General features: G+C 41.1%; 1 protein-coding gene across 1 annotated transcript; it reads left to right on the top strand.

Annotated features, from left to right (window-relative positions):
* The first annotated feature begins 55,107 nt into the window (after window positions 1-55,107).
* On the top strand, window positions 55,108-198,493 carry LOC126163118 (isocitrate dehydrogenase [NADP], mitochondrial-like). Its single transcript, XM_049920041.1, has 9 exons — window positions 55,108-55,300; window positions 137,552-137,667; window positions 138,060-138,204; window positions 147,363-147,562; window positions 157,960-158,198; window positions 161,007-161,164; window positions 179,569-179,662; window positions 192,900-193,010; window positions 197,460-198,493. The coding sequence occupies exons 1-9, from the start codon at window positions 55,201-55,203 to the stop codon at window positions 197,635-197,637; spliced, it is 1,341 nt and encodes a 446-aa protein (XP_049775998.1). The 5' UTR covers window positions 55,108-55,200; the 3' UTR covers window positions 197,638-198,493.
* The last annotated feature ends 31,868 nt before the right edge of the window (window positions 198,494-230,361 follow it).

Below are 230,361 nucleotides of genomic sequence, written 5' to 3'. Positions count from 1 at the left end.
AGATGACGTGCTACAGACGCGAAATTTCACCGACAGGAAGAAGATGCCGTGATATGCAAATGATTAGCTTTTATCAGAGCATTCACACAAGGTTGGCGCCGGTGGCGACACCTACAACGTGCTGACATAAGGAAAGTTTCCAATCGATTTCTCATACGCAAACAGCAGTTGATCGGCGTTGCCTTGTGAAACGTTGTTGTGATGCCTCGTGTAAGGAGGAGAAATGCGTACCATCACGTTTCCGACTTTGATAAAGGTCGGATCGTAGCCTATCGCGATTGCGGTTTATCGTATCGCGACATTGTTGCTTGCGTTGGTCGAGATCCAATGACTTAGCAGAATATGGAATCGGTGGGTTCAGCAGGGTAATACGGAACGCCGTGCTGGATCCCAACGGCCTCGTATCACTAGCAGTTGAGATGACAGGCATCTTACCCGCATGGCTGTAACGGATCTTGCTGCCACGTCTCAATCCTTGAGTCAACAGATGAGGACGTTTGCAAGACAACAACCATTGCACGAACAGTTCGACGGCGTTTGCAGCAGCATGGACTATCAGCTCGGAGACCATGGCTGCGGTTACCCTTGACGCTGCATCACAGACAGGAGCGCCTGCGATGGTGTACTCAACGACGAACCTGGGTGCACGAATGACAAAACATTTTTTCGGATGGATCCAGGTTCCGTTTACATCATGATGGTCGCATCCGTGTTTGGCGACATCGCGGTGAACGCACATTGGAATCGTGTATTCGCCATCGCCATACTGGCGTACCACCCGGCGTGATGGTATGGGGTTCCACTAGTTATACGTCTCGGTCACCTCTTGTTCGCATTGACGGCACTTTGAACAGTGGACGTTACATTGCAGATGTGTTACGACCCGTGGCTCTACCCTTCATTCGATCCCTGTGAAACCCTACATTTCAGCAGGATAATGCACGACCGCATGTTGCAGGTCCTGTACGGGCCTTTCTGGATAGAGAAAATGTTCGACTGCTGCCCTGGCCAGCACATTCTCCAGATCTCTCACCAATTGAAAACGTCTGGTCAATGGTGGCCAAGCAACTGGCTCGTCACAATACGCCAGTCACTACTCTTGATGAACTGTGGTATCGTGTTGAAGCTGCATGGGCAGCTGTACCTGTACACGCCATCCAAGCTCTGTTTGACTCAATGCCGAGGCGTATCAAGGCCTTTATTACGGCCAGAGGTGGTTGTTCTGGGTACTGATTTCTCAGGATCTATGCACCCAAATTGCGTGAAAATGTAATCAAATGTCAGTTCTAGTATAATATATTTGTCCAATGAATATCCGTTTATCATCTGCATTTCTTCTTGGTGTAGCAATTTTAATGACCAGTAGTGTATAGCCTTAAGCTAGCTTCTCTGACCGAAGTTTCCCTACCTCAAATTGTTCAGTGGAGCATGCTCTATGACCTGTTAAATTTTTGCACGCTCTGACAGAAACACACAGTATAACGGGTGTGAACAGCGTCATATGCTAAGTGATGACTGTAAAGAACGCCGGGATGACACGTACAAGTGTGTGAAATCGTTATCAGCACCTGACAGACTTTGGAAGGGGATTTATTCCGGGTCTCCATTTGGCGGGATGGTCGGATCGCTCCGCATACAGTATTGTGGGGCATTCGAATGTGACAGTGGCTCAGTGTTGGAGTGCTTGGGAACCTGAGGACAGGCTTAATCGCAGTCGTGACTCCGGTTGGCTGCGACTGACCCCACAAGGAAGGATCGCCATATCGTGCACCAAGGACATGAAATCTCTTCAAATCTGTCAGTAATCCGAGAGCAACTAGAGGACTCCCTGCAACGTTCTGTTCAAAAATGTTCAAATGTGTGTGCAATCTTATGGGACTTAACTGCTAAGGTCATCAGTCCCTAAGCTTACACACTACTTAACCTAAATTATCCTAAGGACACACACATACACCCATGCCCGAGGGAGGACTCGAACCTCCGCCGGGACCAGCCGCACAGTCCATGACTGCAGCGCCTTAGACCGCTCGGCTAATCCCACGCGGCACAACGTTCTGTGTCATGCCGCACTTCTGGTCGGACAAAAAAAAAAAAAAAGTTTGTGAAATCTTATGGGACTTAACTGCTAAAGTCGTCAGTCCCTAAGCTTACACAGGACCGAGCGAGGTGGCGCAGTGGTTAGACACTGGACTCGCATTCGGGAGGATGACGGTTCAATCCCGCGTCCGGCCATCCTGATTTAGGTTTTCCGTGATTTCCCTAAATCACTCCAGGCAAATGCCGGGATGGTTCCTCTGAAAGGGCGCGGCCGACTTCCTTCCCCATCCTTCCCTAATCCGATGAAACCGATGACCACGCTGTCTGGTCTCCTTCCCCAAACCAACCAACCTAACCTTACACGCTACTTAACCTGAATTATCCTAAGGACAAACACGCACACCCATGCCCGAGGGAGGACTCGAACCTCCGCCGGGACGATCCGCACAGTCCATGACTGCAGCACCTCAGACCGCTCGGCTAATCCCGCAAGGCTCTGGTCGGACACTAGCAGCAGCCAGGTTAGGGAACTAAGCCCCTTATGATGGCTGCCGTTAACACCATAATACAAACGCATGTGCCTTGAGTGTTGCCGTGACAGGGAAGCATGGAGTGCTGATGGAAGACGTCGCATTGTGTTCAGCAGCGAATCGTAGTTCTGCACTACCTTGGATGACCATCGTGGGTGAGTACGTTGGCGGCGTGGGAAGAGACCTCATTCTTCCAGTGTTTTGGAGAATCACAGTGTTGTTACTCCTGGCATCAATGTGCAGGGAGTCATGAGCAATGGCTTCAGGTCACAACTGGCAGTGACTGAGGGTGAAACGTCCCCTTAGAAAAATTATACAAGACTGTGCTTAAACTGACACACAATATTTTTAGTGCAACGCAATCTGACTTTCAAAAATCCCTACAAAAGAATGGCCCTGACTAACATTAACCTACACGTTTCACAAATCACTTACCTCACCAGAAATCTTCCTTACTCGAACTACTGCAATACAGCGAGCGCCACTACTGCCAGCTAAATAAAAGATTCAAACTACGGAAGGCACTAACTACTGATAGGGATAGTTAGCAAATGAAAGATTTTAATGGAGAACAAACAATGTATTTACCTTAATATCATCACAAGTCATAATATATGTAATTTCAAAACTCCGCCATCTCTCTCCTCACATCCACCACTGCTGGTGGCTCACCTCTAACTGCGCAACGCTACGCGCTGTTCACATCCAGCTGCCGCTGCCCAACACTACAATGGCAGACAACAATGCAAAATAGCCACAGACTGCACACAGCACAGCCAGTGATTTTCGTACAGAGTGCTACGTAACGTTGCCAATAAGAAAACATGAACAGCCTACTTACATAGCTCCCATGCTCCCCACAAAAAATTTTACAAATTGTTTTGGGCAGTGGCCAATAATGATTTGATAAAATTTTTCATAATTACAATAACAAAGATATCAAATGCACACACTTATTTATACAGTGTTGGTCAAAAGCTAAAATTTTCTCACAGTCCATAAAGACAGTCCCGATCATTCATCACAGTAAAACTGCCGTTTCTTTTCTAAAAGTCTGAGCAGTAAAAGACCATGCACACGGAAGTAGTGGATTTCCATGCAGTCTTGAAGAAAACAAACAATGTATTTACCTTAATATCATCACAAGTCATAATATATGTAATTTCAAAACTCTGCCATCTCTCTCCTCACATCCACCACTGCTGGCGGCTCACCTCTAACTGCGCAACGCTACGCGCTGTTCACATCCAGCTGCCGCTGCCCAACACTACAATGGCAGACAACAATGCAAAATAGCCACAGACTGCACACAGCACAGCCAGTGATTTTCGTACAGAGCGCTACGTAACGTTGCCAATAAGAAAACATAAACAGCCTACTTACAAGGGAACGAACAGCACAACGGTACGTCACAGACATCCTGCATCCTCATGTGTTACCTCTCATGTGGCAGAATAGTGGTACCATTTTTCAACAGTACAAAACTCATCCACACATAGCACGTGTCTCTATGAACTGTCTGTTGTTGAGGTATTCAAGATCCTCAGATCTGCACCCAATATGTGTGGCACCAGCTCGGACATCAACTCCGTTCCAGTTCCAGATCTAGAATATCAAGGACGAGCTACAACAGTTGTGGGCCAGCATAAGTCAGGAGAGGGTACGACGGCTTTATGACGCCCTTCCCAAACGAATTAGTGCGTGCATCCACGCCAGAGAGCGTGCAACGTCATAGTAACACGTGGGGTCGTACTGCCAAGTTCTTTTTAAATTCGCCTCGATTTTGTAATCATTGAAATAACATCACATATCCTCCAACCCGTAGCGTTACATTTCGTTTCTTTCTCCCTTTCTGGGTGGTTCACTTTGTAATATTTGTGTATGTATGTATGTATGTGTGTGTGTGTGTGTGTGTGTGTGTGTGTGTGTGTGTGTGTCAAAAACTAAGGAATACAAGGTGGGATAATAAAGTAATGAGACTGATGTGAAAAAAAATGTTGCTTACCATTTTAGTCAAGTTTAGTGTTGTCTCCTTCAAAGTAGTTACCTTCTGATTGCACACACTTTTTCCAGCGCTTCTGCCATTGATGGTAACATTTCTAGAACTCATCTTCTGTAATATCCTTCAAGACCCTCGTCACAGCTTTTTGGACATCTTGCGTTGTTTGAAAATGGTGCCCCTTGACAACCGTTTTGACTCTTGGAAATAGAAAAAAGTCGCACGGAGCGATATCTGGTGAATAAGGTGGCTGTGGCAGTACTGAAATTTGTTTTGAGGTTAAAAATTGCTGTACTGACAGCGCTTTATCGTGAGGCAGAATCCAATTATCAGCAATGTTGGCACGGACACGAAGAACTCTTTTACGAAGTTTGTCTAAAATTTCTTTGTATTAATATTGGTTAACTGTTTGTTCAGGAGGCACCCACTCTTTATGAACAATTCCCTTGGAATCAAAGAAGCACACATGCATGCATTTCACTTTTGACTTTGACATGCGAGCTTTTTTTGGGTCTGGGTGATCCCTCTGAGCACCATTGCGAACTTCAGCATTTTGTCTCTGGATTGTACTGAAAAAAAAAAAAAAAAAACTTTCATCACCAGTGATAACATGGCTCAACAATTCTAGATTGATTTCCGCTTGCTCTAACAGATTTGCTGCCACATTTTTCCGTGTTTCTCGCTGTTGTCGCGTGAGATTTTTGGGGTCCATTTTTGCACAAATCTTTCTCATACCAAGATCTTCAGTTATTATTAGACGAACCGTTTCTCGATTGATGTTCAGTTCTTCTGCAATCATTTTCACGGATAATCTTCGATCAGATCGTACGACTTCACGCACCCTGGCCAAGTTGACATCCATCTGTGAGGTTGATGGTCGTCCACTGCGGTCTTCATCTTCAACATTCGTTCCGTCTTCACTAAACATTTTATGCCAATGAAAAACTTGAGCTCTTTATATAACCTCCTCTCCAAAAGCCTTCTGAAGCTTACCTTAAGTTGTCGTCGAGTTTTCACCCAACTTAACGCAAAAAGAAATGGCATACTATTGAACAATATTATGCGCTTCCATTTCCGTGACGAGAGAAACAAATACGTGCTAACTTATTACAGCACAAATTACGACTCAGCAGTTGCATCGATGTGCCGCTTCGACTAGAAGCAGCTTATAGACCGAGATCAAAGATATTGTGCCTATGCAAGCCTACAGGGTTGCCACATCTTGCAAAGAAAATCAGTCTCATTACTTTATTGTCACAGCTCGTATTTTCTCATTCACTCATCTTGAAACAGAATGGTTCCTTTAAAAGGGCACGACTGATTAGCCTCACTGTCCTTCACACAGACCGAGCTTGAACTCCTTCTGTAATGTCCTCCCTGCTCCCCGTCGACGGAAAGTTTAGCCCTTATCTTCCTCTCCTTCTTACTACATAGTTACGGCTACTCCACACATTGCGCGTCCACCTCCCAAATTTTGCTCTCTGCAGGTCCTATCTGCTTGACGCAGTGAAGTACCACGTCTAGTCATTTTCAGTGCGAATATTTTATGCGTTTCGTGCTCCAAATCTATTATATAAAATACAAATCTGTACAAACGACCCAATAAAGCGAGCTCTCAGGTTTGCGCTGTGTGACCGATTTATGGTTTACTTACGAGTGTTCTGCCGAGATGTGGATTGTTCAGGACCACGTTTCGACGACCATTGCGCTGTATGGTATCACAAGATATTTAAATATACTAACTGCCTTTATTTTATGTATAGTATTTGCGTTTCCATCTAATGTGGAGCATTTTCATTTTGTCATGAATTTTATTTCTTTCTAGAAGAAATTCTGAGACCAGTTCTGCTCGTTATTCTTTCGAGAGGATTTATTTGAGTAGCTGTTTCTGTGAGTTTTTATGAAAGCACAGTACAGCAAAATCTTCTGCAGTAGCCTTGCAGTTTATCTTAATGCCATTCTAATGTTATCCATTTTGAGGATGCGAGGTAACGGTTGTTTTGTTTTAACAGTAATCATTGGGCATTCAACGTATTTCTGTAGTACACACAGCTCAACACTGCGTTTCGAAAAACAACGCTCTTATCATCAGTTTGTTAAACTTATATCATCAGACTAAAGCACTAAAAAGTTTAACACCATAATTGGGGCGTTCATAAAACGAAACAGAACAAAAACACATTGAACTATGGATCCCCTTCTTATTTTAAAATCGTTGACTTCTTGTCTGTAGCCGTCCCATCTCACGCCACACACCGCACCAGGCTGTGTCCTGCTGTTTCAGGTGACGACGCTTCTGCAGACTTATGGAGGTTGCCGTGAATAACAGTTTTACGTTCTTGGAGGCCACGTTTGATCAGCAGGACTCGGACTGGTACGATGTGAAGTGTGAGATGGGACGGCTAATCACAGAAGTCGACGATTTTAATGTAAGACGAGAACTCACAGATCCCAATGTGTTCTTATTCTATTGCATCTTGTGAACGCCGCAATTATGTTGATAGGCTCTTTAGCGATCTAAGTTTTACAACCTGATGATAAGAGCCTTCTCTCGAGACACATTGTTGAGCTCTGTAAAGGACAGAAATATGGTCGAATGTCACCGATTATTACTGTTCCGTCCATTTGATTTCACTCAGTTTTGAGATTTTTTTGAGTTTCATATGCGAGATACCCACATTTTTTAAACACAGTTATACACTATATTTGATCTATATAAAATGTATTATGGTATGTCTTCCGAAGCTTCTTCAACGATTTAATTTGAGTTACATTGGTTCCTACAGGGTGTTTCAAAAATGACCGGTATATTTGAAACGGCAATAAAAACTAAACGAGCAGCGACAGAAATACACCGTTTGTTGCAATATGCTTGGGACAACAGTACATTTTCAGGCAGACAAACTTTCGAAATTACAGTAGTTACAATTTTCAACAACAGATGGCGCTGCGGTCTGGGAAACTCTATAGTACGATATTTTCCACATATCCACCACGCGTAGCAATAATATGACGTAGTCTCTGAATGAAATTACCCGAAACCTTTGACAACGTGTCTGGCGGAATGGCTTCACATGCAGATGAGATGTACTGCTTCAGCTGTTCAATTGTTTCTGGATTCTGGCGGTACACCTGGTCTTTCAAGTGTCCCCACAGAAAGAAGTCACAGGGATTCATGTCTGGCGAATAGGGAGGCCAATCCCCGCCGCCTCCTGTGTGTTTCGGATAGCCCAAAGCAATCACACGATCATCGAAATATTCATTCAGCAAATTAAAGACGTCGGCCGTGCCATGTGGCCGGGCACCATCTTGCATAAACCACGAGGTGTTCGCAGTGTCGTCTAAGGCAGTTTGTACCGCCACAAATTCACGAAGAATGTCCAGATAGCGTGATGCAGTAATCGTTTCGGATCTGAAAAATGGGCCAATGATTGCTTTGGAAGAAATGGCGGCCCAGACCAGTACTTTTTGAGGATGCAGGGACGATGGGACTGCAACATGGGGCTTTTCGGTTCCCCATATGCGCCAGTTCTGTTTATTGACGAAGCCGTCCAGGTAAAAATAAGCTTCGTCAGTAAACCAAATGCTGCCCACATGCATATCGCCGTCATCAATCCTGTGCACTATATCGTTAGCGAATGTCTCTCGTGCAGCAATGGTAGCGGCGCTGAGGGGTTGCCGCGTTTGAATTTTGTATGGATAGAGGTGTAAACTCTGGCGCATGAGACGATACGTGGACGTTGGCGTCATTTGGACCGCAGCTGCAACACGGCGAACGGAAACCCGAGGCTGCTGTCGGATCACCTGCTGCACTAGCTGCGCGTTGCCCTCTGTGGTTGCCGTACGCGGTCGCCCTACCTTTCCAAAACGTTCATCCGTCACGTTCCCAGTCCGTTGAAATTTTTCAAACAGATCCTTTATTGTATCGCTTTTCGGTCCTTTGGTTACATTAAACCTCCGTTGAAAGCTTCGCCTTGTTGCAACAACACTGTGTTCTAGGCGGTGGAATTCCAACACCAGAAAAATCCTCTGTTCTAAGGAATAAACCATGTTGTCCACAGCACACTTGCACGTTGTGAACAGCACACGCTTACAGCAGAAAGACGACGTACAGAATGGCGCACCCACAGACTGCGTTGTCTTCTATATCTTTCACATCACTTGCAGCGCCATCTGTTGTTGAAAATTGTAACTACTGTAATTTCGAAAGTTTGTCCGCCTGAAAATGTACTGTTGCCCCAAGCATATTGCAACAAACGGTGTATTCCTATCACTGCTCGTTTAGTTTTTATTGCCGTTTCAAATATACCGGTCATTTTTGAAACACCCTATATATAAAATGTATTATGGTATGTCTTCCGAAGCTTCTTCAACGATTTAATTTGAGTTACATTGGCTCCTACTAAAATAATTGTCACTGTTTCATGCCTGTTCCGGGATTCGCGAACTGTTTTCGCATGCGTTATTGACGAAAACTGAAAACACTTGTGAAATTTAAGAGGATATGCGAAGTTATTTCTGGAGGAGAACAGGCAGCACGTGGAAACGGTGTAGGATGTTGCAGCTCTTACGTAAAGCTTCACATCTGGCCTCGCCCCGGGTGCGGAACACAGGTGCCCGTCTCGTGTGAGCGCACGAAGCTGGTTGTTATCGTTTCCCGTAGTTTTGGTAACCTTCCACGGCAGAACGTCAGCGGACTCGTAAACAGCTGCCAGTCTGCCTGCCTGCGGTGCAAAAATTCTACTACCGAGTGTATAGTTCAATAAGTAATGCAACACGTTGTAAGGGGTTCACCACCCTGCTGGAGCAAGTGCAATCTCGATGTGTTGCTCACTTACTAGATCGATAATTCACAGGCGCTGCCTGAGACATAAAATATCTTTGCCCATGTCAAAAGAGCAGTCTCTGCCGCAGTTGCAGTCGCTTGCTGCTACAGTGTAATTGTAGTCGGTCGCTGGTACAGCGCAGTTTACAGTTAGTAGTTGTTAAAGTGACAGTGCAAAACAAATTGTAAAATTTTATTGTTGTGTCTAGACAAGACAGTCTAGACACAAGGCGAGGAAACCGAAAGAGCACGCGTCAACTCACGCCGACTGGCGTGAAGTCTGGAACAGGATACGTTATGAATGCTATAAAGAAAAGTACGTAGCTGCGGTTATACTTAACTTCAATCCATCATTTGTATACAGCATTCTTGATGATACAAGTGAGACTCTCTCTAGATATGGTTAATGGCGCCTTGCTAGGTCGTAGCCATGGACTTAGCTGAAGGCTATTCTAACTATCTCTCGGCAAATGAGAGAAAGGCTTCGTCAGTGTAGTCGCTAGCAAAGTCGTCGTACAACTGGGGCGAGTGCTAGTACGTCTCTCTAGACCTGCCGTGTGGTGGCGGTCGGTCTGCAATTACTGACAGTGGCGACTCGCGGGTCCGACATGTACTAATGGACCGCGGCCGATTTAAAGCTACCACCTAGCAAGTGTGGTGTCTGGCGGTGACACCACATTTATTATATGGAACTGAATAGTAATTGTGATCAGCCGCAGAGCTAAATGATACCATGGAATGAGATGATGATGAACAAATTAATAATTGTTAATATAATGAAAAAACAACAGTGTAATTAAGTCAGCCATCTATTGTAAGGTAAATTTTGATTGGCATGCACATAGTTAGGTCACTTATCTGAGATGCTAATACGAATTTGTTTCAATCTTTTCTTTTGTGATTCGTCAGCGCCAGTTGACCCAGATTTGTAATACACTCAATTTTCCCGTGTAATGGATTGTAGCTCTTTATCAATAACACAAAAATTTTGAGAATATAATTATTTTAACCAGTCAACTATAAAAGTATAATTTCCCCTTAAGTCATTGCCAGTCCCGATCCCGTCATTTATCTAAATTAAAATATTCTAGAATTCTTGTCAGACCATAGTCATGTGCTCTTTAGTAATCAGACGACCAGCTGTGCAGCTGTGTCACTAAGTAAAGTCAGTTTTTCTAGTAATTCAGATTTCAGACAAATGTTATCCAGTATTAGTAGATATGCCAGCATTGCACTAAGGTGTGCCATTTACGAGCAGATACGTTGTGCGCCCTAAACCACCAATCATCATCACGAGGAGATATATAGACAGCGTTATCCAGCGACACTATGTAAGTAGGCTGTTTAGGTTTTCTTATTGGCAACGTTACGTAGCGCTCTGTATGAAAATCACTGGCTGTGCTGTGTGCAGTCTGTGGCTAGTTTGCATTGTTGTCTGCCATTGTAGTGTTGGGCAGCGGCAGCTGGATGTGAACAGCGCGTAGCGTTGCGCAGTTGGAGGTGAGCCGCCAGCAGTGGTGGATGTGGGGAGAGAGATGGCGGAGTTTTGAAATTTGTAATACTGGATATCATGAACTGCTATATACATTATGACTTTTGAACACTATTGAGGTAAATACATTGTTTGTTCTCTATCAAAACCTTTCATTTACTAACTATGCCTATCAGTAGTTAGTGCCTTCTGTAGTTTGAATCTTTTATTTAGCTGGCAGTAGTGGCGCTCGCTGTATTGCAGTAGTTCGAGTAACGAAGATTTTTGGTGAGATAAGTGATTTGTGAAACGTATAGGTTAATGTTAGTCAGGGCCATTCTTTTGTAGGGACTTTTGAAAGTCAGATTGCGTTGCGATAAAAAAATATTATGTGTCACTTTAGTGACTGTTTGAGTATGTTCAGTTTTGCTCAGCTGTTTGAAAAGCAAATAATGTAAGAGGTTTATCAGCACAGTAATTCTGAAATAGTTCTAAGGGGACGTTTCAACTATCACAAGGTAAGGATTTTTCAGTTTATTTCTCACGGACAGATTCAGAATGATTTCACAGAGCCATGGCGTAGCGCTGCTTACATCAAAATTTATCAGTTTTTCATGAGTTAAGATTTATCAGTTTTCATACGTCAGAATATAATTATCCACATTTAATTATTTTTATTTTCTGTTCGGGAAGGTCACACATCATTATTTTATATTTTTTTATTTATACGAGAAGGTTACTACATTTCCTTCTGAATGACAGGTGGTTTTATTCAGGATTCCAATAAACCATATTATTTTCCAATCTTTTGGCTACGAAACCCTATTTTCCAACATAGTCTCTGTTCAATGCGGCGGACTTGCACTAACGTACTGGAAGGGCCTGTATGCCCGCGTGGTACCACCCTACTGCTCGACGCCGGAGCTAACGTCTTGCTGCAACAGTAACCCCCCAGTCACACACGTACTGCTTCCCGCCGCCGAGGATGCGGCTTTGAAAGTTTCCTGAGGAGAGGTGGTCTGGTGCCACTCCACGGATCGCCGTTCTGTTTCCTGTTCGAAGTGACGAACCAATGTTTCATCGCCTGTGACTATATTCCACAAAAAAATTGTCAAGATCAGCCTTATAAAGCTCGAGCAGGTCCACACAGATGGTCCTTCGTTGCTCTGTATGGTCTTCTGTTAGGCGGCAAGGATCTCAGCCGTCACACACCTTTGCGTAGCTTCGCCGGTGGACGAAGGTGTCAGCATTACCAACAGAGACGTCCAGTCGTGCAAAGAGGCTTTTGATTGTCATCCGTCGATCACTTCGAATGAGAGTGTCCCCATGTTCCAACACTGCAGGGGTCACAGCTGTGTGTGGCCGGCCGGTTACGCGGGAGATTGGACAGGTTGTAAGTAGGCTGTTTATGTTTTCTTTATGTAAATAGGATGTTTATGTTTTCTTATTGGCAACGTTACGTAGCGCTCTGTATGAAAATCACTGGCTGTGCTGTGTGCAGCCTGTGGCTAGTTTGCATTGTTGTCTGCCATTGTAGTGTTAGGCAGCGGCAGCTGGATGTGAACAGCGCGTAGCGTTGCACAGTTGGAGGTGAGCCGCCAGCAGTGGTGGATGTGGGGAGAGAGATGGCGGAGTTTTGTAATTTGTCATGAACTGCTATATATATATTATGACTATTAAGGTAAATACATTGTTTGTTCTCTATTAATATCTTTCATTTGCTAACTATCCCTATCAGTAGTTAGTGCCTTCCGTAGTTTGAATCTTTTATTTAGCTGGCAATAGCGGCGCTCGCTGTATTGCCGTAGTTCGAGTAATGAAGATTTTTGTGAGGTAAGTTATTTGTGAAAGGTATAGTTTAATGTTAGTCAGGGCCATTCTTTTGTAGGGATTTTTGAAAGTCAGATTGCGTTGCGCTAAAAATATTGTGTGTCAGTTTAAGCACAGTCGTGTATAAATTGTTCTAAGGGGACGTTTCAAGGTTTGCATGACCTTCTTGCTATGGTGACAGATGCCTCGTCCAGTGACTCGCCGTGCTTTTGTTCACGGCCATATCTGCGTAGACGTTCTGCTAGCTCCTCTGAATATCTGCAATGCTCTGGTTTCCCACTAAACGAAACTCAATGGCAGCTTCTCCGTGATAGGCACCACTTTGAAGGCACGTATAGCGCCGCCACCAATCAGAAGTTCACGAAACTATAGAGGCTGATGCGGGAATATTCCACGATGCCCCACAACAAATTCCGCATTTTGCAGCCGAAGCTGGCCGAGGAAAAAATGAATTGCATTATTTTTTGAACTCCCTCGTAGTTGCTTGTGTGTTCCATGGTCCATGGGTGTTGTTGAGGATGTCTGGTATTAATGGACAACATAATTAGTTTCCAAAGACAATGCATATTTTGTTGTTAGTCAACACCACTATGTGTCTGGAAGGAAGAGGAACGGGAAGGCGAGGGGTTTGACAACAGTCACCATTGCATCCAGTGTTTTAAAAAAAGTTTCGAGCGAGCAATGTATGGGAGTAATTAAAGAAGAACAGGAGCACGGCAACCAGTCGCAATCTCACTGGTTTTGTATTACTCTTGCATATCCAGATTTCAGCTATAAACGGCTATCTTCAGTGCATTTCAGTGAGTTACCATCCAACAGTACATGCAACCACTCCCAGATTTCAGCTATAAATAGTCATCTTCAATGCATCCGTCACCATATGGTGGCATACACTGCTGCGAATTTGTTGGATGGTAACTCACAAAAATGCAGTGAAAAATGCTGTTTATAGCTGAAATCTGGATATGTAAGAACAATAAAAAAAGGAACCAGTGGGACTGTGACTGACTGCTGCGACCTTATCCTTCCTTAATTAATCTACAATCGCAGTGTCCAACGATTACTTGTGGAATCAAAAGTTGGTCAATGTGTAGGAGTGTAGTGGTACATCTCACTACACGTAACTTGCAACCAGACAAGCAGACTGGTTCCTCGAAAGGAGTATCCACAGAAAATGCAATTTCTTATTAGTGTGAGATTCTAACAGCGCTAAACGGTAGTTTGAGCACTGTAGATATTTTTGGTTTAACTGAAGCATCTGGTTGTGTGGACCAAGCAATGCTTTTGCGTAAAATTCTTCATTTGAGTGTCCACATTGTCCATATTGTCCGTTGTTGCTTTACAATTCCTGAGGGCATTTTTGTTCCGTCGTTACAACTGGTACAAGAAAATGCGTGTTTTCCTCCTCAGACGCGTTTCGCTTTATTGAAGTAAAGCGTCATCAGTGGTATGTAATTAAGGTTATTTACAATTTATAAGATCATTACGTTTCCACAAGTTATTAAATCTGATGATTTATATAGATTAAAATGAATCTTCTTAAGGGGCTCCGGAAAGGCTCAAAATCATGAAAAGTTCAATTTTTACTTTTTTGCGTTTTCTGAATCTGCAGACTATTACCTTTTAATAGATATATAATTTATTCAATTCCGAAGACTACAACTATTTTTAAATTTTTTTTGAAATGTGTTCTACATGGGCGTGACCCACTGTGGCGCTGTTAAACTGCTGTCAAATGGTGTTATTATTAACGTCCGTGTTCATCAGGTACATTTTAGTGATGTGAGATAAAGTATGTGTTGTGGCTAACCTGTGATGGTTCAATATATATTGCTGGTGTGATTGTCGATTGTTTCATGTTTATTTACTCTGTCGTTATCTCGAAAATATTCGTAATTAATTCTGTTTCTTGAGTCTCTGTTTTGTTGAAATATAATAATGAGTAAAAGTAAAGTTGCTGTTGCGACTTTCAATGATGGCAACATTGTAAGGTGCAAGGTATTTAGAAATATGGGAATGAAGATAGATTCTAACATGGTACGAGCGATGCTTGCTTTAGACAAGGACCGCCTTCGGGCTGCAGACGGGGCTGTAAAGAGTCTAGAAATACAAGCTAGAGTAAACAGGAGGAGGAACAAGAGGAAGCTGGAGGAGGAGTTTGCAGAGGATGAAGATAATCCATCCTATGGACCTGGAATGCACTAAAATGTTAATCCAATCTTTGTCGCTCGATTCCCAAAACTTTTATTTTCTCATACTAATTACATGTTTTCTAAGGATCTTCCAAACATATTTGTTTCAAACTTTCAGTAAATGTTACACAGTACCTTCTGCATAATTTAACACAGCCTTTTTCCAAAAAACTGTATACTTTTGAATATATAAATAAAAAATTGCAAAAAAATTTTGTGAATTTTCATTTCAATTGAAAAAAAATCATCTTTAATAACTGAACTAAAATTTTGTAAAATCCCTGTGTTAAGTTGTAGCCCATATTCCAATGTAAAAAGTTCAACTTCCTACCTCAAATACTTTGTGAGGAAAGATGTAATTTATAAGCGTTATTTTAACATCCAAGTATAGGGCATTCCGGAGCCCCTTAAACTGGTAATAGAGGCAATCAATGTAAACGTAATGATCTTTTAAATTGTAAATATCTTTAATTACGGACCACTGATGGTGCTTTACTTCAATAAAGTAACCTGTGCATAAATTCGAACATTGTTGGATCAGGGGGAAAACTCAACAATGGCTCACTTCATATCTGGAAAGTACGAAGATGATCGTTGTTAAGAGTTGTGGAAAGTGGCGGGTGTCACATCTGTTTCGGCGCCATTGGTTTTCTTATTATATACCAATTATCAGCCGTTAACATGACAGTTGGCTCAAAAATATTTCTCTATGCATATGAGACAAATATTACTGTGAAATACTTGGAATGTAGTTTACATGATGTAGCTAATGGGGTAGTTAGTAACATCAGCATGTGGCTTTCAGACCAAATTAACGTTTAGCTGCTGCAAAACGCAATGCTTACGGTTTCTGACAGGGGACTCTTGTAAAAGCTTTGTTTCACTGTCTCAAGGTAGTCGAACAGCCAGTGATGGCGATCATTTTAAATTCTTATGACTGTGGGTCATTCTCGGAAGAATCACGTTCAAGATCTAGTGCATAAACTGAATGCTGTTCTCTTGGCCGTAATAATGATCTCCACTAAGTCTGTCACTGAAAATCGAAAGCTTGCTACTTCCCTCATTTCACTGTTATTTCGTACGGCGTATTTTGGGGCAATTCTTTTCTCTTACCAATAAATTTTTTAGCCCAGAAGAGGGCTGTCTGACTGATGTAGGGAATCAGTTAGCTGTCAACTGTCAGTGTGGTGTCCCGGAATTCTACCTCTGCCATCCCTCTACACATATTCCATCATGGGATTTGCTGTTGATAATACTGACTCATTCAGAAGAAGCTGCAACATTCATTCAGCGACCACTAGAGGAAAATAGGATACGAACATTGATAAAATTTTCTTAAGCATTGTTCGGAAATGTGGGCCCTATTCAGCATGTTTCATTTTCCATTGGCTTCCAGCAGAACTGGAAAAGACAAGTCATAAATCCGATGAATTCACGTGGTCCAATGAAACTTGACAGACGAATTTAAAAAGTAATGAAATTCTCCCAAATACACTGGCATCCAACATTAAAGCAACAAACAAAAATTTTACAAGATTTCGTTTATTTTGCAGCAAAATAGTATAAACAGGTGGTAGTAAAGCAGAAACAGTGTGAAAATACAGAACATAAACACTGCAACATTCATGACAGTAGACAAATGTATTCTTCGTTTTCTTCCAACTTTGCGAATTTGCACACATATTCCGACAACTGCTTAATGTGCTCAGTATGGCGTGTGACCAACTCTGGCAGCAGTACAGGCCTGACAACGACTGGGCATTCTGCGAATGACGCCGTCAGCTTCATGTTGAGGCAATAACGCCCATTCAAACCGGGAGAGCCAGCGGCCCACGCCACATCAACCACCCGTGCTCTATGATGTCCAGCATAATCGTCTATCAATATGAAATCTGCCCACAGCACCTCGCAACAACCACACATGATGACCCAAGATCTCGTCACGATACCCGACAGTTAAACCTTGCCGCTTCACCTGCAGTTTCATGAAGAGACGTTTCAGTGCCCACGTCATTAGGGCTCCTTCTCGATACCGATCTCTTTCCATAACGTCTGGATCCCAAAATCATGTTCCACGTTCCCTCCAGATGCGAATCCGTCGGGAACCATATTCCAGACCAAATTGGGACTCATCTGTGAAAAGAACGTTTGCCCACTGTTCGACAATTTAGGTGGCATGTTGACGACTCCACTCTAGACCGCCGGCCGCGGTGGTCTCGCGGTTCTAGGCGCTCAGTCCGGAACTGCGCGACTGCTGCGGTCGCAGGTTCGAATCCTGCCTCAGGCATGGATGTGTGTGATGTCCTTGGGTGAGTTAGGTTTAAGTAGTTCTAAGTTCTAGGGGACTGATGACCACAGATGTTAAGTCCCATAGTGCTCAGAGCCATTTGAACCATTTGAACCACTCTAGACGTTCCCTTCTGTGAAGAAGCATCAGAGGTACACACACAGCATGTCTCCCGCAATAATGGCCACCTTGCCAAAGCCTTCTTTACACCGTTTTCATCGATACAACACGTCCAGTGGATGCTGCAAGATCAGACGCCAGTTGCCGTGTAGCACGAAGGCAGTACTGTCGTGCCCTTACAGTTAAATAACGATCCTCTCTTTCTGATGTCACACATGGCCAGCCCTGGTCTTTGGGATACAGTTTCGGTCTCTATAAATCGTCGTCACATCCAAGAAACAACAGAACGATTTCCATTAAGCCATTGGGTCAAATCAGTTTGTGACTGTCCTGCTTTCATTCTTCATATGGGCCTCCAGGTCAGAGAGTCTGGCAGGCGTCTTCTCTGTACCATGCTGCACCATGTGTCACGACTGTGTACACAGTGATTGTGTATGTGGGACTACCCTTCAAATACTACCCTGTTTGACAGGTGCACTGACGTCATCTTTGGCGCGGTCACCTGCTGATCAAAATGCCATCTTCCATGAAGAACGCGAGCGTATGGACATCTGTTGATAGTCTGTAGGAGTACATCGTGAATTAGACACGGGACGGGGAAACAGCGGTTTGTTGTTTTAATTTTGGACACGAGTGTAGCTCGTTTCCTTCTGCGCCAAAATACGGTTTAGTTGTGAATTATGTAAGCCATTTTTATTACCAGTGTTATACACTACTGCAATAAAAAATCGAAACACTGTGAATGAAGTAGTATCTACATATAGCTTTTCACGCTATAATATCATAAGCATAGGAACATATGCATATGGATAGACTATTCCTCGTAGTTTTTGAGAACTTTTCACTGTATTGTGCTTAGCGACAGACTATTTAGACCAACATTTTAAATATCTGGTTCGGGATTTTATGTCTATAATGCAGCCCTGTAATTGTAATTGTCCATTCGGACAGATGTCATCTTACGATATAGTGTTCTGCTCGAGTTCTTCTTCTAATTTCTTCAATGGGCTTTACCCATATGGCCTTCTATACACAATTTGTGACCCTTAGTACATAACTCCTAAGATTGTTTAACTAGTTTATTAAATGGTTATAGCCGGCCGTGGTGGCCGAGCGGTTCTAGGCGCTTCAGTCTGGAACCGCGCGACAGCTACAGTCGCAGGTTCGAATCCTGCCTCGAGCATGGATGTGTGTGGTGTCCTTAGGTTAGTTAGGTTTAAGTAGTTCTAAGTTCTAGGGGACTGATGACCTCAGATATTAAGTCCCATAGTGCTCAGAGCCATTTGAACCATTTATTAAATGGATTAAGTACGTCGTATGCGACCATCTTTTCCAAAATAAATGAATAGTTAGAACGATGGTTCGAAATTAGACAGAGTAGAATGGACTGGTTAGCATCCAGACCTCTGTTCGCTCGATTGTTTCCTGCCAAGTTGCGCAAAGCTGGTCCGTTAAAGGAGCATTGCCAGTTCCATCACTTATCTTGTGACCAATGGAAACTCTCAGAGTACCTTGCTCGGAATTTGAAACTGGAATTATTTTTATTCTGGGAGAATAAGTTCCGGAGGAAAATATGAAGGCCTAATATGATTCCAGAGTCTTCAGAGTCCCGATGTATGAGGGTCAGTCAATTGAAAACCGAACACCCACCACAACGGAGCAGCAGAATGATTCCTCTCAAAACCTATCACCACAGGCGTTAAGACATTTGTCCCACTGGGAGACGAGAGGATAATGGGGCCGGCCGTTGGCCTATCCTCAACTGCACCCATTCTTCTACTCCCTCGTATGACTGAAACCGACATCCACACCCGTTCTTCTTCAGGGTGCCAAAGACGTGAAAATCACACGGTGAAATTTCCGGCTGTAAGGCGGATGTTGTAGTGTTTCCCAATCAAATCACTGAAGCCTTGCCTTCGCCCATCCTGATGATTCTGTTCGACAGCATTCTAAGAACCCGAGGGCAGAAGGCAAAGTGGTAGCTCCCACATCTTCGCCGCCAAGCAGATCAAGTCATGATGACCTTCTTGTCTACTGCTGGGGCCGCTTGCTCGCCGAGTACCTCAAGCATGGAACGACAATCAACGCGCAGCTCTATGAAGTCATTCTGCAGAAGCTGTGACGGGACATAAAATCTAAACCCCCAGGAATGCTGTAGGATGGAATCACCCTTTTGCACGATAAAGCCTAACCCCACACTGCCAATCGTTAGAAGGCTACGCTGGGAAACACTGCAACATCCTCCGTGCAGCCCGGGTTTTTCACTGTGTTTTTTTTTTTTCACTTCTTTGGAGGCCTGACGAAAGTTGTGTGTGGATGTCGGTTTCAGTCGGACGAGGAAGTTCAAGAGTGGGTGCGGTTGTGGATCCGTCAGTGGCCGATCGCATTACATGGAACAGGAAGTGACCGTCTCGTCTCCCAGTGGGATAAATGTCTTAACGAGTGTGGTGATTACTTTTGAATGGAACCATTCCATGGTCTAGTTGTGGCAGTCATTTGACTGCACTCTGCAATCAAGTTGGAGGTCCAAATTTTTGAACTCTTTTAGTAAGGTACTGTATGGTATGAGGCTCTTGTTGGGTCTCCTCACGAAATGACCTATCAGGAAGTCGGAACCGTCCCCTAACTTCGGGCCCCACAGAATACAAACTATGAATTTCCAGATTCTGATCTATAGTCTCGAAAAATTATCAGTTTCCCGCCTTGCTCTACTTTTAAAGTGTTCCGCAGGCGCAGTCTGTGCGTCCGATTTACACTGTTGATTAGTGGGCTCCATAAGAGTTAGGAGCGAAACACAGTCCGAACAAGCCACCATTCTCAAACTTCAGCGCCACACGACGCCGAAAATATGTACTTCCGAACATTTAAGCGCCCGTACTGAAATGGGCGGACAGCTTGTAAGTAGGCTGTTTTTATATTTTCTTATTGGCAACGTTACGTAGCGCTCTGTATGAAAATCACTGGCTGTGCTGTGTGCAGTCTGTGGCTAGTTAGCATTGTTGTCTGCCATTGTAGTCTTGGGCAGCTGGATGTTAACAGCGCGTAGCGTTGCGCAGTTGGAGGTGAGCCGCCAGCAGTGGTGGATGTGGGGAGAGAGATGGCGGAGTTTTGAAATTTGTAACACTGGATGTCATGAACTCTTACATATATTATGATTTTTCAACACTATTAAGGTAAATACATTGTTTGTTCTCTATCAACATCTTTCAATTGCTAACTATGCCTATCAGTAGTTAGTGCCTTCTGTAGTTTGAATCTTTTATTTAGCTGGCAGTAGTGGCGCTCGCTGTATTGCAGTAGTTCGAGTAACGAAGATTTTTGTGAGGTAAGTGATTTGTGAAAGGTATAGGTTAATGTTAGTCAGGGCCATTGTTTTGTAGGGATTATTGAAAGTCAGATTGCGTTGCGCTAAAAATATTGTGTGTCAGTTTAAGCACAGTCATGTATAAATGTTCAAAGGGAACGTTTCAAGCTATTCCCTCTCTTGCCGGGTGTAAAAGCCTTTAGTTTTGTATTTTGGAAGGCAAGCAAACAGGCGAACTTTCATTGGGCTCGCTCGCTCAGTGTAAGTGTGATTGGGAGTCTGAAGTGCGAGACCATTGCTGTTATCTCGATTTTTACTGATCTTCGTGGTTCTAGCTGCCCACTGGTTGCAAAACTGATCATTTGTGCGTTATGCTCTGCTACGTTACAACTGAATGTAGACATAACGAGTTATGTATTAGTCCTAAAGCTTCTGCGTACAAATCAGTACGAGAAGCGATCTATGATCACGGGACAAGTGATCAGCATGTCGCCAGTCCCTGAAGCCGCAATTCCCAGTAGATATATCCTGAGCGTAGCGCTGCTTCTTTACTCAAACAGCTCCTCATTTGTCCTCACGAGGCTGAGTGTTGTCGGTTTCAGAGTGCCTACCTACGAGACTTTTGTGTCTATAACGCAGCCCTATAATTGTGCATTGACAATGAGTGGTCGAACGTCAACTTAGGAAACAGTGTTCCTTGTCTCGAATGGAAAACAGCCCACAGTTGCACTTTTTTATTTAATCGTGTCTGAGCTACATCTGTAATTAATTAATACGCAATATATACTAGATTACAAATACAAGTAAGTGATAGTTATTCATTCATATGTACATTCATGATCTTCACGTATTGTAAGTCGTCATTATTGTCTAAAGCAAGGCTCATATCTCTCTCCATTGTTCGGCACACTTCACTGCAGCGTCGTTGGCCAACCGCAGGTCTTGGAAAGTGCATGGGGCCAGCAAAGATGGACAGGTCAGCAGGTGTGTCATGGTTTGTTTTCCTCCACATTGGCAGGGCTCTTCTTCGGCGTATCCCCACTTGGTCAGGTTATCCTGTGATCTTCCCATTTGACATCTAAGTCTATTTAGGCTCTTCCAGACTCTCCATTCCAATTGTGATCCAGCAGGAAGTTTTTCTTTAATGTTCCAACTTTTCAGACTGCCTTTATCCAATTTCTGTTTCCACATTGATTCTCTAGTTGTAGACTGACTTTCGGTTAGTGGACGTTCAACTTTTATGAAGTCTTTCCTAGATTTAAGTCTTGCCTCCGCTGGCTGACGTGCGTACAGGGGATGTCTTCTGTCTTCGCACTGCCTGCTTCGTTCGGCCATCGCCAGCGTTTGCCGTCTGATCTGTGGGGGGGCTATTCCAGAACACATATAAAGGAGATCACGGTTTGTAGGCTTCAGGAATCCCGTGATTAATCGACATGAGGCATTCAGTGCTGCGTCTAGCTTCTGAGCATGTGTCGATCTTCTCCAGACGGGGCATGCATATTCAGCTGGAGCAAAGCACAATGCCAGGGATGATGCACGTAGAATTTCAGGGTTTGCTCCCCAGTGTGAGTTGGTAAGTTTACGGATTATGCCGTTCCGTGTGTTGACTTTCGCTCTAGTTTTTTCTACGTGTTTCTTGTAAGACAATGTTCGATCTAACGTGACTCCAAGATAAACTGGGTTTGCGCAGTGTTGAAGTTTAACTGAGTTCCATTCCAAATTATGTTTATTTTAAACCTTGACCATGGTTTCTGCCATAATAATATAGCCTTCTTCAGAAGTCCTAAAAAATCATCAAAATAACATCTAGACCAGTGATACAATCTACACATAAACTTCAAAATAACGTAAGTGATAACATAGAACTTACATAGACACTAATAAATGAGAAATGTCTTAACCCAGCGGCCATGGTCAAGGATTAAAATAAACATAATTTGGCGCAGCCGCTGGGCTAAGACATTTTTCATTTATTACAGTGTATGTAAGTAATATGTTATCACTTACGTAATTTTGAAGTTTATGTATAGATTGTATCACTGGTCTAGATGTTATTTTGATCATTTTTAGGACTTCTGAAGAAGGTGTAATGTCTCTTGCAGCGGTCTCTCCGCGATATTTTCAGAAATTTTATATAAATTATATAACTCACAAGGGAATGGTCAGACTTGTCATGCCGAAACATGTATTGATTTTTTTAGCACTGTTATTTAACTGTGCAAAAGGTCCGTTTGCAAAATTGTAGCTGCTGACATGAACTGGAAGTCACCTAAAAAAAAAAAAACACGAACGTGACTGTGTTTCCTGCTTGGCGCTTGCAGTGACGGCTGGCCACCCATGGAAATGGCGAGTCGCGAGCGTTGTGCGCATGGTCGGGAAGAGCGGCCGTCTTACCGCGGCTTTCACTAAAGAGGAATATCGCTGCAAGGTTTTGGTGGAAAGGGGGAACGAATATTCGTTTCTGTGGCATGCACGTCCTTTTAATTTCTGGTACGTATTTCGAAACATACCGTCCTGAAACTGGTTAGAGATATGAAAGATGTTCTGTTCATGTTCATCTATACTCCGCAAGCCACTTTACGGTGAACATTCAGTCTCCCCTCACAGGTGATGGCGAACCCTGTAAATGTTTTGCTGCTTTCCATAGAGATATAGCACAGACGCCAAATGAAGCAATCAACAGAAAACACGCGTGAAGACTATGTGTTGTGCGACATGGTTGTTAAGCTTCTAGACGAGCATGTAAATGGCGCAGACATGTGGCTAGAAACAACTGGAACACTCGATATTGCAGACTGTGACTCTACAGACGGCGAAGACACCGACGAAAGTTGCACTCGTGAAGACTCTTCGAGCGATAGTGCCGCGTACCATCATCAATTATCTCCGAAAGTAACACCAGCAACTACAATTACCTTATCAGACAAAGAAAAAGCGGTGACGTATTGGTTGAACGAAAGTGGTAAGAAACGCCTACGTGTCAGTACTGTTCAAAATAAGTATCGCTTTGTCCGTTCTGAACGTGAATTGTATAGATGGAAAAAGCAAGTCGCTCGACGACCTAATAGTCGACTGGAAATTGCGACGGAGATAAATGCGCGACTTTTTGAGTTATTTACCGATGCCAGACAACAGTCATTTGGTGTGAGCAATACAACTTTGAGCGACTGGGCGTTAGAGATTGCCAACGCGATAGGCGCTAAAGAATTTACAGCTTCTCAAAGTTGGATTAGTCGCTTCAAAAGATCACATAAAATTGTGGCAAGAAAAATAACAAAATTTGTATCGAGAAACAGGTCGGAAAATGAAGTGACACTAATCGAAATGATATAAGCTTTTCTTACGAATGCAAAAAATAAGATCGCTAGTTTTAGTGAATCATACGTGTACAATGCAGATCAGTCAGGTTTTCAAAAAGAAATGCGTGCGAAAAGAACACTGTCATTCAAAGGGGAAAAACATATTGAGGCGATTGCACAGTCCACGACTGCACTCACCCATTCATACACTATAATGCCCATAATTAGTCTGGATGGTTCATTGCTGCCTAAAATTTATGTGTGTCTTCAAGAACCAACTGGACGTTTTGGACCACGTGTCAAAAGAACAATGTTCTACACAAACAATCTTGTGGTAGACGCATCGAAGTCTGGAAAAATGGAAATGAAAACGCTACACTTTTCATGCGTCATGCTTTTTTTCCGTTCTGCGGGAACAAATCTCTTCTCCTAGATTCGTGGTCATGTCATAAAAGGTCTGATTCATTAAAAGCTGTATTTCGAGCCCACCCTGACAAAGAAGTAGAGATGCTTCAGATTCCACCCGGCACGACCAATGTAATTCAACCTGTAGACAGAGAATTTTTCCGCCAGTGGAAGGCATTTTACAGAAAAGTAACAGAGAAAATTATTGTGTGCTGATCACTGCAATTTCCTGTCTATCACCGTGACAATATTCTCAAGCTGCAATCAGTAGTACATTATCAATTTTCCTCCCCACGATTTCAGAATTTGATTAAATATGCTTGGCACTCCTCGAAATATGCTGATATTAGGCCTGATTCATTCCTAACACCAGCCCAGTTTTGTCTACGGACATCTAACAACGTCTGTGATTCGCAGGGCTGTCATATGTCGTCTTTACTTCTATGTTCTTGGTGCACAAAAAACCTATGTTTTGAACAATGTATCAATGTTTCGCATTTTTGCGGTAAATACAAGAAATAAAATTTGCACGTGTTCTAAACCGTATATTTATTTGTGTCTATTTCATAGCTATTTGGAAAGAATGTCGTAGATAACATATCAGTCATATTTGTCATCGAATGTTTAATTATCATACGATCGCTTTCACAGGGGGAATCAGCTGTCTCACCGCTGTGGCAAGAGAACGGCGCGTAGCTAACGCCACCTTGTCCCTAGATGGCGTTGGTATAACGTTGCGAGAGAGGTCAGGGTTGTACAAGAGGCAGTTATAACCGTGGAAACCATGCGACAATAATGTCTTACTTCATAAAATTGTTTACAGACTTCCAGGTCATGTCAGCAGCTAAAATTCTGCATACATACTTCTTGCAATGTTAACTCACAGTGGTAAAAAAAGCAACACAGGTTTCGACATGACAAGTCTGACCATTCCCTTGTCAGTACATATCTCGAAATATCTCTTCTTATCTTACCGATTATCAATGCAAAGTAGTTTCAAGCCCAATTATTCCTTGGAGCGTCCATTTACTCCATGGAATAGCTTCTCTGCTATCTACGTTTTCTCTTATGAAAAGAATAGGGACTTCTTGCCGATTAGTCGTGAAAGAAGGAGGATGTATATGTATGTATTGTTGGGCTAGTCGCCATCTTGATGAGATTCTGTATGAGAAGGAATTTAATACATGAGCTAAACTAAAGTAAGTGTGTTCGCGTATTATTTAACTGTTTATTATTGACAGTGTCTGCTTACTACGCTGTGTTGCACGAGATCAATGGGGAATGTCTGATTTACATTGGACGAACCTGCCGTTTTGTATGCTCAAGATATCCAGTTACTTCAAATAAATAGGCTAACACGGTCTTAGCAGCAGATCTCCGGTCTTCCCCATGTGATCACCGAAAGTTAATAATTATTACAAATGTTTCCAGGAGATCGACTGACAATTTTCGTCGCACCGAGACTTCGAAATTGCTTCACTGCCTTATGGAATTTAAGTTAAGCTCAATTTAATCAGGACAGAACAGTATTGAACTGTGTGAATGTGATAAGCCTGCTTTGTCAATGAAAATTCCCTCAATATACGCATGTTTTTGCTGTCCTGATCAGTGAAGCTAAATCAGGCCGGTGTGAGAGAGGTTTTTAAACTTTAGATCCCACAAAAAATATATATATATATATATTAAAAAGGCTACATTATTATAGCAGAAGCCATGGTCAAGGTTTAAAATATACATAATTTAGTGCAACTGTGGGCTGTTTTCCATTCGAGGAAATTTCGTAACGGTTGCTGTTCCCACTGCCATGATGAAAATAATGGAACAGTGTTCCATTCTACTTTTTCTAATTTTTTTATTGGAATTTACCCATACGAACATCTGTTGGGTTGGTGCTTAAGTTCGTAGTGTACTTTAAGTTCAATGAATAAGACAGATACGCATAACAGAGACTTTGGTCATTAATAACATATTCTGCTTCACTGTTTACAACAGTCTGCCGACTCTGGGGTAACTTTTCGATTACGCGACTGTAGAAATCAGGTGGTTTTGAGGCAAAGAACTCGTCGAGCCATGCTCGGAGCACATTTTCTCCCAACGAGACTCATGCATAGTTTTCTTTGGTCATTAAATGAAACAACAAGTTCACTGTTACCAGTCACCGTTTTATTTTATTTCCTCGACGCGTTTCGAAGGTTTAAACCTCCATCATCGGGTGGATTTACATTAGTAAGTATTACATTTGTGTGTGTGTATTGTGTTAACGATTTTTGGAGGAACTTGTGGCACTGCCTTCAGTGATCACAAGTTCCTTTTGCTGTCGTAACACATCACATGTATACTGCCACATTTGTAAAAACTTGTTGTTTCATTTAATGTCAGTAACAGTCACGGTAAAGCCTAACCTAAAAATGTTCGCATTTAAAGTTTCTTTGGTCAGTCTAGAAGAATACGGGCATGTGTTATCGTGGAGTAACATCACTTCACTCAGTCGTCCTGGTCGTTGTTCTAGGACTACGCCTGCAAAACGTCTCACTTGTCGACAATAAATGTCAGCAGCGATGGTTACACCTCAGCGAAGCAACTTGTAGTTCATCACACGGTTGCTGTTCCACCAGGTGCATAATACTACCATTTGTGGATGCGCGCAGGTCTCCGTGCGGGAGTTGGTGCTCTGTTTGGGCCCAACCATTCCTTTATTTTCTTGTGTTAGCATAAAGACACCATTACTCGTCATCAGTAACAACACAGGATAGGAATGGTCGGTGTTTCGTTCACGAGCCAAGTGATGACGAGCAAGCAGAGCAGCACATACAGCCATCCGCTGATTTTTGCGATTTTGGGTAACAGCATGCGGTACTCATGCATCCGATTTTTGAAACTTGCATGCAAATGTCGCATGATGGTCGAACGACCACACTTCATCACATTTGTCAGTTCTCTGGTAAACTGACATGGATTAATGTGGATTAATGCGTTTAAACGATCTTCATCAAATCCCGAAGGTCTTCCTGAACGTGGAGATTCGCGAATGTCAAACCGACGCTCCTTAAAACGAGAAAACCATTTTCTTGCTCCATTGTGTCCAACGGCTTTATCCCCATACACTGCACAGATATTTTCTGGCTGCCTCCGCTGCTGTCACGCCCCCTCTCCCCCTCCTCCCCCCTTGAACTCAGAAGAATATATGAGTTGGCTCTCCATTTTTAGCAAACACAGCTCCACGGCCACAGCTCTGCTCACAGTTTCCAAATGACAAAATGACTATATGTAAACTCAAACAGCAACAGTGAACTACAAATAAAAGATAACAGTCGGTAAATAAACCCATAGCAACCAGAATACCAACGAGCAAAACAAAAACGCTACGAACTTATGCGCCAACCTAATATATACAGAATGAGATTTTCACATTGCAGCGGAGTGTGCGCCGATAGACGAGGTACTGGCAGAAGTAAGGCTGTGAGGACGGGGCGTGAGTCGTGCTTGGGTAGTTCAGTTGGTGCCGGCACGGTAGCTCAGCGTGTTCGATCAGAGGGTTTAACTGCCTATGGTAACAAAAAACTGAGTTATTCGACTCACAACGAACTTAAACGGATGTCTTACGACGTCCGCCCCGAGCAGATGCAACGAACAAAAGCGAACAAAATGAGATTAAAAAAAAAAAAAAGTTGGTAGAGCACTTGCCCGCAAAAGGGTCCCGTGTTGAAGTCTCGGTCTGGCACACAGTTTTAATCTGCCAGGAAGTCTAATATATACAATTTGTAATCCTTAGTGCTTAATTCCTAAGATATGCAGTACGTACTAGTAGCAAGATGGAACAACACACTGTACAGGGAATCGAATTCAGGTCGTTCCACACCGAAGACAGCTACGGAGTTAGTAATTTTTACTGAATTGTCCAGAATTTATCATAAAGACAGTTTACACTAAGAGCAACACTACATTCCAAGACTTACTTCTTGAATGATGAGCACCGCAGGAAGGAAGTCAGCTGATGTGATACAAGCAGAAATGGATATCGGTTTAGAAGTCATTGGGGACTCAGTATTAGAGTCAAAATTTGATGAAGCTTTGGAAGCCTTGCTCTCCGCCAAGGCAGAAGTAATAGGTAACATCTGAGTTTCTAAAATCGTTGGGGGGAGTGGTAACCAAACTATTATTCAAGTTAGTATGTAGAAACCATGAGACTGAGACTTACCATCGGACTTTCGGAGAGATATAATCTACAAAATCCCGAGCACAGCAAGGGCAGATAAGAAAAAGGAAGAAAGATTAGGGTTCAAACGCCCTGTCGACATCGAGGTCATTAGAGACGGAGCACACGCTCGGAATATTTCAAGGATGGGGAAGGAAATCGGCTTTACCCTTTCAAAATGACGATTTCGACATTTGCCTGGATCGATTTAGGGAAATCACGGAAAACCCAAACCTAGATGACAGGAAGCGGATTTGAACCGTCATCCTACGGAATGGGAGTCCAGCGTGTTAAAGACCGCACCACATCTCTCGCTATGGCAGATTAATAAGATAACTATCGCACAATGAGATTAACAGCTGATGTATCAAAGTTTTTGTCAAGATTAACATATAGAAGAATGGAAAACAAAATTTAGAATATTTTAGAAGACGATCATTTTGGCTCTAGGAAAGGAAAAGACGCCAGAGAGGGAGTTCAGCGATTGTTCTTGATAATGAAGGCAAGACTCGAGACAAATTTACATACCATTGTAATTGGTTAAAATGACAGTCTATTTGCGATCTAGACTTATTTTAACCAATTACAGTGGTATGTAAATTTGTCTCGAGTCTGTTATTTTAACCAAATTATAGCACCAAATCGCTGTTCTCGTGTGAACAATGTTGTCTAATTTATGAACAATTTACCAAGGCAGGCACGAGGAGAGCTAAAGATTTTCAGAAAGAACAGAAATAAAATCATGGTGTTAAATTCTAAAATTCATTTTAACAAACAGTGCTTAAATTTCAGAGTTATATCAAATTGTGTGAAAAGAATAGTTAACATAAGATCTAATGTCAATAAATTTGTACAAAGGAAAAACTGTGTCCTTTGGATCAAATACGAAATTACGGCCTTTAAATAGGAATATTTCTTGGACCTTAGAATGTATAAATTACACGTCTCATTAAATAAATCATTATTACCCCTTATGTTTTATATTGTCCTTAACTTAATACAGAAGAAAATAAAAAAAAATTGCGATCTATACTGTTACTTTAACCAAATTATAGTGCCGGATCGCTGTTCCTCCTATGGGCATAGGATTTGTCGATGCAGAAGAAGCGTCCGACAACGTAAATTGATGCAAGATGTTTGAAATCCTCAGAAAAATAGGCGGAGCTATAGGGGAACACGGCTGATACACAATACGCAGTAGTACCGAGGGGAACAATAAGAATGGAAGACTAGCTATCAAGTACTCGGATTAAAGAAGGACATAAGGCAGGGAATAGCTTCCCTGGTACCAGAAGGAACTTTAGTGCGAAAGCTGTAGGGGAAGACAGACGCTGGAATACATCAAACATGTGGAGCTTCACATCAAACCAATCAGAAGACTGATGACCAAAAAGGATCCTACAGACTGCGCTGAGAGAACTACACAATCAAACAAGCTCTAAAGCGCGTCATTTCAGGTGAGATGGTTTGCCTATTTCTGCACGTACGTTGCAAGCAGACTTTCCGAGCAGTTCTTCCGGCGGCCCGAGCACTAAGTATCCTCCGTACCCCGATGTATTGACGTCAGAGGGCAGCCGTATTAATACCACGCTGGAACGTGGCGTCGGATGAGCAAACAAGCCGCCGGTAAGCCAGCAGCAGAAAGGAGGGAGCCCCGCGAAAGATATTTTTCAACACTTCACTCCGAGCGATGAAAAGGGAGAAAGAGAGTGCGCAGTACACTACTCCCTCAAAAATTCATTCACTAAAAAATTACGAGTCTATATTTACCTTCTTCTTCTCCTTTCTTCAAGAGTTGGATATTTATCTGTTACGTCCTATTTTTCAGCGACTGTGTCGTATGTCGTTAGTTACTTTCTGAGTTGTCTATCTCTTTCTTGATCTTTCCCCTATTGTAGCGTAATTCATTATCATTTTAAATATTCAATTATCGTTTATTCTTGTGCTATATTCTCTCGATTTAAGTTTATACTCTATGATCTGTTCATTTATGCTTTTTAATCTTTGTTTGTGTCTCGTTGTTATATTCCTTATGTAAAATACTCTCTATACTTTATGTACAGCTACTCTTCTAAAAAAAAAAACTCAATTCCACAGCTTGTATTGTTCATCCATTTCGAGCTGTTATTGTCCAAGTCTCGCTCCCGTAAAGTATAAGTGGTATTGCTGTTGTCTCGTAGGACTTTATTAGGGTTTCTTTTGCTAATCTTCTTATTGGTGTTCCGTATACGATTCCATTACGACTAGAGGTAATAGATCACGTTGTGGGCAACAAATTTTGTTCGAGACGAAATGTTCTCTGACGCTTCCTGGCGTCCTTTAGTATTCGCCGACCCTGATATGACGAGATTTCACCGAACTAGCAGGGTCTTCTATCCAGGTGTGCTGCATACCACCAATTCCAGTTAATTGATAGAGTGAGTTTTAACAGGAAATCCTTAGGAATGAGTGTCTCTAAGTGCAAAAAGATATTTTAGAAGCGAATTACAAGCTTTAATTTTGCTGGGCCTATACCTTTTGAAACACGTATGTAACATAGCAGCGATGGTGAGGCACGTTAAAATCTTTGACCAGAGAGCCTATAATCGTGGTGAGTCTGCGCTTGACCGCGCGAGTGTTGCGAGCAGTTCGGTTGTAATCGTGGTGCAGTACAGTAGTAGTAGTGCAGTTGAGCAGTACTCGTCATGTAGAGCAGTACTGTGGTAGTCGTCGAGCAGTACGCTAGTAGTCGTCATGCAGAGCAGTCGGTCAGTAGTAGCAGCCCAGTGCGGTTGTGTGATGTAGTCTGTCGGCAGCACTGGTCAAGATGCTGAATGAGGTATATTGTTGATTAAGGTAATCATCAGATAATGTAAAGTTTATTGATTGTAATTAATTTCCAACAAGTGCCCCAATAATAATTTTGATTTCAAAAGCAATTTTACAAAAAAATTTATTCAATTGAATTAACGATTTCGTTCCACTTCCCTTAAAGACAAGTTTCAGTTAAATTAAAAAAAAAGGAATATTATTATTTGCAATGCAGTTCCTCCAAGCTCTGCGCAAGGATAAGAGGAGAAATTTGACTAGCAGTTACAATGAGGTAAGAATTTAATTCTGATTTGCACAGGGCCAAAGACCGATATTTCGGTTTAATTGAATTATCATTATCACTGAGATTTCATTAGTACTGAATTGTTTTTCATTATTTTTGCGGGAGCTTACAGCAGAGTCAGATTGCGAATTTCACATTTTTGTTGCCTTTGTCAGTACATTTCGTTGCGGGAGGTTAGACTTGGCTCCCACTTTTATTAAATATTGTCCTTTTAAATTTTTGTGGGGAGGTTACACTTGGCGACACCCAGTCCAGGATCGTATTTCGTTGAGAGTCTTTTGAACAACAGTCAGATATCTGCTCTTATTTGCTTAGATATAATTAGGATTTGGCGCAACGCTTTTACTAATCTTGTGACTTTCTTTCTACAGGCCAACGGCAATTCGTTGTTCTATTGTATCTGTGTGTTGCTTTTGCATTTGTGCTTATTGTTTTGTGAATAATTGTGACTACTGTAAAAATGCCGCGAAAGACTGTGAATAGTGTATCGCGAGGTATTATGAATGAATTTACCGACTTAAACAACGTGACCGATAGTAATTGTGACATGCAGTGTAAGGGTGACAATCCTGCGTTCACTGATAATCAGTGCGTTCCAACCACTAATGATGACTTTTATCTTAATGATGAACAAACGAACTCAATTGTCTCGTCTGTTAATTTGACGACAATTGATGACGCGGGACGCTCTATTGCAATGAGCGCTGCCGAGCTTAACACACCCGATTTGGAAAATTCAAGTAACGTACAGACAAATATTTTTTAATGAAAATGAACAAGCTACACAAAGTACGCCGGAGTTATTTAATTCTGAAATAGTGAATGAGAGTGTACATTTGACAGGGAAAGCTTTTTGTGAACCAAAGAATGACCAAATGGTCACACAAAACGTGACAATTGCATGTACTCGATCACAGAGTACTGAGAATACAACAGCTACTTTAAGTTTGGATCAATTTATGACAATAATGCTACAGTTTAAGAACGAACTTGGTGTAGATATCAAACAACAGAGTGAGAAAACAGACAACAATTTCAGACAACTTAGGGAAGATAATAAACAAGATAACGAAAAACTCAAACAACACTTAAATGAAAAATTAGACGACAATTCCAGACAGCTTAGTGAACAAATTAGAGCCGTTGCCGCGCAGTGCCATGACACTAAGGAACAGTTGCGCGTGGAAATTGAGGCTTGTTCAAAAAAAAGTAGCGAAGAAATTAAGTCTGTTGCTCAGGAATTAAGGGAATTGCAAACAGCTGCAACAGAAACACTCAGAGACGAAATTAGCGGAGTCGCTAAACAATGCTCTGAAAAGGCTACACAATTACGCGACGAGTTTAAAGCAATGACAGCAGAACTTTCGCGCACAATGGATGAAAAGATCGACGCGAAATTCGACCAACAGAACACTCAGATTGACGAACGCTTTAATCTCCACATACAAAACAGTGATACGCGTTTCCGCAAATTTATTCAAGATCAAAACAAAGTAAAACGACAAGTCATGGAAACAATCACTGCTCAGAGACAAGAAGACAAACGTAAAATGTTCGCGAAAGCGAAGACGTATGTAGACAATAATATTACGACAGTGTCCGACAAAATTAATACTATAGAACAGTTGAACGCGGAATTACGGGATGAAATTTCTGATCTTAAATCAAAAACAGATACACACACAGTAAATATTCAAACAGTGACAGACAGATTCGAACAATTAGAACTAACACAGGATTGCGATGTCATCAAAGCTGATGTTAAAAAACTGAGCGAAACTACGCGTAAGTTGCAAAACCAGATTAATGCATCCGATTCTAAAACCGATGATCAGGCAAAAATACTGACTGAAAAATATGATGAATTAGCCAGTCGTATTGATGCCATTGAAAGTAATAATGATAATAAATCAGACGATACTGCACCGGTTTCCTTTAACCAAACACCAGAATTTCAAAATTTACAGCAGACAATTAATGAGATCGATTCGTCTAATAACACGTTGCGTAGAAAATTGTCGAGTTTACAACAAGAAGTAACAGAAATGAAAAACATTTCAGTTAATAACATACCACAACAGACGCCACTTTATGAACATTTGTCAGACTCGCGCAACGCGTATAATTTGAGTAATCTACAGAGAGTACGGGACTTAGATTCCGAGCAACCACAGTTCAATAGATACTCTTATGATCCTGAACCTGTTGCATCATACAGAGATGATAATTTCGATTATAAACATTTTCTGTCAGTGAGAAAGTTTAAAGTATTTAAAAACGATAGAACGCAGATTCACCCACTGGATTGGATTCAACAATTTAGCTTTGCTCTTCCACCGACTTGGCCTGTTACGCATAAACTTGAATTTATTTGCAGCTTTTTGGAAGGCGAACCGGCAACTCGTATGAGACCGATCGCGAGGCAATGCTACTCAGTAGAGGAATTTCAGAATGCTTTTCTGTCAGCGTACTGGTCGAAGACGACACAGCGCGGAATTAAAGATCAGTTAATTAGTTTGCCGAATTACGAGAACTCAAATTTTCCCAGTGTGACGCAATTTTTTGAGCACATGGTACAACAAAACCAGTACCTAAATGAGCCGTACAGTGAATCCGCACTTATACAATTATGCATCTCTAAATTACCACGGTCATTACGAGTGTCGCTTCTAACGGGCAAGCAAAAAGAAAACATTTCAGCATTCAGAGATCTTTTACAGCTTTTAGAAGTACAGCAATCTGATTATTCATTTGTAAACAAAAACTTACAGTAATTATGATCAGGGACGTAATTTCAATAAGAAAAGTAACAGACGCTTTAGGAACGGCAACTACCAGAACTTAAATCACAGACAGAATTCTGATTATCAATATCGTCAAAATTATCAGCAACAGGAACCACATTTTGGTAACAATAGAAGTTTTCCACCGCAACAGCATGAAAGTCAACCGGTTAGCATACGTAACCAACAATGTAATGCACAAGGTCAACCAGGCTTTAATGTTCAGCCGCGTGCACGTATAGTCCCAGATCCAACAAATAGTAACGCACGACAGCAAGGAAACAACTACGTACAGAGAAGACAGTATTACAATTCCTATCGAAATACACCGTATAGGAATGACTATTACGACAGACGTAAAAATAATGAGAACAATTTTCAGCATACATCCAACAACAGTCGGACATACCAACAGCAAAATTTTACACAAGAACCTATTCTCATGAATAAACCCGACAGTAGGTATCATCCAGAGCATAACACGTCTGGAAGAAGTAATAGAACGGTTCAAATAGTAGAAATGCCACAGAATCCTCCTAATAATAATAACACGTCAGACAGAATCTGACTAGATAATGTACAGATCGCATCTTCCAATAACACAAGCACTACGTTAGACACGCAAAATGTTGTTCACGAAAATGTAATTACTTTTGACGATATCAGAGACACTCTCTTGCAGGAAAGACCATTTGTTCAGAAAACTATTTCACATCCTGTCATCGAAATTAAAATTGGTTCATTAAAATTCTCAGCAGTAATTGATTCCGGATCACCTATATCAGTAATAAATGAGGAGACTTTTAACGAGTGCAACAAAGAGAATACTTATCCGACATTACCTTTAGGCAAAACAAAAGTGAAAGGAGCAGTATCGAGTAAAGGAGTAGACGTTAAATTATAGACGCATTTATCATTTTGTATTGGAGGTCATACTTTCCACTCTAATTTTTGGATTGTTCCTTTATTGACAACAGACGTAATTTTAGGTACGAATTTTCTGGTACAACACGACGCAGTCATTGACTTTCAAAATTCTTATTTAATGCTAAAGGATGAAGATGTACAATTGGCTTTAGAATTTCAGCACTCATTATCTGCGGAAGAACAAACAATTAACCGCACAGAGGTCATTTCCGTGTCACGTAGCATAGACAGTAATCCCACATTGTTCACGGATACGTACGTACATAACGATAATACTCCAGACGAAGCTGACTACGACGTAATGCAAATAATTTCCGATAAAGTTAGACAAAGCAGTGCAACTACAGACGACGAACGAATGCAACTACACAAAATTCTTTTACAGCAAGCTCCAGTTTTTGACAACATTCCTGGTACTATGTCCGGATTTATGTATGAATTTCAAGTCAAACAGCACGATACATTTAAAGCTAAACATTATCCCATTCCGTATATCCACAGAGAACAAGTTAAGAAAGAATTGCAGGATATGCTTGATCAAGGAATTATAGAACCAGCAGTTAGTCCATACATAAACCCGCTACATATTGTTAAGAAAAAAGATGGCTCACTTCGCCTCGTACTTGATTCACGTCACATTAATGACATTATTATTAATGAAACAGATCGACCGCAGACACTAGAGGAACTTTTACAGAAATTTCATGGTACAGCTATTTATTCTACATTAGATTTGAAATCGGGATTTTGGCAAATTCAACTTCATCCAAATTGCAGAAAATATACAGCTTTTCTCTGTTTCGGCGACTGTTATCAATTTTGTAAATTACCATTCGGCTTAACTATTTCTTCTGCAGCTTTTATTCGCGGTTTGAACACAATACTTCCGACAGAACTTAAGGACAGAATTACGACGTACGTAGACGATATTCTTATCGCAGAAGCTAACTGGTCTGATCACAATCTGATTCTTGAACAACTCTTACAAACTTTCCATGCACAAGGACTTACAGTTAATCTTAGTAAATCGCACTTTGGCAAAACTTCTATAAAATTTCTTGGACACGTAATTTCAGCGGAAGGCATTGCACCTGATCCGGAAAAACTTCAAGCTCTACGTGACATTACTGTTCCTACGACAAAAAAGCAACTACGCAGTTTTTTGGGCTTATTTAATTTTTTTCGTAAATTTATTCATCACTCTGCTTTAGACACACCTAGATTATGTCAACTGACAGGTAAAAACAGTATTTGGTCTTGGGATAAGCAAGCACATTCTGAATTTGTGAACCTGAAACATGCTTTGTTGAATGCTCCACTTTTATCGCAGCCAGATCTTACCAGAAATTTTTCCATTGCCACCGACAGTTCTAACACCGCTTTAGGCGTACACATTTTCCAGGAAATTGAAGAAGATGGTTCGATAGTAATTAAAAACATCGCATTTGCAAGCCGCATTTTGTCACCTGCTGAACGAAATTATTCCGTTACAGAATTGGAAACATTATGTGTTGTATGGGCTTTTACAAGATTTCGGCACTTTCTTTATGGCAGACATACCACCGTGTACACAGACCACAGAGCGATACAATTTTTACTTTCGGCCAAATTCACTCACGACAGATTAAGCAGATGGAAACTTTATTTACAGGAATTTAATTTTACAATAGTTCACATTCCCGGTACGCAAAATGTTATAGCAGACGCACTATCGCGTTCTCTCGGCAACAATCAGCAAGACGTAGCAACCAACTTCTGCAAAACAAATTTCAGTGTCATGTACATTCAGCAAGTAGCATTTGAAAATTTTATTTCATCGTCATTACAGGACATAGCACAAGAACAAAATAAAGACAATGTGTGGAAAGAAATTAAACACCTTTGGCAAGATAGGAAAAATGTTACGATTAGAAACCATTACACTGTACGCAATGACATTCTGTTTCGCCGCTCTCATCCTGACAGCAACAATTGGTTATTATGCATCCCTGACGAACTTGTTAACAAATTAATCTGGTACACTCATTTAAGTTACGCACATTACGGAGCAAGAAAATGTTTTCTTATATTGAGACAGAACTGTTATTTTAACAACATGGAGAAACGTATACGACGAGTTTTAGCGTCTTGTAAAATTTGCCAGAAAGCTAAATCAGACACCACTTCACATATTCCTCCTTTATATCCCATTGTACCTGTTAAATTAAGACACATGGCCGCAGTAGATATTTTTGGTCCGATTCCGAGAACTAACAGAGGTTTTTGCTACATCTTTGTCGCTGTTGAGCTCACTTCAAAATTTGTTACTTTCACTCCGTTACGCAAAGCTACTGCTAAAACTGTTTCGAAAGCATTTGTAAAACATTTTCTATTTCATGTAGGGCATGTGATGAAAGTAATTTCTGACAATGGATCTCAATTTCGTAGTAGCATATGGACACGCATGTTACGAGCCAGAAACATTTCTCCGATCTATATATCCAAGTACCACGCTTCTTCGAACCCCTGTGAACGGTTAATGAAAGAAATTGGTAAGCTGTGCCGAATATACTGCCACAAAAGACATATTGATTGGGATACACACATACTCTCATTCCAAGATGTAATTAATTCCATTCCAAATGAATCCACTATGCTATCTCCGTCTGTTATACTGAAAAACGTTGAACCACCAAACAAAATTAAAGAATTTGTAAATTTTCCTACATCTCGTCGCTTACGACACCACGAAATAATTGACATTGCGCTGAACAACATCAAACGTGCCGCAGAGCGCCGGAGAAGACAGCAAAAACAGGTTTGTACACGACGCGACTTTCACGTTGGACAGAAAATATTAGTACGTACACACTATTTATCCAGCAAATTAAAAGGTAAGTGCAGTAAATTTGAACTTCTATACGCAGGTCCATATCGGATTCGCAGCATGCCTCACCCCAATGTTGTACACGTCGAAACTTTGAGAACCAGAAAATCGAAAGGCAATCACCATGTCTCAAACATTAAACCGTTTATTGAATGAAATCACTTTATGATGTAACATGCTATGATGCCATTTACTAATGCAATTATTTCACCTGACTAATTACTGATGATTATCGTATTTTTTCTTGGCAAGTGCCCGGCAAGGTAAGATTAGCAGGTCGCTTTTCTTGTCGTTACACATCAGACCATGCACATTTTCCACTTTTTTATGTACGATTGTATTCCAGTTTTGTCTATATGCACTGTGAAATAGTTAAGATATAACACACACCAGTCGACTTAGACATTTTTTTTTTTGGCCTTATGACATCTCAACATCGTGACTTTTACATTTTGCTGCTGCATTGTGATATTCTCTGTACATTTTGGCTTTGAACACTGTCAATGTCTTTGACATATTACGTTGTCTGTAATGTTATGCTGTATGGTTAATTGTGTCATCATAAACCAGTCATTATTTAGTGGGTATATGATTTAAATGCAAGACGTTAATCTCTGTTCATCAATTTCAGAAAGAAATGATGCGTGTAAGAAATAAATTCAACAGAAATGGGAATTTCACCTACGGAATAAACGATAGAAGATGCAATAACTTTATGAGGAAGAGTAAATGGATCAGGATTAACAAGAATATACTATACTCATCGTAGAATAGCAGTCTTAACTAATTTTTTCTTTCAGAATACAAGGTGATTGATGCAGGCTGTCGGACAGAACTACACATCTTAGTTTTAGTGATGAAATATGCTAGAGATAAGGAATAGTTGTATAATGAGTAATGAAGTGATATTTTTGTAGATGATAATGAATACTGATGAATAATGATGAAGAATATGCTATTATGAATAATGAAGTTTTTCTTTACAGGTGATGATAATAATGAAGTTATGATAATATGGATAATGAAGTGATTGATAATGAAGTTTTTTCTTTACAGATGAGGATAATGTTGAAGTTATGTATTTATGCTACGTAGTTATTTAAGTATTTGTTGCAGTTTGTTTTGACAGCAGGTGTTATATTGTATAGTAGGATGTTGGAAAGTTTTGGAAAGGACAGCTATGGAACACATGTTTATACACATTTCACTACTTGTTAATTCGAAGTTCACTACTTTTCAGCATAGTGTGCGCTTCTTCTTTCAGGTCAATAATCCATTTTGTATTTTTTCCAGGAAAAGTTTTTCATGATACATACTAAACCTGTTACTTATTATACCTGTTCTAGTACTTGCATTTTTTTTAACCCATTTGTGTTTATCATTTATAAATGTGATCACATATACTGCCTTGTTACATAACCTTGCTACAGCTGACTCATGACGAATGACGTTACACATTTTTGATTTACAGGAACAACACAGTACCAATTTTTTTCCTTTTTTCTCTTCTTGCTTTCTCTTATAATTACCAAAAGCAATGCTTTGCTAGCACAAAAGAACAAAAAAAAATATGTATTGCCAGTCCTGAATAATGACTTAAAAGATTTCTGAGTACTACTGATTATTAATGATATGACTGTAATTAACTGATTTTTTATAATGAATTAAGAGATTTCTGAATAATACCGAATGAAAAAAATGTTGTACTATTTAATACTTGCTGGACACTGAGTGCCAATAATTAATGTCACTCAATGAATTATGTTATTAATTATGCCATTAATTAGCTCTTGTTTTCAATGTTGATACTTTGTAACTGGAAAAGAATATGATTCTTACTATATTGAAATGACAAATGATTAACTATGCTTTATAATTGGGAAAGAATGTGATTGTTTAATAATGCTTTGTAATTAGGAGAAGGCTGATGATTCTTACTGTATTGGAATGATCAATTAATTATGCTATTCTTAATAATACTTTGTAACTGGAAAAGAATGTGACTGTTTAATAATGTTTTGTAATTAGGAGAAGGCTAATGATTATTACTATTGGAATAACAAATAATTAATTAACGATGCCATACTTTGTAACTGGAAAAGAATGTGATTGCATCATAATGCTTTGTAATTAGGAGAAGGCTAGTGATTAATACTATTGGAATGACCAATGATTAATTAACTATGGTATACTTTGTAACTGGAAAAGAATGCGATTATTTAATAATGCTTTGTAACTAGGAAAAGAAGGTTACTGTTTCTATGTAAAACAATTAATGAACATTTTTCTGTAATACTACGTACTTGGTACAGAAATGTTCAATCACTGGGCTATGAATGCCGCAAACTACTAATGAAGACTGTAATTGTCAATATTATGTGACTTCATGTCCTTCACCTCATGAGCTAACTACCCTGAATTACTGCAATGTCCATTTGTCCTGTCTATCCTAGTGATCATGGAGCACTATCTTTAGTTTTGCACTAATTCTACGTTGGTGTGCCTTGTAAGAGCGTGGTGTTGACACGACATGCTGTCCACCACCGTGAGCGATGAAGACGTTATTATGGTCCCACTGTTTGGTGTACCTAGTGTACTGCCAAAATGAGAACATGGAACATTAGTACGACAGTTCAGTGTCTTGGCTACACTGATAAATTCTGATGGGAAAAGAACTTCAAATTGTGTCACTTGGTGTTGTACTTCTATGGAAAGATATGGACTTTCAGAACAGCTGTGTGCAATCTGAAGTGCTACAACCATGATGCAATCCTTCCCTTTCCTATCCTAATTCTTGTCACATAGTGAAAATCATTTTTTTGCTAACATTATTTATGTTCATGGGTTATACATTTTTTTTTGATTCGCTGAACTCCAGTGCGAGTACACTTATGTCACTTGTCGATATGATTTTTTGCCATTATGTTTATTGCAAAAATGCCTAAGACATTTTTTCGATTTGTTCTCAAGTACAGTATGTGCACTCTTGTCTTTAATATTGTATATACATTTTTTTTATTATTTTATTTTAATGATATGTTCTGAACTACAGTGCATGTGTACTTATGTTGTGTGTTAATATGTTTTCTACTGAGCTTCAGTGCCTGTGCACTTTTCTCATTTTTCAATATGATTTGTACTCATTCTGTATATTCAATACTTCAGTACGTATGCACTTATGTCATTTGTTACTAATTATATATACATTTCGTAAATTGCTAATATATTCTCAACTCCAGTGCGAGTACACTCATGTCACTTATCAACACGATTTTCTGCCATTTTGTTTATTTGTTCTGAAAAGGTAAAGAATTTTTTCAGTGCATGTGCACTTTGTTTCTGTCAAATAATTTGTATATACAGTTTTCTGATTTACTACTATGTTTTGTACTCACATCCTGTCTTTGTCTGAAATGTTTTGTACTCGGTGCATGTGCACAACATTTAATTTATGTACTAAATTTGAATATTCTGTAAATTGTAAAAATTTCTTGCGATGGCAAGTCCAAATGACTCACCATCGCTGCCAAATTTTTGCCCCCCCAGTGGAGGGTTATGAAACACGTATGTAACATAGCAGCGATGGTGAGGCACGTTAAAATCTTTGACCAGAGAGCCTATAATCGTGGTGAGTCTGCGCTTGACCGCGCGAGTGTTGCGAGCAGTTCGGTTGTAATCGTGGTGCAGTACAGTAGTAGTAGTGCAGTTGAGCAGTACTCGTCATGTAGAGCAGTACTGTGGTAGTCGTCGAGCAGTACGCTAGTAGTCGTCATGCAGAGCAGTCGGTCAGTAGTAGCAGCCCAGTGCGGTTGTGTGATGTAGTCTGTCGGCAGCACTGGTCAAGATGCTGAATGAGGTATATTGTTGATTAAGGTAATCATCAGATAATGTAAAGTTTATTGATTGTAATTAATTTCCAACAAGTGCCCCAATAATAATTTTGATTTCAAAAGCAATTTTACAAAAAAATTTATTCAATTGAATTAACGATTTCGTTCCACTTCCCTTAAAGACAAGTTTCATTTAAATTAAAAAAAAAAGGAATATTATTATTTGCAATGCAGTTCCTCCAAGCTCTGCGCAAGGATAAGAGCAGAAATCTGACTAGCAGTTACAATGAGGTAAGAATTTAATTCTGATTTGCACAGGGCCAAAGACCGATATTTCGGTTTAATTGAATTATCATTATCACTGAGATTTCATTAGTACTGAATTGTTTTTCATTATTTTTGCGGGAGCTTACAGCAGAGTCAGATTGCGAATTTCACATTTTTGTTGCCTTTGTCAGTACATTTCGTTGCGGGAGGTTAGACTTGGCTCCCAATTTTATTAAATATTGTCCTTTTAAATTTTTGTGGGAAGGTTACACTTTTCACACAGGCCAGATGACCAGATCATAGGCAACACGCAGACAATATGCACTCCGCAGAGTGCTTAAGCTCTGCCATCTTCCAGGGGCATAACCAACACGAAAGGGCGTCTAGCGTTGCAGGTAAGTATCAGTGAATATTTTATCTCCAACGAAAGGTGTTCCTCATGATGTGATCACCTTCAGATGTGTGATGAAAAAACTTTGACACACCCTGCATATCCTCTTCAGCTCGAAGGTGCACCATGGGAATCGTGAGAAATTCACACCATAAAGTTAGTAAACGGTTTTTACCAACTCAAGACCTGTATCACACATTCGTGTAGGTAGCATAGTTTGTACACTACTGGTCATTAAAATTGCTACACTAAGAAGAAATGCAGATGATAAACGGGTATTCATTGGACAAATATATTATACTAGAACTGACATGTGATTACATTTTCACGCAATTTGGGTGCATAGATACTGAGAAATCAGTACCCAGAACAACCACCTCTGGCCGTAATATCGGCCTTGTTACGCCTGGGCATTGACTCAAACAGAGCTTGGATGGCGTGTACAGGTACAGCTGCCCATGCAGTTTCAACACGATACCACAGCTCATCAAGAGTAGTGACCGGCGTATTGTGACGAGCCAGTTGCTCAGCCACCATTGACCAGACGGTTTCAGGTGGTGAGAGATCTGGAGAATGTGCTAGCCAGGGCAGCAGTCGAACATTTTCTCTATCCAGAAAGGCCCGTACAGGACCTGCAATATGCGATCGTGCATTATCCCGCTGAAATGTAGGGTTTTGCAGGGATCAATTGAAGGGTAGAGCCACGGGTCGTAACACATCTGAAATGTAACGTCCACTGTTAAAAGTGCCATCAATGCGAACAAGAGGTGACCGAGACGTATAACCAATGGTACCCCATACCATCACGCCGGGTGGTACGCCAGTATGGCGATGACGAATTCACGATTCCAATATGCGTTCACCGCGATGTCGCCAAACACGGATTCGACCATCATGATGCTGTAAACTGAACCTGGATTCATCCGAAAAAATGACGTTTTGTCATTCGTGCAACCAGGTTCGTCATTGAGTACACCATCGCAGGCGCTCCTGTCTATGATGCAGCGTCAAGGGTAACCGCAGCCATGGTCTCCGAGCTGATAGTCCATGCTGCTGCAAACGTCGTCGAACCTTTCGTGCAGATGGTTGTTGTCTTGCAAATGTGGGATCCAGACGTGGCTGCACGATCCGTTACAGCCATGCGGATAAGATGCCTGTCATCTCGACAGATAGTGATACGAGGCCGTTGGGATCCAGAACGGCGTTCCGTATTACCCTCCTGAACCCACCGATTCCATATTCTGCTAACAGTCATTGGATCTCGACCAACGCGAGCAGAAATGTCGCGATACGGTACACTGCAATCGCGATAGTCTACAATCCGACCTTTATCAAAGTCGAAACGGTACGCATTTCTCCTCCTTACATGAGGCATCACAACAACGTTTCACCAGGCAACGCCGGTCAACTGCTGTTTGTGTATGAGAAATCTGTTGGAAACTTTCCTCATGTCAGCACGTTGTAGGTGTCACCACCTGCGCCAACCTTGTGTGAAGGCTCTGATAAAAGCTAATCATTTGCATATCACGGCATCTTCTTCCTGTCGGTTAAATTTCGGGTCTGTAAGACGTCATCTTCGTGGTGTATCAATTTTAATGGCCAGTAGCGTATTTACTGCTAGATCAGACTACACTCCGCTTGCAGTGCCAATTACGATGGTTTGAAGATACGGCTCACCAGAATGACGAAGAATGCCTCTAAATGTACCTAAAAAGTATGTATTTCACGCACAGGAGTTGTGAACGAGAAGTGAAATATATATTTGTGTGTACTTAAAAAAAACTGCTTTCTAAAAGTCCATGCAGGAAACTCTTCATGTGTGTTATAAAATACTTTTTCTTCTATTGGTTAAGATCTGAAGTACACATATGTGTAGCATAAATCTATTAGAAAATATAAAAAATAAAAATTAAAACAGTTTAATATATAATTTAACTATGTGTAACAACAATATTTCCTTAGCCGGCTGCTGTGGCCGAGCGGTTCTAGGCGCTTCGGTCTGGAACCTCGCGACTGCTACGGTCGCAGTTTCGAATCCTGCCTCGGGCATGGATGTGTGTGATGTTCTTAGGTTAGTTAGGTTTAAGTAGTTCTAAGTCTAGGGGACTGATGATCTCAGAAGTTAAGTCCCATAGTTCTCAGAGCCATTTTGAACCATCTGAACCAATATTTCCTTTCTTATTTTATCACCATGACAGGAGAGAATATAAGAGAAAGAGAGAGAGAGAGAGAGAGAGCCAAATCAGTCTGTTTTGCAGGTCAGCTTACATGCCAAGGGCAAGAAATGGTTTTACGGGACCCAACATGGACGGTACCCCGTACGATAGGCGTGTTTGTGTTGGAGTACTAGTATCCTGCTTCATTGACCTGCTTTGCCTGGCAAATAAACGATCTTCAAGCCCCTGATACACAGCCTGCTCTGGGTGACAGGCATGTTACTGTAGTAGTGTCTGCCTGCTGTATTGAACTGTATTGCATGGATTACCCATGTCAAGAGAGAGAGAGAGAGAGAGAGAGAGAGAAAGAGAGAATTGATTTCAACCAAATTTGGCGCAGAAACAGTAGGCCTCATGTGTATCAGCATTGTGGGAGCAGAGATACCTGCAAAAACGCATTTTTTCAGCCCCTGGTGTGCAAGCAACCCTGTATAGGAGGAGGAGGAGATTAGTGTTTAACGTCCCGTCGACAACGAGGTGATTAGAGACAGAGCACAAGCTCGGATTAGGGAAGGATGGGGAAGGAAATCGGCCGTGCCCTTTCAAAGGAACCATCCCGCCATTTGCCTGAAACGATTTAGGGAAATCACAGAAAACCTAAATCAGGATGGTTGGAGACGGGTTTGAACCGTCGTCCTCCCGAATGCAAGCCCAGTGTCGACCCTGTATAAGAGACATGTGTGGTAACAGTATCGGTCTACCAAATCAGTATGTTTTGCAGGTCAGCTTACATGCCAAGGGCAAGAAATGTTTTTCCGGGACCCAACATGGACGGTACCCCATACGACAGGCATGTTGTGTTGCAGTACTAGTATCCTGCTTCATCGACCTGCTTTGCCTGGCAAATAAACGATCTTCAAGCCCCTGATACATAGCCTGCTCTGGGTGACAGGCATGTTACTGTAGTAGTGTCTGCCTGCTGTATTGAACTGTATTGCATGGATTACCCATGGGCCAGGTTGAGAAGGTTAGAGGAGGGGTGGAGAAAATGGATAGAGAGAGAAGAGGAGAGAGAGATGCATGAGGGGCAGTGGGCAGGTGGAAATGAAGAGGGGGGGGGGGCAGAGATGTAAAGAGGAGGAGGAGACTACAGTCAGAGGGAGGTGGTTGAGGTAGTGAATAAAGAGGGGGGAAAGGAGGATATGAAACTGAGAGAGCAGGGAGGAAGAGATAGACAGATACAGGTTGGAGGAGAAAGAGGTGGACACAAAAAGAGGCAGGAGAAGGTTTGTTTAGTATATGTGTCAAATGAAATGTATACGTGGGCAAAGCAGCGGGGAAAAGACTAATATACACACATTGATCTGCGACAGTACACACTGGTACGCCTTACCAGTACCTCTGACGAAAACCCGAGGTTCTGAGGCGTGAGATGAGAGAACTTTTGCTGAGGTTGAAGCTATGTAAAACAAATGTTGTATTCACACTTCTAAAATGCTCATAAAAGCATTAAAAATAACGTTTTAAAATGTCTAAATTTCCAAAAGTTCCTTAAGAAGGTCACAGTATCGGAACCTCTATTTTTACAGATCAAGTACTGTACATATGTATAAGCTCGCCACCTATCAATGTAAAACTTGGAATATTTTATACAGCGAGTAACGTTCATTTTTGATTACTGGCATTATATGTGGATAGAAATTAAAACTGTGATACTTACATAAGGAAGTCGCACAAAAAGGGATATTATGAAAATGGGAAATATGGTAAAACTTTAAATTTACGCTTTGATAGTTAACATGAGAAGAAAATTCAGGGAAAAAAAGAAGATACAGGAAGAATCCTCACAAGAAAAAAAGTCTTGCCCTATTTAATGACAAACTACATTTGCCTTTAAATTTGAGCCTTGTACCCCTCACACTGACGTCAGACTAACTATCCTGTGCTAGAGCCGCCTTATCGGGTTCCATTGCTATTTATAGCTGTGCCAATTTTTCACACTTTACCGTAATTTATTTGGACTAACTAACTCTTAAAATTATATCCGATATGGACACTGAATTTATTATCTCTAGTTTTGGTCTATATATACACACACCAAAGAAAGTTTTGCATCACCCCGGTTCCCAGAACTCCTGAGGACGTTGACTGTGGATATTGTATCACAGACACAGTCCCTTTGACTGTTCAGAGATGTCATTAGACCCGCCCAAAGATGTAAACAATCATGCATGAGCAGCATCTATTAGACGGAGGGGGTTCGACAGCCGATCAGTTCCAGTCGTTCCACCAGGAAGAAGGTACACGGCTCGTGTTGTCTGTAGTTCAACCATGCCTAGATGGTCAATACCGCGGTTCGATCGCGTCCGCATTGTTACTTTGTGCCAGGAGGGGATCTCAACAAGGGAAGTGTCCAGGCGCCTCGGAGTGAACCAAAGCGATGTTGTTCGGACATGGAGGAGATGCAGAGAGACAGAAACTGTCGATGACATGCCTCGCTCAGGCCGCCCAAGGGCTACTACTGCAGTCGACGACCGCCACCTACGGATTATGGCTCTGAGGAACCCTGACAGCAACGCCACTATGTTGAATAATGATTTTTCGTGTAGCCACAGGACGTCGTGTTACGACTCAAATTGTGCATAATAGACTGCATATGGGCAACTTCACTCCTTACGTCCATGGCGAAGTCCATCTTTGCAACCACGACAGCATGCAGCGCGGTACAGATGAGCACAACAACATGCCGAATGGACCGCTCAGGATTAGCATCATGTTCTCTTCACCGATGAGTGTCGCCTATGCCTTCAACCAGACAATCGTCGGTGACGTGTTTGGTGGCAAACCGGTCACGCTGAACGCGTTAGACACACTGTCCAGCGATTGCAGCAAGGAGGAGGTTCCCTGCTGTTTTGGGGTGGCATTATGTGGGGCCGACATACTCCGCAGGTGGTCATGGAAGGCGCCGTAACGGCTGCACGAGACATGAATGCCATCCTCCGACCGATAGTGCAACCATATCGGCAGCACATTGGCGAGGCATTCGTCTTCGTGGACGAAAATTCGCGCCCCCATCGTGCACATCTTGTAAATGACTTCCTTGAGGATAACGACATCTGCGGCCGGAAAAAGATCCTGCAAGAACGGGACCAACGACGACTGAAGAGAATCATTCAACGTGACAGAAGTGCAGCCGTTCCTCAAATTGCTCCAGATTTCAATGCTGGGCCATCAACAAGTGTCGGCGTGCGAACCATTCAACGAAACAAGCCGAAGGCTCACTCGTGTACCCTTGGTGACTGCACGACACTAAGCTTTACGCCTCGCCTGGGCCCGTCAAAATCGACATTGGCCTGTTGATGATTGGAAACATGTTGCCTGGTCGGACGAGTCTCGTTTCAAATTATATCGAGCGGATGGACGTGTTCGGGTATGGAGACAACCTCATGAATCCATGGACCCTGCATGTCGACAGGGGAGTGTTCAAGCTGGTGGAGGCTCTGTAATGGTGTGGAGCGTTTACAGTTGGAGTGATATGGAACCTCTGATGCGTCTAGATACGACTCTGAAAGGTGACACGTACGTAAGCATCCTGTGTGATCACCTCCACCTATTCATGTCCATTGTGCGTTTCATCGCAATTCCAGCAGGACAATGCGACACCCCACAAGTCCAGATTTGCTACAGAGTGGCTCCAGGAACATTCCTCTGAGTTTAAACACTTCCACTGGCCACCAAACTCCCCAGACATGAGCATTATTGACCATATCTGGGATGCCCTGCAACGTGCTGTTCAGAAGAGATCTCCGCCCCCTCGTACTCTGCTGGGTTCATGGAGTCAGCCCCTCTAACACTACTTCAATTAGCTGAGTCCGTGCCACGTCGTGTTGCGGCACTTCCGCGTGCTCTGGGGGACCCTACACGGTATAAGGCAGGTGTACCAGTTTCTTTGGCTCTTCAGTGTAGTAAGAGTTGTAGAGAGTAAATGCTGTAGGAGAAGGCAGAAACTGGAACGTATCCATCGAACAATCCAAGACATTTGGTGTAACTGCTACTCTGAGATGAAGAGATATGCATTCAAACAGGCAGAAACCCGACAAGTCACTAATGCACCTTGGTGGCGCTCGCCTCGGGGGTAAGCCCGTTCGAATCCTGGTGGTAGAATATTTCCACTGCCAGTGTTTGGCCGGCAAGGTGAAAAGATTTTGACAGTCGCCTGAATACACTGCAGACGCCGTAAATCAAGAGCGCTCATGTAGCGTTCTTCCGAATGGAAGGTGAAATTACGTGTTTTAAAATTCGCTTTCTTTTTCTGATTTAAATTCGAATTTTCTCTTGTAAATATTTCCTTCTTCCACACTTTTCGTAACTGCGAAGTACAACATTTGATCGTTTGTTGTCTCTTTCTAGAAAATCGAGCAGCCTCATAAACGAAGTTTCAACAATACAGTATTTTATTGGTTCCTACTGATTATCCTGAAGATACCAAGAGAAGATAACTGAGAAAACTATCACACCAAGAGCTTACAGCTCATGCGTTCAAGTTTCTAACAAGAAAATACACAAAAGAATGGAAAATAAGATTGAGGATCTGTTAGGTGGCGGTCATTTTGGCTTTCGCGAACGTAAAGGCATCAACGAGTCAGTTCTGAAGTTACATTTGATAATGTAAGCAATACTCAAGAAAAACAAAGATACTTTTATGGGATTTATCGACCTAGAAAAAGCTTTCAAAGATGTAAAGTTGTGCACAAAATTTTCGAAATTCTGAGAAAAATAGTAACAGGCTATAGGATAAGACGGGTAATTCACAAAGTGTACAAGAACCGACAGGGAACAACAAGAATGGAAGATCAAGAACGAAGTGCTCAGACTAAAAAGGTAAGACAGGAATTCAGTCTTTCGCCCCTACTATTCAACCTATACATCCAAGAACCAACGACAGAAATAAAATATAGGTTCAAGAGTAGGATTACAATGCAAGGTGGAAGAATATCAGTGATATGACTCGCAATGACATTGCTGTACTCACAAGGGGAAGGTCTCAGACACGGCCAACCGATTCAGCTCAAATTTGGCAGGTTGCTTGTGTACAACCTAAAACGAAGGAATCCAAGATATTTTGGGTCAACACCCCCGCAATTTTGAGAAAATCACCCCTAAAGGTTATGACGAGCAATCGACTCAAAATTGGCGAGATCGATAGATAATTGTAAATAGAGCATTTTTCATCATCAGGTATAGGGTTCGAAAATGCATACTTTTCCAGAAATCGAGGTAAGAAACTTCTACAACTGCCGCTTCTGTACCCTCATGGTAAACGCTTTTCGCCGACAGCACCTATAGCTCACCGGCACGGTAGCTCAGCGTGTTCGGTCAGAGGGTTAGTCGCCCTCTGTAAAAAAAAAAAAAAAAAAAAAAAAAAAAAAAAAAAAAAAAAAAAAAAAAAAAAAAAAAAAAAACTGAGTTAATAGATCAACGATGAACCTGAATGGCTGTCATGGGACGTCCGCCCCGAACAAATGGAACGAACAATAAAGAACAAAATGAGATAAAAATTTAAAAAAATAGCGCAACGACCAAGGTAACTGGCTGGGAATCGGAGAACCCGGGTTCGAATCTCGAAGAAGCGTAGGGGATGTTGTTCTTTTCGTTTATATTTTTCCATGTCTCAATTAATAGGGATAGAAGGGTTAATAAGGTAAGTATTATTACCATTCCTTATTGATTTACTTACCTTATTAACCCTCCTATCCCTATCAATTGAGATATGGAAAAATACAAACGAAAAGAGTAACATCCGCTACGTTCCTTCGAGATTCGAACCCGGTTTTTCCGATTCCCAGCCATTTTCCTTGGTCATTGCGCTATCGGCGCTGTCGGAAAAAGGCGTTTACCATGTGGGTACAGAAGCGGCAGTTGTAAAAGTTTCTTTCCTCGATTTCTGGAAACAAAATAACCTGTGACACAAGGAGCAAGAGGACCATAAAAAACAGACTAGAACAGGCAAAGAGTACGCTCCTGACCAGAATGAGCCTACTGGTATTAAACATAGGCCTTAATTTGAGGAAGAAATTTCTGAAGATTTACGTTTAGGGCACAACATTGTATGGTAGTGAAACATCGACTCTGGGAAAACCGGAAAAGAAGAGAGATGTGGTGAAACAGAAGGATCATGAAAACTGTTTAAGCTGATAGGACAAGAGGGGAAGAAATGAACATATGGGAAACACTGACAAGAAGAAGAAGCAGGATGACAGGACTTGAGGCATCAGAGAATAACTTCCGTGGGACTAAAAGGGAGTGAACAGGTAAAAACCGTTGGGAACGGCAGAGATCGGAATATATCCAACAAATAATAAAGTGCAAATGCTACTCTGCGATGAACTGGTTGACAGAGGAGAATGGCGGTTAGCAAAAAACTATTGTATTTATCAGATACGTGAAAAAACTTAATCATTGTGAGAACTTCCACAATGAATCAGCAGAATCATTAAATCTGCTACGAATACTATACTAAACATGATTTACACGTTTTCCTCAACTCATTAGGCACTGTCCATTATTCGATGAAAGTTTTACAACAGTCAAACAGCTCAAAAGTTGTCTATTGTTGAGCTTTAGCTGCTCCTCTATCGTATACAATAACCTGAGATGTATACCACTTAATAATGTAGCTCCTTGCTTACTGTACTTCTGTCGTAAGGACATGGACGCCTTGGCATTTAAACGTGTAACGTTATGGGATTTCCTGCAAGTGAAGTAAAAATAAGGAAGAATGAGATCCATAAAGTTTCTGAAAGTTATTACAGTATGGTCAAGTGGTGAAAACAGGCAGATTGATTGACAGTTGACATAAAAGTTTTAAGAGTATGGTACCGCGACATGATGTAAAAAAACTATACTGGAGGAACCGACGTTCGGACCATGTACGAAAATGTGGCCTAAACGCTGGTTCTCCAGTACAGTTTTTTACATTATGTCGCGGTAGCATACTCAGAAAACCTTAGGTCAACTGACTCGGGCCACGTAAGCCTATGCAATTATATTAAGCTGACTGATAGTGTATTTTTCTTGGTTGTTTTATGAAGGATATGTTTTAATCCAGTATTCCAAATCATTAAACTGGTTTACTTCCTATAGCGTGTATGTAGTTCATGTGACGCTTTTATGTGCACGTTCGATGTTCTCTACTATTGTCACCTGATATGGATTCCAAACACTCGAGAAATACTCCGTAACAGGATTTGCAGTTATTTTTGGAGTAGCCGTAGTTTTTCACTGAACTGAAGCGTGTCGCTTTTTCGCCACTCAGCAAATGTCGCAGTTACCTTGGGTGAAGCGTTACATAAGGAAAAGCACTAGAAATCCAAGCAAGCGAGAGGCTTCCATAAGTTTGTAGAATATCGCTAGACTGCAGTTCGCGTGGGAGAGAAACCGTTAGTAAAACGATATTTCTATCGATAAACCAGCTTCTATTAACGTGGAATACGAAGCTAACACAAATTACGGTACAAACAACTACAGATTTGTTGACTCACACAAACGGCGACAAATTTGAACTGGGGGTAGCTCTTCTAAAGAGCAGTGGGAAGCTTGGAAATAGCAGAAATTATTAAAATACGTTTGGATTAGTTAGAAATCGCGTCTAGTATAAAAGTAGTCATTCTTCCCAGGTTCGCTCCATCAGTGGAACAGGAATAACCATTATGTTGTACAGTGGGAAACGTCCTTTGATATGTAGTTCACCCTCATTTCCAGTGCGTGCATATTTCTGTTGCCAATTTCGAGACATTTCTTTACCACGTACAATGGTTGCAGCCAGCTATACATCCATTTACTGCACTCTTCATATACTGTGCGGTGTTCTGCAAGTCTAGTGAACCCGGAGTTATTAGATATGCGATTCACTAATGCATCAACGTTTACTAAACTGGACCCAGCTGTGACTTCGCAGATGATGTTTTTACACTTTCCATGTATGCGGTATAGATCTTCGATATAGTGCATCTTGAAACACCACTTACGGAAGCGTCCACCATTAGAGCACCAGTAATTTGCTCACGTTTGAATCTACTAAGCTCCGACATGATGCACTCACAACTACACGAAACACTCTTCTGACCACCACTGACACATGTGACGTATTAGGGGCACTGTCCAGGTGCCGTTCGTACTCAAATACAACAGCGCAATCTGAAGGCTTGGCTAACATCCGCATTTATGTTCAAACATGCATTTCTCACTGTACTTTTATATCTTTGTTCATCCCCTATATAAGAAGTCATTCTTCCCTAACGTCAGTAAGAAGCCTTAATATGCAGTACAATGTAAACACCCACTGGCCAAGTACTTTACAGATATTTGTAATGTATTTCCTTACATAGAGAGTAATACGTATCATTAACACCTTAATTGTAAACAATTGTGCAGCAGGGATGGCGGTTATCACTGAAAAACCGGACTTCGGTTATATAGTTTTTCTTTGACGCCAGTTTAACGTGACTGCTAAAACTGCTCGAAATAACCACTTTCTGAATTAACCGATTTTCAGTTTTTTTATTCATATTATTTCTCGTAATAAACGTAGAAATCAAACAAAGACTGGAAAATTTTGACTCATTTCCAAGATATCCTGAATCAAAATATTAAATTAAATAGGCAAATAAAATAAACGTCTGTCCGTCCAACCTTCGCTACTACTTTTCTCGAAAAGCGATTGAATGCCACAAAAATTCATCAGTATTCTCCTACAGATTCTAATTTTTTGAAACTCTGCTCGAAAAGCATTTTGTAATCGGGGAACATTCCACTCTTTGAGCATTACGACTATTTAGTGCTAAAGGATGAAAACTGATGTTGAAGAACTCTATTTTTCGTGTTAATTTGTCCATTTTCAAAGGCTACAAGCAGAGAAGTTTTTAACTTATTACTGTCACCATAATTTCTTTCCTCTTTTACTATTTCATTGCGTGGCAGACAAATGGAGCATTGTACTTCACTGCTATGTCACTTCGTAAAAATATTTCCACACTACGATTAGTGCCATTCTGCAATACAAAGGATGTGCAGCGACGACAGCGAAAAACATCGAGGAAGCAAGTTCAGCACACTGCACGTACACGCATACCTTAAGTCACGACACATGGCAACATGCACTACGCAATTTTAATACATGCGACACATCTTCCGCAAACCGTTTTTCGCTGTCCTGTTTACATGTAAAGCCGGCCGCGTTGGCCGAGCGGTTCTAGGCGCTTCAGTCGGGAACCGCGCGACTGCTGCGGTCGCAGGTTCGAATCCTGCCTCGGGCATGGGTGTGTATGTCCTTAGGTTAGTTAGGTTTAAGTAGTTCTAGGGGACTGATGACCTCAGATGTTAAGTCCCATAGTGCTCGGAGCCATTTGAACATTTTTTTTTTTTGTGTTTAGGCCTGAAGCGGATTTGCTAGTCCAGTTAAATATGGCGTCTGGAAAACAGCTGATCCAGTTTCTGATGCAGTCAATACAGACGTTATTTCTCTTCACTTGAACATCACAGGTGGAGTTTCATGCTCAGTCTAATATTTCTGCTTTTCCTTCACTGCACAATATACCCATATCAACCGAATATTCTGAAAACAACTTGACAAACCAAACATGTTGCAAAACCGTCTACCTTTACATGGGAGCGATAATCGATTTAAAACCGGCAACTACAAGCGGATTTCCAGAATTCGATTTTTAAGTGTTTATATGGCCACCCAGAGCGGTATTGGGAAATCGGTTTACGAATTCCGGTTTTGAGAGCCCCGTGTAAACGGTGTAATGGACGTTATTGTCTCAGCAACGTTGTACCAATTCTTCTGACAGATGTTTGTTGCTCGTTAGTGCCGATATTGTTATTAGTAGAGTACTGATCGCTTTTCCCATTTTCTTTAAGAAAGCGATGTTTCAAACCAGTGCAAATTTTACGAAGAAATATTCATTTAAAAAAAAATTATTTAGAAACGAAAAATTTGGGCACTGATGCTGTGGCTAATTGATATTTTTATTTTTTACTCGGTTATTACTAAAAAATAAAATTACCTGTTATAATCGAGACCAAACAAGTACCTTCAAATACCGGTTATTTGGAACTAAAATACCACTATCGTTTTTAACCGGTCGGTTTTTCCCACCCCTACTGTGCAGTGCCCACTGCGCTGTTCAACCGAACACCGCGGTGCTATCCGCGCTGCCACCGGCCCGCTTCTCTTTAACGGCGAAAGTTGGCAGCATTTCCACTTGCCAGTTGCCGCCATCCGCCTGCAGGGTTCGCGCACGTCAGGGGCTCCGATATTACCGGCAGCGGCAGTCGATAACGAACCATTCCTACTGTGCCGTATAGTGTGCGTTCAAAGCAAGTGGCGGTATGTCTTCCACCATCTCCAAGCTGTCCAGGGCCGTGAGCCTGCTCTCGCCGAAATCGCCCAGTTTCGCCGCACCCGTCTACATCAAGCACCAGCGAAACTGTGAGTACACTATTTGTCGTATAAAAACCTTGCAGTAAACAGCTTCTAACGGAGTCCTCTTCTCACACGTGTTTCATCTGCGTGCGACGAGAAAGAGCATTTGTTTGTCAACACACGGCTGTATACAACAGAGAAACAGATACCGTTTGTTATGTGTACTTCGTTTTTTTGAGTAGCAGCAATGTTGGTTTCGTTCAGAATTTACGGTATCTTAAAAATTAATCACATTAGTACAGCCAGTGCGAGCTCAGTGCAATTGTCATTGTTTAGTTCTTACAATCGTCTGCGGATATTAACAGTGTAGATCCTTGCAGGTACCTGCTGTACTTTGACCAAACTATTCTGCGAGCTCCCCTGCTAAATGCCAGTTGCGCCATGACCTACTACAGCTTCTCAAAGTAGACTGACACATGTATGCATAATACTTGCAGTCACTAGACGTTACATAATTTTGTGTGTGTGTGGGCAGGGGGGGTTAGGTTTTACAGCCTAAACACCTGTTATCCCATGTGTCCAGAAAGACGGAATCGGGCATCACTACTTACCACGTGAATTTCGGAAGAAAAAAGAAGGCTCAGTAATTAATTTCTGTTCGAGATACCTATCTCTGACAAGAGATAAATCTGCCGTTATTGGGTAATAATACTTGAAACTATTCGGTGAACTTAAGCGTATATTGGCCGTGAAAACAGACACTGTAACATTTGAAATCGTGAAAGTATGCGCGTGCTGTACCTGTGGCCCTTGCGCATGCGCATTTTTGCTGGAGCCACCAGAACGTTGTGCTAGGCTTTCTTAATGAAATACTCGACTTTACATGAGGTCGTGGACGTGAGAGACTCTCGTGAAGTACAGTAAGGATTTTCGCAAAAGACTAGCGACTGCTGACGTAGCACACCGTTTCGCTCTCTGGAATGCCTCACAGTACGACATCTCTGTAGAAAGGCTACTTAATATCTACTGACGTTTCAGTGCAACGTATAAAAAATCATGACGCCTAGAATACCCACTGGAGTCACTTCACCGTGACGGCAAAAAATATCCATGGCAGCCATTTAATTTCAGCAACAAAAAAAAAATAGGAAAACTGCTATTTTGTTGTAACTGTTTTCGGGCATGAACCCATCTTCGGACTGGCTGGTATGTTACAGTGCTTAAACACACTTCTGCCACGTATCGTAGGTATCGAGTGCGTAAGTCCCGTCCTATCACCCAGATGTAGTCCGTCCCCGGTAGCTGATTGGTCAGCGCGACACTGTCAATCGCAAGGGCCCGGGTTCGATTCCCGGTTCGGTTGGAGATTTTCTCCGCTCAGGGACTGGGTGTTGTGTATTCATAATCATCATCACTTCATCCCCATCGACGCGCAAGTCGTCGAAGTGGCGTCAAATCGAAAGACTTGCACCAGGCGAGCGGTGTACCCGTCGGGAGGCCATTATTATATATACACCCAGATCTAGGTTTGCTGTGGCTTCCCTAGACCCCCTAAGCCGAGTGACAGGGTGGTTCGCGATGAAAGGGATACTGCTGATTTTCGCCCCACTACCCTCCGAGTACGAATTAGTCTCTAATGCTCTCATCGTCGACACACGCTAAACCTTAGTCTTGCTTCCTTTTTTGGAATTCTCCCGAAAATCGCAATTTGGAGATTGATGACAGTATGATAATTCTAATCTTCACATTATCGATTTCAGCAATTATTCGTCCTCTTCAGATGTGATTAATGCATTAACAGGTTCGTTACGATACATAATTAAAAGTGCATAATTAGGACTTTTACATATCTGAAGATGGCACTGAATTGCCGAAACCGGTAATGTGAGAACCGTAATTTTTTAGCTAAATTATTGTTTAAATATTTATAAGGCCGCATACTTCTGTTTGGCAATAGGTCAACTCTTAAAAAAATTAGGAAGCATTATGCTCCACTGATCGCTGGCATTAAAAATGAGGAGTAATTCGTTTACTACAAAAATGAATATACAATTTATACCCCTAAAATTGTTTTATTACGTGGCGAAACTGAGAGCTGGGACTATCACTTATAAAAGCGGAATCTCTTGGACTAGAATTGAAAACGTAAATATTACAAGCTGTGTTTTTACATACGCGAGCTGCCGTTTTACACAAAACAATATTTCCCGCATACTGAGGACTTGAAATTGCTTTGGATTTACGGTAACTGAAGGACACTGAAGTGATGTTGTGGTTCGTTTCCTTTTGGAACGTTGTAAATGTGAATAGCATAGTTACAATTGAGCCAAAGGATGTACCCGTGGCTGATTGTGCTTCCCCCTTTGTGGTCTTCCGGTGATAAGTTGAATATCTCTGTTGGGGATTCCCCAGTACGGAAATGACATCCTATTTCTCGCTGTAGCGAAGTGCGGAATTTCTCGAAACTAACAACGGAGAGCGATTACAATATTAAGAGTGCAACAAGAAGTATGATTCTTGATGTTATGGTGTCCCGAGAATTGAGAACAGCACTGCCTGCATTAAGTTTAAACACCAGTTACAGTATCACGGTTTCTAACTGTTGTAGAGTTATAACAAGGGATACCATTCAGTCGTTTTCGTTTACATACCCCCAGAAGTCAGCTGAAAGAACGAGCATTCTATGTTTAACTGACGGAAGGAAGTGCAGGAAACATCATAGTTTGGTTCAGCCATTATCGAACCAAATGTATGTAGCCTGTAAAACATGGCGGTCACTTGGTTCGTGAAACCAGCATTTACTCATAACCATTATTGCCTGGCTGGAAGTGCAGTCTCATACGTACGCTGACAGATGTTGTCAATGGATGAGAGGACGAATTTAGATCGTAAAAGGGCCCAACGTAAAAGTCTGGTTTCCACCTTCCAGCGTCCTGGATTCAGTGTATAGAAACTAATGATGATTAGGAATGAAACATGTCACAGACATGTTCTCTCTATATTTATCCCCCTCCCGTCAGCTGGAATGGAAATCTAGAAAACGCTGAATCAACTGAGAAACAGTGTCGACAAATTAAAAGAACATCCTTACTAAGATCAGCTGGACAGTAGAACGTAAGACATCACCACCACCGCCCCAACCATTGCAGTCAGCCACTTCCATTGCTGGACAAAACTGTGCTCTAGACTCCTACATGAGTACCAATGATCAGCCATAAATATTCAAGTTGTTTCTGTATGTCTTCTACCCACCATCCATTACGCTGTCGTCCCGGTCTTAATTTCTTGGAATTCGACAAAGAACTTCCTTGATCCGTTCACCTGTTCTGTCCATTTCCATTTCATTTTCGTTACTCGTTATTGCACTCCAATCTGTCCCATTATCAGCTTCTCAGTGGTCTTTCCCCACCCTGTTTTTTTATTTTTATTTCATTTTCTTGTCATCACTAGTTCTCCATACCTAACGACTTTGACACCGACAAAATGGGGATAGTTAGGCTATTCTTCCTCCGTCGCCACAGTGTCTTGTTATAATGAAGCTACCACTGCAGTAGGTTTTCCAATTAGTCCGTTCCTGCTGTATGGTTTTGCTTAAGAGACGGGTCCCTCTTCCGATCGGGATCCTTTGCTTTCAGATATTTGGCCAACGGCCGTCTGTCCGTTGAAGCATAAAACGTGATCCGTCTGTCAGGCCGCAGTGTACATCCAGTTGCGGCATTGGCGTGCAAATTCCAGCCTTCATCACCTACGAACAGCAGTCAGCAAGGGTGCATGAACGAAGCGTTTGCTGTGGAACCCCATGCGCGGCAACGTTCGCTGATGGTCATTGAGTAAACACTGTTGGTATCCCCCGTGCACGGTGTACTTAAACCACGGCAACACACGAACAGTTCACGAACTTAGCCGTTTCGGAAATTGTTCCATCCTCGGCCCTTAAGCCAATCCCCCCGACACCGTTTATGCACGTTGACTCCGAGCATAGGTTTGTTGTTGTTGTGGTCTTCAGTCCTGAGACTGGTTTGATGCAGCTCTCCATGCTACTCTATCCTGTGCAAGCTTCTTCATCTCCCAGTACCTACTGCAACCTACATCCTTCTGAATCTGCTTAGTGTATTCATCTCTTGGTCTCCCCCTACGATTTTTACCCTCCACGCTGCCCTCCAATACTAAATTGGTGATCCCTTGATGCCTCAGAACATGTCCTACCAACCGATCCCTTCTTCTAGTCAAGTTGTGCCACAAACTTCTCTTCTCCCCAATCTTATTCAATACTTCCTCATTAGCTATGTGATCTACCCATCTAATCTTCAGCATTCTTCTGTAGCACCACATTTCGAAAGCTTCTATTCTCTTCTTGTCCAAACTATTTACCGTCCATGTTTCACTTCCATACATGGCTACACTCCATACAAATACTTTCAGAAATGACTTCCTGCCACTTAAATCTATACTCGATGCTAACAAATTTCTCTTCTTCAGAAACACTTTCCTTGCCATTGCCAGTCTACATTTTATATCCTGTCTACTTCGACCATCAGTTATTTTGCCCCCCAAATAGCAAAACTCCTTTACTACTTTAAGTGTCTCATTCCTAATCTAATACCCTCAACATCACCCGACTTAATTCGACTACATTCCATTATCCTCGTTTTGCTTTTGTTGATGTTCATCTTATATCCTCCCTTCAAGACACCATCCATTCCGTTCAACGGCTCTTCCAAGTCCTTTGCTGTCTCTGAGAGAATTACAATGTCATCGGCGAACCTCAAAGTTTTTATTTCTTCTCCATGGATTTTAATACCTACTCCGAATTTTTCTTTTGTTTCCATTACTGCTTGCTCAATATACAGATTGAATAACATCGGGGAGCATAGGTAGTGGTCACATTAATATGACGCGACGGTGTATGATGGATAGTGAATATTCCTTCAGTATCTTTGTTAGGGCGCTATCACAAGTTTCGTAAGCATAGCACGGTGTTTCACATTACGAATGAATGACTGATGAGGCTTCCAGGCTGGTGCAAGCCTTTCGATTGGACGCCACATTATTCAGATGGTTCAAATGGCTATAAGCACTATGGGACTTAACATCTGAGGTCATCAGTCACCTAGACTTAGAACTACTTAAATCTAACTAACCTAAGAACAGCACACACATCCATGCCCGAGGCCGGATTCGAACCTGCGCGGTTCCGGACTGAAGCGCCTAGAACCGCTCGCCACATTGTCTTGCGTGTCAGTGCCGCCGTGTAATAATTCAATCAATCAGCGCAATAAGTGTCAGTGGGCCCAAATGGGCTCCATTCCTGAGCTTCACAACTCATTGACATGGGATATGGTCACGGGCAATCAAGCGTTGGCATTTATGCGACGGTTGTCAGCAATCCGAAAACCATGGGAAAATTTGTCGGATATTGGTTTTTACTAATGGTTTCCTTCATCTTTTATATTTTTTCTAGAAGTTTTTCAGGCGATTCTACGTCAATTGCATTCACAGTCGTTGACCGCTTGCCGACCGTGGGAAACAATTTGGGTCATGAAGAATTTTGCTTGTGACCTGTTAATCTTGACAGAGAGGTTCCTCGAATTTGGAATTAGAGCGTCTGCATACTTCTTGTTGAACGTAAATCCATTCGGGTGGTTATACAGGTAGTACTTAGTGAGTAGGCAATCTACGAGACTTCTTTTAACGCAGCTTTCAGTCGCTTACGTCACTGTTTCAAGTAAATGCTGAGGAAAAATTTGAATACAAATAAAAGTATCACATGAAAACGGCCGCTTTGTGATGCTGTTAGAAACTGGTTCATTAGCATAATATTCTTGAAAAGAAGTTATAAGAGGAATATAAACAAAACTATAACAGAATTTAAGCGAATCAAATGCTGTGATGCAGAGGCAATTAGATTAGGAAATAAAACACAGAAAGCAATTGCTATTTAGGCAACAATGAAACTGACGATGGCCGAAGTAAAGAGAATGTAAAATACAGCCTAACAATAGCAAGAAAAGTTTCTGAAAAAAAAGAGAAACCTGCCACATCGATTATAGATTTAAATGTTAGGAAGTCTTTTCTGAAGGTATTTGTGTCTGGAGTGCGGCCCTGTGCGGAAGTGAGAACTAGACGTTAAGCAGTTCAGACAAGTTGAGAATAGAAACTTGAAACGTGGTACTGCAGAAGAATCCTGAAGATTGTATGGGTAGGTCGGGTAACTAACGAGAAACTTCTGAGCCTATTTGGGGTGAAAGACAATTTATGGCGTGAAGGAATCGTCAACTCGGTAATGGAGCGAAGTGTGGGGGACAATATTGGACAGGTCTAGGCAAGGCTGGGATTAAAATTCGGGGTGAAAGGATATCAGTGGAAAGATTCGCAGATGACATTTCTGTCCTCTTTGAAAGTGAAGAAGAATTACAGGATTTATTGAATGGCATGAATAGAATATGGATTGAGAGTAAACCGAAGAAGGATGTAGGTAATAAGAAGTAATAGAAACTGGAACAGTGAGGTTTCATAACTGGTGATCACGTAGTAAATGAAGTTAATGATTTCTCGTTCCTAGACAGTAAAATAACTAGTGATGGACGGAGCAAGGAGGAGATAAAAAGCAGGCTATCCCTGGCAAAAAGGGCATTCCTTACCAAGAGAAGTGTATTAGTATCAAACATAGGTCTTAATTTGAGGAAAAAACTTCTGAGAATGTACTTTCGGAGCACAGCATTGTGTGGTAGTGAAACAGATTGTGGGAAAATTGGAGCAGAAGAGGATCGAAGCGTTTGAGATGTTATGCTGCAGAAGAATGTCGAAAATCAGGTGGATCGATAAGGTAACGAATGAGTAGGTTCTCCACAAAAACGGCAAGGAAAGGAGTATATGGAAAACACTGACAAGGAGGAGGGACAGTATGTAGGACATCTGTTAAGACGTCGTGGAATAACTGCCATTGTAACTAGAGGGAGGTGTAGAGGGTAAAAACCGTAGAGATAGACACTGGAGTACATCCAGCATATAATTGAGGGCGTACGTTGCAGTTGCTACTCTGAGATGAAAAGGCTGGCACAGGAGGGGAATTTGTGGTGGACTGCATCAGACATGTCAGAAGACTGAAGCCTCAAAGTTAAGCAGATATGAGGACAGAATAGAGGGAAAAACTACATTAAACCAGATTTCGCACTGGAGACCACAAAGTGGTTGACTAGCAGTCAAGTATTGGGAAGTAACTCGCTCTCGGCGTTTCCTTCCGCCATTGCAAAGCTGTTGGTATACCTTCTCCCGTTCCCCCTTGCCAGCGCCCTATCTTTCATTCGCTCTCCCTTCGCTGGCCAGCGTGGCATCGTTGTAAAAGAGCCAGGTCAGGACGGGGGGAGGGGAAGGGGCTGCCCTTGCAGTCGGCTGCACGTGCTGCAGCTGTTCCGCCTACGTTGCCGAACGAACGAACGACCCGAGGCAGGAGCGGATCACAGCCTGGGACGCCTTGCTCTCGCAGATAGCGGTTTCTGCTCCGTGGGGCACATTCGTCGCGCTTGGCGCGTTCGGCTGCGCGAAACTTCCCAGCGAAGCGTGGCGCGCTGCTGGGTCATTGGGCATGATGATGACGCGCAAACGGCCTCGCAGACGCGCCGAGTCGGCCCCTAATAAAACCTCGTAACGGCCACTTAACTGATCTCCGTCTCACGTTTCAGCCACAAGGGCCCTGTTCCGCGAAGGAATTCGCTTGTTGTCCGTATCTTCCCAGCTGTACGGGAAAAGACACTCTCTCTCTCTCTCTCTCTCTCTCTCTCTCTCTCTCTCTCTCTCTCGCGTGTAGTGGGAATCACGTGGCTAAAGCCCTGTGACAATTAAAAGCAAGTGCGCCATGTTACCGCAACAGGGCAAAGCCAGAAAATGATCACGGAAAATTGTCTTCACTGATAGTGTAGTGTAACGACGTAAGTTTCTTATAAATGATTTTCTTTCGACATATGACCATGTGTAGACTTCGTCACCTACGTCAGTTACAACCCACTTCAAAATTATTTATATTCTTTTTAAATTGTCTCAGAATGGTTCTTGAACGAAACTGTAAAACATTTGAGTCGTACGCACAGAATTACGTCACTCGGGTCAATTGGTTTGCGTAAACTTTTTCAATTTTAGATGTCGTTTGTTTCTCCTCAGAAATTATATTGATACACGTTATCTGATTTAATCGAAATTAGAACCACACATTGAATAAACTTTTGAGATTCAAAGTTGCGATGAACGCTGTCAAAATTCAATAATCTTGTCAAATATATTATTATTCCATTCACATAATTCTTCATAAATAAATCCTCAGGACACGTATTTCAACTTTAGTAGCATCCACTAGTTTATTATCTTCCTACATACAGACGTGAACCTGAACCTTGACAAGATAGGACTAACATTTTCAATAAGATTAAACTTCCTATGATATCATTGTTGTACAAAAAAAATTACATATTTTCATTTATCAATTTTTAGAAGCACGACGCAACAACTCGGTTTCAGGATCTTCTGTTGCTCTTTGGCTGTCGACCCGCGACGTATAGTGGCCAGCAAATTTCTCTCTGGTCGCGGCAGCGAAGATGCTGTCTCCGTTCGTTGCGCCGCCCTCTCCATACATGAAACATAAAAAAAACACAAACTTTAGACAATTCACAACCATTACAAATATTACAAAAAATACATAAACAAAACAAAATTAAACTTATATTCACCTGCAAACTGGGCTGACACTGGTGGATGGGTGACGCTTCAATTTCGCGTCCCACTACAATAGGTGCGACAGCTACTTTCCCGTTACAAGGAAGAAACCGCTCGCAGTGACGGCGGAGACGGTGGCGAAATGTGTTTGCAAAATATTTGTATTTAATTAGTCTGAAGGGAGAGAAAAGCTGCTTATTTTTCTTGATGACAAGAGAAGACAGTAGACAGGCTGCAACTGGCCATTCATACACTGTGACATGTTTACTGCAATTAGAATTTACCGATCCAAAAAAAAAAGAAAAGTAATGGGATTCATAGGAAAATGTCCCTGTAAATGATAAATTACTCTTCAACACTAGCCAGTCGAACAGACTATCTGTTGTAGGTATTTAGGCTGCGATATCTGTTACAATAATGACAACGGTGAAATGATTTGGAACATGTAAACACAGTCTAAAAGCGAACTCGTATTTCATAAGCTGCTACTGTGCCTGTACTTTGTGCAAGCGAAAGGCGATACATAATAATAATAAAAAACTTCATTTCGAGGTGGTAGAAATGAAATTTCTTAGATCGCTCAATTCTTCAATAAGGAACAAAGTAGTTAAAGAAAAGCTTAAAATTTTATGTATCAGTGATTTTTTTGGGGATTGTATGAGATGGGCGAAGAGCGTAGAAAGACTGTAAATAGCGTGGGAAGTAGAGTAAGAATAAGGAAAATAATAAGTTCAGTTGATCGAGACCTGGGAGTAACGGGAACGGGTACTATGCTCCAAAATTCTTTGAAGAAGAAGAAATAAAACCGAAGAAACAGTAAGTTGGTGGGTTATCTACCACAAAGAAGAAAAGCAACCAGTTCATGAGAAATACTCATCAGTTACTGTCATCAACTCGAAGGATAGTTTGAAGCCTGCAGCGTTCACTAGCACGCAAGGGCCTATTAGATGGTATACCATTGCCTTCCTACGGCGACTTGCGCAACCGTTACCGGGGGGGAAGTACAGGTAATGTGGATTTCGAAAAACATTGCAACTCGCCATTTTTTCCGTTAACAAAAACCGCCAGAAGTGAAAACTGGTACATAAAACTCCGGAGACCGGGAATCGAGCCTGAGACTTTTGTTACCACAAAACATCAAGTCACACATTACGAGGAATACACTTAAATGTAAGGAGAGTTTGTCGCTCAGAACTAGACCAGAGAGGTAACAAAGAAACACCCAGTAGGAATATCTGAGCCGACATCAATGAAATGTGGCGGTTGTTGATGGTTTTGAATGTATGGTAACAATGCTTGATGTAGCAACATAATGATGTTTGATGCTGTACATTGGACAGCATTAAAATTTCAACACCTGCTACTTATCTAGAATAAGGTAGGAAACAACGAAATTATACTCATTGTGTATAAGGTGTGCAAAATCATAGATGGTTCAGATGGCTCTAAGCAGTATGGGACTTAACATCTGAGGTCATCAGTCCCCTAGACTACTTAAACCTAACTAACCTAATGGCATCACACACATCCATGCCCGTGGCAGGATTCGAACCTGCGACCGTAGCAGCAGCGCGGTTCCGGACTGAAGCGTCCATAACCGCTCGACCACAGCAGCCGGCTGCAAAATCATAGGAAGAATACAGTACTACATTAGTTGAGTGCTAAATTTAGTAGGCAAAAGCTGTCTTTGACAGGAACAAGAATTTCACACGACTGGGCTTTGAGTAAAACTAATCTTGGATTACTGACACGACTACGTCATTCAGTGCTGCTTCAACTCGTATTGGCTGGCGAGGGGTGTCGTGCCAATCTTTCGGCGACCCGTGGCCGACTTTTTTTTTTTTTTTTTTTTTTTTTTGTCAGTGGCTGGGATATCTGGAGAACGTACTGGCCTGAGCAGAAGTGGAACACCCGCTGTATCGAGGCAGGTCAGTGCAGCACGGGCAGGATGTGGTCTTGGGTTACCCTATTGAAAGAAACGTCACAGGTACCTCGAAAATAGGGCATAACAATGCCTAAGATCATCGTCTACGTGAACCAGAGGTGATCGCGTTAAGTTCTCAATCGCACCCCATACGATCACGCTAGATACTGGGCTCATGTGTCTATGACGAAAGTAATCTGATAGCGTTCGTTACCCTCGGAGCCTCCGCACGCGGATGATGATGATCTGGAGACGAGACCCTTCAGAAAGCCGTCGTGGTGCTACTCCTGTTCCCAGTGTTGTAGTGGGAGGCACCACTGTTGAAGCAACACACTCCTGCGGCACCAAGGAAAGCCGCAACAATGGTCTGCTCCGATTGAATCTATTTTCTGATTCAAGGTACGTCAATTGACGGCACTACATGCACAGCCGATTGAGCAATATACCTGTCCTTCGGGCGCTAATCGCGTCTTTCCCTTGAGATTCTTCATGGCTTTGATTACCTTCCTGAACTCGTAGATTCCATGTTCGCATGAAAGTCCTGGCATGCCGACGTAGCAGTATAGCAGAACGATAAACCGTACTGCTGATAGGCTGCAATCCTGCCGCTGTTGGATTCCGATATACGAGGTGCATTCAGGTTCTAAGACCACTGTTTTTTTTTTCACCGGACTGGAAAGAGATAGAAACATCCGCATTGTTTTAAAATGAGGCGGCGTTCATTGTCAATATGTCCCAGAGATGGCAGCACCGTACGGCAGATGGAATTTTACCGCCAGCGGCGAGAATGAGAACTGTTTTAAATACTTAAAATGGCGACGTTTTCCTTACTTGAACAGCGTGCAATCATTAGTTTTCTGAATTTGCGTGGTGTGAAACCAATTGAAATTCATCGACAGCTGAAGGAGACATGTGGTGATGGAGTTATGGATGTGTCGAAAGTGCGTTTGTGGGTGCGACAGTTTAATGAAGGCAGAACATCGTGTGACAACAAACCGAAACAACCTCGGGCTCGCACAAGCCGGTCTGACGACATGATCGAGAAAGTGGAGAGAATTGTTTTGGGAGATCGCCGAATGACTGTTGAACAGATTGCCTCCAGAGTTGGCATTTCTGTGGGTTCTGTGCACACAATCCTGCATGACGGCCTGAAAATGCGAAAAGTGTCATCCAGGTGGGTGCCACGAATGCTGACGGATGACCACATGGCTGCCCGCGTGGCATGTTGCCGAGCAATGTTGACGCCCAACGACAGCATGAATGGAACTTTCTTTTCGTCGGTTGTGACAATGGATGAGACGTGGATGGCATTTTTCAATCCAGAAACAAAGCGCCAGTCAGCTCAATGGAAGCACACAGATTCACCGCCACCAAAAAAATTTCGGGTAACCGCCAGTGCTGAAAAAATGATGGTGTCCATGTTGTGGGACAGTGAGGGCGTAATCCTTACCCATTGCGTTCCGAAGGGCACTGCGGTAACAGGTGCATCCTACGAAAATGTTTTGAAGAACAAATTCCTTCCTGCACTGCAAGAAAAACGTCCGGGAAGGGCTGCGCGTGTGCTGTTTCACCAAGACAACGCACCCGCACATCGAGCTAACGTTACGCAACAGTTTCTTCGTGATAATAACTTTGAAGTGATTCCTCGTGCTCCCTACTCACCTGACCTGGCTCCTAGTGACTTTTGGCTTTTTCCAACAATGAAAGACACTCTCCGTGGCTGCACATTCACCAGCCGTGCTGCTATTGCCTCAGCGATTTTCCAGTCGTCAAAACAGACTCCTAAAGAAGCCTTCGCCGCTGCCGTGGAATCATGGCGTCAGCGTTGTGAAAAATGTGTACGTCTGCAGGGCGATTACGTCGAGAAGTAACGCCAGTTTCATCGATTTCGGGTGAGTAGTTAATTAGAAAAAAAAATTGAAGGCCTTAGAACTTGAATGCACCTCGTATAAGTCCCTATATACACTGGTGTCCAAAATTGAAGCAACAAACGGAAATTTTGCAAGGTTGCGTGTGTGAACACAGCAAAAACAGGTGATAGCATAGTTGAAACGATGTAGAGAATACAGAACGTAAACGACTACAACATGCATAACAGTAGACATAAATGTTCTTCGGTTTTTTTTTTTTTTCAACTTAACAGGTGTGTACACAAATACCGACGACTGGATAATGTGCTCACTATGGGGTGTGACCAGCTCTGGCAGCAATACAGGCGTGACATCGTCGGGGTACGCTGTGAATGATGTCGTCATTCTCACGTCAAGGCAACAACGCCCGTTCTTCCTGCAGAGCTGCTCGCAAGTCTTAGAGAGTGGTTGGTGGACGCTGACATGATGCCACACGTTTCGCTAGTGCCTCACAGTCGTGCTCTATGTAGAGATGGGCAAAACTGTTCTTTTCAGAGATCGGATCAGAACTGTTCATCCCTGAAATGAATTAGCTCTTTTTCATGACTCACCACTCATTTACAATAGAAAATAAGTGGAAGGCACATTGCCCTTTAAACTTGGTGTATTCCAGTACTATACCTGTATTTTGATCTTATTTGATCCTATTTTGAAGTAACACAGATAATGAGTAAGAATTTTGTATTATTTATTGAAATTTCCACAATAGACAAAGTTTTTGATTATTGATTTATTTTGCACTATCGTGGTTTTTTGGGTGATCGTAAAATGTTGTAACTTGAGATTTATATTAACAATATATTTGGCTATAATGTATTAAAATTTCATTAACCTCATACATATACATCACATGCCATATATTTTTAAAGTGAACGTTTCCTTCCGAAGACGCCTAAAATCGCAAAATCCGTACCAGAATAAGAAAAAAAATATATAAATTTGACTGTAAGACGAAAGTGCTGCATATAGCCTTACACAGAATAAAACAAGGAAAATATTGGTGTATCACATTTTGCGATACGTTTATCGGTTCGCTCGTAATTAAAGCGTAAATTCGAGTGTCCATAATAAAAATCCTATAGTAAGAGGAGTCGTCAGGAACCTAATCTGATCAGTTTAAACAAATAAAAATAAAATAAAAATAAATGATGTATACATAACATAATAATGTAATATACATAGCGGTATTACTACGAAGAACAATATCCAGTAGAGACGAACTCCGATGCAGAAGCACTGAGTCGAGCAGGTCGAGCCGCGAGCTGTATTACTGCGTGAGCTAAGACAGCAGAGACCAGAGTGACACCTGAGTTGCTTTGCTCAACACTCTGGCTAGAGTCGAGAACGGTGGGGTGAGCGTTGAGCGGGCGAGTTCCGAGGGTGGGGGGAGCGGTGAATGGCCACCAGTCACCCGCTCCGAGACAAATCGTCCGTTCTCTTGCGAGCAGGTTGTTGCAAGTAGTTCCTATATTCTCCGCTAGGAGGCTCTCTGTCCTGTTGCTCGCATAAACTGCCCAGAGGGCAGGACGTGCGACTGAAACGATCGCCGACAGAGTGCGATGCTAAGTTAAGCTGCGCCAGACACTGCACGCGGCAGACGACGCACAGAGACGGCACGGTATGGCATATGTGAAACACAAAATCCAATGGGGCACTGCACAATGCAGACAGCCAAGGTAGAAGCAGGGCAGAGGCCGGCGCTGGCTGTGTTGTGTGGCGTGCACTGTGCTCTGACCAGCAGAGGCGCCGCTGATATGCTCCGCCCGTCTCTCTCTCTCTCTCTCTCTCTCTCTCTCTCTCTCTCTCTCTCTCTCTCTGCCATGGGAAATGTTTGGAGCTACCGTTCTTTTTTTCTGAATCACTGATTGTTCACTCCTTTGAAAGATTCAACTCTATTTATCAGTTCAGGAGCGGATCCCCCATCTCTAGCTCTATGGGATTCAAATGCTCTGAGGTGGAGCATTATTGTCCGTCAGTGCAAAGTCTGGGCCCACAACGGCTCGCACATGAGATCCGAAGATATCAACACGATACCTGACAGTTAAATCTCTCGATTCACCCGTATGGTTTCACGAAGAGCTGTTCGAGTGGTCAACGTAATCCGTGCCCACACCATTAGGGATCCTCCTCGATATCGGTCTTTTTCCACAATGTTTGGGTCCCGAAATCGTGTTCCACATTTCCTGCAGATGCGAATCTGTCGAGAATCATTCTCCAGATCGAATCGGGACTCATCTTTGAAAAGAACACTGGCCCACTGTTCGACCGTCCAGGAGGTATGTTCACGTCTCCACTCTAAGACGTTCCCTTCTGTGAAGACGCGTCAGTGGTACACATGCAGCAGGTCTCCGACAGTAAAGGTCACTTTCTTGAAGCTTCCTGTACGCTGTCCAATGGGTGCTGCGAGGTCAGATGCCAGTTGCCGTGCAGTACAAAGGCGGTACGTCGTGTCCTTACAGCCAAATAACGATGGATGGCTCTGAGCACTATGGGACTTAACATCTCAGGTCATCAGTCCCCTAGAACTTGAGAACTACTTAAACCTAACTAACCTAAGGACATCACACACATCCATGCCCGAGGCAGGATGCGAACCTGCGACCGTAGCGGCTCCACACTGTTAACACCTAGAACCGCTCGCCCACTCCGGCCGGCGCCAAATAACGGTTCTCTCTCTCTCTCTCTCTCTCTCTCTCTCTCTCTCTCTCTCTCTCTCTCTCTCTCTCTCTGATGTCGCACATGGTCGGCCCTGCCCTAGTCTTCGGGATGCAGTTTCGGGCTCTATAAACTGTCGCCATATCCGAGAAACACAACGATTCACATTAAGCCATCGAGCCACATCAGCTCAAAATGTTCAAATGTGTGTGAAATCTTATGGGACTGCTAAGGTCATCAGTCCCTAACATTACACACTACTTAACCTAAATTATCCTAACGACAACACACACACACACACACACACACACACACACACACACACACACACACACACACGTCCGAGGCAGGACTGGAACCTCCGCCGAGAGCAGCCGCACAGTCCATGACTGCAGCGCCTGATACCGCACGGCTAACGCCGCGCGGCCCACATCAGCTTTCGACTGTCCCGCTTCCATTCTTTCTATGCGCCCTGCGCCCCCCCCCCCCCCCCCCCCCCACCGTAGTGAGTCTGGTAGGCGTCGTCTCTGTGCCATACTGGACCGTCCGTGACTGTGTACACATTGATTGTGGATATGGGACTATTTGGCAAACACTACCCCGTTTGGTAGGAGCGCTGACGTCATCGTTGGCATGATTGTCCGTTGACCAGAATGCCATATTCCACGCAGGACACGATCATGCGGACATTTGTTGACAGTTTGTATGATTGTATCGTGAATTAGACACAGAGCTGGGAAATCGCGGTTTGTTGCTTTAATTTTGGACACCAATGTGTTTGTAAGCACGAATTCTTAAAGGACGACGGGAAATGTTACATGCAGCACCAGTAATAAGGAAAAATGATTAGGATCTATAGTCCCATCGACAGGGAGGTCTATTAAGCTATGGAAAAGGGTGGGGGAGTTACTCGTCCGTGACCTTTTCAAAGCTCCATTCCGGCGTTGGCGTTAAGCAAATGACACGGTGTCCCAAACCTTTTAGAGTCGAAATTATGCAGATAGAACCTACAGGGTGGTCAGAAACAGTCTGAAAAACTTGCAAGGGCGTTGCAGGGTAGGTTGTGCTGAAAAATAATTAAGAACAAATTCGATACGTTGCGCCGTTTGCGATTTAATTAGCATTGAAGTTAGCCAATCAGGCCACTGCACGCACAAATTCGATCGACCTTCCAGATAAAATTGTATAATTATATCCATATAAGACAAATAGGCAGTTGTTCTCACAGCGTGCGTGATAGCGCACGAAACTGCTCAGCGTCTGGCTCGAATTCGTTCCAAACACCCCGTTCCATGTCCTGTCGTAAAGCTCACTTCTTCAGTTTCAGAAAACAAAACTAAGAACACGTCTGGCGGGCGGTTTGAATTTGCGCGCGCAACTGTCTGATTGGCTAACTTCAATGCCAACTACTACGGGAACGGCGCAAAGTATCGAATTCTTTCCCTACCAGTTATTTTTCAGGCAAGCTACTGTGAAACATCCTTACAAACTTTTAAGACTGTTTCCGACCACCCTGTATATCACGGTACTAGTTCCATATTGCTTGTTTAACGGCTTTCCGGGGAAACAAAAAATTGATTTTCGATATTTTTGCGTAGTTATTTACCGAATTCAAAAATTCAAAACACTGTCATAAGCTTCTCATTAAAAGATATACTCTTCTATTAGAAGTTTAACACACTGAGAAAAGTATTACAGTTCGAAACCGTGTGTTTGTTTCGAGGCAGCGTATCCAGGATTTGAGAATGAGATGAGGACGGTTATCGACATCCAGCAAACTTTACACTTAATTTCAAACTTATACCAAGCTTTTCCTCGCTGATACCCCCACAAAATGATGAAAAGAAAAAAAGTTGATATTTATCAACGCCTGTAAGCAGCTAATGGTCTGGATTTCATTGTAATAATAAAAAAAAAGAGTTTATCGCTTACTACATTTTCGCTGCTGATACCGTAAAAATTAAGCCCCAGATACGATGTTTCAATTTACTAGCTCTTCTTTACCGATACTACCCGCAATACACTTTGCAGACAGCATCAACGTATTATACCACTGAATGATTCTTTAGAGAATCAGGAGTTTACTGGTAATACTCTAGACTGGGCAATTCGAGCCGTCCTGTGGTGTGTGGATGTGGCGAATTGTACAGCGGTCAAGAAACTACAGGCGGACATGTTAAATCGAAAACCTCCCTGCTTCTAAAATACTTGGTTCTAGCAACTGTTGCGCAACACACTTTGCGGAAATTCCCCTCGCTCTGACTCGCATAAAAAAGGGCACACATGTCTGATAGCCCATTTTCCTACTGATAGCTGTATCTCGACTGCTAAATTCCCGGCGAATGCGTGATACCCGTTGCGTAAGTGGTTTGTGCACGCATCATCTCTGACAGCTACACAGTCACCAGATAACGGTTCCAGAGATATTACCCACAGAGAACTTCCCGCTCATTAGCTGTATCAGACTTACCGTACACCGATTCTCCACTTATCGGTCGGCTGATAGGCTATTCGTTTGTCTCTTAATGATAATCTCGATGAGTCAGTTACTGGTATCGGAATTTAAAAACTTAATTTTTAGAAAGTATCATGCCCTGGAATAAATTTCTAAAAATGTCAATCACAGTTGCATTTTCTATTGCACGGAACCGCACATAGGCTTGTCAGCTGTCGCTGACGGTACAGCATCAACTGACTGCATTGGCCAAATTACCACGTAAACATTGGTAGGGGTGATATTTCACTGAAGAACTCCGCTACTTGGGTTGCACGTGAGCACAAAACACTTTCTTACTGTGTCCCTCACCCGTCTGAAAGGGGTCTCCGTGTGGTGGAACATTTCTGCACTAAGGAATTGAGCATAATCTCTTTCATACAGCAATCATCGCTGCTCGTCTTGGCGGATCCTAAGGTCAGCATTGGAGATGGGTACAGATGCAAGTGTCCATGTAGTTTTTCTGTGGCCCCATTTTCTTCGTTTTCGCGCATAAGCCTTCTTTTTGCATTTTCCAACGAGCTATTAAGTCTGCAAACCGCCAAAAATTTTCATCTCCATCTACATGACTACTCTGCTATTCACATCTAAATACCTGGCAGAGGGATTATCGAACCACCTTCAAGTTATTTCGCTACCGTTCCGCTCTCGAACAGCGCGCAGAAAAAAACGAACATCCAAATCTTTTGCAGCGAACTCTGATTTCTCATATTTTATTACAAATGAGCGTTTCTTCCTGTCTAGGTGGGCACCAAAAAAATTTTTGCGTTCAGAGGAGAAAGTTGGTGACTGAAATCACGTGAAAAGATCTTGTAGCGACGAAAAACACCTTTGTTTTAATGATTGTCGCTCCATCTCGCGTATCGTATCTGTGACACTCTCTTCCGTATTTCGCGGTAGTACAAAACGAACTGCTCTTCTTTGAACTGTTTGGACAAGCTCCACTAATCCGCGGTTCCCGTACTGCACAGTAGTACTCCAGAAGGGAACGGTCATGCGAATTGTAGACAGTCTGTTGGGCAGACCTGCTGCATTTGATTGTTATGCCGATAAATCGTAGTCTTTGGGTCGGGTCGGGTCGGTTTCTCCCCAAGATTACCTACGTGATCGTTCAAATGGTTCAAATGGCTCCGAGCACTATGCGACTTAACTTCTGAGGTCATCAGTCGCCTAGAACTTAGAACTAATTAAACCTAACTAACCTAAGGACATCACACACATCCAAGCCCGAGGCAGGATTCGAACCTGCGACCGTAGCGGTCGCTCGGCTCCAGACTGTAGCGCCTAGAACCGCACGACCACTTCGGCCGGCCGTGATCGTTCCGGTTTAAGTTATTCGTAGTGGTTACCCCTCTGTATTTAGTTGAATTCATAGCTTTTATTTAGATTTGAATGATTTATCGTGAAACATAAATTCAGCGGTTTCATGTTTGTACTTTTCATTATGTAGTCAACTTCCACTTTTCGCACCGTGCAGATGTCTTGTCTAAATCATGTTGTTATTGATTTTGATTGTGTGTTGACTTTATGAGATGGTAAATGCCAGCATCATCTGCAAACAAACAAGCAGTAATAATAGTGGCTGAGCTTCATGGTTGTGAACAGAATTACAATCGGATATACAGCTGTCAGAGACAGCAAAGGACTTGGAAGAGCAGTTGAATGGAATGGACAGTGTCTTGAAAAGAGGGTATAAGATGATCATCAACAAAAGCAAAACTAGGATAATGTAATGTAATCGAATTAAGTCGGGTGATGCTGAGGGAATTAGATTGGGAAATGAGACACTTAAAGTAGTAAAGGAGTTCTGCTATTTGGGGAGCAAAATAACTGATGATGGTCGAAGTAGAGAGGATATAAAATGAAGACTGGCAATGGCAAGGAAAGCGTTTCTGAAGAAGGAAAAATTTAACATAGAGTATAGATTTAAATGTTAGGAAGTCGTTTCTGAAAGTATTTGTATGGAGTGTAGCCATGTATGGATGTGAAACGTGGACGATAAATAGTTTTGACAAGAAGAGAATAGAAGCTTTCAAAATGTGGTGCTATAGAAGAATGCTGAAGATTAGATGGGTAGATCACATAACTAATGAGGAGGTATTGAATAGAATTGGGGAGAAGAGGAACTTGTGGCACAACTTGACTAGAAGAAGGGATCGTTTGGTAGGACATGTTCCGAGACATCGAGGGATCACCAATTTAGTATTGGAGGGCAGCGTGGAGGGTAAAAATCGTAGGGGGAGACCAAGAGATGAATACACTAAGCAGATTCAGAAGGATGTAGGCTGCAGTAGGTACTGGGAGATGAAGAAGCTTGCACAGGATAGAGTAGCATGGAGAGCTGCATCAAACCAGTCTCAGGACTGAAGACCACAACAACATACAGCAACAATCTTCCATCGTTGATTTTTTTTTTCAAGCACGGTAGTTACATTCGTTATCTTTCGAAGACGTTTTACGTAATTTTCCTCAACACGCCATCCTTACTCGGTGAAATCAACATTTGTGAAGATGATTTCACGAATATACGAAGGGATCCTTTTAAATCCGTTGTCGTTTACTGTAGTAAATATCTTTTGTCGTGAGGTCCACAAGGCTGCCAATGGTGAAGTTGTCTGTAAGAAGGTAGCAACGACAAAAGATTAACAAAATTCAGGAAGAGCTGCGGAGGATTGATTATTGATGCAGTGACTAGCAGTGGACCCTTAACGTAAATAAATATATTGCGTGTAAATTGAGGAAGAGGCGTATTAATGTTAAATTAAGCTATCGACGATAAATCTCTAGAAACACTAACAAGTGCTAAGTGGAACGACCACACAAAATGTACAAATCTTTAACATATTGCAGCGTGTCAGCAACTGTGAAATGTACAGCAAATAAACAATTTTTTCGAGCCGCTTACGTGTGGTCCTGATTTATGGCCGGCGTAGCTCCGTCTACGTTCGCCCTAATTGTTTTAATTTTGACTGACATAATCTTACGATTATGCGTCTTTAATGTTTTAATTATTAATCTGTGACATGGCCAGTGTTTGGCTCACAAAATAATTTCATTTTTTGTTCTGAAGAAGATTCCATTACTGGAATCGAAACCTAGGTAAACGAGTAAAATTACCTTGCATCTGAAGGCTGAAAAAATTGTTTATTTGACCACACAAAACTAATCGTAGTGAAAACAGGTGAGCCGGCCGTTGTGGCCGAGCGGTTCTAGGCGCTTCAGTCCGGAACCGCGCGACTGCTACGGTCGCAGGTTCGAATCCTGCCTCGGGCATGGATGTGTGTGATGTCCTTAGGTTAGTTCCGTTTAAGTAGTTATCAAGGGATCACCAATTTAGTATTGGAGGGCAGCGTGGAGGGTAAAAATCGTAGAGGGAGACCCAGAGATGAATACACTAAGCAGATTCAGAAGGATGTAGGTTGCAGTAGGTACTGGGAGATGAAGAAGCTTGCACAGGATAGAGTAGCATGGAGAGCTGCATCAAACCAGTCTCAGGACTGAAGACCACAACAACAACAAGTACTAGGGGACTGATGACCTCAGATATTAAGTCCCATAGTGCTCAGAGCCATTTGAACCTTTTTTTTCCCAACAGATGCGACTCTGAGGTTAATTGGAGATGCAATGATGTGCGAGAGAAGTGACTTACGGAACACTTGTAACACAGATTATTGAGTACTGCCGAATAATCTGGGACCTTCACCAGGCTGGATGCAGGGGATACAAAAGATTCAACGAAGGGCGGAGCATTTTGTCTACGTCTACATACATACCATGCAAGCGATCGTACGCTGCACGGCGGACGGAACTTTGTGCTACCCGCTAGTCATTCCATTTCCAGTTCAACTCGCAAATGGAGTTAAGAAAAAACGACTGTCTTTATGCTTCATTTCTAGCCCTGATTTCGCTCAGCTTGCCTTTGCGGTTCTTATGTCACGGGATCATTTAGTTAATAGCCGTTCAGTAACTTTAGTAATGAGCGGGCTTCGATTAGTAGAGGTGCACGTTAGTGCTGCCTGATTTGTTCAGCTATTTCGTATTGCCGGAAAGGGAAGTCACTGGAGTCACTGCCGGAGTCACTCGCCAACGTACAGTCTAACGATGTAGGAGCTCGACCGAAAGTCCGCGTGGTAAAATTAAGATATCTTACGGCTGTTATGATTTCAAACAATTCAGGTGTTATGTCTAGAAAACGTAATGGACGTGCCAGAAAATAATATTTGTAAATAATAATGAAAACGTTAATGTAAAGTACGACTACATACAAAATGTTTCAAATGGCTCTGAGCACTATGGGACTTAACTTCTGTGGTCATCAGTCCCCTAGAATTTAGAACTACTTAAACCTAACTAACCTAAGGACATCACACACATCCATGCCCGAGGCAGGATTCGAACCTGCGACCGTAGCAGTCCCGCGATTCCGGACTAAGCGCCTAGAAGACTACATACAGAGTCAACGAAACAGAGAGAACGTTAACATTGAAGAATTTGTGATTGATAACTGGATGTCCCAATTGGACAGTCACGATTGGATTGTGACAACTTTCACAGTTAAAAAGATATACTGGACATACAACAAAGTGCTTCCAGCAAAGCGACAGGCTTGACGAAGTAATTGTGTATGGAGGAGTTACTAATCAGATTTTTTAAAATTACAGTGAATCATGTGTTACAAAGATAACAGAAAAGGCGTTTTTTATGTTTGAAAAAGTCTATATTTCAATACAATCAAGACCTGTTTGTAAGAACGTTGCCTTTCAGGCTGGTGCAAATCATTTTATTGTACAGTACAAGATGATGATGATACCCGATTATCCAAACTGATCGTTAATAAAGGCTTATTTCATCAGCAGCTCCTGCTAAGTCTGAGATAGACTGCCTTCAAAAATTTACGAGCTGTGGCACCACCTCCACAAAATACATTTGTATAGATTAAAAAAAAAAAAACGTCACGGATAGCATGTTACGGAATGTGTAAATGTGATAATAAACAGTTTGAAATAAATGATTTTTCAATTCAGTTTACCAAAGTTCGTAACAAAGAAAACCCATATGTGCCCCTGTATAAGCCTTAAGTATCACATATTGCGGTGGTACTTCAGGGTTCTACAGGGACACACAGTATGTATGTTTTATGCGTTACGCACTTGGTAAACTGTATTGAAAAATCTCTTAATTTTTGTAAGATATCCACGATCTATTACTTCTAACTTAACGCTTTTACCGGATGGATAATCTCCACCGCTGGGTAGGTCTACGTTGTAGGTATGTGGTACGGTGATGAAATACCTCGACGGCAACATCTACTAGGTCGCAATAAACAAATCTGTAGACTTACGGAAAGATATAACCGCCTTTTACTGTATGATATTATTGCAGGATCTAGATTTCAGCCTTAGACCATTTTCAAGTGTTACAAACGCAAAAAAAGATCAGACTTGAGTGAAATATTTTGACATTTGTAACACTTGAAAATGGCCTTAGGCTAAGTTTATATCGCGTAACAAAGCATATCATACAGTAAAATGGCTTTTACAGTGAAATGGCTTCTTTCCGTAAGTTATGACTGTGGCTCCACATGAAGGAAAATCTGCTACTAATATTAGTGTCTCCTTTGTGTAGCTTTCCCACTGATCATAAGAAAATCTTTGCGTCCACAAAGGTTCCTTGCGCTAATGCTTGCAATCGATCGCTCCGCAAAATGTCGTTTTACTACAGTCGTCGTGTAGCTATCCAGAGAGAAGTGTGGGAGCTGTTGAGTATAAAGAGCAGCAACTAACTTTCGCTGTATACAGGTGTGCAGGCAATAACGTCAATAGGGGGATAAAATCTAGTGTTAGACCTCAAAATCGATAAATCGTCATTTAATCAACAGGCATAGATTTAGTGTTGTTCGTCTAAGGTTGATAATGTAAACAGCCAAAGACAAGCTTAATGCTCGAAGAAAAACTGCGCCCTTCCCGGGTTCGATTCCCGGCGCGGTCAGGGAGTTTCACCTGCCCCGAGACGACTGGGTGTTGTTGTGTCGTCTTCGTCATCGTCATTCATCCCCATTACGGTCGGAGGAAGGCAATGGCGAACTACCTCGACTAGGACCTTGCCTAGTACGGCGGTGCGGGTCTCCCGCATCGTCTCCTACGCTCTGTCAAGGAGTACGGGACTTAATCATCATCTTTTTTTAATAATTCGTTTCGTATTCAGGAATATCCAAGGAATGTTCGAGAAAGTGAATTCGGGTAAGCATCTGGAAGCAGATCGTTTATCCGCCATGTGACTATGCGATATGTACTCTCTTGAAAAGTTGTCGTTTTCCTTCCTCCCTTTGTATCGTCGTAAGTTAATGTTTCATCTTCGGCAAGTCAAAGATATTGGACAGATATGCGTGTTGCTTGTGGTTTACTGGCGATGTATTCAAACAGTACGGTGCCTTGCTCCCGCCTACGCGTACAGCCCGGAGTTACTTCGCATCCTTTGTCTTTGCCGGGTATCGATTGTCTTCAGAACCATTTGAATTTTGCAGTAGACCCGCAGAGGCAGCGTTTCACAGGTAAACACTGCGTCTCCCGCAAACAGACCTACCTCTATCGACCTTCGTGTTAATCTAAATGATTTATTTACCCTGTGGATAAACGTAGTCTGCTTCTCTTGACCTCCAACAGTGTAGTCACTCATCACGTAGAAATATCCTTGAGCGAAACATATTTATTAAAAGTCTGGTAATGTTTAAAAGTTTGGGAGTAAGTAACTTACTATCAGGATGGTGGTCTATGAGCACTACAGATGAGTTGCTGGTAGTTCACGTTGGCATCCTTCTTCTGTTAACAGAGTTGACATGTACCTTGGAAGTACAGCGTAGAACTGTGGTTACATAAACCAGCAGAAGTGATTAAAACTGTGTGTGACACGAGTATGCACAACAGCTAGATTAGTCACACGTTTTGTTTAGTCGCCATTAATCAGAAGTGGAGAACAGAATTTCTTCAGCGTCACCACCACTAGCACGTTATAAAACTATCAGATACGAGTCCGATCCGGAGAAACAATTGCCGCAGTGACAGATTGCAAGCGGATAGTCCACAGAATCGTGCCACGGGTTATCCGTGCAAGTGGGAATTAATATTGTTTGTGTCAAAAAGAATCTGCATCTTCATCCATACTACAAATTTCAAAAATATTTTATGGAGTTCGTGTTTTACAGCTTTAGTGAACGCCAAGACCTGCCATACACGGTATAGAGTTGTAATGGTGTATTTTATTACAGACGCTCAATTTCTTGGACTAGGCCATCATTGGGTCCAATGTACCAAAGAACAGAAACGCATATAAGAAAGTATATAAAATGAGAGTACACAGCCGTTACGTGAAACAACAATGGATACATCACAACTGAGGTGTCGATAATCGATGTACAAGATCGCCCTTCAATACTCTAATAATGAGGAAATTCAATCATATTGCTGGTGTTTATAGAAACGAATACTGGACTTTAACATTACACATACGTCGAGATGTTTAGAGGGGGACCGCTGTCTTAGATGGGCAAGGAAAGGGGGTAGAAATTAGTCGACATTTCGTTGAATAACCTTCAGGGAATCCAGGGAAAACCTACATTAGCACGGACAATTGGGGTTCGAGAGCAGTACAATGCCTTAAAACCAATACGCCCTCACACTCTGTATTTTCATTCATATCGCATATGGAAAGGGACGTACATTAGTAGTGACTGTTAAGCTTTATAAGTTTTGTTCTGTGGATAAATAGTTGAGTGTCAGACTACCAATGCAAAGGTCTGAAATTAAAACCTCAGTAAGTCTTGTTTTTTTTTTCTGACACTTTTTCACCCTCCAACAATGGTTTGTTAAAGTGAAAAATGCCATGCTGAGACGTGACGGGATTTTGTCCACATTAAAATGTACATAGGTCGTTCATAAATGGTTGGGGAACCAATTCAACACAGCGTAAAATGAACATTTTTTATTAAAAATGAATTCAGGACCTGAAGATGACAGCTAAGACTGTCGAAACCGGTTCTTTTGAATAAAAAATATTTTGTGCGGTCCGGGCTTTTGAGTGGTTTTGAACACCAGCAAGTACCGCTTATAGTCCATTTAGTTGTCGTCACCGTGGGCGTTGGCGAAGTGGTTAGCACTCTGACTGGACTCGCATTCTGGTGGACGATGGTTCAAACCCGCGTCCGGCCATCCTGATTTAGGTCTTCCATGACAAGTGCCAGGATGGTTCCTTTGAAAGGGCGCGGGTGATTTCCTTCCCTAATCCGAACTTGTGCTCCGTCTCTGATGACCTCGTTGTCGACGCGACGTTAAACATTAATCTCCTCCTCAGTTTGCGTCATTTCTTGGGTCAACGTACGAACTTGTTTTGTTTATCGGAATCGGAAGTTTCCAACGTCGTCACAGGGGGTCTGAATTTCTCAATCTCCTTATCGTGCCTGACTAAACACTGCTACGTTCCTAAAGGCCACGGGATGACGTAGGAGCAAGTCAAGCGTTCCCCTGCTGTGGGCTCGGTATTGCGTAATACGAACACGTTCCGGATGTCACGTCGGAGACTTGACCCTTGAAAATCGTCAGTTCATAATCAGGCCCGCAGCCGTGAGATAGGTGATTCAGTTAAACCCAGCAGGGATAGATAACAGTCCATCAGAATTTCTAAAATCATTGGTGGAAGTGGCAACAAAACCAGTATTCACGTTGGGATGTAGACTGTAAGAGACTGGTGATCGGAAAAAACGTCATCCTCACAACCCAGAAAATTGCAAGAACCGACAAGTATGAGAATTATCGCACAATCAGTTTAATAGCTCAAGCAGCAAAGTTCCTATGAAAAATAACATACAGAAGAATGGAAAAAAATTGAAGACCTCTATGGTGATGGTGCTGGTGGTGATGATGATGATGATGATGATGATGATGATGATGATGGTGACGACATTGGCTTTAGGTTCAAATGGCTCTGAGCACTACGGGACTTAACATCTATGGTCATCAGTCCCCTAGAACTTAGAACTACTTAAACCTAACTAACCTAAGGACAGCACACAACACCCAGCCATCACGAGGCAGAGAAAATCCCTGACCCCGCCGGGAATCGAACCCGGGAACCCGGGCGTGGGAAGCGAGAACGCTACCGCACGACCACGAGATGCGGGCTTTGGCTTTAGGAAATGTAAAAGCACCAGAGAGGTAACTGTGACGTTGTGGTTCATATTGGACGCAAGACTAAAGGACAGACACGTTCATAGGATATGTCGACCTGGAAAAAGCGTTCGAATGCCAAATGGCGCAACATGTTCGAAATTCTGAGAAAAACGGGGCTAAGCTATAGGGAAAGACGGTTAATATACGTCGAAGAATCAGTGATGGAAATAAAAGAAGGGTTCTAGAGTGGAATTAAAATTAAACGTGAAAATAAGCTTTTCTGATTTTATTGCTGTCCTCCGTGAAAGTGAAGAAGAATTACAGTATACGCTGAATGGACAAAAACAATCTAATGAGTGCAGAATATGGATTGAGAGTAAATCGAAGAAAGACGAAAGTAATGAGAAGTAGCAGGAATGAGAACATTTAGAAACTTATCAGGATTGCTGCTCACGGAGTGGAAGAAGATAATGAATTGTGCTACGTAGGCAGCAAACTAACCCATGACGGACGGAGCAAGGAGGACAAAAAACGCTGCTAGCACTGGCACAAAGGGAATTCCTGGCCAAGAAAAGGGTGCTAGTAGCACACAGTGGTCTTAATTTGAGGAAGAAATTTCTGAGAATGTACGTCCGGACCGGCCGCTGTGGCCGAGAGGTTGTAGGCGCTTCAGTCCGGACCCACGCGGCTGCTACGTTCGCAGGTTCGAATCCTGCCTCGGACATGGATGTGTGTGATGTCCGTAGTTTATTTAGCTTTAAGTAGTTTTAAGTCTAGGGTACTGATGACCTCAGGTGTTAAGTCCCATAGTGCTTAGAGCCATTTGAACCATTTTGTACGTCCGGATCAAAGCATCGTATGATAATGAAACAGAGACTGTAAGAAAACCGGAAAACAGAATCTAAGCATTAGAGATGCGTTGGTACAGAGGGAATGTTGAAAATTGGTTGGACAGATAAGGAATGAGCAGGTTCTCCGGAAAATTGGCGAGGAAAGGAATTTATGGAAACACTAACAAGAAAGAAGGGACAGGACGGCGGGACATTAGTTAAGTCTGTTGGGACTACAGGGAACTGTAGAGGGTAAAAACTGTAGAGGAAGATAGAGATAGGAGTACATCAGCAGATAATTGAGGACGTAGGCTGCAAGTGCTACTCTGAGATGAAGCTGTTGGCACAGCAGAGGAATTCGTGCCGGGCTGCATCAAACCAGCCAGAAGACTGCGTCCAACTTGAATGATAAATGTTATAAACAATTTTTTTTATTTCTCAAAAGCGGCAACAGACTAACATTCATTCTCAAGTGGCTGCACATAACTGACGGCTGTTTTCTTCGCATTTGGCTTGCATGAAATGCTGTTTATAGAACGCTGTTGAGAGCTGAGAAAAGAACCCTGGGGATCAGCTGGCCTAGCTGCCCCGTCACACATATCGATTCTTGACAAATGAATCACCCACCATTCACGATTCTTTATACCAATGTTTTTCAACCTTTTTGAATACGCGACGCCTTTCCAAGTAAAAATATTCTGGCGCCCCCCAGGATCATATTAAACGTACGTCACGATTTCAGAGGTTTCGAATTTGCTGAGTACCATCATCATGTCATTCTACGAGCTCACTGTATGTAATAAAATCTGACGAGTTTGAAAATACACGTCTTTTTTGCATGTATGTTTAAGACGACAAAAAGAATCTGACGAAAAGATATCGCATCGTCTAAAAAGGAGTTGTGCGACAAACGTACGTTAGTAGGCGTGTTTGTACATCTGAAAAATGAAGTCTACTCAAATTTCATGCCAGCCGGACGGCCACGTAGCACTACCGAGGGAAATGACCATCGTATTCGTCGATTGCGACTTCAGTGGTGTAGAGCGAGAGCTCATTGAAAGGTTGCGTGGAAGGTTGTTGTGTTTTCTGTTGAAAGCTAGTTCTGCTCTGGTGTCACTGATGGCCGTGTGTTGGTTAGGAGGAGATCAGGTGGGACATGCAACCAACTGTCTGCGTGCTAGACACATCAGACCTACACCTAGAGCTATGGCCTGGGGTGCGATTTCATGACAGTAGGAGCACTCCCGTGGCTACACCAAATACCGTCAGTCAGTCTTGTGATTCCACCTGTTGTGCTACCATTCGTTAACAGCATTCCAGAGGGTGTTTTCCAACAGGATAACGCTCGCCCACATACCGCTGTCGAAAACCAGCAAGCTCTACAGTGTGTCGACATGTTGCCTTGGCCTGCCCGATCACAACAACATTGTTGTTGCTGTGGTCTTCAGTCCTGAGACTGGTTTGATGCAGCTCTCCATGCTACCCTATCCTGTGCAAGCTTCTTCATCTCCCAGTACTTACTGCAAGCTACATCCTTCTGAATCTGCTAAGTGTATTCATCTCTTGGTCTCCCTCTACGATTATTACCCTCCACACTGCCCTCCAATGCTAAATTTGTGATCCCTTGATGCCTCAGAACATGTCCTACCAACCGGTCCCTTCTTCTTGTCAAGTTGTGCCACAAACTCCTCTTCTCCCCAATTCTATTCAATACCTCCTCAATAGTTATGTGATCTACCCATCTAATTTTCAGCATTCTTATGTAGCACCTCATTTCGAAAGCTTCTATTCTCTTCTTGTCCAAACTATTTATCGTCCATGTTTCACTTCCATACATGGCTACACTCCATACAAATACTTTCAGAAACGACTTCCTGACATTTAAATCTATACTCGATGTTAACAAATTTCTCTTCTTCAGAAACGCTTTCCTTGCCAGTGCCAGTCTACATTTTATATCCTCTCTACTTCGACCATCATCAGTTATTTTGCTCCCCAAATAGCAAAACTCCTTTACTACTTTAAGTGTCTCATTTCCTAGTCTAATTCCCTCAGCAACACCCGACTTAATTCGACTACATTCCATTATCCTCGTTTTGCTTTTGTTGATGTTCATCTTATATCCTCCCTTAAAGACACCATCCATTCTGTTCAACATATGTTATCTAGACAAATGTATATCCAAAATTTCATTACATTATTTTTTGGTGTTGCAATTTTTTCCGTCTTTGTGTTTCGCTCCCCACTCTGTTTCGTGTTAGAGGTTTTTCGGTGTAGATGTTGTCTCGTCTGCTCTCACTGTTCAGGGGGACGGAACATTTAGCCCGGCGGTCGTCGCAGATGCGCACGTCCCACACACTTGCTAAGTGCCGCTGCGCGTCGGATGGGACGGCCAGGCACACTCGCCGAGTCCTTGAGATAGCCGGGCCCCGACCTGTTGTTCTCTCTCGCTTCGCCAAGGCTGCCGCAGGTCTGGGAGCCTGCCTCCCCGTATCTGGTGGCCCTGGACCTGTTCTGTCTGACCTTGCTGGTGGCTCCTCCGCCGCAAGCTTGTAAATCGGCGCGCACGTTGCCAACCAATCAAAAGCGCCAACAGCCCTATAGTCTGTTATAGAAGTCGTGAAAATTACCCGAGAAGTCTGTGGGTCGCAGAGCAAAAATTATAAAACATCCGACAAAATTGTCTCAGTGAGGCCAAAGACATACCGTGAAGGTCTGGTCCTGCAAATTATAACAGTCTCCTGACGTTGCCACAGTCAGGAATGCAGGAGGAGGCGTAGGTTACCTTCAGTTAGGAAGATTTCCATCAATTAGTAATAAAGTGATATTTGTTAAATATGAAGAAACTTCCTGGCAGATTAAAACTGTGTGCCGGACCGAGACTCGAACTCTGGACCTTTGCCTTTCGCAGGCAAGTGCTCTACCAACTTATTTTTTACCGATCGTTGTTTCGTCGTTGCGGACGTCGCAAGACATCCTGTTCAAGTTCGTGGGTGGTCCTTCCAATCATTTTTTTATTACAGAGGCCAACCGGCTCTCTGACCGAACACGCTGAGCTACCGTGCCGGACCAACTGAGCTACCCAAGCACGACTCACGCCCGGTACTCACAGCTTTACTTCTGCCAGTACCTCGTCTCCTACCTTCCAAACTTTACAGAAGCTCTCCTGCGAACCTTGCAGAACTAGCACTCCTGAAAGAAAGGATATCGCGGAGACATGGCTTAGGCACAACCTTGGGTATGTTTGCAGAATGAGAGTTAGAGCACTTGCCCGCGAAAGTCAAAGGTCCCGAGTTCGAGTCTCGGTCCAGCACACAGTTTTAATCTGCCAGGAAGTTTCATATCAGCGTACACTCCGCTGCAGAGTGAAAATCTCATTCGGAAAATATGAAGACATTCTCAACTTAAAGGATTCTTCTTCTTGTGAAACGTCCAGCATAATATACAAGGCGTGTTTTTTAAGTAAGTTAAAAAAAATGGCTATGAGCACTATGGGACTTAACGTCTGAGGACATAAGTCCCCTAGAACTTAGAACTACTTAAACCTAACTGACTTAAGAACATCACACACATCCATGCCCGAGGCAGGATTCGAACCTGTGACCGTAGCGGTCGCGCGGTTCCAGACTGTAGCGCCTAGAACCGCTCGGTCAGACCTTCCGGCTTAAGTAAGTATAGCTTTGAAATTAAAAAAAGACGTGCTAAGATCTCAATAATTTTATTTTTACATGAAAGCCTGTAGCTTAATCTACGCACTGACACCATTAGTCTGATTCTTCCTTGTTTACGTTGTGTACTGAGTGTTTAAGATGCCTCCGATAATCGTGAGTCTCGCAGACTGTGAATTTCGCGGGAAGAACATCTACATTTATACTCCGCAAGCCACCCAACGGTGTGTTGCGGAGGGCACTTTGCGTGCCACTGTCATTACCTCCCTTCCCTGTTCCAGTCGCGTATGGTTCGCGGGAAGAACGACTGCCGGAAAGCCTCCGTGCGCGCTCGAATCTCTCTTATTTTACATTCGTGACCTCCTCGGGAGGTATAAGTAGGGGGAAGCAATATATTCGATACCTCATTCAGAAACGCACTCTCTCTAAACCTGGACAGCAAGCTACACCGCGATGCAGAGCGCCTCTCTTGCAGAGTCTGCCACTTGAGTTTGCTAAACATCTCCGTAACGCTATCACGGTTACCAAATAACCCTGTGACGAAACGCGCCGCTTTTCTTCGGATCTTCTCTATGTCCTCTGTCAACCCGACCTGGTACGGATCCCACACTGATGAGCAATATTCAAGTATATGTCGAACGAGTGTTTTGTAAGCCACCTCCTTTGTTGATGGACTACATTTTCTAAGGACTCTTCCAATGACTCTCAACCTGGCAGCCGCCTTACCAACAATTTTATACGATCATTCCACTTCAAATCGTTCCGCACGCATACTCCCAGATATTTTACAGAAGTAACTGCTACCAGTGTTTGTTCTGCTATCATATAATCATATAATAAAGGATCCTGCTTTCTATGTATACAGGGTGTTATAAGATTTCTTAGTGCTAAAGGCCTAAAAGCGATAGATATTCATCGTGAGATCTATGCAGTTTACGGAGAAAACATTATGAGTGATGGAATGGTAAGAAAGTGGGTGAGAGCATTTAAAAATGGCCGCACAAATGTGCATGATGAACAACGGAGTGGTCGTCCTTCGGTCGTTAATGAAAGTTTCGTGGAGGAAGTGGACAATAAGGTGAGAGAAAACAGACACTTTAAGATTTCCTACTTGCGGGATGACTTTCGTAGTGTTTTGTATGGCATTGTGACCGAGCACTTGAATTGCCGAAAATTGTGCGCACGTTGGGCACCGAAAATGTTGACGGTTATGCACAAAACCAAAGTTAAGACAGTGCATTGACTTTCCTTGAGCGGTACAACAACGACGGTGATGTTTTCTTAAGCCAAATTGCTACGGGCGATGAAACATGGGTGGCCTACGTCACACCAGAATCAAAGTTGAGCAGGGGCATCGTTTTGCTGCAAGACAATGCCCGTCCGCATGTGGCGAGTCAGTCCAAAGATCTCATCACATCTTTTCGATGAGAAACTCTAGATCGTCCTACGTACAGCTCCGATCTTGCGCCCATTGACTACCATCTGTTCGTGCACTTGAAGAAACACCTGGGCGGTCAGCGTCTTCAAGACGATGACGAAGTCGAAACAGTGGTGATGCAGTGGTTAGAAAGTCAGGCGGCAGACTTCTATCAGAAGGGTATTCAAAAACTGGTACAACGTTATGACAAGTGCCTCAATATTGACGGAAATTATGTAGAAAAGTAGATTAAGGTACAGGCTTTCATGTGAAAATAAAATTATTGAGATATCTTAGCACATTTTTTTTAAATTTCAGAACGGTACTTACTTAAAAAAAGACGCCTCGTATGTTTGAAATTAATACATGTCGTCTAAAATATTAAAATTTCTATCATTGTGCCGCGTGGGATTAGCCGAGCGGTCTAAGGCGCTGCAGCCATGGACTGTGCGGCTGGTCCCGGAGGAGGTTCGAGTCCTCCCTCGGGCATGGGTGTGCGTGTTTGTCCTTAGGATAATTTAGGTTAAGTAGTGTGTAAGCTTAGGGACGGATGACCTTAGTAGTTAAGTCCCATAAGATTTCCCACACACATTTTTCTATCATTGTGCCTACGTAGAGTCCACAGCTGGCCAGCGATGCCTGTCTCGGAGACGACAACGAGGCATCGACCAATCGCTATCCACATGCGTGATGCCCGTGAGTTGACAGCTGCGGTCCCTAGCAGACCTCGTACAGTTCGTACTGCCAACCCATACAGCTGCTGCGCAACAAGTGTTCGAGCACGCTTATCGATTGTGGTTATTGTAAACAGTAACATCCTTTTTGAAGTACAACCCAAATTGCCACTACATCTTTCGATTTTGTTTCGTTGAGTTCTGTCTACAAGGAAGTTCTGAATCCAGTTGCAAATCTGGTCCAGTACTCGGTAAGCTCGTACTTTTTGCAATAAGCGACTGTGTCAAACGCCTTCTTGAAGTCAAGGAACGTCATCGACTAGAGTGCCGACGTCTACAGCACTCTGGATCTCATACAGGAACAGAGCGACCTCAGTTCCGCGAGATCTTTGTTTGCAGAATCTATTTTGATTTTAATTGAGATTTCCGTTCTCCAAAAAGTCATAACTTATATGATTATAAAACATGTTCCGTGACTCTACAACACTTCGACGTCAACGATGCTCCAGCGAATTGCGATAAGTACTGCTATAAGGGGAGCAAGTTCTTTCGCATGATCCCTGTAGGAAAGTATCTCATGTGGTCCTGATGCCTTTCCAGTACAAAGTGAAGCTCATACGTTGATTGAAACCAGGGACCATGCTGCGATCTTCCGCGGTGAAATAAGTTGGGAAAACCGAATTCAGTATTTACGACTTACGTTTGTTATTGCCCGTATCGGTGCCATTATGGTCACAGAGATAATGAAGAGATTATTTTGAGTCGCTCACCGATTTTGCGTAAGAAAGAAGCCTCTTAGTTTTTTTTTGGTCTAATCTGTTGACAAAATTTTACTTTTAAAGTCATTGAACGCTTTTCTCACTGCTCTTCTTACGCCCATTTTCACTTTATTCACCTTTTGTTTGTCAGCTAGTTTTTGATTTCTCTTGAATCTGTCATGAAGTTCTATTTGTTTTGTTTTGTCTGTTAGGTTTAGACGTTCGCCAGGTATATGGAGCGTTCTGACTTTGGCTTCTTTTCATTGCTCTGGCACTGTTCCGAAATGGCTAGCTATACATCCAACAGGTGACTAATTATCGAGAGTAAGAGAATTTGTGGTGCGGCATTTTACAAATTTTCAGTGTATTCGGTCTTTACCGGGTGCCGAGTTTTTGCGAGTAGCACGGCTGTTCTTGTTCGGAGACGGGCTGTCGCTGATGCTAGCAAGCTTTCAGCTTTTCCATTTACTATGAGTGCGAAGTCGTCACCAAAAAAGCGTTTGCATATGGTGTTCGTTAAATTGGTTCTAACACGAGCGCTTTTCGGTGGTAGTTTGCTGAGAACCCTTCTGATGTAATTACAGGAGGGCTTGTTAAGGTGTCATTGGTTGGGCCTGTAATTAGATAGTTTTCCAGAACTGGTAGTTTTTCCAGAATCGATCTAGTCACATTATCTGTGCCGACATTGTGTTCTCCAGCGTGTTAGGTGGCGTCTGATAGCAGCGTTCAGTCTGTTTCACTCTTCTTGGAATTTGAATCGCAACATTTGTCTGAGTTTTATCGATATTAGAATGTACCGCAGGATGGCATCTTCTCTGCGTCCCGTCGATGACTGTCATTAGAGAAGGAGCACAGTTTCAGAATGGAGAAGGATATCGGCCGTGTTCTTTTGAAAGAAACCATCCTGAAATCTGTTTTAAGCGATATATGGAAAAGTTTGAATACCAAAATCTGGACTGCAGGACGGGATTTGAACATCCTCTGGAATACGAGTCCAGGTAACATTTTGCTTCTCGCATTGATAGCAGCACTTCAGTGACTATGTGCAACCGGGTTTTCGATAGCACTGAAGTTATTCAGAATTGTCAGAGCAGAAAATGAATCACTGAAGCAGTTGTCGTTTGCAAGCACAGACTTACTGCTTCTAAAAACTTGAGAGTTTCTCTGTCAATATGTTTTGGTCGGTAATTTAATAAACCATATCATACGACGAAGTCAGAAAGCACACAGTTTCCCAAGCAATTAAGTAAAGGGTACGTGGTTATAGAATCAGTGCGCTATACCCTTGTGTGTTACCACAGGGCCGGCCGGTGTGGCAGAGCGGTTCTAGGCGCTACAGTCTGGAATCGTGCGACCGCTACGGTCGCAGGTTCGAATCCTGCCCCGGGCATGGGTGTGTGTGATGTCCTTAGGTTAGCTAGGTTTAAGTAGTTGTAAGTTCTAGGGGACTGATGACCTCAGAAGACAAGTCCCATAGTGTTCAGAGCCATATATACAGGGTTATTACAAATGATTGAAGCGATTTCACAGCTCTACAATAACTTTATTATTTGTGATATTTTCACAATGCTTTGCACACATACAAAAACTCAAAAAGTTTTTTTTAGGCATTCACAAATGTTCTATATGTGCCCCTTTAGTGATTCGGCAGACATCAAGCATGTCCCCATCAATGAGTTCGAAAGCATCGTTGATGCGAGCTCGCAGTTCTGGCACGTATCTTGGTAGAGGAGGTTTAAACACTGAATCTTTCACATAACCCCACAGAAAGAAATCGCATGGGGTTAAGTCGGGAGAGCGTGGAGGCCATGACATGAATTGCTGATTATGATCTCCACCACGACCGATCCATCGGTTTTCCAATCTCCTGTTTAAGAACTGCGGAAGTGCAGTGGACCACCATCCAGTTGAGATGAAGTCGGTGCTGTCGGTCTCCAGTTGTGGCATGAGCCAATTTTCCAGCATGTCCAGATACACGTGTTCAACCGTTTCTTCGCACACTGCAGGCCGACCCGTTGATTTCCCCTTACAGACGCATCCAGAAGCTTTAAACTGCGCATACAATCGCCGAATGGAGTTAGCAGTTGGTGGATCTTTGTTGAACTTCGTCCTGAAGTGTCGTTGCACTGTTATGACTGACTGATGTGAGTGCATTTCAAGCACGACATACGCTTTCTCGGCTCCTGTCGCCATTTTGTCTCACTGCGCTCTCGAGCGCTCTGGCGGCAGAAACCTGAAGTGCGGCTTCAGCCGAACAAAACTTCGAGTTTTTCTACGTATCTGTAGTGTGTCGTGACCATATGTCAGTGAATGGAGCTACAGTGAATTCATGAAATCGCTTCAATCATTTGTAATAGCCCTGATTTTTTTTTACCACAGGTCCCAGGTCATTGTGTAATGGCCCTAACTGCAGCTTACAAAGTCAGAACCAGACTTTGATTCGAACAGTTCCACCATTCTGCCGTCTTCATGCATTGTTGTTGCACCAGCACAAAAGTAGCTCGTAGGTCTCGAGTGCATTGTTTTTGACGAGAGGCTGCATGGAATTGCCGTGAACGGGCTGAGACCTTTATTTCATATAAATAATAAAATCGGTAGTTCTTTCATTATAAACATATTCTGTCAGAGAAAATAGCAAACTGAGTTCTACACTGTTGCGTAACCACGCGAACTCCTATAAAGTTCAGACGATAAATCGTCTTTACAGTCACATTAGTCAATTCAACCATTTATCACTAACTACAGTATTAATACTATTATCACATCAAAGGCAAATCAGATATTCCTGCTTTCGTTATATAATCTGCTTTGCTCGCAGGTGATCCAGCGTAACCGCACACATATTAACGCCATGCCGTCATTCTTAGCACATTCGTTGGCACAAACCACTTCTCTAGGCGGTTATTAGTTATAATGACGATGACAAGCAAAATGATTGGTGTCTCCTTAGTATGTTGGTTGTTTGTCCAAAATTAACTGTAAATACGGTGTTTACAAGTGACCACATTTAAATTAGTGTAATTTTATTCATGCTAAATTTCGGGTAGCAAACAGAAGCAGTAAATTGTATAAAACACAGGAAAACAACGAACATTGCTTTTCTTTTGAAACTTACAGACTTCAGCTTTCCTCTATTGAATCGTATGCATTCCTGCCTGCAAACTAACACTTCGTTCATAGTTTTTGCAGTTACTACGTTTGATGTTAATCGAATTTTACTTATTACACCTGCGAAGTTGTTTGGTTTAACTGATACACAGATGTGAAATGACACAATAAAAAAATTTGGAGCAGTTAAGTCTGTCGAACGGGCAGACAATCCATTGCCGCAAATCCTCGTAATCACACAATTGCAAAAAATTCCTTGTTTCAAGTATCGTGTGTTTTTTGAATCGTTTTGAAAGAAAACGTCCAGAAAGTTGTGGTTCCGACGCTGTAACTCAGGAATAAGAAATTCTCTAAGCGTTTTTCTGTAACGATCGCCATTAACGATTACAGTAGCACAATTTTCGTTTAAAAAAATTACTAGTCTGTTATCCATAATCTTGATATTAAGTACCATACAGTATTTTTAGATCTATGTATAGGGTGTACTTGAATCTCACATGCGTTTTGTCTAGTTTATAGTCTGTTTATTGACGTAACCGGATAAACGGAAGTGTGGTTCAACAGTCGTTATGAGCCTCTCCCCCAGAATTATATTTGACTAAATCCCGGCCGGCCGCGGTGGCCGAGCGGTTCTAGGCGCTTCAGTCTGGAACCGCGAGACAGCTACGGTCGCAGGTTCGAATCCTGCTCCGGGCATGGATGGGGGTGATGTCCTTAGGTTAGTTAGGTTTAAGTAGTTCTAGGTTCTAGGGGACTGATGACCTCAGATGTTAAGGCCCATAGTGCTCAGAGCCATTTGAACCATTTGAAACTAAATCCAGTCGTAGTGTTACATAACTCCAAACGAGTTTTGAGAATCAGCTGGTTTCAACAAGTTGAATACATTAAGGTTATAAGGAAACAAGTTCAGAAATAGTCTCTGGATGTTGCGCACTCTTTCTCTTTTGTCAGAAATTTTCTCTGGATATTGCGCACTCTTTCTCTTCTGATGCCTATTTCTTGAGACAGCCTACTTAAGCACTACTGGCCATTAAAATTGCTACACCAAGAAGAAATGCAGATGATAAACGGGTATTCATTAGACAAATATATTATACTAGAACTGACATGTGATGACATTTTGACCCAATTTGGGTGCATAGATCCTGAGAAATCAGTACCCAGAACAACCACCTCTGGCCGTAATAACGGCCTTGATATCCCTGGGCATTGAGTCAGAGCTTGGATGGCGTGGTACAGGTACAGCTGCCCATGCACCTTCAACACGATACCACAGTTCATCAGGAGTAGTGACTGGCGTATTGTGACGAGCCAGTTGCTCGGCCACCATTGCCCAGACGTTTTCAATTGGTGAGAGATCTGGACAATGTGCTGGCCAGGGCAGCAGTCGAACATTTTCTGTATCCAGAAAGGCCCGTACATGACCTGCAACATGCGGTCGTGCATTATCCTGCTGAAATGTAGGGTTTCGCAGGGATCGAATGAAGGGTAGAGCCACAGGTCGTAACACATCTGAAATGTAACGTCCAATGTTCAAAGTGCCGTCAATGCGAACAAGAGGTGACCGAGACGTGTAACCAATGGCACCCCACACCATCACGCCGGGCGATACGACAGTGTGGTGATGACGAATACACGCTTCCAATGTGCGATTACCGCGATGTAGCCAAACACGGATGCGACCATCATGATGCTGTAAACAGAACCTGGATTCATCCTAAAAATGACGTTTTGCCGTTTGTGCACCCAGGTTCGTCGTTGAGTACACCATCGCTGGCGCTCCTGTCTGTGATGCGAAGTCAAGGGTAACAGCAGCCATGGTCTCAGAGCTGATAGTCCATGCTGCTGCAAACGTCGTCGAACTGTTCGTGCAGATGGTTGTTGTCTCGCAAACGTCCCCATCTGTTGACTCAGGGATCGAGACGTGGCTGCACGATCCGTTACAGTCATGCGGATAAGATGCCTGTCACCTCGACTGCCAGTGAAACGAGGCCTTTGGGATCCAGCACGGCGTTCCGTATTACCCTCCTGAACTCACTGATTCCATATTCTGCTAATAGTCATTGGATCTCGACCAACGCGAGCAGCAATGTCGCGATACGATAAACGGCAATCGCGATAGGCTACAATCCGACCTTTATCAAAGTCGGAAACGTGATGGTACGCATTTCTTCTCCTTACACGAGGCATCACAACAACGTTTCACGAGGCAACGCCGGTCAACTGCTGTTTGTGTATGAGAAATCGGTTGGAAACTTTCCTCATGTCAGCACGTTGTAGGTGTCGCCGCCGGCCCCAACCTTATGTGAATGCTCTGAGAAGCTAATCACTTGCATATCACAGCGTCTTCCTCCTGTCGATTAAATTTCGCGTCTGTAGCACGTCATCTTCGTGGTGTAGCAATTTTAATGGCCAGTAGTGTAGATTTCTGTGGGCTGTACGAATTTGTTGCTGAGAAAATCCATTCGATTTAAAAATGCTCTTGAGGTATGTTAGGTGTCGTTAAGACCTTAGTGCATCGGGCGCACTGTGTATCCGATAAAGACAATTTGCAAGAAGAGCTTACATACCTCAAGGGCATTTTTAAATCGAATGGATTTTCTCCGCAACTAATTCCTAGAGCATTCGATGCAAAATCTAAAATGCAGGTATGTGATGGGGAAGAAGATAGTAATTCCTTCAGATATAGTGCGCTATTGCCGTATGTGGGTGCTCTTTCCTCGAAGATAGGCCGTATGCTTGAGAAACAATGTGTTATGGTGATCTTCCGACCCCCCCACGAAGACTGCAGCTTTACTCGGCTCTGTGAAGGACGATTTACAGCTTTGTAAAGCGGGTGTGTATCAGATTCCTTGTGGAAATTGTTAGAAGTCGTACATAGGTCAAACAACACTCACCATTCACAAGAGGTGTGTGGAGCATCGAAGATACACACGCTTATTACAGCCAGAGAAGTCAGCTGTGGCCGAGCATTGTATTGATACAGGGCATTCCATGAATTACAGTGATGTGAAGATTTTAACATTCACCTCTTCTTTTTGGGAATCTGTCTTCAAGGAAGCTATAGAGGTTACATTAGCTAATAATTTAAGAAACAGAGATAATGGTTTTAATTTGGACAAAGCATAGAATCCGGCTCTTAGGGTAATCAAACTGCAGAGAAGTCGTCATGGTGTCAACGCCGCCGACCATACGTCGACAAGGGAATCGAATGTCTGTACGCCTTCGGCACAGGCGGCGCATATGTAAGCGTACTTCTCTGCCGCCGACCAGCATCTGTGGTCTGCATGCGTAGTACCGCCGCGGTGGAACATAATAAGGCCACGATTGGCATCTTATCGTCAGTCTTGTGACTCACTCTGAGGATGGCCGGACGATACAGGGCCGAAATATCAGCGGGGTAAATGTTATTTGCGCGGCTGCATGCCCGAAATTTAATGGAATAAGTTTTAGACATGCTTACCAACATCACAACGAAACATCGCGCGAATCGGATTAATACAACCCTCGAAATTAAAAAATTCCCGATACTTCTTGAACAGAAGCAAGCGCATTCAAATGTGGTGATAAGGTGAATATTCTCAATAAAAATCACCTTCATTGAAGGTGTCGGGGGGCCAAGTTTTTAAGCAGTAAACCTTTACTGGGAAAGACTGCTTTTGAGCAGGCGGCGCGGTTGCGTTGTGTTAAGGGGGAGGTGGACAAAGGAGATGCTGAGGCCATTGTGTGCTTCGTTCCGGAGGCCCTGCCAGAAGCCAGTTGTTGGCTGCGGATAGTCTCGGCCGCGTCGAGTGAGACCATGGCTCACTACAGACCTCACCAGTATTGTCTCAGCAGACAGGTGTTCATTTTTGGAACACAGCCTGCGATCAGGTTAGAGGAAGAAGCGGCGACACTTTCTGCAGGACCCCTCCCATAATTTTGTATGACAATGCTCGGGCGCGTATGGCGCAAGTTGTCACTGATTTGTTCGATCGATAGGGCTGGGAAGTTCTGTTAACACCCGCCTCACTCCCTGGACATAAGCTCTGTGACTTCAGATTGACTCCTAAATTGAAGGAAGCACTTTATGACGATAGTTTCAGAACTATAAGGGGATTTCAAATGATAATACGAGGGTAGTTCAATAAGTAATGCAACACATTTTTTTCTGAAACAGGGGTTGTTTTATTCAGCATTGAAATACACCAGGTTATTCCACAATCTTTTAGCTACACAACACTATTTTTCAACGTAATCTCCATTCAATGCTACGGCCTTACGCCACCTCGAAATGAGGGCCTGTATGCCTGCACGGTACCATTCCACTGGTCGATGTCGGAGCCAACGTCGTACTGCATCAATAACTTCATCATCCGCGTAGTGCCTCCCATGGATTGCGTCCTTCATTGGGCCAAACATACGGAAATCCGACGGTGCGAGATCGGGGCTGTAGGGTGCATGAGGAAGAACAGTCCACTGAAGTTTTGTGAGCTCCTCTCGGGTGCGAAGACTTGTGTGAGGCCTTGCGTTGTCATGAAGAAGGAGAAGTTCGTTCAGATTTTTGTGCCTACGGACACGCTGAAGTCGTTTCTTCAATTTCTGAAGAGTAGCGCAATACACTTCAGAGTTGATCGTTTGACCATGGGGAAGGACATCGAACAGAATAACCCCTTCAGCGTCCCATTGCAGGAGTCACAGCTGTGCACGGCCGGCCCGCACGCGGGAGATCAGACAGTCTTGCTTGACCTTGCGGCGATGATGACACACGCTTTGCCCAACGACTCACCGTGCTTTTGTCCACTGACAGATCACCGTAGACATTCTGCAAGCGCCTATGAATATCTGAGATGCCCTGGTTTTCCGCCAAAAGAAACTCGATCACTGCCCGTAGTTTGCAACGCACATCCGTTACAGACGCCATTTTAACAGCTCCGTACAGCGCTGCCACCTGTCGGAAGTCAATGAAACTATACGAGACGAAGCGGGAATGTTTGAAAATATTCCACAAGAAATTTCCGGTTTTTTCAACCAAAATTGGCAGAGAAAAAAAATGTGTTGCATTACTTATTGAACTGCCCTCGTAGAACACCCGCCACAACGGGACCATGGAATGGTGCCATTCAAAAGTAATAGCCACATGCCTTAAGACATGTATCCCACTGGGACACGAGACAATCAATGCCCTCTTCGTAGAAGGTCATCGACCGCTGACGGGTCCTAAAACGCACCCACTCGTGCACCTTCTCGTCCGACTGAAATCGACGTCCACACAATCTTTCCTCAGGTCGCGGAAGATGTGAACGGTCTGGGCTGTACGGAGGCTGTTGCAGTGTGTCCCCAACAAATCGCTGAAGCGTAGCCTTCTTCCGATTGGCAGTGTGGGAGCGGGCGTTATCGTGCAATAGGATTAAATAGGATGTATCCGTGTGACAGCATTCCTGGGCGTTTCCGAATTTATGCCGAGTCGCAGTTTCTGCGAAGTATCTTCATAGCGCTGCACATTGATTTTAGTTTTCACGCCCGAGGAACTGTACGAGCAATGGGCCCCGGCAGTAGAAGGTCATCATGACCTTACCGGAACTTGTGTGAACAACTGTGGATATCTTTGACGGGGGAATGAGGGATGTTTCCACAGCTGGCTTTGCCGTTTGCCATCGTGCTCGAAATGATGGCACCAGGTAAGGTTGCACTTGTATAAGTCGTAAATAAATAGTTGCCACTATTAAGGTTCCAACCCTCATATTTTCCTTCTGCACCTATTGAAATCTCTGCTTTTACACCTAAATGTTACGAAATTACATGTTCTAAAGTACTGCGGAGCAAAAATGTTTGCTCGTTAACTTGCTAACTGCTAAATGTGAAGCACGATTCCTCTCGACGCTGTTTAGCTGTAAGTAATTCAGTAAATACGGTGTATGTTTTGTATGGAGTGTAGCCATGTATGGAAGTGAAACATGGACGATAACTAGTTTGGACAAGAAGAGAATAGAAGCTTTCGAAATGTGGTGCTACAGAAGAATGCTGAAGATAAGGTGGGTAGATCACATAACTAATGAGGCGGTATTGAATAGGATTCGGGAGAAGAGAAGTTCGTGGCACAACTTGACTAGAAGAAGGGATCGGTTGGTAGGACATGTTTTGAGGCATCAAGGGATCACAAATTTAGCATTGGAGGGCAGCGTGGAGGGTAAAAATCGTAGAGGGAGACCAAGAGATGAATACACTAAGCAGATTCAGAAGGATGTAGGTTGCAGTAGGTACTGGGAGATGAAGAAGCTTGCACAGGATAGAGTAGCGTGGAGAGCTGCATCAAACCAGTCTCAGGACTGAAGACCACAACAACAACAACAACAACAACAACAACACGGTGTTATGAACGCTTTGCAGAGCTGACGTAAGTAGGTCGTTCAGGTTTATGTTCAGTGTAGTGTTAAGCAAATAAATTTCTAGGAGAGTTAATGGAAACTACGTGGCCCTGTATTGGATGCCGTTCGGAAATTCCTAATCATTAAACTATCCAACAAATGCCAGCATTGCTATTTTATTTAGTTCTCGAGTGTTTTGGTGGGCATGCGGTAACCCTGGAAAGTTTCAGGTTTGGGGTTTGTTTTCTTTTCTGACAGGGCAGTCTCGCGCCTCTCTTGACTTTACGACGGAGGCTCAACAAATAAACAGCAGTGCACTTTGTGGTAGAGGTTTTTCTAGCGTGCTTTCACGTTTCGTCTCAATTAGAATAGACATTACCTGTCGCATTTTCTGCTCAGGGAAACACAGTATATTATGCTTTTAACACTCCACAAATGTTCCACGGTTGTGTTCCTTGCCCACAAAAATTCACAAAAACTGCTTTCAACCTATAGTACAGTGTATTATCTCTCAGAACTGGCGCACAAGTTAATTGGGCGATGTCGCACCGTGAATTTCTATCAACTGAAGCACCCGATCTCGACTCACAGTTAAACTGATACTTTCCAACCTAATCTAGACCTCGGGCTACGCTGTAGATCAGTATCATTACTTGATGGAGAAAAACATCCACGGTAGAGGCAAACCACCATTCATATTTGGCACAACTTCTGTATAGAAAAGTCTTGATCGCACAATTCAGTATTTTCAGTATTCTTCTCTCCTAATGAATGCACACGTACGACGTTATACGCCACATCATCAGTACGTTATTGGACAAAGAAAACTTACGGTATTTGCAAGTTCAACCGTTGACCTGTGAACATTGTGTACGATGCAGTACACATTTTACGTGACAAGCCAGAGATCAGTGAGGTATGACTGAGTCAGTCTCTGATATTACATATATGAACAAGAAGACTCAAACTCAGTATGAAGAAATTTTCAATAAAGGCGTCGCCTTCAAAATAAAGTTCAATGACTAGAGAAAACGTTTATTATCAACCACCATGCTCATTGGGTTTTGACTGACAATATTGTTCTATTAGAACATGGGTTGGAATCCATCAAATACGCTGTGGATGGTTGCTCGTGATACATCAACACGCCAAGGAATTATTTCGAATAAGAATTAAATATAAAGCCTAAGACTGATTTTACTTCAAAAGGCGACATTTTCAAAAAGTGAAAATGAAAGTTATCCTTTGCGTAAGCGATAGATCGAAGAACGTTAAAGGCAAACTATCAAGGCTAGAACTGTTAGAATAGTACATTTCCCCCCACTACAGGCGTTTTCTCTAGGAACCTCTCGCTAAATTTTCCAACACTGGCGATGCCCTGATACTGTGCTCGTGTGCAGGAGATTTGCCTCTTCGCTTGTCTAAAACTCTTAATGACTGGCCAGTAATTACTTTTACACCCTTAGGTATTTTAAATGGTTGCAAGCCCGACTTTGTAAAAGATAAAAGCGCTGATACTGTTGTCTAGACACGACAGTCTAGACACAAGGCGAGGAAGCCGAAAGGGCACGCTCTTAACTCACGCAGGCTTGCTTAGGTCTGAAACAGGATACGTAATGAATGCTATAAAGAAAAGTACGTAGCTGCTGGAATACTTAACTTTAATCCATCATTTGTATACAGCATTCTTGATTATACAAGTGAGACTCTCTCTAGAAATGGTTAATGGCGCCTTGCTAGGTCGTAGCCATGGACTTAGCTGAAGGCTATTCTAACTATCTCTCGGCAAATGAGAGAAAGGCTTCGTCAGTGTAGTCGCTAGCAAAGTCGTCGTACAACTGGGACGAGTCCTAGTACGTCTCTCTAGACCTGCCGTGTGGTGGCGCTCGGTCTGCAATTACTGACAGTGGCGACACGCGGGTCCGACATGCACTAATGGACCGCGGCCGATTTAAAGCTATCACCTAGCAAGTGTGGTGTCTGGCGGTGACACCACAGATATCTTAAGCAGCTGTCAGCAGGATATTATGCAACACTGCGATAAACAGCATTGCTAACATTGTGCTGTTAAAATCAGCAGCGTGATAGCACTAGGGGAAAATAAGTTGCGTAACGACGACCTTGAGAACAAGGGGACTATCTTACCTAAGATAATTAGCCGTTAGCCCTTGTTTAAGCGTGACGTAATGGTATCTCCTTGGCTCCGGTCAGGAGATTCTGTCGCATACGCCAGCGTTCACATACGTAAGACGCCGTTCAAGCTTACGTAATTAGTTTACCTAGAATACAAAAGCTATTGATTAGGCCTTTGGTCTGTAGCAGTATGAAGCATTTAAATTTATTGTGAAAAGCCGCACTTATTTTCCACGAACTGTCCTTTTTGTATTGCGGTTTAATTTTCCACGAACTGCCCTTTTTGTATTGCAGTTTACTAAAACAAAAGCGCTACCATACTACAAAGATAAAACGCTAAATACTTTATGAGCGTTGACTGCAAAAGGCAAATGTACGAAATCTAGCAGCAGATTGGAGCCAGAGGTGTTCCCCGAAGTTTTCCGGGCGCATAGAATTTCCATCATCTTTCCGCTAGCGTCCGCGACAATACTATTTCATTTTCCGGTATTTCGGTTGCTAAACGTACAGCCATGTTCAAGGCGAACTGGTGAATAAATTGAAACCACTCGAAGCTGTTCATTCATAAGACGGCTTTTCAGTGCTGCTGTGTTCTCAGTACTCTGCTACACGTCTCCACATTTGTTCAGAGCGCGAAATCTTGGTGAAATTGTTTCAATTGTTCATGATCAGATGGCACATGGTCTTTGTGGTAAGCAGTGCTTCCCTCCCGGATCCCAAGTGTCATACGTCAAAATCCGTTCCATTTAGAACGGGGTGGTTTGAAGAGAGAACAACTAAGTTTTTGGTAAACGGCACAGCTGTTAAAGCTGCGACAAGTACTTCGCAGTTACAGAGAAACAAAGAAAGGTAAACAAGGCCTTCGTTCCCCAAGATTTAAGTGGGACTGTAGTTCAGCTGAAGCTCTGAACCCATTCCATGCAATTTCGATGGATACAACTGGATACTTTATTTTCAAAGGCTCTGCTGAAACATTGTCAGTGCAGACGTCAAAGATCTCTAAATGCAGTATGACCCAAGTGTCTCATACTCATCCACTTCAAATGTCTATTAAAAATTCTTACTCTCAAACAGAAGAATGGAAAAATTTCACTGTCTACAAAAGAGGAAAAAGCATTGCTGATGTATTCAAGGCCGTACTTCATCTGAAAGACAAGCAATGTTTATCAGCTGCAAAACAGAAAGCCCTGTTGACGACGTCGCCATTTCTTCCTCACCGGCCCAGCGAGTTCTACAGCAAACTTTGCACCATCTCTTCCCAAAAAGTAGTTGCGTAAGAAAAAGAAGTGAATACTGAGAGCTATTTTTCTTGAATTTTTTTTGTTATCCCCTTGTAAAAATAAAAATAGAGTCAAAGCTCCAAGAAATGATTTTTGTCTGCAGTTCTACTAGTTACATTACCGCTGTATTTTTATTTTTGTATTATTACAAACAAAATTTAGTGCCTCACTATTAATGGTATTTGGAATAAGAACTTTCTTATTGACACTTAGAACCAGTAAGTTTCATGGTATGGCATTTAGAATGTGCTTAATAAATTATTTGCTTTCTAGTTTCTCACATTTTTTTGCAGTGATGAAGTAGGAGCTTGATTCTGTGGTGTTAGAGTACCTTCTCGGGTATAAAGAATTTACATACAAATAGCGAGACAGCCGCTGTGGCCGAGCGGTTCTAGGCGCTTCAGTCCGAAACCGCGCTGCTGCCACAGTCGCAGGTTCGAAACCTGCCTCGGGCATGGATGTGTGTGATGTCCTTAGGTTAGTTAGGTTTAAGTAGTTCTAAGTTCTAGGGGACTGATGACCAGTCCCATAGTGCTCAGAGCCATTTTGAACAAAAAGCGATACACTCCAAGACAAAGGAATTTTCCGAATGGGACGGAAATTGATAGATGTGATGAGCATGTGCAGGCAAACAAATTGTAGTGTCAGAAAATTTGGATGAGTTGATCAAGAGAAAGAGCCTCCTCACAAATTGAACAAGTCAATGACGCGATGGTCCATCTCTGGCCCTTATGCAAACAGTTATTCGGCTCAGCACTAATTGGATCTCCTCATGAAGGAGATCGTGCCAAATTCTATCCAGTTGGCGCGCTAGATCGGCAAACTCCTGAGACGGTTGGAGGGCCCTGCCCATAATGCTCCAGACGTTCTCACTTGGGGAGGGACCCGGCGATCTTGCTGGCAAGGTAGGGTTTGTCAAGCACAAAGACAAGCAATAGAAACTCAAGCTGCGTGTGGGTGGGCACTATCTTGCTGAAATGTAAGCCCAGCATGGCTAGCCGTGAAAACAAAACGGGGCGTACAATACCGTCTACGTACTGTCGTGCTGTAAGCGCTGACAACCGAAGGGGTCCTGCTATGAAAACAAATGGCACCCCAGACCACCAGGCTTGACTGTTGGTCCACATGGCGGGCTACAACCAAGTTGGTAACCCACCGTTCTCCGGGGCGTTTTCCAGACTCGTCTTCGCAGGTCTTTGGGACTCAATTCGAAGCGGCACTCATTACTGAAGACAAATTCTTCTCCAGTCAATGATGGTTCAAATGGCTCTGAGCACTATGGGACTCAACTGCTGTGGTCGTAAGTCCTCTAGAACTTAGAACTACTTAAACCTAACTAACCTAAGGACAGCACACAACACCCAGCCATCACGAGGCAGAGAAAATCCCTGACCCCGCCGGGAATCGAACCCGGGAACCCGGGCGTGGGAAGCGAGAACGCTACCGCACGACCACGAGATGCGGGCTCCAGTCAATGACATTCCCGGCCGAGACACACCGAAGAGCCGTGGTATACCAACCCGACTGTCGCCCGGTATGCGGTCCAACAACCAGGAGATAGGCTGGGATGCCATTTCTACATCTACATCTACATGGATACTCTACAAATCACACTGAAGTGCCTGGCAGAGGGTTCATCGAACCACCTTCACAATTATCTATTATTCCAATCTCGTACAGCGCGTGGAAAGAGTGAACACCTATATCTTTCCGTACGAGCTCTGATTTCCCTTATTTTATCGTGGTGATCGTTCCGTCCTATGTAGGTCGGTGTCAACAAAATATTTTCGCATTCGGAGGAGAAAGTTGGTGATTCAAATTTCGTGAGAAGATTCCGTCGCAACGAAAAACGCCTTCGTTTTAATGATGTCCATCCCAAATCCTGTATCATTTCTGTGACACTCTCTCCCATATTTCGCAATAATACAAAATTTGCTGCCTTTCTTTGAACTTTTTCGATGTACTCAGTCAGTCCCACCTGGCAAGGATCCCACACCGCGCAGCAGTATTCTAAAAGAGGACGCACAAATGCAGTGTAGGCAGTCTCCTTAGTAGGTCTGTTACATGTTTTAAGTGTCCTGCCAATAAAACGCAGCCTTTGGTCAGCCTTCCCCACAACATTTTCTATGTGTTTTTTCCAATTTAAGTTGTTCGTAATTGTAATACCAAGGTATGTAGTTGAATTTATGGTTTTTAGATTAGACCGTTTTATCGTGTAACCGAAGTTTAACGAGTTTCTTTTAGCACTCATGTGGATGACCTCACACTTTTCGTTATTTAGGTTCTACTACTACTTTTCGCACCATTCAGATATCTTTTCTAAATCGTTTTGCAGTCTTCTGATGACTTTATTAGTCGATAAACGACAGCGTCATCTGCAAACAACCGAAGACGGCTGCTCAGATTGTCTCCCAAATCGTTTATATAGATAAGGGACAACAAAGGGCCTGTAATACTACCTTGGGGAACGCCTGAAATCACTTCTGTTTAACTCGATGACTTTCCGTCAATTACTACGAAATGTAACCTCTCTCACAGGAAATCGCAAATCCAGTCACATAACTGAGACGATATTCCATAAGCACGCTATTTTACTACGAGCCACTTGTGTGGTACAGTGTCAAAAGCCTTCCGGAAATCCAGGAATACGGAATCGATCTGAAATCCCTTGTCAATAGCACTCAGCACTTCATGAGAATAAAAAGCTAGTTGTGTTTCACAGGAACGATTTTTTCTAAACCCATGTTGACTGTGTGTCAATAGACCGTTTCCTTCGAGGTAATTCATAATGTTCGAACACAATATATGTTCTGAAATCATGCTGCATATCGACGTTAACGATATGGGCCTGTAATTTAGTAGATTACTCCTACTACCTTTCTTGAATATTGGTGTGACCTGTGCAACTTTCCAGTGTTCGGGTACGGATCTTTCGTCCAGCGAACGGTTGTATATTACATCTACATCTACATTTATACTCCGCAAGCCACCCAACGGTGTGTGGCGGAGGGCATTTTACGTGCCACTGTCATTACCTCCCTTTTCTGTTCCAGTCCCGTATGGTTCGCGGGAAGAACGACTGTCTGAAAGCCTCCGTGCGCGCTCGAATTAATAATTATTGTTAAGTATGGAGCTAATGCAACAATATACTCCGAAAGGAACCTGATTGGTATGCAGTCTGGGCCAGAAGACTTGCTTTTATTAAGTGATTTGAGTTGCTTCACTACTCCGAGGATATTTACTTCTACGTTACTCACGTTGGCAACTGTTCTCGATTCGAATTCTGGAATATTTACTTCTTCATTTGTGAAGCCATTTCGGAAGGCTGTGTTTAGTAAATCTGCTTTGGTAGCACTGTCTTCGATGCTATCTCCATTGTTATCACGCAGAGAAGAATTTCTTTTCAAAGCAGGCCGCCTTTGGTTGTCATCTGCGGCAACCTAACAGCACAGCGGTACGTCTTCGATATTCCACGCCCTGTTTCGTTACCTTCACGGCAAGCCATCCTGGGCTTAAATTTCAACAAGATAATGCCTGCCCACACACGGCGAGAGTTTCTATTGCTTGTTTTCGTGCTTGCGAAACCCTGCCGTGGCCAGCAAGGTTGCCAGATGTCTCTCTCAACTGAGAACATTTGGAGCTTTATGGGCTGGGCTCTTCAATCGCCTCGGGATTCAGGCGGTCTAACGCACCAGGTGCACAGAACAGATCCCACAGGAGAACGTCGAATAACTCAGTCTATATCAAGCCGAATAACTGCTTGCATAAGAGCCAGAGATGGACCAACGCGTACATGACTTAATTTGTGAAGCTATTTTTTATGAATAAATAATCCAATTTTTCTAAAATCATAATGATTTGTTTCTCATCACATCTAGAGATTTCTACAGATTTCTGTCCCATTCGGTAATTCCTTCGTGGTGCGTCTTTTTTGTTTGTCTTAGACTGTACATTGCTGCTTGATTCCTCTGAAAAATGTGAGAAACTGCAACAATTATCGCGGTGGCGCCGGGGTTAAGACTGAGTTCGTTTGTTGGAGGAGCAAGATTTCAAAACTTTGGTCGTAGGTCGAGATTTAGATTCGCTCGTATTATTTCAAGATAATAGGGAAATGGGTCCATAGACCTCCGGGACGGTTCCTTCCCCTATCGTTCTCATTATCTCATAACATGATGTCAACTGGCCACTGAACTAAAGTATAAAATTATTCACAATAGGGCACTCATTTAAGAAAAAAACTTACGAAGATCGCAGTTGACATTCATATATCTTAGGACATATGAGCATATACCATTTTCTTGCTCATCAGAAATTTTGTAGAAAAAATTAAGGAATGTTTCATTTCCAATACAGTGAAAAGAAAAACAAAAGATTTTAGGAACAGTTAATCGTTCAACTGAAACTGTGCAAAGGAATAGTATCGTCAGCAGTAACACATTAGAAAACTCACACCGAAGTCGTTCTAACTTAAGTTGAATGTCACTACGTTAAAAACCTACATGCTATTTCAAACGTTAAAGACCCAGGAATTTAAAAAGCACGCCAAGAAACGCAAGAAAGACTTAATAGCCGCAGAGAATGTGACATTCCGTGACATCGGCTATAAACAATGTTAAACTTGGATCTTAAGAGTGAACAATGAGAACTTAATAGCATGAAAGGGCACAATTAGTTCGAGAATCGTTAAGACCAATATGAAATATCGTTACCGTTTCTAACCAGACTGGCTGTATCTCGTTAAGTGGTATTCTCAGCAATACGGCTCTTGTTACAAGGCGTTTGCAACGCTTCGGTGGACGGACTCAAGGAATCCATTAAAATACACCACTGGCCATTAAAATGCTGCACCACGAAGATGACGTGCTACAGACGTGAAATTTAATCGACAGGAAGAAGATGCTGTGAGCATTCACATAAGGTTGGGGCCGGTGGCGACACCTACAACATGCTGACATGAGCAAACTTTCCAACCGATTTCTCATACACAAACAGCAGTTGACCAGCATTGCCTGGTGAAACGTTGTTTTGATGCCTCGTGTAAGGAGGAGAAATGCGTACCATCACGTTTCCGACTTTGATAAAGGTAGGATTGTAGCCTATCGCGATTGCGGTTTATCGCATCGCAACATTGCTGCTCGCGTTGGTCGAGATCCAATGACTGTTAGCAGAATATGGAATCGTTGGGTTCAGGAGGGTAATACGGAACGCCGTGCTGGATCCCAACGGCCTCGTATCACTCGAGATGACGGGCATCTTATCCGCAAGGCTGTAACGGATCGTGCAGCCACGTCTCGATCCCTGAGTCAACAGATGGGGAAGTTTGCAAGACAACAACCATCTGCATGAACAGTTCGGCGACGTTTGCAGCAGCATGGACTATCAGCTCGGAGACCATGGCTGCGGTTACCCTTGACTTTGCATCACAGATAGGAGCGACAGCGATGGTGTACTCAACGACGAACCTGGGTGCACGAATGGCAAAACGTCTTTTTTCGGATAAATCTAGGTTCTGTTTACAGAATCATGATGGTCGCATCCGTGTTTGGCGACATCGCGGTGAACGCAAATTAGAAGCGTGTATTCGTCATCGCCATACTGGCGTATCACCCGGCGTGATGGTATGGGGTGCCATTGGTTACACGTCTCGGTCACCTATTGTTCGCATTGACGGCACTTTGAACAGTGGACGTTACATTTCAGATGTGTTACGACCCTTCATTCGATCCCTGCGAAATCCTACATTTCAGTAGGACAATGCACGACCACGTGTTGCAGGTCCTCTACGGGCCTTTCTGGATTCAGAAAATGTTCTACTGCTGCCCTGGCCAGCACATTGTCCAGATCTCTCAGCAATCGAAAACGTCTGGGCAATGGTGGGCAACTGGCTCGTCACAATACGCAAGTCACTGCTCTTGCATGAAAAGTTCTCGGTTTACTTGCCGCGTCAAATTTGGATAACATCCCAAGCTTTCGATGACTACCTCCGTCATCTTCATCAGATGACAGAGGTAGTCATCGAAAGCTTGGGATGTTATCCAAATTTGACGCGGCAAGTAAACAGAACTTTTTATGCAAGGACTCCGTCGCGAAAGACTTCGTAATCATATTAGTCACTACTCTTGATGAACTGTGGTATCGTGTTGAAGCCGCATGGGCAGATGTACCTGTACACGCCATCCAGGCTCTGTTTGACTCAATGCCCAGGCGTATCAAGGCCGTTAACCGGTCAGAGGTGGTTGTTCTGGGTGCTGATTTCTCAGGATCTATGCACCCAAATTACGTGAAAATTTAATCACATGTCAGTTATAGTATAATATATTTGTCCAATGAATACCCGTTTATCATCTGTATTTCTTCTTGGTGTATAAATTTTAATGGTCAGTAGTGTAGTTTGCATTAATAACCAGCTGTTCATGTTAATATTCTGTAGAACTTAGCCAGTACAGTGAGATGCATCTGCATCCTTCTTTGGGCCACAGAGATTGAAGTCGGAAGGCGTGCGAGGTCCGAGCTGTAAGGTGGATGAGAAAGAACAGTCCAGTGAAGTTTTGTGACCTATCTCGGGTGCGCATACTTCTGTGAGGCCTTTAGTTTTGTGACGACGAACTCGCTGAAGTCGTTTCTTCAGTTTCGTAAGTGTAGCACAATACACTTCAGAGTCGATTGCTCCACCATGAGGGATGACGTCAAGGAGAATAACCCCTTAAGAGTCCCAGAAGACAGTCGCCATGGCTTTGCCGTCTGAGAGTGAGTATTTGAACTTTTTCTTCGGAGGAGGGCCGGTGTGGCGATACTGCATGGATTGGCATTTTGTTACCGGGTCGAAGCGAGCAACCCATGTTTCATCACCAGTGACGACATTCGGCAAAGAATTGTCACGACCAGTCTCGTAACGTGCGAGCAACTCAACGCATTTGATCCTTCATTGCTGTTTATGGTCTTCCATTAGGCGGCGGGGAACCAGGCGGGCACACATCTCTGAGTAACCGTATTTGATTGTGATCCATCGCTCATATCGACTGAGAGTGTCCGCACGTTCCACCATTGAAGAGTCGTAGCTGTGTGCGGCCGGCTGGCACGCGAGACATCGAAGAGGTTTCCGCTGCCTTTTTGCGATGACGACAGACGCCTCTCCCAACGACTCATCGTTCTTTTGTCCACTGATAGGTCTCCGTAGACATTCTGCAAGCGCCTCTGAATATCTGCTATATTCTGGTTTTCCGCCAGAAGAAACTCAGTGACAGCCCATTGCTTGGAATATACCTCCGTTCAGTTACCAACTATCGGAACTTCATGCAACTACAGGGTGTTTCAAAAATGACCGGTATATTTGAAACGGCAATACAAACTAAACGAGCAGCGATAGAAATACACCGTTTGTTGCAATATGCTTGGGACAACAGTACATTTTCAGGCAGACAAACTTTCGAAATTACAGTAGTTACGATTGTCAACAACAGATGGCAACAGCTCCCTGCCGCCGTTGGATAAGCAGCTGCAGCAGCAAGTCGTATACTCCTAGCTCACTCATTTGTTACATAGTTAATTCTTAATTTCTTTGCGTGTTTCTTGGTACTTGCATTGTTTAATTCATAAATTTCGGGCGTATTATAGTATTTGAGAGTTGTAGCATCGCGTTTTAGTACCTGAATAGTGTAAATTCGCGTAGTCGTCTGTCAACTGTTTTTGTTTTGAACGGCCAGTGTCGGTTGGTCACAGTCAGTGTGCTCCCTGCCGCCGTTGGATAAGCAGCTGCAGCAGCAAGTCGTATACTCCTAGCTCACTCATTTGTTACATAGTTTAATTCTTAATTTCTTTGCGTGTTTTTTGGTACTTGCATTGTTTAATTCATAAATTTCGAGCGTATTATAGTATTTGAGAGTTGTAGCATCACGTTTTAGTACTCGAATAGTGTTAAATCGCGTAGTCTCCTTCCGCCGCCGAGCAGTGTGTCAGCAGTGCACAAGTGGCAGCATTACTGCATTTACTAGGCAATCTTGTATTTTAATAACCGCTTCAATTTTGTGTCGTTTTGTTTGCGCTCTCTGTAGATTAGTTCAGACGTTCTTTGCACAGTTTTTAGCATGGATAGGGACTGCAACTGCTGTGTTCGGATGCAGGCTGAGTTGGCATCCCTTCGCTCCCAGCTTCAGGCAGTGTTGGCTTCGGTCACACAGCTTGAGGCTGTTGCCAATGGGCATCACTGTGGGGGTCCGGATGGGGGTTTGTCGGGGACGGCCAGCTCGTCCCACGCATCCCCCGATCGGACTACGACTGTGGTTGCCCGGGATACTGCCCGCATTGAGGCTGATCCCTCACCTGTGGTAGAGTGGGAGGTCGTCTCAAGGTGTGGCAGGGGGCGAAAGACATTCCGGAGGGCTGAACGGAAGGCCTCTCCAGTTTGTCTGACGAACCGGTTTCAGGCTCTGTCTCAGGCTGATACTGATCTTCAGCCTGACATGGCTGCTTGTCCTGTTCCAGAGGTTGCCCCTCAGTCTGCAAGATCCGGGCAATCGCAGAGGGTGGGCTTACTGGTAGTTGGGAGCTCCAACGTCAGGCGCGTAATGGGGCCCCTTAGGGATATGGCAGCAAGGGAGGGGAAGAAAACCAAAGTGCACTCCGTGTGCATACCGGGGGGAGTCATTCCAGATGTGGAAAGGGTCCTTCCGGATGCCATGAAGGGTACAGGGTGCACCCATCTGCAGGTGGTCGCTCATGTCGGCACCAATGATGTGTGTCGCTATGGATCGGAGGAAATCCTCTCTGGCTTCCGGCGGCTATCTGATTTGGTGAAGACTGCCAGTCTCGCTAGCGGGATGAAAGCAGAGCTCACCATCTGCAGCATCGTCGACAGGACTGACTGCGGACCTTTGGTACAGAGCCGAGTGGAGGGTCTGAATCAGAGGTTGAGACGGTTCTGCGACCATGTGGGCTGCAGATTCCTCGACTTGCGCCATAGGGTGGTGGGGTTTCGGGTTCCGCTGGATAGGTCAGGAGTCCACTACACGCAGCAAGTGGCTACACGGGTAGCAGGGGTTGTGTGGCGTGGGCTGGGCGGTTTTTTAGGTTAGATGGCCTCGGGCAAGTGCAGAAAGGGCAACAGCCTCAACGGGTGCGGGGCAAAGTCAGGACATGCGGGGACCAAGCAGCAATCGGTATTGTAATTGTAAACTGTCGAAGCTGCGTTGGTAAAGTACCGGAACTTCAAGCGCTGATAGAAAGCACCGAAGCTGAAATCGTTATAGGTACAGAAAGCTGGCTGAAGCCAGAGATAAATTCTGCCGAAATTTTTACAAAGGCACAGACGGTGTTTAGAAAGGATAGATTGCATGCAACCGGTGGCGGAGTGTTCGTCGCTGTTAGTAGTAGTTTATCCTGTAGTGAAGTAGAAGTGGATAGTTCCTGTGAATTATTATGGGTGGAGGTTACACTCAACAACCGAGCAAGGTTAATAATTGGCTCCTTTTACCGACCCCCCGACTCAGCAGCATTAGTGGCAGAACAACTGAGAGAAAATTTGGAATACATTTCACATAAATTTTCTCAGCATGTTATGGTCTTAGGTGGAGATTTCAATTTACCAGATATAGACTGGGACACTCAGATGTTTAGGACGGGTGGTAGGGACAGAGCATCGAGTGACATTATACTGAGTGCACTATCCGAAAATTACCTCGAGCAATTAAACAGAGAACCGACTCGTGGAGATAACATCTTGGACCTACTGATAACAAACAGACCCGAACTTTTCGACTCTGTAAGTGCAGAACAGGGAATCAGTGATCATAAGGCCGTTGCAGCATCCCTGAATATGGAAGTTAATAGGAATATAAAAAAAGGGAGGAAGGTTTATCTGTTTAGCAAGAGTAATAGAAGGCAGATTTCAGACTACCTAACAGATCAAAACGAAAATTACTGTTCCGACACTGACAATGTTGAGTGTTTATGGAAAAAGTTCAAGGCAACCGTTAAATGCGTTTTAGACAGGTACGTGCCGAGCAAAACTGTGAGGGACGGGAAAAACCCACCGTGGTACAACAACAAAGTTAGGAAACTACTGCGAAAGCAAAGAGAGCTTCACTCCAAGTTTAAACGCAGCCAAAACCTCTCAGACAAACAGAAGCTAAACGATGTCAAAGTTAGCGTAAGGAGGGCTATGCGTGAAGCGTTCAGTGAATTCGAAAGTAAAATACTAGGTACCGACTTGACAGAAAATCCTAGGAAGTTCTGGTCTTACGTTAAATCAGTAAGTGGCTCGAAACATCATGTCCAGACACTCTGGGACGATGATGGCATTGAAACAGAGGATGACAAGCGTAAAGCTGAAATACTAAACACCTTTTTCCAAAGCTGTTTCACAGAGGAAGACCGCACTGCAGTTCCTTCTCTAAATCCTCGCACCAACGAAAAAATGGCTGACATTGAAATAAGTGTCCAAGGAATAGAAAAGCAACTGGAATCACTCAACAGAGGAAAGTCCACTGGACCTGACGGGATACCAATTCGATTCTACACAGAGTACGCGAAAGAACTTGCCCCCCTTCTAACAGCCGTGTACCGCAAGTCTCTAGAGGAACAGAAGGTTCCAAATGATTGGAAAAGAGCACAGGTAGTCCCAGTCTTCAAGAAGGGTCGTCGAGCAGATGCGCAAAACTATAGACCTATCTCTCTGACGTCGATCTGTTGTAGAATTTTAGAACATGTCTTTTGCTCGAGTATCATGTCGTTTTTGGAAACTCAGAATCTACTATGTAGGAATCAACATGGATTCCGGAAACAGCGATCGTGTGAAACCCAACTCGCATTATTTGTTCATGAAACCCAGAAAATATTAGATACAGGCTCCCAGGTAGATGCCATTTTCCTTGACTTCCGGAAGGCGTTCGATACAGTTCCGCACTGTCGTCTGATAAACAAAGTAAGAGCCTACGGAATATCAGACCAGCTGTGTGGCTGGATTGAAGAGTTTTTAGCAAACAGAACACAGCATGTTGTTCTCAATGGAGAGACATCTACAGACGTTAAAGTAACCTCTGGCGTGCCACAGGGGAGTGTTATGGGACCATTGCTTTTCACAATATATATAAATGACCTAGTAGATAGTGTCGGAAGTTCCATGCGGCTTTTCGCGGATGATGCTGTAGTATACAGAGAAGTTGCAGCATTAGAAAATTGTAGCGAAATGCAGGAAGATCTGCAGCGGATAGGCACTTGGTGCAGGGAGTGGCAACTGACCCTTAACATAGACAAATGTAATGTATTGCGAATACATAGAAAGAAGGATCCTTTATTGTATGATTATATGATAGCGGAACAAACACTGGTAGCAGTTACTTCTGTAAAATATCTGGGAGTATGCGTGCGGAACGATTTGAAGTGGAATGATCATATAAAATTAATTGTTGGTAAGGCGGGTACCAGGTTGAGATTCATTGGGAGAGTCCTTAGAAAATGTAGTCCATCAACAAAGGAGGTGGCTTACAAAACACTCGTTCGACCTATACTTGAGTATTGCTCATCAGTGTGGGATCCGTACCAGATCGGGTTGACGGAGGAGATAGAGAAGATCCAAAGAAGAGCGGCGCGTTTCGTCACAGGGTTATTTGGTAACCGTGATAGCGTTACGGAGATGTTTAACAAACTCAAGTGGCAGACTCTGCAAGAGAGGCGCTCTGCATCGCGGTGTAGCTTGCTCGCCAGGTTTCGAGAGGGTGCGTTTCTGGATGAGGTATCGAATATATTGCTTCCCCCTACTTATACCTCCCGAGGAGATCACGAATGTAAAATTAGAGAGATTAGAGCGCGCACAGAGGCTTTCAGACAGTCGTTCTTCCCGCGAACCATACGCGACTGGAACAGGAAAGGGAGATAATGACAGTGGCACGTAAAGTGCCCTCCGCCACACACCGTTGGGTGGCTTGCGGAGTATAAATGTAGATGTAGATGTAGATGTAGCGGTCTGGGAAACTCTATAGTACGATATTTTCCACATATCCACCATGCGTAGCAATAATATGGCGTAGTCTCTGAATGAAATTACCCGAAACCTTTGACAACGTGTCTGGCGGAATGGCTTCACATGCAGATGAGATGTACTGCTTCAGCTGTTCAATTGTTTCTGGATTCTGGCGGTACACCTGGTCTTTCAAGTGTCCCCACAGAAAGAAGTCACAGGGGTTCATGTCTGGCGAATAGGGAGGCCAATCCACGCCGCCTCCTGTATGTTTCGGATAGCCCAAAGCAATCACACGATCATCGAAATATTCATTCAGGAAATTAAAGACGTCGGCCGTGCGATGTGGCCGGGCACCATCTTGCATAAACCACGAGGTGTTCGCAGTGTCGTCTAAGGCAGTTTGTACCGCCACAAATTCACGAAGAATGTCCAGATAGCGTGATGCAGTAATCGTTTCGGATCTGAAAAATGGGCCAATGATTCCTTTGGAAGAAATGGCAGCCCAGACCAGTACTTTTTGAGGATGCAGGGACGATGGGACTGCAACATGGGGCTTTTCGGTTCCCCATATGCGCCAGTTCTGTTTATTGACGAAGCCGTCCAGGTAAAAATAAGCTTCGTCAGTAAACCAAATGCTGCCCACATGCATATCCTGTGCACTACATCGTTAGCGAATGTCTCTCGTGCAGCAATGGTAGCGGCGGATAGAGGTGTAAACTCTGGCGCATGAGACGATACGTGGACGTTGGCGACATTTGGACCGCAGCTGCAACACGGCGAACGGAAACCCGAGGCCGCTGTTGGATCACCTGCTGCACTAGCTGCGCGTTGCCCTCTGTGGTAGCCGTACGCGGTCGCCCTACCTTTCCAGCACGTTCATCCGTCACGTTCCCAGTCCGTTGAAAGTTTTCAAACAGATCCTTTATTGTATCGCTTTTCGGTCCTTTGGTTACATTAAACCTCCGTTGAAAACTTCGTCTTGTTGCAACAACACTGTGTTCTAGGCGGTGGAATTCCAACACCAGAAAAATCCTCTGTTCTAAGGAATAAACCATGTTGTCCACAGCACACTTGCACGTTGTGAACAGCACACGCTTACAGCAGAAAGACGACGTACAGAATGGCGCACCCACAGACTGCGTTGTCTTCTATATCTTTCACATCACTTGCAGCGCCATCTGTTGTTGAAAATCGTAACTACTGTAATTTCGAAAGTTTGTCTGCCTAAAAATGGTACTGTTGTCCCAAGCATATTGCAACAAACGGTGTATTTCTATCGCTGCTCGTTTAGTTTTTATTGCCGTTTCAAATATACTGGTCATTTTTGAAACACCCTGTACCTCAACCGCCAGCTCCATCAGCAAACTTGCCCGGGCATACCGCAGTATTGCCGGGCACTGCAGTCAAATTGCAGTAATGTTGACGACAACATAGGCAGCCAGACACTGCTACGTTTGGTTCGTAATCCTCCCGATCTTTTCTCGGCAGAGACTGGAAAATAAACACCGCGATTTAAATGCAACTGCCTACAATGGAAGCGAAAGGCCGATACGATAACCACGTATGACGCCCGATTAAGGACCGATGTGTTGACTGACCAAACATGGCTAAAAGTCATGTGCTCCCAGCCCAATATCTCAACCCGATGGCACATAATGACGGCAAAAATTAACAGATTTTCCGACTGAGCTTTCGTCAGAGGAACAAATACTACCAAACTGCAACTGCCTCCCGATCGGCTGTTAACAGAGAACAATGTAGGCACTCACCAGAGAGAACGTCGGCTAACGTTGTCACACTGCGTCGGGTCGGGAGAAAAATACTAACCCATTGTGGCTTAACTGCCTTAAGGCTTACTGCCTTAAGTACATTTTACACGAGCGACTTTCCGGTCAAACTCGACTACTCGAAGTGCCTTTCGGGCCTGCGCGTTAACTCAGCAACCAACGACGAAGCGAGTGTGTCTCAGATTGTGCCGACTATGGTGTTCTAAATTTCAGAGTATGCTGCACACTGCTCATGCGCAGAAACAAGAGACTATGGCAGCGCCTACTAACATCGGAAGTTAACTTATTCTGGCAATCTTATTCCTATTACAGAAATGGATGTTGTGCTTTCGTGTTTTCTTAATCTGTATTGTGTCGTTTGCTTTCTTTTCTTGACACATTGAATGGGTATAAAAGGTCCTGGTGTTTTTTGCCTACTAGTATTCTCATACAAGGGAGACGAAATATCTGAAACCGAAAAGATATTTACATTTTACGGAAAGAGGCCTAGATTATGCATAAATAAATAAACGTATTTTGGTGATGATTATTTCAACAGTGGAAAGGAAGAATTATTCGACGATAAAAATAATTTTCCACGTTATTTGATAATTAGCGAGAACAGAAAATACGGAAGATAAAGCAAAAAGTTGCTATTTACTGCGTTTTAGATATTGTTTAATGTGTTTGCAAGAATATACACTGTTTCAAAATGAATAAATAATATGCAAAATGAAAGAGGAACTGCAACAGTTTCTCTTGCAAATGTTCAGTGTAAGCACTATTCGTCAGACATCAAGTCGATAGGTGAGTTTTTCCCAAACCTTAAGTCGTGTAGACAAGCTAGTAGCGGAGGTCCATAAACACGATCCTTTCTTGCTGCCTAAGACACACCAGTTACAGTTGCTTCAGCGTAAAAAAGACCCATAAACTTCCGCCGGTATATTGTGCAAAAAACATTTAATTTATGGGAGTCTCGTTGCAACTGTATTATCTCGTGGGGATTTGCTGACTACCAGTTCCGCACATTATGTTTTCACATTTCCACTTGGGTCAAATGTCGTTTAACCACTAAACACACGATCCAGAAAATCTCTCATCCTCGTGCAACAACATTTCGTTTGCAAAGTGGCACGTAAAACGTAGTCTACAGGCTGAGAGTTTGTAACAACTGCAGACGATAAGGACTTAGTTGTAAGACTCTCCTTAAGTCTCCACACAGACGTCACTGGACTTGCTAGTTCACGACTGATCTTCCGAACTAATCTCTTCGGGCTTTAGGAAGACTCTTAATCGTTCAAGTTCTTCAGCCACTCTTGGTCGTTCCATAACTGACTGAGTTGCTCTCATATTTGACATGTTATTCGTAATTATAAGTTGAGTGTAATAAACGTTGCAAAACCTTAAAATACGTATATTCGTTCTGTAACACCCTGTATTTTCTCAAACAAGTAAATGTACATGTTCTGAATTTTTTGGATGACACTTTTCTTATTCTTTCAGTCCTCAGGAGCGTAAAGAATTTACTAGGAGATCTTTGACAAGAACTTCTACTACGAATTCTGCTTTGATTATTGATAAACTCTTTAACCACTGCTTGCTGCTACATTTTGCTCCTATTCTCGGATTTATTCGTAAAAAAGATAGTCTGTTATAGCCTCACTTTCACTGTTCAGATGCCAAAGTGTACAGCCGACAGTTCTCACGACATATGGAATTTTGGCGCTGACTTGTAAACGAAAATGATCACCCAAAACAGACGAGAGTACAGGAATAAAACGCCAGGGGTACTGCATTAGACTCACTTGTCTAAAGTAGTCAATTGCATTACATTAACCCTAACAGCATAAATAGCCGAACCTAACCGTTTCAGCAGATCATCGATGTTTCTTCCAATTCAATTTCTCATCAATGCACACACCTAGAAATTTCGAATATTCTGCCTTAGCAACAAACTTTTATTCGAAGTCTATATTTATCGATCGTGTTATGCCATTTACTGTACAGAATTGTGTATACTGTATTTTCTCAAAATTTAGTGAGAGTCCTTTTGCAGAGAGCCACTTAATAATTTTCTGAAAGACATTATTTACAATTTCCTCAGCTAATTCTTGTTTGTTGAGTATGAATACTATATTTATATCATCAGTAAAAAGAACTAGCTTTACATCTTCATGAACATAGAGTGGCAGGTCATTAATGTGTATTAAGAACAATAAGGGACCCAAGACTGAACTGTGTGGGACACTATTCTTGATGTCTCCCCAGTTACAGCATTTGCTAATTTTTGCAGACCATGTGTACTGTTAGCTTCAATCTTCTGCATACTTCCACTTAAATGTGAACTAAACCATTTGTGCACTGTCCCACTCATATGGCAATACTTAAGCTTATCTACAAGGTGTACAACTTTGCTTCCGCCGTTTTTTCCCCAACATGTGAGGCTTTAATGAAACAAATTGGTCACACATGTATCATTCAAAGTATTTTCCATCGCTGGCAACTACTTTCTCCAATCTTTCGGGCAGTGTACGAATCCCGCGTCGAAAAAATTGTTCATCTTTTGAAGCGATCCACGAATCGATCCAATTTGTGACTTCTTCATGAGATCGGAAGTGTTGGTCATCCAGGCCAAGCGCCATTGATCTAAACAGGTGATAGTCGGAGGGAGCAATGTCTGGAGCATACGGCGGGTTGGGTAGAATTTCCCATTTTAACGTTTCCAAGTACGTTTTGACCTATTTTGCAACGTTGGGTCGAGCGTTGTCGTGCTGCAAAATCACTTTTTATCGTGCCTCTCGCTGTATTGCGGCCGTTTGTTTTTTAAGCTCTGCTCAAACGCATTAATTGCGTTCGATAACGAGCACCTGTGATTGTTTCACTTGGTTTTAACACCTCATAGTAAACGACGCCGAGCTGGTCCCAGCAAATGCAGAGCATGATCTTGGAGCCGTGAATATTCGTTTTGGCCGTCGACGTGGAAGCATGGCCGGGATATTCCTATGATTTTTTGCGTTTAGGGTTATCGTAATGAACTCATTTTTCGTCCCCGGTCATAATGAGATGCAGAAATCCCTTCCGTTTTTGCCTCTGAGGCAACTGCTCACAAACACAAACGCCGTTCAACGTCTCTTGGTTTCAGCTCACGTGGGACCCAAGTTCCTATTTTCTGAACCATGCCCATAGCCTTGAGAAAAAAAATGGCTCTGAGCACTATGGGACTTAACATCCATGGTCATCAGTCCCCTAGAACTTAGAAGTACTTAAACCTAACTAACCTAAAGACATCACACAACACCCAGTCATCACGAGGCAGAGAAAATCCCTGACCCCGCCGGGAATCGAACCCGGGAACCCGGGCGTGGGAAGTGAGAACGCCATAGCCTTGAGACGTTTCGAAATGACTTGCTGTGTCACTCCCACTAATCGTGCCAATTCTTCTTGAGTTTGACGCGAGTCTTCACTCAGCAATGTCTCCAATTCTGCATCTTCGAGAATGTTCTCTCTTCCACCACTATGCCGGTCTAGGACATTAAAATCACCGCTCTTGAAGCGTTGAAACAACTCACGACACGTTCTTTCACTAACAGCGTTTTGACCGTCCGACAGCATTCGATGAGACTCAGCCGCTGTTTTCTTCATATTGAAGCAAAACAGTTACGCCTCCATCAAATGACGAGAAGTAGGCTTGTAAAGTGACATTTTCAATCAAGAACAACTTTATGATGATGCAGACACAAGTCGACTAATGTTTCAATGAGGTTATGTTGACCGTGGTCAAGCTAACTGCCTGACGTCTGCGATCTGTTTCTTTCGACCGCTACTCACCGTTGTCGCCACCTGTCGGCAAACGGCGGAAGCAAAGTTGTACACCTTGTAGAATAATTTCATGATTTACAGAGTCAAAAACATTTGAGACCACTAAATATCCCAATGGGTGATGTTCGGTTATTCAGAGCATTTAATATTTGATCAGTGAAAGCATAAGCATATACAGCATTTTCTGTGGAGAAGCCTTTCTGAAAACCAAATTGACATTTTGTTGGTACTTTATTTTTACAAATATGTGAAGCTACTCTTGAGTACATTACTTTTTCAAGAATTTTGGATAAAGCTGTCAGAAGTGATATCGGGCGGTAGTTGTCAGCACCAGACCTATTCCCTTTTTCATGCACTGAGCCAAGAAAGGCTACCGTGTAAAATGAGCTTGAAGACCCGAACACACGACCTCATGCATATTGCCCACGCCCCTGTTCAGAGAAGAGCAGCGAGCTGTCAATGCTGAGCCACCACGTGGTGTCTTGAGGAGAGCACCTACTCAGCGAGGGCGTCCTGAAATAGCAACCACAAGTGGGCGCTCGGCTCACAGCGCCGCTGGCTGCTGCGGCTGCCCCATCCCCATGATTCCGGCCAGAGCCGCGGCGTGACGTCACAGGCGCGGTCGTTGGCGTCAGTGGGAGGCTGGGCAGGGCAGGGCCGGCGACGTGGTGGGGGGGAAGCGCGGGCAGGCTGCCCGCCTGGGAGCAAGGACGAATTTTACGCGGCGCACACCACGTGGCTGCCGCTGTTCGGCGATAGGCGGATGTTCGCGCGCTGCCCTGCTGGCACTGCGCGCGCGCAGATTTTTCGTTGATATAGAATGCTGAGGTTATGAATGGGCTAAGCTGTGACTTCTCGATATTATAGATTGTGATTGCTACTTTTAACTGAGACTTTTAGTTGCGATTTGTCACAGTTTAGAAATAGTAACACAGAAATCACATCTTGTATCCCTCCGCACACTACCGACGTTAAAATGTGATTTCTGTGACTTACGCGATTTGCAACCGTAAATGTTACACTGTGATTAGTCACAAGTAGTCACTATCAGGCACTGGCAAGTACTGTATATCAGCGAAACTGGTTTGCCACGTGTTCAGTTTTTTACCTAACTGTTCGATATTTCAGCCCCGTGTTCGGTACCGAAGTAAGAGTGGTTTGGTATTTTTATAATTCCATTCAAATCATTAATTTATTTATTGATTTGCAAAATTTTCGAATGCATAATGCAGCAATGCATATATCGGTGCCACTGTCAAGTAAAGCACAGTATGTAAAATTTTTCTCAGAGCAAATTATAATTGGCCACAAACGATGGCGGTCGGGTATAGGCTTGCTCTGCGTGACTGTCACGCATTCTTCGACAGCCAACAAGCATTCTCCAATGACAGGTGGATGTCGTAGTTAATGCGAGCATTAAACGTGATCGTAGGGAGTTAGTTGGTGAATTCTTATTCAGTTTGTAGCGAGTTGCCATCGCTGATGGTTGTTGTTGTTGTTGTTGTTGTGGTCTTCAGTCCTGAGACTGGTTTGATGCAGCTCTCCATGCTACTCTATCCTGTGCAAGCTTCTTCATCTCCCAGTACTTACTGCAACCTACATTCTCCTGAATCTGCTGGATCTGGAAAGTGCAGTACTACTGTCTGTGTTTTACGTAATGAAGCGGGAAGATGATTTTTGTGCAAATAATTGTTTCGCGTGATACCATTATGGTGCGTTTGTTTAAGAAACGCCGTTAAACGAACTTTTTCACACTGATCATAAGATAACTATTTACGGTACGACAGCATGGTTTACCGCAGGACTGGATCGACAGGCATCCAATCGACGACTGCCGACTATGGCGCACCGCCTGTAGCTTGTGCGTGCAATCGGTATAGTTTATATAAGGTCGTACATCTTCGGTTACGCCAAAGTTATTCATTTATTACTAATATCAACGTTTCCTGGCATTGTAAAATTACTGAAAGATAGTTGTTATGACCCGTAGACTCCGCCTAATGTCTGAGTGGCAAAAGGCAACTTTTGTTAACAAATATTTAGTAATAACAAACAACTACTTGTTTCGCGCGAGAATGAATGTAGTTCCGTATCTCTCTGCTGACGTCACGAGCGATTTCTGCATCGGCATCTCATCCTAGTAACTCTGAAAGCTCCAGGTGGCCAACCGCCTCTGCTAGCCAGCCAGCGTGGGAACTATCCCTCGCTCCTTACTCCATACCTACTGTAGCCCTGATACGTTCACATCGAGTAAGCGGTACCTGACAAAGATGCTTCCAGCTATTACGCCAGTTGTGTTGAATTGTTTCTGAATCAAGAGGATATTGCTGCAAATATACACTGGTTTCATATACATATGCCGAGAAAAATAGTTCCACGTGTCCGCACACATCAAACGCATAGCGCCTTGCGGTTGTTTGCATCGTAGCGCCGACAGCGTCTAACATCTGCGACTGTTGACAGAAGAGTGAGAAGACAGAGCGTTCCTAGCTGCCTGCGCAACAAATATACAGCTGATTCAGAAATAGCTACGCCTATTTGAAGTGACCTAGAGATGGTTTCGAAATTCGTATAAAACATTATTTGCTGTGTTTAACTGCAGCACAACTACCGGAAGATGAACACCAAATGGTGGAAACCGATATTGGCTGACGAGTTTCCTTAAGGGTTAAGGACTGAATCGATTTTGGTATTCCGGTCTATCTGTTTTCTGGTCGTCATTTGTTTGATACGGATGACAGAGGGAAAACTAGTTGTTCTGTTTCCGATTTAGGCATCACGATGGCTGTTTCTCTTCAATAATTAAATACAAGAAGTGGACAATTTCTTCACAGTGACATCCGACGCCTCGCCCGAGAACCACATTTACAACTTGTTCCTCGGTCTAATATTTCTTCATATTCTTCGCTGCACAAAACGTCACTCCGTCCAGATCAGCCGATGTGTTTCAAAGCAAGTAGGAACAAAAGCACGTTTCAAAAATGTGTGGGAGAATATAAGTTATAGAAGGGGAATCCGCTAACAAGAACCACATTTCCAAGATAGATATTGGAGAGTTCTGACCAACCAGAAGCATTATCGAGTAATCGGCTTACGTGAACTTAGTAATTGAGGACGGAGTTGGAATAAAAAAAAATCCTTCCGCATGTCGTTTGGTTTTTGCTCTGTCGCACATTTTCGATGTTTTTTAACTAAAAATTTGCTAAACAGCCTCTTATCGACATATGTTCCAATATATGTACACTTTTAAGATCTCATTTGCGTAACTGTAGCTGTCAGAAGCAATTTAAAACATGCAAACAGGTTAGTCAGTCGATAACGAATCTTCCACTCCTCGATAATGTGCACGCTGTTTCAAAGCCTCCAGACACAATAAAACTTTTTGCCCTACTGGGACTCGAAATCTTGCATTTCGCGCACTATTCTCCTATCACTAGATGCGCCCTTATAGCTCATTAGGGAACGGTAATTCCCACGAAAACCAGGGGACGGGTTCGATTCCAAGCCCGGCTGGCGCCCATCAGGAAATTTCCAAAGAAAATGGCGGAGCTTCTTATGAAGAGCTCTCAGCTCTGTCTAGTTTGGGGTTAGATGACCCGGGAAGAACCTAGATGTCGAAAGAGTGTCAAGGTGTTCGGCTGTGCGTCCCTGGCCGATGTTTTCTGTGCAATTGAAGGCCGCCTTTCGGGCGGAGGCGATATCTCGTCTAGTATTCGGTAACTTTCGTCTGCCGTCGCATTCCAACAGGCGACTCATTTAGTTCCCCGGAAATAGTTGATTCAAAGTGGTAAGTTGATTTTTTTTCTAGCGACTACCACTTGCATGAACAGTATAGCACTTTAGCGCTGAGCCACAAGTCGACGTGCAAATGGAAATCGTCCTCTTCATAGCGGCTGAAACCTATTTCGGGTGGCGTTAACTTTGGAATATCTTGATTGATGAACGCCGTCGGCGGAATTTTCTTCATCAGATCGTTGGATTCGGTTCATAAGACGAACTATTAATCAGCTGTTGAGTGTTTACTATGTCTTGGGGCCAGTAACAACGTTCGGCGTCGATGTACTTATTCCTCTAACGCGTGATTTTGTCAGCAGAGTTAAAAAGTAAGAATATACTTACTAGTGTTGCCAGAACGTTTTGTAAAGGCTGGGGATATTTTTCAAAGATCAAGAATACTTAAGTTGTAAACCATGAAGAGGTTAGGTGATAGTAGAGAGCCTGTGTACAGAGTGTTCTAAGAGGAGTGGCCAATACTCAGCAATATGGCAGGAACGCTCATTTGAAGCCTTATTCCGAATTGTTTCCGAGAGGTAACACGTTTGATGTACATTTGTTTTTGGGCAAGTGGCGTGCACGTATATATCTCACCCAGTCAACCTCATTGACCTACCTACCTACCTACTTACCTACCTACGTCTTTGCTGTAAACCTCTTTGCTCAGGGTGTCTTTCTCCCATGCGAAAAGGGGTGGGCCAGAAATTGAACCCTGGGGGACTCTCTTCGTGATTTCTTCTCAGTGACCAAAATTCCTAACCTTTCCAACATTAAATAACAATGTACACTAAATGTGCTCTTTTTCGGAAACCATTCTGAACAGGGCATATGTCCATAAGAAGTGTTTTGCTTCAAATCAGCGTTCCTGTCACATTGCTGAAACTGACCATTCCCTCTGGAACACCCTCTATAGTAAACCCTCTACTTGAAGGAGAGTGCATTCTTAACTGGACAAATGTTCAGCAGTATGGGAGGTTTTTTAGAACAGTTGTCATTAATTCTTCAGTCTCAGTTGCATATTTTTAAATACATGACATGTTCCGATCTCTCTGGATCATCGTCATATCTGTAGTTGCGCCAGCAGCCCATAGTATCTGTGTCAGAACCTCACATGAGAGTACTTTGTTGTGATGTTCTGACACAGACACGACCGGTTGCTGACACAAATATGTAGATCTGAAGATGACCTATAGAGATCGAAACATACTATGTATTTGACGGAAAATGTGCAAATGGGACTGAAGAGTAAATGAAAATTGTCTTAAATATCAATGCAATTGCTGTTCCCTCATGACGAATATATTGGCTGTAGTGAAAATCGGAGGTAATGCTACTATAGTTATCATCGATATACATAAAATCTCTCTCAGGGTAAGTGGCTCGATGCATTTGTAGATGGTTATTCGCTAATGGCGCTCTTGTGTACGAGGAGGTATTGCCGTTTGATATTTGTAAGGAAACACAGAACGACTAAAATAGCATGTCGGCTTGTACTGAGGAGAGCTCTTCTTAAATACTCATTAATACGTGTGCGAGGAAAAGCTCCCCGGTAGTTTCCGATCAGAAAAATAATTCCGAAGCCTGTCGCACAGTTTAAATACATAGTGGTGAGATTACGAGGAGGTATTGAGTGAACGCATTAAGGTATGTATTAAGAAAGGAAATAGAGGAGTTAAATACTTGTGAGACCTTTGGGAAAATACGGAGGAGATCGCGCACAGGACGCTATTTTGGAGCATTTCTAGAGTTTTTGTTAAGCAGGTAAGACAGCAAGTGCCGAAGTAATTCAGAAACAAAGATAATGGGTCGGTAAGAAACTGCAAAAGAGATTCTCAAGGAACTTATATGGGTGTCTTTGGAAAGAAGAAAGGGTGACTATGAGACTGTTACTGATGGTACCCAAATTCGTGTTAGGAAAGGATATTTGTCATGCGCTTTCATAGGACCCATCCCGGCATTTGCCTTCACAATTTTTGGAAATTGTGGAAAAACAATCTGGGTAGCCAGACGAGGATTTGAACTGCCACCCTACTGAACACAAATCCACTGCGAGTCTTTAGAAAAGAGTTTACATTGTACTTGCCTAACTCTGTTGCGTAAATGTACAGAACCTTTAATCAGGAAGACAGTGCAACGGTTCTGCTAGCTCCATCAACAACGTGGCCGAGGGATCATGACATTAATTCCGGAACTTTTAGGGACAGTTCCCAGAAACATTTTCATTTTTCCATTTCTCAATAAGGGAATGGATAGGACAGAGATCTCTAATGGTGGTATGAAGTAGTTTCCGCCGTGCTCTGTTTCGCAATTTGCGGAGTTTGTGTAGTCCTTTTTTTATTTTCTGTCAAAATGGTATGGTGTTTATTCAGTTACCTTACCACCAAATAAAACATGTTGAAAACGTTTGTTGGCACTGGAAGAATTGATCTACTGTTAATTTTTCGCTGAGGCAACGAAGTCTATGACGTTCACATATACTTACATATGTTTGCGTGTTCTAACGTTCGCATTTTCCGTCTACTCTACCCGAGCGTGCTGTTTGAGGTACGTCCCGTTGCAGAGCTCGGTACTTCATCATATTAATATCAGTGGATCAGAGGTATTTCCTAATTGGATGCTCATGGAACAAAATTTACATTTCTGATATTTACCACGCAACCAAACATTGGTCGGAAACGCAATTATTTCTCAATTTATGTCTTGAGAAATCTGTTCCAGACAAAAGTATGCATGCTGAAACACGTGCTTAGTCCATGTCCGTAGCTGCGGAGTGAGCGTGACAGATTGCTAACCGAAGGGGCTCGGGTTCGATTTCCGATACGGTTGGAGATTTACTTAGCATGGGGTGTTGTACTGCCCTTATCTTCGTACCGTTGTAACTGACTCGAAAATCGCCTTCATGATGTCATACGACAAGTCTAAGCCTCTGTAACTTCGTACCAGGGCACGAATTGACCCTAAAGAATATTCTGAATTGTCAAAGCACACTGTCGTATCGTCTTTCCACTGTTGATGTGGTTGTGTAGACACGTTCCGAAAGCCAATAAATTAAAAAATAAAAAAGTTTGTTTATGTGTGTAACTTTAGCAGTCGGATCCATATAAGAGTCTGATTGACCTTTCCCGCTGAGAGTAAGGATTATTGGTCTCCAGTTAGCTTTCATACAGGTATCACCTTTTGCGCAAGAGAAAGCAGGAAAGCTGCAGCAGGGTTTGAAGCAACCCCGTTTGAAAGCAGAGCTTTCTACGTTTGCGAAACCGGTCTCTGGATATTCCGGATACGCCCTTTTCGGAGCATCTGGCTGTGGTCAGTTATCGTCCGATAACATGAACACGTGCCGGTCTGAGGTGGATGCAGCAGGCTTCTCTCGTGAACTCTGCCTTATCTTTATTAGCGCACTTCATGCCAAATCCTATCTCTGAAGCTCATAATTTAGGTCAAACAGAGCCCCAACACACACACACACACACACACACACACACACACACACACACACACACACACACACACGCGACTGCCTGCGCAGAGAGAGAGAGAGGGGGGGGGGGCGCTGTTGTACATACTAAACTATAATGTTGTGCAATAGTGGACCGAAAGGAAGGTAGCTGCCCCCTTCTCCCTCCCTCCCTCCCTCCCCCCCCCCCTCTCTCTCTCTCTCTCTTACACACACACACACACACACACACACAATTCACGCTACTGATAGAAGACAAAGGAAAGTCGAACTGAATTCTCATCCTACCCTGTCACACACACAGTTCGAAAAATCAGAACATGGGTATTGTTTGGTTGCAAATGTGCAGGGTGACAATTATTTGAACTATATTAAAAAAAACTAATTTAGTTACGAACTGTGGCGTGCACACACTTTATTCAACATGTAAACGTCACTACAGATATTTGGGTTTAGGTTAAGAGAATTTCGGTATGCCTGCCATTATTGGCAGTGATGTGGCGCAGACAAATAGTCAAATTCTGCGTGACCCGCTAGAGTGTCGGAACATGGATGCTTTCGATGACCTCCTGAATAGCTGTTTTGAGCTCAGTAATGGTTTTGAGATTATTACTGTACACCTTATCTTTAATACAGCCCCACAAAGAGGAGTCGCATGTATTCAGATCCGGAGAATTTGGCGGCCAATCAAGGCCCATGACAGCACGTGGTCCCCAAAGTACTCCTCCAGGACATCAAACACCAGGCCCCCACAACCGCACGAGTGGTAGACTGTGAAGAGCGGAGTGGTAAACTGACGCGCGGAGTTCGAATGTTTATACATCGCTTTTGGTTATAAAATGCTTTCCCTTGAGTTAGGTCACAAACATAAGGCCTCATTTAAATACGTTACTACAATATACTTTTTAATTTATGAACAAACAGCAAATAGTCACTGTTTATGAATTTATCTTACGTACTACATGCAATCTGCCGTAGCTAAAAGTTATGTACTCGACCCCTAGCATTTTTCGTAGTTCATTTACGATAGATGTACGCAAAATGCATCAAAATACTCGAAGATTTGCCCACTATTTTAATACATATTTTCTGACTCTACCTTGCTTTAGATTTTATGACGAGAAGTGCGTTATATATGGCAAAGTGCTTTGGCAACTCACGACCAAATTATCAAGTTTCAACCTAACCTAGACCGTGAAAACACTACCGATCAGCCAACTTTCTTCAAAATGATCAGAACATATAAAATGGTTTTCTGTCGGTCGGAAATGTTGCCTACTGACAGCGTGTAACCATTTTTGTAACAGCTGTGGTTTTGAGAAAGGAAACCTGCAAATAGATGCACAGACATTATGCTAATACCGTGTTACAAAAACATTTGTTAAGCAATTGCACTGACATACAAAACAACTTAAAATATCCACATACCTGTGAAATGTAATATTCGTTCCTTTCTCGAATTTATTTGTACAATTAATCGCTGCACGACTCTTCACATTGTACTTCTTTTGATTGGAACGTACAGACAGTAGAATTACGAGTAACAAATACTGTATGTACGTCCCAACAAATATACAACGTTGAATCAGGGTCTTCATAAACAACAGTACTACACAACACATCAGACTGCAACCACTATAATGGCGTCCAGCCGAAGGTTCAAATTATCCCGTGACTGCAGCGCCATCAGTGAGTATAGTTATTTTTTACAAGGTCTTTGTCAAACACTCTCCTGCTTCGATGGGGTCGAGCTCCGTCTTACATGAACCACATCTTGTTGAAATGAGGCTCACTTTGGATAATGGGGATGAAATCATCTTCTAAAACCTTCACGTACTGTTCGGTAGTTACCGTGCCATCAAGAAATACCGCACCGTTTGTTCCGTGACTGGACATTGCACACCACACAGTCACCCGTTGACGGTGAAGATACTTCTGTGTGGACTCTGTCCCCAGAAGCGCCAATTTTGCTCATTGACAAACCCATCCAAATTAAAGTGGGCTTCGTCGCTTAACCAAACCATACAGCGCATACCAATTCCCATCGTGCCCCGCGGCCAACCGTGCAGATTGAATGTCCTAACGCAAACCGTTCAGAAGTTATGACGATTTTATGTCATTTTGTTCAATTACTGTCACCCTACAGGTAGCTGTTTGGCGTGAAATATCACAACCGTTTTTACTGCTCTGTGACAGTCTCCTTGCAAATGAAAATACATGTGTTCTAAATGTTTCGAGTAGCGTTGCAACTTCAGTTCGCAAAGTTTTTCATATGTTACCAGCTAATGTCAAAAACTAACAAAAAGACAAACTTAGAAAGTATTAGAATATATCTGAGCGTTACGTGCCTGACAGCAGAATAATACGCACAAATCCCGCACAAGCTAATCCCTCTCAGTTAGATAACCCCCCCCCCCCCTGACACCAAATTACCCGCTTACCCGCCTCCACTCCTTCGGACCCGTGGCCGCCTCATCCGGCTGAGAACCGGCTTACGCTCTTGATTTACACCTCACGTACAGATAGACTGTAGACTTTATTATCATGATTTTAAAAATTAGTTACTACCATAACTGGCATATGCTGCAATACAAATAGTGTTAATAGAAAAGAAAACAACAACATTTTTGTAGCACATAACACATGTTCTATTTCCGTACCACATGCCACATAAAAAGCAAACAATGAAACTCATAACATGCCTCGGTCAACTAATGCAACTGTTCGAGAATGTCACTCCTTCCGCAATTGTTAAATCGCAGAGTAGGTAGCTTAGCTGAGTGTTAACGTCTGTCATTGTAATGGAAGGGACCTGAAATTGAAAGAATTAGAGATCTCACTCTGAAAATTGCGGAGCTTTATTTTTAATTTGCCCACGCCCTAGGAAAAAAACAATGCCTTGCATTAACGTGTCACCGACTAATTCTGCTTAAACCTCGAAACAATAAGTTGAGATTTAGAACAGACTTATACGACGAAGGTGATCTTGAACATAATTGAATGTCGATGTAAATGTTCTCATTTGTTTTATACTGTAACCTCGATTCGCAGTATATTGACTGGACTTAAGACAGCTCGACAGTTTGCGTAAATTCCCCGTATACCTCGTTAGACCCTGCACGTCAGTAACGTGACGTTGAAGCGTGAAACAGTTTTATTTCACTTATTACGAAAGAGAGCTGTTGCGCTGCTGACCCTGGATGTATCGAAAACAACTGTCGACATTTGAAGGCTGAAAAAAAACTATACATTGTATTACTATTCCTTCAACAGTGAAATATGATATTTATTTTAATACCGGTAGTCAACATATAAATATTTTTGTCAAGAATCGATTTTTCCATGTGGAATTGTATCACAGCAGAGTTTGTCACGCTGCAAATTAACTTTTAAGAAGGAATAAACTGGTTTTTGTGCCCAGCTGGTTCTAAAATATTTTTCTGCCAATGCACTTACCTTGCACAGAGCTGCGAAGAAATCGGATAGCTTAGGAATAGAACTGATACCAAGCAAAGCTGTAACAGTGTGTTAACCGTTCTTTCGAAATTTATCATAATCTTTTCAGAGAAAATAATCTTCTAGTTAAATTTCGACTCAGGCACCGGTGGGTACTTCGGGAGTGGAGAATATTGGTTGCTGAATTATCGTGTCTTATATTCCCCACTTGAGTGCGTGTCCAGTTGGTGTGGGGCAGGGGAGAGGGGTTGGGGGAAGACTATAAAAGTGGTTCTGAGCACTATGCGACTTAACTTCTGAAGTCATCAGTCGCCTAGAACTTAAAACTAATTAAACCTAACTAACGTAAGGACATCACACACGTCCATGCCCGAGGCAGGCTTCGAACCTGCGACCGTAGCGGTCGCTCGGCTCCAGACTGTAGCGCCTAGAACCGCACGGCCACTACGGCCGGCGGAATACTCTAAATTGCCATTTTTGATATAAATAAGTTGCTCATCGTGTAATGCCATGCCACAAGAACTAAATTTTATAGGGGCTACAAAAATTTATTTTGTCCCAGAGAACTGGTGGCTGTCCCCTCAGTATACGAATAAAATACACTACAGGGAGCCCCTCTTGTCTCCCCCCCCCCCCCCTTCTCCTGTGCTTGAGTGGTATATACCTGCGACCCCAACTTTCCCAGTATCTTAAGCAAATTACTTGAAGTGTTTTAGCAAGAAATGTGATATTATTAAGACACCTTCACCCTTCACATTGATTGTTTTTTAACAGTGTGTTATTGCCAGGTACGGCTGGGTCAATAATTGACTATTTGCTTGTGTAGTATTATCTTTGCCGGTCGGTATAAATATATTGATTTTTTACTTTTGACCAGTGTCTTCACTACTTGGCACAAGCTTTTCTAGTGGCTCTTGGACGACTTCCATAACAGTTAGTTCAACTGTAATGAATGCGATTAAGGTATGTCCATTGTGGCGATGGCGAGAGAAACTGATCAATTTTGACAGCTGACACCAGCATCATTTAGTAGCGTGATTCTAAATATCTCCGAAAAAGCAATACGACACACGCTATTGTGGCAATATGATGGTTGTCATTGATACGTTTGTTGTATCAACTACAGAAATGATCTGGCCGAGCCTAAATGTGCACCGTAAAGCTGTAAGCACCACAATTAAAGCAAATTACTTTTAAAGATTTGCCAGAAATAATCTACGGAACATCATGTTGCTATTTGGCCCGTATTTTTATGAGAATACTTCGTCTTTGTTATATGCCCACTTTATTAATTTTTTTTAATGGCTAACCAGAAGTTGAAGAGAGAATTTGTATCAGGCACTGAAGTTCAAACGAGACTTTCATTTGAATACCACCATTTGTTCAAATCATTTATTCAGAAACTGTGGGACGTAGCGTCATACTTCCGTATTCGTATGACTGAAAGAACATCAGTTGTACTGGAATACTGCCACGTGCTGATTTCAAATCACCAAATTTGATCTATGGGAAAGAACAACTTGCACTATGAAGAAACCGAGTAGCGCGCTAGATTTGAACTATGGGAAAGAACAACTTAAACTATGAAGAAATCGAGTAGCGTCTGGGGTTGCAGCTGTGATCTCCAGAGATCACTGGGTTGCAGCAACGCGTTGAATGATCTCTGACTCTGTTATTTCATCGCTGACTTTTTACGATTTACGTTATTGTGCGGCAAGTTAGACTTGTATGTGTTGGTATCAGTGTTTCGAAGAGATGGGCATATTTTCGCTTGAAGTATCGGAGAATGGTGAAATATTGGATCACCACGTTGTCTGGTATATCCTCATTCCGGCAACAGATACACTACGAACTGTTACGGCATACTGTCATGACAGGATCACTGCTATCTGTGAACTGGCTGAAAATGGACTGCAGCTGCTTCCGATCGATTGCCAGTGTGTATTTTAAGATCTTTATCTATCTCCGCAGGAACTGCGTTGAAATGTTTGCATTTTCAAAAAGGACCTTTACAGGAATATCTCCTGTGCTACGGTTATCAGAAAGTGGTATAAATTAATGAGCGGTTCAGAATTTTCTTTAGGAAGCAGTCGCCATATTGCTTACGGCGTTCGTCGAACGGTTCGCATGTCGCTGGTCAAAGCCGGCGACTGTTATCGAACACTCCTCTATATCCAAGTGCTCTTATGGTCCTTTGATAAACTATTATGGTTCACTCGTCTCTTTTATTTTAGTGTGTATAAAACTGCTTTTCATCGACCACAAGATCTGTTTGGTGACCACTGTTCTCTGGGAAGTTTGGTTCCATCATTCCTTTCCTTTGAGAAGTCGTTCACCTAAGCTAAGTGGAATCTACGCTTTCGAGGTAGTCCAAACCAGTGTTTTGTCTATTAGAATTATCCTAACCGTAAAGTAGTTATCCATGCTGAAGAAGGTACGTGGCCGGCCGGAATGGCCGAGCGGTTCTAGGCACTACAGTCTGGAACCGCACGACCGCTACGGTCGCAGGTTCGAATCCTGCCTCGGGCATGGATGTGTGTGATGTCCTTAGGTTAGTTAGGTTTAAGTAGTTCTAAGTTCTAGGGGACTGATGACCACAGCAGTTAAGTCCCATAGTGCTCAGAGCCATTTGAACCATTTTTTAAGGTACGTGACATGTTCAGTGTCCAAAATTGTGGGCCTTTGACTGGATAAAACCCCTTGGATTCTTCCAGCTTTAGATATCGAGGTTGGGATTATGTTTCACCATGATTTTGTCAGTGTTGGGCTTGACGAACAGTAACGTAATGCTTTATCTCAGATGATAACAATACTACGAATTGCAGGTACCGAACCCTCACAGTGATACCAACCCTGAGACATCTTGAACCAACTACACTCTTGGCGCCAAACTACAGCAATACTACCAGAGAACAAGATGCGTAAAATTTCAAATTCAGAATCTAAACATTCCCCAGCGTTTCTAATAATGCTCTTCACTTTCAAGGAATGTTGCGAACCTGCAATATCATATTAAGAATGCATCGTAGATTCTCATCCTCCACCCGACTTAACAAGGAGCTGAATGAAATATAGAATTAAATAACATTTTGTATGGAAAAGACCTATGCCTTTCTTAAAACGCGTCTTGTTTCGACGAAGGAACTATAGACTGCAAAGGAAATAAGAGTATTTTTTTTTGACGAAGATGGCCTGAGGCTTCCCAGCTTTCATGAGAACGCTTTGGACTCTGAACTCTTCGCGTGGGGCATGACAGCCTCGCCTTCGTAGTTGGCGAGGGTCGCCGACCGGCCCTGGCTGGACTGGTACAAGCGGAAGGTCCTTGCCCCAGCTTGCTATCTGCCCGAGGCGTGACCGTCCGCAACTTGTTGGTCGCGCATGCGCACACGGGTGGGCCACGTGGTGAGCCGTTGCCGAAAGAATTTCGCCGCCAGGATCATTGTGCAAGGCGCGTGTAGGAGGAACAGTAGGATGGCTATTTTGGAGCGTCCGCTCTTGAAATTCTAAGTGAACATTTCCATGATTCGAAAGAAAAAGTAAAAAGTAAATGCCTCCCCTTCCTCCCTCCCCCCCCCCCTCTCTCTCTCTCTGTCTCTCTCTCTCTCTCTCTCTCTCTCTCTCTCTCTCTCTCTCTCTCTCCCTCTGTATATATGTATCGTGTACGAGGCAGGTTGTACCGACATCAATAACAATATAATATCGCGAAAACAAAGTACATAGAAATGTATATTCGAAGTCCGGGATTAATAAACAACCGATAAAGCGCCATTAACCGATGATGCTGTGTAACAGGCCGGAGATTCGATCCTCTAGAAACAAGTGGATGACGCCAATAACTACACCAAAAAGTCAGCAAAACAAAAACCCACAAACTAATGTTGTTGGAGTGGATTTTCTTTTTATTAATACTTTAAAACTTACTGAAAACTCGAAAATAATCCGACCACAGTAGGAACATGCGGGGTTTTCACCATATATATCGCTTTTTTCTCAAGTGCATTGCTCTGCATGTGGTTGCTGATTTTGGCAAGTCAAGTCTCGGAATGATTGCTAGTTGGATACGTGCAGTCATTAATGCCACATGCATAAAGAATATTCCAGACATAGACCGCTCAGAAATGTGCCATAGTATCATTTGCAGTGTTACGTAGACTCGAGGGATTGGCGACATTTTCATAAACCGATTGGCCTATACGAAATCGTAACAGGGATAGCAAATATTATCAACAGAAATTGCAAACGACTGAGGTAAGCAAGCCTCACACAGGAATTAGCCACACATTTAGACCAATGAGGCTGTCTAGTGTTGCGTTGCGTTTCGCAAACTAGATTTATGTTGTTATTACAGTTTTAATCACTCAGCTGACTGTCATCAATTTGAAATTACATACTATGACGTTTTAAACCAAATATCACACCCAGGCTGGTACTTCGTAGACACGTATTTGGTTTAGTAGGTTAGCATTATAGCACGTTACTAATTTCCTTAAATTAATAAAAACTACATAAATTTTGCCTTGGCGACTTGTGGACCAAATGTTAGGATACCATTCGTCAACTTTGACATGCGATGTCATCAGTACGGCTGACACCCCTGCTTCGAGCGTACTCAGGATGGCGACCACATCATAACTCGCTACACCCGCAAAAAAGTGTCAGTAATACGCTAAATATTTAACTACAACAATAAAATAAAACTAACGGGACAACCACAGAAAATAGAGGGTTTTGGGCGGGGATGAACAAAATACATGACAGTAACAGCCTCGACACCATTCCAAACAAATATTCAGCCAAAAATGCCGTACTCGAAACTATCACCAATCAAGCCAATCAAAAAATTCAAAACGGACACCATCGGTATCCTGCTCTTAGCTTAACCAAAATCGCACAAACGAAGACGGTAATACTAGTAACCCTGTGCTGCAATTTTTGCTTGGCCTACGTAGCTCCAACGAAGTCGATGATACCAATCACCCACATGTGGCAGAACTAAGTATTAACAAAATAAAAGGAGACCAAAATAACTGAAACACACTGCACAATACAACCACTACAAAATACTAAGTATAAACTTGAGCTACTAATACAAACCACAGAAATCATAAACTGCTCCCCCCCCCCCCCCCCCCCCCAACCCTCACACACACACACACACACACACACACACACACACACACACACACACACACACACACACACACACACACACGACTAGTGAATTTTTCCATAAGATCCATACTTAGGACCATACGAAAAGCCAAACAATTAACTTCTAAACCATTAACAACATGAGGAATTAACAGTTTCTAAACCGAATACAAATTAGTTGCTAATAACTAATGACATTAACATAATTCACAGACAAGGAAACAGGAATGAACTCCCAAAACACCGAATAACACACAGCACAAAGTCCAATGCCACACTAACATCACTTCCAAACAACTGAGAAAGATAAACATCCTACAATAGTGTACGCCACCGCTCACTGTAAAATGCCATTTGCAAACACATTCCATTTCAAACATGCTATGCCTGAATGATGTCGCACAACACAACACCGTTACGTCACAAGTCAAAGCTGATGGGTGTATCCCAGCTTTTGGTTGACTCAAAAAAAATCTATTTTACTTGATCGGTTCTTTCAGAATCATTATGACTTAGATGGATACTGAACACATTCATTTCATTAGATTTTTTCTGTGATATTCAGCCATACAGCCAATTTTGCCATGTTGCATCAAAAATCAAATATTTGTTTATTTGAAACTAATTTTCCATCAGCTCACATCCAGTACACATGTATTTACTTTTTTTTTCATTCCGTTTTTCATGTTCTGGGGATATAGTAACAGAAGATTTCAAAACACATGCCCACACTCAAAGTGAGACTTGAAGTCCTAATTGTTCAATAAAGTGGTTGTTGGTGATATAGTATACAGTTATGTGAATTTGTCTTCTGTTGCTTGTTAAATTTTGAAACTGGCTTTCACATTTCTAATTGTATGCGATGCTTAATTCCTCCACAAATAACTCATTTACAAATACATGGTGATTGAAAAGTCTGATATTCTTCAGTGAAGCCACTTTTGGAAATAAGAAGGTAATATTTTGTTCCCCACTTCCGTACCTTACTTTTAAGTGTAAGTGTGACTACTGGGCAACTGGATCAATGATTTAGATCCACTGACTTACTTACATAGGAAATACTTAGCCGATCTTCAACAAAAAAGGAAATCTTTGTTGCATTATTGTTTTTATTTTGGTTGTGTCAATTTCAGTTCTTTATATGATGTCATTTTCTCTTTAATTTTTACTCCAGTATTGCTTCATCTTTTCACAATGATTCATTTTCCTCCCCACAATATACTTTGAACCATTTTTCATTTTTTTCTTGTCTTTGAATCTATCCATTTAGCACTTTTATTCTAAAACTCTTCCCATTATTTCTTCTTTGTTACGTTGTTTCAATGTAAGTCTTTCCTGACCTCTTGAATCCAGCTTACTGTAGACTTACTTTGCCAAAGGCATTTAGGAGATCTGTTTGGTTAATCTGTTGTCATCGTTTATATGCAAAAGACTAAATGTTGTCAATCTCCTCCATATTGTTGTTTATTGCATATACTGTCAGTTTATTATTATTGCTGTTATTTATTTTTGTAATTATTATTGTTTTTTTTCATCTTCACATTGACCAACTAGGATCACGTAACTTTCACTTCTTTCTTTGTTGTTTTCTGTTTTTTCATTGTGCCTACTATTTAATATTTTTGTCTTTTCCTTTCTTCTGTTCCACGTCGTTTCTGAATTCTTATTTTTTTCTGGAAATCTTCAAAATTTATTATTTTATGTAATAAAATCTTTCTGTTATTTCATATTCTTTGAGATTGTTTTTCCTATTCTATGTTATTGTGTTGTTATTGTCATTGTTATGTTTAGTGATGTTAGTGATCTATTTTCAATAAAATACTTTTGTGGAAAGCATGTTCACTTCATAAAAAATTGTGTACATTGCTTGTTACAGATTCTTCTGGAAAACGGATTGAAGTGAAAAAGCCTGTGGTAGATCTAGATGGAGATGAAATGACACGTATAATATGGGCAAAAATTAAAGAAACGCTGATACTTCCATATCTCAAGGTGGGCACAAATAATCCAAATCCATAATAGTACTTTAAGAATGTGATATCAGTTCTCAGTGTAATTAAACATTTCATCTGAAGAATCTGTTGAAGGAAGATATTATCAAATTGTCTGTAATGATTTATTCATATAATAGACATTACATTATATAAGAGTGAGCCTTACGTCCAGCTGAGAGAATTATATGTGGTATAGAAAATTATCACAGATGTATATTTTATTTGAAATAAGTACAGTTGAAAGACTCCTTTATAAAATATTGTAATTTAAAAATAGTAATATTTGTTACCTAAGTTGCTGCTTGCTGTTTCACCCTTGATTTAGTAGTGACTCTTCTATACTGTGTATGGTGCATTTATATTTATTTTCAAACAATGGATTTATTTCAGGTGGAGATATTGTACTATGATCTGGGATTACCTCACAGAGATGCTACTAATGATCAAGTTACTATTGATGCAGCACATGCTATTCTGAAGCACAATGTTGGAATCAAATGTGCTACTATTACCCCTGATGAGGAACGTGTCAAAGGTATCCAGAATTAGATTTTAACTCTGCAGTGGAGTGTGTGCTGATGTGAAACTTCCTGGCAGATTAGAACTGTGTTGTCAACTGAGACTCGAACTCGGGACCTTTGCCTTTCGCGGGCAACTGCTTTACCATCTGAGCTACCCAAGCACGACTCATGACCTGTCCTCACAGCTTCAATTCTGCCAGTACCTCGTCTCCTACCTTCCAAACTTCACAGAAGCTCTTCTATGAACCTTGCAGAAGTAGCACTCCTGGAAGAAAGGATATTGTGGAGACATGGCTTAGCCACAGCCTGGGGGATGTTTCCAGAATGAGATTTTCACTCTGCGCAGAAGAGCTTCTGTGAAGTTTGGAAGGTTGGAGACGAGGCACTGGCAGAATTGAAGCTGTGAGGACAGGTCGTGAGTCATGCTTGGTTAGCTCAGATGGTAGAGCACTTGCCTGCGAAAGGCAAAGGTTGCGAGCTTGAGTCTTGTTCTGGCACACAGCTTTAATCTTCCAGGAAGTTTTGTGTCAAAGGTAATTAATATAAGCCTAATCTGTCTTTAATAAAACTGTAGAACAGTCGTATCTGTCTGTTGTCTATTTGAATACGCTGATCTCCAAAATTACTAGATGAATTTTCATGAGGCTTTCACATGTAACTTGAGCATAGCTTGGAACATGATATAGGATTACTTAATCAAAATTGGTGCGAGGGTATAAAAAAAAAAACCTGTTTACTCTTTCACATTTCAACTTTATCATATTTGTGAAAATGCTTTTATTGGTTGATATTTTCTACATAATATGATTCAACATAAAGAATACATTGCTTATGTGTTTAATCCATATTTCCATACTGATATTAAACGTGAGCTGTTATGTTTTCACAAGTAAACTGCTGAACTGATTTTAATGAAATTTGGTACGGACATTATTACATTTGTTGCACAATGTCCACGTTGTATGATGTATAGTTAACGTCAGTAGCACAATGCATGCAGAGTGATTAAAAAAAGGTTACAAAGTGACAGGGCACATTGGGAATACAAAGGATCAGTAATCACACAGGAACTGAGGGTTTCGAAGGCCATCCAGAGTAGTAAATAGCGTTGCAGTTATTTAATCCCCTGCTACAAATGAACGCCTGTTACATGATACGCTCAAAGTTTTGTCTGGATGCATCGAGACACATCTGACATCGATGCTGCACTGAATGGCGCACCCTCTGAGAGATACCTGGTGTATATCAAAGACATCCTGCTGCTGTAACAATCCTGTCCTCCAGTGATGTAACACATGTTTCATACACTGGGACTTTCTGGTACCCTCACAGGAAAAAAATTGATTGGGAACAGATTGGGTGATTGTGGTAGCCATGCAGTTGGCCCACTGGGACCAGTCCAGCAGCCGGGAAGGGTTACCTACGTATTTGCACTCACATGTCTGCTGAAATGCACGGGAGCTCTGTCGTGCTGAAAATGAATGCGAAGACAGATAAGCACGGAAACATTATTCAGCATGTCTGGCAGAACCTCTTGCAGGAGTACTAGATATGTGTGATGATCAAATCGGTCTGGGAGAATGTGTGGCCCAATTAAACAGTCTCCAATGATACCCGCCCACATGTGACTGTAGCACCCTCTCGGGGCATTTGCGACTTCGGGTTCCTGCACGATTGCTGATCCTTGTTGTATGCCCATTGTGCCGTATCAGTTTGTAAAAAATTTTTTGAATCGCCATGTAGGTGAGCACCCCTGCCCACGCACCTCCTCATAGTGGTGCATGTGACGCCGTAGCATTCATTGTGGCTGTGGAGCATTGGGAGTGGGGAGGCGCACACACCCCTAGCTGTTCTTGCCAGAACAGGTAGTCATTTGAGGACAGCTGACATTATCACATGTACATCATCTTACTCACTGTCACTCATCACAATAAAACTACTGATAAGTGAACATAGCCACAGGTAACAGCTAGTTACTAATATAATGTCATAATGATAAAGTGCTTATACTTCAATGAAGAGTGTATGGTTGACTGGTGCTACATTTATACAGATCAGTTAGGTATGGCACACACTGGCTTTTACTAGTAAGTCATTAAATAATTTAGAATTCTGATCAAATTGTGTGTCTACAAAGTATCTTCTCAGTTGTGTGACTCAATTCATGATTTACTGTCAGAAAGGTTGCAGTTGGTAATAACTGACGGATAGTCATCAAATAAAACAGAAGTAATATCTGAAGTTCCCCAGTAAATAGTCTGTTCCTTATCTATATAAATGATTTAGGAGATAATGTGAGAAGCTGCTGATGCTGTCATTTGTTGTTTTGTAAAGTTATCAGATGATCAAAACCAATTCCAAAATGATTTAAGCAAGATACCTGTGTGGTGTGAAAACTGACAGTGGACTTCTGCCAAATGAGTATCAAAAGAATTCAGCTAAATTTTGGTTACACAATAAATGACACAAATCTAAAGCCTGTAAATTCAACTAAATCGTACGGATTAAAATTATGCATAACTTAAATTGGAATAATCACATAGACAATGCTGTGGGGAAAGTGACGTAGATTATGTTGTGGGGAAAGGGATTGAAAGACTGTGATTTATTTGCATAACACTTAGAAAATACAACAACTCTACTTAAGAGACTGCCTATTCTACACTTGCCCATCTTCTTCTGGAGTAGTGCTGTGTGGTGTGGTGCCCATATCAGACAGGACTGATGAAGCACGTTGAAAAAATTCAACGAATGACAGCTATTTTTGTTCAATTTCAAAATAGGAGGGGGGGGGGGAATGACTATGATATGTGAGTTAAGGTGGTAGTCATTAAAACAAAGACAATTTTGTTGTGGCAGGGTCTTCTTGTGAAATTTTTATCACCAACTTTCTCCTTTGAATGCGATTTTTTTTTCTTTTTTTGTTTTTTTGTTTTGTTTTTGGCACCCACCTGCATAGGGAGAAATGATTGTCATAATGAAATAATAGAAATCGGAGCTCACAAGCAGAGATTTAAGTGTTTGTTTTATTCCTGCACTGTTTTAGGGTGGAATAGTAGAGAAATAGCTTAAAAGTGGTTTGATGAACCCTCTGCCAGACACTTAATTGTGAATTGCAGAGTAATTATGTGGATGTGGATGAAAGATGTTGCTATAAACAGTTTAGATATCAATTGTATAAAGATTGTACTTGCATACCCATTTTACATCAGTAAATGTTTTAGAACTACAGAATACCATGATACAAATACCTCTACACTGATGTACACTTCTCATTGCAGGAGACACTTTAATCCTTCAAATAATCGAATTATGCTACTGTGCTCATGGATATTGAATAAAAACTTATGTCCCACTAAAATTATTCTTTGATTGTGACTCCATCTTGTTGTAAAGCACTTAAATTGCTTTACAACAAATATTTCAGTAATGTGGCTAGCTACCCCTGTCAGGAACTTGGAAAACTTCATGTTAGTGATCAGCTGTATGAATTAGTCTTTATTCTTTACTGGTTTGGGTCTTGGGGACTATCATCACTGGAAGAAAAAGCAGTACATCAGGTGGATAAGCAATTATTTTTTGCTTTAAATGAATTTAAATTCCTCAAAGTTATGAGATGTTTAATTAACTATATGTAATAAACTCTGTTCCTAAACAGCTTTAAAAAGGCCTCACACTAACTAGCAACGAAGTATGAAAGAAATAGCGTGTGTTCTGATCCCAGTTAACTGAGATCACTCCTCAAGCTGTGTATTTCGGACTCAATTGTGAGTTATTGTAAGGCCATTTATATGCTGTTTAGATTCATGGTGTATTATTCATGGGTAAGTAAACATATTGTAATTTTGTTGACTTTAAATTCATCTAAAGAAGAGACTAGTTACTTGTCTATCTGACTTACTGCATTTTCTTGCTGTGATATTGGTTACTGTGACCAAAATGGATGAAGAATAAAGAATTACTCATACAGTTCTTAAAGTTTGGTAACTGTTGCCATTGGCCTTCATGAAGATAACATTGTATTACACTATAGGAGAATTGTTCTGAAACTGGTTCCAGCTGTGGAACCGTGTCCACGAACAACTAATGTTCTAATTAACAGCCATTTGGTGCCCCAAAAAAGCTGTTTAGTTGGTTTCCACTTACTGTTATAATATCAGTTATTATTACTCAGTTTAAAGAGCATCACAAAACTACCAACATGTATTCGTTTATGGACAACCAGTTGTGAAACGACCACGTTAAAGTAATGGATACCATTACAACTGGTTCAAAGAAAGTTTCTTGCATTTAAGTACATGATTGTTATCTGTTGAAGTGTCTGTCTCACATGCTTCCATTAACTTATAATTTTTTCTGTTAGTGACTAAGTGCATAACTTAAGTGTCCATCACACTATGCAGTAGTTTTTTTCACTGGGGGGACTGCAGTGGCGTGGGTGTTGGGAAAGTGGATCAGGCTCATCAGTGGTTATGTAGGATTTGCAGCAGAGATAGGAAGATAGTGGAACAGGAGGGGAAAATTGCTGCCCTTCAGGCTGAGCTAGATCAGGCTAGGGAAGATCTGGACAGGTTAAGGAGGGAGAAGGGCAAAGAGAGGTGGGAAGTGGCAACAGGTAGCAGAAGGAACAGGCCTAGAACTAAGTCTGACAGTTTTGTGGTGAATGTCAAAAATAAGTTTGACCTGTTGCTTCAGTTAGAAACTGATGAGCCTCAAGCAGAGGTAGGTGTAGACAGGACACAACAAACTTTCAATAGGAAATTGAAAAAGAATGTAGGAAAGTCATCGAAAAGGAAGAAAGTTTTGTTGTTAGGCAGTTCTCATGCCAGAGGTGTAGGCCAACTTCTGCAGGAGGAATTAGGACCAGAATACCAGGTCACAAATTTTTTCAAACCAAGTGCTAGTCTGGATCAGGTGACAGAGGATTTAGGTTCACTCTGTAAAGGATTTACCAGCGAAGACACCGTGGTTATTGTGGGAGGGCCAGGGAACAGCATCGACAGAGATCCTGGGTACAGTATAGAGTGCGACCTGGTAAAGATTGCGTCGGCATCGAGACACACCAATGTTGAATTTGTATCTGTCCTGAGACGCCATGACCGGCCTCATTTGGACTCTTCTGTTGGGAGAGTTAATTTGGAGTTGGAACGGCTGCTTGGGTCAGGTGCGGGGGCTCATATTGGTGTGGTTCCTGTTGATTATCTCAGTAGGTGGGACTATACCAGGCACGGCCTACATCTCAACAGGAAAGGGAAGGGGAAACTGGCTGGGGTAATAGCAGGAAATTTAAGGGGGGGAGGCACTGCCATGAATGGTAAAATACCAGTGGTTACAGGTGTTGGAGCAGCACCTTTTTTAGGATAGGTAAGACAGAAAGATGTCAAGTTCTACGAGAGGTCAGGATTGAAACAAATCTTCAGTTTAGGAAAGAAATTAAACAGCACAATTCTAGCACATTAGATCACCAATCACAGCTACCAATTATAAATTTTCACCAATCACCAGAAATTTTATCTCCACCAAGTTGTATCTCAGTCCTAGGTAATTGCATTGATGAATTAAAGTCACCCAACCCAGTTGACATAATCTGCCTCTCTGAACACCATGTGACCACTGGTATAGGAACTAGGCCTAAGCGCAATGAGAAACTCAGACAGGAGAGTACTGCAAATGTTAGAATAAGGAAAGGGTCTCATAAAAGTATAATTAAAAATAATGTAAGTATATTTCATCAAAATATTGGGAGTTTAAAGAATAAAGTAGATGAGCTTCTGGTTTGTTTAGAAGATTTAGAAGCTGAGAATGAAATAGATATACTATGCCTGTCTGAGCATCACATTGTTACTGATATAGATAAGGTAAATGTAAGTGATTATAAGCTCTCTGCACATGTAATGAGAGAAAATATGGAGAAAGGAGGAGTTGCCATATATGTCAAAAGTTATCATTGTGCGAAAAGTATAGAAACAAAAAAGTTTTGTGTAGAGAAACATATAGAAGCATGTGCCTGTGAGCTTAAATTAAATAAAGGCACATTTATAATTGTAACTGTATATAGGTCCCCATCAGGAAATTTTCATCTATTTCTGAAAAATTTGGACTCCTTGTTGTGCTATCTATCAGACAGGGGGAAGCAAATTATTATTTGTGGGGACTTCAATGTAGATTCTCTGAAAGAGGGTAATAGGAAAAATGACCTTGAAGTATTACTCGGTTCTTTCAATTTGACACCCGTTATTGATTTTCCTACTCGGGTGGTAAAGGATAGCAGCTCACTGATAGATAACTTCTTTGTAGACCAAGATAAGTTTAACCAGATAAATGCTCAGCCTGTTGAGAATGGTCTTTCTGATCATGGTGCACAGCTAGTTACAATATATGACATAGCTCCATTCAGCAATACTAAACAGTCCTCCAAAGTAGTACGTTCAGTCAATGATTTAACAATTGCAAATTTCAGGGAAAGCCTACAGCAGTTAGACTGGGATGAGGTGTACCATGAACCTGATGCCAATTTAAAATATAATTTATTTCATGACATTTTTGTAAATGCATTTGAAAACTGCTTCCCCAAGAAAATAGTTAAATATACTCGTAAGAAACCTTGTAACAAACCATGGCTTACTAAGGGTATAAAAATATCTTGTAACCGGAAAAGGGAAATGTATCTGACAGCAAGAAAGAGTAGTGACCCAGAAACTATCAAAAATTATCAAAACTACTGTGTTATATTAAGAAAAGTTATTAAAAAATCCAGGAGTATGTGTATCATGTCTGAAATCAGCAACTCTGATAATAAAATTAAAACAATTTGGAATATTATTAAAAGAGAAACAGGTCAACCAAGAGCAGAGGAAGACAGTATTACCATCAAATTGAATGAAAGCTTTACGAACAAAAAGTCAGAAGTTGAAAATATTTTTAATAATCATTTTCTAAATGTTGTGGATATAGTAGGATCCAGGTGTTCATTAGAAGATGCTAGGCTGTTAATGGAAGAGGCCATACCTATGCAATTTGATACAATTGAAATCTCACCCACTTCTCCCTCTGAAATTAAGAAAATAATAAACTTGCTTAAAAGCAAAAACTCACATGGAATTGATGGCATTTCCAGCAAAATACTAAAAGCTTGTTCTCAACAGATAAGTAAGATTCTCAGCCACCTGTGTAATAGCTCTCTGGAACAGGGCATTTTCCCTGATAGACTGAAATATGCTATTGTTATACCTTTGCATAAAAAGGGGGATAGATCTGATGTCAACAATTACCGTCCAATCTCCCTTCTAACAGCTTTATCCAAAATTTTTGAGAAAGTAATGTATTCAAGATTAGCTTCACATATCTGTAAAAATGAAGTACTAACAAAATGTCAGTTTGGTTTCCAGAAAGGTTTTTCAACAGAAAATGCCATATATGCTTTCACCAGTCAAATTTTGAATGATCTGAATAACCGAAAACCACCCATTGGGATTTTTTGTGATCTCTCAAAGGCTTTTGATTGTGTAAATCATGAAATTCTGCTAGACAAGCTCAAGTATTGTGGCATGAGTGGGACAGTGCACAAATGGTTTAATTCGTACCTAACTGGAAGAGTGCAGAAAGTTGAAATAAGTAGTTCTCGTAACATGCAAAGATCAGCACATTCCTCAAACTGGGGAACTATCAAGAATGGGGTTCCACAAGGGTCAGTCTTGGGTCCTTTATTGTTCTTATTATATATTAATGACTTGCCATTCTATATTCATGAAGAGGCAAAGTTAGTTCTCTTTGCTGATGATACAAGTATAGTAATCACACCTGAGAAACAAGAATTATCTGATGAAATTGTCAATACTGTCTTTCAGAAAATTACTAAGTGGTTCCTTGTAAACGGACTCTCACTGAATTTTGATAAGACACAGTACATACAGTTCCGTACAGTGAATGGTATGACGCCATTAATAAATATAGACCTTAATCAGAAGCATATAGCTAAGGTAGAATATTCCAAATTTTTAGGTATGTCCATTGATGAGAGATTAAACTGGAAGAAACACATTGATGATCTGCTGAAACGTTTGAGTTCAGCTACTTATGCAGTAAGGGTCATTGCAAATTTTGGTGATAAACATCTTAGTAAATTAGCTTACTACGCCTATTTTCACTCATTGCTTTCATATGGCATCATATTTTGGGGTAATTCATCACTGAGGAATAAAGTATTTATTGCACAAAAGCGTGTAATCAGAATAATAGCTGGAGTCCACCCAAGATCATCCTGCAGACATTTATTTAAGGATCTAGGGATATTCACAGTAGCTTCTCAGTATATATACTCTCTTATGAAATTTGTGATTAACAACCAAACCCAATTCAAAAGTAATAGCAGTGTGCATAACTACAATACTAGGAGAAAGGACGATCTTCACTATTCAAGATTAAATCTAACTTTGGCACAGAAAGGGGTGAATTATACTGGCACTAAAGTCTTCGGTCACTTACCAAATAGTATCAAAAGTCTGACAGATAACCAACAAGTATTTAAGAAGAAATTAAAAGAATTTCTGAATGACAACTCCTTCTACTCCATAGAGGAATTTTTAGATATAAATTAAGAAAAAAAATATTAAAAAATAAAAAAAATATAAAAAAAAAAATAAAAATAAAAATAATAAAAATAAAAATAAAAATAAAAAAAATAAAAATAAAAATAAAGAAAAATAAAAAAACACACAAAAGAATAAAGTTGTTATATTAACTTAAGTATGTTGTTAAATTAACCTAATTATGTCATGTATTGGAAAATTCGACTCGTTCCACATCATTACGAAATATCGTATTCATGATCCATGGAACTAGGATTAATCTAATCTAATCTAATCTAATCAGTGTACTGCCTCACTAGTCTGATCATAAACCCATGTGGGTGTCAGGGGCCCTCAAATAGTGGATGAAATCCAGACGTACAACTTAAATTGAGAGTAAGAAAATCTACTACAGCAGCTAGACCCCCACTTTTGAAATATTGCATTTGACCCTGTCTCAGTTGGCATAAGTAATTATTTATTGTAAAGGTTTCATCACTTAATGACAGTGCACTGTTTTAATCAGGTTGCAGGCTGAATGCTCACTCTTACTTTTCCATACTGACATGTGATGAACCTGAGAATAATAATCATTTTTGTTTCAGAATTCAACTTGAAGAAAATGTGGCTCAGCCCAAATGGAACAATCCGTAACATTCTGGGTGGAACAGTTTTCCGTGAACCAATAATTTGCAAGACAATTCCACGGATAGTTCCGGGTTGGAAAAATGCCATTGTGATTGGCAGACATGCTCATGGTGACCAGTACAAAGCAAAAGACTTTGTTGTGTCCAAACCAGGAACAGTAAGTTGCTTTCTGTAATCTTGGTATTGCAGACATACCTTTGCAGCAAGTGACAATGATTATTTTTGAAATTGCTTCCTGTCAATTATCTGTAAGAACCTTTTTATGACATTTTATAAACAAGTTCCAAATAATCAAACTGTCAGTATTCTTCTACAACCTGTCACATTTAACATGAATCAAAAGGGAAAGCTGATGAATAAATGTTATAAAAGTGCTGAACTGTTTGGGAACAAATTAATTTAGCAAATTATGCAGCCTAATGACAACATCACAAGTTTTCAATAACAATCACTGTAATCTACCCCACATGGCTGATGCATGAATAACATAAAAGCAATGTTCAGACTCAATGAATTAAACCATAGGGCCAAATTCATACTGGTTTAACTGAAAAATGAATATAAATCAAGTCATACTCTGATTTATGTAATGACATGTTGGTACATTAGACAGAACATTTTTTTTTCCTTAGAAGTAGCACTAAATTTGCCACTGAATGAGGTGGCACAGTGGTTAGCATACTGGCCTCGCATTCAGGAACATACCAGTTCAAATCCCCATCCGACCATCCCGATTTTGGTTTTCCATGATTTCCCTAAATCACTTGAGGCAAATGCCAGGATAGTTCCTTAGAAAAGGGCATAGCTGATTCCATTTCCCATCCTTTCCTAATCCGAGCTTGTGCTCTGTTTCTAATGACATAGCTGCTGACAGGCTGTTTAACACTGATCTTCCTTCCTTCAGTAAATTTGTCATTCATTTTCAGGTATTTTCAAATCTGCAATCAAAGTAATTAACTTCACAACAGCCTAACCACACAAAATTGCCCATCAGTATATGTATCTACCAGGGGATAATTTCATCTTTGAAGATGCTTGGAATGACTGGTGAACACTTCGTGTCCAGGACATGCCTTATGTCACTTGTTGGTTAGGCCTAGACTTTGAATAATGTAAGAAATCAGTTTCAGCTGTACAAGATAAGAGCTGGACATGGGAATTAGTAGCAGTGGCAGAAGTTTTGTTCATCCATAGATATCTTTTAGAAGGATATTGGACATGTGTGATATTACTATTTCATAACAATAAAAAACAAAGTACTTATGTATAGAAATTTGCATTCTCACAGGTCTAGTTTAACAAGGATGGTATAGGTAGTTAGCCTTGGCCTTATAGCAGGAACCAATGTGGCATTTGCCAGAAACAATTTAGGAAAACCTAAATCAGAATAGCTTGATGAAGATTGGAGCCTCCACCCCCCCCCCCCCCTTTTTTCCCAAGAAAATGGCAAGTCTCTTTAAACCACTGCAACCTCGTTCAGTTTATCCCTAGTGCACCCTGCTGTTTTGCAGATATTTTATCTAATAATATAAAAGGCTAGTGCTGCACAGTTCATTTATGTCTCTCCTAGTCATTGCACACACATACATAAATTGTTTCATAATGTAACACTACACACACACACACACACACACACACACACACACACACACACACACACACACACACACACACTCTCAGTTGATATCAGGACCATAGCAACACTGGTTTCCATTTTGTGTACCGCAACTTCCCATTTGCTAGCATCAAAAGCTGTGGTATTATTATACATAGATTTGGGGGTATGGTTCATGGGGCGGGGGGGGGGGGGGGGTGGAGGAGAAGGAAAATGCATACTGTGAAATGGTGGATGTGTTATTATTGTTTATTTGTGTTACATCTTTTACCAAACTCCAATTCTTTATTATGTAAGTAATATTACATATTGCTTAATGGGTACTTTTTAAATAAGTTTGTTTTTCCTAATCTCTTTAATCTCCTTGGGCAGTTCATTGTACAGTTTTATTCCTTGGAAGAAAATGCTGTTTTTAGTTATGTTTGTTCCTTCTTTGTAAATATAAGTTCAATCTAGATCTTGTTCCATGCTCATAAACAAAACTGTTTGTGCAGTAATTACCATTGTTATTTTTAATGTGTGCAACTGATTGGTAAATGTACACAGATGGTATAGCTTAAATCTCCCATGTTCTGAATTATTTATTTAGCAATTTCATTTCCCGTTTTCAAACTGAAATTCATGGCATTTATCCTTTTTTGTTCGATGTTACTTCATTGCATATAGACAAGTTTTAAACTTCCTTTAGAATGTATTTTGCTTTCTCTGCAACAAATTCTCTTGTTTTCTCAGTGGCTATAATATTGTTGTCACAAGAAAAGAGAATCATTTCCCCATGATTAAATACTGGGTGTATCAGAAAGAATCATCCAATTTAAAAAATCATAACTTTTATATTATTTGAGATATGTGCGTGAACTGTGTACTGTTGGAAAGAGCAAACTCTTGAGTTTTACTTGGTTCCTGCTAGGTAGCAGCAGTGTGCACCCACTTTAGTTCTAGTAAAAATGGTGTCGGGACAACAGAAAGCATTTAGCGTTCTACGCTTTGTGCAGTGAGGATCAGTAATAACTGTTCAGGATGACTTTTGTACTAGCTATGGTGTGGATCCTCTGACAGCTCGGAGCATTAGACAATGGCATGAACAATTCCAAGAAACAGGTTGTTTGTGTAAAGACAAATCATTGGGCTGTCCCCAAGTGTCTGACACAGACGTTGCATTGGACCGAATGATACTGTCTTACATTATTGGCTTCCAAGGTCACCGGACCTGGCAATATGTGATTATTTCTTGTGGGGGTTTATAAAAGACTCTGTTTATATGCCTCCATTACCAGCAACAATGAATGGATTGAGACATTGCATAACAGCAGCTGTGGAAACTGTATCTCAAGAGATGCTCGCTGCAGTTTGGGAACAATTTGAACACCGTATCGACATATGCCATGCATCTCAAGGGAGGCATATTGAACACCTATGAAAGATACGAAAAAAAGAAGAAGAAAAACTTTTTGAGTTTCGCGTTCATTGAGAAACAAAATCCATTGTATATGTTTATTAGTTTCAGAAATACAGATCCAAATCGGATGATTGTTTTTGATACACCCTGTACATTGTGAAAATAGCTGATGTATATCAGGATCAGTATTGGTCTTAGCATGCTACCCTCAAGAACTCCTCTGTTAATGTGTTTTGGTTCTGATAAGTGTTTCACTAAAATTTTTGACTTATTTCAGGTGTTGCCTGCATTTTTTGTACCCTATCAGCTAGGTATGATTAGAACCTGTGATCGGCTGTGCCTTTTAATACTAATGCTTATAGCTTATTTAGTAGAATCTCATAGTCAGCAGTATCAAAAGTCATGTCGTCGTCGTCATCAGTTCAAAGACTGGTTTGATGCAGGTCTTGATGCTATTCTGTCCTGTGTGAGCCTCTTCACCCCGAAATAAACTACTGTGACCTACATACAGTTTGAACCTGTTTACTGTATTAGTCTCTTGGTGTCTCTGTAAATCCAACCCCCCTCCCACACATGCTCTTCCCACCAATACTAAATTGATGATCTCTTGATGCCTCTGAATGTATTCAATCAACTGATCCCTTCTTCCACTTTCAGTCAACTTGTTCTCTAAATTTCATTTCTCCAAAATTTGTTTCTGTACCTCCTCATTAGTTACATGATTTATCCATCTAATCTTGAGCATTCTTCTGTAGCATACATTTCAAAAGTCTTAACTCTCGTCTCTTCTGAATTGCTTATAGTCCATGTTTCATTTCCATACAAGGCTACATTCCAGATAAATATATTCAGGAAAGACTTCCTAATAAATCTATGTTTGAATGATTAATGGAAAATCTCATATAAAGATGTGAAACAAATACTAACAAAGAGATAGAGGGGCTGGCCAGTACTTACCTCAGCTCAGTACAGCCGATACACACACATAAAACAGAACCAAAAATTTACGTTCCTAGCTTTCAGAACAAATGTTCCTTCATCGGGGAGGAGAGAGGGGAAAGAAAGGGAAGAAGGGAAAGGAGATTCAGTTACTCACAACCCAGGTTATGAAGCAACAGGGAAAGGAAAATAGGGAGGGTAGCAAGGATGGAGGCATGGTTGTCAGAGGGAAGCCTTTCCCTGTTGCTTCATAACCTGGGTTGTGAGTAACTGAATCTCCTTTCCCTTCTTCCCTTTCTTTCCCCTCTCTCCTCCCCGATGAAGGAACATTTGTTCCGAAAGCTAGGAACGTAAATTTTCGGTTCTGTTTTATGTGTATCTATTGGCTGTACTGAGCTGAGGTAAGTACTGGCCAGCCCCTCTATCTCTTTGTTAGTATTTAAATCTATGTTTGATGTTAACAGACTTCTCTTCTTCAGAAATGCTTTCTTTGCCATTGCCAGTCTACATTTTATATCTTCTCTAGTTTGGCTGTCATCATGTATTTTGCTGCCCAAATAGTATAACTCATCTACTGCTATCAGTGTCTCGCTTCCTGATCTGTATAATTTCCTCAGCATTGCTTGATTTAATTAGACTACATTCCATTACCCTTGTTTTGCTTTTGTTCATATTCATCTTACATCTCCCTTTCAAGACACTGTCCATTATGTTCAGTTGTTCTTCCAAGTCCTTAGGTGTCTCTCATAGAATTACATTGTTGTCAGTAAACCTCAAAGTTTTATTTTTTCTCCCTGAACTTTTACTCCTCCTCCAAATTTTTCTTTGGTTTCCCTTACTATTGCTCATTGTACTGATTGAATAACATTGGGGATAGGCTTAGAACACTGTCTCACTCCCTTCTGAACCACTCATTGCATTTCATGCCCTTCAAACCTTATAACTGCTGTGTGGTTTTTGTGCGAGGTGTACATGACCTTTTGCTCCTTCTGTGTGAGTTGTGTATAGTGTGTGTGTGTCTGTTGTCTAAGCTGAAAGGTTTAATTGTGAGAATCTTTTTGTTTTGCCTATAGCATCTCTGTTATATGGTGAGTAGCAACTTTCCTTTTCATAATATTGTTACAGTCCATCTGGATTTTCCATTGATTGACTTTTGCTCCTTGTATTTTATCTCGGCTACTTTCAGAATTTCAAAGAGTGTTTGCAAGCAACATTGTCAAAATCTTCTCTGAGTCCTCAAATGCTATAAATGTAGGTTTGCCTTTGTTAAACCCATCTTCTAAAAGAAGTCGTAGGGTCAATATTGCCTCCAAGAAGATCGTAGTTCTGATGGAACATCATATACTCCAGGGGCCTTGGTTTGGTTTAAGTCTTTCATTACTGTGCCAAATTCTTCTCTCATTATCACATCTCCCATCTCATCATCATCTACTACTTCTTCTTTCCTTTCTATAACATTGGATTCAAGGTCATTTCCATTGTTTAGCCACTTTGCATATTCCTTTGACCTTCTGTCTTTCGGCTCTCCCTTGCTTAGTAGTGGTTTTCCATCTGAGCTTTTGGTATTTATACAGCTGTTTCTCTTTTCTTCAAAGGCCTTTTCGTTTTCCAACACAAAAATCCCTATTTTTCCTCCAGTTTCACCTGCTTTGGTAGACTTGCATTTGTCCTCTTTGATTCCTGCTTAGCCATTTTGCACTTTCTGTCAATTTCCTTTTTTTTAGATGTCTATATTCCCTTCTGTCTGCTTCATTTTGCATTTTTATGTTTCCTCTTTTCATCAATGAAATTCAATATCTCCTGTAATATCAAAGGATTTGTGGTGATCCTTGTGTTTTTATCAGTGTGTTCTCTGCTGCCTTCACTATTTCACCTCTCACAGCTACCCATTCCTTCTGTTATATTCCTTTCCCCCATTTCAGTCATTTGCTTTGTAAGGCTCAATATGAAACTCTGTACAACCTCAAACAGCTGAAACTCCAGGCAGTAATGTCAACAATGTAGGGAAAGGCAGATTGCTACTTACCATAAAGAAGGCACATCAATATAATTGCTTAGGCTTCCGCAGCCAGAGTCAGTCGACATAAAAGTTTTCTGGGTATGGTACCGCATCATAATGTAAAAAACTACTGCTGCTGGAGAAAAACCAATGTTTCGGCCACGGTTGCAGTGGCCTTCTTCTTAGACCCAGGATAAGGCCATTGCAAGTGTGGGCGAAACGTTGCTTTTTCTCCAGCAGCAGTAGTTTTATACAGTATGACCCGGTACCATACCAAGAAAACTTTGTCTGAAGACACATCAAGTTGCATACAGGTACAATTAAAAGGCACTCACAAGTAGTTTTTGGCTGCAGCTTTTGTCAGTAGGACACACACACACACACACACACACACACACACACACACACACACACACACACACACACACACACGTGCGACTGTAAACTCCAACATTCCAGCCCGAGATGCTGGAATTGGACAGTTGTGGTTTGTGTGTGTGTGTGTGTGTGTGTGTGTGTGTGTGTGTGGAAGGCTGTGACTGAAAGCTACATGTGAATGTCTTTCAATTGTGCCTGTCTGCAACTTAATGTATCTTCATTATGGTAAGTAGCAATCTGCCTTTTCCTACATTGTTGATATCTCAACAACCTCAGGTTTTTTCACCTTATCCACGTCTTGTCTTTTTAATTTCCTATCTTTTTGCAGTTTCTTCTATTTTAATCTACAGCTTATAAGCAATAAATTTTGGCCTTTGTCCACATCTGCCCCTGGACTCATCTCCCAGTTTAAAATGTGGTTCTGAAATGTCCATCTTGCCATTTTGTAATCAATTTGAAACCTTCCAGTGCATCCAAGTCTCTTCCACATATAAAGCCATCTTTCATTATTCTTAAGCAAGGTGTTGGCGATGATTAAAGTATGCTCCATGCAAAATTCTGTCAGTTGGGTTCCTGTTTCAATCCTTTCCCCAGTCCATATTCTCCAAGAATTTTTCCTTCTGTTCATTTTTCTACTGTCGAGTTCCAGTCACCCATGACAGTTAAATTTTCCTCTCTCTTAACTATCTGAATAATTTCTTTCATATTATCATACATTCATAAAAACTGTTCACCATCTGTGGAGCTAGATAACATATAAACTTGTACTGCTGTGGTGAATGTTGGCTTTATGTCTATCTTGGTTATGATAAGAATATAATAGAGGGAAACGTTCCACGTGGGAAAAATATATTTAAAAAGAAAGATGATGAGACTTACCAAACAAAAGCGCTGGCAGGTCGATAGACACACAGACAAACACAAACATACACACAAAATCTAGCTTTCGCAACCAATGGTTGCCTCGTCAGGAAAGAGGGAAGGAGAGGGAAAGACAAAAGGATTTGGGTTTTAAGGGAGAGGGTAAGGAGTCATTCCAATCCCGGGAGCGGAAAGACTTACCTTAGGGGGAAAAAAGGAGGGAAAAAAGGACAGGTATACACTCGCACACCTGCATTCCTATTTTCTTATTCATTATTAAACCTACCCCTGCATTACCCCTATTTCATTGTGTATTTGTACCCCAGTACTCAGTTAACCTGCCATTGAACTTCACTAATTCCAATTATATCTAATATCAATATATCCATTTCCCTTTTTAGTTTTTCTAACCTACCTATCCAGTAAGGGATTTATTATTCCACTCTGATCTTTAGAATCCCAGTTCTATTTTTCCTGATGACATTCTCCAGAGTAGTTCCCACCCAGGACTATTTTATCTTCAGAACATTTTTCCTAAGAGGTTGCCATCATCACTTCACTGCACAGTAGAGCTGTGTACCCTCGGGAATAGTAACAACCATAGTTTCTCCTTGGTTTCAATTGTTCACAGTATGAGCTCAACAAAGCCATGTTGGCTAATGCTGCAAGACCAGACCAATCAATCATCCAGACTATTTATTTCCTCAGCAGTGTTCGTCTAGCCTCCCCAAGTATACTGCTTTGTTACAGTTGCACCTATGGGACAGCTATCTTTATTGTTGAAGCATGCAAGCCACCCTACTTCAGCAAGGTCCATTGTTCATGGGGCGACCAAAAGCACTAGAAAGGTTTAAAAATATACCTGACACATCATCTTTTCAAGAGCATCAGGTATCAGTTTTATGTATTCTTCTATGATTTCATTGTGTACTTTTTTCACTGTAGAAACAAAACGGTGATTCACTAGTTGTATTTATTCATGTAATTTATTAATCTGTCTTTCACAATAGATTCTATTATTGTTGAGATTGATGACACCAGGGAAATGGGATAGTAGTTTTCTATGTCTTCTGTATTTCCTTTTGTTTTTTTAACTGAGGTACAGCTCTTGCCTGTTTCGAGTACTCTGGAAATTCCCCTGGTGTGAATGACTTATTCATTATGTTTCTTAAGGAAGCATGCATACTATGTATGCATTGTTTCAGCATACACAGTGGTACTCCATCTAAGCCCACTGAATTTTTGTGTTAGAGTGTGTACAGCTTTACTGACTTCCAGCTTTATGGCTGGTAGTAACACCATTGTATGTAGCCATTGTATGTAGTGCTTATTGACGGGTGTTATCTTTGTTTTTGGGAAGTTTTGATGTAATTTCTCTGCACTAGTTCAAAAAATGCTCTTTCAGATGCTAGCTAAGTAGTGTGCTTCATTCATTATTTTATACACCTTCCTTATCAGTACATTATTATTGTAGCTTTATTTGTCTCTTCCTGTTTCCTGTTATCCCAGATGGCTTTGCTTTCATTCTCTGCATATTGTCATTAAATGACCTTTTTTTGCAACAATCAACACCTTCCTATAAATCTTCTTTCACCTGTGTTAGAAATTGAAGAACTTGGCTTGTTATGACTCTTTTCGTGGAACTGAGGTAATTAAGAGTTGGCAGGACTTTAATACCTGGTGTTACTCATTTGGTTTGTGTGGGACATATATATGCTGATGTGGGCTCTTTATGAAATCGCCCTTTTCAAAGGTCAGTTTAAATAATGTTGAGAATTTAGCATTTACATTGGTTTCTGTACGTACTTCATCCCAAATGTGGTTTGCCAATTCTCTTGAAAAATCTTGTATTTTGCTTTCTGGTAAATGTCTTCTGTGGACCTTCATTTAGGGTTTTTTCCCCAGTTTTACTGTTATTATGTGGCAGAAACAGTCTGAGAGTTCAAAATCTTTTACAGCTACATAACATGTTTCCCTGTTCATATTTGTGTCTAGATGGTCAATTACTGATGCAGTCATTGTAGTAAACCTTGTTGCGCTGTTGACAATAGGGACATACTAAAACTCTGAGGGATATTTGAGTGTGCTGTTAGTTTTATTTATGATGTTTGTGTTTATGTCTACAAACAAAATTATGTTGACTTTTGTAGTTGGAGACTTTATCTAGAACTTCTGTTAATTCGTTGAATGAAATGTGTCCACAGTACCATTGGGTTACCAACACACACACACACACACACACACACACACACACACACACACACACACACACACACACACTAGCAACTGTGTTCCTTGCATGAAATAAATTCATGATCCTCAACCCTTTGAAGTAGTAGTCCTACACTAAGAGTCTTGTCTTTTCATACAACAATAATTGTACATGTCGTGTCTACAACAGTGCTCAGTAACACAAATTACTGTGCAGTTCAAATATTGAAGCTCAACTTTTCAAATTGCTGCATTGATTGCATGTTTTGATGAAAGATAGTTAACTCTGTGAAATATGTGTGTCATTTGATGTGTTAGGATCTACCTTATGAATGATTAGTGAAGAATTTGTATAACTGCTGGAAACACCCTTTACACAGAGGAACCTGTTACCTGGATTTAATCTAAAAAGACGTACTTCTCCTACCCATGACAACAAGTATGTGGGTATACCGTATAGTATGGCATACTAACTTTGCCAACATGTGACTTTGGTGCAGAGAGGAGCCCTCACACATATTACCTCGAAGTGATATACATCATTTAGAAATTCACCATGGTTTCTACAGACTTTCCAGTGACTCATGACACATAAGAGTTCTGTCTTTAAACTTGAACTTACAGATTGCTATTGTGTGTCTGTAATCTGCATTCGTTTTTAAATTGTGTTGTAATTTTGTGTTTGTATTATCTCATCTCTTTGGATTTATTTTAAAACTTGCTGTAATTGTTGTGTAATTCATCATTATCATCATCATCTTGGGCAGTTTCCAGCCTCTGGCCGGGTCTGTAACTGATAACCTAATTGTGATAAAGAATAATTCAATTTCACAAAAGACAATCATGTACGTAAAATACAAGAACTATTCACATCATCATAGAGAAAAATATTGACCAGTGAATAAAGTGCACTTAACAGTTGAGTTCCGTAATGTATTACAGAAAAAAACACCTTAATTGGTTTTCTGTAAAATGGCCAAGGCAGATTGGTGTACACCATTTTTCAGAAACTCACCTCCAGTGTTTATTTCTTTTAATTTGGAGTTAGAATGCTTCTGCTGTAGGACATGTTTCTGAACTGGTTTTATGATGTAAAAGTGACTGACAAGATGAATGTAATGACAATGCTTTTCTTTCATTATTTTTTTTTAGGTTGAAATGGTGTACAGGAGTAATGATGGGGAAACCACGACCATAGAACTGTTTGATTACAAGGGTCCAGGTATTGCCATGGGAATGTACAATACAGATGAATCTATCAAAGCCTTTGCACATTCAAGCTTTCAAGTGGCATTACAGAAGAAATGGCCGCTATATCTCTCTACTAAGAATACAATCTTAAAAAGATATGATGGTCGCTTCAAGGATATCTTTCAGGAGATTTATGATAAGTAAGTTGAGACTAGCAGGTATATAAACACTAGGCTATTCTAGGTCTAAATCAAAAAATGGTTCCCATTAAACCTGTTCAGATATTTTGAAGATGGTGAATGGGTGTGGTTATTTTGCTAACAGACCATAAACAATAATTTTGATCAGTTGAACATACTGGGTCATTATTCTAGACATCAGGGTGCCACTTGATTGAAAGACAGTGAGCCTTTTGCTGTCACTGCACTATCACTTTTTTAGTAGTCAAACTTAGTGTTGGAAGACTTGTAATTACCACCTACTTCGAGATTTGATAACCCCTTCATTACTAGAGAAACTTCAAGATTCTGTGCATATGGGGTGTATCGAAATTCTGTAAAACACTTCTAGGCTCGTAGAGGGGAGTGAATACATAATATTGTGTGAATAGGAACCCATGTCCATGCTACAGCCATTTGAATGCAAGTTTGCTAGGTAGTCATGGTGGGGGGTGGTTACATCAGATCGGTTGATGTCATTTGACATCTTTTCTGTCTCTCTGACCTGAATGGCTTGTTGCGTTTATCAAGATTGTCATCTACAATGGACGATTCCATCACTTACCCTTTTCACCACAATTACACAATGGCTTTGAGAAAGAGTACCTTCACCATCAAGCAGGTGTGAATGTGGTGCTCCAAGGAGATGCCGCAAACCCAAGTTGGGAGAGGCTGTACGCATCACATCAAAGAGAACCCATCAGTGAGTACATGAGCAATTTCTTTGGCTATTAATGAGTGGAATTGTAAAACAAGTGAGGTACTGGGTCAAGCCTAATCAATTACTTGTAAAAGTCATCGCATTATCAACATATTTTCAAATGGGTATTTCATAGAAATGATATGTTTCTGGAAATATGTTCTAGTTAAAAATATTATCTGATCGTTCCCCTGTACATGTCCTAGAAGTTCATGATGAGAATTTCTGAGCACCCTGTAGAAGAAGAGATTCCACTATATTCACTTGTAACAGGAAAAGGGTATTGCTTGTGAGTTGCTACTACTAGAAAAGCTTCCCACTAACATTTAAGCTTAATAAATCATGTATGCATTTGCAGTTCTGCTAATCTATTGACAGCTTTAGGAGCTATGAAGCATGTTAATAAAGCATCGGAAATTTTTTAATCTCGCATATTACAGTAGGTTTGTGCAATTTTTCCATTGTTGAGTTGGTTACTATACCTGAAAAGTATCTCTCGTGTTAGCCATATCACATATTTAGTCTGTTGTTGTGAGCTTTCTTCAGTAACATTACTTATGATTCAATAATATAAAAGATTAATTATTTTGTTTAAAAATGTTTTGTAAACCCCTGTCACCAGTTTTGTAAAGGCCTCGTAGCTAACTGCTGTGGAGGCCGAATTGCCACTGTTATTACGGTAGGCTGAGTCTGTGAGTTTTTGAAGTGGCTTCTGGTTCAGTACACTGCCAGTGTTACAAGCTATGTGCCAGGATCAGAGAACTATAGGAGAACAAAGGCTCTAAAACACCCTACCAAATTAGTAACAAAGTCACACAAATGGTATAAAAAGGTTCACTTACGTTTGTGACTTGTCGGATATTGAGGTCTGCAACATTGTGTGAAAGGCTCTCAATGGCTAAGCACAAATAATCGTAGGTAAGCTTCACAGTACACAGCAAATGCAATTTACGACAACTGTCTGTTCCCTTCTATGAGTTTACTAAACTATGTTTCCTGTCTAAGTCAGCCCTGGATGATGATCTATGTCCAAGTGGGTGAGAGCTGCTCTTCTCTCTTCCGAGTAGGTTTCTATCTTTTGTCATCCGGTCATTGGCGGATTGTACTTGGCTGGCATTTGGCTGAGGCGAATTTGATATCTTCATCTTCAGCACTGCCTGGTGGAACTTGGCAAGTGGCAAGTCTCTATGGCACTGGCACCAACTCGCATCTTTGTGCCTGTGGTGCTTTTGCCCTGGCTGTGTTTTGTTCAGACGGCACAGCAAAATGGATCATACAGTTTGTAATATATTGTTATGAGAAAGCAATAAAATGCAGCAAAGTTGTAGAAATGTTGCATATTGCTTGTGATGAGTCTGCTGTAAGTACAGCAAGGGTTTACAAGTCGTATCAGGATTCAGAAGCAGGCTGTGAAGATGCTGATGATGAAAAGGGTATGGACACCTCAAAAAAATGATGAAATCATGGAAAGAGTGAAGACACTATTATCAGTGATGTCTGAATTGCAATTTGAGTCCCTGATGATGATCACATATAAATTGACTTGTGCTATGAATTTCTTATGATTGGAGTATTTTGTGGTGAAACAGTTCATTGGTTTTGCATTAGAATAATGTACCTGCTTACATGTTGTTGCTTATTCATGAATTTTTGACCAAAAACGATACTGTAGTGCAGCTCCAGCCTCAATATTAGCCAGTCATGGCCTCATTTGACTCTTTTCTGTCCCATTCTTAAAAATAAAGGAAACCTTAAATAAATAATAAAATATTGGAATTTACTAGTACATTCATTGTGTGTACAAACAATAGCATTCTCTGTTGAAGCAGGCAGAACAGCTCTTCCATGTGTGTGCAATAAACATGCGTTTGGTGTGAAGTGTTTGTTCCTGTTGACAATCCTTTATCTGTTATTCTTTTTATACAGTTATTGAAACATGCTAAATGTATGTGCCTTGCATATGAATTTTGGAAATGGTAACTCACTTTTAAATGACACTGAAAATTGTCCAGTAACAAGTTTATTAATGCAGTGAGATATGAAATACAGTAATTTCAGCTTCTGAAAATGTTAATTTATTTTTGTTGCAGGGAGTACAAAGCTGAATTTGAAAAAAACAAGATCTGGTATGAGCACAGACTAATTGATGACATGGTAGCACAAGTTCTGAAATCAAGTGGTGGCTTTGTATGGGCATGCAAAAACTATGATGGAGATGTCCAGTCAGATATAGTTGCACAGGGATATGGTAAAATAGTTTAAATAATTATTATTTCTAGTGTTAGTACACTTTATCTTTGTTGCAAACACAGTATTGTAGAAGGATACATAGTGTTGCCAGTGATAAAAATGAAATCAGCATTTGAGCATCTTGTGAGGCACATGTAAAGCTTCAAGCTGACATACAGAATGGATAAATGTTTAAATTTTTAATGCTAACTACAGCTGAAATGGTCTTGTTAATAGAAAAATGTGTACATATTGCTTCAGTAGAGTTTGTGACTGACACTGTAGCCATAACTGAATTAAATGTTTGGTTGTGAAGGTTGGTAAATACTAATCTGGGCATGATGCATGCTATAGCCATCAGTCTTCACTTTGAAATGCACCAGTGTGGGAAATTGAGGGAACAAATAGATCATGCCTTCTACAGTATTATGGGTTGTTTGGGTAGAGCAGACTTGTGGGTGTAGTACCTACAGACAGAACCAGCTATTTCTTTGAAAATTGTGGTAGTGTGGCAGCAGGGATCTAAAAGGTGAGCCCTATTCTGTAACATACATGTCATATTATAAGGAGTCATTCCAGTCCCGGGAGCGGAAAGACTTACCTTAGGGGGGAAAAAAGGACGGGTATACACTCGCGCACACACACACATATCCATCCACACATATACAGACACAAGCAGACGTCTTTAAATATGTCTGAACACAAACATACACACAAAATTCAAGCTTTCGCAACCAACGGTTGCCTCATCAGGAAAGAGGGAAGGAGAAGGAAAGACAAAAGGATATGGGTTTTAAGGGAGAGGGTAAGGAGTCATTCCAATCCCGGGAGCGGAAAGACTTACCTTAGGGAAGGAGGAAGGAGAAGGAAAGACAAAAGGATATGGGTTTTAAGGGAGAGGGTAAGGAGTCATTCCAATCCCGGGAGTGGAAAGACTTACCCTAAGGTATGTATATATATATATATATATATATATATATATATATATATATATATATATATATAAAAAGAAAGATGATGAGACTTACCAAACAAAAGCGCTGGCAGGTCGACAGACACACAAACAAATACAAACATACACACAAAAATCTAGCTTTCGCAACCAACGGTTGCCTCGTCAGGAAAGAGGGAAGGAGAAGGAAAGACAAAAGGATATGGGTTTTAAGGGAGAGGCCTTTACAAATGTCTGCTTGTGTCTGTGTATATGCGGATGGATATGTGTGTGTGTGCGAGTGTATACCTGTCCTTTTTTCCCCCAAGGTAAGTCTTTCCGCTCCCGGGATTGGAATGACTCCAGACCCTCTCCCTTAAAACCCAAAACCCATATCCTTTTGTCTTTCCTTCTCCTTCCCTCTTTCCTGACGAGGCAACCGTTGGTTGCGAAAGCTAGATTTTTGTGTGTATGTTTGTATTTGTTTGTGTGTCTGTCGACCTGCCAGCGCTTTTGTTTGGTAAGTCTCATCATCTTTCTTTTTAAATATATTTTTCCCACGTGGAATGTTTCCCTCTATTTTATATATATATATATATATATATATATATATATATATATATATATATATATATATATATATATATATATATATATATATATGATTAAATATTTTTATGTCTTCTGACAGTGATCAAACATTATATTACTTAAATATAGCCTAATTTTTGTGTCCTCTACTGAAATGATCTTTCATTTAGTGTGCGTGTTTGCTATCAATTAAACGATTTCTTGCTAGATGACACTTATCTCCTATTCATTAAGCTCATGTTAGCACATCGTATTTCAGACTGTTGCACTTCATGTATGAGATTTCCCCTATTATCTTCCCCCGCAACGTGTGACATGTCTAACACGCAGCGTACTGATATACACAATGTGTGTATGGTGTGAAAATTATGTCCACTTGTCCAAGTGTTTTGTGTGTTGTTCTTCTTGGCCATCCTGTGACATCGGGTTATGATAGAAACATGGGGAAAAGAGAAGTGTTTGACTTCTAGAAACTTATGAATATGGATAGAGCAAAAGATAGAACTGGTACTCCTGGCAGAGGAGAAAGAAAGGCAAGTAAAGAATGGATTTGTTAGGGTCGAAGAAAGAGAGAAGATATCCCTGAAAGACAGAATCCCTTACCACCCACCACCCCAAGGAATTACCACTTCTGCTACATTCCTTCCTGTGACGCCGGAGGGAGAAGGTGTTCAGCATTCCCTACAGAATGGACTTGTCACAACTTCACTGCCACGTACTCCGAAAATTGAACTTAGCAAATCTCTATTGCAAGTGTGGATAGAAATAACAACAGATGGAGAAAAGGGAAAAAAAGGGAAAGAAAGAAATTAGTAAACTGTCATCGTCAGTCGTCAGTCCATGTATTGTCATTTCTGTCAACCACCCATAAAGTACCTCCCAATTTGAAGTCCTATAATCTTGCTTTTACAAACAAGGATGCAAGGTAGTTAGTAAAGAAGATAGAATAGTGGGATGTACAGAATACAGAATAATGTCAAAGGGAAGGAATGACTTTGGAAAAACCAAAGATGAAATACCAAAGCCATTATCATGGACTTCTGATGGGCGTCATTCTGCCAAATTTGTCAAGTGTGCAAATTCTCCTGGGGATAAATATTTCTTAACTGTATCAACATTGTGTAATCCCTTTTCCTTGCCTGTATCTGGCTCAACATTATCATCAGGGGTAGCTACTAACACCTGCAATTGTATATTGTTGTTGTTAGTTGTACTCTGTTTATTATGTCTGTTGTTGACAGGGGAAACTGTCTATTGTTTTTATCATCCTTGTTTTGACTAGAATCATTCACATCTTCATTATGTTCCTTGTTGAGGGTATCTAATCCTGCTACAAGAGCAGGTAAATCGTGACTGTTGTCCAGCATTTATACCAAATTTCTTTATGCTCATAATGTGGCGATCGATATATTAACACTTCTACTAAATGTACTTTCTCTGATGGGCTATTTCAATATTTCAAACTCATTAGAAGCCACTCTGTGCACTTCTTATAACAGCCCAAGAACTATTGTAATGCTTTGGGTCAAGTAATCAGAGTAACAATGTCTCTTGTGTGCTGAGAGACCAATATTTCCACTTGAGACTTTCAGGAAAGCCCTTCTAGGACTTAATCTTCAGAATGGGCATTTCCACATTTTGCTGAATCATTGATCACATAACTAAGTGTGAAATCTACCTTTCTGGAGTCCTCCCATCTTTTTGGTGGTGATATAGAGAACATCCTCAAAAAAACATACTGAATGCACTTCCCCATCTGGTTTGAACTTTGCAGAATGTTTAGAAAAATTTATCCCATTTCTCATTTGAATAGCCTCAAAAAGCTTACGAGGTACACCAGTGTTATTGTTAGTCTCATTACTTATAATTTCTCTTTTTGTAGTTTCTAAGGCATCCCACAAGATCTGTATTTCCTTTCTGAGGTGTACGGTATCTCCCAAAGATTTGGTTTTAATACTAGTGCAGCCAACCATATCTTGTACTTGCAAAAACTCCTGTAATCTCTCTTCCAAACTAGTCAAGGTGCTTGGGGACTCAAAACCACTCAGTAATTTTCTCTGCTCTAATATTCAATCCAGTCTTGTCTACTTGAGATTTAGTTGTCTAATGTTTGTACTTTGCCATGAACTTAATTCAAATGATCATGTAATTCGTTCCTCACTAAATCACATTGTGCATTAATGTCTGTATGTACTTCGCTAGGCAAAACTTTTAATCTTCTCCATAGCAGTAATTTTATTAGCCTGTATGTTAGCTATAGATATTAATTTCTATTCAAACGCTTCTGCTGGCGATTAAATCGTTGCCATCCGGTAGTGGTAACTTCTATCTTTTGGTTGATACTTTCTTCTAGCTTCTTAAGAGTAGTATCCCTGTGAGCCTTAATGTTAGCTTCTGATTCAACCTTAAGGGTTCCTGGGAGTTTCTTAGTGTGCGCTCTAATTTCTTATAAACGCTTCAGTGTTTTCCTCCATAAATGATCTAAACCATTCTGATGCTTCAGCTGCCATTTTTCTGGTCCACACTATCATACACTAATTAGATTCTCAACTAATTACTTAAGCTAGGTGTTCGCTGAGTTTCTTTACTCTCAAAAGTCATTAACTAATCTTGTTAGTTCTAGTACAGACAACAATAAAATTAAAAAAAAAGTTTGGAACTGACAAAATCACAGCTCACCCATTGTGTAGAAAAGCAAACTGGAGACACTGTCATCAACTGCACTGATGAAGTTGGTGTGTTGTGTTGGCGTGATATGCCATGAAGACTCACGCTGCTATAGTTGGTGCATCAAATTGCGCTGCAGTTGCCCTGTCCACCAGCTGCAATCCCATCATTACTCTTCCTTGTGAAACCTGTGGCAAACTCTTCTGTCATAATTGATATGCACGCATGTGTGGTTTGAATATTTAATAAACCCACACAATGGTTTTCTGAATTATTGCAGGCAACCATGATTATTCATCATCTTGGTGCGAAAATTTCTTCTTGTTATGTAGTGTATTGTAAATTGGCTTCATTAGTTTTTTTATGTGAGGGGGAGGGGAGGGTCACCTCTACACTCTCATATAAGTTCTGATGTTGATTCTTGAGTTGCCCCTGGCTACCAAATATTTCTTAGAAATAATTCCCAAAAAAATTTATGAAAACTCTCCTTTCCAGCACCACAGTTTTCTTGTCCTCCAGTGAGGTCATCAAATGTGGTTTTCTACCTTTTACTCGTCTTCAGCTATAATCTGCTGTATTTTTCAACTATTTACTATTTTTCAACTATTTACATCAGTTGTGGAGACAGGTCCAATTATCAATAACTCATAATTTCAAATACATCATTCAATACATCTGACCACACTGAGCTCAACTAGATCTAAGATTTACTGTCTTCATTTGTCTTGAGAATTTGTATTATTGTATGCCTGTTTTCTGCAGGGTATTCATGACACCCTCAAGAGGAGTCACTACTGTGCTAACCATGCTGCACCTTGCCCCTGCTGTGTTACGTCACCGCATATGCACCATCTTCACAGATCACAAATCAGGGCATGCACAATATATTTTTCATACTACATAAAATGTTTTTAAAAGACATCACCACCTTTCGCCAGCCAGCATGAGTGCCTTCAGTGGAATGTAGGTCATTCTCACATGTAATCCATGTTACACTACACCACTTCTTGTAACACATCGAGAAGACTGTTGCAGTTGATACTGTCACGAACTGCTTTAAAATCCACATGCAGTTGATGCACCATTTTATTGTACTCGTCACACTTTTCCATTATTAATCTGAGGGTGAACATCTGACCTGTTCTTGCTCTTTCCTACCACTCTCTTATTTCCCAGTCGTGGCCTCTGTTTTTGGTCATAGTTTCTAGTTCAGTATCCTAGCCAGTATTTTGTATAGGCAGCATTCACCAATGCTGTTCCTCTATGGCTACTGCAATTTGTCCTGTCACCTTTTCTATATATTGGTGTGGTGAAGGATGTGTTCCAGTTTGTCGTTTTTTTTTTTTTTTTTTTTTTTTTCATGTCTCCATATTTTCCGAAGCAGTTCATGCATTTTCTTTAATATCTGTATGCTATCATACTTGAAGGTTGTATACATGGAAGAAGCCTGGAGATACTGACAGGTTTCAGATAGATTATATAATGGTAAGACAGAGATTTAGGAATCAGGTTTTAAATTGTAAGACATTTCCAGGGGCAGATGTGGACTCTGACCACAATTTATTGGTTATGAACTGTAGATTAAAACTGAAGAAACTGCAAAAAGGTGGGAATTTAAGGAGATTGAGACCTGGATAAACTGACTAAACCATAGGTTGGACAGAGTTTCAGGGAGAGCATAAGGGAACAATTGACAGGAATGGGGGAAAGAAATACAGTAGAAGAAGAATGGGTAGCTTTGATAGATGAAGTAGTGAAGGCAGCAGAGGATCATGTAGGTAAAAAGACGAGGCCTAGTAGAAATCCTTGGGTAACAGAAGAAATATTGAATTTAATTGATGAAAGGAGGAAATATAAAAATGCAGTAAATGAAGCAGGCAAAAAGGAATACAAACGTCTCAAAAATGAGATCGACAGGAAGTGCAAAATGGCTAAGCAGGGATGGCTGGAGGACAAATGCAAGGATGTAGAGGCTTATCTCAATAGGGGTAAGATAGATACTGCCTACAGGAAAAGTAAAGAGATCTTTGGAGAAAAGAAAACCACGTGTATGAATATCAAGAGCTCAGATGGAAACCCAGTTCTAAGCAAAGAAGGGAAAGCAGAAAGGTGGAAGGAGTATATAGAGGATCTATACAAGAGCGATGTACTTGAGGACAATATTATGGAAATGGAAGAGGATGTAGATGAAGATGAAATGGGAGATACGATACTGCGTGAAGAGTTTCACAGAGCACTGAAAGATCTGAGTCGAAACAAGGCCCCAGGAGTAGACAACATTCCATTAGAACTACTGACGGCCTTGGGAGAGCCAGTCCTGACAAAACTCTACCATCTGGTGAGCAAGATTTATGAGACAGGTGAAATGCCCTCAGACTTCAAGAAGAATATAATAATTCCAATCCCAAAGAAAGCAGGTGTTGACAGATGTGAAAATTACCGAACTATCAGTTTTATAAGTGACTTCTTTACAGACGAATGGAAAAACTGATAGAAGCCGACCTCGGGGAAGATCAGTTTGGATTCCGTAGAAATATTGGAACACGTGAGGCAATACTGACCCTACGACTTATCGTAGGAAATAGATTAAGGAAAGGCAAACCTACACTTCTAGCATTTGTAGACTTAGAGAAAGCTTTTGACAATGTTGACTGGAATACTCTCTTTCAAATTCTAAAGGTGGCAGGGGTAAAATACAGGGAGCGAAAGGCTATTTACAATTTGTACAGAAACCAGATGGCAGTTATAAGAGTCGAGGGACATGAAAGGGAAGCAGTGGTTGGGAAGGGAGTGAGGCAGGGTTGTAGCCTCTCCCCAATATTTATTCAATCTGTATATTGAGCAAGCAGTAAAGGAAACAAAAGAAAAATTCGGAGTAGGTATTAAAGTCCATGGAGAAGAAATAAAAACTTTGAGGTTTGTCGATGACATTGTACTTCTGTCAGAGACAGCAAAGGACTTAGAAGAGCAGTTGAACGGAATGGATAGGGTATTGAAAGGAGGATATAGGATGAACATCAACAAAAGCAAAATGAGGATAATGGAATGTAGTCGAATTAAGTCGGGTGATGCTGTGGGAATTAGATTAGGAAATGAGACACTTAAAGTAGTAAAGGAGTTTTGCTATTTGTGGAGCAAAATAACTGATGATGGTCAAAGTAGAGAGGATATAAAATGAAGACTGGCAATGGCAAGGAAAGCGTTTCTGAAGAAGGAAAAATTTGTTAACATAGAGTTTAGATTTAAATGTCAGGAAGTCATTTCTGAAAGTATTTGTATGGAATGTAGCCATGTATGGAAGTGAAACATGGACGATAACTAGTTTGGACAAGAAGAGAATAGAAGCTTAAAAATGTGGTGCTACAGAAGAATGCTGAAGATTAGATGGGTAGATCATATAACTAATGAGGAGGTATTGAATAGGATTGGGGAGAAGAGGAATTTGTGGCACCACTTGACTATAATAAGGGATCGGTTGGTAGGACATGTTCTGAGGCATCAAGGGATCACCAATATAGTACTGGAGGGCAGCGTAGAGGGAGACCAAGGGATGAATACACTAAACAGATACAGAAGGATGTAGGTTGCAGTAGGTATTGGGAGATGAAGAAACTTGCAGAGGATAGAGTAGCATGGAGAGCTGCATCAAACCAGTCTCAGGACTGAAGACCACAACAACAACAACCACCATACTTGAAAAGTGCACATGATATCTGATATTTTCCCACAGCTCTGTAATTTCTCATCTCCATAGCAGCTACAGTGACTTCTTCCAGTCTTGGGTCCCCTGCATCTACATTTCCAAGAGTTTACTCCACTTGTTCCTCTTCTTCAAAGCTCTGGATTTCCCCAGATTAGTTCTTTAAAATATTCTTCTCATTTTTCTATGAGTTTAGTTTGATATCTAATCAACTTTACTTCTTTATCCCTACATATCATCGTCTTGGCCTGCCATCATTGTTTTATCTTGTATATTCCCTTAAACATTCTTCTGATATCCTTTTCTGCCTTGGTGTCATTCAGTCTATTTTTCTCCTCTCTTTTTTCCTCCTGCAAATAATTTTTGCTTTCTATCATATTTCTTCATAATTTTGTCTGGCGGCCCATGTATGTCACTGGATCATCTTCTTTGTGCTATTTCTTTCCTCAATAGCCTTACACAGTTATTGTTGTTCCATACATATCGTCTTACTTTGTTTTCCAGCTACAACCTGACTCCTGTCACCTGTAGTGTTGTTCTTTTCACAGGTTGCTGCTGCTCTTCAGGGCTAGTTTCCTCCTCAGTGACACTCTCTTTCATCTATTCATCTGTTTTTCTTTGAAATTTTGCTCTTATCATCTCATTGGTGCTGACTGAGTCCGCATTATACTTCTGATCCCTTTCTATGTGGTTGTATATTTTTGTAAGCTAATTACACACAGAGAATCAAAAATGTTTGAAAGTAAAATCATTATGATAAGAACAGATCAAATACAGTGCTAAAATTTTTATATGTGGTGTTACTGCTCTTACTTGTGTGTTTTGCATTCTCAATGGTGCAAGCTGTACACAACTGAAGATACACGAGGTTATCGAGACATGCAAACAGTTTTGTTTTGTCGACTGTACATAGAGCTCACCTTCGTGTACAGCTTCATGATAAAACATACAGCTTCCTTCTTTGCCAAAACACACACACACACACACACACACACACACACACACACACACACACACACACAAATTGCACATGTGATTTTCCAGTCAAACTCGCAAAACACAGTAACATGTATTGGCTGAATTTTGTCTATATGCTGAGAAGAGGGCATCAAGGGGCTTCAGTGGTGTTATATGTTGTCTTTAGTGCAGAATACAGTTGTATGCTGGATCAGAACTTGGAACACAGACCCAAGCCTTTTATTGGCTGCAGTCCTTGCTAATTTGTCACGGCAAACCTCACAAAGCAGCTCACAATTTTGGTCTGCCATCACTTCTTTATTTCGCGTCAAGAAATATCAATTAACTGTAATGTGTAAAGTAGAATAAAAGCTCTATTTTGCATGATAACACATTTTTATCTCAGGAATAATAATAATCAGATTACCAGTAATTATTGACATTGTCATACAGAAAAATCACAGAACTATAGGTAATAAATGCATTGTAAAAAAGGTGCGACTGTTAAAAGTTGATGGAAATGATGACATACAAAGCTATGTAACGTCTTCTTAATGGGGTCTGCTCCATGGTGTGATATACTGAGAATTAGTGACTCTGTATCATTTTGCCATTTCAGTTTGTCTTAGTTCACTAAGAACTTCTGCCATAGGCAATGGATCAGTTCAGGACAAGCTCAGCATTCTGTGATGAAATTACACTTCATAGCTCTTAAAACATATCAGTGAGATAATTTGTAAAGATCAGTATGTTGTTTGTTATGAACAGTTTATCAAATGTAACTTTAAGCTATACTGTGATTCACGTTAAGGCTGCTATTACTGTAAAACAAACTTTTCTTATCTCGACTCAGTTTGATTTTTCTGATCTTTTTTTGAATTTATGCTGTGGAGTGCAAATTTTGTTATTAAGATCAGCGGAATCCTGGAACAGCAAATTGTAAAATGTTAGTTCATGGCCTTATACTGCCATTATACATCAATAACATACTGTCTATTTAAAATTGCTGTCATGATGACGGTTCAGTAGTATGAATTTTGATGCATAGTATTTATTTTAATTAGCACTTCAATTAACTGAAAATGTTTTGTTTAAAATGATTTAGTCTGAAAAGTCTTCTATAGATTTTGATAATTGTGGTGATTTGAGTACATAAATTTCAGAATTCTCCTATCCTCAGTCAGTTCAGAGAGATTGTGTTTGAAATGGTTTTGAGATTAAAGTGTGAGCACATCCTCTTGAACTTGCTTATTGGCATTGGCCTTCCTGTACAATCCCCTCAGTAAATATCTCTTCTCCCCAACTATATTCAGTATCTGTTCATTAGTTATCTGCTCTATCCATCTAATCTTCATCATTCTACTATTTTAGTTTGTCGTTTTGTGGTTTAATTCCTTCAGCATTACGTGATTTAATTTAACTACACTGCATTACCCTAGTTTTACTTGATAATGTAATTAGATAGATAAAAAATCTACCCACCAAGTGGCAGCGGAGCACACACACAAAAAAAAAGGTTGTAATTAGGCAAGCTTTTGGAGCCAGTGGCTCATTCTTCAGGCAGGAGGGTTGAAGGGGAAGGAAGAGGGATGGGAGGAAAGTCACCCAGAACTGTGGATCAGGGCAGACTTATCGCATGCGATGAGAAGGAAAGACTGATTGTTTGGGATTACATTGGATGAGATTTGAAAACATGAGAGCTTAAAGGTGGAAGACAGAGTAATATGCAGGACAGAGATTACTACTTGAACATCATGCATAAGTCAATAAGGCTGAAAAGCTAGGTGCATTGTATGTAATAGAGGTGGGAGGGGAGGGGAGGGGGTGAAAAATAGATGGGTAAGACAATTAAAAATGTAGAAAACTAAAACAGAGTGAAGAAAAGAGTAGTTACTGTGAAGAAATGCTGAGACGAAAGAAATTAACATAAATTATGGCCAGGTGGGTGGCAAGAACCAAGACATGTTGTAGCACTAGTTCTCACCTGCGGAGTTCTGAGAAACTGGTGTCTGGGGGAAGAATCCAGATGTGCATGTGGTGAAACAGGCGCCGAGGTCATGATCGTCACATAACAGGATATTGCGTATTGCCAATATACACCCTCTGCCTATGCCCATTCATCCTAATTGATAATTTGGAGACAGTCATGCCAATGTTAAAGGCCAAAAAGTTTCTTACATAACAGCTGGTATGATGTGTTGTTTCACTGGTGGCACTCCATTTGATAGTGTATGTTTTGCTGATTACAGGGCTGCTATAGGTGATGGTAGGAGGATGCATAGGGCAAGTCTTGCAACGAGGACGGTCACAGGGGTAGCAGCCGTAAGGTAGGGAAACGGGTGCAGAAGGAGCATAGGGTCTGACAAGAAAATTGCGGAGATTTGGAGGGCGACAAAAAGCTATTGAAGGTGTGGTGGGAAAAATTTCAGACAGACTTGGGATGATTTCTGCCTCATAACCAAACAGTGGAAACTCCAGGTTGGGTTATCAACAATATTAGGAAAAGAATAGATTGCTATTCACCGTACAGATGACCTGTTGGAATGCAGACAGGCGCCATGAAAGACTGTTATGTATTATAGCTTTTGAGCAAAGTCTTCTTCAGCAAAGAAAGCAGAAACACACATTCACACAAGCAAGCACACCTCGTGCACACGACCGCTACCATCGGCAGTGCGATTGCACTGCAACTGTCATATGAATAGCAATCTAGATTGAGGCGTTGAAGGAGAGGAATAGTAAAGTATGTGTGTGTGTGTGTGTGTGTGTGTGGGGGGGGGGGGGGGGGAAGAGCTATGTTTGGTGGGGCATGCAGGGCCTAGATGACAGCCTGACGAGAATACCAGGTGAAGTGTTGGAAGGTGGGAGGTGGGGTGATGGCTCCATCCACAACTCTCTCCAAGTTAAACCCACTAACCACTAACAATACCTGCATTTTGACAGTTGCCATCACTTCCGTGCCAATAAATCCCTCCCGTAGAGCCTGCCACTCAGAGGTGGCTTGTCTGCAGTGACAAGACCTCCCTTTGCCAGTATGATAGTCTCATGAAGGCCTTCACAGGGAGGCACTGTACTCATGACATAGCCTACAAACAGGTTTCCTGTGCCATTTCTCCATATACCCCCAATCCTCCCACCACCTGCAAGGCTAGCAACGGAGTGCCTCCTTCGTTATCCAGTACCACCCCTTTCTGGAACAAATGAACCACCACCTTTGTCGGGGCATTGATTATCGATCAAATGAGGGACAGCCTTACCAAGATCCTTCTCAGCCCTCCTAAAGTGGTGTTCCGTCACCCACCCAACCTGCACAATGTCCCTGTCCATTCTTGTATGCCACTCCCAGTTCCAACCCCTTGCCACAGGTATCATATTCCTGTGGAAGATCCAGGTGCAAGACCAGCCCAATCCACACACCCAGCACTTCCTGTTCCAGTCCTGTGAGAGGTTTATCTTACATATCAAGGGTTGGGCCACCTCTGAAACCAGCCATATCATACACAAGCTCTGTTGCAACGATTGCACAACTTCTTATATTGGTATGACTACCAACCAGTTCTTCACCAGGATGAACAGCCACTGCCAAACTGTGGCCAATAGCAGGGTAGCCCACCCTGTGGCACAACATACAGCTGAACATAATATGCTTGATTTCAGTGGCTACTTCACGACCTGGGCCATCTGGATCCTCTGCTCCACCACCAGCTTTTTTGATATGCGCTGATGGGAGTTAACCTTACAGCACATTCTCTGCTCCCGGAATCATCCCGGCCTCAGCATATGGTAATCTACTGTCCCTACACTCTCAACCCAACTGTTTTTGCCCCCTCTGTCCTGTTACCTTCTCCATTTTCATGGCACTCTCCCATCCTTTCACCTTCCCTGCTCCTCTCTTTTTCCACTCCCCCCACCCACCCCTGTCCCTCTTGACACTTCACCTGGCAGTCTTGTCAGGCTGCCATCTAGTCCCTGCATGACCTGCCAGACAGTGCTTGGTGACTGAAATTTCGTGAGAAGATTCCGTCGCAACGAAATACACCTTTGTTTGAATGATGTTCACCCCAATTCCTGTATCGTGTCAGTGACACTCGCTCTTCTATTTTGCGATAATACAAAACATGCTGCTCATCTTTGAATTCTTTCGATGTAATGCATTAATCCTACCTGAAAAGGATCCCAGACGGTGCTGCAGTACTCCAAAAGCATAGTACAGGCAGTCTCTTTAGTAGCTCTGTTACATTTTCTAAGTGTTCTGCCAGTAAAACACAATCTTTGCTTTGTCCTCCACACTACATTTTCTGTGTGTTCTTTCCAGTTTAAGTTGTTCGTAATTGTAATTCGTAGGAATTTAGTTTAATTTAGGGCCTTTAGATTTGGCTGATTTATCACATAACTGAAGTTTGACAGATTCCTTTCAGCATTCATGTGGATAACCTCACACTTTCCATTATTTGGGGTCAATTGTCAATTTTTGCACTACACAGGTATCTTTTCTAACTTGTTTTGCTGTTTGTTCTGATCTTCTGATGACTTCACTAGATGATAAACAACAGTATCATCTGCAAAAAACCAAAAATGGCTGCTCAGATTGTCACCTAAATCATTTATACAGATAAGGAACAGCAAAGGGTCTATAACATTGCCTTGAGGAACACCAGAAATCTCTTTTGTTTCACTCAATGACTTTCTGCCAGTTACTACAAACTGTGACCTCTCTGATGGGAAATCGCAGACATAAATGAGATAAAATAAATAAATATGATAGTGGTGTAATGAAGATTTATGAATTTACGTATTAGGGTACTGAACAAAAAGTTTACATTTAGTAGTGTATAACCTAACAGTGCTTATTGCAGGTACTCTCTGGCACATAAGAATCCAGACAGACTGCGAATATGTAGAGTTTCATCCATAGAACTTTACGTAACAGTTCTCATAGCTGCTGGTTTGTATAATACACGGAATGACACACAATATGTATAAATAATCTTTTCACTGAAAAACACATATTATTAACACTGAGTGCATTTGGAGCACATTACTATAAATTAGAAATACCTGTTTGATATTTACTTTAGTTGTTTTTATACCTTCTTACATATGTTACTCTATAAAATACATTTTGCGTCAGTGCCCTGACCTGACCTAAGCATGTAATGATTAGAATTAGATTCCTGCACAGTCAAATAATCTTACAGAGCAATGGAGAATCCATCCAGTTGATTGCGATATGAACTTAAGAAGAGAGAAATAAACAAAGAATAAAATAAATAAACGAAACACCAGCAGTGATTATGTGACCTCTGTCTTTGAAAATGAGCCTGCAGACACAAAAAAATTAATTATTTTAGCTTTGAACTAAAAGCTACATGAATCACAGATATAGACTGCGACACTCAGATGTTTAGGATGGGTGGTAGGGACAGAGCATCGAGTGACATTATACTGAGTGCACTATCCGAAAATTACCTCGAGCAATCAAACAGAGAACCGACTCATGGAGATTACATCTTGGACCTACTGATAACCAACAGACCCGAACTTTTCGACTCTGTAAACGCAGAACAGAGAATCAGTGATCATAAGGCCGCTGTGGCATCCCTGAATATGGAAGTAAATAGGAATACAAAAAAAAGGAGGAAGGTTTATTTGTTTAGCAAGAGTAATAGGAGGCAGATTTCAGACTACCTAACAGAGCAAAATGAAAATTACTGTTCTGACACTGACAGTGTTGAGTGTTTATGGGATAAGTTCAAGGAAATTGTAAAATGCGTTTTAGACAGGTACGTGCCAAGTAAAACTGCGAGGGATAGGAAAAGCCCACCGTGGTTCAACAACAAAGTTAGGAAACTACTGCGAAAGCAAAGAGAGCTTCACTGCAAATTTAAACGCACCCAAAACCTCTCAGACAAACAGAAGCTAAACGATGTCGAAGTTAGCATAAGGAGGGCTATGCGTGAAGTGTTCAGTGAATTCGAAAGTAAAATTCTATGTACCGACTTGACAGAAAATCCTAGGAAGTTTTGGTCTTACGTTAAATCAGTAAGTGGATTGAAACAGTATATCCAGACACACTGGGATGATAATGGCATTGAAACAGAGGATGACATGCATAAAGCTGAAATACTAAACACCTTTTTCCAAAGCTGTTTCACAGAGGAAGACCGCACTGCATTTCCTTCTCTAAATCCTCACACAAACAAAAAAATGGCTGACATCGAAATAAGTGTCTAAGGAATAGAAAAGCAACTGAAATCACTCAACAGAGGAAAGTCCACTGGACCTGATGGGATACCAATTCGACTCTACACAGAGTATGCAAAAGAACTTGCCCCCCTTCTAACAGCCGTGTACCGCAAGTCTCAAGAGGAACGGAAGGTTCCAAATGATTGGAAAAGAGCACAGGTAGTTCCTGTTTTCAAGAAGGGTCATCGAGCAGATGGGCAAAACTATAGGCCTATATCTCTGACATCGGTCTGTTGTAGAATTTTACAACATGTTTGTTGCTTGCGTATCATGTGTTTTCTGGAAACCCAGAATCTACTCTGTAGGAATCAACATGGATTCCGGAAACAGCGATCGTGTGAGACCCAACTCGCTTTATTTGTTCATGAGACCCAGAAAATATTAGATACAGGCTCCAAGGTATATGCCATTTTCTTTGACTTCCGGAAGGCGTTCGATACAGTTCCGCACTGTCACCTGATAAACAAAGTAAGAGCCTACATAATATCAGACCAGCTGTGTGGCTGGATTGAAGAGTTTTTAGCAAACAGAACACAGTATGTTCTTCTCAATGGAGAGACCTCTACAGATGTTAAAGTAACCTCTGGCGTGCCACAGGGGAGTGTTATGGGACCATTGCTTTTCACAATATATATAAATGACCTAGTAGACAATGTCAGAAGTTCCATGCAGCTTTTCATGGATGATGCTGTAGTATACAGAGAAATTGCAGCATTACAAAATTGCAGCGAAATGCAGGAAGATCTGCAGGACGATCTGCAGTGGATAGGCACTTGGTGCAGGGAGTGGCAACTGACCCTTAACATAGACAAAGGTAATGTATTGCGAATACATAGAAAGAAGGATCCTTTATTGTATGATTATATGATAGCGGAACAAAAACTGGTAGCAGTTACTTCTGTAAAATATCTGGGAGTATGCGTATGGAACGATTTGAAGTGGAATGATCATATAAAATTAATTGTTGATAAGGCGGGTGCCAGGTTGAGATTCATTGGGAGAGTCCTTAGAAAATGTAGTCCATCAACAAAGGAGGTGGCTTACAAAACACTCGTTCGACCTGTACTGGAGTATTGCTCATCAGTGTGGGATCCATACCAGATCGGGTTGAGAGAGGAGATAGAGAAGATCCAGAGAAGAACGGTGCGTTTCATCACAGGGTTATTTGGTAAGCGTGATAGCGTTATGGAGATGTTTAGCAAACCCAAGTGACAGACTCTGCAAGAGAGACACTCTGCATTAGCTTGCTGTCCAGGTTTAGAGAGAGTGCGTTTCTGGATGAGGTATCGAATGTATTGCTTCCCCCTACTTATACCTCCCGAGGAGATCACGAATGTAAAATTAGAGAGATTTGAGCGTGCACAGAGGCTTTCCGGCAGTCGTTCTTCCCGCGAACCATACGCGACTGGAACAGGAAAGGGAGGTAATGACAGTGGCATGTGAAGTTCCTTCCACCACACACCGCTGGGTGGCTTGCGGAGTATAAATGTAGATGTAGATGTTGTTATTCATTTAGAACTTCAGTCTAAACTCAACACAAAGTTCTGTACGTAATGTTAATCGTTTCTGGCCGATGAATAAAAATAGCAAAAGTCTCTTTAAAATTAATCACACTCGCACTGAATTGTAGTGTTCATAGACATTTGTTTGTCCTGTAGGCAAATTGAAGTTGTTACACATGGTAGCTAACACTCTAGCATGTGGTGTACTCCATAGTGTACCTGTATGTGTATCTAGGTAGAAAAATAATCACACATGTTCAATATTTAATTACTTTTAATGTTGATTTACATAAAATTGTCCTAAAAGCAAAAAGAAGGCATTAAACAAAGTTGCAGCACTGAAGTAAGTGGTGTGATCACCTTTTGTAACTATCTGAATGGTTAAACATACATAAAAACATAAGTATAATAAATATATAAAACACTTACATTTTTTGTAACAAAGCTTGAATAGAGAAAGTGAGAATCGGATGAAACATATCTTACAATACTTCAGGAGACACAAGTATTATTATTATTATTATTATTTTTAAAACAATATGTAAGCCTTAGTTGACATGGATGTTACAAGATGGCTTTTCCTTGCGCCGCCAAACATCTGGAATACCTTGAACTAGCGGTTCGACTAGCTATGTCATAGCATTTGCCCAAGTCCCACAGGGGACCAACTGAAACCGGGGGAGAATGTTCCTATCATTGTATTAACATTTGCAGTTTGAAATAATTATGTTGGCCAGTATGCAAATACATAAATTCTTCTGTCTTTGTTATCACATCATATTTATTTATACTTTCACAGATGCTGCACATGGCATCTTTCTCCTAGGCAAGCATGCTTTTTCAGCTTTGTATTTTTCCAGCATTCCTACTTAGTCATTCTGCACTTTCGGTCAAGCTCATTTTTCAGATGTCTGTATTCTCTCCTGCCAACTTATTTTTCTGCATTTTTATATTTTCTTTTTTACCAGTTAAATTCAATACCTCATGTGTTATCAGATAAATTTATCCGGGCCTTGTCTCTCTGCGTAATGGATCCTCTGCTGCCTTCACTAAGTTGTCTCTTGAAGCTGCCCATTTACGTAATATTGTATTCCTTCCCCTGTATCTATCAATCATTGCCTAATGCCCACTTGGGAATTCTCAACAGTCTCCAGCTCCCTTATCCTTAATTTCATATGTTTCTGCCATTTCTTAAGTTCTAATCTGCAGTTAATAACCAATTAAATAACGGTCGAAGTCCACATCTGTCCCAGGGAATGCTTTTTGGTTTAAAATCTCTTACTTAACATTATATAATATAGCTGAAATCTTCTGGTGTCTGCCTCCAGGACACATCCATAAGTACAACCAACTTTCATGATTCTTTAATTGAATGTTTGCAATTATTAAATTATGCTCTGTGCACAATTTTACAGGTAGCTTCCCCTTTTACTCCTTTTCTCTAGTCCATGCTCATCTACTACATTTCTTTTCTTCCTTTCCCTACTACTGAATTCCAGTCCCCCATCACAGTTAAGTTTTTGCCTTTCTTAAGATGCTGAATAATTTCCTTTATCTCATCATTTATCCTTCCAGTGTCTACATCTTTTGTGAAGGTAGTAGAGAGATCAAAGAGAATTTGTAATAGGATTGTTGGGTCTTTGTGTACTGTCTGTCTTGGCTATAATAATACATTGAATATGCTGTTCAAAGTAGCTCAACTGCTTGAGAAAAACTATAAACTTTTTAATACCTTTACTACTTCCATGGTGAACTGTTAGAATAGTTTCAAATATGTCTTTGTGTCTGCTGCTGCTGTTATTATTATTATTATTATTTCCTTGTTTCAGGTTCTCTTGGTCTTATGACTTCAGTTCTCATGTGTCCCGACGGCAAAACCATTGAGGCAGAAGCAGCACATGGGACAGTCACAAGGCACTACAGGTGAGGGAGAAAATCATCTCTCTTAGCAAACTTTTTTCTTAAACCTACTATAATAATGTCTTAACTTTTACAGAACATTATCACAGCAAAATCATGGTTTTTGTTCTGTGCTCGTTTCTCTCCTTCCAATCCTTTTTAGGAAGTACCTACTTTCCTATTTACCTTGTGCAATCCTTTGTTTAAGGTGAACTTCTTGTTAAGTACTTCCATTAGTACCAAATCCTTACATAGCCATGGTGGAAATACTGCCACCGTTAGCAGACATGTTGAACTAAGATCGATTTACTTGCAAGAAAGATATCCACCCAGCCTAACCTTATAAAGACTATTAACTTAAAATAATTTCTTTCTTTTGAAATAGAGACTGAGAAATACATCACACTTCTACTGTATTTACTTTGAATCTAACACCTGGAAGAGCTTCCATAAATCAAGAGAGGAAATATGATTCAAGATGGTTCGTAATGTCCTTGTTTTATCACTACTGTATCTTTGTTTTATGTCATACCGCCACTCCTACATCTGCATCCAAATTATCTCCCTTTTATCCATTAGATCTAAATTTGTTTGTGAAGGCTTTAATAATAAATGTCAACATCTGCTTCTGCACAAACCTTATTCCCATGAAATATTTCCTCTTGTTTTCAAGAAAGGTTAGATCATGAAATTTTCTGTGGATGTGTAAACAAATAGTGATCAGCCAATGCAGAGCTATAATGGATTAGCAGCAGCAGCAGCAGCAGCAGGAGCAATATAGGAACCTTACGTGTATTTGAATACAGTATTAGTAGTTTGTTGCTTGCTCAATTAAACATCCAGGCATAATGTTGCAAAGTGATATGAAATGGAATGAGCAAGTAAGGATGGTAGCAGGGAAGGTAAATGGTTGTCTTTAGTTTATTGGGAGCATTTTGGGACAGTGTAGCTCATCTATAAAGGAGGCTGTGTATAGCACACTAGTGCGACTCATTCTTGAGTACTACTTTGATTGTTTGGGATCCCCACTAGGTCAGATAACAGGAAAACATCAAAGCTTGGGCTAAAACAACAGTAGAGATCACAATAACATTTATATATTATAACCAGTTTTGGCTTATGTTAAACAGGGTGTATACGACCTGGGACAACCGGGAAATCCGGGAAAAACCCGGGAATTTTTTCATCCGGGAGATAACCGGGAAAAACCCGGGAATCTTTCAGAATTCTGGGAATTTTTCATTGTTTTAGCTTTCAATTAAATTTTTGTAATTTTGACTGCAGAATTGATTCTCTAGCAAAGAATGTTATTGTATTCTGCTACTGGAGAATGATACTGCAGCAATAAAATATAAACGAGAGGGAAAAAATAAAACTTTAGTGGCAAAGGAAATGTGCAATTTACAACAAAACACCATGCACGCACAAGCGTCTGCAGATAGCAAAAGTATGTCAAAGGCCGTGGGGCGTAGACTGTAATTTTTCGTAACAATAAACTGCTTGCTATGAGCATGATGTCACAACTGTTCACATTAGGTTCTTTTGACCAGTTGCTAGCGGTCTGTTGCGCATGCGCATTTGACTCACATATAAGCTGTACCTTCTCCCGCTTCCCGCTACGGCGCTACTTGTAGTTTGGCTGTTAGCTGTATCGGTAGTAGCTGCAAGCAGCCAGATGCAAACGAGAAAAATTTTTCCCGCGCGCCCTAGATGCCAGATTCGAGCTTGCACAGAGTTGTCTGAGTTGTAGTGGGGAGGGGGTTAGTCTCCACGTGACCCGTGTTTACGTCATTTTGCTGCTTCTCTTTGTGTACAGCTCCCACGTCAAATGAAAACAAAACGGATTTCTGTGGCCGTGAGCTATCAAGTGAATTAAAATACATTCACATAGTTATGGAGGGCAAAAATATATTATTAATCTCAGTTTTCTGATTTTATTTTCTTTCCGAGTTAGTAGCAGTCAAGCATATTAATCGCCTTGCAGAAGAAGGAAATTATTTTTGCAAGTTTGCTAAAGAAATTCCGCTGAGGCAATCATTTTATTTGAAACGAAGTGTTTCATTCTACAGTATTGGCTAGTTCCAACTGTTCGGTGAATTTCAAGTGCACATTATCATCTTCTGCCATGTATGGCATTATGCCACGATAAAGAACCAAACATGAGATCGAAGAGTACTGGTACTCCAAGAAAATTTACATCCCAAAAACCACACTGAAAAGCTTAATATCAGATGGAACCTACTTCATTGTGAATCTGGAAAAAGCCAATTTGCACTTCAAGCCGAATTATGCATTTTAGTAGGGTTTAGGAAATTTCGATGCTCTTTGGAGTATCCTCTGATGCCCTGTTTCTTTTTTGGTGTAATGTAAGCTCTCTTAGTGCTTTATACACACGAACATGCGGGCTTCCTACACCACTGCAGTTGCACACTCACAATAATGCGTTTTCTGGCGCTCTCTGGCAACTGGTAAATCGAACCTATTTCTAACAATATTGCGAACGGTCGTTAGAAAAGCGTTACTTTCAAAGTAAATTTCTTTTTACGCAAGATGAATAATGTTACGTGTGAGAAAGTGGGATGGATATCTAAATCACAGTGCGTTCGAAACTGAACAGTTTGAGGACCAGCCACTTATAAGAATTTTGAGCCGAGGCATTTACGTCATAATTTTAAATTTACTGGCACATTTGTGTGATGTATGTTAAAGTATAACACACGCAAAAAAATATCAGTATTACATGTGAAAGCGTAGCTTCTATTGTAGCGTGTTAATCTTAGAGACCAATATTATATGTGAAAGCTTAGCTTTTCTTGTAGATATACGGTACTGTGTACATTAATGTAAACCGTTAACTTTTCCTCTTGTGTGTTCGCGCTATGTAACCAGTAATCTTGCTATTAGCTGACTATAACACGTGTCCTATGCTCTGAATAGCTTCTGTCATCGGCTGGCGAGATCTCGTGGCTTGAGATATGACTCGCTTACAAAAGGACATCGCAACCTCGGTTGCAACGCTCCGGAAACTAACGCGCTGTGTTTGGTGCAATTCGAATTTATACTTTCGTAATACGAAATTATGCAGCGTATATGTTGCTGCAAATCAAAGGTCTTTCTGCTCAGTCTTCCCCCCCCCCCCCCCCCCCCCCCCCCGCGGGAAGTTCTACGCGATTATATAAAACGTTAACCATTCAATGGATTGATAAGTTTTACAGTTTCGAGGGAAATCTACAGAAAACCTACTGTCACTTAGCAGAGAAAGTGTATTTTCGCCCGGGAAAAAGCATATTTTTTTAAACGGGATATCCAGGAGAAATCCGGGAATTTTTTTTCCTTGTCCTTGTATACACCCTGTTAAAGCCATCCTCTAATTTTTTGGGTTCCCTATGGCTGGTGCTTAAGGATCCTCGTTTTTTCACATGATGCCGCAGTTGTACACTGTACAGTGTCCAATCGTGGTATCATGTGGAAAAATTGAGGAGCTGCCAGCACCAGCCCTAGAGGTTTCAAAAAAAAATCTGAGGATGGCTTTAACATAACCTGAAACCAGTCATAATAAACAAATGTGAATGTGATCTTGACTGTTGTTTTAACCTAAGTGTAGCACCAGACTGCTGCGCTCCATGGACAATGTTGTCTAAATTTATAAACATTGAACCTATTCAGAGGCAGGCTTTGAGATTTGTTACCAGTAGGCTGATCAACATGCAAGTATTACAGAGATGCTTTGTGAACTCAAATGGAAATACTTAGAGGGAAGACAACATTATTTTTGTGAAACAGTATTCTGCAAATTTAGAGAACTGGCATTGGGAGCTGACTGCAGAATTATTTTACTGCCATGAGTGTACATATCTCATAAGGACCATAAAGAAAAGTAAAGAGAAATTAGTGGTCATATGGAGGCATATAGATAGTTATTTTTCCCTTGCTGTATCTGTGTGTTGAACAGGAAAGAAATGACTAGTAGTGACACAAAGTATCCTCCACCATGCACCATACATTGACTTCGGGGTATATACATAGATATAGATGAACCTGCTTTTTGCATTCAAGCCTTGGTCTTCCTCTACACTTCTTGCCGTTACGAAACTGATAATTTCTTGAGGTCTCAGGAGGCGTGCAATCGAACAATCCCTTTTTTCAGACAAATTGTGCATTAATTTTTCTTTAATTTGATTAAGTTAACTCCTCATTTGTTATTCAATATCCCCACCTAATCTTCAGCACTCTTCCACAGCACCCTGTTTCAAAAGCTTCTGTTGTCTTCTTGTCTGCATTGCCTATTATCCACATTTTGCTTACATACAAGGCTGCACTCAAGACAAATATCCTCAGAAAAGTCTACCTAACATTTCAATTTGTATTATGTGGTAATGCTTTTCTTGCTGTTACCAGTCTGCATTTTATATCTTTCCCTCTTTGGCCATCATAATTTATTTTGCTGCTCAAATAGCATATCTCATTCAGTGTGTCATTTTCTGATGTAATTCCCTCAGGGTTACCTGATTTAATTCAGCTGCATTCCATTGCCCAGTTTTACATTTGTTGACCTAAATCTTAGGTGCAGTTCACAAAGGGATGATACAATATATGATGTGACACAATGCAAAAGTCACGCGACATGATGCTTTTCAGTGCAACACTCATGTTCCCACTGGGGTCATACAATATTCAGTACAATACTGCATTACAAGAAGTAACAAGACAGCATGAATCATGTTTCTGCCTTAGTTGAAGTCATGGGTCCTTCTAAAGAGGAAGTTATCCTGCATATCAGTATTTAAAGCTTAAAAATCGCTAAAGGAAAGGAAGTACTGGGTGCACCCTTACAATGCTATTAATATGAAACGTAGTTTGGTGGTGATGTTTTTCATTGTTCAGCTGTGATGTTTCATTAGCTCCCTCGACATGAGCACAAATTCTGTGAATTCTAGAGAATGAGTCTAGACAGTGTACACTTGTTGGGGCCACTGTTATCAGCTACTCTGAAAAAGCAGGACACACATTTTTGACTTGCTGTTTCTCCTGCTGTGAAAGTAAGTTGGTGAAAGTGTGTGAATGATGTTAAAAATTCCTCAATGAATGTCATTGGCAGCCCTGCAGCCAGGCGACTAGCGCGAGATTTGGTGTTCTCGTAAAGATAAGTCATTTTAGATTATAAAACATATAGATTAGTACTGATTACGTGGTAAATAGGTGTATTAGTGTGCCTTTTAAGTGTACCATTAAAAGTTTCATTTTTCTTTACGTAATAAAGCAGAAAATGCGAAAAGACCGTACAGTCATATTTTTTGTTTACGTTCTGCTGCAGCGTTCAGTTTTTCCTTGCTCTATCCAACAATTGAAATTAGCATACCTCTTCATTATTTAACTAGCTTTTTCGGAAAGTAGCGTAAAGTTTAAGTTGTTGTTTCAGAAACTTTGCACTTTTGTTTTTGTTTACACACAGTTGTGTATAGGCCAAATTTGTGTAACCGAATTTTCGTGTTTATCTGTAATTTAACTGACTTATTCTTAATAAACCATTACGTTTATCATGAGTGAAAAGTGCTTGACTTGCCATAGAATTGTTAGGTCGGGACTTTGGTGTGATGGGTGCTGTAGTTTTTTCCATGTAGGTGACTAGTGGCGTGGGAATAGGGGAAGTAAATGAGACTCATCAGTGGTTTTGTAGGATTTCTAGTAGAGATATGAAGATACTAGAACAGGAGGGGAAAATTGCCGCCCTTCAGGCTGAGTTAGACAAGGCCAGGGGAGATCTTGACAGGTTAAGGAGGGAGAAGGGTAAAGAGAGGTGGGAAGTGGCAACAGGCAACAGGAGGAACAGGCCTAGAACTTTGTCTGACAGCTTCATGGTGAATGTGGAAAATAGATTTGACCTGTTGCTTCAGTTAGAAGCTGGTGAGCCTCAAGCAGTTGCAGGTGTAGACAGGGCACAACAAACTTTCAGCAGCAAATGGAAAAGTAAGAATGTAAGGAAATCAGTAAAGAGAAAGAAAGTGTTGTTGTTAGGTAGTTCCCATGGAAGAGGTGTTGGCCAACTTTTGCAGGATGAACTAGGATCAGAATACCAGGTCACCAATTTTTTTAAACCTAGTGCTGGTCTGGAGCAGGTGACAGAGGATTTAGGATCACTTTGCAAAGATTTCACTAAGGAAGACACCATGGTTATAGTGGGTGGGGCAGGTAACAGTATTGACAGAGATCCTGGGTCAGCATAGAATGTGACCTGGCAAAGATTGCATCAGCATCGAAGCATACTAGTGTTAAGTTTGTATCTGTTCTTGGGCGCCATGACCGACATCATTTGAACTCTTCTGTCAAGAGAGTTAATTTAGAGCTGGAACGGCTGCTTATGTCGGGTGCAGGGTCACACATTGGTGTGGTCCTGTTGATTCTCTCAGTAGGTGGGATTATACTAGGCATGGCCTTCACCTCAACAGGAAGGGGAAGGGTAAATTGGCTGGGGAAATAGCAGGAAAGTTAAAGGGGGGAGGCACTGTCATGAGTGGTAAAATACCAGTGATTATAGGGTTCAGAAAAGACCCTTTTTTAGGGTAGGGAGGACAGAAAGAAAGCAAATTTTAAGAGAGGTTAGGACTGAGACAAACCTTAAGTTTGAGAAAGAAATCAAAAAACATAATTTCAGCTTATTACATCAGCATAAACAGCTATTGGTTAAGAATTTTCAACAGTCAGCAGATATTATAACTCTACCAAATTTTAACTCAGTCAGTGTGAAATGTCAGCTATCTTTATTGCATCAAAATATTCAAGGACTAAGAAATAAAATTAATGAATTAACTATCTGCATAGGTGAATTAGAGTCTTCAAACCCAGCTGACATAATCTGCCTCTCTGAACATCATGTGACCACTGGTATAGAACTTTTACGTGTTACAGGGTTTAGGTTAGCATCTCACTTTTGTAGATCAGAAATGGAGAAAGGAGGAGTTGCCACATTCATCAAGAACTGCCATAAATTTAAGAACATAGACATTCATAAATTTGGCCTAGAACAGCATATGGAAGCATGTGCAACAGAATTAGAATTTCACAAAAAATCCTTCATAATATTAAATGTATATCGAGCACCTGCAGGTAACTTTAATCTGTTTGTAAACCACCTTGAAGCTGTACTGGCCCATTTAAGAACCAAAAACAAAGAAATAGGGGTTGCTGGTGATTTCAATGTAGATTTTCTTAAAGACTCTCCCAATAAGAACTTATTTGAGTTAGTAACACTATCATTCAACTTAATTCCAACTGTAAAGTTCCCCACTAGGGTAGCCACTTCCTCACAAACAGCCGTTGATAATATCTTTATAGAAAAGTCCAATGAACAAAATTATATTACAAAACCAATAGTCAATGGCCTCCCAGACCATGACATGCAGTTCCTTCTGTGAAATGTTAATTCTAAACAGGATATAAAATCTGTTAAATCTGAGCTCAAGAGGGTAATCAGTAAGCCAAAAATTGATTATTTTAGGACACTCCTCAGAGACATTCACTGGACTGACGTTTACAGTGCTCATGGCATGAATGAAAAATATAACACTTTTGCTAATAAAGTGCTTACCTTATTCAAACACTGTTTTCCCCCAAAACTTACCAAGGTTAGAGCAAAGTCTACAAAGAAGCCATGGATTACTCGAGAAATAGGGGTATCTTGTAAAACAAAAAGAAAACTGTATCTGTCCATCTGAAACAGTTCCAATGTTGATGCTATAGCACATTACAAGAAATACTGCAAAATATTAAAGACTGTAATACGGATGTCAAAGCAAATATATTACAAGGAAAAGATAGTCATATCAGATAACAAAATAAAGACAATATGGGATATAGTGAAGGAGGAGACCGGTAGAACCAGACATGAAGAGGAACAAATAGCATTAAGAGTAAATGATACATTGGTGACAGATGTGTATAGTGTTGCAGAACTTTTTAATAAACATTTTATAACTGTTACCGAAAAGATGGGGTTGTCAGGTTCGGTAGATGCTGCTATGGAATACCTCAGACCAGAAATTTCAAGCAACTTCCATAATATCAATTTGACCCTCACTACCCCAACAGAAATAATGTCCATCATAAAATCTTTAAAATCAAAAACATCAAGTTGGTATGATGAAATATCAACAAAGTTAATTAAAGAATGTGATTCTGAGCTAAGTAACATATTAACCTATCTGTGTAACCAGTCATTTATCAATGGAATATTTCCTGAATGGCTGAAATGTGCTGAAGTTAAGCCACTGTTTAGGAAGGAAGATAAAGAAATAGCATCAAATTTTCGTCGAATTTCACTGTTGCCAGCATTCTCAAAAATTTTCGAAAAAGTAAAGTACAGTCGGCTTTATAACCATCTTATCTCAAATAACATACTGTCAAAGTCACAGTTTGGATTTCTAATAGGTTCTGATATAGAGAAGGCTATCTACACTTACAGTGAAAATGTGCTTAATTCATTAGACAAAAAATTGCAGGCAACTGGTATATTTTGTGATCTGTCAAAGGCATTTGACTGTGTAAATCACAATATCCTTTTAAGTAAATTAGAGTATTATAGTGTAACAGGAAATGCTGCAAAATGGTTCAATTAATATATCTCTGGTTGGAAACAAAGGGTGTTATTAGGAAAGAGACCTGTATCAAGCTATCAGGCATCATCCAACTGGGAACTAATTACATGTGGGGTCCCACAAGGTTCCATTTTAGGGCCCTTACTTTTTCTTGTGTATATCAATGACCTTTCATCAGTAACATTACCAGATGCCAAGTTCGTTTCATTTGCCAATGATACAAACATTGCAATAAATAGCAAATCAAGCATAGTCTTAGCAAGATCAGCTAATAAAATATTTGTGAACATTAATCACTGGTTCCTAGCCAATTCTTTGTCACTAAACATTGAAAAAACACACTACATGCAGTTCAGAACTTGTAAGGGGTGTCCCATGAGTATATGTCTAACATAAGATGACAAGAAGATAGAAGAAGTGGACAGTGTTAAATTCTTTCGATTACAGCTTGATAATAAATTCAACTGGGAGGAGCACACCACAGAACTTTTGAAGCGTCTTAACAAATCTCTGTTTGCAATGCGAATTTTGTCAGACATAGGGGATATAAAAATGAAAAAACTGGCATACTATGCTTACTTTCATTCCATAATGTCATATGGGATTATTTTTTGGGGTAATTCATCAAGCCAAGCTAAAGTTTTCCAGGCACAAAAATGTGCAGTAAGAGTTATATGTGGTGTGAACTCAAGAACGTCCTGCAGAAGCCTGTTTAAGGAACTAGGGATACTAACTACTGCTTCTCAATATATTTATTCCTTAATGAAATTTGTCATTAAAAATATATCACTTTTTCAAACCAACAGCTCAATTCATGGAATCAATACTAGAAATAAGAATAATCTTCACAAGGATTTAAAGTCGCTTAGTCTTGTACAAAAAGGTGTGCATTGTTCAGGAACACACATGTTCAATAACTTGCCAGCAGCCATAAAAAGCTTAACAACCAATGAAATTCAGTTTAAGAGAAGCCTAAAGGATTTATTGGTGGCCAACTCCTTCTACTCCATTGATGAATTTTTCAGTAAAACCAACTGATTTATATATCTTTACAAATGTCTGCTTGTGTCTGTGTATGTGCGGTTGGATATGGGTGTGTGTGCGAGTGTATACCTGTCCTCCTTTTTTCCCTCTAAGGTAAGTCTTTCCATTCCCGGGATTGGAATGACTCCTTACCCTCTCCCTTAAAACCCACATCCTTTCGTCTTTCCCTCTCCTTCCCTCTTTCCTGATGAAGCAACCATTGGTTGCGAAAGCTTGAATTGTGTGTGTATGTTTGTGTTTGTTTGTGTGTCTATTGACCTGCCAGCGCTTTCGTTTGATAACTCACATCATCTTTATATATATATATATATATATATATATATATATATATATATATATATATATATATATATATATATATAATAGAAGGAAACATTCCATGAAGGAAAAATATACCTAAAAACAAAGATGATGTGACTTACCAAATGAAAGTGCTGGCAGGTCGACAGACACACAAACATACACACAAAATTCAAGCTTTTGCAACAAACTGTTGCCTCATCAGGAAAGAGGGAAGGAGAGGGAAAGACGAAAGGATGTGGGTTTTAAGGGAGAGGGTAAGGAGCCATTCCAGTCCAGGGAGCGGAAAGACTTACCTTAGGGGGGAAAAAAGGACGGGTATACACTCGCGCGCGCACGCGCGCGCACACACACACATATCCATCGACACATATACAGACACAAGCAGACATATTTAAAGACAAAGAGTTTGGGCAGAGATGTCAGTCGAGGCAGAAGTGCAGAGGCAAAGATGTTGTTGAATGACAGGTGAGGTATGAGTGTCGGCAACTTGAAATTAGCTGAGATTGAGGCCTGGTGGATAACGGGAAGAGAGGATATATTGAAGAGGAAGTTCCCATCTCCGGAGTTCGGATAGGTTGGTGTTAGTAGGAAGTATCCAGATAACCCGGACGGTGTAACACTGCGCCAAGATGTGCTGGTCGTGCACCAAGGCATGTTTAGCCACAGGGTGATCCTCATTACCAACAAACACTGTCTGCCTGTGTCCATTCATGCGAATGGACAGTTTGTTGCTGGTCATTCCCACATAGTATGTGTCACAGTGTAGGCAGGTCATTTGGTAAATCACGTGGGTGCTTTCACATGTGGCTCTGCCTTTGATCGTGTACACCTTCTGGGTTACAGGACTGGAGTAGGTGGTGGTGGGAGGGTGCATGGGACAGGTTTTACACCAGGGGCAGTTACAAGGGTAGGAGCCAGAGGGTAGGGAAGGTGGTTTGGGGATTTCATAGGGATGAACTAAGAGGTTACGAAGGTTAGGTGGACGGCGGAAAGATATATTCTGCGCAATTTCAGTGCAGTAATGTGTTCATTGTAAATAAGTATTATAGTAGTTGTATTACATGTTTATTACCTTATAAATAAATAAAAAACTTTTTATTTTAAATTCAGTGCATTAGTATTTGTAAAATGACTTTCATATAGTGTTCATTAAAAAATGACGATCGTTCCACTTGGGACCTGTGGAATGGTACATTAGCTTATTTGTTTTAGTTGTAAATATTTGTCATGTATTGTTGTTTTTCTGACATGTTCCACAAAGTAAATCTAATCTAATCTAATCTAATCAATCAGAAGTTTATTTTTAGTTAGGCCACCTGGTGTCATACTTTTTTTCAGTCAAGTACAGACATAAATAATGGTCACAAGTTACAAAGCTACAACTGTTCAATATCCTAAGGTAGAATGTGATTCAGTTTCAGATGTAGACACAAGAAATGTACTGGATTTGAAGTTAATTCAGCCACTTTATATGTTGTAGCACTGGCTGATGAATTCTGTGTAGGGATAGGAATGTTTTTGAAATGGAAGAAGCTCATAATGAAGAGGAAAATTCCAGTGTCGGTTTTGCCCAGTTGCTCATTCAAGAGAACAGGAATTTTGCCTTTAGGTCTCTTTCACATGTCACTAAGTTCCTTGGAATCAGAGATCATGGACTGAAAAAACATCCATTCAGCATTATCAGCTAAGACTCATGGCATCTTTTCATTTCAGTAAGTTTTTTAAACTACACCCAGTCTGCAAATTCTTTCTCAGCAGCACTCTTGCTGACTTCAGCTCTCTTCCCCCCCCACCCGGTGGGGTAGGTGGTTGCACTACCACATCATATTCAACACATCACGTGTTTCTTCTAATGTTTGGCAGCTTCCTAGTTCCTGAGTGTCTGTGGCATACAGTGTTGCATTAAAACTGCCTCAAGTAGAGGTACGTGCCCACAGGAGAGAGATCTCTTCATGTATGGGCCAAGAAATTATGCATGGTGGATTGTCGGGGGGGGGGGGGGGGGGGGGGTAGTAATATGGTTTCTTGAGTGTAGACAAATGTTATTTGAAGCTGCATGTTTAAATGCACTGAAATTTGGGCTTGCTCAGTTCATATACCTGCAGTTAATGTTTTCAGAACCTTGAATAGGAACTCCTCCATTTTAGTTTAGAATGAAGTACTTTTTAGAATACAGTAACATTTTACAATCACAGACCAAAACCATATGGTTGTTATCTAAATAAGAAGCTGCAAACTGAAAATAATTAGTTAAAAATGATAGTACAAAGTACACATCAAGTTCTTATCTGTTTTATCTTCCATTATGCCCAGTTGGTCACATCTGTCACACCTTCTAATCCGAAGACAAGGGCTTTTCCATCAAACTGGATGAAAAAGATCATCTTTGAACAGTGCTTCTGTGTGAAAAACATGTTGACTATATGCAGTGCAGAAAGAAATGCACAGGTCAAGACATCTTTCTAACCTGAAAGCATATGTGCAAGTGGATGCCTTGACTTGTATCAGCAGCATACAAAAAGGAAACACGAGGCAACTCCATATATCGCAGTATGCTGCATAATGTCGAGTGTGGCACTGCCAAATGTAAAAATGTATCAAGTACTTGCTTGAGACTGGAAAGAGGTATGACTCTCCTTCCAGTGTTCAAAAGAATTTAGATATGTTAGCTGCATTTCTTTTACACTAAATGTAAACTGGTCAGTGAGTACATTTTTCGTTTCAAAATATGCTTAGTTTTTCAAAGTAGCACAGCAACAACGGGCAATAGGAACAGAAAACAAGTTCGTTATCATGCTGTGATAACAGACTAAAAAAATGTGAAAAAATCAGTTTTTGTACCAAATAGTTTCCTCAATATTGAATGAGAGAAACTGCGTATTGGAGAACACATGCGAAATCAATGAACAATGGCTTTTAATTTTTTTATTCAAAAGGTAAACATTTCACTGAGGAAGTAACTGCGTACAGGTGTAGCTTTGCTTCATCTAAATAAAACAATTTTTTATAGGCACATCAGAAGACTTGAAATTTCCCTCTCTGTGTTTCGTACGATACCAATTGTGTGGAATGACCAGCACGCCCTGTTGCGCCGGGCTGTGCGATAGAGATTCATATCCTGTTATATCATAGTTGTCCTGAAGTGAACCAGTTAAGTTGATTCCACTGTGTTTCTATGTTCTCTGCCGATGCGGGTTCCGTGTCATATTGTGTCACATCGTGTATTGTATCTCCACAGCATCATGTGTTACATTTCTGGGTATTGTTTGTTGTAAATTTTCTGTCTTTTCTGTGCATTTATTCAGCTATTATTATTTATACAGGTTACATCAGAAGGGGCAGCCTACATCTACAAATCCTGTAGCATCAATTTTTGCTTGGACACGGGGACTGAGCCACCGTGCAAAGCTTGACAATACTCCAGAACTAGCAAGGTTTGTTATGTGAAAACTTAAGTATCTTATTATTGATAATGAGATAACGTAATCATGAAATATGTATAGAGTTTGTGTGCAGCACTGGCACAAATAATCATGGTGCTCTGTTTCACTAGCAGAAGAGCAAGCACATATGTAGTAGTACACCAACACCTAATGCCATTGAAGATGCTCGAAACAAAATTATACTGCGAAACATAAATTGCATTCATCCTGTAGCACAAAGACAAAATTATGAATGCAGAACTTCTGTATTCTTTCATTATCTTGTGATAGAGAAGTTATTTTACTTGAAGGTGGCAGTAACACAGGAGAAAAGTTATTTGTTAAAAAGTATTTAACTTTCTGGATTCTAGTGAATGCTTTCAAATCTTACTATATAGGTGAAATAGATGGATAGCAAGAATCGTTTGAAAGGTGCAAATGTGATAGGTTTCAAATAAACAGACAAATTGCGAACTGCATTTCGGTGACATGGATCAAAGAATCACAGAATGTTAGACATTTGGCCAAATAACATGCAGCATACTCTCCATATGGGGTAGCTGAAGAGTAGACTGTGCCTCTCACAATGTAGATGAGTATGGTAATGGACTCGTGGTCTAGGGGTAGTGTCTTTGGCTAATAATCATAAAGTCTTGGGTCCCGGGTTCACATCCAGCCACTGCTTAATATTGAATAAAAATGTTGAATAAGAAACATCAGCAATGGTGACTGAAGACTTATGGTATAAGGAGTAACCCTCCTTCGCCAATGGCCTTGTCAAAGAGATTGAGGGGGTGGACAGAGTTTCAGGGCAACCTCTTGTTGATGGGGTGGGAAACTGCCCCTAAAATGTGAAAGAACTGGCAATAATCAACAGCATAAAGATGCAGAAGGCAAAGGAAACCACTGCATTAACGACACTCAATATGTATCCACAGGACTTGTGGCCTGTAATTGAAAATGTGTTGTGATGATGTCCTCATTGGTAAGAGATTCCAGATTGATTCCCCATTCAGATCTCAGGGAGGGGACTTCTAGGGGCCAGGTAACCATGAGAAAAAGACTGAATTACCACTGAATGACTTAACATGCTAAGAGATGGATTGTGGAATATCATGAGTATGAACATGGGAGAGAAGCTAGACAGTTTGAGAAAAAGAAATGCAAAAGCTCAGTCTATATATCGTGGTGGCCAGTGAAATGAAATGGAAAGAAGATAAGAATTTCTGGTTAGACTAATGTAAATTAAATGTCAACAGCAGCAGCAAATAGTATGACAGGAGTAGAGAGTGAGTTACTGTGGGCAGATCAATGATAGGGATGTTCTCATCAGAATGGATGTAAAACCAATTCCAATAGCAACAGTTGAGGTATACATGCTGACAGAACAAGCTTAAGATGAAGAGATAGAGAAAACATTTGAGAGTATTGAACAGGCAATCCAGTATGTAAAAGGAGATAATGATATAATAATCATGGATGATTGGAATGCAGTAGTAGGGGAAGATATAGAAGAAAGAGTTACGTGAGAGTATGGGCTTGGTGGTGGGAATGAGAGAGGAGAAAGGCTGAGCTGTCAGTAAATATCGGATGCACTGTTCAGAAATCACAAGAGGAGGAGGAGGAAGAACACTTGGTAAAGGCCTGGAGATATGTAGAGATTCAAACTGAATTTCATCGTGGTCAGACAGAAACTCCAAAATTGGATATTGCACTGTAAGGAGTACACAGGAGCAGATACAGACCTGGATTATAATTTAGTAACAATGAAGAGTAGACTAAAGTTTGAAAGACTCGTCCAGAAGAAAAAAAGAGGCAAAGAAGAGAGATACTGAAGTAATGAATAATGATAAGCTGCATTTGAAGTTCTCTGAGGCTTTGGATATGGCAATAATGAATACCACAGTTGGCAGTTTAGTTGAACAAGAATGGACAGCTCTATAAAGGCAATCACAGAAGTTAAAAATAGACAAACATTGGTAAAAGAAAGGTAACAGCAAAGCAACCTTGGATAACAGAAGAAATACTTCAGCCATTTGATGAGAGAAGGATGTACAAAAATGTTCAGGAAATACAGGAATACAGAAATACAAGTCACTGAGGAATGACTGAAATAGGAAATGTAGGGAAGGTAAGGTGAAATGGCTGCAGGAAAAATGTGAACAAATCGAAAAGGAAAGGTTATCAGAAGGACTGATTCAGCATATATAAACAACTTTCTGTGAAATGAAAAGCAAGGGTGTCAACATCAAGAGTGCAATAGAAATTCCACTGTTAAGTGCGTGTAGGGAGTTGGAAAAGTACATTGAAGGCCTCTATGATGTGGAAGACTTGTCTGATGAAGTGATTAAGGAAGAAATGGGATATGATATGGAAGACATAGGGGATACAGTAATGGTCAGTTTTACAGAACTGTTGAAGACCTGTGATCAAGTAAACATAGACCACATTCCTTTAAAATTTCTAAAATCCTTAGGGAAGGTGGCAACCAAGTGACATTTAAAGTTTGGATGTAGAATCCATGAGACTGGAGATACACCGTTAGACCTTTGGAAATATATTAACTATACAATCCCGAAAATAGCAAGGGCAGATAAACACGATGATTATCGCTTAGCTTAATGGCTTGTGCATCAAAGTTACTACCACAAATAATATATAGGAGAATGGAAAAGAAAATTGAGTATCTGTTAGACAGTGATTGGTTTGGTTTGTTGGAGGCAGCCACAACATTCACAGGATTTGAAAAACTGGAAAAAGCTTTCAGCACTGTGAAACTATGCAGTATGTTCCAAATTCTCATAAAAATAGGACTAAGCTATAGGGAAAGACAGATAATATAAAATACTCACAACAACCAGGAGGTTACACTTAAAATGGAAGGGCAAAAACAAAGTACTCAGATTAAAAAGGGTGTAAGAGAGGGCTGCAATCTTTCACCCCTACTGTTCAGTCTGTACTCAGAAGAAGTAATAAAGGAAATAAAAGAAAGGTTCAAGTGGCAGAGTAAACCAAAGAAAGACAGAAGTAGTGAGGAGCAGTAGAAATGTGGTTGGGATAAACTCAACATAAAAATTTGGGGACCATGGAGTAGCTGAAGTAAATGAATTCTGCTACCTTGAAAACAAAATAATACATGATGAACGAATGGAGGAGGACATAAAAAACAGAATAGAACAGGCAAAGAGGGCATTCTTGGCCAATAGCAGTCTGCTAGTATCAAATATTGGCCTTAACCTCAGGAAGGAATTTCTGAGAAAGTGTACGAGGGTTGGAACTTTAATAGTGACAACTATTTATTTACAGCTCGTACAATATAGGTACGTGTTTCAAAGTTTTACTGACCTTCAAAGTAGTCACCAGCATTGTGTATAACCCATTTCCAGCTATGTGGAAGTCATGGGATACTCTTAGCAGTGCCAGTTGTGTTGACAGTTCGAGCAGCATGGTCTGTTGTCTGACAAATTTGTAGCAGTTCTGAAGCGAATGTTGTGAAGTGTTTCCTTCAGTTTAGAAATAGAGTTGAACTCACGAGGGCTTAAGTCAGGGGAATTCAGTAGGTGGTGTAGCACTTAGCAGCCCCATCAGTCAAATAAATCGGTAACAGCCTGCACTGTACGTGCTTGAGCATTGTCCTGCAAAATGATGGTCAGGTCCTGCAGAAAGTGTCACCACTTCTGTGTCTATGCTTTTCATTTTTGGAACACAACCTACGACCAGCAGTGATTGATTATTAGGTAGTATACAGTTCTTACTGATTGTATGTAGCATTGTGAATGTCACTAAAGTTTATTTACTTGTTACCTGTGGCAAAGTTGTGTAGTGCAGTGTAATCTACGTAACTGGCAAACTTAGTTTTCCAAAATGATTTGTGCACCAGGATTAATCCTACCTATGCAAATAACTCTAAACAATGACCCAATAATGCTACAGTCACTAAGAACTGTGCCACCTGATGGTGAGTTGCTAGGCATCTTAAGCCTGATAATGATAAAACAAAAAGTTTATACCATCAAAAAAGGGGACTGGTTGCAGTCATTTCTGAAAACTTTTACTCATAGGCACAGTGTTCCACATTCTTATGGATAAAAGTTTTTGTTAGATAGTTATTTGTATATTCCATGGGTCACAACTGTGACCTCATCAGATGGCGAGTATCTCAGTCAACTGTAATACAAATTTCTCAGTGAAAAATATATGTCTATGAATATGATGTAAACAAAAAGGATAGTTTGGTGGAAGGATAGCTGATACAAAAATAATGTATTGTTAAATACCACAGTATGCATTTTTACAGTGTATTATCATTTATATATACACTGCAGCTGGTTGTATGTAAGAGAAAAGAAACTGTAACACATAACAAAATGTTAGCAACAATACTGACTGCATCATATATTGATTTAATCTTATCTGCCAACATTTTTATGGATTTCAAAGAATTTATCTCTTCGATTTCAGGTTCAGTGAAAATCTTGAGGCAGCATGTGTTGACTGTATAGATAGTGGCAAAATGACCAAAGATCTGGCAATTTGTATTCATGGAATGCAGAATGTTAAGGAAGGCATGTACCTACATACAGAAGATTTCTTGGACGCCATTGCAGAAGAACTGAAACGCAAAATGGGCAGTAAATGAAACAGCTTCTAGGAACATAATTTCACAACCATAACAAAATACAAATGTACTTTATCTCCAATGACAGATGTGGCAGACATAAGTAATCAGCATATTTACATGCTGCTTGCAGTAAACATGCATTTCTAATTCCATCCACACAGTAAAAATATGAAATGAAACTGAAGTGCAAAAGATGTGCTGTTTAACATCAAGCATAGTATACACAGTTTCTTTTACTCTTCCAGTTCCCCCATAGGCCTGCTCAATACTAGTCAAATGCAGAATGATAATGAATGTGTACACAACAAAATTTGCTAGAGTTCTGCTACTTGTAGTTAAATCAGATTGCTAATCCTTGTTGCAAACTTGGAATTGCAGTAAAATTTTTGGAAGAATATCTTCTTCAGTTCTGTTTTAGCTTTTGTATGTGATAGTATCATTGTCTGTAAATTATTAGCCTTAGATTGTGTGCCAGTTGTTATTTAAGTATAAGATGGCACAAAATCTCTATGTGAAAGTTCAAAATGGGGACCACTTTCTTGGCTATATGATGATCGTGCCATAAGAAGGTACGAAGAACAGATACTGTTCAGTCATCATGTACAGAATTTGTTTTGTGAAACTGCTTATAATGTATTGAGCATGTTCTGTGTGTGTCTCATCACTTATTTAAATTTTTATTTATATTCATGATTCCCATTGACATTGGAGCATTAATTTTTCAGCTGTGGAAAATCTCTGCAGTTGATGTGAACAGTATTCAAATTCATCTATAAAATAATCATGTGTGTTCAGATGTCTGAAATACTCATCATCATCTCCATACAGGAACTTTGTAAGGAAAAATGAAATAAAGATACAAAAATCATGATAACTGCTTTTATTAAAACCACTTTATAGACTGACCTCTCAAGGAAGTTCTGTGGACACAAACATTGTGATGCTTTCTACATTAACTCTTGAGCAGGCAAACCTATGTATAAAGTGTGCCAACCACAAATAACATTGTTTTGTACCATTCTGTTGTTTTAAAACTGAGTCCACTTCTATTCCTTCGTTATAGCTTCAGCTAATACAGTGATAAGCTGTGTTGTTATACACCAGTGTGAGCTGCAGTGATATAAAATAAACAGCGAGCCAGGTGAGAAAAAAATTATGATCCTTGTGAGAAAATGGCCCAGATTCAGAGCTAGCAGCACAATCCCTAATGAGACAATTGCCTATGAAATAATTACTAATTGAATCAGTGTTTGGTGGGGATTTGATGTGAAAACTGTGCTGTTTAATGCTCCGAGTGGGGTGTTTCTGCATGTTCACTCTTGAACGTGATAACAAGAGTGATACAATGAAAGTTTATTGTATTATTGTTTAATTAAACAGTGATTTACCTCATATAAAGTTTATTTCATCATTATCTAATTAAATTAAGATTAAACTGTGATTTTGCTCATAATGTTTACCTTGGTAACACAAAGACAGCCATCCTTTACATGCATATAAAGCATGCCCGCTTGTGTTATGAAAATCGATGTGCCTGCTCAAGGATTAGTAACCATATTTCAGAATTAACTAATAACTTATCATTAACTATATTTAATTATTAAAAAAAGTGTATTTACCAGCTGTTAAAATGAAGACTTCGTAATCTTTATAAGGTAATGCAAACACTGGTCCTATTCTTTAAATAAAATCATTTGCTGACTGACAGATTTCAGATGTGGGGACATTGTTATTGGCTTATTACCAGCAACATTTAATAAGATTTAGCACACATATACAAAATGGACAACACAGCAAGCATGTAATCCAGAGAATGAAATAATATTGGTTGGCAGCTGGCTCCTGTAACTCATCTCACTGAAACCAGTCACAAAGTTATTTTAATCGAACTATAGGTATGCCCACTGTGTGGATTACAATGCTTGTATATTTACTGGGAGTAACTTTTGGAAGGTTGTTATTTGCTGTGGGTGTTAATTTCACCTTTGCTGAGCAAGCAACTCAAACAATGAGGGAACATAGTAATTACAGGCAATTGATCATCATCTTTTTAATTTTATCCATGATTGGAATTCTGTTTTCTTTTTCTCCTTAATTTCTTTCTCAGTACGGTGTACAAAGATTATAGCAAAAGTTTGAAAGTATAAAATAAAATGAGTTAAGTAATGATTTTTCCTCCATTGGAGACTACAGTCATGTATAACTTTTCGAATGAAATTTCTGCCATTCGACCATGTGGTTTAACATTCATTTATTTCATACTGTAGCCTTATTTTTATTGGCTTTTGCAGGGGTATTGGTTTTCTTCAATCCATTTGATATTCCATGTCACAGATTCATTGATACACAGATTGAGCCCCGACTTTCCTGTCATTAACTGGTGTTCTCAGAGCTTTTAAAAACCTGATAGATATCCTGTTGTGTACCTTTAAACTGTGATCTTTGTTCCTCTGAAGGTGTGTTAGGAACTCAACTGCTTATGGAGAAAAAAAGTGTTGCTTTTTAATTTCAAATACTTATGGACTGCTTCACTTTCATAGATGAGTGTTCTTTGTGAAAGATAAGGTAAGGCAAGTTTTGGCAGTATCTAAATTTAGGAGTAAAAGAGACCACTCATCTAATAGTACAAACATTGAGTTGTTGACAGGCACACAAAAAGAGTGGAAACTTTGCTACCTAACCACCACCCCCCACCCCCCTTCCCCTTACACCCCCACCACCGGACATAAACACTTATGCAGCTACATAGTGCAAGTTAGACACAGAACTGTGCTCCCTCTATCATCTGCGTCAGTTCAGGAGAGTATCCCTATCCCTAGCTAAAATCTAGTCTCACATTCTGTTCCTTATACGCTACCTAAGCCATGCAGTCCCCCCCCCCCTCCCCCCCCCCAAATCAAAAAATTTCACTTCTTTGGATTCCACCCCTTCTTTCATTGTGTGGATGAACTGCAGTGACTGCCCATCAAAAGGCTTCCAGCGACCATCTGACTCCTCCACCTAGAAGCTCTGCTGTAGTTATCCGACTGCAAAAGTCCAACACAACTTCAAATTCCATAATTCCATCCACAGCTTGTGATCTAGTGGTTAGCATTGCTGCCTCTAGATTGCAGGGGTCCTGGACATCTCCATATGAGCTCTAATCTTCCGTTTTTTATTTTAATGGATCTTAGGCAAAATGCACACATGGGGGGCAGTTGAATTATCCTGCTGTCAAATTCAAATACTGGTTCTCTAAATTTTCTCAGTAGTGTTTCACAAAAAGAACACTGGCTTCCCTCCAGGGATTCCCATTTGAATTCACAAAGCATTTCTGTACTACTTGCTTGTTAATTGAACTTACTGGTAACAAATCTAGCAGCATGCTTCTGAATTGCTTCAGTGTCTTCATTTAATCCAATCTTTGGGGGTCCCAAACACTTGAGAATGAGTTGCACTAGTGTTCTATATTCAACCTCCTATGTAGACAAACTACACTTTCCTAAAATTCTCTCAGTAAACCAAAATCGACCATTGACCTTCCCTAGTACTGTCTTTATCTGCTTAAGTGCTCATTCCATTTCATGTTGTTTTGCAGTGTTACACCTGTTTATTTAGTCAATGTGCTTGTGTCAATCAGCACACTACCAATGCTGTATTTGAACATTAATAATTGTCTTTCGCACTCATGTGCATTAACTTAAATTTTTCTATGTTTATAGCAAGCTGGCATCAATCATCTCTACTAGAAATTATGCCTGTCACCATCGATCCTCTTACAGTCACTCAATGATAACACTTTCCCGTAAAGCACAGCATCATTAGCAAACAGTCACAGATTGCTTCTCACCCTGCCTGTCAGATTATTTATGTATATAGAGAACAAGTGATCCTATTACACTTCCCTGAGGCATTACTGATGATATCCTTGTTTCTGATGAACACGTGCCATCTAGGACAACAGATTTGGTTGTATTACTTAACAAGTCTTCAAGCCAATCACATATCTGGGAACTTAATCCATGTGGTCAGACCTTTGTTAACTCTGCAATGAATCAACATGTTAAATGCTTTCCAGAAACCTAGGAATGTGGAATCTGCCTGTTGACTTCATCCATGGTTCACAGGATACCATGAGGAAAGGGCAAGTCAAGTTCACATGAGTGATGCTTCATATATTCATACTACTGATTTGTGGACACAAGCTTTTTTCATCTCAAGGAAATTTATTATATTCAAATGCAAAATAAATTCAAGAATTCTGCAGCAAAACCAATGTTAGGGATGTTGGTCTGTACTTTTGTAGATCCATTCTTTTACCCTTCTTTTATACACGAGTCAGCTGCATGCTTTCCCAGTTGTTTGAGACTTTGTGCTGGGAAAGAGATTCATAATAATGCAGGGTAAGTAAGGGACCAGTGCTGTAGAGTACTCTCTGCAAAACCAAATTGAGATTCCACCTAGTCCTGGCAGCTTATTTGTTTTCAAGTCTTTAGTTGCTTCTCGGTACTAGGGATGCTTATTACTACATCCTTTGTAAGAGATTTGTGCAATGGTCGAACAACAATGTTTGTACAATCCCTGTGCATGAATGATTTTTAAAGTGCAAAATTTAAAACTTCAACTTTCCGTTTGCTGTCTTCTATTGCCACACTAGACTGGTTGATGAGTGACTTGACAGAAACCTTTGACCCGCTTGGTGATTTTATGTGGGACCAGAATTTTCAAATGATGGGTTCTCGACAAGATCTTTTGTTAATTTGACAGTGGCAGTAGTTGTATGATTCATGTATTGATTTATTTACTGGCACACTAATTTCTACTAACTTCTAACTATAATAATAATAATAATAATAATAATAATAATAATAATAATAATAATAATAATAATAATAATAATTTTATTGTCGTTCAGCTGATTACAGAAATAGACAAAGTCAAGAGCATATATTTCTACATAAACTACTATATCGATGTAAACTGGTTTACATAAAATAGGTACACATTAGAATACAGTATTTTCATCTTCAAAGAATTCATCAGTGGTGTAAAATGGATTGTTCACTAGTAGCTTGTATAATTTAGCTTTAAAGATATTTACAGGCAGTTCTTTAAAGTCGGCACTTAGTCTATTAAACATCCTTAGTCCAAGAACTAGGTAAGAGCAATGCGATTTTGATAATCTATGATATGTTACATCTACAGATGTTCTGTTTCTAGTATTATGGCTATGAATATCACTTCTCAACACAAAATTAGACACATTGTTTCTAATGTACATTAAAACATTGTAGATGAATAAGTTTACTACTGTAAGACACTGCAATTTAATAAACAGAGGTTTACAGTGTTCTGTTTTATCAGAATCTGATATTATTCTTATTACTTTCTTCTGTAAAAGTATGTCATTTACATGACAGCTACTACTCCACAGTAAAATTCCATAAGAGATGATGCTTTGGAAGAAGGCCAAATATGCTGACCTCACATAGTCATTGGGAACATGTCTTTTTAAATATCTAATTAGATAAATAACTCTTGAAAGCCTAGCCAATATATTTTTAATGTGTGGTTCCCACGTCAATTTATTGTCAATAGTTGACATATGCACATTCTTTTTTGAACTGAGAATGGAAGAATCTCTGCTTCTTAGCTTAACTTTGCACTAATAATTCTTTACTCTCTCCGGTTTCTCATTATACAGATTATAATACTCCCATAAAAATTTTCTTAAATCCTCCTTTTGAATCTGATTAAGTTTCTTAGCATCCTCTACTTTGGCTTCTACTAAACTGTTACTATATTCTATATCTCCCCTCTCTTCAAGATAATCATCCCCTTCTTCAAAGTATCCTCTGCCACCTAAACCTTCTGATGCAATTAATACTGTTTATGCTTTTTATGCTAATCAGTTTTGTTGGTTGTGAAATTTTGCATTTAGATTCAGTGAAAAACAATTACACATTTGTGCAACAGAATCCTACTTCAATTTTTACAGTCATATCCATGCCCATGCCCAAAATAATTTCTTTGATTAACTTGGGAATCACAGGGCTACACTGAACAAATGGTATGTTGTTAACTCAACATGACAGTAATAATCATGAAAATAATCAATTTATGAAAATATAATGTAACTGGATAGATAAAAAATTTACTCACCAAGCAATCACAGGAGAATACACATACAAAGGTATTAAAGTTTTCAAGCTTTTGGAGTTAGTGGCTCCTTCTTCAGGCACAAATGTTGAAGGAGAAGGACAAGGGGTGAAGAAAAAGGACTGGTGAGGTTTAGGAATCATCTCTCGTCAAATTGCTTGTGAAGTGACAACCCTGCCTCGAAAGTTTGCTACACTGCATTTTGTCAGAAATTTGAGTGCAGCTGTGTGTTTGGGCTTCAGTTTCTGCGAAAAGTTCATGTTAATGAACTGTTATAAAAATGGAGCGGTTTGCTTTAGAACAGTGAACTGATATTGTGGAATGTTGCATAAAGACAGGCTGCATCAAGGAATTAAAGAAATGTTTTAAGTGAAAAATTCTGCTAGGAAACTCCCACAACCAACACTATTTAATATCTGTACAAGAAGTGGAGGGATGTAGGATCCGATCAGAATGTGCATAGAAATAGGTGACCGACAGTGAGGACCCCAGAAACTAGACAGAATTTGCATGGACATCACGAGATATCCATGCAAATTGGTATGACAGTTTCCGCAGTAGGTTGGTGTACCTTGTACATCATGTCATTGTGTACTAAAAGATAGGAAATTAAAAGCCTATCGTGTGTTTTGGAAGAGTTGAAATTTGAGCTGGTCGGAGTGGCCGAGCAGTTCTAGGCGCTACAGTCTGGAACCGTGCGACCGCTACGGTTGCAGGTTCGAATCCTGCCTCGGGCATGGATGTGTGTGATGTCCTTAGGTTAGTTAGGTTTAAGGAGTTTTAAGTTCTAGGGGACTGATGACCTCAGAAGTTAAGTCCCATAGTGCTCAGAGCCATTTGAACCATTTGAAATTTGAGGACCAGGAAAAAACAGTTCATTACTGTAACAAGGTGTTAACATCAGTTGTTAATTATTACTTGGAGTCCTTGCTTTACTTCATGTCAGATGAGGCTGGTTTTGTCAGGTTACGTAAACTCCCAGAATTGCAGATATTGGTCGCAGGACAACCCACATATTCTACATGAAGAACCTCTCCACTCAGAGCAGATAGGAATTTGGTGTGTGTCGTCTGGCATGTGCATTAGTGGCCCCATATATTTCAATTACACCCTAAACAGTGCTAGATATCTAGACTCTTTCTATGCATAGTTAACAGATGCAGTGAAGATGTATGCAATTTTTAAACAAGATGGAGCAACTGCTCACCCATCCAACCAAAATATGGCTCACATCACTAACATGTTCCCTATATATTCTCGAGTCAGAAACATACAAATTTACAGTAGCCATACACATCAATATATTCATTCTTCATGCAGGATGCAGGGCACAAAGGTCACTGAAGCATGTCGCTTGTGGTTTGTCCTTGTCTACAAACACAGGACGTATCTTCTGTTACGAAGCCCCATCTCTTCAGATTGTCTCTGGATCGTCCAACTCCTGATCGTAATCTGTTTAAAGATTTCCATACCAACCAGCTTTCATTGTGTCCAGGTGGTAGTTCTTCAGCTTCTGGCATCCATCCGTGCAGGTGAGGTGTCAACTTCTTCCATAACTCCAATCTTGCCTTCTCTGGTGAAATGGTGAGCTTCACGGATGTCCTCAGTAGAGATGGGGGATCCGCTCTTGAACTAATTCATAGAGTTTAATCTTTCAAAGGAGTGAACAATCAGTGATTCAGAAAAAAAGAACGGTAGCTCCAAACGTTTCCCACGGCAGAGAGAGAGAGAGAGAGAGAGAGAGAGAGAGAGAGAGAGAGAGAGAGAGAGAGAGAGAGAGACGGAGCATATCAGCGGCGCCTCTGCTGGTCAGAGCACAATGCACGCCACACAACACAGCCGGCGCCGGCCTCTGCCCTGCTTCTACCTTGGATGCCTGCATTGTGCAGTGCCCCATTGGATTTTGTGTTTCACATATGCCGTGCAGTCTCTGTGCGTCGTCTGCCGTGTGCAGTGTCTGGCGCAGCTTAACTTCGCATCGCACTCTGTCGGCGATCGTTTGTCGCACGTCCTGCCCTCTGGGCAGTTGATGCGAGCAACAGGACAGAGAGCCACCTAGCGGATAACATAGGAACTACTTGCAAAAACCTGCTCGCAAGGGAACGGACGATTTGTCTCGGAGCGGGTGAGTTCACCGCTCCCCCCACCCTCGGAACTCGCCCGCTCAACGCTCACCCCACCGTCTCGACTCTAGCCAGAGCGTTGAGCAAAGCGACTCAGGTGTCACTTTGGTCTCTGCGGTCTCAGCTCATGCAGTAATACAGCTCGCTGCTCAACCTGCTCGACTCAGCGCCTCTGCATTGGAGTTCGTCCCCACTGGATATTGTTCTTCATAGTAATACCGCTATGTAAATTACATTATTATGTTATGTATACATCAATTGTTTTTATTTTATTTTTATTTGTTTAAACTGATTAGATTAGGTTCCTGATGACTCCTCTTACTATAGGATTTTTATTATGGACACTCGAATTTACGCTTTAATTACGAGCGAACCGATAAACGTATCGCAAAATGTGATGCACCAATATTTTCCTTGTTTTATTCTGCGTAAGGCTATATGCAGCACTTTCGTTTCACAGTCAAATTTATATATTTTTTTTCTTATTCTGGTACGGATTTTGCGATTTTAGGCGTCTTCGGAAAGAAACGTTCACTTTAAAAAATATATGGCTTGCGATGTATTTGTATGAGGTTAATGAAATTTTAATACATTATAGCCAAATATATTGTTAATGTAAATCTCAAGTTACAACATTTTCCGATCACCCAAAAAACCAAGATAGTGCAAAATAAATCAATAATCAAAAACTTTGTCATATCGTGGAAATTTCAATAAACAATACAAAATTCTTACTCATTATCTGTGTTACTTGAAAATAGGATCAAATAAGATCAAAATACAGGTATAGTACTGGAATAAACCAAGTTTAAAGGGCAATGTGCCTTCCATTTATTTTCTATTGTAAATGAGTGGTGAGTCATGAAAAAGAGCTAATTCATTTCAGGGAGTGAACATTTCTGATCCGATCTCTGAAAAGAACAGTTTTGCCCATCTCTAGTCCTCAGGAACCTTTTTCATGAGCTCAGCCATTTCTGTGGTGGATTATGTCCCTCACACAATAGACTATCTTAAATGGACTGTTAAAAGAGAACTTAACTACATCATGCCTGCAGATTACAATGTGTTGTTAGTAACATCATTGCACAAAGTCAGCGATGCCTGGGTGCTTTAATTTAGCTTGTTCGTATCTGGATCAAAACAGTACAATGAATTATAATAATGAATATTAAATAGAGATCAGTTAAGATTACGGATTGGTAAAATGTTTCATACAAACTCTTGGCACTTGAGCATGGCTTTTTCTGTTAAAGATCCGTTCATGTACTTTTAACTGTGTTTCTTCTCCCTGTGTTTTCACTAAAATTGGACTTTGTAATAACACAGCACCTGAAGACAATGGTGGATTGAGCTGGACAACTTTTTTCTTACAAGTAGGAATCTTTTGCCATTCACCAACAATAAAAAATCTTCCAATTTTTCCAGCGGCTGCAATCAATATTTGTACAGCCATGGACTGTATCTATGGCTCAAATTATTTCTTTATTTCATTTCTTATAATTACATTTTCTGCTAATAAAAGCTCAGCATGCAAATGTGCCTTTAAAATGCCCATGGCCCCACTTCCAGCATCTCTTATAAACAGGTAACTACATTTTTTAAACATTATTATTATTATTATTATTATTATTATTATTATTATTATTATTTATTATTTATTATTATTTCATAGTTAGTTCATTGTACTTGGATCTCGGTTGTGAGGCTTACCAGTTTTATGCGGGACACCCTGTACATGTTTTGCAAGTTACAGGGCTGGTATAGGTGATGGTAAGTGGGTGCATAGGGCAAGTCTTACAGCAGTGATGGTTACAGGGATAGGAGCCCATGATTTCATACTCACTTAAGGTCGGCTACACGCTTCTGTTCACATTAAACCTCCTAACAAACCGGAGTACTTTCATTTTGACAGTTGCCATCCTTTCTATTTCAAACGTTCCATCCCTTACAGCCTTGGCATTCGAGGCAAATGTATTTGTTCAGATGCAGACTCTTTACAGGAATACAACACCATTCTCACCTCAGCCTTTGCTGGAAAATAATTACCCCAAAAGCATACACCATTCTCACCTCAGCCTTTGCTGGAATATGATTACCCCAAAAGCATAGTTCAAAAACAGATTTCCCAGGCCATCACATCTAATTCTAGTACTGCTGATCCCTCCAAAAAACAACTTAGGAGTACACCACGTGTCATTCAGTAGTATCTTGGTCTTGAATGTGTTTATCAGCTACATTGTCAAGGCTATGACTTCCCAAAATTGTGCACTGACATTTTGTCTACCACACCCAGAGTATCTTTCCGTCCTCCAAATCTCTGCAATATCCTTGTCAGACCATATGATCCTTTTGCACCCATCTCCTTACCCTATGGCTTCTACCACTGTGATCATCTCCATTGCAAGAACTGCTCTATTCTCTCTCATACAACCAACCATACCAGTCCTGTAACTGGCAAAACTTATGCTATCAAAGGGAGAGCCAGCTGTGAAACAACACTTCAATACCAGCTATTATGTTAACGCTGCTCAGCCTTCTACAGTAGCACGACTGCCACCATGTTATCAGTTAAGATGAATGGGCATAGGCAGAGGGTGTATATTGGAAGCACACAATATTATGTTGCAGAGCATGCTGTACATTGTGACAGTCATGACCTCAGTGCCTGTTACACCACATGTGCCATCTGGATTCTTCCCCAGACACCAGTTTCTCAGAACTCCACAGATGGGTACAGGCACTACAACATATCCTTGGTTCTTGCCATTCACTCAGCAATAATTTACTTTGATTTGTTTGGTCTCAACATTTCTTCACAGTAACTATTCCTTTCTTCACTTCCTTTTTATTTTTTACGTCTCTCATTTTCTGACCCATCCTTTTTTTGTGCTGCCTCCCCCCCATCCATCTCTTATCACGTACAATGCTCTTAGCTTTCCACTCTTATTAACTCATGCAAAATGTTTTTGCAACAATCTCTGTCTTGCATATTACCCTGTTTTCCATCTGACCAGTCCTTCACCCCTTGTCCTTCCACTTCAACCTTTCTGCCAGAAGAAGGGGCTGCAGGCTTCAAAAGCTTGTAAAGTTTTATACCTTTGTATGTGTGTGTTCCTGCTGCCATTTGGTGAATATTATTATATATTGTGAAAACATTGTGCATGAGTTAAGAGTGGAAAGCTAAGAGCATTGTAAATGATAAGAAATGGGTGGGGGGGAGGTGGCACAAAAAAGATGAGTCAGAAAATGAAAGACATAAAATACATTAATATTATTATATTTATATTGACAGTAATATTGTTACTTCACAATATTACTATGTCAACCAATAGCTCCTCTAATCATTATTTATGCATTTTGCATACTCTCTTTCATCTTCACAAGAGCTTACTGTTTTACTGATATCACCTGGTAAAATTTCACTTTCACGTACCTCACTATCACAGTTCTGACCTTTCTGAATATGTTCACTACTGTGTAAATAATTGAATACTTCTAGATAAGCTCAAGTACTGTGGTATGAATGGGACAGCACTCAAATGGTTTAAATCATACCTAACTGGAAGAGTACAGAAAGTTGAAATAAACAGTTCACATAATATGTAAAAAACTAGTTATTTCTCAAACTGGGGAACAATCAAGAATGGGGTGCCACAAGGTTCGGTCTTGGGTCCTCTGCTGTTCTTAATATATATTAATGACTTGCCATTCTATATTCACGAAGATGCAAAGCTGGTACTTTTTGCCAAAGATACAAGTATAACTATCACACCCAACAGACAAGAACTATCTGATGAAATTGTAAATGATGTTTTTCAGAAAATCATTAAGTGATTCTCTGCAAATGAGCTCTCATTAAACTTTGACAAAACACAGTATATACAGTTCCACACAGTAAATGGAATGACACCTTTAATAAATATAGACTTCGATCAGAAATCGGTAGCTGAGATAGAATATTCAAAATTTCTAGGTGTATGCATTGATGAGGGGTTGAACTGGAAAAAACACACTGAAGATCTGCTGAAATGTTTGAGTTCAGGTCTTCTGCTATTAGGGTCATTGGAAATGTTGGCGATATACATCTCAGTAAATTAGCTTACCACACCTATTTTCATTCTCTGCTTTCATATGGCATTGTATTCTGGGGTAACTCATCACTGAGTAAAAGAGTGTTCATTGCACAAAAGCATGTAATCAGAATAATTGCTGGAGCTCATCCAAGATCATCTTGCATACACTTATTTAAAGAGCTAGGGACCTTCACTGTAGCCTCACAATATATACAGGGTGGTCCATTGATCGTGACCGGGCCAATATCTCAAATAAGCGTCAAATGAAAAAACTACAAAGAACGAAACTTGTCTAGCTTGAAGAGGGAAACCAGATGGTGCTGTGGTTGGCCTGCTAGATGGTGCTGCCATAGGTCAAATGGAGATCAACTGCATTTTTTTTTAAATAGGAACCCCCATTTTTTATTACATATTTGTGTAGTACGTAAAGAAATATGAATGTTTTGGTTGGATCACTTTTTTTCGCTTTGTGATAGATGGCACTGTAATAGTTACAAACACATGGCTCACAATTTTAGACGAGCAGTTGGTAACAGGTAGGTTTTTAAAATTAAAATACAGAACGTAGGTACATTTGAATGTTTTATTTAAGTTGTTCCAATGTGATACATGTACCTTTCTGAACTTATCAGTTCTGAGAATGCATGCTTTTACAGTGTGATTACCTGTAAATACCACATTAATGAAATAAATGTCCAAAATGATGTCCATCAACCTCAGTGCATTTGGCAATATGTGTAACAACATTCCTCTCAACAGCAAGTAGTTTGCCTTCTGTAATGTTTCTACATGCATTGACAATGTGCTGACGCATGTTGTCAGGTGTTGTCGGTGGATCACGATTGCAAATATCCTTGAACTTTCCCCACAGAAAGAAATCCGGAGACGTCAGATCCAGTGAACTTGCGGGCCATGGTACGGTGCTTCAACGACCAATCCACCTGTCATGAAATAAGCTATTCAATACCGCTTCAACCGCACGCGAGCTATGTGCCGGACATCCATCATGTTGGAAGTACATCGCCATTCTGTCATGCAGCGAAACATCTTGTAGTAACATCGGTAGAACATTATGGAGGAAATCGGCATACATTGCACCATTTACATTGCCATCGATAAAATGAGGGCCAATTATCCTTCCTCCCATAATGCCGCACCATACATTAACCCACCAAGGTCGCTGATGTTCCACTTGTCATAGCCATTGTTGATTTTCCATTGCACAATAGTGCATATTATGCCAGTTTACGTTACCGCTGTTAGTGAATGACGCTTCGTCGCTAAATAGAATGCGTGCAGAAAATCTGTCATCGTCCCGTAATTTCTCTTGTGCCTAGTGGCAGAACTGTACTCGATGTTCAAAGTTGTCACCACGCAATTCCTGGTGCTTAGAAATATGGTACAGGTGCAATCGATGTTGATGTAGCATTCTCAACACCGACGTTTTTGAGATTCCCAATTCTCGTGCAAATTGTCTGCTACTGATGTGCGAATTAGCCGCAAAAGCAGCTTAAACACCTACTTGGGCATCATCATTTGTTGCAGGTCATGGTTGAGGTTTCACATGTGGCTGAACACTTCCTGTTTCCTTAAATAACGTAACTATCCGGCGAACGGTCCGGACACTTGGATGATGTTGTCCAGGATACCGAGTAGCATACATAGCACACGCCCGTTGGGCATTTTGATCACAATACCCCTACATCAACATGATATCGACCTTTTCCGCAGTTGGTAAATGGTCTATTTTAACACGGGTAATGTATCACAAAGCAAACACCGTCCGCACTGGTGGAATGTTAAGTGAAACCACGTACTTATACGTTTGTGACTATTGCAGCGCCATCTATCACAAAGCGAAAAAAGAGGTCCAACTAAAACATTCATATTTCTTTATGTACTACACGAATATGTAATAAAAAATGGGGGTTCCTATTTAAAAAACGCAGTTGATAAACGTTTGACCTATGGCAGCGCCATCTAGTGGGCCAACAATAGCGCCATCTGGTTTCCCCGTTCAAGCTAGACGAGTTTCGTTCTTTTTGGTTTTTTCGTTTGATGCTTATTTCATGAGATATTTGGCCCGGTCACTATAAATGGACCACCCTGTATAGTCACTTATGAAATTTGTTATTAACAATCCGACCAAATTCAAAAGTAATAGCAATGTACATGGCTACAACACTAGGAGAAAGGATGATCTTCACTACTCAAGGTTAAATCTAACTTTGGCTCAGAAGGGGGTAAATTATGCTGCCACAAAAGTCTTTGGGCACTTACCTAATAGCATCAAAAGTCTGACAGATAGCCATATAGCATTTAAAAGGAAATTAAAAGAATTTATGAGTGGTAACTCCTCCTACTCATTAGATGAATTTTTGGATATAGTAAGTGGGTAACTCAGCCCCCCCCCCCCCAAAAAAAAAAAAATTAAGTGTCATGTGATATTTTGTGTAATGTAATATCTTGTGTAGACACCTTTGATTAACCTGACACGTTCCACATCATTACGAAGTGTCGTATTCATGATCTATGGAACAAGCACTAATCTAATCTAATCTAATCTAATCTAATCCCCATAAATACCTTCCTCAAACATTTAGCCTTCGACCTCCACATAAATCATTCAATCTAATTCTTAATAAAAGTCAACCTGACTTCCCATCCTCTCTTCAGTATCTTCAACACCATCTTTATTTTTCTCACTACTATTGAGTCACATCTTCCTCACTAATCTCACTGTAATTGTCTAAGACACCCCCTTCACTGTTCTCACTATTATTACCTCACAATGGTTCTTCCCACGTAGTTACAAGATTGCAAGATTGCCAAGTTCACCAGCTTCAACATTAGAAACAGTAAATTAACATTTTGTATCTGAAATCCCTCATCCCATGAATTATGGACCTTGCCATGGGTGGAGAGATTTGTGTGCCTCAGCAGTACAGATAACTGTGACATAGGTGCAGTTACAATGGAGGTATGTCTGTTGAGATGCCAGAAAAATGTATGGTTCCTGAAGTGGGGCAGCAGCCTTTTCAGTAGTTGCAGGATCAACAGTCTGGATGATTGACTGATCTGGCTTTGTAACATCAACCAAAATGGCCTTGCTGCACTAGTAGTGCAAACTGCTGAAAGCGAGGGGAAGCTGCAGCTGCAATTTTTCCGAAGGGCATGCAACTCTGCTGTATGGTTAAATAATGACAGCATCCTCTTGGGTAAAATATTCCAGAGGTAAAATAGTCCGCCATTCAAATCTTTGGGAGGGGACTAGTCAGGAGAATGTCATCAGGTGAATCAAAATTGGTGTTGTACGGACTGAAGTGCAGAATGTTAGATCCCTTAATCGAGCAGGTAGGTTATAAAATTTGAGAAGGGAAAAGGGGAATGGGTAGGTTACAGTTAGATATTGTGGGAATTAGTGAAGTTCAATTGCAGGTGGTATAGGACTTATGGTCAGGTGAATACAGGGTTATAAATACAACATTAAATAGGGGGTAATGCAGGAGTAGGTTTAATAATGAATAAGAAAATAGGAATACAGGTAAGCTATGAAGGTTGCCCAGAAAGTAATGCACCGCTTTTTTTTTCTCAGCTGTAAACAATGCTACAAATTCTAAATGTTATGTATGTATTATCTGAAGTCTCCTGAGTGAGTGTGCGAAGTTTCTGTCACGTCTGACAGAAAGCTTAGCTGCAGGACAGTTTCAAAATGGCGTCTGTAGGTGATGTACGTTACAAGCAATGTGCCACCATTGAATTTCTCACTGCAGAGAAAGAAACTCTGGGGAATATTCACAAACTCTTGTGCAAAATCCATGGAGCATCTGCTGTTGACAGAAGTACAGTTAGTTGCTGGGCATGGAGGGTGAGGTCATCAGCAGGCAGTTTGGTAGAGCTCCATGATTTGCAGCTGTCATACCTGACAACCCTGACCTAGCCCCTCAGACTTTCACTTGTTTTTGGCCATTGAAGAATGCCATTTTGAGGACAATGTGGAGGTGATTCACATACTGGAGCACTGGCTCTGCCACCAGGACAAGGATTGGTTCCGACAGTGGGTACATGCCCTTGTTTTGCGCTGGAGGAAGGCAATAGAATGAGATGGAGATTACGTGTGTAGATAAAACACCATTCTTTTGTTTGTGTAATTCTCATTATGTTGAATCAAGAATGGTTGAAGGAAAAAATGCAGTGCATTACTTTCTGGGCAGCCTTCGTACTATGTACAGCATTGTGAACATATTGTTGTAGCCAAGATAGACAGAAAGCTCACACCCAGCACAGTAGTACAAGTTTATATTCCAGCTAGATCTGCAGATGATGAAGAGATTGAAGAAATGTATGATGAGATAAAAGAAATTATTCAGATAGTTAAGGGAGATGAAAATTTAATAGCGATTCATGACTGGAATTCAATCGAAGGAAAAATTGTTGGTGAATGTGGACTGGGGGAAAGGAATGAAAGAGGAAGCCACTTGGTAGAATTTTGCACAGAGTACAATTTAATTATCACTAACACCTGGTTTAAGAACTATGAATGAAGGCTGTACATGCGGAAGAGACCTGGAGGTACTGGAAGGTTTCAGATTGATTATATAGTGGTAGGATAGATATTTTTGAATGAGACGTTAAACCTTCAGACATTCTTGGGGGAGTTTTGGACTCTGACCGTGACTTATTGGTTGTGAACTGTAGCTGATAACTGAAGAAATTGCAAAAAAGTTAGGAAATTAAGGAGATGGGATCTGGATGAGTTGAAAGAACCAGAGGTTGCTGAGAGTATCAGAAGGAGCTTACGCAACAATTGACAAGAACAGGGGAAAGGAATACAGTAGAAGAGAAATGGGTAGCTTTGAGAGATGAAATAGGGAAGGCAATAGAGGAATCAAATAGGTAAAAAAGCATAGCTAAGGAGAAATCCTTTGATAAGACAGGAGATTTTGAATTTAACTGATGAAAGGAGAAATATAAAATACAGTAAATTAAGCAGATGAAAGCCAATACAAAGTCTCAAAAAATGAGATTGACAGGAAGTGTAAAATGGCTAAACAGTAATGCGTACAGAACAAATGTAAGGGTTTAGGGGAAAGATAGAGACCACCTACAGGAAAATGAAAGGGGCCTTTGGAGAAAAGAGAAGCTATATGCACATAAAGAGCTCAGTTGGAAAACTAGTACTAAGAAAAGAAGAGAAAACTGAAAAGTAGAAGGAGTACATAGACGTTCTATATAAGGGAGTGGAACTCGCAGACAATATTATAGAAACAGGAAGAGAAGGTAGATGAAAATGAGATGGGAGACATGATATGTCAGAAGAATTTGACAGAGCAGTGAAAGACCTGAGTCGAAACAAGGCCCCGGGAGTAGACAACATTCTGTAAAACTACTGATAGCCATGGGAGAACCAGCCACGACAAAACACTTCCTTCTGGTGTGCAAGATGTGTGAGACAGGCAAAATGCCCTCAGACTTCAAGAAGAATATATCCCAATTCCAATGAAAGCAGGTGATGAAAGATGTGAATATTACCCAACTATTAGTTTAATAACTCATGGTTGTAAAATACTAACACAGAATGGAAAAAACTGGTAGAAGCTGACCTCAGGGAAGACTAGTTTTGATTCTGGTGAAATGCAGGAACAAGTGAGCCAATACTGACCCAACAACTTCTCTTAGAAGACAGATTAAGGAAAGGCAAACCTATGCTTATAGCATTCATAGACTTAGAGAATTTTTTTGACAATGTTGACTGGAATACTCTCTTTGAAATTCTGAAAGTAGCAGGGGTAAAATACAGGGAGTAAAAAGCTATTTCAAACTTGTACAGAAACCAGATGGCAGTTATAAAGAGTCGAGGGGACATGAAAGTGAAGCAGTGGTTGAGAAAGGAGTGTGACAGGGTTATAGCCCATCCCTGATGTTATTCAGTCTGTACATTGAGCAACCAGTAAAGAAAATGAAAGAACAATATGAAATAGGAATTAATAGTCCAGGGAGAAGAAATAACAGCTTTGAGGTTGTAATTCTGTCAAAGACAGCAAAGGATTTGGAAGAGCAATTGAACAGAATGGACAACATCTTGAAAGCAGGATATAAGATGAACATCAACAAAAGCAAAACAAGGATAATGGAATGTAATCAAATTAAATCAGGTTTTGCTGAGGGAATTTGACTGGGGAATGAGACACTTAAAGTAGTATATGAGTTTGCTATTTGGGGAGCAAAATACCTAATGATGGCCAAAGTAGAGAGCATATAAAATGTATACTGACAATAGCAAGAAAAGCATTTATGAAGAAGAGAAAATCGTAAACTTCGAGTGTAGATTTAAGTGTTAAGAAGTCTTTTCTGAAAGTATTTGTATAGAGTGTAGTCATGTATTGAAGTAAAAATTGACACTAAACAGTTTAGACAAGAAGAGGATAGAAGCTTATGAAATATGGTGTTACAGAAGAATGCTGAAGAATAGGTGGGTAGATCACATAACTAATGTATGGGGGTGGGGCTTGGGGGTGGTGGGGGGTGGTTAAAATCATAGGGGGAGACGGAGAGATGAATACAGTAAGCAGATTGAGAAGGATTGTAGGTTGCAGGAGTTATTTGGAGCTGAAGAGGGTAGCATGGAGAGGATGCATTAAACCAGTCTTTGCATCAAAAACCACAACATCTGCAACTTCTTCAATCAGCAACTTATGTAACCCAAATTCATAAAAAAATGTATCAATTATCTCTTCTCCCACTAAAACTTTGTTACTTGATACATTGCAAAGATCTGTTAATGATATTGTACCTAGTTCTACTTCCACACTGTGAGTAACTTATCCCAATTTTCCACACATAACAATGTTTGTGCTCTCCAAAATTTCCTCTCAAAATATAGACTATTCACTTCATATCAGTCTCTGTCTTGCTGCCTGTATGCTACAAAGTTTCTCATCCTTTCATAATCTTTTCTGGTTATTTTTTCTTGCCCCAAATTGACAGGCTGCCAGAGGGACAACCCCTAATTTACCTGACCATTGCCCTATTCTCATATCTACTGTTGTTAAATGTTCTGTTATTTCATTTCAATGATCTGTTCCTATTTTCATGTACTCTACTTCACTTCCTATTTCTGTCATTCCACTGTGATTCTCTCCTAGCATCTCTTATCAGATGATAATTTCCTTAATTTCCTCCTCATCTCTTTCCCATAATTTCCTATATTATTGCAATTTTGATTCCTCATGGACTCCAACATACTTGTATTTATATTTTACAACAGTGTCAACAGTTACTTTCAACATTGTTAAAGTAATACATAATTAAATTGATAACTGAAATTTATCAGTTTGCTTGATTTCGATGACAGAATTTGCTTTGACGTTTCTCTGTAACAAATTTGAAATAATCAATATATTGAAATAAACCAGTTTTCACATTGAAATTTTATGGAATATGTATACATAACATCACTTAATGGTATCACTATCTCTGAAACATTTGGTGTCAATCTGTTCACTATGTACAGTCCCATTCTGCTACATTACTTTGTTTACATACTATAGCGCATCCAAAGATTCATGTGAAAGCTATCAAAGTTTTCATTTCTTTTTGTGTGCCTGTCAGGTGAGTGTTCTTTGTGAAAGATGCACACCATTGAGTAATGCTCAATTTCTGTATCAAAATAAAAAGTCTAGGTTTTATCGCAAGTAACAGTGTTACAAATACATCTACAGTTAACTGATTTATATTTATACATAGTATTATTTCATACTGATGACCTTTTGTGTGTCCGTCAAATAATGATTTACCCATTGGTTTGAAATTTTCATAAGTGATAGAATTTGGACAAAGCTGCTTAAGCAATCATATTGCCACTTCGATGAAATTGTCCCCTGAGCGGGTGCACCTATGTATAAAGTGTGCCAACACAAATAAAACTATTTTGCACCTTTCAGTTGTTGTTTCTTAATTGTGAGCCCATACCTAGTCTTTCACTATTCCTTCAGTTGTGCTGTCATATTTCTAAGTGAGCAGCAGAAATATAAAATAAACAGCGAGCTAGGGGAGAAAAAATTTACTATGCATGCAAGAAAATGACGTGATTGTGAGCTAGCAGCACAATCCCACAATGAGGCCATTGTCCATGAGATAATTAGTAATCAAATAATTGGCTGACTAGCATCTGATACAACTGCATTGTTTAATGCCTTAAATGGGACATTACTCTGGGGTAACACCTGTCTGTGGCAACAGAATGATGTAATGAAAGTTTATCTCATAATTGTGTAATTAAATAGTGCTTTAGCTCATATAAAATAAGTTTATTTTATCATTATTTAACTAAAATGAGATCAAACTGTGATTTTGCTCATATATACAGTATATTTACCTACATAACACAAATATAGCCATTCTCTACATGTCTACGAAGTGCACCACATGCCCGCTCGTGTTGTGAAAAGTGGTCTACCCACTTGAGACTTAAGTATCACTTTGTGGTTTTTCCCCCCTCATGAGTTTTCCCATAGCAGTGCAGTTTTCACAAATAACTGCAATTGTCAGATGTATTGTCCTTAGCTTCTGATGAAGTTCTACCTCTTCAGAATATCTGCAACCACTGAATGGCTGTTTCATCATAAGGATTTTTTTTTAAAACCCTGTTGCATACTCCCTTTCACACTTACTTACTTAATCCACTCCTGAAATTAAAGAGATTGTGTGAAAGTCCTCCTTTCCCAGCTCCATGATGGTAATAATAAAAACCTAGTGTGGACTGAAACATCGCAGCCCACACATTGATAAGTAGTTTGGTATTTCAAAACTTTGACAGATTAGTAATGAAAGACTTCTAAAGATACCATGTAAGCACTGCCTGACAAAGAAAGTGAAACACTCAGAAGAGATGGCCAGATGTCAATGTAACTTCATATATATAGGCTACAAACAGTCAGCAGGTATGTTAATGGTTACAATTGCAATTCTCTGTGAAAGGTCGATGGGCTACCTGTGTGCATTAGTGTTGTTCATGTTTAGTGTTGTTACTAAGCCTGGTAGAGGGTGTAAGAGGAATGAATAGTGTCAGGTGGGAGCTCCCTGTGAAGGACTCAGAGCTGCTGCATATTTGTGTCAGACAGCAAGATTGGTACATGATGGAGGTTGAAATGAACATTGTTGTGGGACTCAATTTGGGTGGCTTGTTAAATTGCCCAGTATCCTGATTGTGAGGCATTCAGGTGTGATAGTGGCCCAATGTTGGACTGCACGGGAATGTGAAGTCGGGAGTAGTTGTCATCAAGGTTCCGCTCAACCACATTTGATTGTGACAAGGGAGGATCACCATACTGTAACTCCTTCATGTCTGTGCCTGCCATTCAAGAATGACTGACTGACTTCCAGAAAGATTTTGTGCCATCATGCACCATTGATCAGAGACTAGCAGCAGGTGGATTAGGGAATTGCCATCCAATGTGTAGGCTGTGGTTAGCATCAAAACACAAACAGCTGCTTTTGGAGTGACGGTATGACTGGGAAGCATGGACTGCTGATGAATGGTGTCACATTGTATTTGCTAATTAACTGTGGTTCTGCACTAGTCTGGATGGGTATTGTCAGTGAATTTGGCAGCAATCTGGGGAGAGGTGGAATTCTTCCAACAATTTGGAGAGCCACTCTAGTGTTACTCCTAGCATCACAGTGTGTGGATTCATCAAGTATGACTTGGGTGGTACTGATTAAGTTACCTCTTGTCCAACATCCTGCATCCTCGTGTGTTACCTCTTGAGCAACAATGGTGTTGTGCCAATTTTCAACAGGATAACAGTTGTCCACAAGACATGTATCTTTATAAACTGTCTGCATGATGTTGAGGCACTCCTGTAGACAGCATGATACCCGAATATATCCCCAATAGAAAATTTGTGGGGCAAACTCGGATGTCAACTACATCTCAGTGCTAGTAACTAGGATATCAAGACCAGTTGCACATCAGCTTACCTCAGCAGACAATACAACAGCTTTGTGACACCCTTCCCAATGGAATCAGTGCATGCATCCAGGCTAGAGGGAGTGCAATGTAATACTGATAAATGGGCTCATACTGCCAAGTTCCTTGCAAATTTGACTTGATTCTGGAATCGCCAAAAATAACATCACATACCATATCAAACTGTAAAGTCTCATTTTGTTTCCTGCTTCCCAACCTCGGTAGTTAACTTTTTTGTCAGGTAGTATGTCAGAAGTGAAATATTGGAACCCAATGTATCTTACTTTGAAACTTTCATAATGACTCCCATATATGGCTGGTGAGAAAGTAACACCAATGTTAAATTACAGTGAGTCAGAGTTGCTGGCCAATACTGCCCTTCTTTAGACAAAATTCTAAGCAATGTCACAAAGCAAGGTGGTGCAGTGGTTAGCACACTGGTGTCGCATTCGGAAGGACAACGGTTCAATCATGCGTCCGGCCATACTGATTTAGGTTTTCCATGATTTCCCTAAATTGCTTCAGGCAAATGCCAGGATGGTTCCTTTCACAGGGCACAGTTGACTCCCTTCCACATCCTTCCCTAATCCAAAGAGACCGATGATCTCACTGTTTGGTCTCTTCCCCCAAATCAATCCAATCCTAATCACTGTCAATACACAGAGAGGAGAAATGACTATTTCTAGCTTTCTGAACTTTCATATCTATTATTCAGGGAGGAAAGTAGGATTAACTACTGAAGGTTGGAAAGGAGTAGCAAGTCATTCAGATTCCAGGATGAGAAGGACGCACCACATAACCTAATAGTTATTGCAATCTGATTATCCAGACTAACAGACTCTATGCTTTCATTGCAATACAATGTTTTGATTATACTGATGGGTATATTTGTTGTTTATTAACTTAATTCAGTGAACCAATTCTAACTTTCAGGAATGCCTAAGTGCAAAACAGGAGGTCAATCTGTAGTAAAAAATTGAAACTGCCTTACCCCAGCATTGTAAAATCCTCAAGTTCATTATTAAGAAAAGTGAAATACATGTACTATGCTCAAATCATAAAGTACTCCAAGAATAAAACAACAACTATCTGAAGCATCATTAACAAGGACCAAACTAAAAATAGAGTCCCAAATTAAAGTGAGCTTTTAGAAAATTGCTCTGGTAAAAGTGATACTTAAATCATTGGCCACATAATTCAAGGATTACTTCCTACCAATGGCAGCAAACATTGCACCTCTAATAAACAACCAGATATGGTTGCATTAGTTTTGCTTGTTCAAACACTGCATGCACCACCAAAAGACAACTAATGAGAAAACAAAATTCATCAGGTGGTTAAGAAGCTGTTAATTTTGCTGGCTGTGTTCATGATGACATGATAGGGGAACCCTGAACACATGAACAATTATTGTGGCTGAGATAAGTGTACACATTCAAAGGTGCATTATTTAGTCTAATCTTGGAGCTGCAGAATAGGAGTGTGCACTGGCAACGAAGTGTTAAAGAACAGATTTTTGTGGCTGCAATTTTTTTCTTTTACAATATTGTTTGTGATATACACTCTCGGAAGTGGCAGCTAATTAATCAACACTGGGACCTTCCCATTTACCAAACAAGAATGTTCATCCTACTAGTAATACACCAATGGATTTACTTAGGTTTAATACTGAGGTTTAATACTTACAGATGTCATACTTCAGTTTGTAGTTGGTTAAAAGAATGATAATGCTGTGAATATATATTTGACTGAAAATATGAAGAATAGGCCTAGGATTAGTAAGTATGCTTGTGTTTTTGAAAGTTACATTACACACAGGTAATGTGATATCCATCTGATAACAAGACTACTGCAAGGAAGATCTCTAGTTTCAAAACAGAGCAGTAGTGATGAGTGTGTGCAGATATGGCTTTATGATCATCTTATGCTCATTATATTTTGCTAAAAAGTCCACAGCCAAGACACCCAAAGAACTGATGATACAGTACTAAGTAGGGACTATACCAAATTAATTTAACAGCAAATTATGTCAAGTGCACTACTCATGAAGAGTTACTGTTAGATGAATTGATGATTCTTTTGAGATGGTGATTGCCATTTATATGATACATACCAAATAAAATCTGTGAATATGGTATCAGAATGCGCATGTTGAAGAATCTGGATGGTTTTGCAAATAAGTGATCTGTGTACAAGGGGATGCTTGACAGTATAGTTGGAAAAGTCATGCTGGAAAGCTCATTTCACATTTCTTTAAGTAGCCATATGTTGGCAATCACACACATTTACATGGACAGGCCAAATTATTAGGAAAGACATACATTATCTAAAACCCTTTTGCTTACAAAAAACACTAAGCTTAAACATGAGGAACATCCTTAAAGAAGTATCTGCCAAACTGAGTGAAGGAAATACAATTGTTCTGTACTCACAAAGTGTAATGATAAACAATGGGGGATACCAATTGTCAAATAAAATGCAAACATGCCTCACATTGATAGGCGGGATCAGATGCTTTCATATTATTCATGTGAATGTAAGGCTATCTACTGGCTTAAGAAAACTATTCTTCCGTATAACAGAAATGCTCCTTTCCATATAGCTGAGATGCAAGTTACAGAAAGGAACAAGAAAAAGACTGTCAGACAATTAGCTTTTGGCCAACAAGGCATTTTTCAGAATTAGACAAAACATGCGCGTACACACACACACACACACACACACACACACACACACACACACACACACAAAAAAAATGACCACAATCTCTGGCAGCTGGAGCCGGACAGCGAGCAGCACTGCATTATGGAAGAGGCAACCAGATGCTGGTAAGGAGGAGGCTGGCACGGGAAGGGGGAGGGATAGCGGGGTAGTGATGCTGGGAGAGCGCAGGGACAAGGTGGAGAATGGAGCAACTAGGTGCAGTCCGGAGGTTAGATGGATAGATGGACGGAGGGGAGGGGGGGCGAGGTTAGAGGAAAAGGAGAGAAGTGAAAAGACTGGGTGTGTTGGTGGAATAGAGGGCTCTGTACTGCTGGAATGGATACAGGGAAGGGGCTAGATGGGCAAGGACAATGAATAACAAAGGTTGAGGCCAGTAGGGTTATGGGAATGTAGGATGTATTGCAGGGAGAGTTCCTGTCTGTGCAATTCAGAAATGCTGGTGTTGGTGGGAAGGCTACAAATGGCACAGGCTGTAAAGCAGTCATTGAAATGAAGGATATCATGTTGGGCAGCGTACTCAGCAACAGGGTGGTACAGTTTTTTATCAGCTACAGATTTTTGGCGGCCATTTGTGTGGGCAGACAGCTTGTTGGTTGCCATGCCCATGTAGAATGCACCACAGTGGTTGCAGCTTAGCTTGTAATCACATGACCGGTTTTACAGATAGCCCTGCCTTTGATGGGATAGGTGACAGGACTGGAGTAGGTGGTGGTGGGGGAATGTGTGGGACAGGTCTTGTATCTGGGTCTATTACAGGAATATGAGCCATGAGGCAAGGGGTTGGGAGCAGGGGTTGTGTAGGGATGAACAAGGATATTGTGTAGGTTTGATGAGTGGCAGAATACCACTGTGGGAGGAGATGGAAGGATAGTGGGCAGGACATTTCTCATTTAAGTGCATGATGAGAGGTAGTCGAAACCCTGGTGGAGAAAATGTAATTGAATTGGTACTTAGTCGTGAGGAGAATGTTGCTCTGTGGCCATATGGTGGAGCTTTGGGAGGTATTGGGTGACTGGAAAGATAAGGCATAGAGGACCTGTTTTTGTACAAGGTTGGGAGGGTAATTATGATATGTTACGGTCTCAGTGAGACTCTTGGTATATTTCAAGAGAGACCGCTCATCTACAGATGCAATGGCCATTGGCAGCTAGGCTGTACAGAAGGAACTTCTTGGTATTGAATGGGTGGCAGCTGTCAAAGTGGAGGTATTGCTGGTGTTTAGTAGGTTTGACATAGGCAGAGGTACTGATATATCCATCTTTGAGGTGCACGTCAACATTGAGGAAAGTGGCTTGATGGGTTGACTAGGACCATGGAAGTGAATGGGGGAGAAAGTGTTGAGGTTCTAGAGGAATGAGGATAGGGTGCCCTTGCCCTCGATCCAGATGATGAAGGTGAGGAGTTTGGGATTCTGGGTGTTTAGGAAGGATTCCTCTAGACGGCCCATGAAAAGGTTAGCATAGGATGGTGCCATGTGGGTGCCCATAGACATACTACAGATTTGTTTGTAGGTAACGCCTTCAAAGGAGAAGTAATTGTGGGTGAGGATATAGTTGGTCATGACAACTAGGAAGGAGGTGGTTGGTTTGGAATTCATCAGGTGTTGAGAAAGGTAGTGTTCAATAGTGGTAAGGCCATGGGCATTAGGGCTGTTAGTATGAATGGAGGTGCATCAGTAGTGACGAGAAGGGCGCTGTGGTACCGGGACAGGAACCATAGAGAGTTGGTGGAGGAAATGATTGGTATCTTTTATGCAGTAGGGTAGGTTGCTGGTAATAGGCTGTAGGTGTTGGTCTACAACAGCAGAGTTTGTGGACTCTGGGGAGAAGTTATGGGACGGGCCTAAGGATTTGAGTAGAGACAGGAGATCCTGCTGGATTTCTGAAATGGGGTCGCTGGGGCAGGGTTTGAAGTGGATGAATCTGACAGCTGGTGGAGTCTGTCTGCCAAGTAATCCTTGCTGTTCAAAACAACAGTAGTGGAGCCTTTGTCAGCAGGTAGAATTATAAGGTCGGTATCAATTTTTACATTCCATTCTGGATTTTCCTTTGTTTGAGAAATGCTACTTTTCAATTCACATTACCTGTACAAAGAATACTCAGAGAATAAAATGGAGTTGTATGAATGTAGAATAAAAAATGATATGGGAACTATATCCCCCAATGGAAATTCTATGAAATATGAGCAAGAGGGTTCATTAGAAAACATTTATTCTGAAAGAGTGTGAACCAAAATGAAGTCATAACGAAGAGACACAGAAATGACACTGGTCAGGCCATGCTTACAGATTCAACAAATGTCCAATAAATCTAAGATTCTGTTTTGAACAGATTAGAGATAATTAGAGAATATTTTGTTTTAAACTTAGAATTCTTAATATTAGAAAAGAAGAGCTGTTTTTTCCTGTGCACGATATTTGAATATTTTACTTACTGTTTTGTAATTGTTTGTTCAAAACAAAATGTTTATTTTTCACCAAATATTTGTTTGTTGTCTGAATAGTATTTTGTTTGCTTTGGTAAAGAGGTACCATTAAGCTTGTCTGAAATAATGCATACAATACTTATGTGTTGATAGCATGAAGGCTTTATCAGACTGTTCCACTACAGCTGCCAGTAATGTGGTTTGCATCTAGCACCCCCTCATGTGCAGACATTACTTTAGCTGTCAATATTATGTAAGTATAGAACAAAAATTTCAAGGTCTCGCTTGAGTACATTTTCAGCTTGTAGCTCACTCACACTTACAAGTTTCTGTATGTTGGTTAGTGGTTCATGCTGCTGCCCATGTTAAAATATGGTAAGAGTTAATACACTCCTGGAAATGGAAAAAAGAACACAATGACACCGGTGTGTCAGACCCACCATACTTGCTCCGGACACTGCGAGAGGGCTGTACAAGCAATGATCACACGCACGGCACAGCGGACACACCAGGAACCGCGGTGTTGGCCGTCGAATGGCGCTAGCTGCGCTGCATTTGTGCACCGCCGCCGTCAGTGTCAGCCAGTTTGCCGTGACATACGGAGCTCCATCGCAGTCTTTAACACTGGTAGCATGCCGCGACAGCGTGGGCGTGAACCGTATGTGCAGTTGACGGACTTTGAGCGAGGGCGTATAGTGGGCATGCGGGAGGCCGGGTGGACGTACCGCCGAATTGCTCAACACGTGGGGCGTGAGGTCTCCACAGTACATCGATGTTGTCGCCAGTGGTCGGCGGAAGGTGCACGTGCCCGTCGACCTGGGACCGGACCGCAGCGACGCACGGATGCACGCCAAGACCGTAGGATCCTACGCAGTGCCGTAGGGGACCGCACCGCCACTTCCCAGCAAATTAGGGACACTGTTGCTCCTGGGGTATCGGCGAGGACCATTCGCAACCGTCTCCATGAAGCTGGGCTACGGTCCCGCACATCGTTAGGCCATCTTCTGCTCACGCCCCAACATCGTGCAGCCCACCTCCAGTGGTGTCGCGACAGGCGTGAATGGAGGGACGAATGGAGACGTGTCGTCTTCAGCGATGAGAGTCGCTTCTGCCTTGGTGCCAATGATGGTAGTATGCGTGTTTGGCGCCGTGCAGGTGAGCGCCACAATCAGGACTGCATACGACCGAGGCACACAGGGCCAACACCCGGCATCATGGTGTGGGGAGCGATCTCCTACACTGGCCGTACACCACTGGTGATCGTCGAGGGGACACTGAATAGTGCACGGTACATCCAAACCGTCATCGAACCCATCGTTCTACCATTCCTAGACCGGCAAGGGAACTTGCTGTTCCAACAGGACAATGCACGTCCGCATGTATCCTGTGCCACTCAACGTGCTCTATAAGGTGTAAGTCAACTATCCTGGCCAGCAAGATCTCCGGATCTGTCCCCCATTGAGCATGTTTGGGACTGGATGAAGCGTCGTCTCACGCGGTCTGCACATCCAGCACGAACGCTGGTCCAACTGAGGCGCCAGGTGGAAATGGCATGGCAAGCCATTCCACAGGACTACATCCAGCATCTCTACGATCATCTCCATGGGAGAATAGCAGCCTGCATTGCTGCGAAAGGTGGATATACACTGTACTAGTGCCGACATTGTGCATGCTCTGTTGCCTGTGTCTATGTGCCTGTGGTTCTGTCAGTGTGATCATGTGATGTATGTGACCCCAGGAATGTGTCAATAAAGTTTCCCCTTCCTGGGACAATGAATTCACGGTGTTCTTATTTCAATTTCCAGGAGTGTATTTCACTGTGGCTCTTACTAGAGTCCTCTCTGCTTTCATCACTGGAGACCACAGCATGTCACGTCATCTTCGAGTGATCCTCTGACAGCACCAGTCGAGCTGTGAATGTCGATGCTGTGGCATGAGTTGAAGAAGGGCTAGAGGTGTGTGTGCCCATAGTTCCAATGGGTGCCAATAACCAGTTTGCAACAGTTTGTGTCAACATGTCTGGGTTCACAAGCCCTCTTATCTGTGCTGTGATAGCTGTACAATCTGCCATTGCTGCCCTCACAACACAATGATCCTGCTGGACACCTGTGCTGCAGAGACATCCAGAATATCATCTATGGGTGTGAGAACATTCATGTGCCACTGGTACCAGCATCATTGCACATCTGACACAGCATGTCCAAATTGTGTGGCAATTCTTTGGAAGGACCATCTCATCACTGAGAAGGCCACAGTTTGACCCCTTTCAAACTTGTGCAATTGCTGAAGGGAACATGAGCGCATCTCCATGACATGTTTGCCTGCTTGCTCCACACATATGCACCACACTGAGCCTTCTGGCTGTGAGCATTCCCTATTAAAGAGTAGACACAGATGGCACTCTGGTAGCTATGCCACTACACTATCTGTGGGTGGATGATGTTGAAATCATTATCAGTACATCTACTATCCCCCAGGTAGCATATGCCATAATCAGACCAGAATCAGTGTCGTCCTTCTAGGTGTACTAATTTCTTTTCTGCCCTGTATGGGGGCTACTCAGAAAGTAAGGTCCAATTTATCACAAAATGGAGATGACAGTGAAGCTCTGATGAAGCTTTGCATAAATGTAGTGGGACAGTGCATCTAGTATGCCTGTCAATTGTGTCACATAGGCTTGAAAGTAATGTCAGAATGTGTGAAAATAATACATGAGATGCTGCAAGGATCAGTACTGGGCTCCCTCGTGTTCTTAACTTACAGAAATGATCTTTCAGTGACTCTGAAGTACAGTGCAGAAGCTATAATGTTTGATGATAACACAAGCATGAATCCATACTCAAACTGAGCAGACACAGACGAGATACTAGCTGAACAGGCCCATAAGTTGTTCACAGCTAACGGTTTTGGTATCAGTCTCACAAAGACTTATGTCACACAATTTAAAATGAATGATAATGATCTGTTTGTGCCATAAGTAGACATTAATGGCCACACACTAAATGAAGCACATTGTATCTTTTGAGAATATATATCCTGACTTGTTCCATATCTGTGAAGGTTCTCTTTATGTATGGGATCTATGGAACACTGTGAGTGAATGACTGAATATAAAACAGAAATGGAAAGTAAATGACCAGCTTCTAACTGAATTATGAAGTAAAAGCAAAAACAATTGGAAAAAACTTATTCATTTGTTTATTAATTATAAAATACAGAAGGAGTTGGAAACAAAAAGTGTTATTAGTGACAAGAGTACAGGATTTTCTTAGAGGCATTTATTGTCTTTCAAATTCCAAAAAGTAATCTTATGTTGCTGCTATTTAAAATAAAAATAACAAAGGAATATTTATTTTGTGTTCTTTATACATGTACTTCTACCAAGAAAAATTGGTAGACAATTAAAAACAGAAAAATAAGCTGTGAGAATTGTGTTATAGAATGAAACTATATATGAGTGGTATAGGGCACCACTAATAAATATGTTAGTGAATCTCGTGTATCATCAAAATAACAGGCAGGTATCGGATTTACATGTTTCTTGTTATTACTGTGTAGCACACAACTGCATTAGCAGCACAACAGTAACCCATATGATTCATCCACATTCATTAATTATTTATGGATTGGAGTAAGGCAATTATACACCACCTACAATAGAACTTACTCTAGGTAGATTGAGCCATGCCATCACAAATATGTTGAGAATGAATAAATAAATTGAGATGCTACATTTTTTCAAGTTATAGCAGACAATACAGTGAATTTCCCAATATTCACAAATAATTTTTATTGACATAACATACATGGGACATGATCAAACAGTATCAAGATAACAGCACCATGGACCTGTCTCACCATCAGGGGAAGACATTCCACGAACGTCTGCCCTATTACACCAAATGTAAGCAAGAACAGAACTCGGGGTATGGTTTTTATGTGTATTATCATGGCTATCATACCATGTGCACCAAATGTTGACCTTGAGCATTTCTGCACACTATAAACTGATTCTGGTGAAATAGCACTGCACATTGTATTTCATCTGGAATCAACGTGTTATAAGGCACTTCATTTCTTTGGGAGTCATCAGTGTTTCCTAATAGACTTCTTGTCTTAAATCTCACGACAAATAAAGGTGTAGAAGTGTTAAGTTAGGTGAGTCTGTAGACCATTTTGCATTTCCTGTTCCAATGCTCTCCAAATGTCATCTTAAGAGGGCCTGTCAAATGTTCAGTGGGGTGTCTTCCAATAACTGCAGCAGCAGTATGTCTTAGGAACTCACATTACTTGAATGTATTTAGAATTCCATCAACAACACAGAGACCAGTGTTGTGGGTCTTGAAAAACATGCACCAAATATTGAAAGACCAAGAGCATTCATTGAGTCAGCATGGATTTTCAACTGACGATTAGTGCATATTGCAAAGACTGACTTGCCTATGGTTTGTAAATGATGCTTCTTCCTTAAACAAAATTTTGCTTAGATGTGCCGCATCACTTTGCACTTTTTGTAGATAACATTCAGAGGGCTGTAATCAAATTTGGATAGTCACCGCTATGAAGCTGTAGATGTAGTGAAATTTGAAGAAGATGAAATATGATGGAATGCAGTGTTTGCAGAATGCTCATTTGATTGATACCTCTTGTACTTCTGAACTACCAGTTAGTGACATTTCCATTGTGTGTTACTCCTTTAAAACATTAGTTTAATTTCTTTCATCAGTTGCTGTTCTTTTCCCTTTGGCATATTTTATTCTCCACACTTCAAGTTTCTAGAACTTTATTTATAATGTTTACAAAGGCAGGTCATGACTGCTTGGCACAGTCTGGACACTCTTCAGTGTACAAGTGCACTGCTTCTCTAACAGTTTCACAACATTCACCATAAACAATTCTCAATGCACGATGGGAATGTCTCAATAGTTTTACAAGCAAGTTGTCTGACTGTTACAACAGCAGAACACAGACTGGTGGGCTTCATGCACTCAGGTAAACACAAGAACCATACCTGAGTTTTGTGTTTGCTTACATTCAGTATAACAGGGCAGATGTTGATGGAACCTCTTCTCCTGGTGGTGGGACAGTGGTTTGCAGTGCTGTTATTTTGATAGTATTTGATCAAGTCCCATACATGCTCTGTCGTTGAAGTTCTCTTAGAAGCTTCTTTCAAATGTCACAGAAAAAAAAGTATATACTTCCATTAGAACAGAACAAAGTCAGTGTCATAATTTGGAGACTGCAATGATGAAAATTGCTTGTGAATGTCAGGAAATTTGCCTTAGTGTCC

This window comes from Schistocerca cancellata, chromosome 2, assembly GCF_023864275.1.
Source record: "Schistocerca cancellata isolate TAMUIC-IGC-003103 chromosome 2, iqSchCanc2.1, whole genome shotgun sequence".
NCBI lineage: Eukaryota > Metazoa > Arthropoda > Insecta > Orthoptera > Acrididae > Schistocerca > Schistocerca cancellata.
The sequence above is the reverse complement of the archived record's forward strand: the minus strand, read 5'-3'. Positions and strand labels throughout refer to the sequence as shown.

Bases quoted from the DNA above. Each gene is read 5' to 3' on its own strand.
- LOC126163118 (XM_049920041.1), top strand. From the start codon at position 55,201: ATGTCTTCCACCATCTCCAAGCTGTCCAGGGCCGTGAGCCTGCTCTCG. The intron at 55,301-137,551 runs GTGAGTACACTA...TGCTTGTTACAG, and splicing joins CATCAAGCACCAGCGAAACT to ATTCTTCTGGAAAACGGATT. The intron at 193,011-197,459 runs GTTTGTTATGTG...CTTCGATTTCAG, and splicing joins AATACTCCAGAACTAGCAAG to GTTCAGTGAAAATCTTGAGG.